General features: G+C 51.9%; 6 protein-coding genes, 2 long non-coding RNA genes, 1 other non-coding gene and 1 pseudogene across 29 annotated transcripts; 7 read left to right on the forward strand and 3 right to left on the reverse strand.

The window, feature by feature from the left end:
• The first annotated feature begins 11,900 nt into the window (after window positions 1–11,900).
• KCNG2 (potassium voltage-gated channel modifier subfamily G member 2) lies at window positions 11,901–80,612 on the forward strand. The gene is made up of 4 exons (XM_027069229.2): window positions 11,901–12,143; window positions 37,107–37,199; window positions 54,000–54,590; window positions 79,734–80,612. Exons 3-4 carry the CDS (start codon window positions 54,036–54,038, stop codon window positions 80,541–80,543), a joined length of 1,365 nt encoding a protein of 454 aa, XP_026925030.2. The 5' UTR covers window positions 11,901–12,143; window positions 37,107–37,199; window positions 54,000–54,035; the 3' UTR covers window positions 80,544–80,612.
• A 4,613-nt stretch (window positions 80,613–85,225) lies between these two features.
• Window positions 85,226–136,546, reverse strand: SLC66A2 (solute carrier family 66 member 2). 6 transcript variants are annotated; one of them, XM_053206093.1, is made up of 7 exons: window positions 136,464–136,546; window positions 135,496–135,813; window positions 127,885–128,018; window positions 120,515–120,568; window positions 94,893–95,109; window positions 86,802–86,904; window positions 85,226–86,405 (listed from the first exon to the last, which is right to left on the reverse strand). In XM_053206093.1, exons 2-7 carry the CDS (start codon window positions 135,696–135,698, stop codon window positions 86,358–86,360), a joined length of 759 nt encoding a protein of 252 aa, XP_053062068.1. In that variant the 5' UTR covers window positions 135,699–135,813; window positions 136,464–136,546; the 3' UTR covers window positions 85,226–86,357. The 6 variants fall into 6 exon arrangements, with proteins under 6 accessions (XP_053062068.1, XP_026925033.1, XP_026925034.1 ...); XM_027069232.2 differs by having other exon boundaries at window positions 85,226–86,904; XM_027069233.2 differs by having other exon boundaries at window positions 85,226–86,904; window positions 136,520–136,538.
• On the forward strand, window positions 100,522–103,050 carry LOC113602326 (probable mitochondrial glutathione transporter SLC25A40; annotated as a pseudogene).
• A 15,864-nt stretch (window positions 136,547–152,410) lies between the features above and the next one.
• HSBP1L1 (heat shock factor binding protein 1 like 1) lies at window positions 152,411–162,749 on the forward strand. 4 transcript variants are annotated; one of them, XM_027069237.2, is made up of 4 exons: window positions 152,411–152,903; window positions 153,893–153,959; window positions 154,951–155,045; window positions 162,229–162,749. In XM_027069237.2, exons 1-4 carry the CDS (start codon window positions 152,853–152,855, stop codon window positions 162,247–162,249), a joined length of 234 nt encoding a protein of 77 aa, XP_026925038.2. In that variant the 5' UTR covers window positions 152,411–152,852; the 3' UTR covers window positions 162,250–162,749. The 4 variants fall into 4 exon arrangements, with proteins under 4 accessions (XP_026925038.2, XP_026925041.2, XP_053062070.1 ...); XM_027069240.2 differs by lacking the exon at window positions 162,229–162,749 and adding an exon at window positions 157,310–160,591; XM_053206095.1 differs by lacking the exon at window positions 162,229–162,749 and adding an exon at window positions 155,313–156,150.
• Window positions 162,750–163,741: 992 nt separating this feature from the next.
• Window positions 163,742–176,451, reverse strand: TXNL4A (thioredoxin like 4A). Of its 3 annotated transcripts, XM_053206102.1 has the most exons (5): window positions 175,863–176,002; window positions 173,376–173,445; window positions 171,249–171,354; window positions 167,122–167,225; window positions 163,742–164,126 (listed from the first exon to the last, which is right to left on the reverse strand). In XM_053206102.1, the coding sequence occupies exons 4-5, from the start codon at window positions 167,163–167,165 to the stop codon at window positions 163,955–163,957; spliced, it is 216 nt and encodes a 71-aa protein (XP_053062077.1). In that variant the 5' UTR covers window positions 167,166–167,225; window positions 171,249–171,354; window positions 173,376–173,445; window positions 175,863–176,002; the 3' UTR covers window positions 163,742–163,954. The 3 variants fall into 3 exon arrangements, with proteins under 3 accessions (XP_053062077.1, XP_026925051.1, XP_014925686.1); XM_027069250.2 differs by lacking the exons at window positions 171,249–171,354; window positions 173,376–173,445 and adding an exon at window positions 176,306–176,451 and having other exon boundaries at window positions 175,863–176,035; XM_015070200.3 differs by lacking the exon at window positions 171,249–171,354.
• LOC128312407 (uncharacterized) lies at window positions 165,205–173,607 on the forward strand. 2 transcript variants are annotated; one of them, XR_008291716.1, is made up of 3 exons: window positions 165,205–166,665; window positions 167,362–167,479; window positions 168,559–173,607. It is a non-coding gene; the product is annotated as an uncharacterized LOC128312407 (long non-coding RNA). The 2 variants fall into 2 exon arrangements; XR_008291715.1 differs by having other exon boundaries at window positions 165,205–167,479.
• LOC106973143 (probable 2-ketogluconate reductase) lies at window positions 176,384–201,009 on the forward strand. 10 transcript variants are annotated; one of them, XM_027069246.2, is made up of 8 exons: window positions 186,515–189,758; window positions 190,160–190,234; window positions 191,341–191,444; window positions 192,249–192,633; window positions 193,489–193,660; window positions 195,085–195,263; window positions 197,869–197,965; window positions 200,679–201,009. In XM_027069246.2, the coding sequence occupies exons 4-8, from the start codon at window positions 192,252–192,254 to the stop codon at window positions 200,851–200,853; spliced, it is 1,005 nt and encodes a 334-aa protein (XP_026925047.1). In that variant the 5' UTR covers window positions 186,515–189,758; window positions 190,160–190,234; window positions 191,341–191,444; window positions 192,249–192,251; the 3' UTR covers window positions 200,854–201,009. The 10 variants fall into 10 exon arrangements, with proteins under 10 accessions (XP_026925049.1, XP_053062076.1, XP_026925047.1 ...); XM_027069245.2 differs by having other exon boundaries at window positions 186,515–189,381; XM_053206101.1 differs by lacking the exons at window positions 186,515–189,758; window positions 191,341–191,444 and adding an exon at window positions 176,422–176,485.
• Window positions 201,010–201,860: 851 nt separating this feature from the next.
• On the forward strand, window positions 201,861–216,610 carry RBFA (ribosome binding factor A). Its single transcript, XM_027069249.2, has 7 exons — window positions 201,861–202,070; window positions 204,630–204,672; window positions 205,297–205,473; window positions 206,053–206,165; window positions 208,698–208,782; window positions 212,585–212,658; window positions 213,727–216,610. Exons 1-7 carry the CDS (start codon window positions 201,910–201,912, stop codon window positions 214,034–214,036), a joined length of 963 nt encoding a protein of 320 aa, XP_026925050.2. The 5' UTR covers window positions 201,861–201,909; the 3' UTR covers window positions 214,037–216,610.
• A 4,695-nt stretch (window positions 216,611–221,305) lies between these two features.
• Window positions 221,306–227,046, reverse strand: LOC106973144 (uncharacterized). The gene is made up of 3 exons (XR_001429949.3): window positions 226,760–227,046; window positions 222,797–223,450; window positions 221,306–222,601 (listed from the first exon to the last, which is right to left on the reverse strand). It is a non-coding gene; the product is annotated as an uncharacterized LOC106973144 (long non-coding RNA).
• Window positions 227,047–253,622: 26,576 nt separating this feature from the next.
• Window positions 253,623–253,729, forward strand: LOC113602377 (U6 spliceosomal RNA). The gene has a single exon (XR_003423804.1). It is a non-coding gene; the product is annotated as a U6 spliceosomal RNA (small nuclear RNA).
• Window positions 253,730–265,777: the final 12,048 nt, after the last annotated feature.

Raw genomic sequence — 265,777 nt, forward strand, 5'->3', positions numbered from 1 at the left:
CTCCCCGGGATTGGGGGTGACAGAGGTAGGCCCACGTGGAGGAAAGAGACACTGAACCAACACCAGCGTGTAGCAAAGGGACGTGCGTCATGACGGAGTGAATGCCTGCACAGCCCCATCTGCCCCATCACACCTGCCTACCTCTACCATCACACCTGTCTAGCCGCCCCATCACACCTGCCTTTCTGAATATCACACCTGACACCTGTCTGTGGGTCTCTTTCCCCTTGAGATCAGAAGCTGCTCCGTGGCAGGAATTTTTGCATCCCAAGCGCCTGGCCCATACCTTGCAGTGAGAGGGTAATTAAGGAAAGTTCTGGAATGAGGAGACATTGTTTTACAGTAACAGGAAATTCAACTGACAACCCTGTGTTTGTGCATATCAATATGGGTTTCAACCAGTCAGTTCAATATGAAATGTGGACGCGCCCAGGGAAGCTGGTTGACTGTGTGCTGAGCGCCGCATCGATAAAGGGCGCGGCGTCATACGGGCGGTGCAAGGAAAGCCAAGACGAGCGGACGATGCCGGATCCCCTCACACAGCGTCTATGCTGTCTGGGGAACGAGTTGCTTTGGGACTACCTTGGTTGGAATCTATTGTACTGTGTGCTCTTTCTCTGACAGGAGCCTCGGCGCTAATCCTGTACTAATTTTAAATGCTGGCTCAGCTCTGGACCCCACAACGAGAGGGCGGACTCCGGATGACTCAGCCCACAGCCGCGCGCAGGAGTCAAGTGCTGGCAGGTTCCCCCTATGAAAATCTGCTAACGGAACTGAAATTATTTAGCTGGAGAAGGGAGAAGACGGGCCGAATCCATCACCCATAACGCGTCTATCTTTAGCTCCCGCGACTCCCACTTTGGGGGCTTGTGGCTTCGGGGCCCATGGGAGCACTGGCTGGCCGGGGCCCGGGGGCTGCCTTGTAGGTGGGGAGGGCCGCTCCCGACCGGCCGCACACTCCGCCATCGTTTCCTCCTCTGTTTGTGGGCGGGTCACATCTTCCTTCAGTGCGATGAGTAGTCAGGCCTGAAACAGGTACAGTAAACCAGGGGCTTGCCTCTCTGTGCTTCCAGGTTGGATCTGAGACATTACTGAACGTTCCGCTCCCACAAATGCAGCAGCACCAGATGACCTCTGAGATTAAGTCCAAGTGGCAAAACCTCATTTCAGCTCTAAAATACAGCGGTCTTCTTTATCCTAACAGAGAATTCGGGGTGTGGACGTCGTGTAACACGATAGTTCTCCAGTGGGGTTCTCTGCCCCCACCCCCGGGAACATTTGGCAACATCTGGATGGTCTTGGTTGCATATGGGGGGGGCACTGGCATCTTAGGGGCGGGGGCTGGGGACGCCAAACATCTGGGGAGACACAGGACCCCCCATAGTGATCCACCGGAGAGTCGAGGGAGCCAAGGTGGAGAGGCCCGGCTGTCCGGTGTTTCTCTGCTCTGCGCGGTCCCTCTCCTCACCCTCTCCCAGAGCTGTCCCCCCCTGGGGACCCGCGGCCCTGGTCCTCCCTTCCCCACCCTCCCAGCCTGATCTGCCGGGGAGTTTATGGACACCAAGATAACCACGCTGGGACAGAAATGAGACCTGAGCTAGACTATTGGGACCCCTCCCGGGAACGCTGCCAGAACATCTCTGCACGGGATGCTGGAAGACAAAGCCTCCCGCGTTGGGGCCTCCTCCCGCGTGTGGCACCTGCTGAGAACAGACAGGACAGGACGGCAGGGCCCAGACCAGCAGGAGAAGAAACACGGGCCCCATGACATCATCCGAACACTAAATTCAGGATGGCCTGAGGCTGAGCTCTTAGCCCTGAGAATGGGGTTGCAGGGCTGAGTCCTCTGGAGGCTGGACCAGCTTGACAACATTTCTCGTGTCCAACCAAAGTTCTGGTTAATACATTTACTGATGTCATAGTGTTTCTAGTAAAGGGGCAACCATATAAATAAAATATAAAACCCTTCATTCTTTAATAGCACACTAGAGGAATGGGGAGCGTTTTTGCAAAGCCTGCAACTCTTCCTTTGACTTGAAGTTGAAAATGTCAGAAAACACCAGAATTCCCTTTCTTTCTTTCCTTTTTTAATGTGAAGCAGTTTAATAAATTAGGATTTTTTCCCTATTTAACTGTCATTTGCTCCAATGTTCTATGGTTAAAAATAACACTTTGCAGGGGCGCCTGGGGGGCTCAGTCAGTTAAGCGTCCGACTTCAGCTCAGGTCATGATCTCACAGTCTGTGAGTTCGAGCCCCGCGTCAGGCTCTGTGCTGACAGCTAGAAGTCTGGACCCTGCTTCGGATTCTGTGTCTCCCTCTCTCTCTGCTCCTCCCCATTCACACTCTGTCTCAAAAACAAACATTAAAAAAAATCTTTTTAAATAGCACTTTACGGGGCGCCTGGGTGGCGCAGTCGGTTAAGCGTCCGACTTCAGCTCAGGTCACAATCTCAGGGACCGTGAGTTCGAGCCCTGCGTCGGGCTCTGGGCTGATGGCTCAGAGCCTGGAGCCTGTTTCCGATTCTGTGTCTCCCTCTCTCTCTGCCCCTCGCCTGTTCATGCTCTGTCTCTCTCTGTCCCAAAAATAAATAAACGTTGACAAAAAAAAAATAATAAAATAATAAAAAAAAAATAAATAGCACTTTACATTCCCGGTATTTTACCAAATTGTTTGCAAAACACTAAGTCCTTCCAGCACAAGGACTTCCTTGATCAGTTGATAGAGTTTACGGGTTACAGGTCAGACAGGGCATTGTGACTGTCCTGTGACTGCGAGTGAAGCCGTGGGGTGGGGACGGGCCCTTATATACTGTCCGTTTCCCACCTGTTACCGTTATGAAAGTCCCACGGGTTCTTTACAGAAGACACGGGAAGTATAGAGAAGCACGAAGTGCTCAGATCTGCAGGCAAGGCGCACGGCGAGCTCTGTGCGACGCCGTCCTCCCAACCTCCGCGTCCTCCTGCACCTGCCCCGCAAGCGGGACCCCCGAGGCGGCCTGACTGGAGTCCGGTTCGCATCGCATTTGGCAGATTTTAACCCAAAGGCACTGTAACACCGCCCCCTGCACCTGTCGTGGCGTCAGGGTCGTGCAACGTCACGAGGCGTTTGTGGCAATAGTGTTCTGTGCGGCATCTCTGTCCATGTCCCCCACCACGACCCACGAGGCCAGGCCGAGCTTGGTGGCTCCCCATTTTCCCACTTTGCAATATTATGAATACAGCTCCTGTGAACATTCTGGGACCTAGACCCCTCCGTTCCAACCCCTTCCCATCTGGGACAGCGGAGAAGGGTACCTGTGCAGAGGGCATCTGACGGGAAGAGACATCGTCTCGAGGGAGCCTCAACGGCATCTCCAAGTGCTTGTTGGTATTTTTACACTTTGTCCCTTCCATTTCAGTCCCTTGGGAAGGAGCCGCTCTTGACTGCTCTCATCGGACAGACGACAGACTAAAAGCTGGGCGGAGGCCGCCAAGCCCAGTGGGGAGAAGCCAGAGCCTCTGCCCGCCAGGTGTGGCTTCCAGCCAGTGGGCCGGACGCCTCTCTCCTCCACGGAGCTCAGCTGGCCTCGTGGTCACCTCACAGCGCAGCAGGGCCGCGGCCTGCTGCGGAGGACCGTTGGGGACTCTTGTAGAAAGCTGCACTAAAGATCTGTTTGCTCTGAGAGGTAAAAACACAGCTACTCTGACGGACAGATATTTTAGTGATTTTCAGCGGAAAACAATGGCAAGGGCCCCACCTAACCATTAGACACTTGAGAGTGTGGACCCCTGTCCACACAGGACACACAGCACAGAGGGGACAGACGGGCACCTGCCGGGGAGGCCCAGTCAAGGTACACCTGTGATTCAGACACTCCCTTGGTGCCCAGTGACCCTCCGTTCAGGAATTACTCTTCCCCAGCAAAAGTCATCCAGAGGCCGTGCCCAACCACACCGGTGCCGCACCAGAGCCCCAGGCCGTGTCTGTGCCTGGACCCCCACCCCCCAAGGAGCCCCAGTTCCCCCTCCACCCCACAAAGAACCCGGGCCCCCCTCCACCCCACCCCTCTGCATACCCCCCAAGGAGCCCCAGGACCCCCTCCACCCCACCCCTCCACACACCCTCCCAAGGAGCCCTGGGTCCCCCTCCACACCACCCCTCCAGCCCACAAAGAACCCAGGCCCCCCTCCACCCCATCCCTCTTCACACCCGCCAAGGAGCCCCAGGACCCCCTCCACCCCACCCTTCCACACACCCCCCAAGGAGCCTGGGTCCCCCTTCACCCCACCTCTCCACCTCATCCCACAGGAGCCCCAGGACCCCCCCTCCACTCCACCCCTCAAAACACCCCCCAAGGAGCCCTGGGTCCCCCTCCACCCCACCCTTCCACTCCACAAAGAACCCGGGCCCCCTTCCACCCCACCCCTCCACACACCCTCCAAGGAGCCCCAGGAACCCCTCCACACCACCCTGCCACACACCCCCCAAGGAGCCCCGGGTCCCCCTCCACCCCACCCCTCCACACACCCCCCAAGGAGCCCTGGGTCCCCCTCCACCCAACCCTTCCACCCGACACCAAAAGGAGCCCCAGGACCCCCTCCACCCCACCCCTCCAACCCACCCCTCCACCGCACAAAGGATCCCGAGCCCCCCTCCGCCCCACACCTCCACTCCACCCTACAAGGAGCCCCGGCCCACCTCCACCCCCCTCACCCTACAAGGAAGCTTGGGTCCCCCTCCCACACACCCCACCTCACAAGGAGCCCCAGGCTTCACTCTACCCCACCCTCCACCCCACAAAGAACTCCAGGTCCCCCAACCCCCATACACCCCCACCACACAAGGACCCCGGGCCCCCCTAACCCCACATGCACCCACCCCACACGGTCCAGGTCCCCAAACCCCACACCTCCACTCCACCCCACAGGGGCCCCAGGCCCCCCTAACCCCCCACACACACCCCCACCCCACAGGAGTCCCACGTCCCCCAACCCCCAACACATCCCACCCCACAGCCCCCAGGCTCCCCTAATCCCACACACCCCCCACTCCACAGGGCCCCGGGCCTCCCTAACCCCCTCACACCCCACACTCCCACCCCACAAGACCCCAGGCCCCCTAACCCCTCCAGACACCCCACCCCACAAGGCCCTGGGCCCCCATAACCCCCACACCCCCCACCCCACAGGCATCCAGGTTCCCTAACTCCCCCACACGCCCCACCCCACCCCACAAGGCCCCGGGCCCCCCTAACCCCCACACCCCCCACCCCACAGACATCCAGGTTCCCTAACCCCCCCACACACCCCACCCCACAGGGCCCCAGGCACCCCACCCCACAGGCCCCAGGCCCCCTAAGCCCCGCACACATGCCCCACCCCACAAAGCCCCAGGCCCCCTAAGTCCCCCACACATGCCTGACCCCACAAGGCCCCGGGCCCCCCTAACCACCACCCCCCACGCCACAGGAGTCCAGGTCCACTAACTCCCCAGACACCCCACCCCACAAGGCCCCTGGGCCCCCCAACCCCCCACACGCCCCACCCCACAGGGCCCCGGGCCTCCCTAACCCCCCACATACCCCACCCCACAAGGTCCTGGGCCCTCTAAGCCCCCCAGACGCCCCACCCCACAAGGTCCCGGGCCCCCTAAGCCCCACATACATGCCCGACCCCACAAGGCCCGGGCCCCCCTAACCCCCACACGTCCCCACCCCACAAGGCCCCGGGCCCCCCTAACCCCCTCATGTCCCCACCCCACAAGGCCCCTGGGCCCCCCCAACCCCCCACACGCCCCACCCCACAGGGCCCCGGGCCCCCCTAACCCCCTCATGTCCCCACCCCACAAGGCCCCTGGGCCCCCCCCAACCCCCCCCACCCCCACCCCACAGGGCCCAGGCCCCAGGCTCCAGTCTGGGTCTGGCAGACAGCTTTCATCTCGCTTGTGGTGTTTCTGCTGAAGCCTTTTTTTCTGGGAGAGGAGAGCCCTCCCGGGCCCATGAGGACACCTGTTGTCCCTCCCTGGGCATCGAAGCCGACCCATCACATCTATCAGCCTCCACCAGCCCTGTCGCCGCCACAGAGACCCCGCTACGACGAAGGGCCACCAGCCAAGACCTCGGAGACTCTTCAAGTGCCGTTGGGGGAAGAGAGGAGTTCCTCGTTTTCCACCTACCAGACTCCCCAGTGGATACAAAGCGACCTCCAACAGAGCAGTTCCTAAACGGAAGAGAATGTTTTAGCTGACCACCTCTAGCCGGCTATGATCTCCTCCCCTGCACTGAGTTTAAATGTTTTGCAATGAGTTGTTTCAAATGCAAGAAATATGACTGATTTGCTACCAAAATGTAAGAAGTTACTTTTCCTTCAGAAAGCTTGTATAAGCGTGGCAACGGACGGTGGCCCATAACACACAGCAGAGTCCTGGTTCCTGCCTGAGAGACAGGCCAACAGGATTGTTCCCTCCTGTTCAGTATGGTCCACGTGCCACGGCAGTGGGGCCACACCATCCGTCTCCGGTGGCCCCAGAAATAGGAGACTCCAGCATCGATCCTCTGGCCCTTCGCTCCTTCCCAGCTTCACCTGGGGCCACCCTTCTGGACAGTTCCTCACCTCTTTGAATGGGGGAGACCCTCACCCACCCCCGGGCGTGGCTGCCCTGAATTCCCGTGTCCTCGTTGCTGGAGGCTCCGGGCCGGAAGCCAGGAATGGGGAGCAGGGGAAGCAGCCTGACAGCCACCGGACCCCAGGCATTGCTGCCGGAACTAATGCCACAAGTATAACCCGGCACCCGCCACAGGCAGGACTCCCTCCCAGCCTCTGTGAGGACACCTGGTGTCTCCCCTCCAACACGGGGGCGGGCTGGGGGGCCAGGCACACACATGCACACACGTGCACTCTACACCCATGTCACACGTGTGCACACACACTTCACACGTGCACGTCCGTGCGTGCTTATACATGCATGCACATACACACACCTCACGTGCACACACACCTCGGGCATGTGCACGCACATCGCTCAAACACGCATGAACAACACAAGGTTAAAAGCCATCAGGCGGCGCGTGTGAAGGGACCAGGAAGTCCCAGCGAGCGTAGCAGGGAAGGCTGTGCCTTGGGAACGAGACGTGGGCACACGCTTGCTCCATGGTTGTCTGCCAGCCTCCAGGGACAGATGGCTCCCGCCCGTGCACCTATTTCCTCCCTGGACCCAGGTCAGACTGATGTCACTCTTCCAACTGCAGAAGATAACACAAGTGTCTCATGGGAAAATGCCCTCGGAATTTCCAAAACCCACCACCAAGAAAGTGATGTTTCACCTGATAAATGCCACGGATCGTGTGCACGCACACGCGTAGACACGAGGGCGAGAGCAACCCCTCACGGATTGCTCCTGTCAGAGCTCCTGGGACCGGCCCCCAGAAGGGGTGTCCGTGGGGCCCGGGACAGGCTCTTGCCACACGGCATCGCTTTGCTCAGGACGGGTAGCATCCAGCCCCGGCCTGACCCACACGGCGCGACCACCACAGAGGCCCCGGGAACAGAGTTCCCAGCGTCTCCGAGGTCACCACACTGTCTGCAGGGGTGCAGGGCGCTTCGGATGCTGTTGTGTCCGGGGCCTCATCTCGTCCTGGATATCCTTCTGGTCCCACGGGACGTGTGGAAAACCCTAAGCTACCTGCGTGTGGTGTGTCCTTTATACCCCAGGAAGGACTGCACTTGCCCTGGCCACGTTTAGCCTGACCTGCGGGGACGCCACTGGGAGCCGCTACACTCCCTTCCCGGCAGGTGTCAGCAGGCCGGCCAGAGACTGAAGACCGGTCAGAACCGGGGGGCGCCTCAGGCCTCAGGGGTTGTTCATGTCGTTCGTTAGCAAAGCCCAGAAGCCAGAAGCGTGTAGAGCACGAAGCTCACACCCACTCAGGTCCCTTGCGGGAGCCCTGGAGCCACGTCTCTGGTGTGGTAAGGGAGGCCGGCAGACCTCAGGCACACCGCCCCCAGACGCGGTGGGGAGGAGTTTGTGCAAGGGAAGCCTTAGCAAGGGTGTGAGGCTGACAATGAATCCCGGGAAAAATTCTAACAAAAGGCCAATCGTACCTGAAATACTACACGTTCTTAGAAACCGCGGTCTTGCTGTTTATTCGGAGGAGAGGGACCACGTCCTTAAAAAGACAACTAGGGGAAGGACAGCACAGCCAGACAACAGGGGGCCGTCTGCAGGGGGCCGGGCGTGCGATCTGCGGCCCGGGAGAGACTTCTGACCTGAGCCAACAAGGGTCTGGGCGTCTGGGCCCGCCCCCAGGACACCAGCTCAGGCAGATGGTGACTACCAGCATTTAGACACAGGCAAGGGTCCAGACACCGAAGAAGTCGGCTAAAAACGAGTGGATGATGGGGGGTGGGGGGGGTGGGGGATGGGCACTGAGGAGGGCACCTGTTGGGAGGGGCCCTGGGTGTTGTATGGAAACCAAGTTGACAGGTCATCTCATATAAAAAAAACCCCAAGTGGACGCATGCAGCCCCTCCGTCGCCCAACAGCTGAGAAAGAACTCGCTGTCACGGGGCACCGAGTGCCTCTGATCCGAGCTCACCCTGACGGATCCCGTGCGGACTGAGTAACAAAATGGAAGCCTGCGCACGCCTTCCGCCTGGAGCGCCGGTCTATTCCCGGGGCGCCTCTGCTGCGTCGGGAACCTCGCATCTCAGTAGACGGCTTCCCGGTTGGAGCTCGAGTTAAGGTGCGGGAACAGAGCTAGGGGATTGGGATCAAAAGTAGCGGACAAAGGAGGAGCTCAAAGGGAGGGGGCGCTCCCGGTGACTGCTTGATCCATCAAAAGCGGGACGACAAAGCCGTGTGAGCGAAGAGAGGCCCGCGGGAGGGACGCGTTTCTCCAGGCATTTGGGGCAACGGCAACACGACCAGGAGACTAAGTGCTGCGAACACTCGAGAGAAAGATCTGAGAGCAGAGATGCGGAAAGAGAAGCGTTGGCAGTGGCAGCTGAGCGAAGCCGGGAGAGGCGCCGTGGAGGCGGTGGTGGCTCGAGGAAGAGCCCGTGGCCGCAGAGACGGCTGCGGAGAGGGAGGGCGGCAGAGACGGTCCCCTCTGTCGTGACGGCACAAAACAAGAACCGAGAGCCAGCGGATCAGCAGGAGAACACACGCGTCTGCCGGCGAGGGGTGCCGGGGTGCACCGGACGTCGCGGGAACCCAGCCCAGCTCCAGCCCCCGCTGCCCGCGCCCCAAGGGCCACCGGGCCGGGGAGGCAAGGCAGTAAAATGTCCTGAACCGAACGTGCCAGTGGCCGCACGCCTCTGTGAACATCCTAAAAACCACTGAACGGCACACTTTAAATGGGCGAATTGTCTGGGGTCTGAATTCTACCGCAAGGAAGCTGTGACCAAAAAAAAAAGAAGGAATGTATCATCTCTTGGTTTGAAAAGCAGCCAAGAAGTGAAAAGTCATGAAACTTAGAAATATCTAGAAAAACCGACTACTTTGGAAAATATTAGTGAAGCGAGGGATTAGACGTGTCACTCGCCTCCTCAGCCGCACACTCGGGAGACGTCCACTGAGCTCACACTCGGGCTTCCGGGCTTCACAGAGGTAAGTGAAGGCACACACAAACTCTGTTTGTTCAGAGAAATGAATTTTCAGCTACACTCACACAAGGACCTAAAAGCACGGCGGCCAGTGTCACTCACCACTGTGTTGCTGTAGGCAAGTGGGTCAAGATACGCCTCCTAAGCTGCTTATGGCAGAGTATTTTATAATAGGGAAAAATTCAAGGCAATATAATAGCCAAATAATGGAGTGTCACTTACAGCATGCTGCCAGCCACAGGACAGAGTTCTACGCCATCATTTAAAATGACGCTGGAGCCTGGAAAACATCAAAGATGTTCATTTCTCGTTAAGTGGTGAAAATGTGACATACATTATGGTGCTATTTTTGTATATAAACAACCAAAAATATATTGCTACTTTTAAAAAGGACAAAATGTTTTGGTACAAAAATTAGGGACCAAAAGAGGGGCAGTAATGATTTTGAGCGATGGGGATGGGAAAGCAGGGGGGTTCTTCTTTTCTCCTTTGGATTTTTCACAGAAAGTTTACTGATGTTCTACAACGAGCACATTATTTACCTATTGCAAATGTTTGCTCCTTCCAGAAAACCGAAGCTATACAAAAGTGCAAATGCGTAAACCGGGACAGGAGTGTAATGTTACCTGGCAAAAGCAACCGGGAGCCTACTGGGGGGGTGCACACCATCTCTGGCAGCCCCGCGCCGGGCTTCTGTCCTCGTGAGCCAGCCACACAGCACCCCCCCCCCCCGGACGTGTGGCTGTCAGAGGGTCCAGTGCCCCCAGCGTCAGCCCTTTACTGACGCTGCCCAGCTGTGACTTCGACAACAATCGAAACACAGATGAAACACTGGGGGGTTGGGAAACAAGGCAATACAAATAATAGGAGAGAAGGAGACACATAGGAGGGAAATTACAGACCAGCCTGGCATGAAAAAGACACACAACAAAGGGAATGTGGAGTAAGAAGTAAACGGAGGTACATGCACAGCGGCCCTGAGCCCACTGGATGCCTGGTTAGTTACATCGCGTTCCTGAAAGGCTTTCCAGAATGTCTCCGCTGATGCACGCCAAACAAAATGGGAGATGTGAGTTGCTGGAACAGTCCAGACGGGAGAGAGATTGCGGCCGGCCCAGCGGTCAGGCCCGGTGAGTTGATCGCTGGTCAGCACCGGTTCCCAGGCGGAGCTCCGTGAGCCCTCCAGGACCTCCGGCACGGCCTGCCTTCGACAGCAGTGACTGTATCCGTGCCCTGGACTTGTGGATTTGCCTACGGCTCAAGGTGAGGAAGGAGCAAGACGTTACACGACAGGATTAGGTTTTCTGAGACTCTTCATTGCAAAGAACCAGATGACTGCAAATTATGGATCAGGACAAATAAAAAAACAACTAGATGTAGAGATTTTTGTTGACTAAAAAGCCAAGGTTGACCGAAACTGTGATGCAGTGTCAGAAAAGCCCAGATGAACAGGGGTCTAGCGTCTGGAAAAGGGAGGTGACGGGCCAGTCCCACTCTGCACAGTCACGGAAACGCTGACACTCGCTAAAAGGTGCAGGGTCTGCAAGAGGCAGCCAGGGTGCAGCTGGGTCTGGAAAATTCCTCCGGGAGGAACTGGAAGCGACTGAATAACGTTTAGCCTGAGAAGTCATACAAACCCATCCGCATCCTTACCTGTGTAAATAAAACTACCAGCTGAGTGCCAGGCGCACGAGAACTTTCCATGAGTTGTCTGTTTGCTACTGGCCCTTCAGTGCGTGTTCTCGGGTGGAGGCTTATGTGCTATGGTTCCCGGAGGCTTCTGCAGGGCGGCTGGGTACCTGCTCCGGAGAGGCAGAGTTCTGCTGGCTCTGGGGAAGACTGCTACGAGGGGCGACGAGGACAAGCCATGGCAAGTGACAAGCCATGGCGTCCCGAGGGAAGGGTGGACTTCCAGGGCCGCTGGCCAGGCCTCTCCTGCTCTGAGAGTCAACCAGGGTTTCTACGGAGAAGAACCCTCTTTCCAAGGTCTCCGTGTTCAGGCTCAGGCTGGGGGCAGCGCCTCCTCCCCGGCAATGGAAACCAGGAAACGAGTCCTCACCCGAGTCTGCGCGGGTCACCCAAGTTCATGACAGGGACGCATCTGGGATGCTGGCCCAAACGGCAGGCCCTCTTGGCGCGGGACCCGCCGTCTGCAGACCCGAGCGGCCTTCCCGAGGGTTCCCGGGGCCGCGCCCACGAGGACGGCCCGGGGTCTCCCCTCTACCACAGGGTTGCTGCGGGTGTGGTTTGGAGGGGCGCCACGTTGTGTGCGTGTGTGCGAGCGAGTGTGAGCGCGTGGGGCGCGCGCGGCGCGGGGTCGGGCCTCGCGTGTCCCCGAGCGCCCGCTGAGAGCGGACCCGGCCCTGGGGACCTGCGGCCGGGCGCGAGGGGGCGCCGCGCCACCGCCGCGGGGCGGATCGCCGGGGCCGAGCCGGGCCGGGGGCGGCGCGCGGGGCGGTGCCGGACTCCGCGGGCTGCGGGCTCCGGAGACGCCGCGCTCCGCCCCGAGGAGGCCACGGCCGGACGAGCGGAGCGGCGGCCCGCGGGGTCCCGGCCCCGAGGTAAAGTTGCGCGCGCGGCGGGGCCGGGAACACGCAGGGGACCTACAGCCGGGGGGTCGTGGGGACGCGGAGGGTCTACGCGGGAGTGTTCTGGGCGGGGACGCGGCGCGGAGGAGAGGTCCACACGGGAGCCTCTCGGGGCGGAGTGGGGACGGTGGTGGTGTCCACACGGAGGGTCCGCGGCCAGAGGGGACGCGGGGTGGGGGGCGCAGGCGCTGGTCCCGCGCGCGCCGTTGCTACTGGGTTGCGCCGCGTGGTCGGGGGCGACGGAGATCCGGGGGGGGGGGGGCGTCTGGAGAGCCCTCCCCGCGCCCAGGGACCCCCGAAGCCGGGGAGGGGCTGTGCCGGGCGCCGCCCCCAGCCCCCGGCCGCGACCCGAGTCCTCCCTCCCCACGCAGGCCGGCGGGCCGACTCCGGGCGCCCTGGGCACTTCCGCGGGGGTCTGGGCGGCCGCGGCCGGAGCCCCTTCCGTCCGCGTCGGGTCCGCGGGAGCCCGGGGCGGGGAGGGGGGGCAGGAGGCGCCCGGAGGGGTGGTGACCGGGGCTCCCCCTGCGCCCGCCCCCGCCTGCTGGTTGGGCGCCCCCGGCTCCCGCTGCCCGAGTCGGGACGCGGGCGAGCGCGGGGCTCGTGGGGGCCCTTCCTCGCCCCTTCCTGTTGTCCCTCGTACCCACCCCTGCGCGCCTCACACGCGCGCCTCACACTCACACACCTTCCCCACGCGCACGCACGGCCCTGCCTTCTCCAGCCGCAGCCCCGGCGCGGATCCGAACGGGGGTCCCCAGGGGGCCCCGGCTCGGCAGCCGAAAATTCTGCAAACTCAGTTGCCCGAGCCGGGCCGAGGGGGCGCCCGCACTCGCCTGCGGAACCCGGATCAGCGGCTGGGGCGCGGGGTCCGTGGGGGCGCGCCGGGAGCGGCCCTGGGTCAGTCGGCGGGGGTGGGGGGGGGGCGAGGGGCGCGGTGCTGAGGGCGTTGCATGCTCCTGCGTGTGCTTGTGTCCCGGCGGTTTGGGGGTCACGGTGGAGTTCTTCCAGCCTGCCCTGTTCCAGAGGTTTCCGGCCCCTGAACAGGGCCACGGTCCCGGGCGGTTACTCCCTTTGTCACCCGGACTGAAACCCCAGCCCAGGCGCGTGGTGGACTCCAGTGAATTCTACGTGGTCTTTAGAATCCCTTGAAGTCCTTTCCCCGGTCCCAGGCCTCCCTTTCTCCTCCCTCTTCCCTGGGCTGCAAAGACCCATGGTTTCCTCAAGTGTGTGCTCAAGGTCGGTGTTTGGGCCAAGTAGTGGCTGTAAAATGGACTTGACTCTGTTGAAGCGTCACAGAACGACCGACCTCCGTGGTTCAGCATTGGTTCACTTCCCAGCCCTGTCCGGGGAGGGGACGGGGCTGCTGCTGAGGTCAGTTAGGGGAGCGCTCCCAGGTCATCCTGTCTACCCGGAAGGAAAACCCAGTGGAGGGAGTCATGAGATGGTTCTGTTTCTGCCGAGATGCCAGGATGGAGCCCGCAAAGCCCAGACACGCTTCAGCCGCAGCGTGGCCCGTCAGCCGGCACCGTCTCTGGGGTTGTGCAGTGGGTGCTGCTGTCCTCCCGGGGCTCCCTGTCCCTGACAGTCCCAGTTAGTGAATGGGATGGGACTGCTCTGGGTTCTCTCTTTTTTTTTCTCTTTTTTTATTTAAGTTTGTTTATTTATTTTGGGAGAGCACGTGCACTCTCAGGGGAGGGGCAGACTAGGCAGAGAGGGAACCCAAGCAGGCTCTGTGCCGTGGGCGCAGAGCCCAACATGGGGTTCGAACTCACAAACCGGGAGATCGTGACCTGAGCCGAAGCCAAGAGTCAGGTGCATGACCGATTGGGCCAGCCAGGTGCCCTGCTCTGGGTTCTCTTAAACTGTGAATTGTGGGGAGGGCGCGTTGCGGCTGGGGGGTGACATCCACTTAGCTGTGGCTCCCTGGCGTGCACCGGCCACACACACACTAAGAATCACACGCTGTGGCTAAGAAAAGACATATTTGTATCTTAACTGGAGACAGGTTAAGAAATCAACTTCGAGATTCTTTCCAAGGCCAGTGCCAAATAGCGTTCTGATCTCTTTCCTCTTACAATTTATATATTCCACTTTGCAAAAGTTTTTTTTATACCTTGAGATTTCCATAATTCAAGAAAAAATGGGTGTTTCTGTAGGCATGGGGAGAAAAGGAGGGAAGTGTGTTCTTAGCTGGCTCAGAAGCGGGGAGGCTGTGAGGCGTTCCTTTTCTATGCCTGGCACCGAGTCCTGCGCATGCCAGATGCTCAGAAAATATGTGCTGCTTGATTAATTGTTGGAGTTGCAATTAAGAGTTCCTACCCCGTGTGTGGCTGGGAGCTGCGTTGTCATAATTACAGGTGTATGTGCTGTAATTAGTAGGTCGTGTGGAACACACAGGCTGATGGGAAGTGGTTAAGGCGTTGGGGTTTGCCCTGGCACGAGCAGGTGGGGTCTGAGTGTCTGGGGAGGACTTGGCAGCCCAGGGCTCAGCAGCCTCTTCCTCCTCCTGTCCCACGGTTCCGGCTGCAGCGCGTCTTACTCAGGCGCCAGGAGGGCAGGACTAGCTGAGGAGTGTTTGCAGTGGGAGGGAGTTCTCCGCTTCTGCAGCAAGTGCGGATGTGTGGGGGTGGGAGCCGGGGGGGGGGGGGCAGCACCGTGGGGGGGGTGCTGGGGGATCAGGAGGCCGCAGAGGATCTGACAGATGGGGAAGGTGGGCTTTTCCAGACGAGGTGGGCGCGGGGGCTGGGGGGGTCCAAGACGCGTGGCCGTGTGAGCACCTGTGCACGGACGGGCAATTGCGTGAGGAACAGGGATATTTTAGGGCCGAAGCCGGGGAGCCCCCGCTGCCTGAGGGCCCGCTCGCGGTCCGACCGAGTAAAGGCGGCACCAGGGAGCCTGGGCGGGCCGTGTCTGAGGACAGTGACACAGTGAAGGGAGCCAGGTGAGGGCCGGCTCCTGGCACCTGGCTCTCCCACCGTGCGGAGGATGGCCCTGGAACTGGTCAGGGCTGCAGCCAGGCTCCCGGACCCCACGCAGCCTTTTCGTGAGCCTACTGGGCGCTTCGAAGCTTGAGAGGCACGCAGGGCCACCGCGAGGTTAAAGAGATAGCCATCCAGCACCTCCTGTCCCTGGACTCTGAGGCCAGCTCCTGGCTCGGCGTCTCACCTAGGGGCACCTGCAGTCTTTGCTGGGCTCCACTTAACAGGCAGGTTCGTTCGTAAGAGCAAACTTAAGTCAGAAACCACTTTGAGAAGCAAGCGGACCGAATGCCAAGTGTAAAGACATCACCAGGGGAAGGCCGAGTTGGGTCGACCCGCAGTCACAGAATTCCTGAAGGAACCCTGTGAACGGGCTGCTTCGGCCTCTTCTTGCGACAGGTGAAGCCAGACCTACGGCAGTGCACAGACTGCTTGCTGGCTCCTATTGTTAAGACCCCCCCAACGGCTAAGGGTGCACGTTCCTGGGAGGGCCAGCGCAGAGGTCCTGGGCCTCGTGGGACGGGAGATGTCAGCCAGTCTGTCATCGACTGCTTGTGTTTTCTGATTCCTCCCGCAACAGATGACAGGGCTGGGATGAGCCGTGTCTTAGCTTTCTGATGTTTGGAGGAGAAACTTGCATCCTGAAAAAGGAAGTTAGTAATATATTCACTCAAAATGGAAACACCAGTATTTTACTGATTTATGCTTAGGAAAAGGCTAATTGAAGTATAATGTTTAAATAGCACAGAAGACCTTTTCGTTGCTCTGTTCAATTAGGGAAGGTAAGACAGAGAGAGAGAGAATTCACAGAAATGCGGGTGCCAGCTCCCAGGGGTGCCCCTGAGGGGCCAGGCTCAGTGCCCCTCAGCCGCTGCGGCCCAGCACGGGGCGGGGACTTCACGGCGCCTGTAGACCCAGCAGTATCTCCCATCGGCCGCCAGGCACCGTGCCACAGGCCACAGCGGCTCTGTCCCAGCCCTCGGCTCGGCCTCCCGTGGACAAGCTGGCATGGTCAGAGCCCTGGGTGGCAGTTCCCAGAATTTAATGAAATTCCTGGATATGTTTAACCTCAGATATTTGAACAATGAAGTTTAAATCTCGGATTAGGCTTGAGTGTGTTGGGCACACGAAAATCAAAGGCGAGAATTACGGGCCCAGCAGAGCCTCAGAAACCCTCAGTCTAATCTGAATGTCAGCACTTTTTACACAATGTACCCTGAAGAGGCAGATTTATTTCTGTAAAGGCTTAGCACCCGTGGGAGAGCCTGTGTGGCGGTCACGTTCCTGACTGGACTCTGACCTGCACCTGCCTGGCCCCAGTGCACTCAGGAGGGTTGGGTGCACAGAGCGTCTGCAGCCCGCTGGTGTGGCTTCCAGGACCTTCTGTGCCCCTGGCTGGCTGTCCCCACACACGCCCTGGGCCCTGGAGGTGCGTGAAATCAGTGCATTGGGTGGACGCCTGCCCCCAGGACACCTCTCTCGGTCCGGTCTGGTGGGTCAGGTGGGGCCCGGGGATTCAGATTCTCAACACGAATTCTGGGTAATTCTCATCATTTGGAAGGCTGGAAATGCTCGTTTCTGGGTTGTGACTGGCACTTCTGTAACAATATAGAGAAGAGAAGGTATCAGAATTTGGTATCTCACAGGTGCAGTTTTGTGTGTGTGGACAATATACAATGTATTTCTTACTGTGGGTTCAAAATAAGGACAGTCCCCTGACCGTGTGTGCCTTGAGGCACCCAAGTCTGTCTCTGCGCTTAGCTGTAGAAATTTCCAAAAGCTCCCAGTTGGGTAGCCCAGGCTGGCATGGGTCCCGGAGCACAAGGGGCCGGGACCAGCACTGAGGTCGGGCCCTGCCCTTGCTGAGGGGCGCCTGGCAGGCTCCCCACACAGTCATGCTTCCTCCGCTCGTGGTCAGGCTCAGGGGGTCCCGCTGGGCGGAGTCGCGGGTGCAGCCCAGCAGGGTTTCTGATCACCCCCCAGAGCAGACAGGCGAGCCCATGTCTGGTAAAGCCAGGAAAAGGGTTCCCTTCCTGTTCCCCTTCTCTCTTCTTGGGGGGTGTGGAGGAGGCGTCTTCGTGTGCACGTTAACGGGAAGGTAAGCTGCACGACGAGTTTTATTTCACATCATAGCAATTAATGCAACGGAATGAAATGTTTGGTAAAATAAAATGCATGAAAAATCAGTGCTTGTTGTGTTGCGTGGCTGTTCGGTCACAGGAGGGAAACTTGGCGTCTGTGAGGCTCGACCGTGGTGTCAGGAACAGGCAGCACCCCGACTTCTGGCGTCTCTCTGAGCTCGCGCTCGCTCGGCTCCGTGTTTCCTTCAAGAAAAGGACAGTTTCTGACTGTGAACAAATTCCCCTGCAATTTTCCACCGAAGAAGACAAAGACATCATTTAGATGAGGAAAGATAAGAAACGTGTTTCGCTGGCTTCCTCAGGAGTCAACGCTTTAGAAATAGAAAAATTCTAGGGCCTGGAGGAAGTGCAGGTGTAGGAGCCGGTGGGCAGCGCTGAGGAGACACAAGGGGACTCTTTCCCTCTGGTAGTCGCGACACGTTTTTGCAAGCAGCCCGCGACGTCGGCGGCTCCCGAGGGGCCCTCCCGCCGGCCGGGGTTGGGGCTGAGACGCACCCGTCTCGGGCGGCATGGGCGCTACGGTCTGACCCAGAGCTGTGGACGGACCCTGGTTCCGCACAGGCCACGTCCCCGGATCTGGCAGGAGCCTAAGGACAGGGCCCCCCTTCCCAGTGGGGCCGGCGTGTGGGTCATGTCTGGGCTGACGCTCTTTTCTGGGAACTGTGAGGGGACCGTTTCCCAGCAAAGGCAGTGAGCCGGCACTGGGCCCCAGGAACTCGTACAGTTTGTCGTGTTTCCAGATGCAACGAATACGATGTTAAAATACCTGTTTCTGCTTTTCCCTCCTTTCGAAACAAGCCCACGTCGGAGACAGAGAGTAAAGAGAAGCATACGTTTGAAAACCCTGTGTGGTTTCTGCTCTCCGCAGGCGGTGGCTCCGGGTTGACAAGGACGTTTCCCCTGTCGCTCGGTGTCTGTGCGCAGAATCAATCACCCCACCTACCAGCAGCGGCACACAGTGTCACCTGCACACTTGTTCTGTTGAGCACGTTTTGCACGGATCTCTCGGAACCTGTCCGTGTGTCCTGCGGTTGGCCCCGTGGATTGTTTCTAGCTTGTCCATATTCTAAGTACCACTGACATAGCATCTTTGTACACAAATGCTTGAAAAACTTTGAATTGGGTCACAAGGCATCAACGCCTGAGGCGCGTGATACTAACGTCACGTTGTCCATCAGGGGCCTTGGGGGCCCGCACCCCCCACACCCTCCTGCTCGACCCACTCCTCTCTTCAGATGCCAAAGTGAATGCCTTTTGGTTGTGAGTCACACATGCTCATTATGAGACATCCTCACGGGCAGAACGTGTGAAGTGGGGTACGTGCTGCTGTCCGGGCCCTGTCCCTCTGGGCCTCGGGTCGCGTGTGCACACACGTGTACACGTGAGTACGTGCATGCACACGCGTGTCTGTGCACAGGAGATACCGGCTTATCTGGGTGTGTTCTCAGAAGCCCCTGCTGCCTTGAGTGTCGTATTTACCTGTTGGGAAAGCTGACCGTTCTCTTGCTCTGGCCTCAGTTTCTCTGCGATGCTCTCCTGTGCCCTGTTTTGGCGTGCACTTGTTCCCAGAACACTGTGTGCCCACCCCGCCCCCGACACTGTTTGCATTTGCCTCCAGCCTGCAGTGGGTCGCCCAGCACGCAAGCACCCACGCTTGGCCGGCTGTCCTCGGGCCCGTCTGCGCTCGTGGGGACCCATGTACCCTCCTGAGTCAGGAGACGTGGCTGGGCATTTAGGGTGACCTGGGTCTGCTCAGACTTAGAAAACGTGTCTCAACCCTCTAAAATCTCAAGTGTAATCATGGGGCAGGAAGAGCCGTAGACAGATACAGGTAGATGTACAAGCCTCCAGTGCACACGCATGCATGTGTACGAACGTGCACACACACGTGCGCGGATACGCAAGCCTGGGGCGCAGGGGTGACCTTCGCAAAAGTCGCCAAGTGTGTCCTGATGAGCAGGTGCTGACCCAAAGCTGACTCAGGGCTCAAGTCCCCAGCGAGAGTCTGACCTTCACACGCTGAGCTGGGTGGTCCGTGTTGTGTCTCTCCATCATCCGTCTTCCTGAGGTCTGCACTGTGACACGCAAGTGTCCTGGGCGAATTCGAGCCTCGTCCCCGCCGAGCGGGGGGAGCCTGTCTCCCGGGATGCACACCTGCCGCCGAGAGTCTCGTCATCTCCCGGGACGAAGGGCAGCATGCACGAAGGAGCCTTCCGTGCCCACTCGGACGTGCCGGTCCGCCCATCCTCTGACCCCACGTGGGGTGGCTCCACCCTGCAGGCCGTCTGGCCAGCAAGGGCTTTGTTCACCTTGTCTCCGGGCTTGGGGTCCGTTGGGCTTGGCGGGATCACATGGGTGTCTCCTAAGATGTGTTCGGCCAGCCGCTGGCGCATTGCCTGGGGCCCTCGGCAATGCGAATTATTCTGGGATTCTTCAGATGTGCTCTCTGACCTTAGCCAGGCCTGGGGAAGAAAGCTCGCGGAACCAGACATCTGCTCTCAGAAGTCGGCACAATTAACACCCGCTGGGAGGAAGCTTCAGAACACGCTTCTCTGCTCCTCACCGCGTCTCCGTTCACCAGCGCAGTGACCCCTCCCTGTGCTGTCTGGTGCCGGCACTCGCCCCGAGACCGTGGTGGGGACCCCCTTTCGGGCCGAGCCCAGAAATAAGTGCTCGGGAGCCTCCTGGGGCAGGTGAAGGTGAAGTTAACACCGAGGAAAACAGCTTCTTCCCTCCCGGGGGGCCTGCGTTCCCAACGCGCACTGGTTTGGGGCCAGAATTAGAAATTAACAATAAGTGGGGGGTTTGCATCATTTTCTCTTCTTCAGTCCCTCCCCGTGGCTCGCAGCTCTGTGTCGGGCGTCAGGCTTCCATCGGGGCTGAACTCCCTCATCCTTTTAAGGGTCATTACTAGAATCAGCCTCCAACCTGGGGCCGCCTGGGAAGAACTCTGGGGACGCTGCCCCAGCGCTCACTCCAAGCCAGAGGGGTCGACCCAGGGCGCGGCGGGCTCGGGCCCACGTGCTGGCCTGCACCACGGCTCCACGCCTGGAAACGCAGAGGTGCGTCAGGGGCAGGGCTGCGGGCTCTCGTTCTCTGTTCTTCCCCCAAAGGGGGGTCTCCGAGAGGTGCATCGTGTAAGGGCTGTTCGCACGCGGGGCTTTCCTTGCATCCCGCGAGACACTTCACAACTTGCCCCGCACCCCTGTTTGCCTACACGTGTTGTCACCTGAGTGAGCCCTTGAGCTGCACGTTCAGGCTCCAGGGGAGCATTGTGGGCGCCCGAACTTTATGCCGTCTGCACACATCACGCACTCACCTTCACAGAGACCCTGAAGCAGGTGTGCTCGCTCCAACAGAGGAGAAACATACTGAGTGATGGGCTCAAGGGCACACATCTTCTAGTCAAATGACTAAGACATTTTCTGACTCAAAATCCCTTTTCCCAGCTTGTTGTCCCAGGCCCAGACGGCCCCCTTCCCTCCTGACTGTTCCCATCATCTGGGTCCTGGCAGCACTTTGGGCATGGGTCCACAGTCACTCACGCGGTTGGCCCCCATCACACCATGGCCAGAAAAGCTGGTCCCGGTTGTGATGCCCCAAATCCCATCCCGAGTCTGCACTTGAGAGCCTGGTGCCATCTGCCTCCAGCCACACACGGGTGTCTGAGCGTACCAGTGCTCTGTGGGGCTTCTGTCCTGACCCTCAGTCACAGCAAGGAGGACACTCATGTCCCCCGAATCATCTCATACGGTGCACTGTGGCATGCCGCCCTAGAATAGAAGGCTGTTCCTCTCTTCTAGAAAATACAAGAGCTTCAGAATGACGCTAACTGCCCTGGCCCACCGCAGTTGTGGGATTTCACGAGTCTTCCTCCCTGCCTCCTTCACTGCTCTGGGCTTCAAACTCCTCGTCTACCACTGTGGGCACCCAGCCTGCAGGGGTCGTGAGGGATCCTGAGAGCATGGCCAGGGTCTGTGCCCCAGGTAGGCACCTGCATTTGGGCCAGGCTAGTCCTGCACCGCTCACTCAGTCAGCCTTGCATGGCTGCCCTGTCCCTGGGCTGAAACGGGCCCCCACCAGTCTTAATACAACTTACAAAATGGAATAAATTCTTTTAAGACTCCTAAGAAAGGAGATATTCAAGCCTAGGTAGTCTCACTGGAAAATTCTACCAAACATTTGAAGAAGACTTAATTCTATCAAACATTCAACAAAAAGGAGGGAACTCCTAATCACTTTCTGAGGCTAGCATTACCTGGAGACCACACTAGACAGCACAGAAAAGGAACTACAGATCAGTAGTTTTCGTGAACTTAGACACAAAATTGTAAGCAAAATATTAGCAGATTTCTCCAGCAATGTATAAAGCTGTTGGACCAGGTGAAATTTACTCCAGGTGTGCAGGGCTGGCTCAGTATTCAAAAATCAACCAGTGTGATACACCACATCCACAGGAGAGATACACAATCAGATCAGCTGGTGCAGAAAAAGCATTTGATAAGGTCCAACACCCACCTGTAATGAAAACTCTCAGAAAACTAGAAATAGATATTTAACCAGATAAAGAGCATCTCCAAAAAGCCTAAAGCTAACAGCATACACATGGCAAGAGGCTGAATGTTTTCCCCTAAGATCAGGAGCAAGACAAAACTGTTCACCCTCACCACTGTTACTCAACCTAGTACTGGAAGGTAAGTAAAACAGGAAAAGGAAACAAAAATGGTATAGGTTGGAAAGGAAGAAATAGAACTTTTCCTCTTTGCAGATAGTATGATTATCTGTGTAGAAAATTCCAAGGCATGTACCCCCCAAACCACCTAAACAAATGAAAAGATATACCATGTTCATGGATTGGAAGACCCTATATAGTCTACTTGTCTCTTCTGCTCAAATTGATCTGTGGATTTGATAAAGTTTCTATCAAAATCACAAGAATTTTTGTACACATAGGCAGCTTATTCTGAAATTCATATGGAAAGGTGTGAGCTCCAACATAGCTCAAACAATCTTGAAAACCAGGTCTCACTACCCAGTATTAATGTTCATTATATAGATCCAGGAGCCAGAACCATGTGATGCTGGCAGAGAGACAGACAGATGCACAGAACAAAGGAACAGAATACAGACCCACAGCAGTATGTCCAACTGATTTGTAACAAAGCTGCAAAGCCAGGTCAGTGGAGGAAGCAGAGTCGTCACAACAAATGACAGTTAAGCAACTGGTCATCCACAGGTGGGGAAAAAAAGAACCTCATACCTAACCTCATACTTAACCTCGGTTAAGTGTCTGACCCTTAATTTCGGCTCATGAGCTCACAGTTGTGAGATCGAGCCCCAGGTGGGGCTCCACAACTGACAGCATGGAGCCTGCTTGGGATTCTCTCTCTCTGCCCCTCCCCCACTCTCTCTCTCTCTCAAAATAAATAAATAAATATTTTAAAAAATGCATCATAAATTTAAATGTAAAACGTACAGCTATGAGACTTTTAGAAAAAAATGAGAGAAAACCATTTGGATCTAGGGTTAGGCAAATCGTTTTTAGACTTCATACCAGGGCGCCTGGGTGGCTCAGTCGGTTGAGCGTCTGACTTTGGCTCAGGTCATGATCTTGCGGTTCGTGGGTTCGAGTCCCGTGTCGGGCCCTGTGCTGGCAGCATGGAGCCTGGAGTCTGCTTCAAATTCTGTGTTTCCTCTCTCTGCCCCTCCCCTGTTCGCACTCTGCCTCTCTCTCTCTCTCAAAAATAAATAAGCGATAGACTTGACACCAAATGCATGATCCATGAAAAGTAGACTTGATAAATCTGACCTTATGAAAATTAAAAACTGCCCTTCAAAGGACCGTTTAAGAGCATGAAAGGAAAAGCTAAAGTGAGAGAAAATATTTGCAAACCACACATCCAATAAAGGACCAAAATCTGTAATATAAAAAGAACTCTCAAAACTCAATAGCAATCCACCCCCCCCAAAAAAACACAAAATATGCAATTAAATGAACAAAATATATGAAAAGATGTTTCACTGAAGACGATATACAGATGTTAAATGAGCACATGGAGAGGTGTCCAACATCATTAGCTATTAGTGAAATGCAATTAAAACCATAAAGAGGTTATCATCACACACTTATCAAAGTGACTGAAATAAAAATAAACCCCAATACTGGTGAGGATGTAGAGAAATGATCTCTCATACACTGCTGATAGGAATGGAAAATGATATGATCACTCTAAAAATAGTTTGGCCATTTCTAATCAATCACGGAACTACCACGTGACCCCGTGGTTACACTCCTGGGCATTTATCCCAGAGAAATGACAACTTCTATTCACACAAAAACCTGTACACAACTGTTTATAGTAGTGCTGTTTGTAATAGTCGAAAAGCAGACGCAACCCAATGTCCCTCTATGGGTGAATGCTTACACCACAGACGTCCTCACACGACACAGTACTCAGCAGTGAGAAGGAGTAAACAATTTTTTTTTCAATGTCTATTTGTTTTTGAGAGACAGAGAGAGAGCGAGTGAGTGAGGGAGGGACAGAGAGAGAGGGAGACAGAGGATCTGAAACGGGATCTCTGCTGACAGCAGTGAGCCCCATGTGGGGCTCACACTCACGAACTGTGAGATCGTGACCTGAGCCAAAGTCAGACATTCAACTAACTGAGCCACCCGGGTGCCACAAGGAGTAAACTATTAACACACCCAACAACTTGGATGAATCTTCAGGGAATTATGCTGAATAAAACATGTGAATCTCTAAATGATCATCTAATGATTCCAATTTATATAATACTCTCGAAATGACAAATTACAGAGATGGGAAACAGATTAGCAGTTGCCAGGGGTTATGGAGGCGGGGACAGGGAGGGACCTGGGTGTCAGGATGCACGTCCCGCATATGGGGCATCAGTGTCAACATCCCAGTGGTTTTAACACGGGGGAACTAGGTAAGGGGCACGCGGAATGTCCTTGTATTAGTGCTTCAATTGCATATGAAGCCACAGATCTTTCAAAATAAGTTTTATCTTCAGAATGTGTATGCAAATATTTCATAGAAAGGTTTAGTAAAAGCTCTGGGCAAATGTGTCACCTTGAAAGTCACCTGTGGGTGTTGGATTGAATTTGAAGGGGACGGTGGACACGGGGGCTGTTGTAAATGCTAATATAGAGACACTTAGTTGGGATGAGGAAAGCGTCTCAGGACAAGCGCGGGAGCATTCACAGTGTCTGACTGTAGGTTAGTATTGAAATACTGTCCACTTGCCGAAGTAAGTCATAACGCATCCTCGGGTTGAGACAGTATGCACGCTTTCCGTAAACACGCTCGCCAGCGGTGTAGACGAATGTGGTGGAGTGGCTTCTAATGGCGTCGAAGAAGCCCCAGTGCCATGTTTACACTGGGTTCCCAGTGTCAGTGAGAGAACCACCGTTTACCAGAAGCGTGGACATCATCACACTCCATAGCCGTCCGTCCCGTCCAACCAGACGTCACGGACCCCAAACTTGTCCTCGCAGGTCTTGCTCGACCTTTTTGACTGTTGACTTCTTCTGGGGAGGGAGGAAAGAGCAGAGCCCTGGACACGAATCTGAGGACGCTCGAACTCCTGCCCCAGGGGCTTTCCTGCTGTGGCGACCCGTCCTCCCAGTGTGCAGCCCCGCCCCTCTCTGCCCTTGACCCGGAGCCCCGCGGCCCATATACGGAGTCAGCCAGCCATGAGGAAGAAGGCCCAGGTTCCCACGGCTGTCTGGGGCGCTGGGGTTAAAGGTGTTCTTTTCCTTCTATTTTACTCTACTGTGGATTTCCCATTTTTCCCATGGGTTACTTTTATAATCGGAACATTTTTTTTTTTATGAAGTTGAACGTCTAAGACTCATTTAGGCGAATGAACGTAGAGAAGAATAAGAAAAACCAGAACATACCCTTCTTGTGGCTAAAAGAACAGAGAAGAGTGTCGTATCTGCTGGGGGGCCCCACCCCTGGGTGGCCCCCGGGTCAGTCGCCATGCTGGGCGTTAGCTAGACGTAGACGGTGTGGGAGCGAGACATTCCCACAGGAACGTTTGCTGACTTGAGTAAGGCCATGCACGCATCAGCAGGGCCAGCATGTGAGCGAGTGGAGGGACAGCCCGGCCACCACGAGGAGAGAAAGCAAGTACCGCAGAAACACGGCCGTCACACATACAGAATTTGCGGATTTTATTCCTGAACCAAGCAGATGCCTGGGGGCAGGCAGGTGGGCAGTAACCCAGCTCCAGTGGCTCTTTGGCTCCCTGAAGCCACAGTCGTCACGCCCAGGGGTCCCGCACAGGTGTCGCACAGGCCGTCACATACTTGAGGGTCAGCAGGTACTGGGTGGGCACAGAGCTTTCTGGGATGCCCCGTCCTCTGCCCTTCCCCATCATCGTGTCCACAGCCTCCCCTGCCCTGGGGCTCCTGGACCCCCACCACCTTTCCCATCTCTCTCGAGGCCTCATCCTTGACCCTGAAGGGGGGGCAGCCCACCCCCCCACCCCGGGACCCACAAGCCGGCCACCCTGCAAGAGGCCACGAAGAGGAAGCTCTCGGAGCGAGAGCTCCCATCACCCCAGAGGGCATGCATGGGGCGAGGACCCCAGCACAGAGGGATGCCCACCCATGCCAGGTGCTCCTGCATTCCAGAGCCTCGGAGAAGCTGGAGGGGCCGGGGCTCCTTCCTCCTCCCGACCCGGCAGCCCGTCACCCTGACTCTTCACAGCAAACACCATCACCAGCTTAGGAGACCATCCGAACTGAGGAGAAGAGAACCCCGAATAATCGGAAAGGAACACGGCTGGTTGTGACCTGATCACTGAGGAGTCAGCGGAGAAGTTGTTCACGTGTTAAAACCCGGGTTCCTGAGCAGGTGTCCTACCTCTGAGTGTGGCCCCACCCAGAGCAGGAGCAAGACCGGGTGTGGACAGAGTTGGGGCAGGAAGGGAGGGCATCTCAGCGAGACGGATGGCCGTGAGGGGAGCCTCGGGTACCCAAAGCTGACGTCCTCTGCAGACAGCCAGGCTGGAAATGGTGTGCCCGGATGGCCCCTAAGGCCTTGGGATCTTCTTGAACCCTGACTCCGCCTCTGGGCTCCCAGCCCCTCCCGGGAGAGGCCCGTGGCCGCCTGTGGCCCCCTGACGCCCCTCAGCTGCCACAGACCACGGGCCGAGGAGTGGGTCTCGGCGGGGAGGGCACCCAGCTTCTAAGGGGGCGCCTGGCCACAGAGGACAGAGGGGGTATTTCCGGGGACTCCCGTGTGTGCGTCGGCCACCTGTGGTCTGTTCGGGAAATTCTGAGCGAGTCTCCTGAGGAGGGCACTTCACCTGAGAATTCGGGGGGTTCCTCGTGCCAAGTGTGGCCAAGAGGAGGGTGATGAGGTGTAGCCAGGGTGCCTTCAGGACTCCGCGTGGGGTGTGCTGGATGTGTAAACGGCGCTTTCTTTGTGATCCCTGTAATCTGGACGACGACTCCGTGACAAGACCACAAGCAACTACACGGCTTTGGAGGGTTGTTACTGTGGTAAAATACACATCACGTGACAGGTGCCGCTCACCTGCCTCTAAGTGGCGGTTCGGGGGCGGGAATACATTCACGCTGTTGTCCGGCCATCACCATCTGTCTCTGGACCTTTCTCATCCAAGCACGTTAAACGGCAGCGCACCGCCCCCGCCCCAGACCCTGCCCGGGTGTCGGCACCTCAGTGCGCCTCTCATTACCGGCTCGTTGTACTCAGCACAGCGTCGTCAAGGCTCGTGAATTTCTGCAGGGGTCAGAATCTCATTCCTCTTTGAGGCTGAATAATATTCCAGCGGATGGATAGACCGCACTCTGGTCTCGATTCACCCGCTGACGGACACGTGGGCTGTTTCCACCTTCCGGCTGTTGTGAGTGATGCTGCTGTGAACGTGGGTGTACAAATGTCTGACTGCATCTTGGGGCAGATGCCCAGAGGCGGACTTACTGGACCCTGGCTCCCAGGGCCCCAGGCCTCCGCTTCCTTGCGAACACTTGTTACGTTCTGTGTGTTTTCTTAGAACGGCCCTCCTAGCGGGTGTGGATGGCGTCATTTCTCTAGTGATTAACGATGTCAGAGCATCTTTTCGCATGCTTATCGGCTATCTGGGTATCTTCCTTGGAGAAGCGTCTATTCAAATGCTTTGCCCATTTACAATTGTTTTGTTGGTGCTGCTGTGTTCTCTGGATACATGGAGTAGTCTGGATATTAATCCTTGATCAGATATATGGTTTGAAAACACTTTCTCCCTTCAATCTGATCTGTGGGCCTTTTCACTGTTGATACTGTTGTGGGTCCACAAAATGGTTTAGGGTTGAGGAAGTCCAATTAGTGGATTTTTTCTTTTGTTACTTGTGCCTTTCGTGTCCTCTCTGAGAGCTCATCACCAAACGCAGTGTCGTGAAGGCACTGTTTCCTTCTAGGAGGTTTAAGGTTTGGCTCTTACATTCAGCCCATTGGTCCGTGTTGAGTCAGTTCTTCAGTCTGGCGCGCGGCGAGGGTCCAGCCCCTTTCTTTGCACGTGGACGTCCAGCGTTCCCAGGGCCATTTGTCAAAGACCGTCCTCTCCCCAGTGGATGGCCTCGGTGTCTTCACCAGCATCCGTGACCACGCACGGTGACTTCATTCTGGGCTCTCTGCTCTAACCCTTTGGTCCGTAAGTCTGTCTCGATGCCAGCAGAACTCTACTTGTGGTGGCTTTGAAATCAGGAAGTGTGAGGCATCCAACGTGGTTTGTTTTCAAGACTGTCTCAGCTGTTCAGAGATCTCACATAGATTTCTTCGGTTTCTGCAAACACGTGTTGTTGGGACTTTGATAGGGCTGCACTGGGTCTCCAGGTCGTTCTGGGTGGTGTAGACACCTTCGTCCAGTAAGTCTTCCAGTAGAGGAACGTGGGGTGTATGTCCTCTTTTTCTGACTGTTTTCTAATGTTTATTTATTTATGTTTTGAGAGAGGGAGAGAGAGAGAGAGAGAGAAAGAGAGAGAATGAGCAGGGGAGGGGCAGAGAGACAGGAAGACACAGAATCCGAAGCAGCTCCAGGCTCTGAGCTGTCAGTACAGAGCCCGACGCGGGGCTCGAACCCACGAACCGTGAGATCACGACCCGAGCCGAAGTCGGACGCTTAACCGACTGAGCCCTCCGCGCACCCCAGGGTGTACTTCCTAGTAGCTGTGTGATCTTTAATTTCATCCAGCAGCCTTGGTAGTTTTCACAGAAAACTCACCTCCGTGGTCAGGTGTATTCCTAAGTATGTTATCCTATTTGATGCGATCATACGTGCAGTCGTCTTTCACTTACAACGGCCTGGGCTCTGCAGGGTCCAGGGCCGCGCCCCACACATACCTGCTTCCTGGGGCCTCTGCTGTCCAGCTTCCCTCACTCTGCTTCTGCCACGAGGTCCCCCAAGCTTTGCAAACATGGACGGACCCCTCCCCCAACCTGGACCTGTCCGGTGAGTTGAGGACAGCAGTCGGGACGCCTCCCCCCCCACCCCCGGCTCCTTATCACTAGCGCCCCGGTGCCACCATAGGACTGACTTCCTGGAGCAGAACACGTAAGCGGCACAGGTGGTTTCCAGGAAGGTATCGCTGTCGTTAGAAGCGGTGGTAGTCACCGACCCCGTGGCCCGCCCTGACCCCCCGCGGCCTCTGGCAGGTGAGGTGCCACACTGTTGAAGAAGGGCTGGGACGGCACACCCGCGACTCCAGGCTGCCGGGGCCCTGACGACTTTGCGGGACCGGGACGTTGGCTTCATTTGACTCGTTTTGAACTGTAGCAGCTGGAGATAAACGTGAAGGCGGGGGGAGCCTTCGCTCTGCTGACAGAAAGCAGAATTTCTTTTAAAAATGTTGTTTTCTGAGGCCTGAAAGTCACAGCAGCCCACAGGCGGATTGCCTGGAGGCCCCTTCGCTGTCCTGATGGCGCCTCGGAGGGTGCAGGGTGCCTTCAGGAGCAGTTAAGTAGCTTTATGTCAGGGAGACGGGCTCCAGATCAGCTCTGTGTCTCCAAGGAGCAGCTCCTCCTGCCCCGAGCCCCTTGCGTCCAAGACGGGGAAACGCCTCCTGGAAGAAGCGGCTGGAAGGCACCTTCCTTGCAGCGCCGAGCTTGCGGATGCTTTGCAGGGAGGGCCGCTCCCCAGTTGCCCCGAGGTGGGCCTCTGGCAACCTTGCCGTTGAAAACGGCGCCCCAGTTGGCTGCACCGAGCCGTGGCCCGCCGTGGCCCCGGGGTCTGGCTGCCATCACTGAGGACAAGCGGTCCAGCCTCTCAGAGCCCAGGGCCCGGCCTGGCACCTGGCCAGGGTAGACGCTCCGGTGTGTCAGATGACAAACCGAGGCGCCTGTGACAGCAAGGAGCTGAAGGAAACGAAAGACAGAGGAAAGGAGCAGCTGGGTGCCCGCGGCCCTGGTGGGGAAGCTGGCCGTGCAGCCCTGGGGTGGGACTGAGCCCTTAACCCGCCCCCCCCCCCCAAGGCCGGGGAGGGGCAGTGGCTGTGCCGGAAGGCAGGGGCTCAGACCACGTGCCCACAGGACGCAGGCCGTGGAAGAAGTCTGCAGAGGGATGCCGGGCAGGCCGATGCCCCTGGACGGCGCGTCCTCCACCCTGCGTCACGGCACGTGGCCACACGGACGCTCGCAACCTTGCAGGTGGACGTAGGGGTGCGGCTCAGGGTCGGCCGGCAGGGCCAGAGCCAGCGCTGTCCACCCTGCGGAACACAGACACTGCCGTTGCAGCCATTCCAAACTTTCCTATGTGGCGGCAGTGACTGCGGTCGGCAGCACGTGTCGCTGCACCCACTGAGCGCTAAGTCCCCCTCCCTCCCCCAGCCTCCCTGACAACTTCTAAGCTACTTTCTGTCTCCATAACTTTGCCTAGTCTAGCCATTTCACGCGCTGTCTGTCCTTCCTGTGTCTGGCTTACTCACTTAGCACAATGTTTTCGCGGTCTCTCCGTGTTGCTGCGCGGATCAGTACCTCCCTCCTTCTTGCGGCTGAAAACATCCCAGTGCATGTTTAGACCTCATTTTCTTTCTTTTTCTTTTTCTTTTTTTTTTTTTTTGGTAAAAATACGTAGTTTAATTTAAATTACCTTATAATTATTTTTTCATTTCTTCTCTTAACTTCAAGAAAAAAACACAGAAGATTGTACAAATATACCATTGTCTTTATCCATCCATCCGTTGGAGGATGCTCCCACCTTTTGGTGAGTGTGAATAAGGCCTCTGTGAACATTAGCTTACACGTATCTGCTGGAGTCCCTACTTCCGAGTATTTTAAGCATTACCTAGGGGTGGGATTGCATGGTTATATTATAATTCTATGTTTAATTTTTGAGGACCCTCCAGACTCTTCCACAGCAGCTGCACCTTTACATCCCACCAGCCGTGCACGGGGTTCTGGTCTCTCCACATCCTTACCCACACCTGTTGCTTTCTGTCTTTGTGATTCTAGCCATCCCTGAGGTGGCAGGTGAAATGTCATTGCGGCTGTGATCTGCATTTCCCCAATAGCTAATGACGGTGAGCATCTTTTTGGGCATTTATTGGCCATACGTATGTCTTCTTTGAAGAAATGTCTCTTCCAGTCCTTTGCCCGTTTTCTAACTGGGCTGTTTTGTTGTTGTGGAGTTGTGGGGGCTCTTGCACATTGTCAATGTTAAGTCCTTACTGAGTACGTGACGGGGAAATACTTTCTGCGTTCCGTGGGCTATCTTCTCACTTTGCTGATAGTGTCCATGGGAGAACAAATGTCGTTAATAGAGCCCAATTGATCTATTTTTTCCTTTTGTTGCCTGTGCTTCTGTGGCATATTTAAGAAACCACTGCCGAATCCAAAGCTGTGAAGGTTTCACACTGTGTTTTCCCTAAGAGTTTTATAGTTTTAGTTCTTAAACTTAGATTTTTTATGTACTTTGAGTTAAGTTTTATCAATGGTGTGAGGTAGGGATTTAAGTTCACCCTTTTGCATGCGGACGCCCAGTTTTGCCAGTGCCATTTGCGGACAAGACTGTTTTTTCCACATTGAGTGGTGTTGGCACCCTTGTCTAAAATCAGCAGAACACGGATGTGAGGACTTATTTCTGGACTTCCTGGTACGTGACACTCATCAGTGTGTCTGTGCGTCTGCCAGGGCCGTACTCTTGATTACTGTAGCTTTGTGGTATGTTTGGAGGTTGGGAAGTGCGAGACTTCCAACTTTGTTGTTCTTTTCAAGGTTATTTTGGCAATTCCGAGTCCCCAATGTTCCTCATGAATGTTAGAATAGGTTTTTTCTATTTCTGGAAAGAAAACACCGTTGGGGTTTTGAGAAGCCATCCTAGAAGTGGGCTGAACATCCTGGTAGGTTTGGCCTGTGCGAAACTCCCAGCACTAATATTTGGGGGAGGGTGTGAGGTTTCTAGGAAAACTGGTCAAATGCAGACTCACAACATTTCATTCCAGTGCCCTAGGGTTGAAGCAGAAGAGTTAGATTTAAAAAAACCAAAAACAAAAAGGCTTTATTGAACTATTTTAGGCTTACAGAAAAGCTGCAAAATTAGTACAGGGCCTTCTCACCCGTCTTCTTAATGTCACGTCTCACCTGACGAGAACACAGTGACCCAACCAGGCCGTGGACGCTGGTCCTGCGCACTGACCGGGCTGGAAGCCTCCCTCGGCTGTGCCCATGTCCTGCTGACGTCTGTCCCAGGCCCCTGCCCAGGCCCCCACAGCACACTTGGCGTGGCCTTCTCAGCCTATCCCCTGCCCCTTGGCTGAGAAGAGGGCCGTTGTCAGCCCGTGAGAAGGTGCGGGCCTGAGCCGGCCCTCTGTGCACAGCTCTTACTGCCCTGGATTGTCCCCACGGCTCCTCGGGTCGGGTCCCGCCTCCTCAGCCGCAGTGACGTCGTGCTTTATGTGGCATGTGAGCTGAAGTCTCATTTATTTCGTGGCATCTGAGGGGCTGTGGAGACCACCGTGTTTCTAAGGGTCATAGCCGTGCAGAGGGCGCTCGGAGGGGGTCACCCTCCCGAATTTCTTCCTGTAGTCAGACACGTGTGTATTGTCACGTACCTCTGTGTCACCCAAAGCATGTCACACTCTGCGTTTTCCTCTGCCCCTTGTGTCTCACCTCACGGCCTGCCCCGGAGCGCACACCAGGTCTAGGGACCTTTGCGCCCAGCAACACCCCACGTGTGGACCCCCAGGTGTGTGCGGTCCCTCCCCCGCACGGGTGTTTCCGGTGTCTGCTGCGGGGGACCCGCGCTGCGCGCTCTGAGGTTCTCTGCAGACCCGCTCCGGGGGGCTGCACCTGCAAGGCGGCCTCACGGTGCCGTGCAGTTGGCTTTGTAACTCGTTCAAGCCTCCCGGACGAGAAATGACGTCTCACTGTTGTTTCTCTGACAATGAGTGTGCGTCAACATTTGTTCACACGTCTGAGAGCCATTTTTGTCTTTTTTGTGGATTGCCTTTTCATGTTTTTTCCCTTGTTTCTCCATGGGGTTTGTGGTTCTTCGTCCCTCAGTTGTAAGAGTTCTTTATATGTTGGCTTTTCTCCTAACTTCTTCTTCAGAGTGTTCCTGACGACGCGTGTGTATCTGAATCATAGCGTTATGTGACTGACTCCATAAAAGGCTTGCCCTTTTACTGGGATTGAATTGAACGTATAAACCGACCTTAGGAGAAAACTTTTTTGTATAAAATGCTGGGTTGTCCTGTCCAAGAACAAGGGATGCCCTCCCTGTGTTCTGCTCTCCTTTTGTGTTTCTCGAGTGTGTTTCAATTGCTCCTTGTAAAAGCTGTACACATTCCTTGGGAAACATTTTCCCACGTATTTGGTTTTCTTCTGTTGCTGTCGTAAATGGACTTCTCGATCGTCACGTCCTCTGTTTCTTGTGTGTGTGAAGAAAACTGTTGGCTTTGTGGCCTGCCACCTCACTCAGTTCTTTTGTTCTGTCATTAAAGTTTTACCATTGGTTCCCTGCGATTTTCCGAGCGTGCTGTCGTCTCCAAGCGGACACGGCTTTCCCTCCTTCGCTTACCCCCTCCTCTAATTCATGTTGCTGTGCGATTTCATTAGTTCGCGCCTCAAGGAGGGTGGTGAGTGATTTCAGAGACAGCGGGTGTCCCTCCCTTGCTTTTTCTGGGAACACCTCTCATACTGAACCAGAGACTGGCTTTTCACGTGGTAGTTTATGTGTTAATGAAATATTCCTCAGCTTCTTGACATTGTTAAGAGGCTTTCTTGGTGTCTATGGAGATAATCAGATGATGCTTTACCCCTTAGATTTATTTTTATGGTGTATGATGCTATTGAACCTGTCCTGCATTCCTGGAATAAATTCCACTTTTCCTAGTATTTTTTTTAAGCTCATTTATTTATTTTCAGAGAGAGGGAACACGTGCGCGCAAGAGTGGGGAGGGGCAGGGAGAGAGGGAGATCGAGAATCCCAAGCAGGCTCCGTGCTGTCAGCACAGAGCCCGACGCGGGGCTCAAACTCACGAACCATGAGATCATGACCTGAGCCAAGATTAAGAGATCAAGGCTTAACCGACTGAGCCACCCAGGTGCCCCTCTAGTATTTTTTTTAAAGACACATTGGGGTTTTTTTCTGTTTATAATATTTGCTTAGATTTTTTGCATTGATATTCATGAGAGATACTGGACTATCGTTTTCTTTCTTTGCACTAATCATGTTTGGCCTAAGTATCAGTGTTTACCTGCTTTGTAAAAGGGATTCAGAAGTTTTCTTTGTTTTCCATGCTCTGGAATAATTCCTAGAGCATCAGGACTATCAGGTCTTTTATGAGGTTTGGTAGAATTCCCAATGAACTCATCTGGGTTTGGTACTTTTTGTAGGCTAGGTAATTCCTTCATAACTTTCTCTGTTTCCTCAGTGGTGATTGGCATGTTTACATCTCCCTCGTGGGATCAGTTTTGACCGTCTGTATTTCCTCTAGGTTTCCAGACTTATTTGCATAGAAGACTTCAAAGTGTCTCATGATTTTTTATATTCTATTTCAAAAGTTAAATTTTTTTGAATATAGTCATGTGGTTAAAAAAGGCGGGGGGCGGGGGAGAAGTTTGAGTGACCGGAAAAGACTGCCATCCTAGAATCTTTTTTTTTTAATTTTTTTTAACATCTATTCATTTTTGAGAGTGAGAGAGACAGAGCACGAGAGGGAGAGGGGCAGAGAGAGGCAGACACAGAATCGGAAGCAGGCTCCAGGCTCCGAGCCGTCAGCGCAGAGCCCGACGCGGGGCTCGAACTCACAGACTGTGAGATCATGACCTGAGCTGAAGTCGGACGCTTAACCGACTGAGCCACCCGGGCGCCCCTGCCCTCCTAGAATCTTAAGCATGATTATTTTCAAAGCAACACATTACAGACTACTGTTCACTCTCAGGTTTCAGAAAATAAGCCAGCGTGTGGTTTTACGAAATGCCCCTTCCGTGCTGTCGGTTGGAGAAGTGCCCACCGTGAAAGTAGTTTCTGTGCTTGGGAATCACGGGAGCCTGGCGACGGGAGGCTCTGACCGTCCCTGCTGCCGGCTCACACAGCTTCCAGAGCAAATACCGGGTGGTCCGTGCCAGCACAGACGACTCACAAAGGTAGACGTATCGCATCACCATTTCATGGGTTTCCCTCTCATCACACACAAACCCGTAGCGCGCGACTGTCCCCCTATCGTTGCCCAGGGTTGAAAAGATTGTCTTGAAAGCGACGCAGAAAGGAAGCTCCCTGAAGGGGACGTTGTGGGTCTGTGGGCTCAGGTTGTGGGACGTGCCCCCGGGGTCCGCATCTGCCCCAGCCTGGCAGCGAGGGGGGCCCGCGGTGTCGGCGCACGAAAGTCGGGGCAAGCGCGACAGCGTTCTCGTCACACTGGCTGAGGGAGCCCTGGATGGTGAGTTCTCCACGTGAAGGTTGCTGCTTCCGACTTTATGTGAAGACTTATTTTTGCAAAAGTGGGCAGCACCAGACCCCGTGGAGGCGTGCTGTCCCCTCTGTGGGGAAATGACGGCCACTCAGAAATCTGGCCGTCGGTGCCCCCCCCCTCACCCGCACACGTGCCGTTGGCACCACGGCGAGGCAACTTCACAACTGTGCACACGGCTTCTCACGGAAAGTTGAATTATGTGCGCTACGTTCTGTTTCAGGGGCAGAGCAGTGATTAATCGCTTGTTTGATAAAATTGATTTGAGAAAGAAATTACCAATTAAGAGTTGTCGTGATTGAAAAGTAAAATTAAATCATCTGGGAAATTTGCTCCCTTCCTGTTGGGGTCAGCGAGATTTGCCGTTTGTGCCTGCTGTCACTGGGGTGGGGAGGGGGGCCCGCTTTGGTCTCCGCTGGTCCTTTATGGGGACGCGACAGAGGCCTGAGGACCAGCCTGGGGACCCCTCACTGAGGGCTCGGCAGAGACTCCCCGGGGTCGTGCAGCCAGAGTGGAGCCTGGCGGCTTGTCCGAAACGGACCCTGTACCCTCGGATTGCAGCCCCCACCCCGGCCTGTCCGGTGCCGGGGGTGCCCGTGGGCAGAGGGCGGGAACAGGGAAACTACCGGAACCCATGGGAGGTTCAAACCGAGCTCCCATTATTTCCCCTGCTATTTCGGTGGCTCCGTCCTGGAAGCCAGGGCCAAGCCGCACCAGGGCCGTGGCGTCCGGATGGAGCGGGGGCTCGGGCCGGGACAGGGCAGGGGACTCAGCGGCTGAGGGTAGCAGCTCTCACACGTCTCCGCGGCCTTCAAGGAGCTGGGTTTTCACGTGGCCGACGGGCAGAAGCGCCCTGAGGGCCGTGCCCTGGACGGGCCAAGGGTCCAGCCCCTGCCCGGATGAGGGGCTGCACAGGTTCTCACTGCGGGTGAGAGGTGCTCAGGGCGGACTTGGGAAATGCTAGAAGGAGTGTCAGCCACTCCCTCCAGGACTGCGCTTCCTGCAAGCTGCGGGCCGGAAAGCACCGGCGAGCAGATGGGCGGCTCCCCTGCCCACCCGTCCGCTGCCCGCTGCTCACAGCGCTCGCTTGGAGTGTGGTGGGCGGAGGGAAGTCTCTCTTCTCTGGACTCCACAAGCAAAAATACTCCCATAAATAGCTGCTTCAGAGGAAAAATGAAGTTGACAGTACATTTGCATACAAGTGTGCTAATTATAATCCTCTTACCTATACACTGAAACAGATTTAGCAGTTACAATTGGACTGGAGCAGCTCGTCTTCTCAAAAATAGGCACCGGGCAGAGAGGGGTGTGTTAGGCACATACGAGGGCGTGTGTGTCTGTCTTTGCAAACTAATGGGACCGCGGGTGGGGGGCCCCAGGCTGCCCCTCACGGGTCTCGTGGGGCCCCGCGGTATGGCTGACCTGGAGGGGACGTGGTGCACACCTGGGGTCGGCTGGACCGGGGACACCGAGGCAGGGGGAGCAGGCGCCCCGGTTACAGAGACTTGTGTTCCAGCAGCTTCATCGATGCAGGGGCGGCTGGTTCTCGGGGGGAGGGAAGGAGACGCTCTGGGCGCGTAGGATGTGGCGAGCACTGGCGGTGCCCAGACGTCCGGGAGGAGGTCAGAAGCCACCAGGTGCAGAGAGAGAGGTGAGGAGCCAGGACCCGGCTTCTCTGTCCTAACCGCACGCCGGTCCATATGACCTTGGGTGGAACGCACAGGGCCGGGGGGGCCCAGGCCGAGCCACGATTATGTGTGTGCTGATGTAGATTATATCCGAGGAGATGGGTTGTGGTCGTCACATTCTCTGACAAGTTCATGACCCAACCACGGTCAAGAAGCCGTGCCCTAAAGGGGGATTTGATGTGTCGTTTCAGGGACCTGAGAAGCACTGGCAGGGGTCTGATGAGATGGCAGCATTTGCAAAGGGCCGCCTGGGATGAGCCCCCGCACGGGGAAGCCGACAGGAGGTAAGAAGCGTGCCTGTCCCCAACGTCCCACTCCCGAGAAAACTGGGAGGCTGATCTTTTTGGTGAAACGATCTCATTTAAAGAACCTTACCATACGATGCCACAAACGCACTGATTTCCTCAGAGGTTAGGTGAGGGATAGGAAGGAGCCAGCCCATGACCTGTGTCCTGAGCTAGGCCACTTTGCACACCTGTCCCCTCAGGATGGCTCCCCGGAGCCCAGGGCTACTCGGGAAGGCCGGCAGGAGGCGGTCAAGGGTGCCAGCTTGAGTTTTAACTGCAGAGCGGGATGGACTGGGATCCCCCAGAGAGCCTGTGTCCGCTGTCCCCCAGCCCCATCCTTTGTCCTGTGAGTCCCCAAGGCTCCGGCCTTCCCCATCCCCCACAGGACTGTTTATTCTTCCAGCCCCTCCCAAGATCCCAGACTGAAGGCTTGAAGGGGATTTGGGGTGCTCACCACCCGGAGAAGGGATGATGTCATAGCTCACAACCAGCTCCGTGCCAACCTGCCTCACCTGCCCCCCGGGGGTCCCTCACCTACACACCCTCCCTCACCTGCCCCCCGGGGTCCCTCACCTACACCCCCTCCCTCACCTGCCCCCCAGGGTCCCTCACCTACACCCCCTCCCACACCTGCGCCCCCAGGGTCCCTCACCTACACCCCCAGGGTCCCTCACCTGTCCCCCGGGGTCCCTCACCTACACTCCCTCCCTCACCTGCTCCCCGGAGTCCCTCACCTACACCCCCTCCCTCACCTGCACCCCAGGGTCCCTCACCTGTCCCCCAGGGTCCCTCACCTACACCCCCAGGGTCCCTCACCTGTCCCCCGGGGTCCCTCACCTACACCCCCTCCCTCACCTACACCCCTTCCCTCACCTGTGCCCCCAGGGTCCCTCACCTGCCCCCCAGGGGGTCCCTCACCTACACCCCCTCCCTCACCTGCCCCCCCCAAGGTCCCGCACCTGCCCCCCCAGGGGGTCCCTCACCTACACCCCCCCTCACCTGCACTGCCTGCCCCCCAGGCTCTCCTCACGGGCTTGAGCCCCTCCCCTCTTCAGTCTTTGCTGCTACTTTCCTCCTCCCCAGTCTGCTATTTTCCAAAACACCACGGCTCCCTTGCCGTCCACTCTTACCTGGCGTTGACAGACCTTAAATCTGGAGGAGAGGTAGAGCGTTTCATTCGACCCTGGGTTTACCACCTGGACTCTGAGACCCTGAGAGATCCGGGTGACGGGCCCCAGATACACAGCCGTCACAGCCAGGACGCCTCTCCCAGCCCTGTCCTCTGACTCATCCCCCGGCTTCCCCGCCTGGGCGGCGAGAGTCCTGCTGGGCACAGCGCCCGGCTGGCAGGGAACCTCCAGCATTTGGACGTGTCGTTTCAGCGTGGTCTCAAGGGGACATCCCTTCCCCACGGCCCCGTGGGAGGCAGGTCGTCATGAGCCGGAATATAGACTTGGGCCCCCCCTGCTGCGAGCCCGGACTCCCCCCTCCTCAGGGAAGGTAGAAGCTTCGTGTCCCTTAGAATTTGGCAGAGAGGGATACCCTGTGACTTTCCTTTGCCGTGGTGTCTCTGTGAGCCTCAGGCTCCGGGCCTAGCTCAGGTCTCTTGATGTCTCACCTGAGTCTCTTGCTGCGCCTTGATGTGACCGGTCCTGTGGCGGACGGTGTCACGTGTGATTCTAATTTAACGCCCGCATCCGCGTGGCGTTTGGGGAGTGAGAAAGCAGGACCTGAGAGAACGAAACCCAGATCTGGCTACAACAGTTTCAGAAGTGCACTTTCACCGAGACCCACGGATGGACAGAGGCTGCGCAGGTCAACGTGTGCTGCGCGAATGAAAGGGACAGATCAGTGTGAATGTCTTTTCACGAGATTAACCTGTCCTGTCTGGTCAGAGACCAGCGTTGTGCGTTGACGGGTTCCCGGGAGCGGACATAGGACACAGCAGACGAGCGCGCACCCCAGCTGGGTCCTTGGCCTGGGGCCACGCTGTGTCCCGGACACGGGCTCCATCCAAAGGCTGTAGGTGGCGGCTGGATCCGTCAGACTGAGCGGGATTGAGAGAGAAAGGGAAACCCTCATGACCCACAGCAGACGGTCAAGGGTATGGATGCCCAACCCAGAAAGTAACATCACGAGAATTACGTTCAGTCGGTTTGGAGTTTGTGTTTTGTTTTGCTTTGCTTTTGGCTGTTTTTCCCCAGGTTTTTTTTCACCGAGATTCAAACATACACAAAGTAGAAAGAGTAGTGTGATGGAAACCCATGTATGTGTGTGTACATACACGAAACGTGTGTGCGTTCATATAAAATGAAATAATGAACCGTTCTGGAACTAGCTTACAGAAATCAAGACATTTATCCCTGAATAATTAAGTATGAATTTCCTAAAAAATAAGGTCACTCTCTTCCATAACCACAATACCACGTAACACTGAAGATTTCCCCAATTGTCCGAACACTGTCTTTTATAGATTTTTTGGATGAAATTAATCTGGTTTATAAACTTCATCGCTTGGTATGTCTCAATCACTTTGACTCCATCAAAGAGAATCAGGCCATCCTGATTCTAGAACATTCCTCCCACTGGCTGATCCCCCACATCACTGACTCTGTGAAGAATGCAGGAGTCATTCTGCAGGAAGGCCTCTGCTCTCGTCTCTGTGTGGTGTTTCTCTATCGCCCCGTATTCTCTGGACCCTGGGGTGTGGGTCTACGTGTCTGATCGGAGTGTGTACTCGGGGCAGAGCCAGACGGCTGCCCGTGGTGCCAGTCACTCTGCACGTTGCGTCACGTTCGAGGCACATAGTGTCAGGATGGCCGTGCTGAGTTGTTCTACCGGATTAAGGGGTGAGCCCAAACGTACTCATGGTAAAGCCACGTCCCCCTCTCGGAGGCTGGGTAGCCGGCGCAGTGCAGACGCCCGCCCTCCGATGGCGGCGAAGGTTTTTTCCCTCCTCTCTGTTTCTCTTTTATTCCCGCGTCACTACAGACTCGCAGCCTTTATTTGCTAATGTTTTACAAGAAGCTGAGTCGTTCCGTGTCTAGACTCTTGGCATCTGCGGTAGGGTAGGTCCCTTCCGTGTGCCTGTCTGTTCACACCGGAGTGCCTCTCTGCTTCTGGACACAAAGCACGAGATCCCACCCCGGACTCTGCCTGCCTCCCCTCAGGAATCGGCGCTTCTGGCGAACACGGCTCAGGTGGGAAGGACCGGTCCCTGATGGCTAAGTGCGTTGTTAGCATTTATCTGTGTGATCTTATGGGCTACGTGGGGAGTGTTCACTCTACTCTCCCAAACGGCTACAGCAGGAGGTTATAATAAGATCCAGAGCCCGTAACATAAAACCCAACGTTTCCAGGTTTCACTGGAAAATCAGTCATCACACCAAGAACCGGGAAGATTGCAAACCAAATGAGGGGCAATCAGCAGACACCAACACCAAGATGACAGAATTATTTGAGCAGCTGCTGTAAAAACGCTTCAACAAGTGGTTACAAACATGCCTGAAGCAGACACGGAAAGAGAGTCTCAGCAAAGACATAGAAAGTCTCAGTGAAGGAAGAGAAGACATAAAAAAGAAGGCAATGGAAACTCTAGAACAGAAAAACACAAAACTTGATATGAGAAGCTCGGTGGGTGGATTCGGCCTCCAACAGGAAGGACAGAGGAGTCGTGGACGCAGAGCAGAACAACCGCATTCGCCCAACCTGAAGAGCAGCGAAGACACGGACCGAAAATAAAATGGACAGAGGCTCAGAGACTGCGGTACCATAACCAGATCTGACACTCATGCTGTCGGAGTCCCGGAAGGGGAGAAGAGTGGTGGGGCTGAAAGTTCCTGCAGAAATAATGACTTAAAACTCCCCCAAATCAGGGGTGCCTGGGTGGCTCGGCTGGTGGCTCAGGTCATGGTCTCACGGTTCGTGGGCTGGAGCCCCACATCTGGCTCTGGGCTGATATCGAGGAGCCTGCTTGGGATTCTTTCTCTCTGTCTGTCTGTCAAAACAAATAAAGAAACATTTAAAAAAGAGAAGAACGAGGAAGAAAGCCACAACTTGTGGGTGGTTAACAGACTGTGGCCCCTCCGTGCCACGAGTGATCACCAGGAGGAGGAGGAACGTGGATGACCCTCCAGAGACCGATGCTGAGCAAAGGGAGCCAGTCCCGGACGGCTTCCTAACGGCCCATCAAGACGCCACTCCAGGGTTTGACTGGAGGACAGGGAGGGGTGGGTGAGCAGAGGCCGGGGGAGGGGAGGGGAGGGGGAGCTGAGTCCAGGGGGGGGGAGGGGCAGGCGAACCGAGTCCAGGGTAAGGGAGGGGCGGGAGGGAGGGGGCATCAGGGGTCTCCTGCTGGTTGGGGTTCTGACCGGGTCAGTGCCCACATGACACCCTGGCCGTGAGACCGGCCTGCAAGTTTGCACGATGCCACTGCCTGGCAGCACGGGGCCGCTGCAATCATAAAAGTTTAATTTTAAAAAACCTTCGAGGCAGTTATTTGCAGCTGTGCTGTGCGGGTAATTAGTTGCCAGATTTCCATGTGTCTTACAGATTTGGAGATGATATGTAGTTCTAATACATCATGACTGAAAAATAATCGTCGATTTTTCCGTCGATGACACGGCTACAAATACATTTAATTAGCACATCTTCAGGTCTGTTCAGATACACTTTAGAGACTTTTCTAAGTTGTGTCGCTTTGACATATAGAAAATAATCCATTTCAAAACAAAATAACTGAACACATGTGGGTTTGAAAATCAGAAAGGCATTATAGGAATGATCCTAAGAGTACTAATTTTTAAGACTATGAAAATCTCCGAAGAATCATGTTTTGTTTGAAATTAGTTATCTGGGGCACCTGAGCGGCTCAATGGGTCAAGCTTCCAACTTCGGCTCAGGTCATGATCTCCCGGTTCTTGGGTTCGAGTCCCGCATCGGGCTCTGTGCTGATGGGTCAGAGCCTGGAGCCTGCTTCGGATTCTGGGCCTCCCCCTCTCTCTCTGCCCCTCCCCCGCTCGTGTTCTGTTGTTCTCTGTCTCTCAAAAATCAGTCAACATTAAACAAAATGTTTTAATTAGTTATTTACAGTTGGCTCTTTGTTTTTAACTGATAGGTGATCTTTACCTTAACTCATCTTTACCTTTACTTGGCGGGACAGTAAGAATTAAAGACAGAGCGGCTCCTGGCCCAGTACTAGCCTGCGAGCTGTCGTGTCCCGAGGGGAGGGTGCTTGGGCTTCGGTGGTCTCAGACACCGTCCCACGGGAGCCGGCCGGCCGAAGGGCGTCATGTGTCCCTGCTGTCAGAGGGTCTGGTTCATGCGTCTGCTCTTGTGAACTGGGTCATCTCAGAGGTTAAGTGTTTGGACTGAGAGGCGGCGTGTGTGCCCGGGAGAGGACCAGACAGGCCGGGAGGGCCGAGGGGGCCTGGGAAAGCCGGGCGCCCCTGCCCTGAGGACAGACAGCTCAGGCCGCGGTGGCCAGTGAGGAGCAGAGAGGGAGTCGGCTCCGTGAAGACACCGGAACCAAAAGTGAGGCAGGAGCAACAACCAAAGGCTTTAATTGCTGCATTAATTATCTTGCAACATCTGTAGTGTGAAAACATTTTTAGATCCCAAAGTAATGGCTTGTAAGCTGAGGCCAAACCACTCTGAGCTTCCTCCTCGCCGGGACGCCCCCGTCGGGGCGCCCCAGCCTCAGCCGGGCTGTACCATCTCTCCTTGCACGGCTGCTTCCGTGAGTCAGACAGGCTAGTTTGAACGGGGTCCTCCCTGGGCACCGCTGACATTTGGGTGAATAGCTCTTTGCCGTGGACGTCCTGTGCCCCGTGGAGCCCTGACCTCCACCTCTGGTGCCGGTTGTGATGACCCACAATGTGAGCAGATGGCACCCCGTGGCCCTGGGACCACACAGGGGGCCCCGTGGTCTGTCTTTGCTGCAGGACCGATGACCTTGTTTCCCGGGGGCCGCCCTCTGAAGTGTGTTAACCCATAGGACAGGCACGCCTGCCAGGTGCCCCCTGGGGGAAGGCATCCCTTGTGACCGCGAGGCCCCCACAGGAGCTCTTTCGGGGCTGAGCCATTCCGGGTCACAACTGCAAATGTCATGATGTCCCGGCACCTGCTGTTTATTTGTTACATCTCCCAAAAAGCCTCGGTGACACTGGGGTGACCACACCCTTCTGTTCACACACATACGCATGTGGGAAACGCCAGGGATGCCCTGGGAAGTACTTACTCGACTCTGGTCCACCCTTAGCCTTGATTCAAATTCAGACTTTTTTTTCCAAGCACCTACTAAGTGCAGGTGGTGTTCTGGGCATTCGAGACACAGCAGCAACACGGACACAAGTGTGCCCTCCTAGGGCCGGCCTGTGAGTGGACAGGAGCCCCCTCTTGGCTCTGAGATACGTGTCCCTCCCAGGCCGCCCACCGCCTGAGCCTGGGCACGGTCAGGGATAGGGGCCGCACGTGCAGGTGTGGAGGCCCAGGGGCAGTGACGGGCCCAGGGCGCCCCAAGCCCTCCCTCGCCAGCGTGTGGTCACCCCTTCTGTGGAACAGATGATGCCAGCACACGCTCACGTCTCTGCGGCACGGCATCCACGACGCCCGGGGCCTCAGCGGGCGACTGGAAAGCCCGCGTGTGGCCTCCCTGTGTCACCCAGGCTTCCTCACATGTGGCACCTGGGCCCCATGGCGAGGTTCCCGGGAGAGTGGGAGCCTGTCCTGAGAGACCCCAGAGCTCGGCATCCACCACGGAAGGAGCATCACTGGACGGAGTGGGCTCCTGCTCTGTGTCCTACTCAAAAGCCGATCTGAGGTGCCGTCCCCAGAGAGGACAGCTACGGCACGAAGCTGATAAGGACAGACACCACGCTGCTCTTGGCCAAGAGGCCCTTTGCAATACGCTTTCAACAACGCGTAGGCACACGTACGCGTTAACATGTGCGGAGGACTCCCGTGCCAAGACTGTCCTGAACGCTCACGTGGCCTTTGCCTTCCTCACAAGGCGGGTGCTGTCGTACTATTATTTATTCCGGCTTATTCATGTGGGATCTGTGGCTCTAGCAAAACCAAGTGACTTCCTGAGACTGCACGGCTCTTGAGGTGCAGGAGCTTGGTGTCGGCCCAGCCGCCTGGCCACCGTCATGCCCTGAGTGTGGGCTCCACCTGTCCCGTGGTGGCTGGAACGGAGGGCATTACAAGTTGCCGTGGTTGCCACCAAATCGACTGTCCACTCCCTCGGTGACATTACGTAAGGAGTAAGCTTTCTCCCTTCTCACGGGGATGAGGCCACGATTGGTACTTCCAGTAAGGCGCCACGAATCTCCTACCGCTCAGAGAGACGCTGGTCTGAACGCTTCATTCCCTGAGGAACATCTCGTATTAACTTAATCCTCGCTCTATTTCTGCGATATTAAATCATGTCCGGGAGCCCGCGTTTGAATCAGGACGTGTTGAATCACCCAAGAGGTTCAGACGTTAGTTAATGGAGAGGACGTGTTCCCGGATAATGTGGCACTACCCAGCAGCGTCACGGGAGGAGAATGTGGAGCCCTGTTTGCAGGCTGCTGGCGTCCCTGCCTGTGCCCTGGCCACCTTGGGTCTCCCCACACCGGTGACGGTCACACACTTCACGCCCCTCAGGGCTCCCCCAGCCAGGGTGGGCTGTGGCCCGTCAGAGCCGGGTGTTCGTCTCACTGGTGAGGAGACCAGAGCTCCTCGGTGGGGCCCCAGCCAGTCGCAGCAGAGCCACAGGTCAACCCCGGGCCTCTGACCCCGCTCGGTGTTCTTTCTGTGCCACAGGTGAGGACCCCGACTCCCACCCTAGTACAACCCTTGTGGCTTCTTCCAGGGAAATTACGTGGGCTCCATTCGTGGGCAACCCTGCGTCGGTTCAAAGCGGTTCAACAGAAGCCTCCTGTGTCCGTGGACTGGACAGCCACACTCACACCCGCTCTTGCCACCGTTCAAGGGGCAGGTGACGTGTCGGGGCCATATGTGCTAGGAACATCTGGGGCAAGTCTGAGGCTCATTCATCCACTGGTTTGTCCCTCCAGCAAATATTTCCTGACTACCCGCTATGCTCCAGGGACAGTGTTGGGGTGTGTGATACGTCCTGGGCAAAACAGAAGAATGACAGCCATTCCCTCACGGGGCTCAGATTCTCGCAGGAGTAAAAAAAAAATAAGCGATTGGTGAAACAACGAATTACCTGCTCCTTCAGGAGGAGAAAAGTGCTATGGAGACAGGAAAGTACTCGGCAGGTGCGCGGCTGGGGAAGGACGTGGGTGTGGGTGGTGGTGTAAACTGAGCGAGGAAGGCCCCAACAAGAGGTACAGTGTGAACAAAGCTGTGGCTGCGGCATCTGGGCAGGTGCTCGGGGCAGGGGGACAGCCAGCACAGGGACCCCTAGCTGGAGCGTGCCGGGAGGCGAGGGGGAGGGCACGGCACCGACCCCGCCAGCACCGTGTGGAGAGCAGCCTTGTCCGCGGGAACAGACCCGGAGCGTGGAGGTCGGTCGGAGGGATGGTGGGCGGGCGGGCTTCGGGAGCCCCCGCGGCTGTGGTGCTGGGCACAGGCAGCAAAGGGCGGGGGGCTGGCAAGGAAACCCGTCGGGGCGGCTACCAGCAGTCCTGACAGGAGGGGGTGGTGACTCAGAGCCGTGCGGTGGCTGGCCTGCGCCGCTCGTCCACACCAGTGAGGAGATCCCCCCGGGGTCAGGCCCGTGGTGTCAGCGGCCCGCCGCCGTGACCAGGCTGGACGGATTCTTGCGGAAGCTGGCGCGGCTGGGACCACAGGACGGCTCGGAGGCTGCCGCCAGCGCTGTGCGGGCCGGCGAGGAGGACGGGGTGCGTTGCCTGCTGGGCGCCGACGCGGCCTCCTTCCCGCGGGCTGACGCCACTCAAGGGGAAGCTGGCCTGTCCTCGCCGTGAGCCTCCTGGCGCACGGGGGTCTGGGCCCTCTTCATCCAGTGTGCGGCCTTGCGGGCCCAGGCCTATAAAATGCCGTAAGGGCGGGAGCACAGACCTCATTCCCCTGAATCTGAGCTGGACGCGAGTGCGTGAGCTGCAAGGCCAGCTTCGATGTCCGCTTCTGCAGCCGGCCTTGGGAGTGTGTGTGCGTTACAGACGTGGGCTGGGGGCCCCGTGTCACAACCACAGAACACGGCTTCAGGCGTCAGGCACTGTGTGGTGAAGCGCCCCAGGCCAGGCACCTCCTGAGTGCGGCCACTGAGTGTCCACACCAGCTCCCAAGTTCTTGGGATCGTCTTGGAGCACGGCCCCCATCGTCCCATGGCCCCCAGTGGGCTAGCTGGGAGCTCTTTCCTGTTTGTTTTCTGTGAGCTTTCCTAAGTATGCTTGGATTTTAAAGCGAGGAAGCAAAGGCCTTCTTACACGTTCCACAACACACATAAAACGTCCAGAAAATGCTGTTGAGTCTCAAAACTATAGTCTTCTCAAATTTTGAGGAGGAGTCAAAGAATACCAGTGGGAGACTTGGGGGTGAACAGGCCTTCCGGCACCAGAAGGGGCCCAGGAGGCGTCCAGGAGCCAACGCACCCCGAGGGTCCCACCCTGAGGAGGCAGAGCAGGACACGCGGCCCGGCTTCACTGCTGTCCGGGCTGCCGTCAGGACGCGGACGGTGCCCAGCCACCAGCGGCGTGCCAGCCGCTGCCAGCAGTAAACGCCACAGAGATGCCAAGTCACAAAGCACGGGTAAAATACGTGGACGTCCTTCCATCCGGAGGACACCACGAGGCAGCACAGCTCGGCCTGCAGACCCGGCCCCGCTCGGCGTGGCCTTTGTTCACAGCTCTGTGGGCCCCCGCTGACCACCGAAAGAGCAGGCGGCTAAGCAAACACCACCACATGTCAGTTGATCCGGCAGAAAGGTGAAGGCAGACAGGTTAGCAGAACCCGTTACTGATGAATCAGCAGGGCAAGGTGAGTGTGGGGGTGGCCAGCAGCCAGTGCAGACCAGGACCAGAGCCCCAGCTCTGTCACTCCACAGTGAGGACACTACTCAGCCTCCGTGATACTCGGTTTGCAACCTACAAGACGCAGCCGACAGAACCTGCCTCTTGGGGTCCCGGTGCACAGAAATGACACGGTATTCACGGAAGTCTTCCCACCTCGCAAGCCCTTAGATGGTCCCCCGAGCAGCTGGCGCTGCCCTTGGACGTGCCCACCCCCCAGCTCCTGATGTCTGCCCTGCTCCCAAGGGTGAGAAGGGCCTCCCTGGTCGGGCTTCCTCTCCCTCCTCCACCCCGTGCTTCTCCTCTGGGCCTGGGTTCTGTTGCTTTCGCCAGTAAACAAGCTCAGGATTCTCTAGGGGCTGCATCCCTTCTGCACAATGCACAAGCTACCAAGCCAGCCGTCTCGAGATCGGGTGGGAAACAGACCGCCAGGACATGAACTCCAGCTGATGCACCAGCCTCTCCCAGGGGACCCTCCGCAGGGCACCAAGAGCTTTGCCCGGGTCCCTTCTGCTCCCCTGGGGCAGGGTAACATCCCTTTCAGTTGACTCTGTTGTCCCTTGTCATTGTTAACAGCACCCTTGCCTTCTGAAGAGTGCCCCACTTTGGAGGATAGGCTACGTGGCACAGGGGAGGAAGGTAATGGGCAGAAGTTGGCACTGCGAGGTTCGCAGAAACAGTATCATAAACAGCAGCAGCTCCTATAAAAGACCCAGTAAACCAGCCAAGGTAATGGCATTAAATCCCCTTTCTTTCTACAAAAAGCAGAAGGTTTCATTCTTTTTTTTTTAATTTACATTCAAGTTAGTTAGCATAGAGTGTAACCATGATTTCAGAAGTAGATTCCTTAATGCCCCTCCCCATTTAGCCCATCCCCCCTCCCACAACCCCTCCAGTAACCCTCTGTTTGTTTTCCATATTTAAGAGTCTCTTCTGTTTTGTCCCCCACCCTGTTTTTATATCGTTTTTGCTTCCCTTCCCTTCTGTTCATCTGTTTTATATCTTAAAGTTCTCATATGAGTGAAGTCATATGATATTTGTCTTTCTCTGATTAATTTTGCTTAGCATAATACCCTCTAGTTCCATCCACATAGTTGCAAATGGCAAGATTTCATTCTTTTTGATTATCAGGTAATATTCCAGTGTGTGTGTGTGTGTGTGTGTGTGTGTGTGTGTGTGTGTGTGTATAGCATCTTCTTTATCCATTCATCCAGCGATGGATACTTGGGCTCTTTCCATACTTTGGCTATTGTCGATAGTGCTGCTATAAACATTGGGGTGCATGTGTCCCTTCGAAACAGCTCTCTTGTATCCCTTGGATAAATGCCTAGTAGTGCAATTGCTGGGTCGTAGGGTAGTTCTATTTTTAGTTTTTTGAGGAACCTCCATACTATTCTCCAGAGTGGCTGCAGCAGTTTGCATTCCCACCAACAATGCAAGAGGGTTCCCCTTTCTCTGCATCCTTGCCAACGTCTGTTGTTTCCTGAGTTGTTAATGTTAGCCATTCGGACAGGTGTGAGGTGTATCTCATGGTGGTTTTGACTTGTATTTCCCTGATGATGAGTGACGTTGAGCATTTTTTCATGTGTCAGTTGGCCAAATGGATGTCTTCTTTGGAGAGTGTCTATTCATGTCTTTTGCCCATTTCTTCACTGGATTGTTTTTTGGGTGTTGAATTTGATAAGTTCTTTATAGATTTTGGATACTAACCCTTTATCTGATATGTCATTTGCAAATATCTTCTCCCATTCTGTTGGTTGCCTTTTAGTTTTGCTGATTGTTTCCTTCGCTATGCAGAAGATTTTTATTTTGATGAGGTCCCAATAGTTCATTTTTGCTTTTGTTTCCCTTGCCTCTAGAGACGTGTTGAGTAAGACGTTGCCTGTAGCCAAGATCAAGGAGGTTTTTGGCTGCTTTCTCCTCGAGGATTTTGATGGCTTCCTGTCTTAGGTTTTGGTCTTTCATCCATTTTGAGGTTATATTTGTGTTTGGTGTAAGAAAGTGGTCCAGGCTCATTTTTCTGCAGGTTGCTGTCCAGTTTTCCCAGCACCACTTGCTGAAGAGACAGACTGTCTTTATTCCATTGGATATTCTTTCCTGCTTTGTCAAAGATTAGCTGGCCATACGTTTGTGGGTCCATTTCTGGGTTCTCTATTCTGTTCCATTGATCTGAGTGTCTGTTCTTGTGCCAGTACCGTACCGTCTTGATGATTACAGCTTTGTAATACAGCTTGAAGTCCAGGATTGTGATGCCTCCTTCTTTGGTTTTCTTTGTCAAGATTGCTTTGGCTATCCGAGGTCTTTTCTGGTTCCATACAAATTTTAGGATTATTTGTTCTAGCTCTGTGAAGAATGCTGGTATTACTTTGATAGGGATTGCATTGAATATGTAGATTCCTTTGGGTGGAATTGACATTTTAACAATATTTGTTCTTCCTCTCCAGGAGCATGGAATATTTTTCCTTTTTTTGTGTGCCTTCTTCAATTTCTTTCATAAGCTTTCTATAGTTTTCAGTGTATAGATTTTTCATCTCTTTGGTTAGATTTATTCCTAGGTATTTTATGGTTTTTGGTGCAATTTTAAATGGGATCGATTCCTTGATTTCTCTTTCTGTTGCTTCATTGTTGGTGTATAGGAATGCAACCGATTTCTGTGCGTTGATTTTATATCCTTCAACTTTGCTAAATTCATGAATCAGTTCTAGCAGTTTTTTGGTGGAATCTTTTGGGTTTTCCATATAGAGTATCATGTCATCGGTGTAGAGTGAAAGTTTGACTTCCTCCTGGCCGATTTGGATGCCTTTTATTTCTTTGTGTTGTCCGACTGCTGAGGCTAAGATTTCCAATACTGTGTTGAATAACAGTGGCGAGAGTGGACATCCCTGTCTTGTTTCTGACCTTAGGGGGAAAGCTCTCAGTTTTTCCCCATTGAGGATGATATTAGCATTGGGTCTAGAAGGTTCCATTCTTGAATCAAAGAGTGTGACACAGAGGAGGCTCTGAATAATCATTAGTTAGAGGGACAGATGCATGCTTGAACGAAACCACTGATAACATTCTCTTTTAGACCCTTTTCCCTGCATGTTCCTATTTCTTTAAAGTTCCAGCAACTGTGCACTCCAAACCCAGAGCTGGCCTCACACTTCCCAGATGTCTGAGCTCAGTTTGTCCAGGGCAGACCCTAGGGCAGGGGTGCAGAAGCAGGCAGCTTACTCGGGAAGCAACCCCAGGAATGACAGTCTGGGAGTCAGGAGTGACCAGGAAGGGAATGCAGAGCAGGTCAGCCTGAGAGGCCCCTCCCAGGACCAGAGGGCTCCAGAGGTCTCTCACCCCGGCTTCTCAGTCCTGGTGAGAGCTGTCCCTGGGGACACTGAGTCTCAAGTATCCCTGGTCTGTGCAGGCCTGGTAGCCAGAGAAGCCCAGGCAAAGAGACACAGGTGCTGCAGCTGGGTGTTCACCCAGTGTGCCCACAGGCCCAGGGGGATGGGGAGCTAGGGGGACGTGTGGCCCAAGGAGATTTGGGGGCTAAGGGACATGGGTCCACGGGGACGTGGGGCCCAGGGGGACTTGACCAGGAAGACATGGGACCCAGGGAGACTGGAGCCAGGGGACATGGGACCAGAGGATGTGGGTCTAGGGAGATTGTGGAGGGGGAGGAACATGGGTTCAGGGGAATGTGCAGCTCAGGGAGACTTGGGGGCCAAGGGGCCTGAAGCCAGGGGATGTGGGGCCCAGGGAGACTCGGTTTCTTGTTCAGGTCCTCCTGGTCTCTTTGAAGATGTCCTTTTTCTCTGGTGTTTTAATTCCTTCTTTCACATCTTTATATATCTTTTAAAATTGTGTTATCTAAAGTTCCCAGGAGCTCAATTTTCTTCTTCGTGTGGCTCATGTGGGTTATTGCCCTGGGTGTTTTATAATTTTGTTTTGTAAATTCATCTTAGTTGGGGCTTCATCTCTGGGAATCCCTGAGACTGGAGGTGAGAGTTTGTCCCTCTAGACCAGTGGCTCTGTTGACACTGGGGCTGGTTTCCAGCTCTTGGTTCTGGTGGTGTCCTGTGCATTGGAGGGCTTAGCGGCACCCATGGTCCCTGCCTACCGTTGTCGGTCACACTCGGTCACAACAATGAAAAATGTCTCCAGGCCTTGCCACATGCCCCCTGGGGCAGGCTGTGAGTGACTGCTCTAGACCAGTGTGTGGGTCTAACACAGGCTGCAGGGGGGTGACTTCCTGAGACTGCCCACCGTGAGGGTTATTTCCCAGCTTTGAATTTCACAAACCAAAATTCCAACCTCAAAACCATTGTGCAGGTGGACTTTTTTTTTTTAATTTACATCCAAGTTCGTTAACATAATGGTGTCAGGAATAGGAGTTGGTAATTCAGCACTCACAACCCCCAGTGCTCATCCCAACACGTGCCCTCCTTAACGCCCGTCACCCATCTAGCCCATCCCCCTGCCACCTCCCGCCGTCAACCCTCAGTCTGTTCTCTGTATTTAAGAGTCTCTTATGGTTTGCCTCCCTCTCTGTTTTTATCTTATTTTCCTTCCCTTCCCCTATTTCTTAAATTCCACATATGAGTGAAAACACATGATATTTGTCTTTCTCTGACTGACTTATTTTGCTTAGCATAATACCCTCCAGTTCCATCCGCATTGTTGCAAATGGCAAGATGTCATTCTTTTTGATTTCCGAGTGATATTCCATTATATATATATTTACCACACCTCTTTTATCCATTCGTCGGTCGATGGACATTTGGGCTCTTTCCCTACTTCGGCTACTGCCGATAGCACTGCATGTGCCCCTTCGACTGAGCCTTTTTTTAATCTCTTGGATAAATAGTAGTGCAATTGCTGGGTCAGAGGGTAGCTTCATTTTTAACTTTTTAAGGACCCTCCGTAAAGTTTTCCAGGGCGGCTGCACCGGTTTGCGTTCCCAGCAGGTGGGCTTTTAGGTCCATGCTGTCGTTCTTCACCTAGAGCCAGGCAGAGAACTCTCACGATCTTCCTCTACTGGGAGCTGCGTGTTTCCCAGTTTTTCTCTTCCCTGAAGACGGAGCCCAACCGAGGCCCGGTTAGTTCACGCCCTCAGCTGTCCTAATGGCCGAACCCACTTGCCAGAGGTGGGCGTGTCTGACAAGCCCACACCCTTGACAACAGAGTGCTCAGACCTCCTCATTACACGCTGCACCTTGGGAACAGGGTGTGTGTGCAGGCTGCTTGGAAGGGACTGTGCAGCCTCTTAGGTCAACAGGAAGTTGACTTAAAACACTTTCAGACTCACATATGATTTATGATTGTATTGCTTTTTTTTCTTTTTTCGAAGACGAGAGAGAGAGGGAGCACGTGCACAAATTGGGGGAGGGGCAGCGGGAGAGAGAGAAGCCCAAGGAGGCTCCGCACCCAGCTGGAACCCACCTCGGGGCTAGGTCTTTCCACTGTGAGGTCATCACCTGAGCCAAAATCCGGAGCCGGACTCCTAACCGACTGAGCCACCCAGGAGCCCTACAGTTATGTTTCTAAGTGTATATTCGGGGGAGGATAAACCGTTTACAGGAGTTCCAGGTCCTGGCCCTCTTACCGATTATCCATTTGCCCAAGAGACTTCGGAGCACACATTTGATTTAGCCACAAAAGGAATCCTCCCTCCTGTTCCACAAATTTCGTGTGTGACTGACTGCAGGGAGCCCGGAAAGGGGGAGGGGTCAAGGCCACGTGCAGCCCAAGCAGGCTTTCCAGCATGTGTGTTATCCTGGCCCTCGCGGTGAAGCCGGACTTGTATTCCAGGCAGAAACTGTCGTCCCACCTGCGACATCAGCAGCCCCAGGAGAGGGCGTGTGGGCTTCGCCCCCTGGGGCTCTTGATCCACACAAAGGCTCACCTCTGCCTTAGCTCACAGACTCGGGGCGCAGCACCTCCTGAGCCTGTCCCGGAACTGCAACCAGCCGGCCTCTGTGGCTCCAGGGACTGGACAGGGCCTCCCAGGAGGGCCATGGGCCACCCCCACGAGGCCTCCCGGGCACAGCGCTGCCGCCGCTGAGTCCCCACAGTTTCAAGTGCGCGTGTTCAGATGTCCTGTTGCCTCATCAAGAAGTTCAGTCTGTGAGCCCTGGAGTTCGTGTGAGTTGGAACCCTCAGAGCCCGAGCCCCTCGGGGTCTCCGATTTGAGGAAGCAGCTCGGGAAATCGTGGCACCCAGTGTCCACCACCCAAACACTGGATTTTAAGTAACCCAGGTCTGTCTCTTCCAGCACAACTTCTTCCACATTTCCCCCAACTTGCTGCCCAGTCAGCTGCCTCTGGGAAGCCCTCCTGGCTGCCCCGGACCTCCTGGTGCCCTCCAGAGCACCCCCCCCCCCGTTTCTCACACAGAGCTCACCTTGCAGTTGGGGGTGCCGGGCTGTCCCTACCCCAAACTGTGACTCCAAGGAGCCATGTCCTTGGTGCCGGGAGGCTACCCCCCAGGTGTTCATGGTCTCCGGAATGCAGGCACAGGTACCCGCAAGATTCAGTTCTGGTCACCCTCTGTCACATCCAGCACCCAGCTTGGCTTTCCAGAGTCCACCTACGCCCTGTTCCACAGGTGGTCCTCCTCCCTCGACCTCGTTTGAGGATCGGGTGAGCCCGGCCTGGATCCCCTGGGGGCGGGGGGCCGGGGCACCTCCGGGGCGGCCGCCCTTGGTCGCCGGTCACCAGGAGACGCAGCGGGTCTGCTCCCCGGGCCCCCCGCGGACGGACGTGGGGGCAGCAGGGCCCCTTCCCGGGCGGGGTCCACCCCACCCCGCCCCGCCCCGCCTGACGCCTCCTTTCCTTCGCAGGCTCTGCGTCCTGAGCGCGGCCGGGCGCCCGGGGCCATGGCGCTGCGCCCCGAGCCCGCGGGCGGCCGGCGCGTCGTCACCATCAACGTGGGCGGCTGCAGGGTGCGCCTGGCCTGGGCGGCGCTGGCGCGCTGTCCCCTCGCGCGCCTCGAGCGCCTGCGGGCCTGCCGCGGCCGCGACGAGCTGCTGCGCGTGTGCGACGACTACGACGCGGGCCGCGACGAGTTCTTCTTCGACCGCAGCCCGTGCGCCTTCCGCGCCATCGTGGCGCTGCTGCGCGCCGGGAAGCTGCGGCTGCTGCGCGGCCCGTGCGCGCTGGCCTTCCGCGACGAGCTGGCCTACTGGGGCATCGACGAGGCGCGCCTGGAGCGCTGCTGCCTGCGCCGCCTGCGCCGCCGCGAGGAGGAGGCGGCCCAGGCGCGCGCGGGGCCGCCCGGGAGCCCGGGCCGCCGCCTTCGGGACCTGCTGGACGACCCGCGCCCGGGGCCGGCCGGCAAGCTCTTCGCCTGCGTGTCCGTCGCCTTCGTGGCCGCCACGGCCGTCGGCCTGTGCCTGAGCACCATGCCGGACATCCGCGCGGAGGAGGAGCGGGTGAGCGCGGGCGGGGGCGCGGGGGGCGGCCTGGGGAGGGGGGGGGACCCGGTGGCGGTGGTGGCGGCGGGGGAGGTTGGGGCCAGCCGGGGTGGGGGAGGGGGCTGGAGGCAGCCGGGCCAAGGGAGAGCCAGCCGAGCCATGGTCCGTGACACGCCTCCCCCGCTGGGTGGTTGGCGCCTGCAGGTGCCAGACGCCGCCCTGCTCCGGTTAAGGGCACCCCGAGTGGGCCTTCTCCAGGAGGCCCCCACATCGGACCGGCTGCCGTGCCCTGACTAGACAGTTTCGAGAACCCAGTGAGAGGCCTCTCTCTGGTCAGCAGGCCTTCCCTGAACCTCTCCAACAGTCGGGCCTTCAAAGCCTGGACAACTTGGAGCTAAAACGTTCAGTGTCCTGAAGGTCTAGGGAGTTGTGTGCTCTGATCCCAAGTCCCGTCATCTCGAAGCAAGGGGACGTGACCGCCACATTCTTGCGGGTCACGGGAGCCAGGGACGGGCGTCTGCTGAGGCAGACCCAGTCTGCCGGTCTGTTGAGGTGCCGGGGGCTGTCTCCCAGCAAATGGTAGACTTCCCGCCCCTCTTTGGTCTGTGACAATGTCAGCACCCAGCTCGTGTGGCCAGAAATGTTGCTTCCGGGTTAGGATGTCGCCACGCTCACCAGCGTTTGTGCACTGAGTGCACCGTGGAAGGTTCAGGGAACGTTCGGGGAAAGCCTGGAGTGTGCTGTCTGGGGCGAGAGGGATGGAAGGCGAGAGGGCACCGCAGTGTTTGCAGGACGGGGCCCAGGGCGGCCTTACTCCTGGGGGGTGGGGATGACCCCTCAGCAGTCCCCCTGCCCCGCCCTCCAGGCGCAGCACAGAGGCTCTGACTGAATGAACCCCTTTCCTGGGCAGAGAGCTCACCGTCAAAGCTTAGAGCCCTTCAGAGGTCAGGAGGTCGTGCCTGGAACACATCTGGTGGGGTCAGCTCCTTACCGAGAGACACGGTAGAGAGCTGAAACATTAGGCATTAGCCGGCTGGACCGAGAGCAGGGCGACCCTGACCACAGATCGCGTGTAAATGTAACTGTCGGGAAATTGGTTTGGCTCCCGTGGCTGTTTGGGCGTCCGATTCCTGAGCCGTGGCTCCCGGTTGTGCTTAGGTTTTTCTAAATGGGGAGCCATTTACGTGAGAGTCAGGACACAAGGGAAGTTGGAGGTGCCTCAGTTCGTGACATCATCCCAGGAGTCGAGCTGGCCCTCTCAGAGCATCCACTGGCCTCCATGTTACCCACTGTTCATATTCGCCAGCCCCCCTCCCCATTTCCTGAAACGTCACTTCATACCGCCCAGGTCCTGTTTTACCAAATCAGTTATCAGACTGCGGGGTAATAGTCCAGTGTCGGTGAGCACGTGGTGACGTATGTCTGTGTGCTCCCCGTTGCCTCGTGAGGGACGCCAACGGAGCATCTGGCCCGCTGCACGTGGCAGGTGCTGAATAAACAGCAGGCGCTGTCGCTCGTCACCTTTCTAGGTGTGATGAGATATACACAAAATGTACCAATATCTTAACCATTTTAAAGTATGCTGCCCGGTGGTATTAAATACATTCACATCGTGTGGTTGTCACCACCACCCATACCCAGGACTTTTTCTCCTTTCCAAACCGCAACTCTGTCCAGTTAAACATGAGCTCCCCACTGGGCGCCCTCCCCCGGCTCCTGGAATCCTCCATCTGCCATGTCTCTAGGACTGCGACTCCTCTGAGAGCCTCACATAAGCGGAATCCGACGGCATTTATGTTTTGGGGACTGACATCTGAGCGTATTGTCCTTAAGGTTATTCCGTGTCGTAGCAGGTGTCTATGCTTTCTTCCTTTTTAAGGCTGAATAACGTTTCAGTGGTACGCATACACCACTTCTGCTTATTTGCTCGTCTATCAGTGGACACGTGGGTTGGTTCCACCTTTGGGCCACGGCGCATTATACTGCCGTGGACATTCACGTAAAAACATCTGCCTGAGTCCTTGCTCTTAGTCATTTTGGGTAGACACCCAGGAGTACAACCGCTGGATCATATGGTCATTCTACGTGTACTTTTCCGGGGAGCCTCCAGACTGTTTTCTGCCGTGGCTGCACCACCGACTTTCCAGGCACAAGGCAGATGGGGTGGAGGGCGGAGAGGAAGAGAGAAACTTGGGAGCTTTGATTATTTTTTTGTTGGTCTTTTCCAGTAGAATTTAACTTGAAAGTGACAGGGCTAAAATATTCCGTGTGTGATCTCTGGTTCTAAACAAGTGGCTAAGAGATTTCTTTCTAAAGTGGAAGCATTGTTCTGAAGCTCCCAGTGAGCCCTCCGAGGCCGGGTCGGCAGGCCCGTGGGCCACCGGCTCTGATGTGCGTGGGCCACAGAACTGCTTCTCCTGAACCACATTCGAGTGGACGATCTGACCACAGGCACCCAGTGTCTTCTGGAAAACCGCGCTGGGGGAGCAGGGCGTGGCCTGGAGAAGCAGAGGTGAGTGTAAGTGCTTCCCATCAGCCGCCTCCTCTCCGGAAGTGCCAGCATCAGTGGTCGTTTTCGCGTATTGGCCCGAAGAAGCACGGAGGAGAGAAAACATCGTTCCCGGGGATTAAAGGGCTTGCAGGAGAACAGCTGTGTGGTTCCCAGGGCTGGTCCCTAAAATGCCTCTGTGACTGAGCGAGTGCCCTTGCCGGGGGTCCCAGCCCTCAGCGCCGGGGAGGCCGTCTCCGTCCACGTCTGTCTCGGCCCCACACGGGATCCTCCTGTGGGCATCACGGGATCACTAACTGCCACACAGAAACCCCTTCCCTGAGGCGGGCTGGGGCTCTGCGGCCGGCCAAGTGACCCAGCTGTCGGGGAGGGGCGGGGCTCTGGGGCCCCACGATGGGGTGACTGCCTGGGAGGGGCGGGATTCTGCGCCCGGAGGGGGCGGGGGCGGGGGCGGGGGCGGGGGCGGGGGGCGGGCAGCTGGCCCAACCTGTGCCTGTACTTGACGCCCCTGAGCCGTGCACTTAAAAGGCCTGAGGTGGTAAATGTTAGGCTTCGCACATTTTACGCATACACACACGTGAAGTCATCTGCTCGCCTGTGTGGGTGGGAGAACGTAGCAGAGACCCCGGGGCCTTGGCCAGGGCTCGCCCTTTGCCCCGGTTGTCTGTCCACCCGTCCCCGCGTCCACCCCTGTGCTGGGGGTGCTTGTCAGCTTGGCATGAGGCTGAGGGCATAAAGGTGCCTCCCCACACGCTGGGGAAAGCCAAGCACCTAGAGACTCGAGCTGCACGATGGCCGGGGTCACCTGGTGCCACAGCTGCCCTGGCTCAGCAGAGGTCCCGGTCTCCTGCTCTCCGGTCCCCTCTGGAGTCCCTTCACTCACCCTGGGGCACACGATGTTCTGGAACTAGCTGCTGCCATCAGGTGGGTGGGGCCTGGGGCAACACAGAAGCCAGGCTCTTCTGCCCAGGGCCACAGGCCCCACTTCCTAACACACCAAGGACCCAGGCCGGGAAGCGTCCCTCCCCCACTCAGCTCTCCCACCGCAGTGACAGTGAGTTCTGGGGGCCTTCGTGAGCTTAGAGGGACTTCCCCAGCAGGCAGCCCCTCAGGGCTGCTCCCAAAAGGCCGTAGAAGACGCACAGCCCCCTCCCAGCTCATCCCTGCCTCCTGCTCCTTCCCTCTAAGGTGAGGAGGGCCAGTGGGGCACAGAACTCTTCCCCCAGCTCGGTGGCCCGTGACCGTCCAGATGCTGGCATAGAAGCACCAGCACCCCGGTGCCCAGAGGACCCCAGGTCAGGCCGAGCAGCAGGTGGGGACTGGGCCAGGCCACAGTGCTGGCCCCACATGACCCCAGGGCGAGGAGTGCAGCCAGGGGACCCTAGGGCCCCTCCTATGGCTGGAGTCACCCTCAGGGCTTAGCCCAAGGCGCCAAACCCTGCCGTTCCGAGGGCGACAGTGTGCTTGGTCAGGCCCAGTTAGTGGGTGCTGCTCATGGAGAGCACCTCGTATCTGACTCTGGCTGCATCGCGGGTCACTGCGTGTGCTCCCTGTGGCCTGAAACAAAGTGCCACAGACTGCCTGGTGGCAACGCCCACGTGGCTCCCCCCAGTCCTGGCCCCAGCCTGCCGGACTCAGACCGCTGGGGTGGGCTGGGCCAGCCTCCGGGGGCTCCGGGACAGCCCCGGCCTCCCCCTGCAGCTTGCAAGGCAGGTGTGCTCCTGGTCGGTGGCCTCTGCCCCCTTCGTGTTCTCCTTCCTCAGGCCTCCGTCTTGTGAGGACCTTGGATGACAGTCGGGCCCCTAATCCAGGACTGTGCCCAGGGGACGGTAAACGCCACTGTGAGCTGCTGCCTCAGGCTGCTTGTGCTGTGTTCACAATCTCCGCTGAGCAGATGAGCGAGAGCTCCTCCTCCAGTAACGAACCCCCCTCCTGGGAGGGCGTCTGGGCCTGAAAACCACGAAAAGTGGTAGCTGGGCCCGTGGCGTCAGACCTGCGCCCTGCAGAGTCTGCGGGGGGAGGCAAGGGTGAACCTGTACTGAGTGAAGACCTTACCGTCGGGCACTTGTGTCTGTAATGGGAAGTCAGCCGCCTAGAGCGCTGTGGACCACACCCCAACCCTAACTCATCTATGGGCCGGTCGCCATGTGTCACCGACAGCTCTTTGAGGCATGCTTCCTCGTTTCAGGGGCCTTTCCGAGCACACCCCGCCCCTTCCCCACTGCACCCCGCATCCCCCCGGCCAAATATCAGCCCCCAGGGGCACGGCCGCCGGCTTCTTGGCCCCCACCTGCAGGTCCTACCCTGCCGGGCCCCAGAAGGTCTGCAGCTCAGAGCTGGCCCCCCTCCCGTGGCTCCCGGCAACAGCGGGGCTCACTCCCCAGCACCTGGTCCACGGGCAGCTGTGGAGTCCCAGGACGAAAGGCTTGGCGGCATCCTGAATTCAAAACTCGTGGCCAGGTCTTGGGGCAATCTGCCCGGTGGTTCCACCTTGTGCGCAGAGACCAACATTGGTAACATAAACATCCGTGGCCAAAGAAAGTTGCGCTGAATTCTGATCGCCAAAAAATATTTACTAAACCATAACATGCCCAGTGCATACCCTCTCTTTCCCACGGTTCCCAGAACACACAGCACAGTAGTGAGAATCCAGAGGTGTCCTTTGTGACCACGTGGGAGGGTCTCCACTCGGCAGATGAGTCCACGTTCTGACACCAGGAGCTCGCAGGGAGTGTGGGGTGAGGGGGGGACAGAGCCGGAGTGGTGCTGTCGCCGCTGTTTACAAGGAGACCCCAGGCCCCAGGCTGAGGGTCATCTCCAAGCTCCCTCTCCCTAGAAGGCTCGGCAAGTCCCCGTGGCATCTGTGGTCTGCACCTGCAGGGTGGAGGCTCTCCCGTCTCCCTCGCCCCCTCTGCTGTGGTGCCTACACACCCACATGGGGGCGCCCGTGAGCACGCGCTTGAATTACTGTGTCGACCCTCCATCAGGAGTGAGCAAGGTCACCGAGGCCCAGCTCACTCCAGTGGCTGGGAGAGGCCAAAGCCGTGCTGAGTGTGGGCTGTAGCCAGACTTGGCAGGGAGACCTCGGTTCTGGCGACTCCGTGCTCGGAGCGGAGGCTTCCGAACTGTTTGGAGGACGGGCCACAGGAAGTTTAATTCCGGCAAATGGCTCCTGGATTCCTTTTGTGCAGCGGCAGCTGGGGTGTTGCTGGGAGACGGTGCTGAGCGCCCACCCCGCGGCTGGCCGTGGGCACGGGCCACGCACAGCAGACTGTCGGAGAACAGGGTGTCTTCGGGGAAGGCGCTCGGGGAGGCGGTGCGTGTCAAAGCTGTCACTCGCTCTGAGGTGGTGCTGGTCTTGGGTTAAGTCAGGTTTTGTCCTTAAAGCCCACATGATCAAAACAAGACCCGCGTATTACAGATTTCATGACTGTGATTGCAGCCTGAATTCACCAGGAACATTTTGGCAACAGCATCAAAAAGCTGGTGGCCAAGCTCCCACTGCATGTGGCCGTGACACACACATGGAGCTTTGCCAGGTGCTCTGAGTAAGAACCTCGCCGTTTGTGAGCTTTGTTAGGGTTTTCCAGAGAAACAGAATCAGAGCCAACGAAAGGGGACCTATCTCTCCTCCTTCTTTCTTCCTGTTGGACAGAAATGTCTGTCCTGTCCCCGGCTGACTGTTGCATTTTGGGAGCACACACCTGGTCCAGTTCACAGTTCACAGCCGGGGCGGGGGGGGGGGGCACTTTGCCCTGATGGATCACATCTGGAGTATCGCCTGCCCCTCCTTAGACAAGGGTCAGTGAGGCTTTGGCTTTGGACTTTGGAGCTGATGTTGCAATGACGTGAGACTGTGGGGCTGTTGGATAGAACGAATGAGTCTTGGGGCGCCTGGGTGGTTCAGTCAGTTAAGCAACTGACTTCGGCTCAGGTCGTGATCTCGCGGTCCGTGGGTTCGAGCCCCACGTTGGGCTCTGTGCTGACAGCTCCGAGCCTGGAGCCTGTTTGGATTCTGTGTCTCCCTCTTTTTCTGCCCCTCCCCCACTCACACTCTCTCTCTCCCTCAAAAATAAATAAATGTTAAAACTATATTAAAAAAAAAAAAGAATGGAGGAGTCTTGCCTGTGGGAAGGACAGGAACTGCGGCTGTCTCGCCAAACTCACATACCGAATCCCAACCCCAAGGGGATGCTTTCAGGGGGTCAGGCCTTGAGAGGCGATTAGGTCAAGGGGGCGATGAAGCCCCCATTAGTGTCCTTAAAAAAGAGGCCAGAGCCCCCCCCCCCCCTCCTGCCACAGAGGGCACAGCGAGAAGACACCGTCTACAAACCAGGAGGCAGACCCTCACTGAATCTGCAGGTGCCCTGATCTTGGACATCCAGCCTCCAGAACCCTGAGGAACAAATGTCTGCTACCCGGCCCCCGCTCTGTGGTTGTCACACTGCTAACGGACAAAGCCAGCAGGCGGAGGAACCCCGGGCTCTGAGCACAGCGCAGGGACCGGGCTTTCCTCTCGAGCTCTCACCAGAGTTTTCTGTCCAGCACGAGAGAGCTGTGCCGGCCGGGGCCGCTGCCAGAGGGCCAGATGACGGGCGTCTCCCCTCCGTGTCCAGGGGCGGTGAGCGGGGGCCACGGGCAGCTGTGAGCGCTCAGCGTGCAATGCCCCCCTCGTCCCGAGAGGCTCCGGCCCCGCCCAGCAGGGGACAGGTGGCTTCCACAAGGAAATGTAGCTGCACAGGGAGCGGCCCGTGTCCTACGTGCCATTGGTGCACACACGTGGAGGGGCTGGGATCGCTGTCCTGACCGGGCGGCCACAGGCCCAGGTGACACTCAGCTTGCTCTTTGCTGACGGGAGGGAGGAAAGACAGGTCAGCAGCCTGTGCCACCACAGCCAGGCCCGACAGACCGCGGCGGGATTCCCCACGGCTGAGGGATGCAGACGGTGGAGAACAGCACAGGGAGTGCCTGCCCCTGGTGGCCAAGGAAGCCACAGGACCACTGCCAGGAGAAGAGGCTTCCAGGACCCCCCAGAAACAGAGAATGAGCTTGGTTGGTTTATTTTCCCGTTCGCAAAGATCTGATCCGATGATCAGCGAACTCCAGTGGCAAATTTTGTGCAGCGAACCACGCCTGTTCTGGGGGACAGACATGCCCGGTGTGGGCCCTGGCTCACCTTCCTCTCGGTAAAATTAGGTGATCATTCCTCCGGGGCTGCTGTCTTGGGCGCCAGCGGCCCCACCAGCCTGCCCACAACTCCGGTCCAAGGCCTCAGGCCGTCGTCCGCGCCGCTTTGGAGAGACCATTGCCTGCTTTCGCAGGAGACCCTTTGGCGAGAGCCTTACAGGCTGGAAACAGCCAGGAGTTCCGGGAGATAAATGTGAGGACTTTGCTCCGCCTCTGACACATCTGGCAGGAAAAATGCGGGATTTGTGCTTCAGTCTGGAAAAAAGACTTCAGGGCACCTGGGTGGCTCAGTCCGTTGAGCGTCTGACTTCGGCTCAGGTCATGTGTCACCATTTGTGAGTCTGAGCCCCGCCTCGGGCTCTGCTGACAGCTCAGAGCCTGGAGCAGCTTCGGATTCTGTGTCTCCCTCTCTCTGCTCCTCCCCCACTCATGCTCGGTCTCTCTCAAAAATAAATACACATTAAAAAAAAAAAAAGCCTTGTACTCAAATGCCTAGAATAGAGGCTTCAAGATTCTTGTTGTTGTTGTTGTTGTTGTTGAGAGAGCATGATCAGGGGAGGGGCAGAAGGGAGAGGAGAGAGAATCTCAAGCAGGCTCTCTCTCCTGAGTGGAGCCGGATGCAGGGTTTGGCCCCACAACGGTGAGATCATGACTTGGGTGGAAATCAGGAGTTGGGCACTTAATCGACTGAGCCACGCAGGCGCCCCTCTTTTTTTTCAAAACCATTTTTAGAGCAGTTTCAGGTTCAGAGAAAAATTGAGAGGAAGGCACAGAGATTTCCACTAGACCCCCGCCCTGACACGCACGGCCTCCAACGTCACCAGCATCCCCCCAGAGCGGTGCATCTGTCCCTGGTGATGAAGCGACACTGATGAGTCATTATCAACCAAAGTCCGTGGTGGACATTAGGGGTCACTCTTGGTGTACATTCTGTGGGTTGGGACCAAAGTAGAAGGTCACGTATTCACGGTTATGGCATCACGCAGAGCAGTCTCACTGCCCTACAAACTGTGTTCGGCGTGTTTGTCCCTCCCCCCCCCCGCCCCCCACAGCCACTGGTCGTGCTGTCTCCACAGTTCTGTCTTTCCCAGAGTGTCCTATACTTGGAATCACACAGGATGTCGCCTTTCAGACTGGCTTTTTCCACTCAGCAATAGGCATTTAAGGGTCTCCCGTGGCTTCTCGTGGCTTGATGACGTATCTCCTTTTATTGCTGATAATATTCCATTGTCTGGATGGACCACAATTTATCCATCATCTACTGAAGGACATCGTGGTTGCTTCCAAGTTTTGGCAGTTAGGAATAGACAGATTATGTATAAAGCTGCTGTGTTTATCGTGTGCAGGCTTTTGCGTAGATACAGGTTTTCAATTCATCTGGATAGCTGATGAGTGCAATTGTGCGATCGAACCTAAGAGAACACTTAGCTTTACAAAAACCAGCAAACTGTCCTCCAAAGTGGCCGCACCATTTTGCATTCCCACTACGCCAGATAACAGTTTCTGGTGTTGCGCGTCCTCTCTAGGATTCGGTGTTGGTATTTTGGATTTTGGTCATTCTGACAGGTGCGTGTGGCATCTGGTCGTCGTTTTAATCTGCATTTCCCTGATGACGTCGACGTGAAGCGTGCTTTCCTGCGCTTACTTGCCATCCGTGTATCGTCTGTGAGAACGTGGTCAAGCTCCTGGAGGCAGGTCTGAGCACGTGGTGGGGCCACCCCGTGGCTGGAGCCTCGCACACTTGCCCACGCTGAGTGTCCAGCCGTCTGGCGATCACAGTTTGGGTTCTCCTGCCCGGCGCTGGCTCCCGCGGCGGTTTGGAGCGTCTGCCTCTGCATATCTGCTGTCTCTCTGGTCTTGGGGCCACATTCTCCCTTCTCCCGGATTCCAGAAGAGCCGCCGATCTTTCCATCTGTTCAGCTTTTAATTGGTAGGACGAAACCCTTTGGTGCAGAACTGGAGACAAGCTCCCAGGTTCTTTTTGCCAGAACCTGTCCAAGGCTCTCCTTCCCTATCACCGTCAGAGGCAAAACTGGGTACCTGTTCAATTCTCAGGCTCTACACACAGAGCAGGGCCTTTCCCACTTCCTGCCCGACAGCTGCAAGACCTTGCAACACTCCTGCCTCCTTCCAGAGCCGCGGCCACCTCATCTTGTAGATGCAGACACTTCAGAGCTAGTGAGATTAAACTGAATAATTCATGTAAATTACTTTGGATGGTGCTTTGCACACAGAATTGAATATGTGGCCACTCTCTTTGCCTTTCTGAGAACGAGGGTACTAAACTGTGTGCAGGATATGGCAGCGGTGGGGGGGGGGGGGGCAGTGCCCAGGAGAGCCTTCTTCTCCCAAAGCTGGTTTCTGTAAATGGTCTGTGGACCAGCAGAGAAAGCCAACCCAAAGACATCAGCAAACCAGACGCCCGATCTTGCATGGAGATCAGCAGGTGCTTTGTCACGCCTAGGATGTGACCCAGGTGTGGCCACCGCTCTGGCCTCTGCCTCCCCTCTGGGTGCTCACTGGGGTTCAGAGCACCTGGCCAGGTCCACACCCTCCCTCCTGGCCCCTTCAGGAGCCCTGGGACTGCCTGCAGCCCGGGTTCGAGCAGGACTCCCACCGGCCGGCAGACAAGACCCCCCTCCCCCACTCCCCACAGCCCAAGAGGGAGAAGGTGGGCTTTACTGTTACTGCACATTGAAAGAGTCTTTCTGTCCCTTCTTTCCCTGCTGCTGCCGGCAGCTATGAGAATATTAAATGCTTATAGGAAATAAGTGGAAATAGAAAGATCTCTCCAAGTGTATATAATCTCATTGCCTCCCAGCGTTTCCCTCATAGGACTGAACTATTTTGACTTAGAAGCTGCATTTTTAAGGGACCTAAATTCATCAGGCATCACCACCCAGGAGAACAGACCTGAAAATTCAGATGATTTTAGGCTCCACCTAAGCCTGAAATATTAAGTATGACATCAGGGTTTGTTTGTTTTTTTTTTTTTTTTAATGTTTATTTATTTTTGGGAGAGAGAGAAGGGATGGGCAGGGGAGCGGCAGAGAGAGAGGGAGAGAGAAAATCCCAAGCAGGACTCAAACTCACAAACCTTGAGATCATGACCTAAGCCGCAACCAAGAGTCAGACACAAAGGATTGAGCCACCCAGGCGCCCCATGAAGGGATATTTTTAATAATAATACATTATTCTAATTCAGCAAAATGGCTATTCCCAAATGAGGAGCTTCTGCTGTTTATTTTACCAAAAATATTAATTTATCAACACATGTAGTTTGCTAAAGGTTTGGAGTTGGGACACCGGCAGGAAATACATTTGTGAAATTTGTAAACTGGGGGCTCTTGGGCCCTCTGGGGGGAGCAGTCGGGGTCCCGTGCTGCCCGGGCTCTGTCGGAGCTGCGTTTCCAGGCGGGACTCACAGGGGTGGATGTTTTCTGAGTTGGACTGGAAATGTCCATCTTGAGACAGAGCCGGGCTCCTCCCCGAGAGCGGTTTTGTGGGCTCAGGGTGCCGCGGAGCTGGGGGAACACAGCTGCCGAGCCTGGGGTCCTGTCCCGGGACAGGTGCGTCAGGTGCCTCCCACCTGCCTCCTGCGCTGTCACTGCAGCTCTAGGGGCCCCCGGGCGTCCTGTCCGTCTGCCCCCCCCCCCCAACCCCTGTCACCAGCCTGGGGAATTTGCAGCTCCTCACAAGTGCCTTCCTGGCTAAGCATACCACTTGCTGCCTACAGAAAGGTCCAGAGCTTCACACACCTTCCTGCCCTGCCTCTCAGAGCCTTTTTATGCCGTCGCAAAGCAGCATGCAGTCCGCGGACAGTGCAGCGTGGAACAGTCGTGTCGTTGTGTAACTCTTGAGTATCCTGCCTCACCGCTTTTGGTTCTAGTTCTTTGCGGACATAAGGCCACATTGGGATGAATGTTCTCGCTCACAGACCAGACCTTCCACCGTCTGCTGGCTGTTTCCTGGGTATTCTCATCCATCACGCTGCAGGCCCCACTTCTGCCCCAAAGGGCCCCGTGCGGTCACGTGAGCACCTCACGGGTCGTGTCCCCGAACGCTGGGCCGTGTCCTCGAACAGTTCGCCTGCGTCTCAAAGAAAGCCGGCTCCCGGTGGGACGCGCACTCGATCAGCCGGAGGCCAACGCCCGGCCACATGTTTACTTACCACTTACACTTTGAGGGTTTTCTTTTCTTCTGCTCCACTGGCTTGTGGCCTTGCTTTTCGCTCTGTGTGCACAGCAGCTGTTTTCCCAGTGGCCCCGCGTCCGCCATGGGGTCGGGGAGGATGGCCTCCAGCCTCCGCCACATTCAGGGTCCCCAGGGGCCTCACGCTGCCTGTGGCCTCCTCCCCTGCTGGCCCTCGTGGGCCCCTCTGTCCTCTGTCCCGTTACGTCACCACGCCCGAGGTGGCCTCTCTGTGGGGCTCCTGCGGCTGCCCCTCCAAGGCCACCTCTGTAGAAGCCTTCCTCCGCTGCCCCCGTCATCCTCTGCACCTGTTTTACTGACAGCAGGCACTGGGACCCTCCTGACATGTGTCTGGCTGTGCCTCCCTCACGCCCAGGAGCCCCAGTGAAGAGACGCACGGCGGGTCCTCACGGGAAAGATGCGAGTGACGGCTGTGAGGTGAGGGTGCCGCTACCCTGGCCCAGGAGACACCCTGGGAATCCAGAAGGAGGGATTTAGCCCAAGGAAAGGCACAGCCTGTGCCCCCAGCGGACGAAACCACGTGGCCTTGGCACAGGCGGGCACAGACACAGCCTCAGAATGCGCTCGGAGGTCCCAGCGCCCCAAGGGCACCCGAGGTCACACCTGCAGGGGGAGGCTGCCAGACGGGGCAGAGCCGCATCTGAGGGCGGGGCACGCACTTGGGGTGAGGCCTCGGCTCTGAGTGCCCACCTCCCGCTGCCCGTCGTCCGGTGCGGCTTTGCAAGCTCCCTGTGGTCGCCTGGCTCCCCAGAACCTTGCCTCTGACCTGAGTGCTCCTCCCGGCACCAGGCCTGAGGGGTGGCGATTCCGTGCACACACTGCATCTGGTTAGCAGGTGACAGAAGACGGACCACAGACGCGTTTATTTCTAATAAGCGATTAGTACAGTTGGCATAAGCAAGTTCTTTACTTAGGAAGTATAAAATGTGAATGGTAAAGTAAACGTAAATGTTCCTTTCACACATAAAATTCTAAGTGATAAAGAAGATGGATCTAGATCTGTGAACACACTGCCATCAGCCGTGACGTCCAGGAGCTGCGGGAGACGAGGACACGAGCGCGAGCATCGGCGGACCCGTTGCAGACAGCTGTGTCGAGCCCTATTTCGCACACACACCGTTCGCCCCTTCAGGCTGCACAGCTGAGTGACTGCATCACCAGGTGGAAGGCTTTTGTCCGTTTTCTGTACTGAAAGCTAATTTGCTGCGTTATTTGCACATCAAATGAAACCCAAGAGGACTAGCTGAGAAGTTGTTATAAGTAAATGAATTTGTCAATGTAGCTGGCTTCCAAATAAACATGTAAATGTCAGCCACTTTTCAATATATTATCAGTAATAGAAAATTTAATGGAAAAACTATCCTGGTCACTAATAAAAAACACACGAAATGCCCAGGAATAATCTTAGCGAGAAAGCTTGGATATTTATAACAGAAAAAACAATGTAACTCTACTGTGTGACACAAAATGGCTGAATGAGGAGAGGCAGGCACATCACCGTCTCGAATGAGAAAATCACTCCCCCGGGGCGCCTGGGTGGCTCGGTCGGTTAAGGGCTGAGTCTTGGTTTCCGCTCAGGTGGTGGTCTCGCGGTTCATGAGTTCAAGCCCTGAGTCAGGCTCTCTGCTGTCAGCGCAGGGCCTGCTTTGGATCCTCTGTCCCCCTCCTCTGCCCCTCCCCTGCTGGTGCTCTGTCTAGCCCTCTCAAAATTAACAAATAAACTTAAAAAGTTATTAAAACAAGAATTGAAATCAATAGATAATTAAAAATAGTCTAGTTTCTTTCAAAAAAGACAGAGAAGCACATTTCCTACCGGCAGAGACGAAAGGAGGTCATCGGCCGCACCCAGCGTTTGCGAGCTCCGCGCAACTCTCGCGTCCAGTGGGAGGGACTCCCACAAGGGAAGGCCACTGGAGACACCTAAGTGTGCTCGCCACTGAACCCACGCAGTGCGCCTGGGTCACTGGTGCTGCGTGTCTGGGAAGCTAAGGCCCCAAATGAAGGACAGTGGCTGCAAATTATGTGCTGAACGAACGACACTCCCCGGTACATGTGTGTTCGAGGCTGTGGCACCGCACAGTCTCCTTCCCTGCTCAGGGCACCAAACTGTGGGCCCTTCCTTGTTTGTGTAGAGACCCTTCGTGGCATTTAGTCCAGGACGCTGCTCACAGGAGAAACCAACGACGCCAGACTGGGGCCCTTTGGAAGCCCAGGCCAGTTCCAAGTAGGGGCGGGCAGAGTACGGAACACTTTACAGTGAAGCTGGAACCATTTCTTTTCGAAAGACGGCACGAAACTAGTCAACGGAGCGATAGCAGGAACATGAATTGACACCCTGCCTCAGTGGAGATAATTTGAAATGAATACATTCATTATCTCTATGTAAATGTTCGCTATTTTTAAACAATCTGTTCTCTGAAGTAGATTTAATATTCTCCCACTTTTCTATTTGCACTACAAGAACCTTTTTCCATAGATAATTGGAAAGAATAAATCCCCATTCAGTTCAAAGTCAAATTATTATAAATTCACAGTGAAATGAGTTAATAAATATTTTCTTTCAGGCACTTATGGGAGGCTGAAGATAAAATCTGCACACAAAGTCATTCACGAATGAGTAGATAAGTCAATAAGGGTATGTCCTTTTTATAGGGTGTGTCCTTCACGGTGGCCGGCGTGGGGACGGAGGTGGACTCTTGACCCAGCCCTGCAGCTGAGGACACCAGCTTTCCTGGACTGCTTTGCCGCCTACACCGGGCCCATGAACAGCAAGATGGGCATCGGTGTCCAGAAAATACACAGGTGGCAAAGGCACGTGACCATTTAAGAATTTAATTACACACCAGGTAAACACAGGGCAAGTCTGCAGGCCTCGGGGTCTCTGCTGAGACCCTCACTGCGTTCAGACCCCTCACATTGGGGTGATGGGCCTTCAGGCCGGGAGCCCCGAGGTGCCCTTGCTGTGTGGCTTACAGAGAGAAACCCGCCCCCCTGGCCCCGCCCCAAGCCCTCACTCTCCGGTTGAACCCACGCGAGTTACGGCACAGAGTGTGGTGGAGCCCGCAGAGCTCACTGCTTGGTGCTCTGAAACAAGAACAGGGCAGAGATGGGAGGCTGTGCGGCGTGGCCTCGCCCGAACTCCGTGTGCCGAGGGCCCCACAGCCTCTGTTTGCCTCGTGGAGAGAGGGAGAGGACCGGGCTGCAGGTGCAGGGTGAAGGTCGCGGTGGCCGTGGACTGCGGGCAGCCGGGGCCTCTGCCTCCCGTCTGGGCTCCGTTTGGAACTGCCCTGACACGGTTTATGTGCTTTTCCGAGTGAATGTTAAACTTCTGGAGCTACGTGGAAAGCTTGGACATAACGGGGAGCACCTTCAAAATCCTGCATGGGATTAATTTCTACCCATCGTTCGACATCAAACTGTCATAGCAATCCAGGCTGGGGGTAGAACGAAGGCTTCCCAGACGTGCAGAGGCTCAAAAAGTTACCCCCCACGACCGTTTCTCATGAAAAGTGAAGGCTACACCTCAACAGAGTAATGGGATAAACCAAACAGTGGGGGTGGGGGGCACAGCGTTTAAGCAGCTCAAATCAGTGGCGGAGAAACTCCAGACACAGCGTTCAGCAAGAGGGCCAGGGTCCCCGCAGGGCAGGCGGGGCTCGGAAAGCAAACAGAACCCGTTAACAACTTGATGTGTTTGGGCATTTGGAAAAAATACACCGTGCTTCAAAATAGCAAGCTAAGCAATTTTAGAATGAGGCCATAAAACTTTAAGAAAAGGGAAACACTTTATGAGGGAAAAAGCCGTAATCGTACACCACTACCTGGGGCCAGCAGTGAACAAGATTTACATTATCTTAATAATTCCTGATTTTACCCCAGAATGTGACAAAACTATTTTTGAAGGAAAAGGGTCAGGGGTGTGGCGGGGGTGGTGAGGTGGGGAGGTAAGGGAACCAGATCCTGAACACAAAGTCAGCATAAATTTATGAAGTTAGTACGCCTGTAAGGAGCCAGATACACATATTATGAAATAAAAGTACGGAAATGACTGTCAGAAAAACCGAGTAAAATAGAAAATTATTGCCTCTGGGAGATAAGAGTTGGGGTGAGAGTACTCTTTTTTTCCAATAAGCCTTTTAGTATTTATCGAGTTTTTTTTTAATTATACACATGTGTTCGTTTTGTAAGACAATTAAAACTAAAAACATGTCCAATCACCAAAACTCACTCAAGAAGAAGTGGATAGGGGCACCTGGGTGGCTCAGTCAGTTGAGCATCTGACTTGGGCTCAGGTCGTGATCTCACGGTTCGTGGGTTCAAGCCCCGCGTCGGACAGCTAGGAGATGAGCCTGCTTCGGATCCTGTGTCTTCCTCTCTCTCTGCCCCTCCCTCGCTCGTGCTCTGTCTCTCTCTGTCTCTCAAAAATGAATACATGTAAAAAAAAATTTTTTTTAATTCAATTCACAGTTTAAAATCTTTGAAAAAGAAGACTCCAGTCTTAGTGGTTTCACTGGTGAATTCTACCCAAAAATGTAAGGAAGAAGTAATATCATTTCTGCACACTATCTTCCAGAAAATAGAAGAAGACAGAGTACTTCCCAACTCACTCTGTGAGACCAGTATTATCCTGGTGCCAAACCAGACAAAGACGTTGCAAGAAAAGAGAAAATACAGACCAACATCTCATGAACATAGATGCAAAACTCCTCAACACATATTAGCAAATCAACTGCAACGTATAAAAAGGATACCACATCATGACCAGGATGAGTTTTCCCAGGAAAGCAATCCGGGTTCAACATTTGAAAATCAATCAGTATAATCAATCAGTATAATTTATAATATTAACGCACTGAAGAAGAAAAGTCACGTGATCATCTCAATAGATGTAGAAAAAGCATTTGAAAAAACTCAATATCCATCAATGGTTAAAACAAAAACTTTCAACAGTATAGAAATGGAAGGGAATTTCCTTCACGTGATCGAGAACACCTGCAGCTGATGACATACGCAGTAATGAAAGATGGAACCCTCCCCCCCACCCCCCGAGATCGGGCGCAAAGCCTGGCAGTCCTGCACTAGAAGTCCTAGCCAGTGCAATGAAGCAAGAAAAAGAAATAATAGGTAAATGATTGGAAAGAAAGAAAACTGTAGATTTTTAAATGCATGAAAAAGCTTGAAGAACAAGGACGTGAGTACGCTCACATGCAGCCCACTCTGAGTCTTCACCCAGGAGCAGTGACTCGTGCATCCATCCGTCGATTGGTACAGGAAGGTGCGTATAGCTGATCTGAAACAGCCCCAAACTGGAAACCACACAACGCACACCAGCAGATGTGACAAACGTACGTGCGTACGTGTGCTAGTCAGAGACCAAGAACAAACCACTGATTCCCAAACAACATGACCGAGTCTCCGATTATATTAAGTGGGAAAAGCCAGATGCAAAGATCTGGCATAATTCCATCTCTGGGACATTCTGGAAGGGGCAAAGGGCGTCAGTGATTGCCACGTTGGGGTGGGGACAGTCTGGCTACAAAGAGGTGGCACAGAGATGGCGGGGACCACAGTGGTGCTCGCGGGCCTCGACGCATGTCCGGAAGGAGCACACATCCTCCCACGTAAATCCATGGGCACGTGTCCGCTGTTTCCTGAGAACCCATTTCCCAGACCAGGATTTCCAGGTCAAATGCACACATACTTTGAAGGCTTTGAAAATATATTTGTGAGAATTTGTACAAATTTATTCTCTGCCCAGTGACCGGGGATCTACCTGGAACCACCCAGGGCCTCCAGACCCTTGGCCTGGGGGAGGGAGTTCAATCTGTGTAGCTACTTAGGGGAACAATTCAGCAATTGCTGACAAACGTGAAAGTGTCCCACCTGACAAAGCAGGAAAGCCCTAGACAAGCTCTAGCAGGTGCACACGAGAATATTCCCAGTTTCGTTTGCCTGTGTTGGGTTTTGTTGTTGTTGTTGTGCGTTTTGTCTCGGTGATGGCGAGTGATAACATCTACCTGAGGTTTAAAGACATGTTCCCAGTCTGATGTTTGGCTTAGTAGTGCCTGGACATACACGGACACGGAAGTTGCGGAACGTGCTAGCTGAGCTGGCTCCCTTGTAGGCAGCTGACCTTTGATTCTTGAGCCACAAGTCATTGAAGGATGCCAGTTCCTATCCTAGAAAGAAAACAAAAGAAAAATAGGACAGACTCACGGCCCAAGGGCTCAGGTGCCAGCTGGGGTGACTTTGTTCCCTGCCACATGCTGACTTTGAAGGTTGATACCCAGACCCGGGCGGCCACTGGGGAAGGGCACACAGTGTCTTGTGGCCTTTCACCGAGAAGGGAAGTTTGCCAGTGAGGAGCCCAGTGAGGGTGTCCAAGCCCGTCTCCGGAGGAGGGGTCGGGATGACCGTGGGGGCTCCCGGCAGGAGGGCTCTGCGTCCCAGAGCTCAGAGAGTTAGGGCCCTTCTGTTACCTTCAGCCCCTGCTGGAAGCAGGCCTGTGTGCTGACTCAGCTGTGGCTCCCAACCTGCTGTCCCCGAGGATGACCCTGCACTGGGCTCTTTCTTTCCCCCAACCACGGGCCTATCCCCATGTCAGTGGACCCTTTCCACAGGCTTTAGAGACCCTTGGGCCTCGCCTTCCCCAGCACCACCACCCCCACCTAATGCCCCCCAGGCTTCCTGGCGGTGGGTCCAGTGCTGGGGCCGTGACCTCTGGCCCCGGCCTCATGTGGTCTGGGCCTTGAGGCCGGGTCTCCTCTGCCTTTGCTCTCCTGGTCCTCAGCCCCTCCCCCACAGCCTGGATGCCACCTGCTCCCTGTCGTTGCCTGGGGCCAGTCCTGGCATGGGAGGCCCACACCAGCCTTGACCCTCCTGAGTGCAGTATAACCCACAGCTCCTGGCCGTTCCTGCAGGGGTGTCCACTCCGCGCTGCTCCAGCCGCCCTGTTACCACCCCCGTCTGGGCTGGGACCGTCCCCCCGACCCTAACGTCTCCATCTCCGGACCCCAGCCCTCCTGCCATTTCCTCTCGTCTCACGCTGCTTCACGGCTTGGCTCTCACCTCCCCGCCCACATCCCTGCCTCCGTCCACAGGAGCTGAGGCCTGGCCCCACGTGGCCCAGACATCCCCTGCTTTTTCCACCTGTCTCCCAGGGCCTCCACCCACCTGCAGGGGCCCCTCCTTCCCGACACACCCCAGCTTGACGCTTGTACCCCTGATGAGAAGCCCCTGCACCTGTCACTGTCCCTCTTGGCGTCCACCGGCCCCACGGCACCGTCCGGCATGTGTCGGCAAAGGGAACTCACTGAGGCTTCGTCCTCCGCTGCGGCTGCCGTGGGGCTGGGGCCCCAGCGTGGCAGCCGTGTGGCCAGAGCAAGAGAGCTCTGATTCCTGGGATCCCCTTATTATCACTTTATATTCCTGCGGGGCTGCGAGGTGAAGCACGTATGGGTTCCGGAGCCGCTTTACCTGCGCCCGGGGGCGGCGGAGAGGGGGTTTGCGCATATGTGGGGCTCTCTGGCACCTCCTGGCACATGGGAGGCGACGTGTCCCACATGCACACGTGGAGGGGTTGTGGGGGTCAAGCGGCCCCCACACTCCCCGGGGGTCTGCAAGCACCGGTGCTGCCCAGACCCATCTCAGGGTTTGGGGTCCGCTTTCTGTCCGTCCACAAGTGCCTGTACCAGAGTCCCTGCGTCGTCTCCAAGACCCCAGGGCCACAGCCCCCTCCTCTTGCCCCCGACAGCGAGCGGATGGTCAGAAGCCGTTGGCTGGACACCCCATCCAGTTCCCGAAGGCCAGCTCCCGAGTGGGAGCAGGGAGTGACCACAACAAAGAAACAGACGGTGTTTTGCAGCCTAGAGCCAAGCAGGCAGAGGTTAAAAGGCATCGGCCCAGCCCCGGCAGAGAGAGGGCTCCGGGGACCCCAGCCCCACCGGGGCAGGCGGGGACAGCCAGCAGGCCTGTGCCGCTCAGCAGGGCTGGTGCGCAGACAAACGTGTTATATCCATTCGGGTGCGGTTTGTGACCTGGGCACAGCTCCACACGCCCAGGAAAACAGAAGCAGAGGCCGGACAAGGGCAGATAATGAGAGGGAGCCCTTCAAAACTCGGTGAGCCACGCCAAACGTGGGTTCATTTCTGACCCGATTTTGCCCAAACAGGCCAGATGTGTCAAATTATGATAAATCAGGGTCTGTTTTCTGGGTTAAAGTTCCAGAAATAGCTCCTTCCAATTAACCTCCAGGGCTGGTCCTTAAGCAGAGGGCAGCCGGGGGCAGGGCTCTGACAAGCTGTGTCATCTCGAACCCACCAGGGTTGGGCTGGCTTCAGGCGAGCATGCTGGGGTCACTGTGCGTGAGCGGGGTTGGGGGACGGCCTTCCCCGGCCACCCCCCGAGGGGCCCAGGGTCTCTACATCTGCTCCTTCTGAGCATGGAGGTCACGCCCGGACGGGGACTCACACAGCTGCACTCGGCCGGCCGGGGTGGCGGGGGCTGGGCCACAGTCAGCCCAGACGGATGAGGGGCCTCATGGGGGTGCGGGTGGGGCTGGGGCCGCAGGACACCGAGCGTCCCTGTGCCGTGGTCCTCAGAGCCCTGCCTTCACCTTCCAGACCTGGCTCTGGGCCGGACTTCAGCCACCCTCCTCCGCCCCGTCCCGGGTCCTTCCACAAGCTGGGACTTTTCTAACCACACTGGCCCCCGTGGGCCCCGGCCGGCCATCTCTTTACTGAAAACTTGTCAGTCGGGTTCCCCCTTGGATCCAGTTTTCCCACTCCTGAGGCCCCAGGCTCTCTAACCAGCCCGGGTGCTGAGGTGTTGCCCTGGGGAAGTCCCGTGACCTCCCTGAGCCTGACCTAGCTTGAGCCTGATTCCACACCGGGGGTGTGACAGCGGGACCCCATCCTGGGGAGGGTATGTCCCCCAGGCTTGCCTGCCCCCTGGGGTTCAGGACTCAGAGCCCTTCCGCCATCGCCCAGCGCAACCAGCCTCGACTTGTCTGCCAGGATAAATAAGCATCACAAAGAGCTGGGACAAAACTCCCACCCGAACCTGGGGGCAGGGTGGCTCCGGGAGCAGGGGTCCTCCGTGCCTCGAGCGCCAGCTGGCACGGAGCAGCGCTGGGGAGGCCTGACCGAGCCCGTGGGATAACAGCGGGCACGATCGGCTGCTGGTGATGCCAAATTCTGCACACCTGGGACAGGAGTCCTGCAGAAAATAAATGGGAGCTGGCCCTGGTCCTAAGGAACTTTCTGGAAGGATGAACGGCAGACGCCCTCGCTGTGTCCGTGCCCCCAGTCGCTGTGGACTGTCCTCCCACCAGGCCTCGCCCCTCGAGTGCCCTCCTGCCAGGACCTGTGCCTCGCCAGCCGCCACCGGGTGAGCATGAGCAGAGCCAGCCTGCAACACCGTCTGCAGGGGGAGAGCAGCTGGCACCCCACCCCGGGAGCCCAGCGGGTGATATCCCCGCCTCACTGGTGTTCTCCAGGGACCCGGGATCTGCAGGGCTGAGGTTGACAGGTGGGAGCAGGTGGAGAGGCCAGGGCACCCCCAGAGCATGGCTGGGGCAGCAGCCCTGGGGCGCTCCACATACAGCAGCCCCTGATCCCAGCTCTGCTCTCTCCATGCAACAGAGGGACACAGGCACAGGGGCTGACATGACGCCACAGACTGGACACTCTCAGGCTCCCAAGCTGTGCTGCAGACCTGTCCACAAAGAAGCTGGGCCCCTCCAGTCAGGCTGCAGCCCCCGCTTGTCTTTAAATCAAGGGCAGCAGAGACGCCACAGGAGTTTCTGGGACAGGCGCAGCACCGCTGGCACCTGCAGTGAGCTAGCTGTCCACTCCCGAGCCAGGATGGGCCAGGTGACCCCTGGGAAGTCTCTGGACTGGCCGAGACACCACCAGCCCTGGGAGGAAAAAGCCTCTTGGAAAGATGGGCCGCCGAGGATCCCCAATCGGTGGCCTGCACACCCCGGGAGAGGGTCCGAAAACCCCTTCATCTGGGCTGAGGCACCACGGCCTCTGTTCGGGACAGACCTGCCAAGTGGTGCTCAGGGGACTTACACCTAAGCTGTGCACCTGCAATCAGGCATGTGGAAGTCAGAAGCAGCAAGCGTGTGGCCATTACTTCCAGTCGCCAAACAGAGACGATGAGTAATGAGGTGGCTGAGGCATTGGGCTCTGACAGCTCGTTAATGGAAGGGCTGAGCTCTGCTGGGTGCACACACACCGCCTGAGGCAGTGAGCCTCTGGCTGGGAGTACAGATTGGAGACAGGTTTGCGGGAGCCCAGTTTGCCTCGGGTTCCTTGAACACCCACGACGAATTGGCGCCTGGCCCTGGACATGCGAAACAGGACTTGGGGAGAAGCCCTATGGGGTCCTACTCACCGCTGGCCTCCAGAGCGCCGAGCTCAACGCTACGGTAAATGTTTGCAGTGCGTAAAAACTGATCGCAAGCCACCACCTGCCCCCATTGGAAGCAGCAGCAGTTGTCTATGGGTGACAGAAACTCGCCAGGACTGGCCCCCTGGAGAGGGCTCAGGAGCTGGGCAAGTGTCAAGTGTGAGGGACGTGAGCCAGTGGGGGACAGCGCAAGGCCCCCGTTCCCTGTCTCCTCCAGCACGGGGTGGGTCCACGAGAGCACACGGGCATCGGCTGAGTCTGGCGTGTTCTCTCCAGTCCCCGGGGAGGGGGTTCACTCCAGGTGGGGGTTCAGGGTCAGAGGTGAGACGGGGCCGGACCAGGGCCCGCCAGCAGCTGGGGGCTTGCAAAGGTCCGCACATTCTGCCTTCTGCCGCATCAGCAGATGTCCGGGAAGGCCCCGGCACTGGGACCCCCCACACACTCAGGTTTGCCTAGAGACTAAGTGTTCTTTCAAAACAGCTTTACCGATCTATAATTCACATGCCATACAATTCACCCATTTAGAGTGAGCGATTCGGTGGTCTTTAGTACATTCACAGCACTGTGCACCCATCACCACAATCTAATTTTTGAACGTGTCTATCACCCCAAGGGAGACCGGTGCCTCTGGCACTCAGCCCCCTTCTCCCCCTCCCCCCACAGCCCTGCACAGCCACTAATCTGTCTTCACGCGTTCCGTGTCCTGGGCTCCGGCGGGAGCAGCATCAGACAGCAGGCCCTCCGTGGCTGGCATCCTTCAGGTCACATCTGTGAAGATCTGCCCATGTTGCACACGAATCAGTACTCGTCCCTTTCGATGGCCCAGTGGTACCCACTGTATGGATTCAGCAAGTTGTGTTTACCCTTCAGTCCGCCGGTGGACATTCGGGTTGGCTCGTGCGGCACCCCATGGCGAACACCGGTGCACGCTTTTGTGTGCACATGTGCTCACCTCTCTTGGGCGCACACCCAGGAGTGGAATCGCTGGGGCATGTGGGAATGCCATGTTCAGCTGCGCGAGGAGTGCCAGACTCTCTTCCAAAGTGGCTGGACTGTGTCATGCCGCGCCAGCTGTGCGTGAGAGCCCCATTTCCTCCACGCCCCCCAACACTCGCTGGGCTCATTCCAGCCGTCCCGGGGGGAGGGAAACGGTATCTCTTGGTGGTTTCAATTTGCATTTCCCTGATGATTAATGATGTTGAGCATCTTTTCACGGGCTTCTTGGCTGTTCGTGTATCTTTCTCAAAATGTCTATTCCTTTGCCCGTCTTTTAATTGGGGCTTTTAATTGTTGAGTTGTAGGAATCCTTTATATATTCTAGACACAACTCCCTCATCAGATGTATCACTTGCAAATATCTTCTCCCGTCCTCTGGGTCATCCTTTGCTTTCAGATGGTGTCTGTCATAGTTGCTCCAGCCGCTGTAACAAAGGACCCCAGACCGTGTGGCTTAAACGATGGAAACCATCGTCACTGTGTTTCCATAGATTTGGTGACTTTTCAGCCCTTATTTATTTCTAAAAGCGTGTGTCTCCTCCTCCCTCTCCCCGCTCCTTCCGGCACTGGCATTTTACAAACTCGCCCCACACTTTTCACACTCTCCTCGGTCCCCCTTCTCTCTTCTCGGCATAATCTTCTAGTTCACCAGTTCATTCTTCTGACGGTTCACATCTTACTGTGGAGCTCCTCCCGTGATATCTACTTGTACTTTTCAACTCCAAAATCTCCATGTGGTTGTTTTAAAAAGTTTCTCCTTGTTGATATTCTCCATTCGATGCAATGGATTTGTCATCGCACCTTTCACCTCTTCCCTCTGCCTCTGGTTCCGTGAGCACATCGGTGACGCTCCTTTGAAAAATCCGACACTGGGGCCTCTCAAACGCAGTTTCTGTTGCCTGGTTTTTTTCTGCTGTGTGGATCATACTTTACTGTGTCTTTGCCTGGCATGATTTTTTCATTGGAAACTGGGCATTTTACATAGTACACTGTAGCAGCCCTGGGTAATACCCCCCCCCACCCCCCGCTTTTTTTCAGGGCTACTGTTATTTGCCCATTTGTTTAGTGATTGGCCGGACTCTTTTGGTGGAGTATATCCTTGCCCTCCCCACACACCCAGACACACACAGAGCTGAGCCCCTGACGCTGCCCCTCCGGAGGCACAGTTTGGGGACGCCCACGGTCTGAATGGCCTCCCATTTTCCTTCACTACCACCCGCACGGTTCCGGAGAACCCCTCGAAAGTGGAACTTCTCCCTACCGTGTTACAAATGAAGCCTGTGCAAGAAATGAGCTGCTCTGGGAGCCCGCTTCTGCCCCCAGGCAAAACCTCCGCGCAGGGGCTGGGGAATTGGGAATGGGGCCTTTGGTGACTCCCGTTCTCTGAGCTGAGGGTGGGGCGCGGAGCGACCCCACAAGCCCAGGGACAGGGCGCCCCTCTCCTCAAGCGCACTCCCCCAGGGGGAGCCCCGTGGCGCTGGGCAGTGGGGTGTCCTCCCTGAGCACGGGGTGGCGGTGGGGAGGGGCTCCTCCTCTCGCCTTTTTAAGCGAAACTTCCTCCATTTTCTTGAAGAGATGTTCCATTTGCAGTTTGCCCCGGGGCCCGTTTGCAGAGGATTAAGTGACGTTTCCCAGCGGTGCTGGGGGGCCGTGGGCAGAGCTCCTCGCCCCGCCCCCGATCTGGAAGCCAGCCGCCTCCGCCTCCGGCGGGATCGGGACCGTCCGGCACAGGAACTGCCCCCCCCCCCCCCCCCCCCCCGCCCCATCGGCGGCGCTCCGGCGAGGGTCGGGGTCCCGCCGGGAAGGGCGGCCCGGGCGTGACCCCCGCCCCCTCTCCTCCGCAGGGCGAGTGCTCCCCCAAGTGCCGCAGCCTGTTCGTGCTGGAGACGGTGTGCGTGGCCTGGTTCTCCTTCGAGTTCCTGCTGCGCTCGCTGCGCGCCGAGAGCAAGTGCGCCTTCCTGCGGACGCCGCTCAACATCATCGACATCCTGGCCATCCTGCCCTTCTACGTGTCGCTGCTCGCGGGGCTGGCGGCGGGCGGCGCGGGCGCGGGCGCGGGCGGCGCGGCGCTGCTGGAGCGCGCGGGGCTGGCGCTGCGCCTGCTGCGGGCGCTGCGCGTGCTCTACGTCATGCGTCTGGCGCGCCACTCGCTCGGGCTGCGCTCGCTCGGCCTCACGGTGCGCCGCTGCGCGCGCGAGTTCGGCCTGCTGCTGCTGTTCCTGTGCGTGGCCCTGGCCCTGTTCGCGCCGCTCGTGCACCTGGCCGAGCGCGAGCTGGGCGCGCGCCGCGACTTCTCCAGCGTGCCGGCCAGCTACTGGTGGGCCGTCATCTCCATGACCACCGTGGGCTACGGCGACATGGTGCCCCGCAGCCTGCCCGGCCAGGTGGTGGCGCTCAGCAGCATCCTCAGCGGCATCCTGCTCATGGCCTTCCCGGCCACGTCCATCTTCCACACCTTCTCGCGCTCCTACTCGGAGCTCAAGGAGCAGCAGCGGCGCGCCGTCGGCCCCGAGCGGGCCCCGCGCGACGACAGCACGCGCTCGGACAGCACGCGCTCGGCCCCCGCCACCGAGGACGGCGCGCACGGGCCCGGGGGCGGCCACGGCTGCCGCCCGGGCCCGGGGCCCGCTCCCGAAGAGCCTCTGCAGAAGTAGAGCCTTCGCCTCTCCTCCCGCCCGCCGCGCGACCCGGCGGGGGGGGGGCGGGGGAGACGGAGGAGGGGAGGGCCCGCCCCGCGCCCCCCCCACCCCCCGCGGGCCGTCCACTGCATGTCGCTCGAGCCAGCGAGGTGCGGGAGAACAGCGCTTCCAGCCGGGTCGTTCCCTCATTCGCTTTCCGCCTTCCCTTTGGAGCTCGGCCTCTGGCCCAGAAACTCCGAGCTTGCAGCAAATGCCAGAAGGCTCTGCGGCCGGCCCGGGGCGGGAGGGGGGGGGCGGGTAGGGGAGTTCCCTGAGGAGCAGCCGGCCGCAGGGGGTCTAGGGGCCGTGCCCCACCGCGAGGGAGCCCCTGCCTGCACATGGCGCGCTGCTGAAGCCCACACCCCGGACAGGGACAGGGGCAGAGGTGTCACATCCACACGGCCACCCACGCCCAGACCTCTGACCTCCCTCCCGCAGGCCAGCTCCGTGGGGGCTTCCTGGACACTCCCCCCCTTCCCCCAACAGGCTCTCCCTGAAAAAGACTCTGCAAAGCTCAAGGCCTGCATGCTTCCCGGCCCTTGTGCTGGCCTTGGACGTGCTTACCCTCTGGGGTGCCTCAGGAACACCCCCTGGTTCTCCAAGGGCCGTGGGGGAGGGGCTGGGTGTGCAGCCGCTGGAACCCCATCCTCACCAAAGCATGAGCCTGTTTCTGCTGGGGCATGAAGGAATGGAACTCTCCGAATCATGTCACTTTGTACTTTTTCATGTTAATGAGTCGGGCCATGACGTGGGAGACATTGCTGCCACAGGCCCCTAGGAGGATCACCTGCAGCATCCCCCCCACCCCCCCTCCCCAGCCGCCCCGGGACCTGCTGACACCCGCACCCACCCTGCCACCATCACAGCTTTGGCAGGGGCCCTGGTGCCAGGCCAGAGCCAGGGCAGGCTGGGTGGGGCTGGGGGGGGACCCTTGCTCTGGGGACATTTCCTAAGATGCTACCGCAACCAATAAAAAGTGCCACCTCTCCCGCACATACCTCTGCTGAGTTCCTGTGGGCAGCACCGGCGTCTGCCCCAGGCACAGGGGCTCCCAGGCCAGGAAGGGGTTTCCTGCCATCGCAGGGAAGTCCGTGTGTGTAGATGGCGGGGCACCTCTGCCTGGACAAAGCCCTCGCAGCAAAGCCGGGTTGCACCCCTCCGAGTCCTACCGCAAAGAGCCCTGTACCTACATCTGCAACCACACTGTGACACCCACCCCCCCGGGGGACCGGTCGTTCTCTGGGAACCAGGCTGGAATAGAACCCGGGGCTGGAACTGCAGGGTTTACACAACAAGCCCCAGCTCTGGGGCGGGGTGGACTCCCTCTCGGCAGACAAGTTTCCCCTGTATCTGCTTCCTCCTCACTCCCAGCCTCACTTCCACACACTCACAAACACACAAGTACCTGGGCTCCACCGCTGGAGTCTATAGGTCAGCGTCAAGTGGGCAAGGGCAGTGAGGAGTTGGGAGGCTGAAATAACGGTCTTACCAGCAGCCAAGAAACGTTCTGGGATCAGAATGAGCTGAGGGTCCCCAAACCACATGCAGGTGAAGGCTGTCTCCCACCGTCTGCTCTCGCACGGATGCTCACATCAGCTCTGAGGCAGAAAGGGTCCCCTTGTATCAGATGGGACACACTCTGTCCACAGACCAGGCCATTCGCACCCGGCCTGACACCTGCCCCCCAGCCCAAGCTTCTCCCTGGGGCAGGCTCCTGGCAGGTGGGAGGCTGGGCTCCTGCCCTGGAACCCGCACTCCCTGGGGCAGGCTCCTTCCTGCCTTCCTTCTTCCTTCCTGGGTCCACGTACTCAAGCAGAGGCCAGCAGGGCTCTGCCAGGAGAGAGGGCAGGGAACTGGGGGCCAGGGGAGCCCCCCTGAGTGCAGGCTCTCGGCAGACTGAACCCGGAAGCCTAGCCCTGCCTCTTCCTGATGTGCCAGGTTAGCTGAACCCCCAGAGGATGGGGCTCGGGAACCCACAAACACACCAAGGGTGGCCGCGCTCTTGTAGTGACAGCATTGGGTCTTGCTCAACCCGGGTGCCGTAGCTGGTGCCCGTGGGGTTCCCACGCCTGGAGGCCACACTCAGGGTGCCCACCCCTCTGCTCCTCGTTTGGCTCGGCCGATGAGCCCCAGGGGCAAACTGCTTTTTCCTGTGCCGTGGGGCTCGCTCAGCATCACCACGAAGACCTCCAGAAATTACCCGAGTTGTCTCTCCAGGACCAGGTCAGAGGTGGTGGATGGCCTGAGGGACCTGTCCCCTGTCCTCCTCGCCCGGGGCCTCAGTGGTTCTGTGGGTGCCCCAGAGTCCCCCCCAAGACTAGGAGAGCCCGTGGAACACCACAGGTCCCAGGAAGGAGGGGCACCTGTCAGCCGTTCTGCGTGGGGTGCACTTTTCCCAGCGAGCCCCAGGTTTGCTTTCCCCTCCCCCACGGTACCAGCCACCCCGCCTCCCCACCCCCCAGCCCCATCGCTGTCCCTTCCACACAGTCCGAGCTCCTGCAGCTGGGCGCCGGGCAGGCCTCTGCCGCCTGTGGCCTCACTTTCCCCCTCTGGGTCAGGGACCGGGAACTCGCCAGGTCCCCACCAACTGCCCCCTCACACACTCTGACAAAATCTGTACTGAAACATCTGCTGTGGGATAGAATTGTGCGAGCCCTACACGTGACGCTGACCTTGCCAATCTGTTCAAAATGCACAAAGGATGGGGCGCCTGGGTGGCTCAGTCGGTTAAGCGGCCGACTTCGGCTCAGGTCATGATCTCGCGGTCTGTGAGTTCGAGCCCCGTGTCGGGCTCTGTGCTGACAGCTCAGAGCCTGGAGCCTGTTTCAGATCCTGTGTCTCCCTCTCTCTCTGACCCTCCCCCATTCATGCTCTGTCTCTCTCTGTCTCAAAACTAAATAAACGTTAAAAAAAATTTTTTTTTTTTAAAATGCACAAAGGCAATGAAGGGGGGGCAGTTTGGAAATGTGGCCGTTATCACCTCCAGAATTATGCGGAGAGCTCTGTCCAGCTCCCGGAGTATCACTGACTTGGGAGGCAGGCTCTGACACCAGGTTATGATCACTGGTCAGTGACTTGTCCCAAACTAGCAGGCCAGCCAGAGGCCTCTGGCTCACCAGAAACCGTCCTGAGTGTGTAAGGGGTGTGATTTGGGGCCGTGACGTTCCAGAAACCACCCCCCTTGCCCTCGGGGCCGCTTTGTGTATATGCAGTGCTTTCCCTCTTGTACCTGAGCCCTGCCTCGTCCCCCCACCTACACCCATCACACCTACCTGCTCCCCCCACACCCACCCTGGCTGAACTGTGTGCTTCTGGACAACCTGGAGAACCGTGCGGGCCGAGCACGGCAGCCCCAGGACGGAACCAGCTCCAGCATCGGTGCTGGGGAGTCTGAAACCCTTCCCCAAACTTGCTGCCCCCAAAATCCCTACACACTTTGCTTTTGGGAAAAACGCACCACACACACACTCTCTCTCTCTCTCTCTCCAGTCCTTGGCCAGCTGGAGACCGGGAGAGCATCAGTGGCCCCAGAGCCGTGGGCAGGGCCACGGCACATTCACAAGCCTCCATGTGTGTAAGTTCTCCGAGGCCCAGCAGGATGAGATAGACCGTAGCGCTCACCCCGGAAGCTGTGACAGCTCCCACCTCCCAAATGCGGTCTTGTCAGAGGAAGGGCCATGAAAACAAACAGGAGGCTTAAGGCTGCGGAGGGTGGCCTTCACCTGTTTTTAATTGGGGCCGTTCAAACCTGTGCCCTCCCCCCGACAGACAGCTGTGTCCAGGGCTCAGGGCACGTGCTGTCCCGGCCAGGGCGACAATGGCCCCGTGGCTCTCTGCTCCGAGAGGCTCTCTACTCGGAGACTCCTCAGAGGGACACGGCACTCTCTCCGTGCCACTGCCCTGCTCGTCAGCGGAGCCGCAGGAAGAGGCCGCAGGTGAGTTTTCAGGAACACAGATGGGTTCACAAAAAAGACACCTTTGTATATTTTGCCGCCTTTCATCTTACTGTGGAAGTTTTCACTGCATGCATTAACTTAATTAAGTTGATTTAAGTAACACATGATCAGAAAGCAAATAAAAAGCCACCGCCAGGCAGGACTGTTGTCCTGCGGCAGTAAGCGGCCCCCAGGGCCCACGCCAGGGATGTCTGCTGCCGGAACGAGGGCCACACCTGTGTCACCACCTTGGCTCGGCCCAGACCAGACTCTCTCAGACTAGAATCCAGGGCTGGGGGGTGACGCATCCCAAAACTTAAACCATCACTTCCACGTACCTTCACTTTGTGTATGGTTTTGACATTTTTTGTATCTTGCCCCCCAGTGTAAATTGTCTCCAAGAAAAAAAAGAAAATTGCTCAGTGCAAACAGCTTCGTCCGTACTTGCCATACAGAACCGTCGATTATTCTTGAGACACAGCTCTTGGCCTAAAACAAGGCACTTCCCACCCTTCCAAAGCATTCCACGGTCGGGGCCCTGCCGGCACAGGGCCGTCACCGGTCCGGGGCTGGCCTGCCTGGGGAGGGGGCACCTGAGCGAGCAGCCCGGGTCTCACAAGGACAGCCGCACCCCAAGGAGGGGGCGTCCACCCTTCCCTGGAGACCCTGAGGTGAAGTAAGGGCGGGGACCGGTTCCTCCCTCTGTCCATTCACGAGGCCACACAGGATCCGCGAGCGGTTTATTGATTCACAGTCACCACACTGACAGAACGGAGCGCCCCCCCACCCCCCACCTGGGCGCGGCCGGTCACCACTGCAATCGGTGACATTTTAATTCGGAGGCAATTACTGCTGCAGACATGTCCCTTCATTTTTATAAACTAAGCATTTCCAGGTCATCTCACAGGCCATTAACTCGGCAGGATCCTCGCTCAAACACGCAGGAGTTTTTGAGGAAAAACTCTGGAGGAGGGAACGGCTGTGCACAGCAGACACCACTAGGGCTGTGGCACCCCGGTCAACCCCCCCCCCCCCCTCCCGAGCTGCCCCTCTGCCCAGCAGAAGGGAAGCCACGTGGAAGCATCCAGAACACAGGCTCTGGGGTCCTGGGAGCTTGCCCAGGGCTGCTGGGCACGGCTGAGATGCTCATGTGACAGTGAAGGGGGGAAATACGGGGCGATCAGAGTCACCCAGCAGCCCCCACCGCAGCCAGATGCAGGGGATGTGGAGGACCAGGGGTTCGGCGGGCAGAGATGCCGGGGCCCGGCCCCCTACCCCGGAAGGTCACCCCAGGCCTGAGGGCCCAGAGTGTGGGGTGTGGGACTGGCTCGGCAGCGGGGACACGGGCCACACGTGTCCCCACTCCTGGCCCGCAGACCGGCCCCCTGTCCTGAAGATGGAAGGCTGTGTGCTGCAGACACGTGCATTCCCCAGGATACAGGGAAAACACCCCGCAAGGCAGCCCTCCTTGGGGGACCCGGTCGCAGGCCCCTGGCTTTCCTGGGAGCACACGCAGGCCACCGGCACCCCACCACACCCCCGAGCCCCAGCAGGGTCCACACCGGTGCCTGCCAGGAAGAAGCCAGCATAGCAGGGAGGCCCAGGGGGCCCACAGGACAGCCCTGTGCCCCACTGCCAAGCTGACGGCCGAGTCCTGAGTCCCATGAGGCAGCTGCACTGCAGGTGGCCCCGAAAGGGCCAACTCTGGCCGGATAATCAAGAATACTCGTGACGCGCGTCCTCACGGCCTCCTTTCCACATGTATCAGGCGGGCTCTGCGCCCGGGCCCTTCTGACACCGGGCTCTGCACTCCGGAGGGGCTTCATGGTGTCCTCTGTCCTGTCGCAGCCCCAGGTCAGCCTTTCCCGGGTTTGTGAGCACGTTCCAGGCTGCAGACAGGCGTCTTGTGAGAGGAAGGAAGAGAAGGCTCGCTTTTCCATCGCCCGAAAGCAGCTGCAGCCGGGCCCTCGCTGTGAACCCCACTGGCGCCCGTCCTCGGGGCGGGCGGGCACAAAGGCCGGCACCCAGGCCCCCCCACCAGCCCACCCCAGACCCACAGAGGCTGACAGAGATCCCGACGGCCGAGACCCCTCTGGGGCCACGGTGCCTGCCCGCCCCGACGGGGAGGCCGGGAGGCCGGGCGGCGCCTGCGTCTGGAGACCGCCACGCGTCCTCGTCCTCTTCCCCGGCTGCCTCAGAGGGCCTTGGCACTGGCGGGGTGCGCCGCGTGGGGGGCGGGCTTCGGGGGGTGGCGGGCGAACGCGTAGGCCTGTCCCAGGATGGCCAGGTCCACCAGCACCTGCAACAGGCCACACACAGAGAACTGCAGGGGCGCGCCGTTCAGCAGGAAGTAGGCGGTCTTGAAGGCGTCCCCGCTGGTCCACATGAACACCATCTTGATGCTGCAGAGACACCAGCCAGGGGTCAGGAAACAAAACGGGGCTGGGGGCTCGGCAGGCGGGGCAGTCGGGGGACACCCGGCCCCAGCCCGTCCCTCCCATCCCTCCCATCCCCGCCGTGAGGGCCCTGCATGCCCCGCCACGGGGACAGGGAGGCCCTTCGGCCAGAGGGGCCTCGGCTATGCGGGGCGGGAGAAGGCCGACACAGCGGTGGGGCCCCCACGGCCTCACAGGTGCTCTGCCCCTCGCGGCTGCGGGCACGTCTGTCGCGTGCCCCTCAGGAGACTCGCCGTGGCCTTAGGACAGGGGAGACCACCCCTCCCCACGCTGCATCCCAGGGGGCCGACCAGGCAGGGGCAGCAGCCACAGCCACAGGACTTCAGGACAGCCGCACTCGGCCACAGGAGCCTTGCCCAGGCAGGTGGTGGCCCCCTCAGCCTCAGCTTTCTCTTCCTGGCCGCGGAGCGCCCGGTCTGCACCCAGGGGACAAAAGCAGGGGCTGTCAGGAGGAGCGGACCAAAGCCGGCCACTCTCGGAAATCCCTGCCCGGCCAGAGCCCCCCCCCCCACGCGAAAGCTCACTGGAGGGCGAGTCCCTTCCCGGTCATGGACGCCGACCCCCCTCAGACACCTCAGACCCATCTGTAGGGGGACAGGGACCCTTGGTGAGTAAAGAGGGAACTGTCACTCACGTCACTGCCCACAGCCCACACGCACACCACCGAGCCCTGGCTCCCCGAGCGACGAGCAGAGCACCGCTGTGCCTTCCCGCGTACGCTATGTTTAAATCGGACCACCTCCGCCAGCAGGCCGAACCTTCTCCAACTGATGAAACCAGGCCACAGAGTTTGGGGGTGGTGCCACCAGGCAGCAGGAAGGACAGTGAAGTCCCCCAAGCAGACAGGGTGCCCGTCAGAGCCGCAAGCACCAGACCGAGGAGAACTTACGTCGAGGGCGAGGCAGGCGCTGTGGGCTCTTGGAAGTGGGCACTCCTCCACCCCAGAGCCCTGGCGTTCGGACAACCTCAAGCCCCAGGCTGGTTCTGACAGAACCGGGGTGAGGAGCCCCGTCTCCTGAACCCCAGCGCACGGAGGCAGCAGGCGCTCCAACACTGCTCTTGGTCCCATCCTCCGCCCGCTGAAGTGTCACACTGGCCACGCAGAACCGACGGGAAGCGGAGAAATCTCCTGACCTTTCTGCTCACGACAGCCTCAGGTTCTCCGGGACGGCCGCTGGGGAGATGGCCTAAGGCCGAGCTCCATCCAGCTTGTCTGTGGGCAGGCATCCACATCCAAACAGCCCACGGATACATCTCACTTGGCCTGTAGTGTTGGCTCATGTAGTATTTCAAAATGTTTGTTCTGAGTTAGCTGATAACTAATTCTGCATTTTGAAAATCCAGATTTATTATATATAACACATCTTTTTCTGGCTGCTTTCCACATTTAACGTTGGTTTTTAGCAGATTGTGATGTGATACACGTTTGGGATTTGCCAATCGTCTGAAATCTGTGTTTATCTAACATCAAATTTGGAAAATTTTCAGCCATTACCTCTTTAACTATTTTTGTCTGCTCCACACTCGTCTCCTAAACTCAGACGACATCAATGTTAGATCTTTTGGTCCTGTCCCTACGTCCACTTTTACCCCCAGTTTTTCTCTGTTGTTGAGAATGTACGATTTTTACTGATCTGTCTTCAGGTTCAGACTCTTTCTCCTGTTACCTTCATTCTGCTACTGAACTCACGAAGTACATTTTTATTTGGTTTTCTGTATTTTTTAATTTAAGATCTTCTATTTGGTTCTTTTTTATAGCTTCCACGTCTTTGCTGAGATGTTCTGTTTTTCATTCATCTCCAGAGTGTCCGCTCTCGCTCTCTAGAGTGGTTTCCAGCGACCACAGTGCCTCTGTCACCTGGTTCACGGTCCTTGTTGTCAGCTGGTTCCCGTGTCCTTTGACAGCTGCTGAGATCTTCCTGGTTCCTTCATATGTTGAGTAATTTTGGTTTGTATCCTGGACATTGTTAACATATAATGAGACTGTATGCCTTATTAAACCCTATGGAGAATGTCGGGTCTTGTGTTCTAACAGCAGCTGATGTGGGCTGCAGGTCAATTCAGCTCAGTTTTCAAGGCCTCGGCAGAGCCGCCTGGGTCCGAACTGTGCAGGCAGCACTCTGTGGCCGGGCTGGGATGTGGGTGGTGGTCCTCCCCAACATTCAGTTTTCAACGCCTCTGGGATGTAGGTTAGGGCCAAGTCCACGCATGCATAGCTTGGCGTGAGCCCAGGAGTCACATGCAACTTTACAGGATCCCTGTCCCAAGATGTTCCTGTCCATCTCCCTGACTCTGTGCCTCGGGGACACTCCTTTCCCAGGTCCTCTGGCTGGAAAGCCAGGGCTTTAGTGTCCAGGTCCACGTGGTGGCAGGGTGGAGGGAGAGAGCCACAGGATCCCCCTTTACTCTCAGGGGCAGGTGTCTGTCCAGCCACCGCTCACACGGCCCCAGCTCGGCAGACAGCCCTTCAGGATTGGGACTTGCCTGGAGCCAGGACATAAGAGCAAGGCCAAAACAGCAACGACAACAACCTCGGGCGTCTCCTCACTCTCTGCCCTGGAGGGGGCCCTGCCCCACGCTGGGACCAGTGGAGGAGGCCCCTTGTGGAGCTCTTTCCACCCTACCCAGGGCACAGTGCTGAGTTCCAGGCTGGCAGAGATGGACGGGAAAACGGAACTCAGGTCAGTCATCCATGTGTCAAGTTGCGGTCTCCTTCCCGTGACCTGCCCGCGCCGGCTGACTTCTTGGAGTCCCCACAGCTGCTCCGTGCCTTCTGTCCGGGCCTGCAGTCGTGCTCAGGGGGAGAGATGGGCTTGCCCCGTGCAGCCTCGTGGAAAAGATCCGAGATTGGAAGTTTGGGTCTGCATTCTGCCACTGGCCGCCTTCCCCGACTAGTCCCTGTGGACATCAGACCTGGTCCACCCTAGGCAGCATGGCCGAGGAGCAGAAGGGACGGTGCTGGCTGCTGTGACATTTACCATGGGGATTTGTCACCTGCGGTAATCAAAACCCTCCACTTCCCACCCCGTGCCTCTCTCTCGGTCTGAACTGTCCTGGTCTGGAGCACCAGCTGGGGATGTCTGCCTGTGGGTGACTCGGCATCATGGCTCAGGGCCTCAGTGGGGCCGCAGGGCAGGGACTTGGGCTAATGGCACCCTTAGAACCGGGGGAACCGTGGAGGTGGGGGGCACACCACGGAGACGAGCTGAGTGAGGGAAGCGGGGTGAACGGGGAACAGAGCTGACAGCACGCGGTCCCCTCCAGGCCTGGGCTGGGCCACCAGGAGGCCGCAGGCACCTGCCAGACTGGGGCCCGGGTGCACGGAGTGAACTGCACCGCGGAGGGCCGGCCTGTCCAAGCTGCTCACAGCCCCCACACTCACAACACCACACTTTCCGAGGAAAACCCACAGCCACAAAGCAAGCGCCTCAAGGAGAAGCTCCAAAAGCAAGCGAGGTTTCTGCCATGAAGACAGGAGGGAAGCAACGGGCGCTCAGAGGAAGAGGCTCGTTCCATTCTATGGACTCAGCGCTCAAGGCACGGTCTCCCCCAGAGACACCCAAGTTTAGGAGGGGACTGACAGACCCTCCTCAAAACACAAGGAAAGCCTAACGAGCCACAGAGACAGTTCCAGCTCAGGCAGCAGGGTCGGGCAGACGGCCGGGCTGGAGCCTTCTCAAGTGGGGCTTTGGGGCTGCAGCCAGAGCCGGAGTGACACCAGCCTGGAAAAGCCCTGTGTCCCCAGCCCCTCAGGGCCAGGCCATTCCTGGGGTGAGGGTGCCGGTCCTTCGATGGCCCCCTGGCCAGAAGCTGGCCCCTCCCTCCCCTGGTGGCTCGGAGAGAGACAGGACTCCACACAGCGGCACTCCCTATGGGGCAGGCAGAAAATGCAGCTGAGGTCAGTCCCGGGACCCGAGGCCACCCCTCCCCTGGCGCCCTGTCAGAGCCCCTCTGGGTCCTGAGTGCACAGGTGCATGTGCAGACATGCGGTCACTGCTCAGACGTGAGGTCACCTGATGTAAAGAACATTTTTAGCCGCGCAGACCAGACGCCTCACCCAGCCTCGGCCCTTGAGTCAGCTATGGCTCGGGGTCAGGAATGTGACAGCCTCGCTGAGGTCCCACGACCAGCCACCTAGGTCAAATATTAACCAAGTTGTTCCCGCCCGTCTGGTGCAGGAGAAAACCAACACCCTGAGCAATCTGCTTATCAGGAAGGAACGCCCCTGTGCAGACAGCAAGGACTCTGATGTACAAGCTCACGTTGTCACCCCAAGACTGTGTGGTGCCCTGCCCCCAAGACTCCCAGGACCTTCAGTGAGCTGTGAATTCCCATCACTTGCAGCAGCTGTGGGACGGAGGAGCGAGGCGCAGAGGTGGGGCTGTCACTCTTCAGTATGTCTGGGGTGTCTGGAGTGCCACCCAAGGGAGACCCCGACTCCTCCTCCTACACGGAGCCCAGGGTTTCCACCACGCAGGAAGCCCAGCTGGTCGCCTCCCAGGCCCCAGGCCATGTCCTTCCTGCTCAGGCTGGTAGCTTGGGAGCTGGAGTCCTGGTCAGGCCACCAGCTCCTCCCACACCTGGCCATCCCTACCCCCTCCCACTATTTTAATCCCAGCTCCCATTACCTCATTCTTGGCTCCTGCATTTTTTCCTCTCAGACTACTCCTAAAATACCTCTCACCTCATCCTTGCCCTGCCCCACAGTCCAGAAAGCCTCCCCCCACAGCACACAGGTCAGGCAGGCCAAGCCCTGTGGCCTCCCCAGCCCTCCCCTCACGAGCCCAGGCCCAGACCTTGCCCTCCTCCCACCCATCAAACTCCACCCAAAACACATCCCAAAAGAGTAGGTTTTTGTGACCTTAGGTCAGACAATGGTTTCTTGGGCATGACAACTAAAGCATAAGCAACACACACACACACAAACACGCTGGACTTCATTCAATTTAAAAATCTTTTGTGCTGAAAAGGAAAATATCAGGAATGTGAAGACAATCCACAGGATGGGAGAAAAAACTTGCAAATCATATACCTGACAAGAGTTCCAGTATCCAGTGTAGACAAAGAAATCTACAACTCAGTAATAAAAAGACAAACAACCAAATTTAAAAACAGACAAAAGGTCTGAACAGACATCTCTCCATAGACGTATAAATGGTCAAGAAGCACATGAAAGGATGTTCAACATCATTAGTTATTAGGGAAATGCAAATCAAAACCACAACAAGATCCCACGTGACACCCACCAGGATAGCGGGGACGTGGGGGAGAGCGCAAGCAGGGGAGGGGCAGAGAGAGAGGGACAGAAGATCCAAAGCAGGCTCTGCATTGACAGGCTGACAGCAGCGAGCCCGATGTGGGACTCAAATTCACGAACTGTGAGATCATGACCTGAGCCAAAGTCAGACACTCGACCAAGTGAGCCACCCAAGTGCCCCAAAACTTTTAGATTTTATAAAGCCCAACATGTATTTTTTATGTTGTTTCCTGTGCCTTTGGTGTCACATCCAAGAAATCACTGCCAAATCCAATGTCATGATGCTTTTCTCCTGTTTCCTTCTAAGAATTCCATTGCTTTAGGTCTTACATTCAGGTCTTTGATCAATTTTGAGTTAATTTTTGTATACGGTGCCAGGTAAGAGTCTAATGTCATTCTTTTGCATGTGGATATGCCATTTCTCAGAACCATTTGTTGAAAAGACTGTCCTTTCTCCACTGAATGATCTTGGCACCCTTTCCGAAAATCACTTAACCATATATGTAAATGTCATTTCGGGACTCTCTAGACCCCTGGTCTATTTGTCTTTATGCCAATAACACACTGTCTTGATTATTGTACTTTTTAGTTATTTTTGAAATCTGAAAGTATGAGTCTTCTAGTTTTATTCGAGATTGTTTTGACTATTTGGGGGTCCCTTAATATTCCCTATGAATTTTAGGCCTGGTTTTTCTATTTCTGCAAAAAAAAAAAAAAAAAAAAATCACTGGGATTTCGACAGGGATTCCATTAAATCTGAGATTGCTTTGGGTAGTACTGACATTATAACAATATTGAGTCTTCCAGTCCATGAACATGGGATGTCTTTCCATTTACTTATGTCTTAAATTTTTTTCAGCAGACTGTTTTGTAGTTTTCATTGTACAAGTCTTTTATCTCCTTGGTTAAGTTAATTTTTTTTCAGAAAAAAAAATTTTTTTAGGTTTACTCATTTTTGAAAGAGAGAGATGGAGCACAAGCAGGGGTGGGACGGAGAGAGGTGGGGGGACACAGAATCCGAAGCAGGCTCCAGGCTCTGAGCCGTCAGCACAGAGCCCGATGTGGGGCTCGAGCTCACGCACCATGAGATCATGACCTGAGCCCAAGTCGTACACTCAACCGACTGAGCCACCCAGGCGCCCCTCCTTGGTTAAGTTAATTTCTAAGTATTTTACACTCTTAATATTACCATAACTAGAATTGTTTTTGTAATTTCCCGAGCGTCCTGCAAGCTGCTCTTGGTGGCACTGGGGGAATTAAGCTGTTGTGTCATTTCCCACATTAAGAAGCTTGAATCTCCTGCCTCTGGCGATGTCTGTGGACCCAGCTTCCTCTCCATGGATCACGGCCTCCAACCTTGGGCGCTGGCAGCCTCCACTCTGGCCTGCCTCTGACCCATGGAGAGTTCTTTCCCATCACAGAAGTTGAACTTGGAAAATTGAGACAATGTTGGATTCAACTGCCTGGGTATGCCCTACATGCCGGATACAGTAAGTTGCCTACAGGATCTGACCAGTAAACAGTGACAGTGCAGGTGCAGCAAGCACACAGATACAGGCAGGTGGGCTTGGAAGCAGCAGGTGTGGGATCAACATGAGCCCACTTTGAGCACGCTGTGGCCACAAATCAGGTGGTCAGCCTCAGTGAGTCCGCAGGTGCCAAGGGTCCCCAGAGGAGGGGGCACCGTGCCCCAGCCACCGGACAGGCCTCCCGCCGCACATTCGTATCTGAAAGTGCACACTAGTCGTCTTCTGTCATGCTTCAGTGGAATAGACATCCATCCAGGGAGAAATGGGGAGGGAAGGGCCTGTAAGCCATATCACGGGAGAGGGAGCCAATGCACCTGAGGAGGGTGAGAAGAGGCCCCCAGGGAGGTAGGGTCACGATGCTGCCTTCACACACACACAACCACCCTGGGAGGGGCTGAGGGTCTGCATGGATCTAGGCAAGAATGCATGAGAGGTCCAGGTACTACTATAGGCTTCGAAGAGAGCCCTGCACAGCTGTAAGTGCTGCACGGGGAGGGAGCTCCCCATCGCAGGAAGCGAGCAAGTGCCAGAGGAACAACCAGTAGGAATGGCAAAGATTCTGAACCAGCCAATCCGGGGGGCCCCTGGGATTCCAACGGACACCCCGTTCCAATGGCACAGGTGACTCTCATCAGGCCAGGCCAGGGGAGGGCCCTACCCAACGCCTTCAAGACTTGCGCCCCACCGGCCTCCCGTTACTCGGAGGCCATCTGAAGTCACGGATGGCATCGGCACACCTGCTCTGCCGTGACAAGAGCGAATCCCATGACACAGGGCCCCCACCGCTGAGTGCACCTCTGTGCTCCGCAGCCAGAGCACTGTCCCCTCGCCCCCCCTTCTGCACTCGGCACGTCCCTCCCACCGTCATGCTTCAGGGCCAGCCTGAAAGAGCGGCGCTCAGATCCTGCACCGCACACCTGCCTCGCGAGAGGGCCGTGGCCTCCCCCAACCCGTCCCACACTCACGTCTCTGCTCACACACCCAGACATCAAGGGCCAACGTGTTCAAACCTACACTGCTCTTCACCCGGCGGTTTCACAAGCGTGACCGAAAACACAGCAGCCGTGTTCGTGCACATTCCGTTCTTACCAACTTGGAGGCACTGGCACCCACCACTGGGTCCAGCGAGAGCCGCAGGGGCCGCCTACCTCATTCCCTCAGTGGACTGGTGGCGATAGTTGCGGTAGAGCTGCGGGACACCCAGCATGGCCTCGGTCAGCACGGCCAGGAAGCCCAGGGTCTCCACAAACAGGGCCGAGTCGATGGACAGGTACGTGATGTAGCCCGCCACGCCCGTGAAGGCCACGACACACTGCACGTAGTCCCCGAAGCTGCTCCAGTGCCAGAAGTGGCGAGGGTCAAAGTCTAGGGCGAGAGGCGAGACAAAGGTAAGCCAGGCGTACGGGTCAGGGCGCCGTGAGGAGAGGACGTGAGCGGAGCGAGGAGGTCAAAGTCAATGGACGTGAGATGGACGTGGGCCGTGGGGCTCCGTGTGCTCTTGGCAGGGCCCTTGCGAGGGAGCTTTGATATTGGTCACCGTAAAGACGTTAAAATCCTTAGATCCTGTGATAGTATAGTGCAGGGGTTGTACCGGAGCCTCTGAAGTCTCTTCCCTGGGTTAGAATCCTCACCCCTTCCTCCACAAGTGGATCAGTTAACCAGGTGTCTCGGTGTCTTCAGGTGTGAAAGGAATAAAGTAACCTACCTCCTGTGGTTATTCTAACGGTTACGTGAGTTAATCTTACAAACCCAATAAAGTGCCCGGCCCATAATAAGGGCCAATAAAAGTATGTACTTATCATCACTACACAGTTGATAGAATGTTATCGTTCGCCTGACAGATAGGTGTGTCCTGCAGAAACCAAATCCATAAGCGCTCACAAATCGGCAAACTACGTGAAGTTCTTGGGCTTTGGCAGATAAACACAGGAGGTCCTGGGGACAGAAGTGACGTCAGGGCAGGTCAGGGAAATGGGGATAAATAGAAAGAGGGCTTGAGGGTGCAGGATGCACCCGATCCTGGCCCAGCCCTTGGAATGGCAGGATCTGGAGCCAGGGCACCTTGCTGGGAAAAGGACCCAGCAAGGGCTGCAGGCGTGGGCGCCAGTACGGGGCGGCGGGTCCGGCCCTCCAGGGCCCGGGAAGCGCCGGCAGGGAAACATCCAACCTGCACACATGTGCCTGTCCTGCCAGCCCCGCCCCCCCCCTTCAGGCTCCATTCCCTCACTGTGCGTGAGAACACTGCCCAGAGTCTGAGCTAGAAAGGGGGAGCGCAGGCAGGAGGCGGGGCACGGTTTGCAGGTGTGACGTCACACCAGAGTGGGGGTCACCTCCTAGAGCAGGGCGGGGTATGAGCCAGGCTTGCTTCAGGAACAAACCCCAGCTGTAACACGGGGGTGGCCTGAGCGTGCAGGGGAGCTGGGGGCAAACACTGAGGTGTTCCCTACGGAGAGTATGAAGTCATGAGAGGATGTGACAAGGGGGCGGATCTCAGACCCGGATGACGTTCCTGACTTTGTGCCCAAGGAGTGGAAAACCAGGGTCAGAACCGAGAACCTGGGCCAGGACAGGGATGGACTGCGAACAGACGAGCTGAGGACACCAGGTGAGGTCCAGGGGGCTTTAGGGAACAGGGTCTGAGGTCAATCGGTCACAAGTCTTTCTATTTTAGGTTCCCAAGGAGCAGGTCAACTGGCAAATGACTAACAGAATACCTTCATTACAAAATTTCTGAGAGAAGACTGAGACCGGACCCTTACCTTAGCAGACACAAAAATTACCTCAAAAAGACCTAAACGTGAGAGAGAAAACGGTAAGACTCTCAGCAGAGAACACAGAGGGAGAGCATCAGGACAGTGGATTTGCCAACAGCTCCTTAGATATGAGAACAAAAACACGGCAACAGAAGAGAAAATAGACCAATTTGTATCAAAATTATAAACTTCTGTGTTTCTAGGAAAAAAAAACTCTTTGAAATTATTGGTCTTGGCAACGATTTTTGGATAGGACACCAACAATGCAAAGCAAAAATAAACAAGTAGAACTGCATCAAACTGAAAGGCTTCTGCAGAACAAAAGAAACGACCAGCAAAATGAAAAGGAGACCAACAGAATGGGAGAAAATGTTTGCAGACTGTCATGTTATAAGGGGTTTATACCCAAAATATATGCAAAACTCATACAACTCAGTAGCCGAAACAAAAAACAAAAACGAAACAAAACAACCCAATTAAAAAATAGAGGACTAGAACATGTATTTTTCCAAAGAAGACATACAAATGGCCAACAGACACATGAAAAGATGCTCCACATCACTCATCAGGGAAATGCAAATCAAAACCACAATGAGATCCGATCTCACACCTGTCAGAATGGCTAGAATAAAAAAAAGAAAGGGATCAGCGTTGGTGAGGACGTGGAGAAAAGGCAACGCTAACTGGGGCAGCCACTGTGCAGAACAACATGGAGGTTCCTCAAAATATTAAAAATAGCAACACCACATGATCCAGCAATTCCCCTTTGGGCATTTAGCCAAAGGAAATGAAATCACTATCTTGAAGAGACATCTGCACCCCACGTTCACAGCAGCGCTATTTACAATAGCCAAAACATGGAAACAACCTAAGCGTCCACACCAAGAGATGAATGGAGAAAGACGACTGGTGTATATATATATATGATAGACTATTCTTTAGCCATAAAAAAGGGAAATCTTGCTTTTGTGACAATATAGATAGACCTTGAGAACCTTGAGCATAATGCTAAGTAAAATCAGTCAGAGAAAGACAAGCACTGTGTACTCTCACTCATATGTAGAATCCAAAAAAGCCAAACTTGTAGAAACAGAGCAGAATGGCGGTTGCCAGCCCTGGGGGTGGGGGAGGTAGGGAGATGTTGGTCAAAGGGCACAGACTTCCAGCTGTAAGATGAATAAGTTCTGGCATCTAATGTACAGAATGGTAACTATAATCAACAATATTGTATTACACACTTGAACGTGGCTGAGGCACCTGGCTGGCTCAGTCGGTGGAGTGTGCAACTCTTGATTTCGGGGTCATGAGTTTAAGCCCCATGTTGGGTGCAGAGTTTACTTCAAAAAGAAAAAAGTAAAAAAAGAAAGGTGTTAAGAGAGTAGATCCTGGGGTGCCCGGGTGGCTCAGTCAGCTGACCACCTGATTTCAGCTCAGGTCATGATCTCACGATTCGTGAGTTCGAGCCCCACAGGCTCGCTGCTGTCAGCACAGAGCCTGCTGCGGATCCTCTGTCCTCCTCTCTCTCTGCCCCTCCCCTACTCATGCTCTCCCTCTCCCTCAAAAATAAATAAACATTAAAAAAAAAAGTAGATCTTAAATGTTACCTCCACCAAAAAAATAAATAAATAAATAATGTGAAGGGATGGAAGTATTAATGAACCTTACTGTGGTACTTATATCACAATATATAAGTGTATTAAGTCATCACATTGTACATCTTAAATAGGTTATATGTCAATAATACCTCAATAAAGCTGAAAAAATGAAATTTTTTAAATAGTTCTGTGTCAAATAACATAATCAACAGAGTAAGAAGGTAACTCACACAATGGGAGAAAATATTTGTGAATCACATATCCAATAAGGAACTTGTATCCAGAATATACAAAGAATGCTTACAACTCAAAAAAAAAAATTTTTTTTAAGGGGCAACACAGTTGAACAGACATCTCTCCAAAGGACATCTATAGCTGCCCAATAAGCACATGAAAAGATACTCAATGTTATTAATCATTAGGGAAATGAAAATCAAAACCAAAATGAGATACAACTTCACAACCATTAGGACAGCTGCTCTTAAAAACAAAACAAAACAACACAGGGCACCTGGGCAGCTCAGTCACTTGAGCATCTGACTCTTGATGTCGGCCAGGTCGTGCTCTCCCAGTTTGTGAGATCGAGCCCCACGTCGGGCTCTGCACTGAGCCTGGAGTCTGCTTGGGATTCTCTCTCTCCCTCTCTCTCTGCCCCTCCCCGGCTCATGCTCGTGTACTCTCTCTCTCTCAAAATAAATTAAAAACAAAAAAACAGAAACAATTGTTGGCAAGGACGGGGAGAAACTGGAACCCTGTGCACTGTTGGCAGGTATGTGAAATGGTGCAGCCGCTGTAGAAAACAGTATAGAGGGTCCTCACAAAATTCAACACAGAATCGCATGACCCAGCAATTCCACTTCTGGGGATACACCCAAAAGAACTGAAAGCAGGGACTCAAACAGATATCCGTACAGCCATGTTCACAGCAGCATTATTGGCAATAGCTGAAACACAGAAGCAATTCAGGGTCCACCAACAGGTAAATGCATAAGCGAAATGTGGTCTGTACATGCAGTGGAGAATTATTCAGCCTTAAAATGGAAGAAAATTCTGCAACGTGCTAAACCATGGATGAACTGAGAGCATGATACTGAGTGAAATGAGACAGGTACAAGAAAGAAGGGAAAGCAGACCCCTAATGCTGCCCAGGACAGCGATTCTAACAAAGCAAAGGTGGCAAAAGGAACAGCCAATCAGTCACCACTGCTTCCCAAAGGAAGGGTGAGGCATCCTTCCACTCTGGCAAAGTCCAGTGTCGAGAGGAGGAAGAAAAGCCCATATCAGCTAGGTAGTCACACATATAAGCAGCTAGGAGCGGTTAAGGGAATGCAAAAGCCAGGAAAATTAAAACTGAGCTGCCACTCTTTTTCCAGTCAAGATGCAACAACAGAGACCAGACTTACTGTCCAAATAGCCACAAACTGGGCAAAATAGATGTCTGCAAAACACTGGACACGAGGCAGTAAAGGACAGGGATCTCTAGGAGATGCAATACAGGTGAAGTGAGCCCCAAACTGTCCCAGGTTCGGCCTGGAGTTTCCAGGGTGCAGAAAATGAAGGGAGAACCAAGCCAAGCCCCCAGAAACCCAGTGGGGAAGACAGAGCTGGGTCTAGGACATGAGGCGGCTGGAGTTTGCAGGACAAAGCAAGCACCGATCACAAGACCGGGCAAAGAACCGCCGAAAAAGGTAAGCATTCACAGGGTGCAGCATTCCCAAAGGACCAGGAGCAGTGTCTTCCTTTCAGCCAGAATGGGAAACCTCGAAATTCACAGGGCTTTAGGTAGAACATTGCTTCAGCAGTGGGGAGTAACTAGCCCAGGCTGAGCAATGCTCCGACCTAACTCATCTTAAAAGCAAGATCTAAAAAGATCACACTGTTTCCAAGTTACTTAACCACATCCCCAGAACAAAGCTCACAAATATTTATAGAAACTTAAAAATATTCAGCAGATAGCAAGGTAAAACTCACAATGTCTGACATCCACTCAAAAATTACCAAGCATGTAAAGAAACAGGAAAACGTGATCTATAATGAAGAGACAAACAGACCAACCGGAAAAAAAAAAAAAAAAAAAAAAAATTGGAACCAACATGAATGTTAGAACTGACAAGGGCATCAAAACAGTTATTATAACTATATTCCATTTGTTCAAAAGTTAGGTAGGGATACAGAAAATTATATACATATTTTTAGACTCTACTCCCTCCCAAAAAAACCATCTAGGGATAAAAATCACAACATCTGAGATGAAAAATGAATATATGGATGGGGTTAATATCAGATTAGATGAAGAAGAAAAGATTAGGAAATTTGAAGACATAGGAAGAGAAATTGCAAAATATAAGAGAAAAGAGAATTTTTTAAAAATTAAAAAAATAAAAATTAAAAAATAAATAAATAAGTAAATAATTTTTAAAAATAAAAATAAATTAAAAAAAAAGAGAAAAGAATTTTTTAAATCAACTGAGCATTAGTAAGCTGTGGAACAACTTCAAAGCACATAATATTTGTGTGATTAGAGTCCCTGAATTTCAAGGTTGGGGGAAGGCAGAAAAAATTGCTGGAGGAAAAAAAGGGCCAAAATCTTCCCAAATTTTATGGAAACGCTAAGTCATAAATCTAAGAAGTGCAACGGATCCTAAGCACAAGAAACATGAAGAAAACCACACCAGGGCACAACATAATCAAACTTCTCACCAAAACCAGTAATAAGAAGAAAATTATAAAGGCAGCAAGAAAAAAGGATATATTACATACAGAGGAACAAAGAAGAATAATGTCAGGTTGCTCATCAGTAGAAGACAAGACAGCAAGGGAGCAACGTCTTGAACAGACTGAAAGAAAAACGTGTCAGCTTGGAATTTTATACCTAATGAAACTATTGTTCAACATGAAGGCAGATAATGAAGATTTTTTTCACATTTAACAGCTTAAAAAGGCCGGTGGCTTCGGGTCCCTCCACTACCGTGAAGAGTCCTTATGGCTCCTTGTTGACCTAACATAGTGAATGCAGTTAGCCCAGGAGGCTAGCCCAACCCGCTACAAGGGTCATTCCCGCCTACTAGGGTTGCCGGGACCTCTTGCCCTCCTTCGCCAGATTTTCAGCTACCGATGTTACAAACAATAAAATAATGGAGCATAGAGTTGAGGAAAAGACTTAAATCAGATTTTTCTTCAATCAGTTAAAAATATGGATCCTGAATCACAGGGACCACAGATTATCAAAGTGACACCTCTTCAACAAATGTTTGCCTCTCGTGCTGGAGCTATCCTGACATCACTAATGGTAACTCCTCTGGATGTTGTGAAGTTTCAACTCCAAGCCCAATGCAACCCATTCTCCAAAGGAAAATGTTTTGTGTAGAGTAATGGACTTATGGATCACTTATGTGTTTGCGAAGCGGAAGGCAACAAAGCATGGTGTAAGAAGCCAGGACATTCCCATTGGATGCCTTTTTGAAAACCATTCGAAATGAGGACATTAAATCCCTGTGGAGTGGCTTTCCCCCTACTTTAGTGATGGCAGTTCCTGCCACAGTCATTTAGTTTACCTGCTATGATCAATTAACTAATTTTCTGAAATCAAAATTAGGAGAAAATAAAAGTCATATACCAACTGTTGCTGGAATTGTTGCCAGATCACTGTACTGGTATAATTATGAAGTCTTAAAGAAGCCGCTGTGTGTGAAATCTGGTTTATATGAACCAACATTTATGATCCACTTTACTTCTGGGGTAGTCTTGGTTATACTTCCGGGGCATTGTCTGGTTATACTTCCAGGGCATCGTCTGGTTTTTCTGCAGCTATCGCAGCTTTGCCCTTTGACGTGGCAAAAACACAAAAGCAGACACAACTTTGGATATGTGAATGTCCTAAAATTTCTATGCCTCTGCATGTGTCAGCGTGAACTATCATGAAGAACACTGTTGCTAAGAATGGGTATGCAGGATTATCTACAGGACTCATTCCCCATTTAATTAAAACTCTTCCTGCTTGGGCCATTATGATCAACACCTATGAATTTGGGAAGGCTTTTCCCAGAAGCAAAATGCTCTAAGACGGCAATACTAGTGATGCTGTTTCAACCTGAAATAACAACCAGAGCCAAATAATAAGTCAGAGACTCTTAGGCAAGAACTCTTTCACCATTATCTTGAAATGATTTTATTATTTTCTATTTTATAATTTAAATAAGTAGTAATTTCTACTTTGCCTCTAAATCATAATCCTAATTTAAAAATAAATTTTGTTACTCTAATTTTTGAGATATTGAAAACGGTATTCCAGAAATCACAACCATTAAATGTTCTTGTAAGGAAAAGAAAAATTATTCCTTAGCGCTGAAAGCAATAATCTGAGAGTTTTATAATTGAGAATGTTTCGGGTACATCATAATACTTTGAATTGTGTGCTGAATGATGTAGAGAGTCTGGAAGAAAAATGCCCAAGTCTTTTATGCACACTTAAATCATATACATAGATATTTAAGTATTTCAGCGAAGTATATAATAGATAGCAGGCTTTAAATAACATTATTCGCATTTACCAAATAATACCTATTAGATACCTTCTTTAATTCAAATGCATTAGTTTTGTTTTTTTTTTTTTAACTTCCTGTTGCTATTTTAAGGCTTCACCAGAGTTAGGATTTCTTCACTCAAAGGTATGGCTATTTTGTATCTTTATGAACCAAAATTAACTGTTTATATGATATAGATATTTTTGATAATTAAAGACTCTGTATAATGTTAAACGAAGTCCTTTGGACAGAAGGAAAGCAACACTAGATGGAAATACAGATCTAACATCTTCAGTTTAGATATGGTAACTAAATGGATTGGGGCACCTGGGTGGCTCAGTCAGTTAAGCATCTGACTTCAGCTCAGGTCATGATCTCACAGTTCATGAGTTCGAGCCCCGTGCTGGGTTCTGTGCTAACAGTTCAGAGTCTGGAGCCTGCTTCAGATTCTATGTGTGTGTGTGTGTCTCTCTCTCCCCCTCCCCTGCTCACATTCTGTCTCTCTCTCAAAAATAAATACACATTAAAAAAAAATTTTTTTTAAGATATGGTAACTAAAGGGGTAAATGTATTTGATTTTTCTTCTTATAACTTAAATCTCTTTGATACACAATTGACTATCAAACAAATATAAGAAACAGTAGAGTTTTAGCATATATAAAGCTAGATATGCCAAACAATCACAGGGACAGGAGGGGTCAGTGACGCCCTGCAGGTGAGGTTCTCAGCAGCATGTGCAGGTGGCAGGATGTCACTTGAGGAAGACAAAGGTAAGGGTGGACCATAAACCCACAGCAAATGCCCATCAACACGTGAATAAAGAAAGAAAACTTAAAATTAGGAAAGAGAGGGGCACCTGAGTGGCTCAGTCAGTTAAGTGTCTGACTCTTGATTTTGGCTCAGGTCATGATGTCACGGTTCGTGAGATCAAGCACCACATTGGGCTCTGAGCTGACACTGTGAAGCCTGCTTAGGATTTTCTCTCTCCCAATCTCTCTGCCTCTCTCCCACTCATGCTTGATAAATAAATAAATAAATAAATAAATAAATAAATAAATAAATGTATGTTTTAAAAAATTAGGGAGCACCTGGGTGGTTCAGTCAGTCGAGCATCTGCTCTTGATTTTGGCTTAGGTCATGATCTCAGGGTCATGGGATCAAGCCCCATCAGGCTCCACACTGAGCAGAGAGCCTGCTTAAGATTCTCTCTCTCCCTCCACCCCTCTCCCCCACTTGCATGGTCTCTCAAATAATAGGTAGATAGGTAGATAGTAGATAGATAGATAAATGTGTTAGAAGGAAAACTCAAAAAGAAATTAGGAAAGAGAAATTAGAACATATTTTGAACCGACTGAAACAAAAAAGCTACAACAAGTTGAATGCAGTGCTGGGAAAGACTCGCGGCCGCACGCATGGCCCTCGATGCCCACACTGGGGGCAAGCACACTGTGGGGTGAGCAGAGAACAAAGTAAACCCAGAGGAAACAGATAAAGGGAAATAAGAAGGATAACAGAAACCAATATACAGAAAACAGAACAATAGAGAAAATCAATGAAACCAAAGCTGGTGCTTGGAAAAGATGAATAAAATGGATCAACCTCCAGCCCGAATGATTAGGAAAAACAGAAAAGGTGTGAATGCGCTCCCAATGAAAAAGGTAATACAAATGACCCTATATCCATTAAGACGCTGAATTTGAATTAAAAACTTCCCACAAAGATAACGTCAGGCACAGAGGGCTTTCCTAGGGAATTTTATCGAATATTTGAAGAAGAAAAAATAACAATCCTCCAAAAACTCATCTAGTAAATTGAAAAGTATGAGATAATTCCCAACTCATTCCATGAAGCCAGCACTGCTCTGACACAGAAACCAAATAAAGGTGCTACAAGAAAACTACAGACCAATATCACTCATGATCATAGATGTAAAAACTCTGAACAGACTTCAGCAAATAAAATCTAACAATATATAAGAGGGTTAGTATATCATGACCAAGTAGGGTTTATCCCAGGAATGCAAGGCTGTGCCAATGTCCATAAATCAACCAATGGTAATGCACTATATCGTACTAAACTAAAAAGGAAAAACACAGGATCACATCAGCAGATGTAGAAAAAAAGCATCTGATAAAATTCAACATTCGGTCCTGATAAAAATCCTCAACACCTGAAGAACAAAAGGGAACATCCCAAACCTGTGAAAAAAACAACCCCACACAGAACCTGCAGGCAACGATCGTCCTCGTGGGGAGCAGCGAATGCCCTTCCCTAAGATCAGACACAGGGCAAGTGCATGTGCCACCTTCTGCCCGACGCCACACCCGCCTCACTGTGGCGAGTAAGCAAGAGAAAAGAGACGGAAATTTAGAAAACAATACCATATATGATACCCTCAAAAAGTATGAAATACTTAGGGATAAATCTGACAATGTGCAATACCAGTACGTGAAGACTGGGAGGGAAGCAGTGGCGACATTTTAAAAAACGTAAATAAACGGAGACACACACAGTGCTCATGTCCAGAGGTCTCAATGTTGTATGTGTAAGAGTTCCCAGAGCATCCCCAGGTCTGACGATTGTTCTAGAAGGACTCACCCAGGATGAGTTTAATTCCTTCAGCAAAGAACTATTGACAACGTGTGAAACGGTGTCGACCAAGGAAGCTCATTAGGGACTCAAGGCCTGGAGTTTTCATTGGGCGCCGGCCATGTAGACGCTCTCTGCCTGGCACATACCAAAATCCCAGACTTCCAGAAGGGAAGCAGGTGTTCACTGTCTACCATGTCGGGCCAACAGTCCCGGCACAGAGAGCCACTCCACCGGTTCTGGGAATGAAGCAAAGTCTCCTACAATGCAAGTTCCCGGACACCAGCCAGGGGCCACCTTTGCAAGCAGGCCTCTCCAGAGACCAGTTATGAGGCTGCTGTGTCAACACTTTCTGCATAATCGTAATTTTACCCAAACTAATCTAAGATCCAAGATAATCCTAATCAAAATCCTAGCATGTTTTTTGTAGAAATTGACAGATTGATTCTAAAAGTCATACAGAAATGCACAGCGTCTAGAGCAAAGTTGGAAGACTAACGCTGCCCGATCTGAAGACTTATTACCAGGCGACAGTAATCAAGACATGTGGCAGTGCCCAGGGCTAGAGAAGCAAATCAGTGCAACAGAACAGAGTCCCCCCACCACAGAAGCTCATCCTCGACAAGCACACAAAGGCAACTTGGTGGAGAAAAGATAGTCTTTGGACAACCATACACAAGAACAAAGCTGGGCCTGTGCCCACATCATAGACAAAATTAACCCAAAGTGGATCACAGATCTGAATGTAAAACCTGAAACTACAGTCGTACAAACATCTCCGCTAGGACACCAAAGGCCCAATCCCACAAAAGAGCAGACTGATAAAGCAGACTTCTTAAAAGCTGAAAAGACTTCTGCTCGCCAAAGGTAACGTTAAGGGAACAAAAAAAGCACCGACCGAAAATACTGCCGACCACACGTCTGACAGAGGACCTACGTCCAAACTAATAAAGAAACTTAAAACTCAGGACGAACGATTTTTGAGTTGGCAGACGTGGACACTTCACCGTGAAGACACAGGATGACAGACAAGCACAGGACAAGATGCTCAACATCCTTCGTGAGACGAAGACCGCAATGATATTGCCACTACCCACCACAGACGACTAAAACCAAAGACAGGTTTACACGGTGTAGACGACGGGGTGGGGCAGCAGGAACCCACACACTGCTGGGGAGACAGCGGGCGGTTTCTTAAAAAGTTAAACACGCACTTACCACAGGATCCAGCCCGTGCACTCCTAGGTACACACCCGAGAAAAGAAAGCATACGTTCACATAGAGACCTGTACCCCCATGGCCACGGCAGCTTCATCTGTAACAGCCAAAAACTGGAAGTGACCTAAATGTCCGCCCCCAGTGAGTAAGCAGAAAAACGGCAGCACAATCAGGACGGACTAACGAGGAAGGACCCACTGACGCGCGCTGCAATGTGGACAAATTTCAGGATAATTCTGCCGCGTGAAAGAAGGCAGACAAAACAGAGTACACACCATGTGATTTCATTTACGCCCAATTCTAGTAAAGGCGGCGAACGTGTAGTGATGGAGAGCAGACGGGAGCTGCCTGCTTGGGGGGTGGGGGTTACAAGGAGGAAATTTTGGGGGGTGAGAAGCACGTTGTCTCGGATCACGGGTGAAGGTTCCATGGTGAACACGTGTCAAAACCTACCCAAACCGCACACTTTAAACACGTGTTCACCTTGCACTGATCCCACCGCAGAAAAGCTGCGAAAAGCCAGCTGAGCTGCCCGAAGCTCAGGCCTGTCCACCCCAGGCCGCACAGCCACCCGAGGGAGCCCAGCAGCATCACCTCCACAGCCTAGGACTTTCAAGTTTGCTGCTCTCCTGCCGCCATGGGGCTCTTAGCAGCCACGTTCCCCAGACCACAGGACACACGTCCACCTCTGTGGGAAACAGCCATCAGAGCCTCTGGGCTCACATTCCTTGTCCCTCACACATGGGGGACCTCGCCTTTTCTGTGGGACCATTTCCTAACCTGGAGTTACAGGGGGAGGCATCACGGCCCACGCACACGTCCCCTCTGGTAAGGCAGCGGGTCCTCCAAGCAACTCGGACATCTGCAGGGACAGCCGAGGACACGGAGGGCTTCCCGGTTTTCCCTGACGCCGGCCTCTGTGCTCACGGGCAGAGCACTCAAACAGCGTGTCCACGGAGCACATAACAGGGACACATGAGAAGCAGCCCAGGGTGGCCCCTGGCCCCGAGGACACCGCCCCCGACGCCGCTCCCACCACCACGCCCCCTCTGCGCGCCTGGCCCCCAGCAGCACCACCCTTCCTGATTCTTCCCCACCAAGAAATTCTGCGCCCCTAGTGCCCGGCGTCCTTCCCCACACACAGCGCAGGAGGGGACTGTCCCACACGGACCCGGGGACCCTGCATGACAATCCTCACCAGGGACAAGTCTCTGCCAACAGCACCCAGGAGGTACTTCAGCACAGAACGCCGATTACCAAGGGCTGTCCCAGATCCTTCTGCGCACAAACGTCTTTAACAAGGAAAACGACACTTGAAGGACACAGCAGTCTCTTCTTAGATTAAGGCTGGATTTTCCCTAAAGCCTCCTTCTCCAACAGAACTGCAGCTCTGAGGTTTCCACAGCTCTCAGCCCCTGTGCAGACCAGCTTGCCTGCGCTAAACTCTGCAGATTAGCAGCCCCCGGCAGGACTGGCTTACTTTGCCTGCACCTGTACCACCAGATGAAGGCAGAAGGGATCGAATTTCCATCTGCAGCAGAAGCGACCTGAGAAGGACCGTTTCTAAGCCCAACCAGTAATTTTACCCAAGAGTGTGAGACAAACACGCTTTTGAATGTCATTAAGGAAACAAAACAAGACAGCCGAAGCTTGAAGGAACATAAAAATGGCACCCACGGAAGCCGCGATGAGGGCAGCGGCCCCGGGCACTAGTACACCCAGCAGCGTGCGCACAGTGCACACGAGCCGACCTGGAGCTCTGGTAGCGCCCTAGTGCTCTCACCACAGCGTCACCCACCTGCAAACACACGAACCGCTCGGCGGCAAAGGGCTCCGCCGCAGAGCCTCAATCACGGGCACGCGGCAAGGCCCGGCAGGGCCAGCCCGATGGCCACGTGTGTCAGCCCCTCCCGGGCCAAAGCTCCCGCAAAGGGCAAGGGGAGTGGGGTGTGCACAGAGCGCCAAGCTCTGGGGCTCATCAGGCCCCTGGGCCCGACTCCCCAATGAGGGACCTGAGGCCAGAGGGGCCTCGTCCACTGCCTCTGCCTTCTGGATTCCAGAAGTTAGCAGAGCCTCCTTTGGGCGTGTGCTCAGCACCTCCTCAGTGTGACGGCCGTCACCAGGGGACCCCAGAGAGCAGCTCAGTCTCCACCACCTGACCCCTCCTGGCACCGAGCCGGTCCCAAGGCAGTTATCCTGAGACCCCGGGGAAGACTGAGGGCTGCTGCCGGGGAAAACGCACACATCCCAGGTTTATCTCCTAAGACAGCAGCACCAATAAAAACTGAACACTTTTAACGATCTATAAAATAAACATCATTCAGCATTCCCAGGACAGTTGAAGAAGAAACATTCCTTCTGAATATATATGATTTACAATAAAATGACAACACAGTTTAGGAAACGGCAAGGGACCTAAGCAGACATTTTTCCAAGGACGACGCACAAATGACCAAGAAGCTCATGGAAAGATGCTCAGCATCCCAGGTCGTCAGGGAAGTGCAGTCACAGCGTCACTGAGATTCCACTTCACAGCGTCTATGACGGGAACGAAACGACAATAAACACTCTTGGTGAGGACATGGAGAAACTGGGAATGTAATGTGCAGCTGGTGGGAATATCGGAAAACGTTCTGGAAGTTCCTCAAATGACTGAACACGGAGCTACCTGTGGCCAGCAACGCTCCCATGTGCGTGCCCAAAGAACTGAAACATGCATCGTGTACAGACTCGTACACGAGTATTCACAGCTGCATTATCCCTGAAGGTAGAAAGAATCCAAATGTCTTCCGATGGGTGAATGGATAAGCAACACACAGTCTATCCATATAACGGATCTGGCTTGGCCTTGGGAAGGAACGAAGCCCTGAGGCCCGCTACCGCATGGATGAATCTGGAAAACAGGGTGCTGAGTGAGAGAAGCCAGTCACAAAAGACTGCATCCGGTATGACTCTCTTGTGTGAAATATCCAGAACAGGCAAATCCAGAGACAGAAAACAGAGGAGTGGTTTCCCAAGGTTGGGGTCAGGGGGAAATTGGGAGGGATAGGGTTTCTTTTTGGGGTGATGGAAACGTTCCATAATTAAACCTTTTTTTTTTAAGTGATTTCTACACCCAACATGGGGCTTGAACTCAAACTCCAAAGTCACATGCTCTTCTGAATGAACCAACCAGGTGCCCCAAGAAATGTTCTGTAATTAGATAGTGGCGATGATAATACAACATTGTGAAGGTTCTAAAAACCATTGAATTGTGTACTTTAAGGTGATTAAAATGGTGAATTTGCTGTGAATTTTATCTCAAGAAAATTTCAAGGGTAAATTTTATGGTATGTGAATTATACCTCAAAAGACAAATTTTAGTGAACAAAATAGTTTTAATGTATATGATATTTTATAGAGAAAAATACAGATATAAACAGCCACGTTAGTAAGTATATTTTCTAATGCTGGAGTTAAAATACTTCTTTTAAACTTCAAGTATAAGGTGCTGTCCTTTGTATCCTGGATCATTTAAAATAAATTCAGCAACCCATGAACCCATCAGGTGTAACTGATACATTGCAGTGAATTAAACCAAGCGGTAGGGAGAGAAAAGTGGGAACTAGATAAGCAAAAATGTCAGCCGAGGATAATACTGGGTAAATACAGAAAGCATGAAATGAGATTTGCAATGAGGAACACAGAAGATGCTTTTTAAAAAGTACAGATTCCTGATCTGTATCAGATAGAACCAAACTTTTTCTACACTTCTGAGAGATTCCTATGTCCACACAATTTCATTAATAAATACTAAAATAAATTTTAAAATAAACTTAAAGAGAGTTCTGGCTTCCCTCTCAGGAAAAACAGGTGCTGTACCCGGGCACAGGGGAAGGCAGCCCCACTCTTCAAAAGGAGCCCCCGAGGTGACCCCTGCACCTGCAGTGAGTGTCCCGGGAGAGGTGCGGGTAAGGAGCCCGCGCTCCAGGCGCTGGGACAGGACACGGGAGGGCTAACCCGAGTCACACCCCCTCAGCATTTTTACAACCTGCACACCGACCAAGATGGGATGTGTTAGGTCCCACAGGGTGTTTTCTAGACAAGACTTGAAAGCAAGGAGTTTAGCGCTGAACAGATGTGTGCAGGGCGAAGGACAGGCCAGCCTCCTCCCAGCCATGGTCAGCCCTCCCTGCCCCTTAACTGCTGCTCAGAGAACGGCTGATAGCCACGAGGGATTCCTCATTACTTAAACGTCTGGAAGTCCCTACCTGTCAGGGCAGTGGCTTCCCTGGGTTGGCAGACTGACCCCTTCCTTGCCCGCAGCCCACGAGGGTTCCCATTCAGCCTCACCCCCTCCAGGTTCACCGTCTGGAGAACACGGACAGGGAATCTGCACCAGAAGATGGCGTCCTGATGGGCACAGGGACCCGATTTCTCACCCGCTGGCGTTCTGATGCTCCAAAGGCGACGAAAGAGATCTGGTCTTTCTAAGAGGATGCTGAGCAAGCCGCACGTGAAAAGAGCAGGCACTTTGAGGAAGCTCGTGAGTCAGGAGGAAAGTGCAGGAAAAACATCGCAATGCTGGCTCCAGATGCGAACAGACAGCTGTACCGGAAGCTGTTTCCTACCGGAGCCCGAAGGGGCCGTGGTGACACTAACTGCCTCACAAGCCCCCAGCGGACCCCCCCCCCCAGAAGACAGGCTGAGTGGTAAAGCCTTCCCTCAACTGTCACACCCCCACCCCACATGCCCCACACACTACACGCTTCAGCCACACCAGACCACCTCCCTACCCTCACCCAGGCAGCCCCTCCCCCAAGGCCAGCTCAGACAGACCCAAGCCCCCCCATCGCCAGCCTCACCACATCTGTCTTCACTTTCCCCCCTGACCCCAGTCCTCTGTCCCCCAGCCCCCTCTTTGTCTCCAGCCTCCCTCTCTGTCTCCCAGTCCCCCCTCTGTCCCCTAGTACCCCCTCTGTCCCCAGCCCCCTGTCTCTACTGGCCTCCCCTGAGGCAGGAGATCAGGTTAGAGAAGGCTTCCCAGGGACTGACTCTAACCACCATCCATCAAGTGTGGTGTGAGAAGGCACAGAAGCTATTTTTTACAGCCGAGGGCTCCAGAATTAGAGTCAGTTCTGTTCTGACTGCGGGAGTGGACTCCCTCCGCAGCCCGGACGGTCACCCTGATGATGGAAGCATCGCCTTGGCCGAGGTGACCACAGATGGCCCAGAGTCACTGCAGGAGCCTGCCCCGTGCAGTGGCCACACGAGCCGCAGACGGTACGAGAGGTGGAAGGAATCCCCAGCTCCTTTTCCCCTCTGCTGACCCTGAACCCGTGAAGTTTTCCAAAGAGCAAACTCTAGTCCTTTCTACCGACCCCTTCCTCTTCCTCACCAGGCAAGTCCTTTACACGGATGCCCTCTCCTCGCCACAGCCCCCCGGCAGGCCTACAGACCTGGCCACGTCCCCAGGGAACAGCCAGGGTCGCGCAGAGCCAGCTCCAGTGAAAAGGTGTCCCGGGGAGGAGCCCCTGCTGCTGGGGTCACGGCCAGTCCCTCACAAGTGCTGACACCACGCCAGCATCGGGCATGCACACACCCCAGCTGTGTGACCTTGAGACAGGGCCTAACCTCACAGCGCCTCAGGATGCCACGCTGCCCCATGAGGTCACGCCATCTGGTAATTAAGACCCACGGGCACAGAACGAGCTCGGCCCACCCTCGGCAGCCCTCGTGGTGAAGCCACCCACACGCCTTCTTCCCGAGACATGCACACAGGTGCTCGGCCAGGAGGCCGCGGTCTCAGAGGAACCCAGGGGGCCCTGGGCACCGACACAGGTGTGTGTGCGGTATGGCACCTCATCTCCCTCACCACAGGGTCCAGTGGGCCCAGCACAAGGACGAGGAGGCCGGTCAGTGTCCTTCTGGCCCTGGGCCCTCTGACCCACCACATGGGAATTACAGTCCCTCGAGCTGGATGGGACCCCAAGAACCTCGAATCCCAACACTTCACTGGCCAATAGAAGCAGGAGTTGCCCCGATGCTCCTCCAACGATGAGAAACCAGGAACAGCATCTGGCTCCCGCGGTCTACACTCCCCAGGGGCAAACACAGCTCACGGCACACAGGAGGGGCAGGCGCCAGGGACCACCCCCACCAACCAAACAAAACCCCCTTCTAGTGCCCCCAGTGACTACCCTGATGGGCATGCGCACCTAGAAGAGAGCATTTTCTTGTATATAAACTGTACATGGAGACGTTTTTTAAATAACAGACCCCCTTCTTCAACCTCCATGCACTAACTCCACTCTCAGATCACGAAGACACATTTCACAGAGAAAAGGAGGTTGTTACAGCTGCTGTGGGAGTTCCCACTGAACAAACTGCGGGGGGGGGGGGGGAGCTCCTCTGCGTCCCCACCAGGGCAGGGGGCCCCTCCTCTGCACCCCCGTTGGGGCAGGGGACCGTCCTCTGCATCCCCACTGGGGCAGGGGACCCTCCTCTGTGCCCCCACCAGGGCAGGGGGCCCCTCCTCTGCATCCCCGTCGGGGCAGGGGGCCCCTCCTCTGCATCCCCGTCGGGGCAGGGGGCCCCTCCTCTGCATCCCCACCAGGGCGGGGGGCCCCTCCTCTGCGTCCCCGTTGGGGCAGGGGGCCCCTCCTCTGCATCCCCATCAGGGCAGGGGACCCCTCCTCTGCACCCCCACTGGGGCAGGGGACCCTCCTCTGCACCCCCACTGGGGCAGGGGGCCCCTCCTCTGTGTCCCGGCGGGGCAGGGGGCCCCTCCTCTGCACCCCCACTGGGGCAGGGCGCCCCTCCTCTGTGCCCCGGTGGGGCAGGGGCAGCCACCGGCCTCCGCATGACTGAGGGACTCCACGGTGGCCCGGAGACCACGTGCTGTCACGGGATCCTGCCAATGCAGCTTCACCTCCTGTCTCTCAGCCAAGGGCTGAGGAAAGCCAGCGTGCCACCGAGGGGGCCGGGTGCCCCTCCACACAGCCCCGGGCCTCGTGGGGTCACAGAGGGCCTGGCCAGGCAGGGACCAAGGCCAAGTGCAGCCCCGCAGCTTGTGGCCTGACCCCAGGGAGGCAGCTGGTGGTCAGGCTGCTGAGAGAACCAGTGCCTCATCAGCTGTCTCATTCCACCCCAGGGAACGAGAGCAGCAGAGACCCCAGCCTTCCCTGAGGAGGAGACCCCCCGCCCTCTCGGGTCATCTCTTAGGGCTCCATCGCAGACCCCATTAATGACGGAACAGTTACATAACCTGGAGCGGTCCCTGCGCCTCCCAGACCTCAAAGCCCGCCAGCACCCCCGTGTGGCCTGTCCCCGCCGGTGCAGGCAAAGTCCTTCCTGCTGGAAAAACACTGCAAGAGACCACGGGGGCCCAGGGTTCAGGCCTGGGCGCCGCAGGTAGAGGGAGGCCCAGCACCAGAGGCCACAACCACAACCAGAAGCTGTTGGAGAAAGTCTTGTGAACCACACAGCCACGGGCTCTCCACACGAGCCACGTTCAAAAGACCCCCATGTGCCCCAAGCGGCATGGACAATGCTGGGGGCTCCGGCCACCGTGGCTGGTCCCGGACCCCAGCTCCCGGCCTCCCCGGCCCCTGCCCCCAGATGCCCACAAACCAAGGGGAGGCTGTGAATGGAGGGCTGCCCTCCAGGGTACAGGGGCGCTCCCAGGGTCCGCGACACACACCGTGACAAAGTAAAGCGGGCCAGCCAGGGCTGAGCTGCTGGGCGGGCCAGGGCTGCTAGCTCTGTCCTACAGGAGAGGACGCCCTGATCCCGCGTGGCAGGCAGCTACAGAGCGAGCAGGGCCATTGCCCAAGGGGGGAAGGCAGGTTCCCAGAGGGCCTCGTACAGCAGCCACAGAGACAACATGCTGCACGCGGTGGGCGCCAGGAACAGAGCCGAGCGCCCCACGTGTCGCGGTCACTCTGTGGGCCCTCACACTGCCTGGTCCATTGGTGTCCCCCGCGCCTGGGCACACAACCCCCCGCCCCCATCCCGCAGACAGGCTGTGGCTCCACACTGTACGGCTTCTGCCCCGGTGTGTGCGGCAGGCCGGGGTCCACAGGCTGGGGTCCCCGCGGGAGCGGGAAGGGGGCACAGCCGGCAGGAGAACCACCGAGGGCAGAAGTACACGCAGATGGGGGGGCGGGGGGGGGGCTGCACCTATGGTGAGAGCCCACCCATCGGAGAGTGCAGGGCCCCAGGGTGACCCAGGAGCAAACACACACAAGGCTGCCAGCAAAGATGGGGGGACGCGTGGTCCTGCTGTGAACATGGCTCTGGGGCCCCAGCCCGCCTCTTACTGCTGTGTGCCTTCCTGGCTAGCGATCCAACCTCTCTGTGCCTGTAAAATGGGGGAATCACAGCACACTGTGCATAGGCCAGCATGAAAATTAAACGACCGATTTCCCGTAAAAGACTTACAACAGCGTCTGGCACCTACTGAGCACTGAACGTCAGCTACGTTTAAAAACAAAGTCTACCAAACAAAATCCCCGAGGCCAGGGCCACATCCCAGGCGGCAGGTGGCCTTCACCCCTCGTAGCTCCATCCAATGGCAGTCGTGCTGTGCTGCTTCCTGAGATTAAAAGCTCACCAACCCCCCACCCCACCGAGCCCAGCAGGGGACCTGCCCATCACCAGTTTCTGATGAAGAGAACAGAAATTGGTGGGGCTCGGGGGCCAGCCCAGGCCTCTCCCTGCACTCAGGTCCCCGCTCCCTCGGCGCCCCCTCCCAGCCGGCTCCCCACTGGCAGAGTCCAGATCACCGGACACACCCGCGGCACCCTGAGGTGACGGGACGTAGGGACCCAGCAGCAGGCCAACCAGACACGGGGTTTGGTCAGTGAATGAGGCACAAGGCCATGCGTCCCTGTCATGGCCATCACACACGGGAACAGGATGAAAGACTGAGGGGGAACGGGCTCTTTACATCCTTTCAAAGTGTCCCCCAACGGGTACAAACCACCCGCAGAGGCGTGGGGGCCGGTGGAACAGCGCCGTGTGGCCCCCCCCAGCACTGGAAGCACGGGGGACCTTCAGCCAAACTGCCCCAGGACCCCCAGGACAAAGATCTGGAACTGAGCCCTGGGAGCGGACGGCCAACGGCGAGGGCAGCTCTGGCGTGGTGAGGCCGCAGGCGCCAGGCTCGTGGGACCAGGCCCCGCTGTGGCCGTGGAGGCACAGGTCCTGCCTTCCAGAGGGAACACTGGAGGACGTGGGTGTCACCAAGCACCGAGTCAGCAACTTGTTCTCCAACAGCTCGAAAACACACTACCAGATTCCCACCTTAACTCTACGGTCTCTCAAAAAATTTTTAAATATTTAAAAATCAACTCTCCGTGAAAACAAAACCACCCCGGGTCAAAGAGACACTCAGCTCTCACCACACAGCTCTCCTGGAAGCTCCCCGTCCCCCGCCCCTGCCCAAGCACCTGTGCTTGTCTCTGTGACCCTGCCGAGTGCCCGCTCAATCCAGGGACACAGGGACACAGCCCTGACCTACGACCCCACGTCCCCGAGCTCACACTCCAACAAGGAATAGGGGGGCGCCAGGCTCTGGGGGGCATGTGGCGCCTGTGGGGCCACCAGAGAAAGCTCAGGACAGGGGCCTGCGGGGCTCCTGCTGTGCGGGAGGGAAGCCACAGGGCAGGGGAGGAGGTGGCTTGCAACCACTCTGCCTGGACAGGGAAGCAGGGTTAGCAGAGACAACAGCGCCATCTGGCTGTAGGACTGCAAACGCCCTCGTCAGCCTTCAGAGCCGGGGTTCACTCCATCCGCCCACACCCACCCCCACCAGGCGGGCCTGGGGACCAGCGGGCGGGCCAGGGGACCAGCAGGCCGCTGCTGTGAGACACAGATCCAGGGATCCAGAGGCCCCAACCCACCCGAGGGAGCTGAGCACGACTGAGCAGTGAGCCAGAGCACTGGCCCTCACTGCAAAATGCTCTCAGAGAGTAAGCCCATCACGTCCTCGTGGCTGACCCCCCAGCAGAGGTGAGCCCGTCTTGGGTTCCGTGACGGGCTGGCCTTTCTGGCGCCCCTCAACTGCAGCAGCCTTTTCCTTTTATCCTACTGCATTGCTGGCTCTTTCTTTTGCTGCTAATTTCTGGTTAGTGGGCATCCTACACTGGACAAGAGGCCACAGGCTGAGGCCCCGTGCCCTGCACCAACAGTCCAGCAGGAGGCTGGTCACCCCGGCCAACAGTCCCGCAGACAAGTGCTTGAGCAGTGACTCTCCACACAAGCACCCTGGACTCGGGGGAAAGAGCAAGGGAGGCCTTGACACAGAGGGACGGGGACGTCGTTTTACTCCAAGTCAAAACAGCACCCTCACTTACAATTACAGTTTGAAGGCGACCTCTAAAAACTCAACGGAGGACATGTCCTATTCACATGAACACGAAGCCAACCAAGAAGCGGCCAGGCCCCGAGTCCAGCCTTCAGGGAAGCTCCAAATAAAAACAGACCGTGCTCTCCTGGCCCAAAACATCCCGTGTAATCCCGGCTGCCAGGGCTCCAGTCGGGTAACCCAGTGAATGGGACAGAGTGGCGACGTGAGGGTCTCTGCAGACGCTCTCCCTGGCAGAATAAGAGAACGGCTGTGAACTCTAAAACACCACCATTGACAATCTCTGGAAAGTGTCCTATGGCCATACAGCAACGAAGACACGTCTACTTAAGAAAAGAGGGTTTGAGACATGACCCCGCGTGACAAAAGCTCCACCCCGGGTGGGGCGGCCAGAGCTCCCAGTGCGGGCACAGACTCTTCTCACCTCTGGCTGGGCTCCCGCTCTGCTCCTGGCAAGAAGGGCAGACAAGTCAGGGCTCCCTGCCCACCGGGATAGACACTCCACCCCGGGCGCAGCCAACAGAGGGCACTGTCCTGACCCAGCTCACGGGGTTTACGGGTCCCACGGTGGGAGGAGCAGCACGCCGCCCCAGCACGGGTGCCAGAGCAGGGGCTCAGAGGTTCTGTCCCGGAAGCGGGGGGTGTGAGAACAGCCAGTTCTGCAGCTCTCCCGAAAGGGAAAACCTCTGCTTAGAACACAGTATGAACAAGTTCAAGCCCAAGGGCGCTGACAGAACAGTGGGGAATCTGGTACCTGAGCAATTACAGGAAGCTGGAAGCTCCACTATGGCAACAAGGGAAACAGACCCGGTCGACATTTACCAGACACAAACAGCCAAGGAGAGTCATCCTGGGGACACCGCAGTTCTCAAAGACTACCCTCAAGACACCCCCTGACCCCCTGCCTGGCCTCAACTGGACCAGACCCGTGCACGCCCCAGCGTGTCATCAAAACCAACAGAGCAATCAGCTAGCCATTAGAGGAGGCTAACAGATGAGCGTGACAGCAGTGGAGGCAGATCACCCCGGGGCTTGGAGGGGACCAAGTACATCAACCAACCACAGCCTCAGCTGGGGGAGGAGAGGTGCAGAGACAGCGCCCATCCAGCCAGGTCACTAAACAAATAAGCAAACAAGCCTCCCCGCAGCCAAGGTCAGGGGTCAGTAACTAGAATTGCTACAGTATTTTGCAATACAGTTTTCAACAAAACATTGAGAAATGCAAAGAAATGGGAAAGTGGCCTGCACAGAGAAGAAAAATAAAAATAAAATAAAAAACAAAATTGCTTTTGAAAGGGAACAGCTACCAGACTTAGCAGAAATGCCTTCAAAACAGTTATTATAAATATGTTCAAAGAACTAAAGGAAATCAATCATAAAGGATAAAGGAGGGCAGGGGTGCCTGGGTGGCTAGGTCAGTTCAGCGCCCAACTCTTGATTTCAGCTCAGGTCATGATCTCACAGTTCATGGGATTGAGCCCCATGTCGGGCTCTGTGCTGACAGTGAGGAACCTTCTTGGGATTCTCTCTCTCTCTCTCAGCCTCTCTGCACGCCCCCCCACCAAATAAATAAATAAACTTAAAAAAATTAAAACTAGAACTCCTCATGACCCAGCAATTCCACTACTAGGTATGTATCCAAAGAAAACAAGAACAATAATTCAAAACGATGTGTGCACCCCTGTGTTTACAGTAGCATTATTTACAGTAGCCTAGATGTGGGTGCAGCCCAAGTGTCCACCAACAGGTGAATGGATAAAGAAGATGTGGTGTGGGGGCGCCTGGGTGGCTCAGTCGGTTAAGAAGATGTGATGTAAATATGTACAGTGGAATATTATTCGGCCAGAAAAAAGAAGGAAGTTCTGCCATTGGCAACAAGGATGGACCTTGAGGGCATTGTCAGTGAAATAAGTCAGACAGAAAAAGACAAAAATACCATATGAGCTTATTTATATGTGGAACTCTAACAACAACAACAACAACAAAACAAAGCCACAATAAGCCCATGGACGCAGAAAACAGACTGGTGGTTGCCAGAGGTGGGGGGTTCAGGATGGGTACAATGGGCGAAGGTAGTCAAAAGGTACAAGCTTCCAGTTACAAAATAAGTCCGCCATGGGGATGTAATTTACAGAATGGTGCCTATAGTTAACGATACTGTGGGGGCGCCTGGGTGGCTCAGTCGGTTAAGCATTCGACTTCGGCTCAGGTCGTGATCTCGCAGTCCGTGAGTTCGAGCCCCACATTGGGCTCTGCTGACCGCTCAGAGCCTGGAGCCTGTTTCAGATTCTGTGTCTCCCTCTCTCTCTGCCCCTCCCCTGTTCATGCTCTGTCTCTCTCTGTCTCAAAAATAAATAAACATGAAAAAAAAAAAACAAAAAACAATACTGTGTTGCACATTTGAAAGTGGCTTAGCGAGAGTAGATCTTAAAAGTCCTCATCCTAAGAAGAAAATATCTTGTAACCATGTCAGATGACTGACGTCAACTAGACTCACTATGTACAACACACGCATTTCACAACGTACTTCACCACATATACAGTACATACGAACGTCCGATAACATACACCTGAAAGTGATGTCATGTATCGATTACACCTCAAAAAACTTTAATTAATAAAGAATTGGTACCAATTTTTCACAACTGAAAATGGAAGAGGAGGGAACACTTCCCATCCCCAACCTGCCTTACGAGGCCAGTACTGTCCTGATATTAAAACCACAGTCATCACACACACACACACACACACACACACACGCACGCACACCAATATCTCTTGTGAACATGGACACAAAAATCTTTAACACAATACTAGCAAACAGAATCCAGCATCTTATAAAAAGGGTTACACATCATGGTCAGGTGGGACGTATCCCAAGAATGCAATGTTGGTTCAACGTACAAAAATCAGTCAATGTAGAATAAAGGACAAAAACCACACGATCATCTCAACAGACACAGAAAAGCAGTAGACAAACTTCAACGTTGTTTCAGGGCTACAACAAACAAACGAAACAACAAACTCAGAACAGAAAGGTTCTTGCTTCCGCTAATCTGAGGCATCTGTGAGAACCCACGGCTGACATCACACGTAGTGGCAAAGGGATGCCGTCTCACTCAACTCGGGAGCAAGACCAGCTCGGCCAGGCTCACCGTTGTAGCCATTTCGGACTCTAGGGTAATTGGGCAAGAAAAAGAAAAAGTATCCAGACTGGGAAGGAACAAGTAAGCGTATCTCTATTTGCGGATGATGTAATCTTACATACAGAAGTCCTAAAGTATCCACTAAAAAGCTAACAGCACCAATAAACGAGACGCACGAAGCTGCAGGATACGAGATCGACGTATGAAAATCTATTTTATTTCTAGGAGATAGCCACATGCAATGCGAAATGAAATCAAGAAAACAATTCCGTCCGCCACGGCAGCAAAAAGAACAGACTTAAAAGCGTTCGGAAACCTGAACTCCGACCACCTCCTTGTCCCCGCCTCTCTCCTACCCTCCCTCCCTCTTTCTCTCACACTCACACACACACTATGGGCAGGTTTCTAGGAACTAGTTCATGCTTAACAGTAGCAGGCTATGTGTTGGTTAGTTTGCTGGGGACGTGGGCGCACTGGTACCATGAGGCGCACGCGCGGGGCAAGCATGGCCGTGAGGGCTGAGCGGGGACAGAGCCGCACAGAATGAACGAAGCAGGGGCTCCAGCGGGCGGGCAGCCTCGTGCGGTGTGGTACGTACCCAGATATGACCGCCGGGGCGGGGGCTTGATTGCTTCATCCTGGGTATCCGCAGCTACATTTAAAAAGAGAGAAAAACAGAAAGGAGGAAGAGAAAAGAAAAACAGACCGATTTTAACACGGGCAAACGGCTGTGTCTCCCAGTCCATTTTGCATTTCCTTTTTTAAGAAACACCGGAAAAGAAGGACAAGATCTTGGTGTCTGAGTTTGAGGAAGTTTACTTTCTGAGTGATTTTCCTCCAAACCTACCCTCTTCCAATGTAAGTCCCCGGGGAAGGAGGAGGAAATCTCGGGCCAAAACGAAAAGTCACCACATTTTCACTGAATTTCTAAGGTCAGAGATGGCATAAAGCCCACGGCTTGCCTGCTCTGCTGACAGAGACAGCAGGCGGTACCCCCATTTCCCCTAAAAGCTCGTCCATACACAAGCTCTGACTGCAAGACAGCTGTCCCAGGTCAAAGCTCTTCAGAAGGCTGCCTGATAAAGCCGTTTTCAGAGGACACTCAACAAAATGCCCTCTGGGAACAGGGAACTAGTGCAGCATGTGAACTGGCCAAGCGTGCGGCTCAGAAGCAACGGCCCGTTATATCGGGGGTACCGCGGTACCCTGACCGCTCCCTGAGCCCCAACGCAGCACCCAAGACAAGCACACAAGGCCTCCGTTTGGAGGGAGCCCAGCCCCACCCGAGTCCCCCCCGCTCCGCACTGCCCAGGACGCAGCCCGCGGCCCTTGAAGACTCGGCCAGAGTCCCTCCATGGTGGGAAGAGTGAGACTCAGGCAGGCACTGGACCTGGCCACAGAACGGGGGGCAGGTGTGTGTCATCCGCCCCAGGCGAGGCAGGCTCCGCCTACAAATGGACATTTTGCAAGTAAACGGCTAAAAGAAAATGCCAGACTGGCTATGTGGGCTTGGGGACGGCACATGTCCACAGACCCTGCTGACCAGGAGTTGCTGCCCCTCCCACCTGAGGGTTTCTTGACCCAGCAGCACCACCTCCGGGAACCGCTGGGCTCTGAATAGCCAGACTCAGCTGGACTTCCTCAGCTTCCTGCATCTGTTTCTTGATTGAGGCCAAGTTTACTGCTCACCGACACTTCCTCTAAAGATCAGGGTCCCAAAGTAGAAGGGGAGGGAAGGAAGGGGACGCAGGAGGGACTGCTCACCGTGGCTCCGGTGCAGTTCAGACACACCCATGCCGTCTCCCCTCTCGCCTCGGGCCTGATTGTGCCCGGCACACAAGCTGGAAACACGCCAGGCAGCAGGGCAAGGCCAGGGTGGAGGCCCGGAGCGGGAGAGTGCGGCCGGGGGCCTCTCGGGTCACAATGATGGGGGAAGGAAAGGCAGCAGCTGGTAGGGGGTGTGGGTCAGGGTGGGAAGTCTGCCCTGAGTCAGACTTTCCGGAGGACAGAGTCAAGCCACCTCAGGCTTCTCGGCTAGAAAGTAGTGAGATCAGGCCTACACCTTAAGAATCATCTTTGCGCAGGACAGACGGGAGGAGGGCCAGTCCCCAGGCTGAGAGACCAGGGGGCATCGTCCACAATCACATACTTTCAGGCATCTGTGAACACCCACTCCAGGCACCGAGGTCCAGAAACAGCCTCAGCAACGTGTCCACATCGTCCCCATCGGAGGCAGCGTGCATGTCCTCGCCCCTTGATTACGGGGGGCCTGTGACCACTCCATTCTGCAGAAGCGACGCATGCTTCCCAAGACCAGAGCACAGACACGGCTTCCACCTGGTTCCCTCTCATGCTCCCCTTGCGACCTGCTTGCCATGCCGCGAGGAAGCTAGGAAGCTTAGGCCACAAGAGAAGGCCACGTGAAGATCTCCCAGCAGACCCCCCAACACGGGAGCAACTGAGAGAAAGGGAGGGACCTAGAGGGTGAAAGACACAGAAAGAGGGAGGGAGGCAGGGCCCCGGCAAACGGCCAACCATACTGTCGCTGTCCAGCCAGACTCGTGAGCGTCACTGCGTCCTTGCAAATCACCAAGCGTGGGGTTACTTGTGGAGCAGCCACAGAGACTGGAACAGAACCTGATGGGACAGAAGTCTGGGACGAGCTCAGACAGGAGAAGTGGCCGTCCTGGATGCCACGGGACAGCAGGAGGGAGGGCCGGTGAGCTGACCAGAGGCCAGACCATCAACCGCTCCCAGGGGCTTCTGGGCTTTGTCACAGTGTGAGAGCCACTGCAGTGCGTGAGGGCTGGGGGGGCGATGGCCACAGGTGGCTCACACGATGCCCTAGAGACCAGGGGACCGGGCGGAGGTCCGGGCAAGGAGAGACAAGACCTACATCAGGGTCGTGGCTGTGGACAGGGCAGGTCAGGATTTGTAGCCTCACGTCCAAGGACATCAACAAGCCCTCGAAAATACAGAATGGTTTACAGACACACATTGTACTGAGTGGGAGTGGGAGTCCTCAGCTTTCATTGCTGGAATGGAATGTGACCCTCCCCGCCCAAGTTTTTAGTTTAATGCAGACATAACCACATATCATAAAGGATTCACTCGTTGAACGTGTACAATCAAGTGGTTTTTAGCATGTTCCACCGCAGTCTTGGAACACTTCTGTCCCCCACAACAGAGCCCCGTCTCCGTGAGCAGCACCTCCCGTGCCCCCACCCGCCTCCCCAGCCAACTCCATTCTGGAAGCGGACTGTTGAGACTTGGGGCAAACGTCGAGTGAATGTGACTGAGTCGCAGACAATTTCTCTCTCTTGAAGAAGGAACAAGCGAGCCCCTGTGTGCCGCTGGTGGTACCGTTCCCAGAGCCGATAAGCCACATCATCTGGCGGTAAGAACATGTCATCCCGGGACCCCCGACAAAACAGCGTTCCAGGAGCCTCCTCACCGAGACCCCTGCGAGCAGGGACAAAGCAAGTGGCTCTTTCATTCTCGGCCCGTGGAAGATCAGAGCCACGACCGAAGAGCTCAGTGAAGGGTCACAGGATGCGTCAGCACACACACCTGAACTATTTCGTCTGCCACAACTCTCCCAGCTCCACCCACTGAAAAAGCCAAAACCCACCCCCAATCCACAGCTGTCCCAGGGGCCAGACCGTGGTCTCCACATGCCACAGCCCAGTGCCACAAGCGCTCCTGGGAGAAACGGCCGAGTCCAGGTCTGGGGCAGGAACAGAAGATGACGCGCCCAGAGCACCCTGTCACACCAGGGACACGGCTCCGAGGGACCACTCGTCTCTGCCGAAAAGTCAAGAGCTGACCGGAGAGGCTCCCGCTGGCAGATGGGTGGGTCCGCGGGGCCTTGAAGGGACGCGACAATGGCAATCGGGCGAACGCATCAAATATGTTCACATCCACACACTCGGAAAAGTGGAAAAACAAACGTGAACGCAGCTGCAGGATGTGAGGGACCAATTCTGAGAACTGGCAGATAAAGAGAAGGAAGCAATTGCCTGCCTTTAATTTATAAATTACACCCTGGATAACTGCACTGCTAGAACAGCATTTCCAGGGAAGTTCCTCTCCGGAGAAGCCCCGTGGCTAACAGCCGAGCAAAGGCTGACGGGGCATCGGTGTTCTGCAGCCCCACGGCTGATGGGTTTAGGCACGGGGCACCCTCCACCACCCACATCCAAAGTCAGCCAAGGTGACGGGATGTGCCCCTTGTGGAAGAAACAACAGTCCGGCAAAAAGGAGCCAGACCTAGATCTGACCAGACCTCTGGATCCAATTAGCTTCTCAAAACGTGTTTCACAGGGCGTCCCGGAGACAGGAAGCCTCGACGCACCACCACGGGGTGTGGCAGAAGCCAGGTGGGGCCGCCTCCGTGCAGCCACGGGAGTCTGGTCCACACGCAGGCGTGGCTTGGCGGCAGGGCCGGGGTCTCAATTCCACATCCCCACACTCCCCGCGTGTACCGCTCAGGCCACAGACGGAGGGCTGGTGCACAGCAGGCACCACGTGCAGGGCAGACACAGCAGGCACCACGTGCAGGGCAGACACAGCAGACACGTTTCGAGGAACAAGGGACATCAGGGAGAACCTGCAGCTGACCTCGGCGTGCCGCCTCGACTGCGGCCCGCGGACAGAAACCAGCCCCAAATCGGGAAGTGAGGAGGAAGCCGCACACTTACACAAATACTGGGTGTTTGACAATTAAGGGATTACTTTTTTACGGCTGAAAATGGTATTATGGATACTTTTTCAAGTCCTTATCTATTAGAGATCCGTTATGAACTATATACAGACTATATCTGGAATTTGCTTCAAAAACTGCAGGCAGGCGATGTGAACAGGGTCTCAGGACAGCTGGAGGCGGGTGTGATTACTGGTGGGGGGGGCTCAGACACGCTCTCTCCGACTCCATGTGTGTTCGAGGTTCTCCACGAAAAAACACAAGGGACGAAAAGGAAACATACAGCACACACAAGCCACTCTGGACCTCACGCCCTCTGTGCGGCCACACGGAGAGTCCACAGCAGCTTCTGGAGATCTCCCCCTGAAGCCTGTGGGCCTGGCCCCCTCGGACCCACAGCCCAGTCTGACCTCCCCCAGGTATGAGCGAGGGCACAGAAGGAACCCCCGATGTCACCTCTGGACGGCTGGGTGGAAAGCTCTTTGCTTTTACTTCACGTTCCTCTCGTCCCCAAAATGTCGACAATGACCATGTACTGGGGCGCCTGGGTGGCTCAGTCGGTTAAGCGGCTGACTTCGGCTCAGGTCATGATCTCACAGTTCATGGGTTTGAGCCCTACATCGGGCTCTGGTCTGACAGCTCAGAGCCTGGAGCCTGTTTCAGATTCTGTGTCTCCCTCGCTCTCTGACCCTCCCCCACTCACACTCTGTCTCTCTCTGTCTCAAAAATAAAGAAACATTTAAAAAAATCCAAAAAAAAAAATTAAGTATGAATCTCAAGATCTCTCAAACACTGTATCCCGGATCCCAGGATACGATCCCAGGATGCGGAGTTTAGGGTAGATTCTCCCCCTGAGGCCGTCTGGGGCCCAGCAGGGAGCCCAGGGGTCAGGAGCCTGGCCCTCCGTACCCCACCAGAGCCCCAGCAAAGCGGAGCCCGGCAGGGCAGGCCAACTGCCCCCACAGTCCTGGCCGTCACCAGCAGATGGCTGCTCCCCGCTGCAAGGTCAAAGCCCCTGCAGCCCCGCCCACCCGTACGTCTGCGGATTTCCAGCCAGCCCTTTGGCCAGCTGCCAACGCCCGCCAACAGACACCCGCCAGACGCTGCGGACCTCACAGCTGCCGTAACAGGTTACCCCAAACTCGGCGGCCGACAACACAGACTTATCACCTCACTATTTGGGAGACCAGAAGTCTGACATGGGTCTCACTGGGCTAAAGTCAGGGCATATTCCTTCTGAAGTTTCCAGGCAAGAACCCAGGTCCTCCCGTGCATCCAACCTGTTGGCAGAATTTGGATCCTGGGGGCTGAGGCCCCCAAGTCCCTGCTGGCTGGAAGATGAAGGCTGTTCCAGCCTCAAAGGCCTGCTGTGCTTTTGGCGCTAGCCCTTCCCCCACGTCCAAAGCCAGAACCACATCCTCTTGACGTCCATCCCTGACGGGCTCTCCTCTCCCACTCCACGGGCCCGGCGGACACTGGGTCCACCCAGACAGTCCAGGCCAACCTCCCCCCGCCTCCGAGGCCTCACACTCACCTTGCCTGCAGCCCCTGTGCCCCGCGAGGTGGCACCACGGTTGCCAAGCGTGGGCGAAGCGGGCTCCATTAATTGGCTCATCACAGAGAGGGTTACTTGCCAAGATTCAGATGGCAGCCCTATCCCTGGAAACCGGGATTCACGGTCTTAACCCAACCCATTCCAGTTAACCAGAAGAGAAATGCTGCCTTTGGAAGAATCTACATAGAGCACTGGAAGTCAAGACAGAACGGACCCCCGGGACAGGAGAGGAGAGGCCCGGCTTCCCGCTGACAAGGTCGGCCCCTGCCTCACCCTCACTGTGCCTACGTTCCCGTATTTCAGCAAGGTCACATAAATGTTAAACTCCAGGACTGTCCAGGGCCCGGACGCTCGCACACCCGCAGGATACCTGGCACCCTACTTCATCCGAGCTTACACCCCCTTTCGCACAAGATCACAAAACCCAGGCTCATGACTCAAAGCCTGAGGCTCAGGACACCAAGCAACTGTGGGCACCGCGTGCCCGCTCCCAGCGCTCCTCTGTCCCTGGGGCAGGAGGACCATTACTGACGCCCCCCCACACCGGCGCTCTGCAGCCGGCCTTGAGACCCTGCGCACACGAAAGGTGGGGTTCCCAGATCACAGACAGAAGCGGGCGGGAGCTGTGCCAGCAGAGAAAACTGCTAGGTAAGAGCAAGTAAAGGGCCAGCCCCTCGCCTCTTAAGGGACCCGCCGGACACGCCCGCTCTCAAGGAAGGACCAGCGATACAAGCAGCCCCGCCTCCGGTGCGATTTCCCAGGTCACAAGAGGGAGAGACGAGAGAGAACAAACACACAACAGAAGCACATGGTGCTGATCTCTACAGCTGACGTGACACTAATCGGTCCAGGCCACCCGTCAGAGCTGGAGGCTGACCTATTTTCTACAAAGACTGAAATTAGCATACCTTCGTCTCTAAAGACAGAAGCTACAGGGGGAAAGGGTCCGCTCAAACGGAAAGGAAATCACCGACAGGAATAAAATTCAGGGGCAAGACCTCGAGTCCACAGGAGTCCCCAAAGTAAACAAACTAGCAAAAACACTTCTCTGAGCAACAGGGGAGATAAACACACACTATTTCAGACAAAATCAAAGCGAGAGCTGTCTTCAATTTAGTAACTAGAAGAAAACCAGGAGTAAGGCATTAACCCCCTGCGTGTTCAAACACAGAACATCAGCTGAGGAAGAGCTTTTTCAAAGGAAAAGGCAAAAACGAGAAGAATTTTCTCTTTGCTGAGCCACAAACAGTCACGGAGCAGCACGGGCCGAGCATGTAACCCGTCTGCCCACGCTCCAGGGGACAACCCACCTGGCCCCACAGCAACATGACTCTGGGTGAATGTTCAGTAAGGTGTGTGAGAAGATCCCCGCTACCCCGGCCGCAGGTAAATGGTACAAGTGAAGGGCATGTCTCATGTACAAGCCACACACACAGATAAAACTGCCTCCTCAGACAGCATCTTTCTGTGACCTGATCCTGTCCCAATTCAGAATCCCCTCGTAATCATCACAGAGGATGCTGGCACACTGAGATTAGTTAGTAAACATTTAACGTGCTGAAAACACGGACATCGGTTACACACAACCGAGCATTTGGTGGATTCAAAGCTGCTCAGGTAACACTAACGCGGCTCCCTACTTCACCCATGAGCACAGGATGACTTTGCCTGCTGACTTAGTGCTTTATTCCCAAAGTTGCAGATCACCAACCTGCAAAGAAACGGCGTTTTACGTTCAGCTCATTTGTCACGCGGACTTCGGTGCAGAGTTTCAACATCAGTAACATGGTCAAGATCATGACTATGCTTTGCCAGAGGAGCGGCGACTCAAAATGCCTTCCAAACCTGGGGAGGTAAAGAGACCACGGCATCAGGAGGGCCCCCGCACACCAGGGGCCTCACCGCCTCTCCCTGCCCAGGTCCCGACCAAGGCCCCCACGGCCACATCCTGAGCAGCCCCCAGAGGGTCTCTCACATCCGTCACAGCCTCTGGCACCGACTGCCTCGGCCTCGGGCTCCATGGTGCACAGAGCTGGGTGAGCAGGGACACTCCTGGACGGCTGGGCGCGGGGACACCTCTCAGAATCATGTGCACGGCTCCTCAAAAGCCACACTCACCTCCCCAGGAGCCGCTGATGAGGGTGTGGACGGGACTCCCCGTTCCCTCGCCGCACAGCCAGGTGCCCAACACCCCACCTGCAGAGGCACCTAGACCACCTGATGCCCTGGGAAGATGCATTCCAGAGTCCAGGAATGACAGGAAGCCCTGCCCCCTGACGAAGACGAGTGGGGTCAGCAGGCCAGAGCAGCCCACGCTGTGAGCAGACCAGTGAAGGGGGCCAGGGCACCCCCCACCCCCACACCCCAGAGAGGAGAAGGCAGCTGAAGGCACAACCCCCTCCCGACCTGAGGCCCTGACCCCCCCCCCCCACCCCGACCCAGGCCTCTCTGTCCAATCTCCCTCCCCACCCAGGTCTCGCTGACCCCCAGCCGAGGCCTAGTGGCTCGCGCTCTTCTCTGGGCCCCGACCCCGCCCGGCTCTCACATCCTCCCTGCTGGTTTTCCCTCCAGGGGCAGAACTTCTCACCAACTCAGCCACAAGCTCGAGGAGGTGAGACCGCAATCTAGTGACTAGCACAGGCTGGGCCTGTCAGCAGAACCCGAACCCCAGGGGCTGAGAACAGCCCGGCCCTTCGGGGGGCAGCTCGGGGTCTCCGCCATGGCCACCAGAACCACCAGAGCCGTGACCTGTTGGTCGGGCCACGCAGGCCTGCGGGACTACCATCGACGAGGCCAGGGCACAGCACCGTGCTCTTTCAAGGCCCAGCCCCAATTCTAGCCCAGCTGCTCTGGAGAAGGAACCCCGCTAGGTCTGCCTACAACATGGCCTGAAGGGTATTCCCAAAACTGGGGCTGGCGGTCAGCACCTCTAAGTCAGGAGAGCCTGCAGTCTGATTTCCCAGCTGCTCCCGAAAACAAGAAAACACAGAGACCACCACCCGGGCCCCACCTCCCACGTCCTCTCACTCCCTCGGGCCTGAGCCTACACCCAGCTCCCCCTGCAGAGAGGGCTCACCGGGGGCCGACCACGCCCACAACACAGAGCTGGGGCAGAGCTCCCTGAGGGGCCACCCCTGGGACTGCACCAAATCAATGAGAAATCGGGACAAAAACTCAGCGGCCGGGCTCGTGGTAAAGGACGAGACCAGAGGCAGCCCCTCCCCGCAGGCCAGGGCATGTCTTTGGAAGTTGTGCCTATGCTAACAAGTCTTACCTACAAGGTAAAGAAACAGCGATGTCCCCAAGGTAGAGACACTGACCCCTGCACCCGCTCCAGGGCCGACTCGGCGTCTTCAAGCCCACGTCTGTGAGCACCTCACCGCCAAGCTCGGATCACCTGCCTCTCAGGAGAGAGCAGACAGCACCTCCGATGAGGATTTGCCACGACCGCAGCCACGGCCACAGCCACGGTGAGCCGGCCCAGCAGGTGAGAATGTGCCACCTGGAGGGGAGCCACACCAGCTGAGGCTCCCACAGGAGGTCAAGCAACCAGGAAAAAACAGATGTTCCCTGCGGAGTGGGGGTTCCAGACACCGGTTCCAGGACCGGCATTCTGCACTGGTTCCTGACGCCAAGGCCCATGTCCTCTGAGCAAAGGACAGAGCAGGCCTGAGGCCACAGAGGCTCAGGCCCATGCCACCTGGGTCCAGGAAGGGCAGAGGGGCCAGGACACAGCAGACGGCTCCATGACCACCAGCTTCTTCCTGCCTCCCCAGGAAATGTCACTTCGGCTCACCTGGGACCCCGCTACTTCGTCAGGCCTCTCCTGAGGTGCCTCAGGAATTGCAAAGGAAATGCTAAGTGACTGGAGCAAGAAAGGGTTGATGAGCCAGGCCTGGGTGAAGAGAAGGTACGAGAAGAAAGAGGTGACAGTGCCCTGGGGCTTTCTAGGTCAGAGGCACAGGCTGGGGGCGCTTCCGTAGGCTCACACGGGCTCCAGGCCCCTGGCACCCGTGAGCCACTGCCCCTGCACCTCATCTCTGCTGTAGAGGGCGACTAGAACACCGGGGACCATCTAAGGACGTTCCTAGTCATTTCTAGGAACTGGATCCCACGGTTACCCAGCTGACCCCAGGGGTCAACTCATCTATAGGTGAAGGTCAGACAAGGGGCCAGCAGAAGCTAGATGTCAGCCTACTAAGACTGGAGATGCTTCCTTCCCAAGCAGGCCGGGAAGAACCACAATCAATAAGCTGCTCTGGGGCCTCTCACACCAAGCTCATCATGCGAGAAAGGCCACTTTCATGTTTTAAATGCTTAACAGAAACAATGACTGGAAAAACTGGGCAAAGAAATCAAGGTTTGCACGTCTCCTTAAACCACACACCTAAAGAGGCGCTTGGGTGCCCCAGTGGGTTAAACGTCCGACTTGGGCTCAGGTCATGACCTCATGGTTTGAGAGTTCAAGCCCCACATCAGGCTTGCTGCTGTCAGCACAGGCCTGCTTGGGATCCTCTATCCCCCTCTCGCTGCCCCTCCCCCGTCGCACATGCTCTCTCTCTCTCAAAAGTAAACAAACATAAAAAAAAAAAAAACCCACCAAAAATCGAATCCAGATGAACTCAGTGTATATAGTAAAAACAAGACCATTTAAAGTGAAGTGAGAGGGAGCAGAGGTGAGTACTTAGGGTGAAGACAGGCTGAGACACAAAATTTCAAAAAGCACAACTTTCCACAAAAGATATACAAGAGACAAAATAAATATGAAACAAGGTTCAATGTCATTAGTAACTTCGTAAACTAATTAAAATACAAAGATACCATTTTTTACTTGTCAAATTAGTTAAGCTTTTCTTCCTTTGATCCTAATAATCTGTACTGACGGGGATGTCGTGACAGCACTTTGCCCTCGCCTGTCCCTGACAATATGGGTGGGCACAACTTTTTCTTAGAACAAATGATGGGACAGCCTACCAGACAGGTGAAGGGCCTGCCGCTCACGCAGCCACTCTGAAAGGGTTCGGGGCGCCTGGGAGCCTGGGAGGCTCAGTCAGCGAAGCATCCGACTTCGGCTCAGGCCATGATCTCACGGCTGGAGTTCGAGCCCCATGTCAGGCTCTCTGCTGTCAGCACGGAGCCCACTTCAGTTCCTGTCACCCTCTCTCTCTGCCCCTCCCCAGCTCATGTCTCAAAAGCAAATAAAAACATCAAAAAAATTTTCTTAACTAAAAAAAAAATACAGTAAAATAAAAAAAGTTCTCCCTTAACTGCAGTGTCCCTAGGTCTCACCCCCCAGGAAGGTACACACCGAAGAGGGGACAGGCAACATTTCACCCAAAGTTTCCACAGAGATCACCTTCTCCGGGTCTTCAAAGTTACAGAGTAAAGCTCAAGCGGAAAGGAGTTGTGTATCTACTTCCCTGTGTCACGCCAACTGCTACACCCTTAGCAAAATGTTACTACGTCCTCAACGGTGTGGTATCTCTGGCAGTGTTCCTGTATCTCCCATCCAGTGTCAGGCTGCATGTCCAAATAGTGTTACCACACCTCGGAAACAGCTCACGGCGTCGCTGACACAACGTTGCCGTATCCAGTGCAGCTCTAAGGCAGGTCTCCAATGCGGTGTTTTCACGTCTCAGTTACTTTGTTTACTGCACGTCTGATACAGTGTTAATACATCTCCAGGACAGCCCTGCTACATCTCTGATAGATGATGCTACCTTACCACATCTGATACGGTGTCACTACATGGCTGAAGTGTGCCCACGTTCCTGATACAACGTCACTGCATCCAATACATCTGATCCAACATTACCGTATCTCTGATGCAGTGTGTTCATCCAATACAAATGGAGCTTGAGAACTACCTCTACCAAGGCACAAAGTTCCGGGGGGGCCTTGCAACATCATCCGTGCACCGTGGCCCCTCCCTCCTCGTCCCTTCTACAAAATCACAAGCCTGCAAACATGAGCTACGAGGCATCATTTAGCCTTTCTCTTGGCTTCTCCTGACACCACAGAGGCAAAATCCTATACATCAGCATTTTATAGAATATAATCTGCTGAATGCTAGTTTTGCAAAAGGATGATAAGAATCGCAAGAAATCAGGGCGCCTGCGTGGCTCAGTCCGCTGAGCGTCCGACTTCAGCTCAGGTCATGATCTCACGGTTCATGAGTTCGAGCCCCGCGTTGGGCTCTCTGCTGTCAGCACAGAGCTGGCTTCAGAAACTCTGTACCCCTCTCTCTGCCCTTCCCCTGCTCACTCTCTCTCTCTTCTCAAAAACAAAAAAACATAAAAAAAAAAAAAAGAATTGTAAGAAATAAAGCGCTAGGGTCTCACGAGTTTCAGGAACCTGGGGTTTACAAGCTCCGCTGGCCTCCCTGGGCGGCAGGGCCACCCACGAGCTCATTCCACGAGTCTGCAGGGGGCTTCCCAGCCTGGAGCTCTGAGGACCACGCTCTCAGCCAGCTCTAGGAAACACACTCTTCAGTTCTAACTTCACCACTGTTCCAGTGTAGACCCTGCTTCCCCCTCAGGGGGCGCCCGCCATGACCCGTATGTGTGTAAATGGTACGTTCCACACAATGCTTCTGCTGAAGCGTAAACCCTGCGGCATCTGCAGCGTCTGGAACATGGGAAACCCTCTAAAACCTATTAAATCATGTGGGCCACTAACCCATGAAGCCTGGAGGAGGCCCAGGAGTGGGGTCTTAGGACTAGGTGGGCAAAGAGGTACATGTTAGTCACAAGCCACAGGTGGAGCCCAGCCTGCCTGCTGGGGTTCACCCCGTGAAATCCAAGTACTGCCCTATGTGAGAAGCACATGCCCAGGCCAGAGAGACTCCTGAGGAGGGACCAGTGCCCTCTGCCAGCCCCCCTTCATCCCAGAATACTGCCTGAAGGCAGCGCTGGGGTTCACACGGTAGCCACAGGACCCCTGAAGTGACCCAGGACGGTTCAGGGTGCAGACTCCGGGGAAGGACCAATCGGATGCACAGAAATACGCTGGCCTGTGGACAAAACTGAGAATCACTAAAGGCCCCCTGTGCTGAATTAGGAGAGAGCACACACTCGTTCTCAAAGTCCCAGGCCCGGCAGTGAAGGGAGAACTTCTAGTCCAAACGCATTAAATGCCAGTTAAATCCAGAGGCCCTGGTGACTTGGCTTTCAAGAAATTAGTCTAACTTCTGCCTTCTCCAAACCAGGTATTTGGACATAGATGAGATACCCTATTCTCTTCTCTGCAATCGTAAAGGATAAGTACTCTTTTTTTTTTTTTTATATTTATTTATTTCTGAGACAGAGAGAGAGTATGAATGGGGCAGGGGCAGAGAGAGAGGGAGACACGGAATCCGAAGCAGGTTCCAGGCTCTGAACTGTCAACACAGAGCCCAACACAGGGCTCGGACTCACAGACCGCGAGATCACGACCTGAGCCAAAGTCGGTCCCTCAACCAACTGAGCCACCCAGGCGCCCTGAAGGATGAGTATTCTTAAGGAAAAGACATCTCAACTGCTCTCCGTCCCGCCCCCCCTCCCCATAAGGGAAGCCAGTCTCGGGCACTTCCCTTCCGCTGCCAGAGAAAACCCACTCCAGCGCCTAATGAAGTGCCCTTCCTGGCCAACGCTGTGACACCAGGCAGGTGGCAGGCCAGGGGCTCCCTGAGCGCCCTCCAGTGCGCTCAGGGTTAACAACTGTGTCAGAGGCAACTGCATTTTGGGACCTGCTTCCGTTCAACCTTAGACTGGATTAAGGCCATTTTAGAAAAGGGAAGCCACGTGTCACCCTGAAGTGAGTGAGCTCTATCCCCAAAGGAGAAAGAGGAATCTTCAAAATGGGGTTCTTCAGCTTGTGCCAAAGAAAAAACTAAGCACCCACTGGCCCTCCTTTCAAAGCAGCCTGGCCCAGAGACAAACCTGGCGGTGTGACACATTCTCCGGGGAGGAGCCAACTTACCAGCTCACCTTTTAAAAGCCCCGGACGAGGGCAAAACTAACACACAGTGGACACAAATCAAAGGCATGGGGCCGCCACGGCTGGATGGAACACAGAGGAGAGAACTTCGGGACTCAGAACAGTCCTCTCTCGGTTGTGATGGTGACGGGAAGGGGGCGTTGTCAAAACTCATCGAACTGGACGCTTACAATGGATGCTTTTATTCCACGAAAATCGTACCTCCGTAAGGCGGACTCAAACATGAATTAGCTGGGGAGTCAGGGTGGCTCAGTCGGTTAAGAGTCTGACTTTTGATTTCAGCTCAGGTCATGACCTCACAGTTTGTGAGTTCAAGCCCCGCACCAGGCTCTGAGCCGACAGTGTGGAACCTGCTTAGGACTCTCTCTCTCTCTCCCTCTCTCTGCCTCTCCCCTGATCGCTCTCTTTCTCTCTCTCTCAAAATAAATAATAAACTTAAGAAAAAGAACTAGCAGAAAACGTCATTACTCAGTAACGAACAAGTCAGAAGGAAGGGCCAGAAGCAGAGCTCTGGACACTCCCGCCTGGTGCCCTTATCCGGCCTCCACACCCACCCACCCTCCGGAGCAACTTTCCTCACTATCTGTGCTCACAGAGGGTCCGGGCGCCACCAAGTAGAAAGGAAAGTTCCAGACCTTTTTAGTCTTAGAATGAGGCTCCAAGATCTCATTTCATTTCCTCTAAAAACTCCCCCTCCCAAACATGTCTCGCTTTAGCAACTGTTAAAATTAATTTCCGGTTCCTTACCCGAATGCAAATGATAATAAGAGGAAGCTGGGCTGGGAGTGGCAAGAAAAAATAGTCTCTTAAGTATTATCCAGAAAGTTGACTTTCCTATTAAAACAAAACAAAACAAAACCGTACACACAACAAGAAGGCTGAGGGGACCACCGTCCCTGTACATGACCCCTGAATGCTCTTTCCTGTCAGGCTGTGATGTCCCCTCCTAAGGGGCTCCAGTGGTCAGTGGGCAGGCTGTGAGGTCCCCTTCCTACAGCTCATCCCTTTTTCTTCATCTTAATCACTTACTCATTCCTTGTTTTCTCTTTCCCACTCCCATGCAAACTCTAAGGACAGGGACCCAGTTCTAGGACCTTATCCAGCACACAGAAGTCCGTGGGAAAATATTTGACAACGTAAGAAGGACAAAAAATGAAGACGCGGACATGAGACTACAGTAAGTTTCTCCACTCCAATCCCACCATTTTCCCCGGGGAACAGTCCCGCCCACTTCACCAGCTCCCTCCTAGGAAGTACAGCCGCCTGCACCACCACCCCACTCCGAAACCCCAAAAAGAGAAAGCCATCACCCTGGAAGTACCCCCACAGAAAGCTCCCAACTTACCAGAAAAGGATCCGTAAAATGTTAGCCACCAGGAGCACCAGACACACGTAGGTAGAGAAGCCCTCAGCATTCTGAGTCCTCCGGATGTCCCTGTACTGTGGGATATAGGGCACGACCCCTCCGAACACCATGGCCCCGGCTGCCCCCCAGGACACCAGCTGGTGCAAGGGGACCAAAAGCCAATCCAAGCCTTCTGCTTCCATCCCGACTGACGTCCACCTGGCCCGGGGGCCCTCCGCTCTCACGGTCCTGGAACGCGCGCTGACGGTCACCCCCACATCGCCGCCGCTACCTTGTGCAGCCCTCCACCACCGGGGCCTGGCGAGAGAGGAAAGGAGGTGAACTCCGGCGCAGGGCCCTGGAGGCAAAGCGAGGGGCGCGCTCCCAGGGCGCTCCCGGAAGCCCGCGGAGGCTCACGGCGGCGGCACGACCCCCTCCTCAGACACCGGCGCCTCCGGGAGCCCTGCGCACGCGAACCGGCACCCGCGGGGGGAAAGAGGCGCGGGGCGCACGGCGGTGGACGCGGGCCTGGGAAGCACGCTCAGTCCGGGGGCGGGCGATGGCTGCGTCCCAGCGGGAACACGCGGCCGGGGTGGGGCGGAGCGCGCTCAGTCCCGGGGGCGCGCTCAGCCCCGGTGGGGCTCTCAGTCCTGGGGACGCGCTCAGCCCTGGTGGGGCGCTCGGCCCCGGGGGCGCGCTCAGCCCTGGGGACGCGCTCGGCCCCGGGGCGCGCTCAGCCCTGCGGACGCGCTCGGCCCCGGGGGCGCGCTCAGGCCCGGGGGGCGCGCTCAGCAGGAGAGTGGGGTGGCTCGGTCTGGGGTGGGACGCACGGCCCGGGGGTGGGGAGACACACTCAGTCCTGGGACCCACCGCCCGCCCCGAGCCCCGAGCCCCGAGCCAGGGGAGGGCGGTCCCCGCGCCGCGCCCGCGTCCACACGCGGCCTGCGGATCCGAGGCCCGGCCCTTACCCTCCGCGCCCGCACCCGCGCCCGCGCCGGCCCCGCCCGGTCTGTTCTGCGTGCACCTTCCGTCTGTCCGTCCCAGCGCCGCAGCCCCGCCTCCGAGTGACGTCACAATGCAGGGGACCCGCCCACCCAGGCGGCAGGCAGAGAGGCGCTGGGTCCTAGAGCGCACCTGTCTGTCAGGGAGGGGTCGGAGCTAGACGGAGAACGAAGTGGTGGATTGAGGGTCGCCGCGGCGATGCTGCTCCGCCGGCCCGGCCCGCCCCTCCCCGCTTAGGAAACACCTGCGTGGTGAGACCGCGCCTCGAGAGCCAGGGACGCACCAGACGCGTCCCCCGACCTGTGCCTGGGCGAGGGGCCGTGTGGACGCGGTGCGCCGCCACGGAGAGCAGAGGACAGGGTGCCGTCCACGGCCGAGGTCTGCGCGAGGCCTGGGGACCCCCCTCGTGGGGGCCCGGGTTGGGTCTGCCCTCCCCCCCGCCCCCGGTGATGCCGGCGGTCCCTCCGCACCTTCGTTTTCCGACGACCTGGGAAGTCGGGGGGTAGGGGGGTGGGGGGGGCTGCCCGTCCCGATGCGGGCGGGGCCCTGAGAAGCAGGGTGCAGAAGTGAGCCGTGTCAGCAACCTCACCTGGTCTCCGGTGAGGCGGAAACAGGCCCACCGTGTGCCTGAAGCCTCCGTAGGCCCGCCTTCCGCTCCCACCGCAGGTACCCCAGGCCCAGGGCGGCAGCCGGGACTGCTGGTCGGGGCGCAGTCTCTCAGACACATCGTGACCGAAGGACCGAAGGACGTGCTGGACATGCCGCTCCCTGACTTGCCAAGTGCTTCCCAGCCTCGGCCCATTCACAGAGCTCTTCCCCGACCGAGGTGAGCCCCCAGGGGCCCTAGCAGGTGCACCGCGCCTGCATGCTGGTGGTCTGGGTGTGCATGGAGCCCTATGCCCGGTGGGATGGTGAGCCGTGAGGACCCTTGTAGGAAACCAGCGAGCCCTGTGTGCCCAGGCCTCTTGCAGGAGGGACTCAGGGCAGAGAACTGCAGGGCCCCAAGGTTCTGCTCCCATCTCAGTGAGGTGGGACCTGAAACACCCCAAAAGGGAAGGCCTGGTGGATGAGAGCAGGTGGCCCTGGGGGCACACACCCGGTCGGCCAGCTTCCCCGCCCGCAGGTCTGACCTGGTCTCCTGCTTCCTACCGGGAAGATTTTGTGAGAAATCATGGGAACAGCACGGACCTCACTGAGACTAAGTCCCAAACAAGCCTGGTCTGATGAGAAGGGCCTCCTTAAAGCACAGGGTCATGCTTACTTCCCCCCCGTGTCCCAGGCTGTTGTTAGGTTTTCTGAGTCACAGCTACTCAGAGGATCCACAGGGAACAACTGAGAACACAGCAGCAGGAATGTACAGGGAAATGAAAGTACACACGCAGAGAGGGAAGTGGCGGCAAGACTGGGAGAAAAGAAGTAGGTGTTCCTACTTAACCGCCTCTCCTGAACTCTGCAGGCCCGAGAGCATTCCACTCTGTCCTGGAGGCTGGGGTGGAGTGACAGGCTCCCCTCCTACTCTCACTGGATCACGTGGAGTCACGTCCACTGGTCCTGTTCATGCTGGCAAAGGCGGGCAGATTGGTCACCGGCCCCCAGCCGCCCACTCCCCTGGATCCATCAGGGCACGTCTCAGAGCCTGCTAAGTAGATACAATCCTGCGTTCTTGGCCCAGGACCTCACCCCGAAAGTGAGCTGATGACTGAGAGTGGGCTTGTAATCGTTTTAAACACCAACTGTCTGGAATCCGAGTGGCACTCTCTGGTCTGGAACCGTCGGTCAGTCAGGAGAAGGAAGGACAGCTCATCTGAGATGGTGAGTGTGTTACATGACTTCCCGCAAACAAAAGAAGCCAAATTGTGCTAGGCCAGAAAATGGCCCCCAAGTATATCACCCTAATCCCCAGAAACCTGTGAATGTTACCTTATTAAAAAAGAAGAAGAAGAAGAAGAAGGAGAAGGAGAAGGACCAGAAATGCAGGGCATTGGCTGGCTCAGTTGGTGGAGTGTGTGACTCTTGATCTCAGGGTTGAGGAGTCTGAGCCCCATGCTGGGTGTAGAGATTACTCAAAAAATGAAACCTTTTAAAAAATAAAAATAAATAAAATTTTTTGAATATTTTTTAACATTTATTCATTTTTGAGAAAGGAGACACACACACACACACACACACACACACACACACACACACAGATCATGAGCAGGGGAGGGGCAGAGAGAGAGGGAGACACAGAATCGGAAGCAGGTTTCAGGCTCCCACCTGTCAGCACAGAGCCCGACGCGGGGCTCGAGCTCAAGAATCTCGAGATCATGACCTGAGCTGAAGTTGGACACTTAAACGACTGAGCCACCCAGGCATCCCAAAATAAACTATTTTTTAAAAATACAGATGTGATTACATTAAGGATCTTGAGACAGCAGGGCGCCTGCGTGGCTCAGTTGGTTAAGCATCTGACTCTTGATTTCAGCTCAGGTCACGGTGTCATGGTCCGTGACATCAAGCATTGTGTTGGGCTCTGTGCTGACAGCACGGAGCCTGCCTGGGATTCTCTCTCTCCCTCTCTCTCTGCCCCTCCCCACTCATGCTCTCTCTCTCTCTCTCAAAATAAATATTTTTTTCTTTTGCAAAAAGGATCTTGAGGTAGGGAGATCACCCTAGATTACCCAGGTGGGCTCTAAATGCCATCTCCTATGTCTCTACAAGAAGAAGGCGGGAGACAAGACAAAGGAGCAGAGGCCACCACAGGCTAAGGGACACAGGCAGCTCACAGAGGCTGGAGGCACCGGAGGGACTGTCCCCAGGAGCCTCCGGAAGGAGCACAGCCCTGCCAGGACCCTGACCTGGGCCTGTAAAACGGATTTTGGATTCTAGCCTTCAAAACTGCGAGAGAACACATGTCTGCTTTTTCTGCCAGGCAGTGTATGGTGACAGCCACCACCGGAAGCGAATCTAGAAGTCCCCAGGGAGTGACTAACAAGATGGTCAGCGTCACGGGCAGAGAAGAGGCGGTGCCACCTCCCTCCGCTGCTGTGCCTGCCCCCGTGTCCAGGAAACCTGCGAGGAGACAGATCGGAGGCTTCACTCAAGGAACTTGGGTTGTAAAGTTCCGGAACACGGACTTCCAGCGCCAGCCCCAGAGCACTTGGTGCTGGTCCCCCGATGACTCTCACCCCCACCCTGGCTTTCTTCGTCGACCCAGCCGTAGCCCTCGCCTGGTGGAGTGGGGCAAAGAACGTCTGTGTGCCCATACTCTGGGCTCAGCCTTTCCTTCGGGCAGCTCACCACCCGTGGCTGAGGCTGGGCCCACCACCGGCCTCTGTGTCCTCACCCTGCACTGGTGCCGAGTGGCCGAGCTCTAGCCAATGAGGGTAGGGGACACTGACTCACCCCACCTGCAGGCCTGACCCCTTGGGCCTCCACCGGACCCTCCTTGCTTGCCTTCACCTGCTGACCAGGTGCAAACAAGACAGTGGAGAATCCACTGGGATGTGGCCTAGGATGTGGCTCCCGGCTAGATGGGACGTGACGCTTGACTGACAACATGAGGCAGAGCCCCCATGTCGGACTGTGACATCGATGAGTTTCACTGGGCCCAACCACTGGAATCTGGGATTGTTCATTACAGATGAGCATTACTTCCTGTAACATACAATCGAATTCTGAAATGTCCACCACCTTACCACTTCCCAAATGGCACTTAACCGCACTCACACACACTGCACAAAGCCCCAGACTGAGGACTCCTAAAAACCCAGTTGAGCCCACTTCTAATCTTTCAAACCGACACCCATATTGTTACGTAAAGGAGCCACTGTGAGCCCTGCAGTGTCTGCCCAGCCCAACGTGGACCAAACGCAGCTCCCACCTGGTTGGCACCTCCCACTAAGACTCCACCAGCAGAGCAGCTCTGCAACTATTTTAAATTTCATAAACGATGGCTCTTTTTTTTTTAAGTTTGTTTCTTTTTGAGAAAGCCAGCATGAGTGGGGGAGGGGCAGACAGAGAATCCCAAGCAGGTTCCACACCTGCCAGAGCAGAGCCCGATGCAGGGCTCAAACCCACCAAACTGCGAGGTCATGACCTGAGCTGGAACCCAGAGTTTCGCCTAATGGACCAAGCCCTCCAGGCACCCCTAAAAGATGGCTCTTAAAATGCAGATCGCCTACGGGGAGGACAGAACCACACTCCAGCACCACAGACCTACTGCCTGTCCCGTTTCCCTGGGCCGTGGGAACGGTGGTCCGACCTTCCAGGCCTTCTCTGGCCTCTTCTGGACTCAGGAAAGGCCCCTGGCATCCAGAGGTCAAGGGTATTACCACCCTTCTCAGCCCTACTTCTGCCTTTGAGAGCCTTGAGTTTGCAAGGACCTGCTCAGCCATTGGGGCAGGAATGTCCAGGTGGCTGACAGATTGCTGAGACCCCACGCAGGAACATTGTTACCGCTTTAGTTTTGAACATCAAAATCATGAAAATAGATAAAAGGACAACAAAAGGGAGGAAATATTCAGAAAAACAGGAAAGAAAAGGGGTGGGCCCTAAGAGGTGCCCCAATCAGCTCCTGCTCATGAAGCTGCATGGCTTTTCCTGGTGAGAAGGCGCTAACCCAGTCCAGGCAGAGCCACCAGCCCGTGACAAGTATTTCCCCTTTCCCCAATCCGTGAGAACAGTAGCAGAAATGGAAAGTCCTCCTGCAGTGAGACCAGGAGAAAGCGGGAGCTCCGAGCTGCTGGGGTGTGGAGACAGGCCACATGCACGGGCCATAGAGAGGAGGAAGTGAGGACCCAGGTCCAGAGAGAGTCAGGGGAACACCAGCTGCGGGGCATCTGAGCTGCAAAAATGAAACCCCTAACTTGCAGCAGGGGAACAAGGTTGACAGGCTGCTGCTAGGAACATTCCAGAACTAGTCAACAAAGAGAAAATAGAAAACAACAGCCCAAAACAGTGTAGGAGATCTTCGTGAATCCTACTTCGGAAGCATCTGTGAGCCTCACCGGGGAGGAGAGCAGAGGTGCCCGGTGACGCCCCACGGGGCTCAGGCCAGAGCCTGGTTTTCATGAAGCACCTGGGAGCTTGACAGCCACCACCGCCTTGTTGGGACCCGAGCGCCTCGCCACCTTTCTGATGCAAACCTAACTGTCCCGAGAGTGTGACAGATCAGTGACCGGGCAGCAGAGGGTGTGTGTTGTTTTAAAATATCTTCAGGGGCGCCTGGGGGGCTCCCTCGGTTAAGCCTCTGACTTTGGATCAGGTCATGATCTCCCGGTCCGTGGGTTTGAGCCCCACGTCAGGCTCTGTGCTGACAGTGGAAGCCTGGAGCCTGCTTCGGATTCAGTGTCTCCCTCTCCCTCTGCCCCTCTCCTGCTCATTCCCTGTCTCTCTCAAAAATAAATAAACACTAAAATAGATGAAATATTTCAGAGAAACACATGCAATTCTTAAAATTTGTCAGATGATGATAGTATATAAAGTGGAAGGGAGGGAGGGAAGGAGGGAAATCTGGATGAAGTGTGCAGTGTAGCTGACAGCAGTGCCCCATGTCCTGGTGTCCTGGGTCCCTGGTGGTGACAGCGCCCTGTGGTTGTGGAAGACGTTTTTAGGGGAGGCTGGGTGAAGGACACGGGAACTGTCTACCCAACAAGGCACTCTCTGAGAAAGAGGCTGGGCTCAAGGGTGTAACTACAGTTTGAAGAAACTAAACCTACGCGGGTGGGCGATCTGCTAGAGAAAAGCTCGGGAGTGGTCTACGGAATGATTATAAATTTTTTCAAGGAATTATTTTATGAAACATTCAGAGAGAAAAATAACCCATTATGAAATTAAACTGAGAGAAGACAGTCAGAATTTGACCGAATCTAAAAAGACCAGAATGAGCGGGTACAGTTACCCGCAGAAGCTGAGTCCAGACACGGGACGTGCGGAGCTCAAAGCACCGGTGAGCTCATTTCAGGAGTCCCAAGACTGGGGCGCCCAGCTGGCTCAGTCAGTGGGGTATGTGACTCTGGATACTGGGGTCGTGAGTTTGCGCCCCATGTGAGGTGTAGAGATTACTTAAAAAAAAAAAATTCTCAAAGACCTAGAAAGGGCTTTACTTACTTTTCAAAAAGTGAAATGGAAATTCCGTGTCATTGGCTTGTCCTGCTGCCTGGCTGGAAGGTCATCAGCAGGAAGGATAAGAGAGAGAAGATATACCAGGCTGTCTCGCGAGCAAAACTCTTCGTTAAATAACTGGAATAGAGACCATTTCAAACAAAAACTGGGTAATAAGATGGCAGCCACACATGAGACGAACAAATAAAGAAATTGTAACATGACTCTCATTTACGGTCTTTGGCTAAGAATCCACTGGAAAATGAATGTGAGATCTTGTACCAAAATAAAAAAAAAAGATGCCCCATGAGCTTATTTAGCAGAAATATGGGACTCTGCAAAGGGAGCTGTTTCGAGACAGTAGGGATGACAACAGAATGAGCCCAAGGCATTAGCAGCGAAGGAAACGAGAAGTCACAGAGCAGTCAAGAAAGGGAGGAAGGTGTGCGGAAGCCGACCGGTCTGTGCAGACTCTGTGTGACCGAGGGAAGCTCCTTGGGCCGGAAGAGCCCCTGCTGGGGAGAAGCAGCGCGCCCGGGGGAGACACGACCAGAGCGAACCGAGGAAGCCAGTGCCTGTCCAAGCCACGTACACGCGCACGCGTGCACACGCACGCGTGCACACCACGCACAAGGGGCTTTCTAGCTCTAGAAGCACGCGGTTTTGCTTATGAACCTTCCCCTTTTCTTTTTAAATTGAGGCACAATTCGTGCGACACAGAATCGGCACTGTTAAAGCACACAGTTCGGTGGCAGTCAGCGCAGTCACGCTGCTCTGCCCGCACATTTCTGTCCAGTTCCCACACATTTCATCGCCACAAAGTAAAACCTCGCTCCTCCCCAAGCCCCTCCCTCCAGCCCCTGGAAACCACCAATCTGCTCTCTGTTTCTGGGGATTTACCTTTTCTGGCTATTTCCTATGAACGGAATCATACGACATGTGACCTTTGGTATGTGGCTTCTCGCGTGGGGGTCATGTGACCGCTGAAACCTGCGGGAGCAGGAGGCCGGTCCGTCGCTGCCCGCTGCCCAGGGAAGCCCAGCTCCAGCCCCCTGAGAGCCTCCCTCCTACTCGCCTTCCTGGGTGGGCTCCAGAAAAGCTTCAGGCGGCTTTAGCTTTCAGTTTTTATTCACACGCCTTAAAGTATTTTAAATCCTATGATCTTGGTCTGAGCAGTGACAAAAAGTAGCACAATTCTTACGTTTGCAAAACCATTCAGGAAAGGAAAATAAATTGAACTGAAGAGAATATTTTAATACAAATGCACATCGACTGGCTACCAAGTCCCCGAGACTCTTCCTTCTTACAGGTTTCTCTCCCTCCCTCCCACTCGGTGTGCTAGAGCTGTTCCTGGGGTCCCCGTGCTCTGCCTGGAACCGGCACCCCAGCCTCCCGGGAGCTGAACACGTGCCCTCCGGCCCCAGCCCGTGTGATTGCTTCCTTGGCTCTCCTCATTAAGACTGTGACTTGATGAATTGTTCATCTCAAAGAAAAGAACTGTTTTCCTCAGGTTTGGGGTTTTGTTCCCAAGACACTTGTGACCCACGGACAGGGAGGAGGTACTTAAGGGGAGAGGGACTGATGGCCAAGAGCCAGGCCAAAGCTCCAGGGTTTCCACCTAAAGAGATTGATGGGAAGACACTGGTTTTTCTTTCTTAAGCTTATTTATTTTGAGAGATACAGGGAGTAAGTAAGGGAGGAGCAGAAAGAGAAGGAGAGAGAGAGAGAGAGAGAGAGAGAGAGAGAGAGAATCTTGAGCAGGCTGTCAGAGCAGAGCCCAATGCAGGGCTCAAACCCACGAAACCCCGAGATCATGACCTGAACGGAAACCAAGAGTTGGACGCTTAACCGACTGAGTCCCCAGGCGCTTCGACTAAGCCCCCAGGCACCCCGAGATGCTGAGTTTCCTGAGCACCGTGCCACCGTGTTTGATCCACAGAAACAGCAGAACTGATTTTATTTCTACTCTACACAGAATGCAACTTTTTAGGGGCGCCTGGGTGGCTCAGCCGGTTAAGCGTCCGACTTCGGCCCAGGTCATGATCTCACGGTTCGTGGGTTCAGGCCCCGCATCCAGCTCCGTGCTGACAGCTGAGGGCCTGGAGCCTGCTTCGGATTCTGTGTCTCCCTCTCTCTCTGCCCCGCCCCCACTCATGCTCTGTCTCTCTCTCAAAAATAAATAAACATTACAAAAAAAAAAAAACAAGAGTGCTACTTTTTTATTGTATTCTCCTCGGAGTGGCTTTTGAGAGGAGACTGCAGCCACACTGGTGGTGCCCAGTCCAGAATAAAAACCAGACACAAGGCTGGTCAAGGTGCGAAATGAGGAAGCCTTTGTCGGGGCCATTTGGAATTATGTATCGCACTCTTTTTAAGGTGCTTATAACCTTGGAGAGGATTCTGGGAAGACGGCAGAGCAGGGGCCCCGGGAATCTCTCCCCCCCAGATGACAACAGCAGGGGCGGAACCTGTGTGATGGGACTGCTTTGGAACTCTGGACTCTGCCCGAAGCCTGCCACGTGTCCGGGAGAAGTCGTCGATTTTGGTCCATTCCAGCTCGCAGCACAGCAGCACCTACCCGTCCCGCGCCCCAGCCATGGGGCAGGCAGCCGGGCACGTGTTTCTGGAGCAGCCCGCGGAAGCCAGGTGGACGAAAAGGACCCTGTCCCCCAAACGGCAGGAGGCCATGCTCTGACCACACAGGTGCGGACTCAGAGGCTGGCGGCCATTGCTGTCACCCCTCCAGCTCCAGCTCGAGTGACTTCAAGGGGATAAGTGCCCTCTTATCCCCCTTTTGTTTTCCACTTTTCCCCTTTTGGGAGCCACACGTTAAAGACTAGGACATTGAAAAACAGCTGCCTATTTGGGGGAAGTTAGGAAGCGACGGCACATGTCCAAGGAAAGGCTCAGAAAAGACCGGGGAAGACATTAAATGGACACCTCAGGTTGACCCCCAGCACAGAGCCTGTAACCATGAAAAGAACAACGACAACAAAACAGCAAACCTTGGGCAAGGGGGAGAATCTGATTTCCAGAGTAACCGCATCATGAAATTCGAATGTCCAGCGCTCAGCAAATCGCAAGGCACACAAAGAAACAGGAGACTTTGGCCCATTGAAAGGAAAAAGATAATTCAACAGAATCTGTCCCTAAAAAGGACCCGGTGTCAGATCTACTAGAGAGACTTTAAAGCAACTGTCTTAAAGATGCTCAAAGAGCTGGAGAGTGACAAAGTCAAGAAGACAGTGTGTGAACTACTGACAACAAGAAAGAAAACCTAACACCAAAAGAAATTCTGGAGCTGAAATTACAGCACCTGAAATGAAAAATTCACCAGATAAATCAAAGGCGGATTTGAGCACACAAAGGAGACAATATTTTGAAAATCTGTCCTGTTTCAAATTGTAGACAACTCACAGTGGCTCATTAGTCTGTATCCAAATCAGAGACAGTGAAGGTCTTTTTGCTTGGGGGGGCGGGGGCAGGGCTTAAACTCAATTCCTTCTCTCCTGTTTCCCCAGGTCTTTGCTCACTCACAGCTTTTGCACACTTGGTCACACACTGAAACCCTGGAGGCTTTACAGCCACCCCAGGGGCACCCGGGGGCTTAGTCTGTTAAGCATCGACTCTTGGTTTCCACCCAGGTCATGATCTCAACGTTGTGGGATGGAGCCCCGTGTCAGGCTCTGGGCTGATGGTGCGGAGCCTGCTTAGGATTCTCTCTCTCCCTCTCTCTCTGCCCCTCCCCTGCTCACGCGCGTGCTCGATCTCTCTCTCAAAAAAAACCAAAAAAACAAAAAACATTTAAAGCCACCCCAGAGCACTGACAAATAGGACAGTGCTGAGTCTGGTCACCGTGCAGCCAGGTTTGAGAGCCACTCTTTTCAAATTCACACCCAGTGCAGGAAGTCCTCATGGCTTAGGACTTGCTTCCAGGAGAGGACACTTAAACAAAGGGGGCCAGATGGCACAGTAAATAATTAGTGCATTACAAAATAGTGGATAATGTTGCATTAAAACATGAAAAAGTTATGAAACTAAAATAATTATAAACAGTATTCAACATTATGAAAATGTTGCCACTATTTTAGAATAAAAAGCAAGAAACCTTCTACTCAAATCTGTGTATCCAAATCTGTACCCCAAAAGAACCCCTTTTCTAACAGATTTTATAAATGAGAATCTGCAAACATATCAAAGGTAGAGACGGGAGACTGGGAGCCCCATATCCCGCATTCTGCATCGGTACCTATAAGAGAGCCCTTTTAACGAACATGAGACAAGGACGAAAGAGAGCACTCTGACCTGTCCTGACGCAGCAGCTGCAGGCGCCTGGGTCCGCAGCGTGCACAGGTGAGGCCCTGCGGTGAAGGCCCCTCATGGAGCCGGGGGCACCTGAGCCTTCCCTGGCGTTGACGCTTCGGGCACAGAACTGCCTCTCACATTTGGTCAGACAGTGATGCTCTCATCTCTCAAAATTTTAGTTTCCAATTGAGATAAAGCTTTGCTTCCTTTTTAGCTTGTAAAGGAAGCTAAATGGACACGTCCTTGGTTTCACAAATATGTTCTGCTGCCTCTTTTCTTTTCCGATCCCTCTAGCCTTGGACCAGCGAGACGTCACCCACAGCATCTGACGTCTGCAGTTTCCTGGCACATTTCAGTGTTCTCATGTTGTGGATGCCCCACCTCAGCTACATTAGAGGATTCTTCTCCCCAAACCTAGTTCCTTAAATGTAATATTCCTAAGGTGGGTTTCTATTAAGTGATGCTTGCTTCCATATTAATGAATTTGTCTCACATGGATGCAGGAGTAAGACTTTGCTCCCTAACTAACCGGTATAGGTGAAAACCACCCAGGTGCTAGATGTAGAAGGACAGATCCTATATCTCCGGCGGGAGGGGAGTGGTTCTCAGAGACTTTCTGAGTAGGTTCTCACTGGACCAGAGAGATTACACTTCAGAAACATAAAACGTGTGTTTAAAAACACAAAGGTGAAAGAGAATCACAGGTTTCCCAGGTCCTGCAATTCTTTTTTTTTTTTTTTAAGTTGAAACTGTATGTTTTTTTGTTTGTTTGTTCATTTTGGTCCTGGAATTGTTAGCCTAGAGTTTGAAGCTGGAAAAAATATACTTTAAACAACTTTTTTTTTATTAAACTTTTTTTGAGAGAGAGAGCAGGGGAGGGGCAGAGAGAGAGAGAGAAAGAATCCCATGCAGGCTCTACAATCAGCACAGAGCCGATGCAGGGCTCGATCCCATGATACTGGGATCATGATCTAAGCTGAAATCAAAAGTCAGATGCTGGGGCGCCTGGGTGGCTCAGTTGGTTAAGCAGCCGAACTTGACTCAGGTCATGATCTCGCGGTCTGTGAGTTCGAGCCCCGCATCGGGCTCTGTGCTGACAGCTCAGAGCCTGGAGCCTGTTTTAGATTCTGTGTCTCCCTCTCTCTGACCCTCCCCCGTTCATGCTCTGTCTCTCTCTGTCTCAAAAATAAATAAACGTTAAAAAAAAAATTTAAAAAAAATCAGATGCTTAACCCACTGAGCCCCCAGGCACCCCCCCACCCCGTTTTCATTTTTGGGGGCATATGCCCAGAAGCGGAGTCGCTGATTCATATGGTGATTCTATTTGTAATTTTTTGAGGACCCACTGCCTCACCGTCCACAACAACTGCTCCATTTTAAGTTCTGGCCAACAATACCCGTCATCATGAATGTGAAAGGGTATCTCACTGTGGTTTGGATTTGCATGTCCCTGGTGACCAGTGATGTTGAGCATCCTTTCATGTGCTTGTTGGCCACTTGTACGTCTTCTTTGGAGAGATGTCTGTTCAAGTCCTTTGCCCATTTTTAATCAGGTTGTTTACTTTTTGTTGTTGTTGAATTTTAGGAATTCTCTATATATTCTGGTATCAATTCCTTATCTGATATATGACTTGGAAATATTTTCGCCCATTTTGAAGGTTGCCTTTTCATTCTGTTGATAGTACCCTTTGATGGACTTTCTCGGTGCTACACCCCACTCCTGGCCCTGTACTATAATCTCAAACAACTTAGTGAAGTTTAGGGCCCCATGTGTGAAGTGGCAAGGCAATAATATTTGCCTTGCGTGTGTTATTGTGGAGATGAATGAGAAAGTGGAAATAAAAAGTATTAGCCCCTCTTCCAAAAATAGCATTTGGGTATTCCCCTTTCTATAACACTTTTCCTACCCTTCGCAGTCAGCTGACACACCTTGTCTGTCTCCCAGTTCCGTACCCCTAGAGTACCTGGGAACTTGGAAGTGCTTGCAACCCCAAACACGGGACTAAGCCTTTCTTTTCCTCTCCCCTAAAGTCATCGAGCTCACTTTCACTCTGGCCCAACACTATCAAGCATCATGGGTGAGCAAAGGTATTACATGATGTGCTTGTCCAAATGCAGATTCTTGGGGTGGCTCAGTCGGTTGAACATCCGACTCTTGATTTTGCCTCAGGTCATGATCCCAGGGTCGTGGGATTGAGCCCTACAACAGGCTGCTCAAGATTCTCTCTCCCTCTGCCCCCCTCACCTGAACATGGGTTCTCTCTTTCTCTCTCTGTCTCAAACTGAAAAAAAAAAGTAGATTCTTGGGCTCAGGAAGGGCACCGAGTGACGTGGATGCTGTGGCTTGAGAACCATGCTAGGATGCGCTGTTTTAACCACCCAGACCCTGAACATCCCACCTCCGGTGACTTCTGCCTCTGTTCCAGGACAACCACCTATTTCCATGACCACATCAAGGTCTTTGCCACCTGAGCCCCTAACAGCTGGACTTCTAGAATCTCCCTACATACCTTACAGGTTCTCTTTCTTGGTGACCGCATGAGCCCTCACATCACACTGCCTCTGCTTTCTTATCATTCCCAACTGAGTGAGGGAACTGGGTCTGAGCCCCCTCCCTTCTTAGGGAGCCCCCAGGCCTCAGATTCTGGTGGGAGTTTCAGAGGCTCTGTCCCCTCAAGGGTAGTGCTGGGCCACCTCTACCAGATCTACCTGGAGAGAACCCCATCACCCACCCAGACCTCCAGCCACCCTCTGAGCTGGGGGCCTGTCTTTGTTTTCTCAGACTCATGTCCCAGTGGCCTGCTGGGCGCAGCAGGTTCCAATTGCCTTGGTCAAGCTGTTCCTGGAAGCTCAGGCTGAAGACCACTCGAGGCCAGGCTGGGCAGCCTCGCAGAGGCTCCTTGGAGGAGAGAAACACAGGCAGAAGAGAGGCCCGTGGCCTCAGAGACAAGAGCCTCTGCTCTTCTGTGTGTCTAATTCCAGGCTCCCGTGGGCCAGGCCGTGCTCCCTGCCTGCTGTCTACTGTCTGTAATTAAAAACAAGGAAGGCATAGCCTGCGTGGGGTGTGAGCGCGCACATTAACGCGGCCCTTCAGCTAGGACCAGCTGTTAGCACCGGGAGTCCTCCCGGGAATCCGTGCTTCCCAGGGTGCTCCCAAGGCCCACCCCAGCCTAGCTCTGCACAGAATGCCAGAAGTGTCCAGCACCACTCAGCCCTGCCCTGTGTGAAGGAGCTTCTGGGGAGCCGTTTGCTTCCACAAGGGAACCTGCGCTTGCAGACAAGGTGGGTCCGGTCTTGAGAGAAGCCGGGCTGGGCCCTCTGGCCAAGCAGGTTTTCCCTGAGTCCTTCGTGGCTGAGGGAGAACCCGGAGATCACCCAGCATGAGGCCTCTCCACCTCCACATCCTTCAAAGAGAAACCAGAAGCCGTAGGACAGGACTCCTCACCTGGGAACCATGCTTGGAGAGGAGACTGAAGTTCAGGGCTTAGCCACTGCACCTCCTGCCACCCCCCTCTCCCTGGGCCAAGGTCCCTACTGCAAGGCTTCCTCCCCAGTCCCTGAAAGATCCTTAAAAAGACACGAAAAGTGGCAACACGGCCATGCTTTAAAAAAGCTATTAAGTTTATTTATTTTGAGAGACAGAGAGAGAGAGAGAACGCGCACACCCGTGTTTAAGTGGGGGAAGGGGCAGAGAGAGGGAGAGGGAGAGAATCCCTGCAGAACCAGACGTGGCTCCAACCCACAAACTGTGAGGTTACGACCTGAGCCGAAGCCGGACGTTCAACCGACTGAGCCACAGGCACCCTCAAAAAGGTATTTTAACAGCTTTATTGAGATATAATTCACATACCACAAAGCTGCCCTTTAAAGCATACAATTCAATGATTTTTACTTTATTCACAGGGTCGTGCACCCATCATCATAACCTAATTTTTGACTATTTTGCCCCCCCCAAAGAAACCCCTTAACTATTGAGCAGTCTCTCCCTATACCCTTCCTCCCACAACACCCAGCAACGACCACTCTGCTTTCCTCCTCTATGGATTCGCCAATTCTGGACGTTGCATGTAACTGGAAGCCAGTCACAATATGTGGAGTTTTGTGACTGGCTTCCCTCTCTTAGCATGAAGTTCCCAAGTTCACTCACGCCATAGCGCCCCTCAGTGCTTCCTTCCTTCCTTCCTTATGGCTGAGTAACGTTCCACCGAATGGATGGACCACATTTTCTTTGATTTGTCTATTGGTGGCCTCCTGGGCTGTTTCCACCCCTTAGCTATTGTTAACGGTGCTGCCGTGAACATCTGTGTCACGTGTATGCTGTCACTTCTCTCGTGTCTATGTCTGGAGGTAGAACTAAGGCTATATGGCGACTTTATGTGTAGCTTTCCGTGGAGTTGCCAGAAGGTTCTCCATACTGGCTGGGCCATGTTACATCCCACCAGCAGTGTGTAAGAGCTCTAACTTTGCCACACCCTTGCCAACACTCTCATTGTCTGTCTTTTGATTCTAGCCATCATAGTGGGTGTGAGGTAGGATCTCATTGCGGTTTTGATGTGCATTCTCCTGATGAGGCTGGGCCCTGGGACACGGGGGTGACCCAGACAGACACAGCCCCGCCCCACAGAGCTCTGAGTCCAGAAGGGTGCAGACACATAACCAAAACAGGTACCTGCTAAAAACAGGGTCCTGGGGGTCACCATGAAGTGACCCACGAGCCACAATCCAGACAGGCCTGAAGGGTGCCAGGAGAGAAATGGGTTATGAGACCTTCCTTCCAGGGCTTCAGTAAAATCAGAACAGGGACACAAGTGTTGGCGGTGTGCCAGGACTTGGTCATGTCCTTAGGTTTAAAGTTGACCGTAGAAATGGCGGAGATTTAAAGAGCTGGCTGTCTGGTGGTTGGGTGGTTATGGGCCCAGGACGGGGATGCACAAGAGGCCATGTGCAGGCTGCAGCTAAGTCACCCAGGGTCTCCGTGATCTCACTAGAGAAGTGACCACATTGCATAAAAACGGAGGAAACCTAAAGGCAGGAGGCAGGACAATGGGCGCCAGGGGCTGGGGAGGGGCTGTGCAGGTGCGTGCTGGTGACACAACGTGAGGTGCTCCCTGCCCCTGCACCCTGCACATGGTTATGGGCTAAGATGATAAATGTCAGGGGCACCTGGGGGGGCTCAGTTGGTGAAGCGTCAGACTCTTGATTTCAGCTCAGGTCATGATCTCAGGGGTTTTGTGGGTTTGGCCCCTCGTGGGGCTCTGTTGACAGAGGGGAGTCTGCTGGGGATTCTCTCTCTTCCCCTCCCCTGCTCGCACTCTCTCTCAAAGTAAAAAATTAAAAGATGGTAAATTTTATACTGTGTATACTTTGTCATAATAGTAAAAAGATGATGCTCACTCTCTAGCTACCCTCTTCCGTCTCTGACGCAATGAAAACAAAGCAAACCAGTCCTGCGCAGGGGAAGCCGTCCAACTGGACGAGCTACCTTTTCCCTGCACGGGGTCTCCCCTCCCTCCCCCCCCCCCCCCCCCCCCCGGGGGTGGGGGCTGACTGCCGGGCTGGAGCGGCCACCTCCCCAAGCCCTCACCTCCCCGGGCCTCCTCCCAGGACCTGACGCCGGTACCCAGGGTGCCCGGCGCGGACAGCCACGCCCTGCCCAGGGATTCCCTTCTGGGCCCTTTTCCAGCGTCCGGGGGTCAGGAGTACGAACATCCAGGCTCTTCCAGGCTCTTCCAGTATTTGCTTCCGAAGCCCGAGCATCTCTGCAGCCGCCGCCGTCATCGCTGCCGGGATCTGTGTGGGTGAGGTGCGGCCCATCCGCCACAGCCACCTTCCCCCCCCCCGCCCCCCCTCACCTGGACCACCTGCCCCCCCCCCACGACCCACCTGGACCACCTGCCCCCCTCCCCCCAACGACCCACCTGGACCACCGGGACGCCGACCCACCTGGACCACCCGGATCACCCGACATGGACGCGCGGAGCCCCAAAGCCCCGGGCGGGGACGCGCTGCGGGACGCGGTGAGTGGGGCCCCCCTCCCCTCTTCCGCGTCCCTCCTCACCCTCCTCACGGTCTGGGCGCCGCACCTCCTCCCGGACTGTGTGTCCCCCACCCGCCCATGGGGCGCAAACCCTTCGCGCCACCCCCCTTCCCGCTTCCGGTTCGCCGGGAGGAGCTCCCGGAGCAGGAGCGCCAGGCTGCGGGTCAGGAAGCGACTTCAAACGCTAGTCTGTCTTCTTGAAAAGAATTTGTTAGACGTTATACATACTTGAGGCTACATTTTCTTGACAAAAGTGAAACAGAAACACCAAACCCTCTGAAGGGAAACTGCTCCCGATAGAGGCCGCAGCACCTTCATACGCACGTGCGGGTTGCGCACTGATACCCGTCTCTGTATTCTCATCTCCAAAATGGGTACAGAGACAGGTGCGGGGAGGCAATTATCCCTGGTTCCAGATTTCACTTGGTAAGCCACAAGGAGGCAATATGCAAATATGGCTTGCCGTCACCAACAATACCGATACCCGCGTATGGCCTGGTCCACAAATCCTGCCATCCCACCCCAGCTGGTAACTACCCCAGAGTGCAGGGGAGACGTGAGGCCCACGTGTGCTCTGGATGGCTGGTTCAGCTCTACTTAGGAATTCTTTGAGGGACTCAAGGTTATTAAGGCATTCTCCTATACTTTCTCTCGGACATTTGATAGTTTCAGTGCTTACATTCAGGTGTATGATGATTTGGAGTTAATTTTGGGGTATGGTGTGAAGTACCTCTGCTTATTTAGTTAGTTATGTGTTTGGCTATCTCATTGTCCCAGCACTGTTTTCAAAAGATTTTCCTTCGCCTTTGAATAGAAAGCTCTGGGCACCTTGTCCAAAATCTAACTAACTAACTAACTAACTAACTAACTAACTATATATTTATATGGAGGTTCTATTCCATGATGCTAAAAGGCCCTACATCAAGAGTAAATACTATATTCAGTTGTCTTATGGTTCATTTTTTTCAGGCAGAAAACCTATTTCAGGAACTTCAAGAACATTTTCAAGCTCTAACTGCAACTCTGAACCTCAGAAATATCCTTTCTATCTTATAACAAATACTATAATGCTTTTGAACTGTAATATTATCAAGGAATATCTTTTGTCTGCTATTAGTGGATAATTGTTGACCTACGATGTCCTGGTGTTTACACTGTGCCTTTCCATGATATCCTGGTGTATTAACTACCACCCACAGGTAATTACTTCCTGCTTGGCCAGCCATACGGGGCATTTTGTATGAGAGCAATACGATACAAGGACACAATGCACAATACTACCCAGTGGGGCTTTCTGAGCCTACAGACTACTAAATCTGAGTAGTCTGCTGAATAACATCTATGCACTTCCACGGAATCAGAAACTTGCAAACATCACATGGCATGTCTTCAACCGAGGATACCATATATGGCTCTCCTGACCTTTGTTTTGTTTGGTTTTGCAACTTCAGCAGCCGTTTTAAGACATGAATTCAAACAGAATTAGAGTAAAATGTTTGTTTCCAGTTTGAGCAAATCCAGATAAGCTGTAATATCGGTCCTAAGACTTAGAGCGCTAGAGCTCACTTTACTAATTGAATTCATTCCATAGAAATTGTTTAAAAAAGGGGCGCCTGGGTGGCTCAGTCGGTTCAGCATCCGCTTGCGGCTCAGGTCATGATCTCACGTCTGTAGGTTCAAGCCCCCTGTGGGGCTCTGTGCTGACAGCTCGGAGCCTGGAGCCTGCTTCGGAGTCTGTATCTCCCTCTCTCTCTCTCAAAAATAAACATTTTAAAAAATTAAAAAAGAAAAAAGAACTGAGCTTACAATTCAGAGGTTAAAGACACACTCCAAAAACCTCAGGGGAATAGTTAATTTGCACTGACCTTAAGGTATTAGTACGCGTAGTCTTTGAATCCCTCGTTTTAAGTGTTGCACTGCCAGGGCATTTATCAATAGGTTCGATGAGTAGCTGCAATCTGAAGGATCTCTCAGGACTTTCTGGCTGGTGCTCTGTACACTGTGTAAAATTCTCCTTAACATTGTACTGGAAGAAATGGGAAATCGCATCGAAGATTTACAGAAGAATGTGAATGACTTAATGGTGCAAGCTGGGATTGAAAATTCTATTAAAGAACAAATGGTAAGGTCATTATTAGGAAACTAAATATGTTTGTCTTTTGCATATCTTTTGATTGCTTTCATCTTGAAAAATACAATCCCGTATTTGTTCACTGTGGGGATTATTGCCTCTGTACTTCATGGAAAATCTTCAGGAATAATAAGACATTTACAAATGCTCTTTTCTAAATAGACTAAGAGAAACACTCCTTGTCATAGTTCCTTAAAAAGTGTACAGTTTATTTATTTAAAAACATTTTTTTAATGTTTATCTATTCTTGAGAGATAGAGACAGAGCACAAGCAGGGGAGGGGCAAAGAAAGACACAGAACCTGAAGCAGGCTCCAGGCTCGGAGCCATCAGCACAGAGCCCAACGCAGGGCTCGAACCCACACACTGCAAGATCATGACCCGAGCCGAAGTCGGACACCCAACTGACTGAGTCACCCAGGCGCCCCAAAAAGTGTACAGTTTAAATGACAAGCTCTACTATTTAAAAAATGGATGTTATTAAAGTGCTTTTCACAACCACCCCTCAAATTAGTCTTCTATCAAAACACAAATCATGATGAATTGGAGACTGGGGATTATAACGTAGTTTCTGTTTCAGACAATATATTTATATAACCATTTGAAGAAGACATATGGGCATTAAGCCCTCAACCCGTTTCTCCGTGGTTCATGGGCCGTCCATCCTGGCCTCCCACAATGCAAACCTTTCCAGTGGAATGTTGCATTTAATCTTGAAGATGCAAGTAAATGCTTGGCTTCAGGTCTCAGACTGGATCTGTATCCATGTGCTATATGTGGAGGTTCGCAACTTCATTAAGATACTTATGTCTATTTTATTCTGATAGATAAGAATAATAGATTATTCTCATTGAACGATTAGGTGTCTTTGTTTCCCTTGTTTTACTGTCTCTTTTATAATTATCCTAAATCAGCTGGCAAATGATCCCCACTTAATCCTGCTAAATCAGGGCCAGTTCACCTATCAGCGACTTACAAATACCCACATCTGGTATCCTGGTAACAAAGGTTATCGTAACCTGCGTCCTGCTGCCACCATAAAACGCTGCAGAGGACGCTCTGTCTCTGAGGTGAAGACATAGCTTCAATCAGGCTCCCTCGACGGGGCCCACCAGTCCTGAGGCGGGGCGAGCAAGCCCTCCCCCGCCCCCCTGCAGGGCTGACTGAGTGAGGAGAGCCTCAGGGCAGGAAGCCCTGTGCCCAGAAGAGATCTGGCACACTGCAGGCATGGGATGGCAGCCAGGTGACCAGGTCCCTGCCCTCCATCACTCAGATCTAGCTGCTGTTTTAAATTTGTTCGAAACCACTAAATATTAGGCATCAAGTTAAATGATCAAGTAGGTGTGGAAACCTCACTACGTGATGTGCACGCAGCCTGAGAGAAGGTCAGATCTCCAAGTGTGTTTAAAAGTGGTACTGCCTTCTAAATGAAAAGACCTAAACAAACTGAGATGTTTGCACAAATCTGTACTTGTTGGTTGTGCTTGGTCGCACTAGGTCAGGGTTAACACAGGGCTGGCTTGTGCTGTAAATCTCAGGGATTGTGCACACCCCTCAAACCTGTGTTCCAGTTGTGGGGAACCCAAGATGTTAAAAACTACTGTTCTATATTCCGATAGATCTGGTACTTTGTCGGTCTCCCCATTAAATGACGTTGTAACACCTTTCCCGCAATTACTTAGGCACAGATAGGCGGTGAGTGTGTGGGTGGAGGGAGCAGGGCGCTTCCCTCTGGGGTACTGTGTGCTCAGTCACCGCGGTCGAATACTGATGCAGGAGTCACGTTTCGGTAAGAGAACGTGCAGTTTATTCACCTGCAGTTGTGAATCCACACTGACTCCATCCGTCAAACATGAAAAATTTGTGGTTTTCTATACACTCAATTTTTCCTATCCACAAAATGTTTTAATAATTAAGGGAAATTGGGGCACCTGGGTGGCTCCGTCAGTTGAGCCCCTGACTTCGGCTCAGGTCATGATCTCACAGTTTGTTAGTTTGAGCCCCATGCGGGTCTCTGTGCTGACAGCTCAGAGCCTGGAGCCTGCTTCGGATTCTGTGTCTCCCTCTCTCTCTGCCTCTCCCCTACTTGTGCTCTCTCTGTCTCTCTCTCTCAAAAATAAATAAACATTAAATTTTTTTTTTAAAAATTACAGGAAATTAAGGTATTTTATTGAAAGCTTTGGATTCCAGGTTATTTAACTGTGCATTAATTGGTGTATAAATCAACCATTACCTCTTTCAAATTTTTTCTTCCAGACCTGAAGACTTGAAAATATGATAAAGTCAAAGTTGTACTTTTTGAATGACAATTTGCATAGTATGTGTTCTGGTTTTTACTATTTAATTTAAAAATTCATTTTAATGAAGTGAAAGATTAAAAGAACAATGCAATAAGAACATAGTTTAGAAGGCGATTAACCACTTGACCCAGATGGTTCTAAAATGGCAGAACATCTTTCAACGCATACCTAGTATTTACAAGTCATGGGAGGGAAGCATAAGCTATATCAGGTCAGCTCTTTTTCCTGAATTAAGTTCTAGGTAGATCTTTTTAAAAAAATCATAAGCTGTTTTGTGATTGAGATTTCTTTCTCAATACCTGCATTCCAACTCAGCTTTTCCAGTCATATGGTTCTCTGTCTAGTCCAAACACATTCTGATAGCAATGTTCTCCAAACCGAACAAAACCCAGGAAAACAGCCCGCCTCGTCCCAGGTCACCCTTGCCCACTCTGCTCCTAAGGAGGTGGTCACCAAGAAGAAGCACAAAGATCACAGTTCAGCTTATTTTGTAGGTTATATGGAGACGTTTTCAAATAATTATCCAATTTGCCTCTCTGAGCCAAAGTCAAGCAGAACAGGGTCGGTAATAGGCTCTCGTTGTAAAAATACCACGATTCCTGCACATGAGATAGATTTTATTCTTCATACAAAAGTCAAAACCACCCATAATTCTACAACTTAAATTGAATTAGCCACTGTAAACATTTTTCTGTACATACAATTCTATATACGGTTGATGATGTTTATAATCTCATATCCTGTTCTCTTCATATCATAAACATTTTTCCATCTGAAAATTTCACACACTTCTTATATATATATATTTTTATGGCTGACTACTATTCTATCATATGGATGTAATAATTTAACCATTTCCTTGACTGTTCCTTGGACATTGACGATATTTCCCACCATCTTGCTACTATAATGCTGTAAGGAACACTGTTACCATGAATTCTCTGCATGTTTCATTAGGGTCAGAAGTGTGACTGAAGACCGAGTACATTAGTCAAATGCATTTAAGAAATGAAGCATCATTTTATACTCCCAACAGTGGTGTATGTCTTTCCTTTTTTAATCCAAAGTTTTAAAATGGCATCATTTAAGTTCAGTATTCTGGGGCGCCTGGGTGGCTGTCGGTTAAGCGTCCGACTTCAGCTCAGGTCATGATCTCACGGTTCGTGGGTTTGAGCCCCACGTCGGGCTCTGTGCTGACAGCTCAGAGCCTGGAGCCCGTTTCAGATTCTACGTCTCCTTCTCTCTCTGCCCCTCCCCACTCGCGCTCTGTCTCCCTCTGTCTCAAAAATAAATAAACATTTAAAAAAATTTTTTAATTGAGTATTCTTGGGGACTTAAGATCATGATAGTTCTATTGGATTATGTGAAAAATCTCAAAGCATTTTAGCTGCTATTATAATTTTAGCAGAAACTAAAGTAGATTTTGAATTGAAGTAAACCAAACTGATTTGAGTCCTCATTAATAACATAGATCACAATTCAAAATCCAGGATTTTTAAGAGATTAAAGTAGGTAGAAAAGAAAACTTCTATTAGTTATTAACTAAATAAAAACACTAGGGGCACCTGACTGGCTCAGTTGGTAAAGCGTGTGACTCTTGACCTCGAGGTCGTGAGTTCAAGCTCTACATTGGGCATGGAGCCTACTTAAAAAATAAAATAAAAACAGTAATACTGTCCAAAAAATACTAACTTCTTTGTGGATCCTCTTTAACAGTCTGACATTGAACATCTCAATGATTCATTCAAACCTTTAGAGAGATTATTCGACATTTTAGAATATCATACCTGTTTCAACATGTTCCTAACATTTTTATAAAGGATTGCTATTCTCCAGCACCCTGTTACATATATTTAAAAGAAATCAAATGCTTCCATAAGGAAAAAGGGGGACGTAGCACATGGGTTTACACGTGCTTAACCATGCTTATTCCAATCTAAACTTGATTGATACGGAACTTCAGTAGCAAGCAGTTTATTCATAGAATACTTAAGTGAAATGTTGCAAATTCAGTATCAATGCTATATTCATATACTTGCAATTTAAAACTCATTTAACACAAAATTTTTGAACTTATGAGAACACCAAGCTTAATAATAAAGGGCTAACTTTGTAAGGCAGCATTTCCGGATGCAATTGTCTGAAGGTTTAATTCTCACACTTAATTTCCTTTTTGTTTTTTAAAGTTTATTTACTTATTTTTGAGAGAGAGAAAGCACAAGTGGGGGAGGGGCAGAGAGGGAGGAAGAGAGACAATCCCAAGCAGGCTCTCTGCTGTCAGCACTGAGGTGTATTCAGGGCTCAAACACACAAACCATGTGATCATGACCTGAACCAAAGTCAGAAGCTGAACTCACCGAGCCACCCAGGCGCCCCTAATTTCCTTTCTTTACAACTATGGTCTCTTGCCTGACCTATCACCATAGACTTTTTTAAAATATATTTTTAAAATTTTTATTTATTTTTGAGAGATAGAGCAGAGTCGGGGAGGGGCAGAGAGAGGGAAACACAGAATCTGAAGCAGGCTCCAGGCTCTGAGCTGTCAGCACAGAGCCGGATGCGGGGCCTGACCCCACGAACTGTGAGATCATGACCTGAGCTGAAGTTGGACGCTTAACCGACTGAGCTACCCAGGCGCCCCTAAATATTTTTTAAAATGTTTATATTTGAGAGAGAGCACAGAACGGGGGGGAGAGAGAGGGACTCAGAGGATCTGAAAAAGGCTCTCTCTCAAAAATAAACAGACATTAAAAAAATTAAAAAAAAAGAAAAGAAAAGAAACCTGGTGAGGCCACGAACACATCCTATATTTTAACTGAGCAGCTTAAGAAACGACATTTAGGGTGCAGATTTTAGAAATATCAGTGGCGTGGTTTTAGAGTAGTTGTAGCTTTGATTTTGTCAGTGCTCTGAGCAACTCCTCTCTCCTCTGCATAGGATCAGAAGTTAGAAAAAGGCAGTCTAGGGACCCACACGTAACAATCTACCGCAAACACACAAGGTTGCTGGTTGTTTTAATGTTTCGGATCTTTGTTTGGAATGTCTGAGGACTGTATGTAAATGACATCATACCATAGTATCCTGCGCCCAGCTTCTCCAGTCAGTAGTTTCAAATTCATCTATGTTGATGTGTGTAGCTCTACTTGAGTCACTAACTGCTGTGTAATAGCCTTCTGAATTGTTTTGCACTGGACAGTACTGTTTCCAAATTATACTGCAATAAACACTCTTGCGTATCTCCTCTGTGTCAGTTTCCCTGGGGTACTTGATTACTTACTGGGTCCCTGAATATATTCTGTACCTTCTAGGCTTGTTGCCTCTGTGTCAGCTACCATGACTAATTCCTGGACTTTGCACAAAAACCATCCTGGGGAGGATGGGAAACAGAAATCATTCAGATTCAGAGAACCAAGGGTACTGGTATACTTTCTGCACTAGCTAATTTCAACTTGAATAAAACAACTGGTGCAGTGATGAGGCACGTTTCGGTAGCCATGAAGATCTAGGTTTGAATTCATGCCCTGTGTAAGGAGTTGTAACTTTGGGCAACCTAAGCTTTAATTTCCTTCTCTACAAACTATCCACCTCGCAGGTGGTTGGCAAATGGTTTGCAAATCACTTAGCTCTGGGCAAGGTAAACAGTAGGTACATAATGATAAGATATAAACTTGGAATGAAGAGACCAAACTATTATAAATTCAACTATATTGCAGTCACAAAGCACTTCCAGTGAAAAAGATAGTTATTAAAGTCAAATGTGAATGAACTTATTACAACTTACAAATACAAGTTTACAGCAAGTACAGAGTAAGTTTACAAATGTGGAGTGTAATTTTTTTGCTTATTTTTTTGTTAATAGCAATAAAGCTTTATCAATAAGATATAATTCACATGTTATGCAATTCACCCAGTCAACACACACACTTCATTGGTTTTGGTATATTCACAGATGTGTACAAACATCACAGTTTTAGAACGCTTTCATCATCTTAAGAAGAAACCCCATTCCCATTAGCTACCACCGCACCCCCTCCCCTCCTCCTAGTCTCAAGCAACCACTAATCTACTTTCTGTCCCTACGCCTAGTCTGGATATTTCCTATGAATGGAATCACACAATACGTAGCATCTAGCCTCTTTCCCTTACCCTGACGTTTTCAGGGTTCACCATGTTGTAACCCACATCAGTAGTTTACTTGTGACCAACTAATACTCCATTGCATGGCTGTTCCATATTTTGTCTATCCATTCTTCAGTTGATGGCCACACAAGTTGTTTCCCCATTTTGGCGATCATGAATAACGCTGCCACCACTGTTCTGTCCAAGGTCCTGTGTGGACATACGTGTTCGTTCTCTTGGGCATATAGGCAAGACTGATATTTCTGGGTCAAATGGTAATTCCCGATTTTATTGGGGAACTGTCAAACTGGTTTCCAAAGTGGCTGCAACGTTCCACCTCTCCACCAGCAGTGCACGAGGGCTCCAACGCCTCCATGTCCTTGACCTTGAATCTACTCGTCCTTGACCACACATGTAGTAATCTGACCCTTTGAATCTACTCACAGCCATCCTAGTGGGCGTGAAGTGGCATCTCCTGGCTTTGATTTGCATTTCCTTGATGAGTAATGACAGCGAGCTCTTCCTAGGATTGTTGGCTGTTCTATCTTGGATACACGTCCGAAGTAGAATACTGTCCATTATGTCAGGTACTTGGGGTCGTGCTGATGTTCCCACTAGCCCCTTGTTTGATATGGGATCATACACCCTATTCTGCAAATGGGCAAGTTTAGGCTGGAGGAATGAAGCTGAGGATTTGCATTTGAGTTTTAAATCCATTTAAAGCACACCTCCTTTGTACTTGTGTTCCAACCACAGTCAATCTGGTCACAGCAGTGAGGGCCCAGCAGGCACCATCCAAAGACACTATTCCAAGACATGGGACAGCAGACACTACCACCCCCACACTCCAGAGACAACGGAGCTCCAGGAGGCCACTTGCCACAGTAAGCGGCAGAGCCTGGCGGTGAAACCAGACAGGGCTGCAGGGTGTGGCCCCGGCTCCCCACAAGATGTTCCTGGGAAGATCCTAACCACCCACCCATCAACATGCTGCTGAGGAGAGAGACACTCAACACTGTGATAAGGAAACCAGCTGCACGTACTGAAGAGCTGTGGTTTCTACAGAAAATACAGCCTGCTTAAGTTCGTTAGATACGATGTTTGGAGGAATAAGAAACGACTTCTTGGGGCGCCTGGGTGGCTCAGTCGGTTGGGCGTCCGACTTCGGCTCAGGTCATGATCTCACGATCCGTGAGTTCAAGCCCCGCGTCGGGCTCCGTGCTGACAGCTCGGAGCCTGGAGCCCGTTTCAGATTTTGTGTCTCCCTCTCTCTCTGCCCCTCCCCTGTTCATGCTCTGTCTCTCTCTGTCTCAAAAATAAAAATGTTAAAAAAAAATTAAAAAAAAAAAAGAAACGACTTCTTACTCTTTATATTTAAAAGGAAAATAAGACTCATTATTTTATTGCACTGCTTTTAAATTTTCTTTTTTTTTGAACGTTTATTTTTGGGACAGAGAGAGACAGAGCATGAATGGGGGAGGGGCAGAGAGAGAGGGAGACACGGAATCGGAAACAGGCTCCAGGCTCTGAGCCATCAGCCCAGAGCCTGACGCGGGGCTCGAACTCACGGACCGTGAGATCATGACCTGGCTGAAGTCGGACGCTTAACCGACTGCGCCACCCAGGCGCCCCTTATTGCACTGCTTTTATAGCCAGAAGACTAAAAAATACTTTTTCCCCCAAGTGTCTATTCTTTCTGAACTCAAGCCTTTGGACTCTGTTGTGGGCTGAATTGTGACCCGCATAAATTCCTATGAGTTCTACCCCCAGTACAATGTGCCCTTAGTTGGAGATGGGGTCATCACAGGTGTAATTAGTTAAGATGAGGTCATGCTGGGGAAGGGTGGCCCTCATCCAATGACCAGTGTCCCTGTAAGAAGGGGAAATCTGGACACAGACCCGCACACAGGAAGGAGGCCCCGTGAAGATCCGGGTGAAGCGTCAAGCCAAAGATTGCCAGAAACTACAGAATCTGGGGGAGGGGCAGGGAACAGATTCTCCATCACAGCCCCAAAGACCCCAGCCCGAGCACGCCTGGATCTGGAGTCCTAGCCGGCAGGATGTGCGAGCCCACTCGCTTCCGTTGTCACCCCGTCTGCGTACTTTGTTAACGGCAGGCCTCAGAGACGCCCACGGCCAGGCGTATAAAACACGGCGGCCCCATAGGACATGCGCCCGAATTCCGCTCCCAATGGTAAAGATTACGATTAATTTCTGACTACCAAGATCAGTGATCTGTATGTCAAGTTTCTCAAGAAAGAAGCAATCGTGGCTTTCCATCACTGCGTATTTTATTTATCTCAGCTAGGTATTTACAGATATTTGCTAATATAAAAATACAATGGCCCGGCGGCCGGAAAGTTGAGGCCATGCAACCCTTACTTCTTCGTGTCCAAATGCTCTAAGGCTTTAAATAGTTCAAGGTATTTCCACATGAAAAGGACTCCACAACATTTATATGCACAGAGAATGGGCTGAGAGCTCAGTATCTGTATTTTGTGGAGTAGTCCTTTGGAGACACCACCAGGCCCCGACCCTTCCGGGCGCCTCGGTACACGGTCTCGATTATGTCTATCATTTCCTGCTTGTCTTCCATGGCCCAGTTGATCTTGTTGTTGTTCCCAGTACCCAGGTCAATCATGATGTGCTTGTTCCTGCAAAGAGGAAACAGGGGGGTCAATGCTCACAAAAATCCTTCTAAAAAAGAGTTCCATGAAGAGGCCTTCTGTTTTGCACCTTTACAAACTCTCGTTAAACATCATTTAAGAGAACACACAGTCAAGAGGATCCACCATCATTTAAGAGAACACACAGTCAAGAGGATCCACCATGATTCAGGAAAAGATGAAAACAACCTAAATGCTATTTAAAAACACACAGCTTGCGTGGGGAGCAAGCTCTTTCTGTACTCTTCTCTGTCTCCTCAGGACAAATACCCTACAGGGTAGTCGAAAGCTCAAAGGACACAGTGTTTGTCACTTGGACCCAGAGGGTTGTACTAATTTACTCAGGAAACACAACGGAGGAGTTTTCATGGTGCTCTTGTGAGCACCTAGTGTACATTTCATTAAAAATCCTAACTGTGAAATTAATAATGTTTTGGATTTTTATGATTAGAGACATAGACAATTCTTTACAAATGTATTTCTTAAGAGGCTACTTTTAACAATGATTTATATGTGCACTTTATAGAAGATAGTAACCCTGGTTGTCCCTGATGCACTAATTTTTCCAGGTTTGCTGAAGACTGATTAGTTTTAATTACTTTAACTTCTCACTTCCCTAAGAATGAAGTGCTCCATCCACCCTGCAGTCTTTGGTCTGGCCACCTTTTAACCAGAGTGAGCCTCCAAAAGGCAAATCCGATGTTCCTTTTTTGCCACAAAATTTCACTTCTAGGATAACATTCCACATCCTCACTCTGGCCCAGGAATCTGGGGGTCTGGACCCTGCCCCTCCCCTTCCCTGGCGGCGGGGGGGGGGGGATCTGGGTGTCTGGACCCTTCCCTCCCGCCCCCTCCCCCACCAGTCTCCCACCATCACCCACCAGCCACTCCGTGTCCTCTCGGGCTCCCAAACATAGCATGAAGCTCGTGCCGTGTGCCCGTCCCCCAGAAGGCTGGAGCTCATCCCAAACCTACCCCAGCTGCCACTTAGCTCCCTGACTCAGTATTTGTGTGCCTATAAATACCCGCCCTCTGGCACCTGTTTCCCTCTGCTAATTTACTCAGCTGTTCCCAACCTACGAAGTTCCCTGATGGCAGGATCCGCGTCCCAGCACTAGACCACAAAACCTGGCAGGATTCAGTATATATACATTTAGTGAAAACATTAACTGAAGTGCCACCACGCCTCGTCTTAGAACTCTGGGTGGCAGAAAGAGACGTTCTGTCTTCTCTGGTGCAGCCTCCGTCCTAAAACACCCATGCGCACAGACGGCGGGGGGCTTCTTTTTTTCAGCCTCACTCCCACCTGAAGGGCTAGGGGAGAATTTCGAAGAGCACGACAGAAAAGGCCTAGACTGCCTCCAAGGGCCCGTGAGAAGAAACACGGACTTGGAGAGCACAGCTGGTGCCGGCTCCAGAGGAAGGGAGGACCTCGCGTTGCCGGGGGTGGAGGAAAGGGACCCTGTTACTTGGCAGGACATCGCAATGGGATCCTGCGGTTCTGTGGGAAGGACTTGCAACGACTGATGCCCTTGGATATTCAACTGAAGGAAAGCCAAGCAGAGTCTTGAAGGTGCTGTCTGGTTTCTCCCTGGTGCTCACAGCAAAACGAGAGAGACAACCTCGTGTGAGAATTGCGAACAAAGACTCAACTCTCAGCCTCTCCAGATGGCAGAAGGTGCTGAAATCCAGATGCGGCCGCAGAATGGGGGGTACAGGGAAGAGGAAGCCACACGACCTACTGCTGAAGCCCAGGAAAGCCCTAAAGGCCAAAGCGTTCAGTCACAAGAGAGGGAGGTGTGCCTCACGGATCTTCCCCGATGCCCAGGCCGGGGACTCGGCTGCAAGGGACAGAGGGTACAGCGAAAGGAGATGACAGAACCCAATGTGCTGCTGGCTGAAGGAGGCTGGAGAATGGCCCAGCTGCGAATGCCGTTCATGAAAAAGGGAGGAAAATCCAGGCAAGCACCCTCCCAGGGCTGGGGCGTCGGCCCCCTTCCTCCTCACGTCCCCTTGGGAAACCAGACCTGTTTCCTATGCTGTCGCACACTGTGTGCTGGGAGAGCTGGGGCCACAGACAAGTGGTGTCCAGGAGCCTAAGAAGCCTTGTCCATCCCTGATTTTGCATATGAGAAGGATGTGAGTTTTCGGAGCCAGAGGGCAGACTGGTAGGCAAAATCCTACATTAAACCCTGCGAATTTCCTGCCCGATCCCCTGGGACTGTGATATGATGGGGCATAAAGACTCTGACAGATGTCCCAAAAGTTTCTGATCGATTGACTTTAAAATAAGGACATAATCCTGGATTATCTGGATGAGTCTATTCCAATCACAGCCCTTCAAAGCAGAACAGGAAATCTGAGAGACTGTGCAGACTTCAAAGGCGGAAGGGCCTCCAGGAGCAGGGAGGGGTCCCAGCGTACAGCCAGCAAGGAGTCAGAGACCTCGGACCCGTGAGCACCAGGAACTGCATTCAGCCAACAACCCAAGTGAGCCAAGTGGCTTCTTCCCAGGCTGACGGTCCAGGTAAGGGCTCAGCCCCTGATTCTGACTTGGTGAGACCCTGAGCGGGAACCCACTGAGCCTGCCCGAACCTTGACACAGCACTGAGCTCATAAGTGGTGCTGTGTTAGCTACTCAACTTGTGCTCATTTGTTACACAGACTATAAAGCTAATCCACACCCTATACAATCCACGCAAACATTCCTTGCCAGCCAGGGAGCTCTACTTTCGGAGCATGGTCTGAGGCTTAACACTGCTATTTACCAACTTCTGTATTAACAATAAACAGTAAGAAATTTTGACCAAACATCAAATGGTGATTCCTTTCTAAATTAAATCTCCACGACAGAACTTTTTTAAAATTCACGACGTTACTTGACTTTACTACCTAAATACCATCAAATATAAAGATCTCCTGGTTACGTCAAACTTCCAGACCAACAATATTCAACTGAAATGACAAGTTTAAGAGAACATACCTGAAGAAAAACATGACGGTGCATGGATCGTATAACTCATACATTTTGTTGAAGTCAGGCACTTCTGTAATATCCACAAGATAGATAACTGCAAAATTTTTCACCTAGGAGAGATTGAAACAACCCTGTACAGTAACACACCATTTTTTTATTCTGCAAAAGCACGTTAAAAACAAACACGAGAATTTGTATGTAAGCGGACAATTTTCAAACCAAGTCCCCAACATTCTTTCCCAGCAGAGCTAGTACACAGGGAGATGATTCGGCACGTTCGGGCTCCTGACAACTGGCTGCTTACACCTCGCTTTACCATTTTCACAACAGCAAGTGATGAGAGTCCCACAGAAAACGTCCACAGGTACGTTATTCATGCTGACCTAGTAATAGCCTATCTCAACTTTTCCAGATTTGTACTCCTACAAATACTTAATTGCACACAGGAAACCACTATTTTAAAACCCACTGCCAGAATCTGCTGCACACCTGCCTTTTTGATTCAGGGGTGCACACATGCAGATACTAAGACTACTACTCCAAATAATACTATACACAACAAATTTTCTTTCATTTTTTTCTCTAATTGCAGATTCATCATAGCAGATTTAGAAAACTCAGAAAACTGTAAATAAGACAGAATCACCTCCGGTCCCAACCACCAGAATTGCTACAAATGTATTTTTTTTTTAATGTTTATTATTGAGAGAGAGTGTGTGTGTGCAAGTGGGGGACCGGGAGAGAGAGGCAGACAGAAATCTGAAGCAGGCTCCAGGCTCTGAGCTGTCAGCACAAAGCCCAATGTGGGGTGTGAACCCACGAACCATGCGACTATGACCTGAGTTAAGTCAGACACTCAACGCACTGAGCCACCCAGGCGCCCTGCTACAAATATATTTTTGGTAAACTCTTTCCCATTTTTTCTGGCATACACACACACATATAAATCTGTTTATACTGTTTTAACAAAATGTGATCATTCCATGCCACAGTGTTTTATATCCTGCTTTAATTATGAGCATTCTCTTATACAAATTACATACTTTCCCAAAGCACAATTTTCAGGGCTACATAATACTTCATCAAACAGCTATGTCATTAGTTTATCATCCTTCCATTATTTTCTGATTTTTCCTGAAAATAAATAATTCAGATTTTTCACTAGTACCAATTATTCACCTGTGAACATTCTTACCTTTAAATCTATGTACATATGTCATTATTTCCAAAGAACAAATTCCCAAAATAGAATCTCTCCAACAAAAGACATGACATTTTAATGGCCCCTATAGGGGCGCCTGGGTGGCTCAGTTGGTTGAGGGTCCGACTCTTGCTTTCAGCTCAGGTCATGAGCTCATGGTTCATGTGTTTAGGGTGACAGCGTGAAGCCTGCTTCGGATTCATTCATATTCTCTCTCTCTCTCTCTCTCTCAAAACAAACAGTGCAAGACGGCGCAGGGCTGAGGTCTGACCAACAGAAGGCATTAAATATGGACATGTCCCACAAAGAGCCTGGCTGCGAAAGGAGGGAAGTTACTGAGGGACCCAGGCATGGAGCTGGGGCCCCTCTGGCCACCCCCCAATTCCCTCTTTCCTGGTGACAGAAGACAAGGCAGCTGTGGAATCGAGTGTGCCACACACCGCGTGTCCACATGGCCTCTGTGGCAAGTGTTCTTTTCATACTGCCGCGGCCCTCAGACAGCAGGGCCGGAGCACAGCACACGCCTCTGCAGAGCTTTCCGGCAAAAGGGACCCTGTGCATCCGTAGGTGCTGCCTACCCCTACGTTTCACTCTATCATTATTCCGTTATTACTTTCCATGTAATACAACAGAGCTATCACAACTTACACTGACAGATGTTAACCTTACAGTAAAACCAAACAAACACGTCCACTTGTCCCCTAAAGCGTAAACTGCCAATGCAGTGAGAGCCCAAGATGCCTTTCGGATTCAATGTGAATTATTTAGCCAGTTGGCTCCAGTTCCTAGAACCTCCACATCTCCCAAGTTAAAGCAGAAACTGACACAAGAAACCACGTCCTCTTAAAGTGATCAAAATATACCACCTGTTTTATACATGAAGATATTCAATTACCCAAACTCAACGATATAATCTTCACTATAAACGTTGGTTTTTACAGCGAGACTTTGAGAGCAGGCCCTACTTCCCTTTACCTTCAATGAGGAGGAAGAAAACGGTAGCTCGTTCAGAAGTAAAACAACTAACGACAGCACAGTACTTAATTCTTCTCTTCCCCTCTATGTACAGTACACTATGGTTCTCCAGATAAATCTAAGGCTTCCCGAGGCTAGGAACCACGTCTGTTCTCTTTACTGATGTGTCCTCAGAGCCAAGCAGTACCTGACTCATACACGGGACCAGTAAATGCTTAGCGAGTGAATTTGAACAATAAGCTTGTATTCTGAAATACAAGAAACACATTAATGTCACTAAAAATGTGTTTTTGGACAGTGTGAGCTTAATCACGTAATGCTGAGTTCAAACAGACCTGCCCTCAGGGTTGGTGGGGTGCCACTTCTGTCTGACGGGAGGCTCTCAAGCTCCTGCAGCTCAAACACCTGCAGAGAGCAAGGGGCTGCTCACCCATCTGGGCGGCCAGATGAGAACCGCACGCGGCACCAAGGGGCCTTCCTAGAAACCTGTGCAACCTACCCAGTCTTTCCCCTGGAAAAGCTACCATTTATCCAAGCTGCTCCTAATGCGGGTTACATGAATTGTCGTGATGCTTTCCACATGGTCTGAACGTTTCACACCCACTGAGGAACCTACAGTTAACTAAAACTCTGTGTATGTTTTATAAAAGTGAAATGAAGCTAGGAGTCTACTGTATTTTCTCCATTTAAAAAAATGTTCAGGGGCGCCTGGGTGGCTCAGTCGGTTAAGTGTCCGACTTCGGCTCAGGTCAGATCTCACGGTCCGTGGGTTCGAGCCCCGCGTCGGGCTCTGGGCTGATGGCTCAGAGCCTGGAGCCTGCTTCCGATTCTGTGTCTCCCTCTCTCTCTCCCCCTCCCCCGTTCATGCTCTGTCGCTCTCTGTCTCAAAAATAAATAAAACGTTAAAAGAAAAATTTATTTTTAAATGTTCATTTTGGGGTGCCTGGGTGCTTCAGCAGGTTAAGTGTCCGACTTTGGCTCAGGTGGTGGTCTTGAGGTTTGTGGGTTGGAGACCCGCGTCGGGCCCTATACTCTCAGCACTGAGCCTGCTTCAGATCCTCTGTCTCCCTCTCTCTCTGCTCCTCCCTCACTCCCACTCTCTCAAAAATAAAATACACATAAACAAATAATGTTCATTTTGAAAATATAGAAATGGAGTGGAAAAACCACTACTGGGGCGCCTGGGTGGCTCAGTCAGTTGGGCGTCCGACTTTGGCTCAGGTCATGATCTCACGGTTCATGGGTTTGAGCCCCGCGTCGGGCTCTGTGCTGACAGCTCAGAGCCTGGAGCCCGCTTTGGATTCTGTGTCTCCCTCTCTCTTTCTGCCCCTCCCGTGCCCACACCCTGTCTCTCTCCCTCTCAAAAATAAATAAACATTTAAAAAATTTAAAAAAAAAAGAAAAAAGAAAGAAAAACCACAACTATGTGTCCAGCCCCGTATTTTTAAGCAAACTCTACCCCAAATGTGGGCCTTGAACTCATAACCCTGAGATCAACAGTTGCATCCTCTTCGCACTGAGCCAGCCAGATGCCCTTAAGTTATACAACTTGTTTAAAAAACACTGGGCTGGAGCACATGGCTGGCTCAGTCAGAACAGCGTGCAACTCTTAATCTTGAGGGTGGGAGTTCAGGCCCATGTGGGTATACAGGCTACCTAAAAGGAAAAAAAACCCAAAACTTAAAAATATAGGACCGTCAAATAAAATCAATAGTATGGGTGTCTGAAAGCAAAAAGTGTTTCCCTTTCCCCAGACCCACAAGCTCACTTGTGAGGAAATCATATACATTCTGCTTTCTCCAGCTGACGTCATTAACTGATGCCCATGTTATTGAAGAAGCTCTTAGAAGATAACTTCTAACAGCCACATAACATTCCATCCCGTGAACAGGACATTCCCAGTTTAAATCCCAACCGTCTGTTTCTGAGCCTGGACAAACTACGTGCCAGCACCTACCTCTGGGAGCCATCGTGAGGACCACAGGACAGGTCTGTTTCCCACCTGGCAACTGGATGCGTCTCAGGGTTCAAACGCTAGAGCTCACGGTCATCACCATGTTCTCCTATCATGAGACACTGCTGTTGTTTCCAGGTATGACAGAAGTTATAGCAAAGGTCTTGTGGAGCATAAAACTTCGTCTATTGAAGACGCGGGGTTACTGGGCATAAGGTATGACTATTCTCAAGGCTTTTTATACGATGCCAAACTGCCTCCTGCAAGGAGATCCGTTCTACAGGTACCTCAATATTAACTTTCACCTTTTTAGCTCTGCTATATCTAAGAAACGATAGCACACTATTTTAATGTGTGTGTCTCTGAAGTTTCCTTAACCATGAGAATTTCCTCTTTTTTAGGTTCCTTGCCTCTCTACCCACAGGATTTATTTATTTATTTCATTTTTTAGCAGTCATCTTTTTAAATGGCACTTTAAACTTATTCGCCTAAGTCTACTATATCTAAAATAGTATTTTGCCTGCTATATTTGCAATAATTTTAATTGGCTGTTCGACAGTATCTTTTAAAAACCAACGACTTTATGTACAAATTTCATTTCTATTATCAAGTTGTTTCTTAATGTACGTATTCTTTTGATTGTCTACAACAGTAACTATGATTTCCAACCCGACTGCCTACACGTTTTATAAGCACCCCTCCTTCTTCGTCACCAAGTCGCTGATTAAACTGTTCGGTAGTCCTTCTACAAGCCACTCAACTTGCCTCCAAAAAGTAACTCCTGCACATCACTGAGACTGAGGCTGGCACATGACCCCAACCACCACTCCACCCTCTTGTATGGGACTCCTCCTCTGGCTAAGAACCCACCTAAAATGCTGGAAAAAATCTTATGGGCTGCCAACTGGCACTATGTATTTTATTTATAAGTCAATTTTTAGATAATTCATGTCAAAGCCATCAAAAAACTGCACGATAACTTTATTTTCCCCCACTACTATTTGCCTGATTAGCTCAACAATAACTCTCGAAAACTCTGCGATGTGAGTGGTAACGATACTAACAACAGTGGCTAAGAATTATGGAACATACTGCTTACTATGAGACAAGAAGTGTTCTGGAAGTCTTTTATATTAATTCTATCCTCATGACTGCCCTCTGGGTTAGGCACTACCATCCCTTTCCCACACATGAGTAAAATGAGGCACACAGACAAGTTATTTAAGGTCATACGGGTAGTAAGCAGCAGAAACAAGCTTGGTCTCTACCCTTACTGCCCCTCATAGCTTGCTCCTAGCTGCAAGACTGTTATTTCCAGAAACACAAATCCAGAGCAAACATACACATTTTGTTGGCTCTTATGAGAACATCAACTTCCAGTAGAGTTCAACTTACTTTATGCGAGGTTTAAGAATGATCCCCCTAAGGGTGCCTGGGGGGCTCAGTCGGTTCAGCGGCTGACTTTGGCTCGGGTCATGATCTCGTGGTTCGTGGGTTCAAGCCCCGTGTCGGGCTCTGTGCTGCCAGCTCAGAGCCTGGAGCCTGCTTCGGATTCTGTGTCTCCCTTGCTCTCTGCCCCTCCCCCGCTCATGCTCTCTCTCAAAAATAAACATTAAAAAAAAAAAATGCTCTTCTCTAAAGTCATTTCTAAAATGTTCCATACATATATTTGTCTTATATACAATTTAATGAGAATGTATGCTCATGAGTCAATGATATCATTGAAGTTTTGCATATTTTAAACTACTTATTTGGGCTTTTAACACACAAAAATGAAATGTCCCGTTTATTCTTCCCCATTATGGGATTTCGGTAACAGCGAGCTGTCACAAACTTCCTACAAAACGGCAAGACAGCTCAAGACAGCTCAGAGATACACCAAACAGTCTCTCTTTGAAGCTGTGTATAATATCAGCTGTTAATCAGGAAGCTTTGCTTATTACCACTCCAGCAAGCTCCAGACATCTGTCGAATCGTTCAGCACATCTCTTACGTCTTCAGAGCAGCTCCAGACCACTCCGGCATGAGTGGGGTCGGGAGGTCGGCAACGTCAAAGCATCAAGTCAACACACTACATTCCAGGAGAACGATCTAATCAAGTCCAGCCTAGACGGCGCAACTTTTACTCACTTTAAAACAGCTGGGGTATCCAAACAGGGCTCGTAACAAGATGAGGAAGATCCCCCACTATCTGCCATTTCTGCAGAGGGAGATTTTTAAATAGAGAGTTAAGTTGTTCTTTATACTAAAACTTTAAATTTCAAATATTCCTGTTGAGATTCCCCAAAAAGGGCTTCCAGAATTATAAACTCATATTTTGCCTTTATACCAAGAAAAAAATAAAACAATAATCTTCTGATGCGTTTCAAGTTTGCATTTTTAATAACTATACTATAACATTATGTTAAAAGTTTATTAGGACAGAAATCCAAATTTTGGGACAAAAGAAAAAATACCTTAAAAAAAAACAAAGAAAAATACTCAAAATGAGCCCAATTAAGCCATTCTTATCAACAGGTTCAATACCAGAAAGAGGACGTCCACCAGCGACAGTGATTCGTCTGTAACTGACAGAAACGGATGAGAAAAGAACAGCTCTGGTAAAAGTCCCTAAAAACTTACATTCACACACAAAATCTGTCTCCTAGCTAAAAGCATTTTGCTGGGTTCTGCTCAGATATGAGAAGCCAAACGAGCCTCACATCTCTAATTACCGTACCCTCGCACTGAGGGCGGCGAGAGCTGGACGTCGCCTGGTGTTCACACGGTCGCCTGCAACACAGAATTCGGGGCACACACCCGAAGTTATTTCAAAGTCATCAGAGCGACACTTTGCTTCTCAGAAAAGTGCCCTTAGGCAATTCTCGACTCAACTGGCTAGTATCTGCCCCTGACCACCATAGCCTAAGCGAGGCGTGACCCCCTGGCACCACCTCATTTATGCCCTCTGACCCCAAATGGGAGGACCCCCAGCGTCAGAAAACTGCCGCTCTCCTGAGTTCCCCAGGCACCTCCTCAAGCTCCTTGGGGAAGAGGAGGGGAATGACTGCTAATCACAGCACCCATATTCTGATCCTGACCTCTGTTGAGGGGTTTTTGAAAGTCACATCAGAATTCCCAGGGGAGCTGGGCCTGTTTCTGGACCTCACCCCAGATCAAAAGAATCAGAATATCTGAGATGCACTTGGGGAAGTATCCCAAGTGACACTCATGATGACTGACACACACGAATGGTCCCTAATGTCCCCAATGCCATCACCCCATCTCACTTTGCCTCTCTTACCAAATAGGAAACAGTAAAAATTAGCAATAGAATATCAGATAGTTTTTTTTTAATGTTTATTTATTTTTGAGAGAGAGAGAAAGACAGAGTGTGAGTGGGGGAGGGGCAGAGAGAGAGGGAGACACAGAATCCGAAGCAGCTCCGGCTCTGAGCTGTCAGCACAGAGCCCAACGCGGGGCTCGAACCCACAGACCGCAAGATCATGACCTGAGGCAAAGTCAGCCGCTCACACCACTGAACCACCCAGGCGCCCCCAGATAGTCGTTTTTGTTTTTTTTTTTAAGTAAACTATACCCAATTGTGAGCTCGAACTAATGACCCCAAGATCAAGAGTCGCATGCTCTACTGAGCCAGCCAGGCGTTCTGAAGGTCAGATAGTTTTTCCTTTCCTAAATACAAAATACAGCCTCACATCTTTGCTATCTACTAAAAGGTGTTGTTTTAACCCCTTATCCCTAAGAAAAGATGGCTCAACGCTTCCATTACTTTTACTCTCAGTTGGCAGTTGGCGGGGAGCCCCACGATGGGCTCTGTGCTGACAGCTCAGAGCCTGGAACTGCTTCGGATTCTGTCTCCCTCTCTCTCTGCTCCTCCCCCGCTCACACTCGGTCTCTCCCTCTCCCTCTCTCTCTCAAAAATAAACATACATTTAAAAAAATCGCCATGCGGAAATTTAGAAAAGCGCTCAGCCCCCGTTACACAATAGTGCCAATGACTGCACTTCTGTTATCAAGCAAGACCGACTAGCCAGGGGCCTAACACTAAACATCAGGAAAACTAGTACCACAAAGCACAATTCTCTTCTCTCCTAACATCTCCTGCAAATGAATCACTCTAAGCTATAAGTCAAGTGACTTACAAAGAGCATCGTGGAGTAAAGGGGAAAAAAGACTAGAAGAAAACCAGATTAACATGAAAGTTCTGCTTTACGAGTACAATAAACAAGGTAGCAAAAATGGACAACCCTTTAAACTAAACTATTTAAGTAAACTCGATCGTTCTTGCCAAAACCTGTAGGCGTCTGTTCATGGCACTATAGAGAAGGAATCATGAATCATTTTTAAAATTTGAAAATCTGCGGAAACTTCTCCCAGAAAAACCACAGGACCTATCCTGTATAGTTTCAGGACCACAGCCTCCCACCACAAGGTAAGAATCCGTGTGCTAATCTAGCGAATGTGCTGCACGCCAGGAATAAAGGCACGAGGAAGGAGCACTGGACGGATTCTAACCTCACTTTTAAATTCTACCGCCAAACAGACAAGCAAAAGCAATGCCGGTGAAATGAGCAAGCTGATCACGGAACGCAACACGAAGCGGCGGAGCTGCGTTACCTTTTCGGCTATACTGTACAGGACCTCGTCCATCTTCATGCAAGTGGGGTCCCAGTCGTGTCCAAACCGGATGACGACCACCCGGTCTTCCTCCGAAAGGATGGCCTGGTCCACCTGCCAGCCGTTGTGCAAGTGCGGGAGCATGTACGACATCTTCAGGGCCGCTCGGGTACCTGCGGGACAGGAATTCCACGCACCCGCTCCTTCCGGCCAGACCGCACTGCCGGCAGGGGGACCACGCGTCGCCCCCGCCCTCACCCCTCGGTCCCGCCGCGGGGAGGGCGCAAGGGCCAGCACGAGACCCTTGGAAAGGGGCCTGGACCGAGGGAACGCCCGGCGGGCCACTGCCCGGGAGCGGGGCCCCGAGGGGGTCTCCCCCCACCTCAGTTCCCCACCCCCTGCCTCTCCGGACCCCCGTCCACTCCCGCTCCAACCGCACGCACCTCTGACACCGAGAGAGTCCCGCGCTGCGGTCCTTCCGGGCGTGGACCCGCGCCGGACAGTGCGTGCGCGCCGACGTGAGCGTGCGCGTGCCCGCCGACGTGCGGCGCGCGTCCGGCGCAGCTGGGCGCGACGTCCGGAGCCGGGGGGCTGGAGTCTGCGCGCTGGCGGTGCGCGGGCGGGTAGGTGGTCTCCTCGTGGGCCGCGCGAGCGGGGTTTTCCCGGGGAGCCGCCGCGGTTGAGAGGAGCCTGTCTTTACCAGACCTGCTGTCGGTCCCAGTCAGGCCCCTCAGAGACCCAACTTCACCGCGCCGCCACGGTGACCCCGGGGGTGGGAGGGGGCCGACCGGACCAACGAGAAGGGTTCGGGTCTGGACGGAGAGGACGCCCGCTACGCTGGGCGGGCGGGGGGGTGGGGGGTGGGCAGGGGGTACTGAACTGAGGATCCCCGTGACTGCGGGGGAGGGACTGGACAGAGAGGACCACTTGACCTGAGGTGTGGGAGTGGGAGCTGGACTGAGGACCCCCGTGACTCGGGGGGAGGGGGGACGGGGTGGACAGAGATGACCTCCGTGACTGGGGGTTGGAGGACCGCTGGACACAGAGGATGACATCGGGAGAAAGGCTTGTCCTGTTCACTCCCACACCAGGTCCCCAAATTAATCAGGGCGATCCTGCTTTCTGGACATAAAGGCAGTTGATTGACATGTGAAACCGATGTGTTCAGAAGAGCACTCCCCGCGGAGGGTCAGATCCTGCAGTGAGATAGAGCCAACGTGGAAGTTACCCTTCCCACCGCACCACCTGAGCTGAGCTTGTAGCTCGGCGGCACTAAGCCCCTTCGTGTTGTGGTGCAATATCCACCTCCAGATAACAATTCTTTGTTAACAAATTCTGCTGCAATCTCATTTGCATGCTACAAGATTTCATTCATTCAAGTTAAGGTGGTTTTTCTCGAGAGTTGTGGAACCTTGAGGCCTGGGTGGTTCAGCCGGTGGAACATGGAACCTGGAACCTTGGACTCTTGATTTTGGCTTAGGTCATGACCCCAGATCATGGGATTCAGCCCTGTGTGGGGGCTCCCTGCTGAGTATGGAGCCTGCTTGGGATTCTCATTCTCTGTCTGGCTCTCAAAAAAATAAAAAAGTGTTGGACCAACATTATGATCTATTTTTAGAACTTTTTCATCATCCTGAAAAAAATCTTGTACCCATTTGGCATCATTGCCATTTCCCTCATGACCACTAACCTGTTTCCATCTCTGCAGATTTGCCTATTCTAGACATCTCAAGGGATCAAATGGAAATGTATGTAGTCTTTAATTTAAAAAATTTTTTAATGTTTGTTTTTGAGAGGGAGACGGAGCACAAGCAGGGGAGGGGCGGAGAGAGGGAGACACAGAATCAGAAGCAGGCTCCAGGCCCCAAGATGTCAGCACAGCTGAATCCCTGAGCACTCGAACCCAGGAACCATGAGATCATGACCTGAACCGAAGTGGGGTGATTAACTGAGCCACCCAGGCGCCCCCGTGACTGCTTTCATTTAGCATAATGATCTTAAGGTTCATATTGTAGCAGGCGTCAGGACTTAGTTCCTTTTTATTGATGGTTAACATTCCATTGTATGGATACGCTGCATTTTATTTATCAGCTAATTAACATTTGGGTTGTTTCCATTTCTTGGCTATTATGAATAATGCTGCTATGAACAATGTGTATAAATTTTTGTATGGATATAAGTTTTATTTCTCTGACTATATATGAGTGGAATCATTTTGTCTTATAGTAAGTATGTTTAACATTTTGTGGCATTGCAAGTTGTTTTCAAAAGTAGCTACACCTTTTAACGTTTCCAACAGCAATGTGTGAGGGGTTTGATGTCTCCACATCTTTACCTACACTTGTTATTTGTGTATTTTTTATTATGACATCCTGGTAGATATGAAGTGATACTGTTGTCTGACTTGCATTTCCCTGATGGTTAGCAATATAGAGAGCATTTTTCATGTACTTTTTCTCCATTTGGAGAAATGTCTGTTCATATCCTTTGCCCAATAAAAAATATGGATTACTTATGTTTATTATTGAGTTTTTTAAAGTTTATTTATTTATTTTGTGAGAGAGAGGAGGGAGAGGGGCACACAGAGAGAATCCCAGGGAGGCTGTGTGCACTCAGTGCAGATCCCAACAAGGGGCTCCACCTCTCATGAACTATGAGATCATGACCTGAGTTGAAACCAAGAGTCGCATGCTTAACAGACTGAGCCTCCCTTATTATTGAGTTTTAAGAGTTTCATTAGGTATATGATTTAAAAATATTTCTTCCCATTCTGTTGATTGACTTCACTTTTTATTGCTATCATTTGCAGCACAAAAGTTTTAAATTTTCATGAGGTCCAATTCATCTATTTAGTTGTTTGTGCATTTGGTATCATATCTAAGAAACCATTGCCTCACTTAAGGTTGTGAACATTTCCTCCTGCATTCTTCTGAGAGTTTTATAATTTTAACCTTTTTTTTAAAGTAAGCTCTAGGCCAATGTGGAACTTGAACTCGAGACCTGGAAATCAAGGGTTGTATGCTCCACAGACTGAGCCAGCCAGGTGCCCCCGTTAACTTTTACATTTAGGTCTATGATCACTTTGAGTTAACTTTTATGTAAAAGGTGTCCAACTTCATTCTTTTGCATGTGGCCATCCAGTTGTTCTGGTACCATTTTTTGGAAAGATTATTCTTTCCCTATGAAATTGCCTTGGCACCCTTATTGAAAATCAATTGACTTTATTGTTTTATATTAGTTTTAAATTTTTTAATATTTTTATTTTCCATGCTAACAAACACAATATGATGTGCCAGGTACTCTTCACAGTACTCTATAGGGGAACTCTGTGTGGGAACATGGAACCCACACAACAGCCCTATAAGATAATTGTGCTATGGTTATCATCCCCAGATGAAATGACTGGATGGAGAAACCAAACCCCCAAGTGTTTCCGTATTTTTTTCAAGATAACCAGCTAGTAAATGGCAAAGCAGGTTTGAACCTCTATGCTGTTTTAAAAATTTCCATTGTTTTCTTTATTTAAGTATGAACCATGTTCATAGGTTTTAAGCTTGATCATTAGAATTTTCATTTGCCACCACCAGTGGGTGGCCCTAATTGAAAATAGTTTTAAATATTATATTTTTTCTTCAAATTTTTACTTAAATTCTGGTTAATTAACATATGGTATAATACTGTTTTCAAGAGCATAATTTAGTGATTTGTCACTTACATGTAACACCCACTGCTCAACATGACAAGTGCCCTCCTTAATGCCAATCACCCATTTCGCCCATCCCCCACCCATGTCCCTCCAGCAATCCTGTTTGTTCTATTTAAGAGTCTCTTATGGTTTGTTTCCTTCTCTTTTCTTCCCCTTTCCCATATGTTCATCTGTTTTGTTTCTTAAATTCCACATATGAGTTAAATCATGGTATTAGTGTTTCTCTGACTTATTTCACTTAGCATAATACATTCTAGCTCCATCCACATCATTGCAAATGGCAAGATTTCATTCCTTTTGACAGCTGAGTAATATTCTACTGTATATACATACATCACGTCTTTTTTTTTTATTTCACTTAGAGCATGCACACACATGCATATGTATGACTGGAGGAAGGGCAGAGAGAGGGGGAGAGAGAATCCCAAGGAGGCTCCACACTGTCAACATGGAGCCCAACGTGGGGTTCGGTCTCATGAACCTTGAGATGCATCCCACCACATCTTTATCCGTTCATCAGTTGATAGACATTTGGGCTCCTTCCATAGTTTGGCTATTGTTAATAATGCTGCTATAAACATTGAGGTGCATGTGTCTTCTTCGAATCATCATTTTTGTATCCTTTGGGTAAATACCTAGTAGTGCAATTGATGGGTCATGGGGTAGTTCTATTTTTAACTTTTTGAGGACCCTCCGTACTGTTCTCCAGAGCGGCTGCACCAGTTTGCATTCCCACCAACAGTGCAAGAGGGTTCCCCTTTCTCTGCATCCCTACCAACATCTGTGGTGCCTTGTGTTGTTAATTTTAGCCATTCTGATAGGTGTGATGTGAGCATCTTTTCATGTATCTGTTAGCCATCTGGATGTCTTCTTTGGAAAAAAAAGTCTATTTGTGTCTTCTGCCCATTTCTTAACTGTATTGTTTGTTTTTTGGGTTTTAAGTTTGATATGGTTTTTTGTGGGGTTTTTTGGTATTTTTTTTTAATGCTTATTTATTTTTGAGAAAGAGACAGAGACAGCATGAACAGGGGTGGGGTAGAGAGGGAGGGAGACACAGAATCCAAAGCAGGTTGCAGGCTCTGAGCTGTCAGCACAGAGCCTGATGTGGCGCTCGAACTCACAAGCCGTGACATCATGACCTGAGCTGAAGCTGGACACCTAACCAACTGAGCCACCCAGGCGCCCTGAGTTTGATAAGTTCTTTATATATTTTGGATACTAACCCTTTATCAGATATGTCATTTGCAAATATCTTCTCTCATTCCATAGGCTGCCTTTTAGTTTTGTTGTTTCCTTTGCTGTGCAAAAGATTTTTATCTTGATGAGGTCCCAATAGTTCATTTTTGCTTTGGTTTCCCTTGCCTCTGTCGATGTGTCTAGAAAGAAGTTGCTCTGGCTGAGGTCAAAAAGATTTTTTCCTGTTTTCTCCTCTAGGATTTTGATGGTTTCCTGTCTCACATTTAGGTCTTTCTTCCATTTTGAATTTACTTTCGTGTATGGTGTAAGAAAGTGGTACTGTTATGGAAACTGGTCTGGATCACCCGGCAGAAGAACCAAGCAACATTCGGAGATCTTGGAAGGCAGGAGGTTTAGTTTACACCGGTGGGCTCAGAGGAGATCATTCTCCAGAGGTCTGAGCCCAGAGCGTCAGCAGCCAGGTGATTTATAGTCTGTTGGAGTGTGGCAAGTGGGATGGGAAGAAAAACCCAGAAGGGGAGTCTTTAGGCAGGGACTGGTAGCCCCCTGTCCTGTCAGCCGTCTTATAACAGACTTCTCCCTATCAGTACAGTTTCATTCTTCTGCATGTTGCTGTCCAGTTTTCCCATTTCCATTTGCTGAAGAGATGTCTTTTTTCCATTAGATACTCTCCTGCTTTGTCAAAGATTGATTGACCATACTGTTGTGGGTCCATTTCTGGGTGTTTTGTTCCGTTCCAGAATATCAATTGACTTTAAGTGTAAGGATATATTTCTGGATTCTCAGTTCTATTCCATTGGTTTATATGTCTAGCCTTATGTCAGTACCACACTGTCTTGATTAGTGTAGCTTTGTGGTAAGTCTTGAAATTAGGACATGTGAGTCCTCCAACTTTATTCCTTTTCATGATTGGTTTGGCTGTTCTGGGTCCCTTGCATTTCCATATGAACTTTAGGATTAGCTTGTCAATTTCTGCAAAAAAAAAAAAGGTACCTAGGATTTTGATAGGGATTGTGCTAACTCTGTACACCATTTAGAGAATACCATATTACCATCCTAACGATGTTAAGTCTTCCATGGTTATAGGATGTCTTTCCATTTATGTAGGTCTTCTTTATTTCTATAACTTTTATATTTTCCAGTGTTCACATCTTGCACTTTTTTTTTTAGGAGGAGGTAAAGTTTATCCCTAAGTATTCTTTTTTGATGATATTTAAATGGAATTTTTATTTTAAATATTTTCAGATTATTCATGGCTAGTGTATAGAAATACAATTGATTATTATTATTTTCTCCTGTTTATTTTTGAGAAAGAGCTCGCATGTGCTTGAGAGCAGGGAAGGCCCAGAGAGAGGGGTACAGAGGATCCAAAGTGGACTCTGTGCTGAAAGCAGAGAGCCCGATGTGGGGCTGGAACTCAAGAATCGTGAGGTCATGACCTGAGCTGAAGTCGGGGGCTTAACCAACTGAACCACCCAGGCGCCCCAGAAATACGATTGGTTTTTGTATACTGATCTTGCATTCGGCAATCTTGGTGAACCATTCATTACTTGGAAAAGTTCTTTATTTGCATTCCTTAGGATTTTCCCTATATAAGATCTTGCCATCTGGAGATAAGCACAGTTTTACTTCTTGTTTTTCAGTCTGGATGCTTTTTTTTCGTTGCCTAACTGCCCGGGCTGGGACGTGCAGTACAATGTTGAATAGAAGTGGCGACAGCAAGCATCTTCTCTTGTTCCTGATTTTAGGGGGAAAGCATTGAGACTTTCACTATTAAGTATGAGGTTTGCTATGGGTTTTTCACAAATGCCATTTATGAGGTTGAGGAAATTCTGTTCTTATTTTGTTGAGAGTTTTTTGTCTTGTTTCTTAAGAAAAGTTGTTAGGTTTTGTGAAATGCTTTTTATGCCTCTGTTGAGATGATCATGTGGGTTTTGTCTTTTATTCCCTTAATATGGAGTCTTCCATTGACTTTTGTATGTTAAATCAAATTTGCATTCCTGGGAAAAATCCTATTAGGTCACATTAACTTTTAACAATATATTGCTGGAATAAGTTTGCTAGTGTTTTTTGAAGATTTTGTGTCTAATTCATAAGACATATCAGTGTGTAGTTTTCTTGTTGTCTTTGTTTGATTTTGCTGATAGTGGCCCCATAGACTGAATTGAAAAGCCAACAACATAGGCAAGAAAAATTGGTTATTTGGCCAAAGCTGCTCATCTTTCCTTCCATTCATTCACAACGTATCCGATCATCTAGAAAATGGAAATAAGTAGGCTAAATCATTCTGAGTGAATCAGACTGCTTGAATTACATTTTATCGTTAGAAAGTGAATTCTTCATTTAAAAAATGACGAAACATAAGCATTAAGTATTGCTTTCTGGAATTCTCAAGAGCAAGACAGATATTTGGAAGGAGCAGGTGTCCCTGTGTGTCGAATTGTGAAAGGATACATGTGTCTAAACAGAGTGCCCCTTCCTTCAGAGCAATTGGCCTGAGGTAAGTTGAGGAAGAGAGCAATTTGACTGAACTAATTGTTACTGATGAAAAGTGACTGGAGAGCCTTGTAACCCTCCCAGAGGAATTTTCATTTTTAAAAGAAAAAATGTTTTAAGTCAGATGTAAGACTTTCCTCTCTCTCAAATTTCAGCAGAGGCCCCAAACTGAAAATAAATGATTTAAAATGCTTACACGTTTCAGGGGCGCCTTGGTGGCTCAGTCGGCTGAGCATCTGACTCTTGATTTCGGCTCAGGTCATGATCCTACAGTCTGTGGGTTCCAGCCCCACATCAGGCTCTTCACTGACAGCGTGGAGTCTGCTTGGGGTTCTCTCTGCCACTCACCCCTTGTGCTTTCTCTCTCAAAATAAATAAACTTAAAATTTTTTTTAATAAAATAAAATGCTTACATGTTTCAGAGCAAGAGGCCACACTGGCTTTCTCCAGATCTTGCAGAAGAAAGAATAATTTGCATATTGTTTGTCCATCACTCCTTAGGATACATAAGAGGAAGTGCAAAAATGTTTTGGGGAACAGTGTGCCATCATTTCTTTGGAGGAAGCTGTGCACATGTGTATTTCCATGTGCATTCTCTTCCCTTTGGAAAAGAAAGGGGTATTCCACCCCACCTCAAGCCAAGCAAAGGAGCCCCAAAAGAATCCCTCACTTTAAAAATTTTTTTTAATGTTTATTTTTCTTGAGAGAGGGAAGGAGCAGGGGAGGGGCAGAGAGAGAGACACACAGAATCCAAAGCAGGCTCCAGGCTCTGAGCTGTCAGCACAGAGCCTGACGCGGGGCTCAAACTCACCAATAGCAAGATTATGACCTGAGCCGAAGTCAGACGCTCAACCAACTGAGCCACCCAGGTGCCCCTCTAAAGCTTTTATTTACTTATTTTTGAGAGAAAGAGAGAATTGGGGAGGGACAGAGAGAGAGAGGGAGACAGAGGATCTGAAGCGGGCTCTGTGCTACAGCAGAGAGCCCAACGCAGGGCTCGAACTCAGGAACTGTGAGGTCATGACCCAAGCTGAAGGCAGACGCTTAACCTACTGAGCCACGCAGGTGCCCCAAGACCTCCTCACTTTGGGTAGGAGATGGTCAGGAGGGAAAGAACCTGTCACCTAGTAGTGAAAGTTTGCTTAGCTGTAGAAATCTCTTTGTCCAGACCTGCTGAAGGGACCCGAGTTGAACTCTTGGGAGAAACTCTCCAATTTATAGAGTATGTTCTCTATGAAAGTGGCCAATGCTCAACCTTATACTAAGAGAAATGCAATTATCCCATTGCAGGAAAATGGATAAACTGAGGTGTACTTATTGGCACATATAGCTGTAAAGAGGAATGAGTGTACCTCCACATATAAACAGGCATGAATCCCACAGACTAATAAACTTAGAAGAAGCAGATCACCAAAGACTACGCAAGGTGTAATTCCGTGAACATAAAATGCAAAAATATGCCAAACCAAACGACATGTTGTTTAGGCTACTTTTACCTCTCTCTCTTATCTATCTGTAGGCACACTCGTTTTACTGCACTTCACAGATGCTGCATTTTGTACACATGGAAGGTCTGTGGCAAGTCTGTCGGTGCCACTTTTCCAACAGCGTTTGCTCACTTCCAGTCTTTCGTGTTTTGGAAATTCTCGCAGTAGTCCAGATTGTTTAATTATTGTATTTGTCGTGGTGGTCTGTGATTAGTGATCTTTGATGTTACTTTTGTAATGTTTTGGACCACCGTGATCTGTGCCTGTATTGAAACCAGTAACCAAAGGGAGACTGCGGATAATCCGCACAGCGGCAACTTTGCGCCCAGACCTTTTTGTGTGCCTTTACTTGTCTCCGACCCCTCCTTTGGGGAGACGGACGGGGAGGTTGTCCTCCACGTCTTTGTTTGGCTGCCCCTCCGGCAAACTCTTTCCTGGCTGCATACTTGGTGTCTCAGTGTTTGTGTCTGCTGTGTGCTGGGCAGACACGTGGGTTCCATTACAGTATAAGGTGGTGAACTTCGTTGGCGAAAGTGTGTACCCTGACTCTTCCGCCCTCTGGCCATTCCCCATTTCTCTCCCTCTCGACCGGCCTCCCTATTCCCTGAGACACCACAATATTGAGCTTAGGCCCGTTAGTAACACTCCCGCCTCTCAGTGTTCAAGTGAAAGGAAGAGTCGCACGACTCTCACTTTAAATCAAAAGTTAGAGATGACTAAGGTTAGTGAGGAAGGCGTTTCGAAAGCTGAGATAGACCAAAAGTTAGGCGTCTTTGTGCCAAACAGTCCGGTTGTGAATGAAAAGGAAGGTTTTTGAAGGAAGTTAAAAAGTTCTGCTCCGGTGAACTCACAAATGTTAAGAAAGCAAAACAGCCTTATTGCCGATACAGAGAAAGCTTGGTCTGGATAGAAGTGAAACCAGCCATGACATTCCCTTAAGCCAAAGCCTAATCCGGAGCAAGGTCCTAACTCTTGGCAGTTCTATGGAGGCTGAGAGAGGTGAGGAAGCTGCGGAAGAAAAACTTGGAGCTAGCAGAGGTTGGCTCTGAGGCTTAAGGAAAGAAGTCACCTCGATAACATACAAGTATAAGGTGAAGCAGCGAGTGCTGATGGAGAAGCTGCAGAAAATTCTCCAGAAGATCTAGTGAAGATAATTTACAAAGGTGGCTACTAACCAACAGATTTTCAATGTAGATGAAGCAGTCGTCTGTTGGAAGAACATGCCATCTAGGACTTTAAGCTGGAGAGGAGAAGTCAGTGCCTGGCTTCACACTTCAAAAGGCAGACTCGCTCTCTTGTTAGGGGCTAAAGTCCCCGGTGACTTTTAAGTTGAAGCCAGTGCTCATTGTCCTTTCCGAAAATCATTAAGTATTATGCTGTATGTACTCTGCCTGCTCTAGAAATGCAACAACAAAGCCTGGATGACAGCACACCTGTTTACAACATGGTTCACTAAATAGTTTAAATCCACTGTTGAGACCTACCACTCAGAAAAAAAAGATTCCTTCTAAAACATTGCTGCTCAGGGGCGCCTGGGTGGCTCAGTCAGTTAAGCGGCCGACTTCAGCTCAGGTCATGATCTCGCGGTCCGTGAGTTCGAGCCTCGCGTTGGGCTCTGTGCTGACAGCTCGGAGCCTGGAGCCTGTTTCGGATTCTGTGTCTCCCTCTCTCTGACCCTCCCCTGTTCATGCTCTGTCTCTCCCTGTCTCAAAAATAAATAAAATGTTAAAAAAAAATTTAAAACATTGCTGCTCATTGACAATGCACCTGGTCACCCAAGAGCCCTGATGGCTATGTGCGATGAGATTAGTGTTGTTTTCCTGACTGCGAACACAACATCCATTCTGTAGACCACGGATCAAGGAGATAATTTCAATTTTCAGATCTTTTTAAGAAATACATTTGGGGCGCCTGGGTGGCTCAGTCAGTTGGGCGTCCAACTTCGGCTCAGGTCATGATCTCACGGTCCGTGAGTTCGAGCCTCGCGTCGGGCTCTGTGCTGACAGCTCGGAGCCTGGAGCCTGTTTCGGATTCTGTGTCTCCCTCTCTCTCTGACCCTCCCCTGCTCATGCTCTGTCTCTCTCTGTCTCAAAAATAAATAAATGTTAAAAAAAAAAAAGAAATACATTTTGTATGGCTATACCTGCCATAGATAGTGATTCTTCTGATGGATGTGGGCAAAGTAAATAGAAAACCTTCTGGAAAGGATTTAATATTCTAGATGCCATTGAGAACATTTATGATTCGGGGCACCTGGGTGGCTTCGTCCATTGAACTTCCGACTCCGGCTTAGGTCACCATCTCACAGACGATGAGTTCAAGCCCCACATTGGTCTTGCTGCTGTCAGCAAAGAGCCCACCTCAAATCCTCTGTCTCCCTCTCTCTGCCCCTCCCCTGCTTGCACTCTCTCAAAACTGAATAAAAAATTAAAAAAAATTCGTGCCCCCCCCCAAATAAAATACCTAGGAATAAACTTACCCTAAGAGGTGAAAGACCTGTACTCTGAAAACTATAGAACATTGATAAAAGAAATTGAAGATGATGCATAAGAAATAGACATTTTGTGCTTCTGGATTGGAAGAACAAATATTGTTAAATGTCTACACTGCCTAAAGCAACCTACAAATCTAAATCAAGCCCTACCAAAATACCAACAGCATGTTTCACAGAACTAGAACAAACAATCCTAAAATTTGTATGGAACCACAAAAGACTCTGAATAGATAGCCAAAGCAATCTTGAAAAAGAAAAAGAAAACTGGAGGTATCAAAACTCCAGGCTTCAAGTTATATGACAAAGCTGTAGTAATCAAAACAGCATGTTACTGACACAAAAATAGACACATAGATCAATGGAACAGAATAGAAAGTCCAGAAGTAAGCCCACATTTATATGGTCAATTAATCTTCAACAAAGGAGGAAAGAATATGCAATGGGAAAAAAGACAGTCTCTTCTTTGGTGTTGGGAAATGGTGCTGGGAAAACTGGACCACTTTCTTACACCATTCACGAATATAAACTCAATATGGATTAAAGACCTAAATGTGAGACCTGAAACTATAAAAATCGTAGAAGAGAACACAGGCAGTAATTTCTCCAATATTGGTCACAGCAACATCTTTCTAGATACGTTTCTGGAGGCGAGGGAAACAAAAGCAAAAATAAACTGTTGGGATTACATCAAAACAAAAAGCTTCTACACAGCAAAGGAAACAACCAACAAAACTAAAAGACAACCTACTGAACGGGAGAAGATATTTGCAAACGACATGTCCAATAAAGGGTTAGTATCCAAAATATATAAGGAACTCACACAAAACTCAACACCCAAAAAACAATCCAATTAAAAAATGAGAAGACATAAACAGACATTTCTCCAAAGAAGATATCCAGATGGCCAACACACACATGAAAAGAAGCTCAACATCACTCATTATTAGGGAAATGCAAATCAGAACCACAATGAGGTATCACCTCATACCTGTCAGAATGACTAGATCAAAAACAAGACTTAACAACAGGTATTGGTGAGGAGGTGGAGAAAAAGGAACCCTCGTGCACTGTTGGTGAGAATGCAAACTGGTGCAGCCACTATGGAAGACAGTATGGAGGTTCCTCAAAAAATTAATTACTGAAACCTTATGATTCAGGAATTGCTCTAGTGGGTATTTGCCCAAAGAATACAAAAACACTAATTCAAAGGGATTTGTCCTATGTTTATTGCAACATTATGTACAATAGCCAAACTATGAAAGCAACCCAAGTGTCCAAGTGTCCATTGATAAGTGAATGAATAAAGAAGATATGATATATATATATATATATGATATATCACATATTCATATTTATATGAATATTTTTCAGCCATTAAGAAGAACAAAATGTTGCCATTTGCAACAACATGGATGGATCTAGAAAGTATAATGCTAAGTGAAATAAACAAGTCAGAGAAACACAAATACCATATAATAATTTCACTCAAATGTGGAACTTTAGAAACAAAACAAATGAACAAAGGGAAAACAAGACAAACCAAAATACTCCTTTTTAAAAAAAAGTTAAAAAAAGTTTGTCTGTTTAAGTAGTCTCTACACCCAACATGGAGCTCAAACTCAGAACCCCGATATCAAGGGTCACATGCTCTTTCAACTGAACCAGCCAGGTGCCCCAAACACTCTTAACTATAGAGAACATGCTGGTGGTGACCAGAGAGGAGTTGGATGGGGTGATGGGTGAAATAGGTGAAGGGGATAAAAACACTTGATGAGCACTGAGTACTGTATGGAACCGTTGGATCACTATATTGTACACCTGAAACTGATAGACCACTGTATGTTAACTACACTGGAATTAGCATTTTTAAAAAATCCATAATTCATGAAAGGTCAAAATATGAACATTAGCAGGGGTTTGGAGGCCGTTGACTCCAGCTCTCGTGGATGACACTGAGAGGTCCAGGACTTCAGTGGAGGAAGTAACTGCAGATGTGGTGGAAATAGCATTAGAACCAGAAGTAGAGCCTGCAGACGGGACTGCTGCCATCTCATGGTAAAACTTGAACCAGTGGAGAGTTGCTTCTTACAGATGAGCAAAGACGTTGGTTTTTCAAGATGGAATCTACTGCTGGTGAAGGTGCTGTGAAAATTGTTGAAATGACAACAAAGGATTTAGAATATGATGACATACCTTTAGCTGATAGGGCAGTAGCAGGATTTGAGAGGATTAGCTCCAATTTTGAAAGAAGTTCTACTGTGGGTAAAATGCTATCAAATAGCATTGTAGGCTACAAAGAAATCGTTTGTGAAAGGAAGAGTCAGGTGGTGTGGCAAACTTCACTGCTGTCTCATTTTAAGAAATTGTCGTGGTTGTCTCAGTCTTCAGCAACCACCACCCTGATCAGTCAGCAGCCGTCAACACCGAGGCAAGACCCTCCACCAGCAAAAAGATGATGACTCACAGAAAGCTCAGTGATGGTTAACATTTTTTAGCAATAAGCTTTTCAAATTGAGGTATGAACTTTTTTTAGACATAATGCTCTTGCATACTTAATAGGCTACAGTATAGTGTAAACATAATTTTTATATGCACTGGGAAATAAAAATCACTTGACTTGCTGTATTGCGATATTCACTTTATTGCAGTGGTTTGTTTGGAACCAGACTTGCAATATCTCCAAGGTGTGCTTGGAGATCATTAAATTCCAAGTAGGGGATACCTCTTGAGCAGCAGGGAGTGGTAATGGTAGTGGTACATTTATTAAGCTTGGTGGCACTTAATGGGCTCATTTGATTATTATTTTTATAACTTGCATGTGTTATAAATAATTAAATAACATTTATAACTTAAATGTGTTATACATTTAATTAAAAATTAAATCCAGCTTTATCAAATTCTTATTTTTTTAATACAGTAACTTCCAACTGAATACAGCAGGGATTCTGGCAATTTGGATTCTTGCTGGGCTGAATTTGATGGAGCACCCTGGGTAGGTTGGACAGTAATAAAACTTAAAATAATCTTTTGTGACTACTGGTAATACTCACTTTTTGCCAGTCAGTGGTTAAGAGCTTTTTTATGCTCTTGAGGTAGAAATAGTGAAACTTGGGGCATCTGTGTGGCTTACTCAGTTAAGCATTTGACTTCAGTTCAGGTCATGATCTCATGGTTCGTGAGTTTGAGCCCCGTGTCGGGCTCTGTGCTGACAGCTCAGAGCCTGGAGCCCGTTTCAAATTCTGTGTCTCCCTCTCTGCCCCTCCCACACGCACACTCTGTCTCTCTCTGCCTCTCAAAACTAAAGAAAACTAATAAAAATAAAATAAATTAAATAGTCATCTTAATAAAATAAATAAAACCTTTAGTCCATTTTGCAGACAATAACATATATCTTTTACTTACACAGTAAAAAATGGCCAATTGTGTTAGTTATTGCTGCATACATAACAAATTTTCCTAAATTCCAGTAGCTGTAAAAACAAACTCTATGACCTCCCAGGTTTTTGGGTCAGGAATCCAGGAGTAGCTTGTCCAGGTGGTTCTGCCCAGATCTTATGAAACTTTAATTGAGGGTTGGCCAGGGCTGTGGTCACCTCAGGGCTCGCCAGGCTGGTGTCAGGCCTCTTCAGATCAGCTTCCAAGCTCATTCATGTGGGCCTCTGCACAGGGAAGCCTCCGGCCTGGCCCTGGCTCCCCCCTGGAGAGGGAGGAAGAGAGCCCAAGCTGTGACCTCCCGTGGCTTCTGCCGTATTCTCTTCACTAGAAGCATCGGGGTTGGGGTCCCACAAAGGTGTGATTAACAGGAGGAGGACTTTGGAGGCCACCTGAGAGGCTGCCATCACAGCTGAAGGGCAGAAATAAAGACTCAGGCAGAATAGGGAGGAAAGTGGGTGTGATGGAGACATTGGTAACTTCAGAGGGGTGGGTCTATTGTCCTTCAGGTTTTTTAGGGACTTGTCCAGGAAATAAAATGAATCCCAGTGTTGATGTAATTTAGAAAATCTAGAGTAACTACAATATAATGATTTATGAGAAATACATATTTCATCGTTCAGAGGACCAAACTACTTCTCAGATATATTTGGTCTTCATCCATAGTTCCTGGGAACACTTCAGAGCCAGAAAGGTGACAAGGATGTCTTAATGAAGGAGACTTCTGGACCCCACTCAAGGGCGGGGCTATTGCCAGGACGACCAAGCAGGTGATCAGAGGGTTGGAACTTCCGGCACGCCCCCCACCCCTGCGGAGAGGGGAGGGGCTGGAGGCTGAATTGACCAATGGGAACTTCCAGACCCACCCCTGACGCCTGCATAGAGGGGAGGGGCTGGAGGCTGAATCAACCAATGGAAACTTCCGGCCCCACCCCCGACCTCCTGGAGAGGGGAGGGGCTAGAGGCTGAATCGGCCAATGGCCAATGATTTAATAAATGGTGGGGATACAAAGAAGCCTCTATAAAAGCCTTTTCTGGAGACGGCCCACACTTCGGCACCCGAACTCTTCCGGGTGCCGGTGGGCGGGGCCCCAGGCTCCATGAGGACAGAAACTCGAGTTGGGCACCTCGCTCTGTGGATCTCTCCCATCTGCGTGTTGCTACACACTCTCTGTATCTTTAAGGAACCGGTAAGCACGGGTCAGCCTTCCCCTGAGCTCTGTGAGGCTCTCGAACAAGTTAACAGAATCGAAGGATTCTGCAGAATCGGCTGCCGGTTGGTCAGAGGCACAGGTACCTGGTACCTGTGACTAGAGTCTGAAGGTGGGGGCTGGGAGGGGGCATCTTATAGGACAGAGTCCTTAACCCGTAGGATGTGATGGTGTCTCTGGTAGATAGTGTCAGAATTGAATTGAATTCTGGGACACGCTGCTGGGATCCTGAGAACTGCTTGGAGTTGCGGGTGGGGGACTTGGAAATTGGTGCTCAGAACCTTAAAAGAGCCACAGAGGAGCATATTGATGGTCTCTTAAAGACTGTCTCTGACAGCAGAAATTGTGCTTCCCTTCCTGCAGGCCATGGGGGATCAGGATTTACCTGGCGTTTTGGTGTCTGGATTGGAAGGACCTCATGGTATATGTGAGGATCACATTGGAGATCTGCAGAAACACTTTACTCTCATTACTCTGCAAGAATTTTTGGAAAATAACACACGATTCGGTCCAAAGGTCCAAGCTGTATACATCTGGGGCGGAAAGCCAGCCGTTACCCAGGAGCTCCTGCAGAGTCTGCCCTCCTTGAAGATAATTGCCAGTGCAGGAGCAGGTCTAGATCACCTGGACCTGAAGCTCATTGCCAGCTGTGGTGTGAAGGTGGCCAACACACCACAGGCGGTTTCCAGTCCCACAGCCGACATGGGGATGGCCTTACTGCTGGCCGCAGCTCGCAGAGTCGTGGAAGGTACCCAGGCTTTGGAGATGCTGGTTTTCCAAAGACAGCAGATGACAGATACTTAACGCAGATGATTACATAATGTTATCTTCAAACTACAGGTCTTTCCTGGGCCCTGGTTTCTTCCAGGACTTTGTTGCACTTGAGAATTGGAGTCACTTTCAGTCGTTTGCCGCGTACTTAGTGCCTGAGCCCCGCTTCCCAGCACATATCGGCCATTTTCTCCCCCACCAGATTCCTCTCATTCACAGGCAGTAAACGTGTGTGTGGAGTAATTTCAACATCGAAATTACTATGGAAATGCCCTTGGGGTGATTCTTTGGTCAGTCAGCATGCTACTCTTGGTTAAAGACCCACGAGCGAATAGGCAGAATCTGACCTCTCCACACAGGGGACATCTCTGGGAATATCCCCAGGAAAGGCAGGGCAGCAGTTCCGCACCCCTCCGTCCCCCAAGCCTCCTGATGGAGCTCTGAGCAAAGAGGAAGATGAAGCTTTGACGAAGAGGCTTGAGGAAAGAGGAGACAGGAATCAGGCTCTGGTTCGGATTCTGGTTGCGGGTTCATGCACATGCACACACCCCAACATACCAACACCAGCAAGTTTTAACCAGAAATCCTGCCGTAATGTAAAAGAAGTTGGTATTTCAAAGCTTTGCACCAGGACGCTCTGGTTTTGTTATGAGGAAACTGTCTTTGTCCCTTTCCTTCACCCCTTGCAGAAACCCTTGTCTTCTGTCAAGAGATGCATGAGGGCTGTGTCTGCCACAGGCACCCTCTAACTCACTACTCTGCCCCAGTAAGGTTGTGGATTTCTGTGTCTGGTGACATCCGCTCTGACCACTCTGTCCCTTGTATATTTTAGGTCATAGGTTGGCTATTGCACCGGATACAGAGAACTTTTCTACAAACTGGATGGGTCAGGAAGTTACAGGGGCCACTCTGGGAATCATCGGCATGGGCAGCATTGGCTATAAGATTGCTCAGAGGGCCAGAGCATTCGAAATGAAGATTCTGTATCACAATAGGAAACGCAGGTAAACATTCGGGAAATGGACTTGAAATTAGCTGAGCAGAACGTATACCATCACTGCCTTAAAGTGGCTTGGATATAGGAGCCCTCTGTTTTTCATAAGACTCTCCTACTCTTTCTCTCCAAAAAATAGGACTGATTGTCAAGAAAGGGATTGTGATATTTTTATAATTACCTAGGAATGTGGCTGTGACTTTTTTATTGAAAAATTTCACCAAAAAAGAGATTTTAACTCACGGCTTTGTTTTTTGTTTTTTTAATTTCTAAAGTGTTTTTTTTTTTCAAGGAAGCTTTCCATACCCACTGAGCAATTTGACTGGTTCCTTTATGTGCACTTCCTCCCTCAGCCTGACACCCAGTCTTACTGATTCTGTCTCCAAACAGCCTTCGGACCTGCCTGTTCTCTCTCACCTCGTCGATGCCACTGGGCTCAGGCCCGTCCTTTCTCACCTGAAATACATATTCTCCTAACAGTCTGCTCACATCTGCTCTTGAACCTCCCACTCTCCTTGCAAACCAGCCAGATGATGGCCATTGTTTACAACCTTTACTGGCTTCCCACTGCACATGGAACACATTTCCGGCTAGTGAGCAGTTTGTGGATGTATGGGGAGCTGAGAGATTGTGCATTAGAACTGTGCCCGTTTTTCAGTCACTATTTGCACCATGGGCAGTGGAGGGACTTAGGTAGATGTGATGACTTTCCTTGTGATGAACACGCAGGCACAGAGGCCAGGGTTCTCCCAGGACAAGGTGTGTGGTGTCGGCAACGTATTCATCTTTCCTTTGGGCTGTCCCCTGACCCAAACATGTGTTTTGTATTCCATATATGTATTCCATATTTGCATAGCAGTGGAGGTTACCCGGCATGCTGTGGCCTCCGGGATCTTGGATTTCTGTTGAATAATCAGTTGTTTGGGATGGCCAGAGCAGGAGTTAAACAAATCCTGCCTGCATCGGACCCTTGGGTCTTTGCTTTAGCGTTTCATAGGCAACGTTCCAAGGCCCTCTCCTGTTTTGTTTGTTTTCTAGAGACTGTGATGTGTTTGCTGCATTCGGCAATGCTCTGTGGTCACAGAAGTACATACTCCTGCTCTTACTTGGGAGTGGGACCCACTTCCTGCCAGTAATGTTCTGTCGTTGCTGAGTGCATGTCCGATGCACAGTCAGGGTCACACCTGTCTCTGGGGGCTCAAATGAGAAGAAGCTCCTGGCCGCAAGGAGCTTCAATGTGGGGTGCAATTCTGCAGACCCAGAGGCCTCGCCTCAGAGGTCCTGAGGGGCCCCCAGTGTTTCCATGGTGGGGGAGGATCCTGGACCCAGCAGCAACAGGCCCGGTCTTTGGCTCCCCTCAGAAACTCGTTCCCGAGGTGCCGTGATGAATTCCTGACTGGAGAACATGGTGTTTCTTCCTTGTCCCCTTCATAGGAAATTAGAGGAGGAGGAGGCTGTTGGAGCCACTTACTGTGAGAGTCTGGATGACCTGCTTCAGCGATCGGACTTTGTGCTGTTGGCCGTGAGCCTGACGCCCCAGACCCAGAGGCTGATTGGGAAGAGGGAGCTGAATCTGATGAAGCCCACTGCCATTCTCGTCAACATCGGCAGAGGTACTTGCCTGCCGCGGTCTGTGTGGAGGCCCGCGGGGCTGCAAAGTCTGCAAAGTCGGCCCAACTCGACTTTCTCCTGGACAGCTGTGGGTCCAGAGAGTCCGTGCGCACTGGCGGGTGATGAGCTCAAGGCACTTTCTACTTAGAAATATTTCTGATTTTTGTTTTCACATCATTTCGAGCCTCAAATTAGTAACAAAAAGGATGAGAATAGTACAGTATGGGGTTTTCACATCCCAATTAGGGCATCTACTTTGGGGCATCACAGTTTGGTCTTCTAGGTGTGATTAAGCAAAATTTATGGGGATACATTTTCTGAGCCTTCACTTTAAAAAAATTTCTTTTAAGTGTGAGAACGAGGTGGGGAGGGGCAGAGAGAGGGAGAGAGAAAACCCCAAGCAGGCTTTGCACTGTCAGCGTGAAGCCCAGTGTGGCCTGAGCCAAAACCAATAGTCAGATGCTTAACCAACTGAGTCACCCAGGTACCCCTTCACTTTTGTTTTTAAGTTTATTTATTTTTAGAGAGAGCGAGAGCGAGAACACATAAGCAGGGGAGGGACAGGGAGAGAGAGAGAGGGAGAGAGAGAAACCCAAGCGGCTCCACACTGTTAGCACAAGCACAGAGCCCGACTCGGGGCTGGAACTCAGGAAGAGTTGGACGCTTAACCAACTGATCCACCCAGGCGCCCCTCTGATACTTTACTTTAAAAAATAAATACCAGTGTTAGTTTGGTTATTTGGCATTTATGTAGTGCTTTGTGTTTACAGGCAAGAGGGAGTTGGCCCTGTGCTGATACCAAATATTGTGGGCTGGTGTGACATTTATAAAGAGTAGAGGATCAGTGCTGACATCAGACATCCAGGCCACTCACCTTTGTGGGGTGGGGGGCCAGAGTACATATGACTAACAACAGCCACCCGTGTATCATCTGTAAAACAAGGAAAACAATGCTTGCCATATGAGATAGTGTAATTTGTAAGAAATACATATTTGGTCATTCAGTTTTGGTTTTCATCCATAATTCCTGGCTCTTTCCTCACCAAATTGACTAAGTGTTGAGAGTGATAAAGGTGTCTTTTGTTAATGGAGAAGGCTGGACCCCACTCAAGGGCGGGGCTGTTGCCAGGACGACCAACCATGTGATCAGAAGGTTGGCCCTTCCAGCCCCACCCCCAACCTCTGTGGAGAGGGGAGGGGCTGGAGGCTGAATCAGCCAATGGGAACTTCCGGTCACACCGCCGACTCCCAGGGAGGGGAGGGGCTGGAGGCTGAATCAGCCAATGGCCAAAGAGCTAATCAACTGTGGCTATACAAAGAAGCCTCGGTAAAAATGTCAAAGGACCGGGTTCAGAAGCTTCTGGAGATTGGGAAGAGTGCTGTGCGGGGAGGGATGGAAGCCCCACAGCCTTTCCCCAGACCTGTCCCTATGATCTCTTCCTCTGGCGGTTGATTCTTAGCCTTTGTCACCTCCTTGAGCCACCAGGTGAGCGGCAGTGTTCCCCTGAGTTCTGTGAGCCGCGGCCGCAAATTGCCAGTTGGTCGGAAGCACGAGTAACAAACAGCCTGGGACTTCCGACCGGTGTCCGAAGTCGGGGTGGGGGCATCTTACAGGACTGAGCCCTTACTGCGCAGGATCTGATGCTGCCTCCGGGTGGACAGTGTCAGAATCCGCAGGCACCCTGCAGGTGTCCCGAGAACTGCCTGAGCTTGTGTGTGTGGGACCCTCCCTACCCCAACTTTGGAACCGGGTCCAAGAACTCTAAAACAATTGTTGAAAGACCAAAAACCCTCATGGGACCGAGATAATATGCTTCAGAGTTCTCTGAAAATTCAGGCCGTCTAGGTGAGCAGGAAGGACCAGTGCGTATTAGGTACCTTCAGGAATGTCAGAGGCTGGCGAGCACACTACAGATTCTGGAGAAGCAAACGCCCCAGGAAAGCCTCTGCGACTGGGCTTCTCCCCCAGCAGCACCAGCATACCAGGGCTGTGTCCCGACCGGCGGGCCAGCCGCTTCCAGCCCGTCAGCAGAAAGGAGGCACCCTCAGTCTTTGGGCCCCTTGCAGGGCTCTGCTGGAAGGAAAGGGCTTTCTTCTCAGCTTCTACTCAAACATGTCCTGCTTTTCTGTATTTGAAATGACAGTTACAGGATCGTGCTTGTGGCTTAGTTTTTTCGTGTGCATATACAGCTATCTGGGGGCTGTGTCCTCAGCCTGAACTCCTAGGTGGTGCTGGGAGGTGGTGTAATAAAATGAGACGGGCCCCGGCTTGAGGTCAAACAAACCTGGGCTCGGATCTGAGTCTATATGTTAGAAGCTGTGTGACTTTGGGTGTTTGTAAACTAAGGGCCTCAGTTTCCTCAAGTATAAAATGAATATTGACTTTGCCAGGTTAGTGGAGGATTCGGTGAAGGCCTGAGTGCGCTGCCTAGTATGTGGTGGGCTCACAATGTCTGATGATGAACTGGCAGAATGACACTCACGTGCTCTTTGTCAGACCTTTGACAAGATCAGGATGTGTTTGGAATAGCGGCTAATGTGACCAAAGCATCTATCCCATGTACTCTTAATGGTAGCGACTGCAGAGGAACTGTCTTGTTGACGCAGGTCTGTTAGTCGATCAGGACGCCCTGGTGCAGGCTCTTCAGACTGGGGTTATTAAAGGAGCAGCACTGGACGTGACGCACCCGGAGCCCTTGCCCAGGTAAGAAAGCTGGACAGAATCTACATCCTCTGGTCCACGTAGGGCTGTCCTCAGTGGTCATTCCTCCTGGTCCACGCAGGGCAGTCCCCAACGGTCATTCCTCCTGGTCCACGTAGGGTGTCCTCAAATAGTCACTGCTTTGGGCTTTTTCAGATGTGTTGTCACAGACCTGTAGTCGAGTCTTGGCCATGCAGGGGCCTGAGAAGGCCTCTGGTGGCCTGTCCAGTCCTGCAGATCATCAGATGTCTGTTTCAACACCACCATGGACAGGGAGCTCCAGGCCCGCAGGCAGCAGTCCCCATGGATGGAGACTGTACAGAATATTCTTGCTCAGATCAAACCAAAATAGTCCTTCCCTTACCCACTGACTCCAGTTTGCCCCTGATCATTCTCCTCTCTTACAAACCTTCTGTGTTTTAAGACAACCACTGTGTTTCATCTTACTTTAAAAACAATTTTTTTTAACGTTTCTTTATTTTTGAGAGAGAGAAACAGACTGTGAGCAGGGAAGGGGCAGAGAGAGAGGGAGACCCAAAATATGCAGCAGACTCCAGGCTGTCAGCACAGAGCCCAGCACAGGGCTCATACCCATGAATCGTGCGTGAGATCATGAGCTGAGCTGAAGTCAGATGGCTAACTGACTGAGCCACCCTGGCGCCCCTGTTTCTTCTTACTTTTATTCTCCCCTAAATATCCTTCAATCACAGCCTAAATGATAGCATTTCCAGACACCTGGTCATTATTGTTGCCTTCTGGCACTGCAGTTTTAAAGGGCCTTTGAAAATGTGCTCTCAGGAACGGAGCATAGTGTCCACATTGTGGCCTGACCACGCAGAAAACTTGCTCAGAAGTTGTATCAGCAGCCTCATTGCACCCTTAGTTCATTACGTTTTTAGTCAGCAAGAACTTAAATTATTCTTGCAATTGTTGTTTAAGTACATGTGTGGAGCTTTACACTTCTGTGCATTTAATGCCATTTGCTTGTGTGTTTTGACCCATTGATCCAGCCCATTAGGACTACAGTCTTGATTCTGTCATTCGTTAAGCTAGAGATTCCCAGGTTTGATTCCTCCAGCTTTGATTTGTCTGGTAAACAAATTACTGTCTGAATGTTTGCCATTACAACCAAATTTAATATCTAAGTTTATCAAGATTGACCATAGAACTTACATTTCTGAGAAAAACAATAGTTTATCTAGAACAGCCGTTCTCAAAACATGGTCTGGAGACCCTTTCAAGGGGTCAAAATTATTATTATGTGAACTCAAAATTATTTTCACAATATTGTAAGATGTTATTTACCTTTTCACTCATGTTTCGGTACATCGTACAGTGGAGTTTTCCAGAGACTAATGACATGTGATTATCACTCTGACAACTAATGAAATGTGTGCTTCCAGGTTATTGTATTAAAATTTTTTTAGTTTTAATCTCTAACATAGTGCATGTTGATAGATACAACCCACGTAAACAAATGTTCTTTGTGGTTCTCAATTTTAAGAGTGTAAAGAGGTCCTAAGACCAAAGGTTTGGGAACCACTAACGTAGAATAGAAATTTTTTTCAATGTAAATTAAGAAACTTGAGCATTTTAGACAGTTGTCAACTTAGAAACCTAGAAGTCTAATGCTCACCTGTTGGCTAGTCTGTCAAGATGAGATTTTATTAGCTTCATTCACTAGTTTTCAGTTTTATTGTATAACAAATCAGTGACAGTTACAGAGGTATTTGCTACGCCTTCTTAACAGAGTTGGCTCTTGCCTATACACCTCATATTATGGACAGGTGTTGTTATAATTGGCCATGATTCAGTTTTATTTCTGAGTTCCAAGTCAGTTGAGAGACAAAACCAGTCACCCTGTCTCAATTCACTGTGTCATACTGAGACTGGTTTCCAATATGTGCTGTTATAGTAGGGCCCACCTCCTTCCTATTAGGAGGACAGAAGTGTTTTTTTGTTTTGTTTTGTTTTTTTTTTTCAGAATAGCTCCTATCCTTGCTGTGTTCTAGGCTGTATCTTAATTTCAATCAATTCTGGGGGCAAGGACAGAGTGTTGGTATAAATTACAAGTGCCCCAAAGAACTTCCACAGGTTTGGGGGGGAAGTCCCAGAGGTGTGCTCCTTGAGCCTCAGGTAGGATTAAGGGTTACTGCTGCCTGTCTGCTTTGGCCTTTGTATTAAAAGTCAAGAGGTCCTGTTTGGGCAGGTGACTGCCCTTTCATCATGCTGGTTTCTAGCGTTTTCCATCGTTTCAGTCTGGTGGATCACTTCACTAACACTTCCTTATTTTCCCAGGCTGACTCCCATCCTCTCCCTTCTTCCTGGGAGAGAACTCCCTCTCATCTAATTCTAGGTCATAAATATTTTCCCTCTGAATGCCCCCACTCCCTAAGGGAACATTCAGCTTATCGCATGATGCCTAGACTAGCACCCATATCCCCGGGAGCCTTTTCATTTTTGTGGACCAGTGTTGTCTAAACCACCACATATGTTGTGCTATTGTGTGCTAATGGCCGGGGTGCCATTAGGATACATGTTTTGCACCCAAAAAATGCTGGGCCCCCCCATAGTGGGGTTAGATGAGTGGTGGTCATACCTAGGTATAATTTAGAATATGCCATAAGGCCCCTTCTCAGCGTGGGGCTAGAAACCCAGAATATGGAATTAGAGCAGGCAATGTGGAATAGTTTTCATCAATTAATCTGCATTTCAGAGATCATCCTTTATTGAAGTTGGAGAACGTCACTCTGACACCTCACGCTGGGAGTGCTACTCATCAAGCCAGGCGACAGATGATGGAAAATTTGGTTGCAAGCATCCTGGCTTCTCTCCATGGCCTTCCCATTCCTAATGAAGTGCGACTTAACTGGGATAATTCCGTGGCATGACACGTGGCAGATTAAATGAAAAAAAAAACATCTTGTTTTGTGTATCTACGTTAAAGCCCATCATGCAGATTAATACTCTTTTGGGCGAAAAGCCTTAAGAACAGCGGTAACATTTGTTGAGAACTTGGCAGGCGCTTCTCTTCCATTCCCGCCGCAGCCTCCAGGCCGCTCTGAGTGAACTCCCCCCGTTTTCATAATGAAGCACAGAGAATTCCCTGTCTGAGGTCCCGGCAGCCTGCAAATACTCGGTCTTGGATGAAAACCCTGGGCCAGGTCTGCGCGTTTCCCAGTGGGCCACGCTGCCTTCCGTCCCGTTAAACTCTCGTAGCTCCTCGGACCCCAGTACCCGTGACACTTGGAGCCCGAACCCCTCGTTTCTTTCCGTTATTCCACCGGCGGTTTTTGAGCACCGTCTGCGTGCCGCGCGCGCGTGCTGTTCGAAGCTCCGGGGCTTCCGCGGGAACGGCGTCCCGGAATGGGGGGCTGGCCCGCTGGTGGGGGCGACAGGAGTGCGGAGCACCGAGCCGGGGTCTGCGGGCAGGCCCCGGAATGGGCGCGCCTCCTTTCTGGAGCGGAGGGGAGACCGGCGAGGCGGCAGGGGCTCCACTGCCGGCGCCCGAGGCCGCTCAAGCCGCCCCCCTGCCTTCCTCAAACGATGGGGCGGGGAAGGGGCACGGGCCTTGCGATGCGCCCTCCCCAGCTCCGCGAGGGAGCGTGAACCGCGCTCCCGGCCCGCCCCAGAGCTCACCACCACGAACGCCGCCAGCCGCGCTCGGGGGCGGGCCGTCGCCTCACTGCGCCTCTCCCCGGCCTCTAGACCCCGCCCCGCTATGCACGCAGACCACGCTCCCCTAGTGTCCCCGGAGGCGCGTCGCCCCGCCCAATGTCGCTCTACAAGCGGGTCGCCCCCTCCAGGTGACACCGCGTTCCCAAACTCGCCACACTCAGCTCGCTTCCGCTCAGACCCACGCGCGCCCCGCGTCGCCCCGCCCCGCGTCGCCCCGCCCCGCGTCGCCCCGCCCCGCGTCGCCCCGTCCTGGCGCTCTCCCGGCAGCCATGTGGGCTTCGGCCCTCCGAGTGTGGGGGCTTCGCGAGATGTTTCGGGCGCCGCTCGGCGGACGGCAAGCGGCTCTCCTTACGGGCGGTGTCCGAGGCGTGCACAGCTCGCCAGTCCCGTGTGGCAAGAACCTACTCAAGAAGTTTGCTTCGAAAACCAAGTAATGCGCACCGAGTCTGGGTGAGGGGCTCCGGGGTGGGGGCGGTGCCCATGCAGCCGAGGCGACGCTCTCGAGTCAGGGGGCAGGGGGCAATGTCTACGGGGGGGGGGGGGGGGCCGACGGGGCGGAGTCGGTGCCCACGGGGATGGGTCAGTGGGGCGGGGCTTCACGCACAGGCCTTGCCCTGGGGCCCTCGCTGCGGTCTGCCCGTTAGACCGATGCTTACGGAAGACTCGCAGGCAGTCGCACTCACTGGTTAGCATTTGCTCGTGTCCCCACTCAGCCCGCTTCCGTAGTGGAGGTCATAACCTGACGGTACGTCAGGAACGTACGAAGCAAAGTGGTGCGGACATTTCTGGTGGTTCTTGTAGATTCATCAGAGGGAAGGAAGAAAGCGCGCGCGTTTTCTTCCCATGTTACTGCTTCCTTTGTTGGCCTAATTTGAGGATAGTTTTCTTACGGTGACAGAAGTAGAATACAGTGTGTTGGTTTTCGTCGCACACTTTCAGTTCTGATTGTGGTAGATAGGGTTGTGTGCTTGTTTTATTTTAATAGATTAATTTTTAAAAACATTTTCAGAAAACTTGGCAGAGTACAGTTAGTTCCCGCGTAACCACACCCCACGTCTCTTACGTTAACATGTTAGCGGGGCACATTTGTCACCTTAAGGAGCCAGTACTGATACGTGATTATTAACTGAAGCATATGCCTTGTTCCAGTTAACTTTTTTGTTTTTAATTTTGTAATGTTTATTTATTTTTGAGAGAGAGAGAGAGAGAGAGAGAGCGCGAGCGAGCATGAGCGGGGGAGGGGCAGAGAGAGGGGGAGACACAGAATCGGAAGCAGGCTCCAGGCTCCGAGCCGGCAGCACAGAGCCCGACGCGGGGCTCGAACCCACGAACCGCGAAATCGTGACCTGAACCAAAGTTGGGTGCTGAACCGACTGAGCCACCTGGGTGCCCCTCAGTTTCCTTAGTAAAAACACCCTTTTTCTGTCCCAGGAGCCTATCCAAGGACCCCATTACATTTAGCCACTGCTCTTGACTGTTTTGTGACCTTGATGGGTTCAAGGAGTTACGGTTAGATATTTTCTACGTATTTCTAGATATTTTCTGCTCCTCTCTTTGGATTTGTGTGATTTTTTTTCTTCTAACGATTATGTTGGCATTGTGGGTTCTTGGGCGGAAGACCGTAGAAGGAAAGACCTACTCCCCATTCCATACTATTGTTTTTTTCAGTGTTTGTTCATTTCTGAGGGGGGCAGGCAGAGGATCCAAAGCAGGCTCCAGGCTGAGAGCAGAACCCGACGTGGGGCTCGAACTCACAAACCGTGAGATCATGACCTGAGCTGAAGTCAGACGTTCAACCGAGTCACCCAGGTGTCCCCCCCTATTATTTTCTTTAGGGGGGCCTCACCGTGTGCAACCCACATCTCAGGAGGGGGAGTCATACTCTTGAATTGTTTGGAATTCTGTGAGAGATGCGTTTCTTGTCCTGCGTTTACTAATTTATGTCAGTGTGGACTTAACAGGTGTTAACTAATACTACTTTATTTTGCTCAGATTGTTTTAGCTCTTTCATTTAGACACACTCATCATTGTGGGTTTTGTGGTGGGTTTAAAAAAAAAAGTTTTCTTTTGTGCACTTTTTTCCTGGCACATCCTTTGTGCGCCCAAGAATCAGCCGTTGCTCCAACGGGCTCTGGTTGCTGTTACTGCAGAACGCCATCAGAAACGATGGTTTGAGAGCTGGCCTGTCTGTTAGACTTTTTCAGCTGACAAAGGAGAACGTACGTTAACTTTAACTCTGTACATACGCTTGCCTGTAAACGTTTCTATACGTGCCCACCGTGTTGGTACACAGAGAGACGAGCCCATACTGATGTCCACATGGCTCATCTGGCGCCCTTTCCTCGCTTATCTGTAACCTCCCCCTGCAGCAGGTGGCCGGCCTCCCCTCCACCACCCTGTTACTCGTCCAACCCCAGCACGTGCATGGCCGCGCGGCCCTGGGAAACTGCTTTCTCAAGTGTGGTATGGGGCTCAGTGCAGCTTGGTAGACATTCTTTTAAGATTCTCTTTCTGCACCTTCGGGATTGGAAGTAGACCTTAAGTAAACATCAGAAGGTTGAATGAAAACTGTCTGGTCTCCCCTACAACCCTTGTTGATTAGATTCTAAATTCCTTAGCATCCCGGTGACATAATTTCTGTGCCCAAGTTTAGCCCCTTAAAAAGAATTTTGGTATTGGGGCGCCTGGGTGGCTCGGTCGATTAAGCATCTGACTTCAGCTCAGGTCATGATCTCACGGTTCGTGGGTTTGAGCCCCATGTTGGGCACTGTGCTGACAGCTCAGAGCCTGGAGCTGCTTCTGATTCTGTGTCTCCCTCTTTCTCTGCCCCTCCTCCGCTCGTGCTCTGTCTCTTTCTCTCTCTCAAAAATATATAAACATTAAAAAAATATAAAAAAAGAATTTTTGTATCATAGTATTGAGTTGGTGTGTATAATATTTTTTTTTTTCATTTGCCTTCAGTGTTATAGTTCTTACTTTCTCCCCACAGAAAGAAGTTTTGGTATGAAGGTCCTTCCTTGGGCTCTCACTTGGTAAGTCCAGAGTAGCAGCTGCTCTAGACTCTGGTGGGCATGAGGTTCCAGAAGTTGGCAAAACTCCAGCCTGGCCGTCCTTCCATTTCCAAGTTTGAATGCACAAGGTCTACAGGCTGGGACTATATACACTGGTAGAGTGAATTTTGACTTTAAAAAAAAAAAAAAAAGAGTCCTACTAAAGTTTTCTGGAATGTTGTCTCTGTTATCAAATACTAACAGTGGTTTTTAGTGTGTGTGCATGACACGTGTAGATGTGCTGTAAAAGTTTATATAATAAATGGTTCTTGTTAGAAAAATTACATTGTGTGTTAAAAACCACTGAATTGTGTATCTTTAGAGAGGGAGAATTTTATGGTATGTGGATTATGTTTCAATGAGATATTTGGGGAGGAAAAAATATATACTGACAGTACTTTTAATTTTGGAGGGGCGCTAGGTAAAATCTATGAAGGATCCAGGTCTGTAAATTGTATCTTAATGAATCAAGCTGAGATGGTTGAGGGTAACGTTGGTTTTTGTTTTTCAAGGTGCTAAGTCCTTCCCAGCTCCCTTTTTGTAGATTAGGACAAGTTTAACATACAGTTGTAACGTTGGCCTTTCTGTCTGTTCTTCTTGATGGAGATGTACAAGCCGTCCCAGTTGGAATTCCTAACGAAGACCACCTCAAAGAAAACCAGGAAGGATGACCAGGTGCGCCTGAGGGCCCTGAACGGCCTCCTCTACAAAGCGCTGACTGATCTGCTGTGCACCCCTGAAGTGAGCCAGGAGATCTGTGACCTGAATGTGCAGCTCTCCAAGGTAGACTGGGCCCGGGTGGGAGGAATCGGGGTGAGGCCTGCAGGCCTGCGTCTAGTGGTTAGAAAGAAGGTGCCATGCTAGACTCAGGGTCTTTGAAGTTCTGTAGTGATGCTAAGTGGGACCATTCGAGTTGTGAAGACGGAGGGTACGTGTGCACATGTGTGTGTGGTGTGCAAGCACTGAGGGCGTTGTCAGATGCCCAGGAAGCACGATGGGTGGACGCGTGTGCGTTTGTCTTGGTGAGAAGACAGCAGGTGCCTCCCTGCAGTCTCCCTGTCCCTAGAGCGAGCTGAGCTGGAGGGAAATGGGAACATAAGTGGTAGTTCTGGCGGTTCTGATGTGCGCTGTGGGCTTGGGGTCAGGGACGATGAGGGTTTGGATTCCGGGCCCAGCTTCACCCCTTGTGAGTGTGTGGCCGGAGATGGTGGCCTGTCGCGGTACCCGCGGGAGTGCCTGCTTCTGGGTGGTGGGTGCCTGGAGCTGAAGACTGCCGATGAGCTGGTCTTCAGCCGCGGCCTGTGGTCCGCGGAAGCCCACGGAAGCGGACGGTGACTTGAGGCTGGGGTGGGTGGGACTCAGGTGTCTCTGACTTCAGACTTCTCGGCCTGCCGTGTGTACTGGAGGACGACCGTCTCGGCCGAGCAGAACGCGCACACAGAGGCCGTCCTGCGGAGGAGCGCCGCGCACATGAGGTGACCGCGCTCTTCGTGTCTGCTTCTGCACGCACCTTGTGTTTCCCTCTTGTTGCATTAAGTTTTTTTGCTTTGAAGGAAAATTTTGGACGCATTTTCTTAAATTTCGAGATGTAGTTTACATCTGCACATGAGACGTCGTCTTGGACAGCAGTTCTCACAGTGGGGCCCCAGACTTCTGGGGACTGCTGACACCCAGGTGTCCCTGTGGTCATTGTAGCTTCATGCCATGTGCTCCCAGTAAAACACAATGCCACTTCGGTTTAAGGATATCTGTGATGGGGCGCCCGGGTGGCTCATTCGGTTGAGCCTCCGACTTCGGCTCAGGTCATGATCTCACGGTCTGTGAGCGTCGGGCTCTGTGCTGACAGCCTGGAGCCTGCTTCGGATTCTGTGTCTCTCTCTCTCTGCCCCTCCCCTGTTCATGCTCTGTCTCCCTCTGTCTCAAAAATAGATAAACATTAAAAAAACAAAACAAAAACCATGATGAATAAGCAAAAGTTACTAATTTTATTAAATCCTAACTCTTGTGTACCTGTCGTTGTAACGTTCTGTGTGGTGGGAAGGAAGCCTAAAATAACCTGTGCTGATGTGGTTGTCTGGGAAACACACAGTTGATTGTGAGCTGAAATAGACACTGTTCACTGGAAATGACAAGTGAACCACAAGCTGTGGTTTTTTCAGATTTGGGTATTTGACACATTTTCTCTAAAATGAGCAAAGTGAACCTGTCCCTTCAGGGAAAACAGCTGACTATACTTGTTGCCAGTGATAAAATTCAAGCTTTCAAGTGAAAATTGATTTTAGAAAACCTGTATCCACCACTGTGATTTCGGTAGCTTTCTGATACTTAAAGACTCTCGATGAGAACGTTGGTCATGTTGACAAATGCAGTGTCATACTGTTCAGTGTGTCAACATTCTGCAAATCTGGGTAACTTGGTGAGCCAGTGTTTTCCAAATGACTAAGGCCTGAAGTTACAAACTCAAGCTTAGGGAAAGAGCCATTCGAGGTCAAGATACACCAGTGGATTTTAATATGACAGTGACACTCATTGATCTGGTTTCAGATTCTACGCTGCAACTAACTTTAACAGTATCCTTTGTTGAGTTTTTGTGGAGTGTTGGAGAAATCCATTCTTTTCTGGAGTGGTGTTCATTTGCTCCTTTTCCAGTTACAGGGCAGTGTGAGGCCGGATCTTCTAGTCCAGCCAGAATAACAGAGCAGCTTGGGTGCAGCGGGGAGAACGTCTCCCATTAGGCTGGGCATTAGAGAGATTTGTGACTATGTAAACAAGGCCACGTTTCTCAATCATTTTTTTGGGAATAATTCTCTTCAATGGTTTAGTTATTTTTCATTAAAAATCCCACGTAAACATTTAATAGGTTTGTTATCTTGAATGAACGAATGTCTGTTTTTCAAATTCTCACTTTTAATTTATAGTGTAGTAGATACAGATAGATACAATACTCATCAACGAAAGCTCTTGGGTGTGCTCAGTAAGTTTTAAGAGTATAAAGAGGTCTTGAGACTAAAAAGTTGAGAACTACCGAGGTGGATGCTAGGAAAGGAGTTACTGTGTTTTCTCCCCAGTCTTAAGAAATGCAGAAACCTAACCAAGCAGCACTCAGAACTGGACTCCCTCCTTCCCGCTTCCTTCCTCTCTCTGTTCCTCTTGCCTCTCCCTTGTACCTCACACTTCACTTTTAGGAGAGGGGGATGGAATCCTATGTGGAACTAGGGTTTGCACATACCTTCTGCTTCAGCTCAGCTGACATCATTCCCAGGAGGCCCTAGGAGTCTCTTTAGAGGAGAGTATTAATTGTGTATCAAGGAGTGCTCAGTTAATTTCATTTTTCTCTTGTTAACAGAAACAAGAAAAAGATTTCTGACAAGTGTACTAACAGCATTGCTTTCTGATGAGTTTTTGGGTAATCAGAAAATCCAACCGAACAGACCGTCCCTTTCCGCAGCTCTTCTGCTCACCTGAGGTTTGGTGTAGAGGCTCTCCTGTAATCACGGGCCAGGACCTGCTGTCGCTGTGTGCAGAGAGGCTGTGCTCACCAGTGTTTTTGCCGCGGACTGGCTGCAGCCAGTTCACCTTAGTCTGCTTGTATCAGTGACCGATGCAGAGAATGACATGTGCCTGAGGATGGCTGAGGACCTCGGTGCACTTGTGTGGCCTTGGTGCCAGTGGATGTCCACTGGAACAAAGCCGAGGTGGGTTGTCGGTGCCCAGACCACGCAGCCCACTGCCACGGTGCTGCCCGGGAGGCGTCTAAGCGAAGATCAGGTTATTCGTTAGGATCTCAAGAGTTGCATTTAGGCAGCTAAAAATAGTTGTGATGATGTGTTTTGTATCCCTCTTGTGATGTGGCGGTTGCCTGCGGAAGACTTTCCTGGGCTGACGTGTTGGTGTTTTGAGTAACGTGATAAGCAAATCTTCTGTCTTACCTCTCCGTGAGGTTACTGTATATTTTTCTGTCCGCTAAGTGTCACCTGCAACGCACAGTGTGCCTTGTCTCTCTCCAGGCACATTTTGATGTCCCAGCAGACCCTGAGGAACGTGCCGCCGATAGTGTTTCTTCAGGACAAAGGAAATGCGGCTCTAGCTGAGGTAAGGCTAAGTGACTTTCCATAATGAGCTTTTCTATGAGTAAGATTTTATATTTAATTTTGAGAGATTCAGATGATGTGTACAGTTAAAGGAAGCAACCCTTGGCGGGTACAAATGAAAAGTGAGGCTCCCATGCCTCTGTCCCAGCCAGACTCCCCAGAAGGAACCACTCTTCAGGCTTTAAATTTTAACTGCTTACCACTGTATCTCTCACCAGGACACCAAGTCTCTGTTTCTTGTCTTACAAAGTTGATGCAGGCAAAGCTTCCTCCCTCCCTGGATCTGACCATCTGCAGTTACTTTACACCAGAGGTTACTTCTGTAACCGTTTTGTATAATTTCCCTTACTTTAAATACTGTTAATTATGAGGTCTAAAACCTGTGTGTAAATATATGTGTGTATATATTTGTATCTGTATGGTGTTACCTGGTGGTCATTAAGGTACGTCACACTTTTAAAAAGTTTACAAAACCCCCAGTAAGTAGCACTTATGATTATAATTAGGTAGCTGTTATTCACTGCAGGACTAGGTAGTTTTTGGAGCCACAAAGGAAAACAAGTCTAGTCGGACATTTTTATCTTTGTTATTCATTATACAAGCAACACTGAAAACCTTATACAAACAATAACCTTGACAGGTAGGGGCTTTTCCTAGTGACAAAAGGAGACGGAGGAGTGAAGTGACCAGTGCCAGCTTTAGAGAACCCAGGAGAGCATAGGTTAGGCGTTTGCCGGGGAGAATGCAGCAGGGAGCTCATGCGTGCATGTCCGGTTGAGTTGGTGGAAGGAAGTACCTCTGCTCTCACCATCCCAGGCTTGTCCCTCTCTCGCCAGCGAGGTCCTACCTGGCTCCGTGGGCTCCTTTCTAGAAAAAGTGATTGGAAGGAGGGAGGCACAGACAGTGCTCAAAGCATCCTGGAGCGGTTCTTTCTCCAGAGATGCTGCTGCTGGGTATTCGTGGTGGAGGCCCCGCGTCTGTCCTCTGTGCCCTTCCTGTGCCAAGGGCAGAGTTAGGCTTCTGCCTGGCTCGCTGTCACTGTAGTTAGAAGCAAGCAGGGGCCCGACCGAGAGGTCTCTGAGGGGGGGCAGGTGGCTAGCCGAGTGCACAGTCATCACGGTCATTGTTGGCTGGCTCTTGCGGAAGTCAGTGCGGTGGTTTTGAGACCTTTATGTCTGTTTGTAAGGGAGTTGAAGTCAGCCAGTGGCAAAGTAATCTGGATAGACACGCAGATTTGAAGTTGGGGTTTGTGGGTGAAACTTGGAGTCTCGTACCCTCAGCGTATGTGTGTGTCCTGTGGGCTGCACGCGTGGAGGTGTCACGGGTGGTGGGAAGTGGTAGCGGCCGGCAGTGGTCGCAGCGCGTACTTTGTGGTGTCAGGAAGCAGAGCGGCACCAGCTCCGTCCAGGCCGAGCCCCGAGGGGCACTTGGCTTCGCTGCCGTCACTGCCGGTAGGCCCCGACGTCACTGGTGTCGGGAAGAAAGCGGGAACGGAAACCACAGGGAGGTACGGCACGTGCCCTTCCCCCGCAGCGGTTGACATTAAACGGTGACCACACCGAGCGTGGAGGAATCACGGGGCTGCGGCCCCGCCACCCCGTGGTCCCGTGGAAGCCGCGCACACACATCCTGTGACCCAGAGCTCCCGCGGGGGGGCCCACGGAAACGCGTGTCCGCCAGAGGTGTGCGGGTGCTGGTGTTGGGGTTTCTTGTAGGTGCCTAGCTCTGATTCAGCCGTGGAGGGGTGAACGCGGAGCCCCAGGGGAGGCCATGGTCCCTGTGATTCTGTCTGTGGGACGTGCAGGGACACGTGCGACCGGTCTGTGGTGACGGAAGTCAATAGTGCCTGTCTTTGGGCAGGGAGTGGGCAGGAGGGGCTCGAAGTTTCCTGGGGTTCGTCTCCTTAAACGTCAGGGGGATGTCCACAGGCACAGTCCCTTTGTGACATGTCATTGAGCCGTATGCCTTGATGTCCTTGCACTTTTCCCGTGTATTACGTTTCAGTCAAAGGGTTTGTACAATGTCGATTTTGTCATAATTACAAAGGACGAAAAATAGATTTTTAAAGAAAATACATAAACTGTGTTCCCAGCATTGGGATTTATTACACATTTGCTGGTCTCCCCGCTTCTGAGAGCAGGCGTGGCTGGGCGGTGCTCGCCTCACCCCACGGGCCTCATGCTAGAGCCTGGACTTCTCCTTGGGGTGGGCACTGAGCCGCTTCCGTCCTCGCCCGAGGTTCTGTGCATGCGGAGTTTGGCTGGGACTCAGCCCTGCAGCCTGTGTTGACGTGTTAGGGTTTGGTGGTGTCTGCATTGGTTCTTTGTTAAGACTTTTAACGAAAGCTTTGGTGCGGCGGGATTTACCCAGAGGCCCGCCCCGTCCTCACCCTTCCTACCACCCATCTTTTTTTTTTTTTTTTTTTTAAGTTCTATATCTCTACACCCAACGTGGGACTTGAACTCGTGACCCTGAGGTCAGGAGTCGGATGCTCTTCCGACCCAGCCAACCGGGTGCCCCAAGTTTTCCTTGTTAGGTTTCTGCAATTTCACACCTAGGACGTTGTCTTGGCGCCTGGCTGCTTTTGCTCAGCACTGTTTTCGAGATTCACGTTGTTTCGGTGTGAGTGGTTCCTTTTTTCTTGGTAAGTGGGGTCATTATACGAATACGCTACGTTTCATTTGTTCACCTTCTCACGGACGTTTGTCTGTCTTTCTAATTCTCGGTTGCTCTGAGTGAAGCTGTTGTGAACACGTGTGTACACGTTTTTGTGTGGATGGACGTTTCTGTGTCTCTTAGGTCAGCACGTAGGAGTGGCAAGTGTCTGTAATTGTGAGGAAGCCGCTGGTTGCAGGTGAGCAGGGCGCCGTGGCATGGCTCACGTGTGTCTTCTCGATGACTAGTCGAGCACCTTCCCCTGTGCCTGGTGGCCTTTCCTTGTTTCGTCAGGTCCCACCAGGTCTTTTGCCCAGTCTTGTGAGTTGTGCTCAGGGTGGACCTTCACAGGATGGCCACGCGTCCTGTCCTTGTCGGGTGCGAGCACACGTTCTCCCAGCCAGCTTGGGGGACCCGTGCTTGGTCCTCGTGTTGTGGCATCGTTAGTGCTGTTTCTGGTATTTTCTGTGGACTGACTTTTCCCTCGGTTCTGCTGTTGGTTTGCGATGATGCAGTCTGTTGCTGCAGAACGCCGGGCCCTGGTCCCGGATCTGGGCTGTCCTGGGCCGGCCAGGTAGGGTCCAGGTGTGTGTCCTGGGCACGCAGGTAGAGGTGGGAGCCGCCCCTGGTATCCGGGGAGCAGGGGCCTGTGTAGCTCCCTGGGCTCAGCAGTGGTGTGCGTGTCCCCACCGAGGGGAGCTCTTGTTTCCAGATTGGGCCCCTCAGACACCTTGGAGCTGGATTCGCATGCCACGCCCCTGACTGTGGCTTTGTTGCTATGCCAGGAGGCTTTCTTTTCCCAAACACACAACTTCTGTGACAAAGTTCAGTTTAAGTGTTTTATACAACTTTATTCAGAATCAGGAAACGTTACTTAATTGAGATAATAGTTAACTAGTTTCTTCATAAATTTGCCTGAAGTTTACAAGTTTTAAGTGTAGTTTTAGGAAAGCCTCGGTTCGTTATTAGAGAAAATGTGATTGTTAAGTAACAGGTGTTTGAAAGCACAGACTGGTGAATGGCCTCATCCCTGGGGGATGTCACCGGAGGGGCACGGAGGACAGTTGGAAGGCCTGTGTCTGAGTTGGGCCGTGGTGCAGGTGCACAGAGGTGTGGCTTACTGAATTGCTCTCTATGCCCCTTTCCAGGTTGATTGGTTACTGGCAAATGCTGATTTTGGGCCCCCAGAGGAAAGAGAAGACTGTGTGCAAAGTGATGCCAGGTACACGTGGACATGGTTTTGATTGTCCTGGGCAAATGCCCTGGTGTGATTCCCACGGCAGCTGCCCAGTTCTGCACCCCTGGCCGTGCACTGCCCCAGCAGCCTGGCAGTGACCTGTGGCGGGTCCTGGGGGCAGTCTGCAGTGGTTCTGAGTACTCAGCAAGGCTGCTCGGAGTGCCTCGGTGGTCTACCCGACAGTGCTGGAGCCCATGGCATCTGCCATCGCTGTGGTAACTCCTGGAGAGGGGACAGGTGTCTCTCCCTCGCCCTGTTTTTCCACTCGGCACATTTTTACTGAGCATGTCCTGTGGCTCTGTTCTAGCATGTACAATACGTATGTGAATAGAACAGACATTGGGGTCTTTGGAGCTTGCATTTTGCTGGCGGAGACCCACAGGGAGCAGTGAATCCACAGATGATTGTGTGTCAAGAAGGGCATGTAGGACACCCCTTCCGGTGGGGGGGGGGGGTGGTCAGGAGGTGGGGGCGGTGCTGCAGCTGAGAAAGAGACGTGAGCTGTATGTGGAGGGGCCCCGTTCCGGGTTCCGGAAGAGCTTCAGCAGGTCCTGAGCCTGTGTTCTCAGAGCGGGCGCGTCAGCGTCAGGGGCAGCACTGTCAGGACTTGGGTGGGGCCCCCAGCAACCTGCTTGCCAGGGGAGGGGACGCTGCGCCCCGAGGGCCCCAGGCAGCAGTGAGTGCCCACATCCCGGACCAGCAGGGAGTTGAACCTTCCGTAGCTGAGCAGGAGGGGGGTCAGAGGCAGGACACGGCCATGTTTGGGTTTTGACAAGTACCCTGAGTGGCACATGTAAAGGACCATACCCAAAATTCTGCCTGACGGGCCTAGCACGCTGGCTGTATTTGGGGAAAAGCAACTGAGAGGGCATCTGACGGGAGGGCTGTGTCCAAGCTGTCCTGGGCTGCACCATACATGGGGGCGGAGCCCCTTCCCCGTGCCATATCCCCCAGCCTCCCTCGGACGTCAGTGGGTCCACCAGGAGGTGGCCAGGAGCCCCCACACCGCCCAGCTTCACCCACGCTTCACCTGACGTCTCTTCTCCCCTCCAGGGGCTGTGGGGCCCTGGACGCCCCTTCACGCAGCACCCAGGGCCCTGCCGCCTGCTCAAGTCTGTGTGGGATTGATCACGAGGCGCTCAACAAACAGATCATGGAATATAAGAGGAGGAAAGAGCGAAGGTGCAGGAGCGAGAGCCCCGCGGAGTCTCCACTGACACACACACGAGAGGGAAACGTGGCAGCCACACCCTGCGCAGATGGCGACCTCTCCCGCGAGGTGACTCCCTGTCGGGGGCAGCGAGTGGCCACCCGGACCCTGACCTGGATGGCTCCCGAGGGGCGGCAGGAAGGGCGGAGGTGACTGAGGGGCGGAGAGGGGGTGAGGTGTGAGGCTCTGCTGGGCGGAACCACGGTCCCACCGCCCGGGCAGCCTTGTGCCTTAGCCTGAGAAGGAAGGGGGCCTGTGGGGACAGTCAGGCATCTTTGTCCCGCTTTTCACCCCTCGCGGGCTCCCAGCAAGCAAGGCAGAGCGTCGCCTTGTGTGTGATCCCGCTCATTCCCTAAGCGCTGTCCTCCTGGCGGACTTGGAATGGCCCCACGTCTAGTTTTCCTCCGGGCAGGACCGCTGCCATGCAGGGAGTGTGGGTCAGGGGCGTCACAGCACTATTGGAAGGAAGTGAAAGAAACCCTGCTCCACGTGTGTCCTAGAGCAGCTGCTCCCGGGCGAGGGGCACCTCCGTTTCCCGAGTGCCATCAGTGTCGAGATGCTGAGGATGGCATCAGCGCGGCTTGGATGATGAGACGGGCGCTAGTGAGGTGGAGCAAGGAGGCTCGGGACTTGGCTTTTGTAAACAGTGTCAGGAAGGAAGCACTGCTGTCCCCTGGGCACCTTCTGGCATCTGGTACCAGGGCCGGTGCCCAGCAGGCAGGCGGCACCAGTAATGCCGCCTTTGTGGGCACAGCAGCCCCTGTCGAAGGGACCTGTCATGGGACACGGGCGGACCACTGGGAAGCTCTAGGCACGTAGCTGCCCAGGTGACACTCAGGTGATCCCGTCTGCCCCGGAAGGTGCTCGTAGCCGCGTGTGTGGAGCATTTCACCTGGGAGTGCGGTTGCTGGCGTGCAGACTGTCAGCTTGTGAAAATGTACGTGCTTTGCTCTAACCAGGAGTGGGAAGACATACCTTGAGCCTGATGTCCGGAAAGGGGAGTTCATTCACCACATTCCCGGGAGGTGGGGACATGCCGTGCAGGGCCACTCGGGGAAGCTCCAGGGTCGGTCAGGAGGCTGAGGGAGAGGAGAACGTGTGGCTTCTGCAGGAATGAATGGCCGAGGCTGGATAGTGTGAGTAGTTTCAGCAGGCTCTGGGCTATAGGAGTGCTTTCTGCGTGTTGAGTCCTGGCCCTGGGGGATGTGCGGCAGAGGAAATACTGGCTGGTGTGCAAGAGCCAGATAAAGGAGGTGGTTGGGAGTGTGGGCTCTGGATCTGTGGGTCTGTACATAAAATGTGAGTTTACAGGGGAATGGTTCACTGTCTGTAGGAATTAGCCCTGGGAGGGGCAGTGTCTCCGCAGCCAGCAAGGCCCCCGTGATGTTATAACATCACAAATACACGGTATAAAAACCCTGACTGATACAGGACCCCGCAGCACCAGGCAGCCCGTTCTGCTGACCGTAGATCTGGTCTCCACTGCCGAAGGTGTCCAGACATCTGTGCGGAGCAGCGGGAACAAGCCTGGATTCCTGGATTGTGAGCTCAGTGTGCCATGGACGGGGACGTGCCCGTCTGTGTTGTGTGTCAAGTAACGGGCACTGGGAGAGGCCGGTGCAGGGTGCTGGCCTGCTCTTTTCTTTCCTCTTTTCCACCTGTGCTTCCAAAAGTCAACAAATGGCAGGAAAAAGATGTGTTTTCAGACCGGAAAATTCTGTGCTCTGTACTCCTACCGATTGTCTTAGGTTCTCCCTGTAAGTACAGTTGGAGACCAGAAACGGGGCCAAGACTAGAGTGGAGACCGAGGGGCTGCCTGGTGGTGTGGACTGGTTTTACAGGGTTAAAGGTCACGCTAACAGCATCTCTGTTAGCTGCTGGCATTTGGTACTCTGCACCTTTGTAAGGGTTCATCTTCTCTTTGGGGTAGAAAGAACCCTCACGAAGCACAGGACCTCTGAGTGCAGAGAGTACTTCTACTTCACCTTGGCGTTTGTTAGGACTTGGAACTTCAGGTAGAGTGTTCACGAAGCTTCTGGGTTGTGCGTGTGGAGGTTTGGGGGTGGGCCTGGCAGCTCTGTGCCTTCCTGGCGCCTTCTTCTGCCTCGTCCCAGGCCACTCCCTCTCGTGCAAGCCGGCCGTCTACGGGGGAGCTTCAGCTGGCAGCCAGCAGTCTCACCCTGGAAAGGACTGAGTAGCCTGAGAACAGAACTGAAAATAACCACGTATCAAGCAGCTGAAACACCGAACAGGACAGAAAATTTGACAGGCTTCCATGGGAAGACTGCCCGGAAGACCATCGTTTTCAGTCTTTGAACACTCACTTCATGTTCAGAAGGGTTTCCTCCCTCCAGTCTTCCCTCTGACGTCTTGGCCTTTTAGGTCCTATCAGTAAAGTTCAGGATATCTCCAACTTTTTTTTTAAATTTTTTTAATGTTTATTTTGAGAGAGAGCATGAGCAGGGGAGGGACAGAGAGAGAGGGAGACGCAGAATCGGAAGCAGGCTCCAGGCTCCGAGCCGTGAGCACAGAGCCCGACGTGGCGCTTGAACCCACGAATGGCAAGATCATGACCTGAGCTGAAGTCAGATGCTCAACCGACTGAGCCACCCAGGCGCCCCGAGGATATCTCCAACTTTTTTACGGCACCTTTTCTGTTCAAGAGTTTGTGATACATGCATTGTTTTTTTGAAACTGAAAAGTGCTTAGAATAAAGCATATTCAACGCGCCCGAGTTAAATCTATGACACATGTAAGCTCTAGAGTGAAATAAATGACCCATTTGCTCCCTATCACCCGTGGGAGGGAGAAAAGCCTGTGCTCCTCTGGCCCGTACTTCCCTTGTGTTCCGCGCCCTCCTGTTGAGGTGTGGAGACCTGTTTCTGAAATCCCGTGTCCCAGGATTTGCTCAGTTCTTATTTAAAGGCTATCGAAATTACATAAAGTGTAGAACTGGGAAGAATGTGTCACGTGACAAAATAGAAGTCACAATTGCCTTTCGGTAGGTTGAGATGTAGAACCAAAGTTAATCAAGTGAAGCTTGATAGGGCTGTATGTAAATTCTTGTGATTAAGATTTAAAATATTATTCAACTGCAGCATTGCACCGTCCGTGAAAGCAGTCTGGTGGTTGCAGCATGTGTCCTAACCAGTCTGTGGCCGGTGTGGCTGGAGGCAGGGGGGAGGTGGTGGAGGGGGAAGGAGGTGGTGGCAGGAGGCCATGGAGGGAGGCCGGCCCTGCCTTGTACTCGTCTACACAGCTGTCGTCTAACGTTCAGTTCCTGAAACCTAGGACTTCCGTAGTGGGAAGTGCCAGAGGGGAGGGGGAGGGGGAGGCAGCCTCCAGAAGTGGTGGGGTGATCCCGTGGCAGCGGGGCACCCCCGCCAGGACCCGACAGCAGACACTAAGTACGAGGCAGATTCAAAGTGCCCTCGACCCTGAACTCCCTGCCTGGACACCACCCGCCCCCCCGCCCCCCAAGTCAGAGTCGGCCTTGCGTCTGTAGGTTTGCCTTGGGAGTCAGAGCTTCTTGCTAAGCATCCTTCCACTTTCACACTTAAGCCCTTTTCCCCTGCAGTCATGAGCCCAGCCCCCACCCACACCAGCCTCCGGGCTCGCTTCTCTCAGGACCCTGGTGGCATCACTTGTAACAGAGCCTCACTTGGCACCACCCGTGTCACCTGCCCCCCCCCCCGTTCCCGTGACGTCATGTTTGCACGTGCTCTTCCCCCCTTTCTGCCTCACCTTGGGGAGGGGGCCACCTTTGGGGAGCCTTCTGTGAACGCCCAATTTTGGTTGTGGTGCCCTAAATTCCCGTAGCTACCTCACTGCACTGATTGCTGAGTCAGCGTCTTGTCTGCCTCTTGCATGAGGTTTCCCAGGCCAGAGTATAGTACGTGTTGATCGACTAATGGACCGGCGGGGTCTGCTTCGAGTCAGGGGTGGGTGTTAGCGCTGGCTCAGAGGAGAACGTGGGCAGTAGATGCAGACGTGGCCTGAGGCCCTTTTTCACCCTGGGCCTGAGAAAAGCTGAGGCAAAGCAGAACGTACGGCCAAAAGGAAGACTGAGAAAGAGCCACCTGTGACCAGATTGCAGCAGAAAACCAGGGCTTCGGGTTAAAAGAAACAGGAAGAAGGCAAGGTGCAGCTTTTGTATATTCAGGGAGAGCAGGTGCCGGCCTCGTGCTGCAGGGAAGGACGTTCCGTCTGCTTGGCTCTGAAGCCTGCCGCTCTGGGCTCAGTACTCAGTCCGCCAGCAGCGACCTCCGTGCTCAGCACCCCCGGTGTCCGTGGGGAGAATGGCATCCGCTTCGAAGGTCAGCGAGGGTGTACTGAAATGCGTGAACGCCGACTCAGTGGAGCCTGGCACGTGCTTTGTGTTCCCCTTCTGCTTAGGAGCTTGGCTTTATTGACGAGCGAAGGGATCGAGGGGAAGCGTTCATTCAGCGTCTGGTGGAGGGTGTGCACGGCCTACCTCACGAGGACGCGCGGGGCACCGTGGACACGTGCTCGCACTGGAGGCCCGGCGGCCCTCTGCAGTGTGGCCCCACGGACACGGCTAGGTTTTCACGTCTTGGTGACACGCCAAGATGATAGGAGAGCAGAGTCTGTCCTATTGGAAGTCACATGTGTCTGCCGGCAACAAACACAGAGCTTCATAGGTGAAGACGTCCCTCTAGGACCCTAAAATCCTGTTGTGAGAACAGAGGCTCAGCGTTCCGGCCTCAGGTTTATCTTGAAGAATGTGAGCACGTGCCTGTGCGACTTGTTAGCATTAATTTGAATACTGTACAGCTCTAGGAAGCTGAGTTTGAGGAACAGAAAGAAAAAAAAAAGTTAAAGTTAATGGGACCTAAGGGACGTGTGGGATCCCACCAAGCAGACCAACGTATGCATTGTGGGCGTCCCAGAAGGAGACGAGAGAGAGAGAGAGAGAGAGAGAGAGAGAGAGAGAGAGAGAGAAAGTATTGGAAGAAACAATGGCTGAACGTTTCCCAAGTTTGAGGAAACACCCAGGAAGCTCAGTGAACTCTCAAGATGAACTCAGAGACCCACACTAAAACACATAAACTTTTTGTTTTTTAATTTTTTAAAAATGTTTATTTTGGAGAGAGACAGAGTGTGAGTGAGGGAGGGGCAGAGAGAGAGAGGGAGACACAATCCGAAGCAGGCTCCGAGCTGTCAGCACAGAGCCTGACGTGGGGCTCAAACCCACAGACTGTGAGATCATGACCTGAGCTGAAGTCGGATGCTTAACCGACTGAGCCACCCAGGAGTGCCCCCCCCCCCTTTTTTTAAGTTTATTTGAGAGAGGCAGACAGCAGTAGTGGGGAAGGGGCAGTCAGAGAAGGGGGGAGAGAGAGTCCCAAGCAGGTGCTGTGCTGCCAGCCCAGAGCCCAGTCACGACCTGAGCAGAAATCAAGAGTCAGACACTTAACCGACTGAGCCTCCCAGGCGCCCCAGACACATAAACATGCGAAAAGCCAAAGCATCTTGAAGCAGCAAGAGAGAAGTAAATCAATACATATAAGGGAATCCCAGATAAGATTAACAGATTTCCATCAGAAACCAGAGGTCAGGAGGCAGTGGGTTGATAGACGCAGAATGCTGAAAAGAAAAACTTTCAACCAGGAATTCTGTATTCAGCAAATGTCCTTCAAAGGTGAGGGAGAAATTAAGACATTTTTAAGTAAATAAAAGCTGAGGGAGTGCCATTACTATTAGACCTGCCCTTGAAGCGATGCTCAAGTCCTGCAGGTGAAATGAAAGACAGTGGAGCGTAACTTAAAGCTGTATGGAGAAATAAAGATCTCAGTAAAGAAAAATATATGGCCAATGATAAAAACTAGTATTTTTAGTACAGTTTGTAACTCCACATTTTGATTTCTACGTAATTTAAGAGACTAGTGCGTTCGGAATACTTGTTAATTTATGTTTTGTGACAACAACTGAGAGGGCTGGGGACAGAGACATTAAAGGAGAGTGTGTGTGTGTTACCGAAATCAAGCTGGTATAAATACAGGGTGTCGAATGTAATCCTCTCACGGTAACCACAAAGGAGACAGCTGTAGTGTATATATACAAAAGGAAATGGGAAAGGAATTTAAATGTTTCACTACTAAACAACGGCGATAACAAACTAAACACAAAAGAAGACAGTAATGCAGGGAATGAGGGACAAAAAGAAGCTGAAGGCACATAACAAATAGAAAAATGACAAAAGTCCTTCTCTGTAGTTTTCTTACATTACAAGTGGATTAAACTCTTCAATGTAAAGACAGAGATTGCCAGAATGGATAAAAAGCCATCATCCAAATAACATGCTGTCTCCGAGAGACTCTAGATCCAAAGCTATAAATAGTGAAAAGCGAGAGGATGTGAAAAGATGTTCCATGCAAATAATAACCAATGATAGCAGGAGTGGCTACACTAATATCAGATAAAAATGTGTTTAAATTTTCAAAAATTACAAGAGATAAGGGAGGGCACTATAAATACAAATTTCAGTGAAACGATACATAACAATTATAAACATTTACACCTCTAATGATAGGCCACCGAAATGCGTGAAGCAAAACTTGACACAACTGAATGGAGAAACAGTTCTACAATGATAGTCGGAGACCTTAATACTCCTCTCATAACCGTGGGCACATAAACCAGACAGAAGCAGGGAAATCGAGGACTTAACACGATAAGCCAACTAGAGCGAACACGTACCAGACACCAGCCAACAAGAGCACATGCGTTGCTCTCAGGTGCACGTGGAACATGTTTCCGTATGTCAGGCCACAGATTAAGTTTCAAGAATTTAAAAACAAGGCTGTCCTGCAATGTATCACCATAATGGGATGAAGTTCAAAATCAGTAACAAATAATATTGGAAATTACACCAACACAGTCTCAAATAACCAACAGAGAAGTCATCACAGGGAGATTAAAAAATACTTTGAGATGAATGAAAATGAAAACAACACATCAAAACTTACGGGATGCGGCAAAAGCAGTGCTAAAGGGATGGTTATAGGTATAAATGCTGACGTTAAAAAAGTCAAGATTGCAGAAAATCAACCACCTAACTTTACAATTTAAGGACGTGCAGAAAAAACCCAAAGCTAGGAGAAGGAAGGAAATGAAGTCTAGAGCGGTGACAAATGAAGTAGAGAATACCAATAAATGTTAGTTCTTCGAAAAGATAACAAAATTGACAAAGCTTTATTTTATTTCTAAAGTAGGCTTCACACCCAGCACGGAGCCCAATGTAGGGCTTGAACTCAGGACCCTGAGCTCAAGAGACGCTTAAGTGAGCCACCCAGGCCCCCTCAAAACTCTAGATGAACAAAAGACTGAAATTTCTAAAATCAGAAATGAAAATGGAGAAATTATCAGTTCTAAAGAAAAGAAAAAGGATTATTAAGAGTACTATTGTTATGCCCAGAATTCGTGATCCCCAAAGACCACCAGGGAGCCGAGTCCGATGCAAAAGCAAAAGAGCCTTTATTCGAGCTAGCTGGAGCTCAGTCCCCTACCTGCACCGAGGCAGTTGTGAGATACCGGAGAGAGAGCGAGTTTCAAAAGCACAAAGGTTTTATAGGGGTCTAGGGGCAGCCGATTGGCTGGGGAAGGGTCGTGGCCTCGGCCGATTGGCTGGGGAAGGGTCAGAGTCCTGTTACGCAGGTCGCTGGGCGTGTTTTGATCAGGAAGTTTGAACGGGTGAGCGGGAGGTTACTCAAGGGGAGGAGGCGCGATCTGAGGTTTCTGCGATTTTCCCGGAAAAGGGGTCATGTCAGGGACATAGTCACTCAAGGTGGAGAACACAGAACAAGATGGAGTCGGCCGGCGTAGGCCCGCCCTTTCACTATGAGCATTTGTACACCAATAAATTGGATGACCTAGATGAAATGGACAAATTCCTAGAGACACAAACCTGTTAAGACTAAGTTACAAAAAATTAGAAAATCTGAGTAGACTTAAATAAGATTGAATCAGTAACCAAAATCTCTACAGAGAAAAGCCCTGTCCCTGATGGTTTTATTGATGAGCGAGTGACTTTTGGTCTTGGGGTCGTGAGTTCTAGCTCCACATTGGAGGTACAGTTTACTCAAAACAAAAAACAAACAAAAAACTGCACCCATACAATAGAAAACTCATACATGTTAGAAAAAGTGGTGTCAGGTCTGGGCGCCTGGGTGGCTCAGTCGGTTAAGTGACCAACTTCAGCTCAGGACATGATCTCACAGTTCGTGGGTTCGAGCCCTGCGTCGGGCTCTGTGCTGACAGCTCAGAGTCTGGAGCCTGCTTCAGATTCTGTGTCTCCTCTCTCTGCCTCTCCCCTGCTCGTGCTCTGTCTCACTCTGTCTCTCAAAAATAAATAAATGTAATAAAAAAACTTTTTAAAATGGCACCAGGTCATTTGGAACCATAGTTTCTGCTAAATGTGATAAAATACAGGTTATTTTTTTTTTAATTAAAAAATAAATCCAAGTATTGGCAAGGATACGGCCATGTTAAGTGAAATAAGCCAGTCACAAAAACACATATCCTAGAGAATTCCACTTACACTGGGTGTTTAAAGCAGTCGCCGTCATACCTGTGGTGGTGCCAGGGGCTGGGGAGCCGGGAGCTAGTGTCAGTGGGCAGAGAGGTTCAGTTTTCCAAGACGGAAGCAATTACAGGGGCGGATGGATGGTGGTCACAGCTGCGCGTCAGTCCATTACACTGAAATGTATGTTTCCATGGTTTAGACAGTGAAGTTTCTGTTGTGTGTATTTTACCACGATTAAAAAATCAGAAGAAAATGAAATGGGAAAAAAAGTACAAATATCGCTCAAAGATTCAAGAAAAAGGTAAAGTTTTATCTTATTTACATTTGTAATACTTGTGAAAAACATACACAGGTCTGCAAACCCTTACCTGAAATCCTTAGGGTCTGAAGCAGCACATTGTATCAAAAACCTTGTTAAACGTTTAAACGTTCACATTGAGTAGCTTCACCAGAGGAAGGACTTTGGGGGAAAAGGAGGTAATGATAATCGTGATAGTTGACATTCACCACACGCTGACTGAAGGCTGGAATGGTGCAAACCGTGCTTTGTGTGGACACAGCTGCGTACCCCTCACAGCCGCCTGCGGGTGCCGGCAGCCCGTGGTACAGAGGAAGATGCGGAGGTTCCGAGCGGCTCTGGGATCGTCCTCCTGCTCAACTGAGGCTCCACTGGTCCCGATGCCTTCCTTGGGGTTGAGGCATTACAGCAAGGCGACGATGGGGTCCCCTACCTTCTGCCCAGGCAGCCAAAATCCGGCTGAGGCAACACGTGGACCTCCTCAAAGCCAAGGCATCGAGGTGGCCCCGTCCTCGCCAGCACCAGGTTTAGAAATGGGCACTTGGCCAGTGAGAGGCGAGGGGGCAAGAGGAGAGGCCCCTTTGCCTGCCTCTGGACACTTGATCGGAGATGTGCCGGGCAGACGTGACCACATAGGAAACCATGGCCTGGGTTTGTCTGAGCCGCGAATGAACTTCCTTCACTGTCCTGTCTCTGTCCTCCTCTTGGGCGAAATGAGAAGTATCTGTGTTGTTAAAACAAATTCACCTAGTCCTGTTAATTGCCCTTAAAAGCATCCTGATTCCCCAACTGAAATGGAATTGTGGCCGGGAAAGGGTGTGGGCCAGCCCATTATTCGCCATTAACACCTCAGTGCTAATGAGTCACTTGGGCAACCACCTGCCATCTTGAAGAGCAAAGATGAGCCTATGGCGCCAGAGGATTGGCAACGACAAAGTCTAACGCTCCGTGTGTTCTTCTGACATGACTGAAAGCACTTTGTATTCATTTAATCCTGGGAGGCAGAGGCGACGTAACCCATCACAGAGCCAGAGTCAGCCTGCAGCCGCGCTTCTCCGCTGCACCCCTTATTTGTGGGCAGGGGAGCCCCTCAGCGCGAGAGACCGCGGCTCCCACACCCGCCTCCTGCCAGGGTAGAGAGAGCTTGGCCACCGGGCCAGCCCCACTGGGATGGGGCGAGGGCTCCCGGCAAAGGGACGAGCCCAGGCCGTGGCCGGAACTGTGCAACCTTGCATCCGATATGCACTTAGCCCACAGGCCAGCCGGTTACTACATTCTGGCAATTTTCTGGTTGCCGAAAGAGGGCGTCGCCCTCGTGTTTTCTTGAAGGTCCCCTCCAGTATGTGACAGGCTCAGTGTGTCTGGGGTAGTGGGGACACTAGAGAAAATCGGGGAAAAGACAAAAGGGGGCGGGGGGGGGGATGATGGGGGGAGGCAGAAAGGCGCCCTGGCCAGCGAGCCCCAGGCCACTCGCCATGCCGGGGTGCGGGCTTGCAAGACCAGTGCTCATCTTACGAACACGGAAACTGAGGCCCAGGCAGAGGTGAGCTCGCCGGGCGCCCAGGTCAGAGCCCGTGCCCGTAACAGTGGATGCCGGTGCCTCCAAAAAGACAACGCACGGGCACGTTTCAGAGAAAGTTTCCCTAGACCCTCGCCGCTCGCAGGGTGGCCCCAGTAGAAGCGCGGGAGCTAGAGCCCCATTCCCAGGGCGAGTCCACACCTGGCGGTCTTCCAGGCTCCACAGATGCCTCACGCGCACGTCCCGCACGAGGAGGCTGGGAAGCACTGACCCAGCGAAACCCTCACACCAGCCTCGTGAGCAGGCTAATGAGCTCGTCCGCATGCTGACTTCCTACAGCTGCCTTTGGGTGTGAGGCTGCGGGCGCTCGCTTTGCTCAGTGCAATCCGACGGACTCGCCTGTCTCGCCACCTGTGACTTTGTTGGGGCAGGGCAGGTTGTCCAGCTTCAGTGCACGTCTCCAGGGGGGCTTCTAACCAGACCCTGGCCCGCCCCGGCCTTCCCGATTCAGCGGCCGCGACCTGCGCGGCTGCCTTTCCGTTGCCCTGGTGGTGCCCACGCTGCCAGCTCAGGAAGCACGCTGTGCAAACCACGAGGGCACCTCGAGGGAGAGAAGGGGAGCTTCGCTGTCCTCTGGACGCGCCCACAAGAAGGGAGGCCACGGCCAACAGCGACTTTCAACCTCAGCCCTTTCAACTTCAGCCGCACACCCAAACCCCCAGGGTGCTTGCCGAAGACCCCTGTCCCGGGCCCCTCCCACACCAGTGCATCTGCAGCGTGGGGCCAGGTCCTGCCTGGGCAAAGGTCCTAGTGGCTCGAGTGAGAGGCTGGCGTGGAGAGTCCCTGCTCTGTGGGTGACTTCCCTTGGCCAAGTCTTCCAGTGTCCCGTGTGGTACAGTCGCTGGCTCCTCCAAGGACCCGGATCCCCTCGAAGGAACAGAAGTCTAGCTTTGTAGCTTACTCTCATGTCCAGGAAGGAAAGTCTAGGTGTTAGATGAGAAATCACAGGTCCTTGGGCGCCTGGGTGGCTCAGTCAGTTAAGTGTCCAACTTCGGCTCAGGTCATGATCTCCCGGTTCATGGGTTCAAGCCCCGGGTCGGGCTCTATGCTGACAGCGCAGAGACTGGAGCCTGCTTCGGATTCTGGGTCTCCCTCTCTCTCTTCCCCTCCCCTACCTGTGTGCTCTCTCTCTCAAAGACAAAAAAAAAAAAAAAAAATCACAGGTCCTTTTAAAGCTGTCCGCTGGCTTGAAAGGGAGGGGGCACAGGTGTATTTACGTCAATGAATGAGGGGCAATTACCTGGGACAAGGGGTAAGAATAGGGACAGAAATACAGGATCAGGAGGAGGGGTTTGAGGAGGAAGGCACAGATGCCCATACAGGTCCAGGTAAGGGAGCAGAGGCCTCCCAGGGCTGGTTCAAAGCATGAGGGGGCCTTGAGATCCTGCAGCCCTGCCCATGGCACTCCCACCTCAGACCTGATCAGGGAAGTTTCCAAGTTTTCCTATTTGTGGGACCTGCTCCTGGGCTCCCAGAGAAGCTACACTGTAACATTTACCAAGGTCAGAAAGACTTGGCAAAACCTCAGATTTGTGGCTGTATTTCTGCCCTGGGCACACACTGCACTAGTGCTTCGTTATCAAAATAGCATCCGACATAAAGTAAATAAGAGGAAAAAAACCTCCTTGGTTCCCGTGAGATTAAAATCACACAGCCCCGCACATAGTAAAAACCTGTCTGTAACTTTCCAGAATGTCCTTCTTCCTGATGATTTGGAACTCTTTATGTAAAACACACGTATGACCCTGCAGCAAGTGTTCCTTCCCCGGAGCACTCACTGGCTTCTCTGTGGAGATTGTGTGTCCCGGGAGCTGTCCTCACCTGGGCTCCAATAAAACTTTTTGTTTTTGTTTTTTTTTTTATTTTAAAAAAGGCTTGTTCGTTTTGCATCCATAAACCCCTTTCCCCCTGTTCATGGCCTGTTAAAATGGCATCCAGACCACAGATGCCAGTCTCTCGTGGATTTTTCTGGATATGGTAACTCACTGTTTCTCAGCTGCTGTCCTGGGGGCCTGGGGCTGGACCACCTCCCGCACAGGCTGCCGACACCCCCACCCCCACCCCCTCTGGGGATTTAGCTCCTGACAAACAAAACAGGTCCCTCCTCCTCCCAAGATCCTCCGGTATAAGGAGTTTACTGCTAATTATTATGGGAAAACAAGGAATTAATACTTGTAAATGTGAGGAATTAGAAAACCGTAAAGTCCTGAGAGTCTTGTACTCTGGTTCCATATCTGTTTTCCTCGAGAGTGTGGAAGACAGCCCCATTCTCTCTCCTTCTTCACGGTTCTTGTTGTGGGTGGGCTCATCCACCCTCCCCTCCCTTCCCCTTCAGACCCAACCTAAAAGGAAGGGCGCCCTGACCCTTCCCAGCCCCAGATCGCGGCCCCTGGCGTCAGGCAAAACTCGAGCCTGTGAGGACTGATGTCTACACCCGTCGGATGTTACTCTCACCGGGCTTCAGCTCACGGCAAAGATCCACATGAGGCATTCCTCGCAACACACAGTTTTCACCTGGATACGCGGCCTCACCATTTCAGGGGATACGGGAGTAAAGCCAAGCAAAGGGCTCCTGGCTTTTACAGCTCAGACCAGAGCGTACAGTGGATGGTTTGGATTCACAATGGCCAGTTCAGAAAAGCCCACCCTGGCTGGTCCTCTGGGGCCTGCCTTCCTTGCTTGTGATACCAGCCCTTTTAAAGGGCTTCTTCAGGAATCAGGTCAGAGAACCAAAACGAAGTTCCCTCCCTCCCTCCCTCCCTCTCTTCCCCTCCCTCCCTCCCTCCCTCTCTTCCCCTCCTGCCTCCCTCCCTCCCTCTCTCTCCTCCCCTCCTCTCCTCCCCTCCTCCCTCTCCTCCCCTCCCGCCTCCCTCCCTTCCTTCCTAATATTTATTTTATTCTGAGACGGAGAACCCTAGCAGGCTCCGAGCTGTCAGCGCAGAGTCCGATGCAAGGCTTCAGCTCAGGAATCTTGAGATCACGACCTGAGCCACCCAGGCGCCCCCAGAACGAGGTTGTCCCGCAGCGGCTTCCAATCCCACCCCCTTTGCTGACGTTTACAAAAGGCAGGAGAAAACGATTCAGTAGCAAGAAACTCCTGTGTTTCCATCACCCTCACGCCCACGTTGTGCCCCACGAGCTGCGGAGGGACGTTTACTGACGTTTTCGTACCTGGAGCCCCCGGAGCCGGGCGTGAGCAACCCCGGGGTCGGGACATTCCGGACCAGCGTCCCCTCCGGCCGCCCTCGCTGCCCTCGGGTCCGAGAAGACTCCATCCGACCCCAGTCACCCAAGTCCGCGCACCGGCTACGAACCTCGGGGCAACGCCCCCCCCCCCCCCCCAAGGCCGCCCCGGCCCGCGTGAGCTTCGGGCGGGCGCCCAGGGGCTGAGGTGAAGGTCGTCCGCTCGGCTCGGCTGTTTGGGACCCCCCCCAGTCCACTTGGGAGCAGGTGTGGCTTTGGGGTTCCAGCCGTTTGTTTCAAAATTGCAGAGCGACCCCGGCCCGGGGCGCGGGAGGTGGAGGAAGAGCCGGGGTCGGTCGCTGGGGCGGCCGGAGGGGCGGGGGATGTGAGCCCCGGACGCGGACGGGGCGGGGGAGGGGCGGGGTCGGTGGGGGTGGCCGGAGGGGCGGGGGGGGAATGCGGGCCCCGGGCGCGAGAGGGGCGGGGAAGGGGCGGGGTCGTTGGGGGCTGGGGGTGGCCGGAGAGGCGGGGGGGGGGGGGGGGAAGCGGGCCCGGGGCGCGAGAGGGGCGGGGAAGGGGCGGGTCGGTGGGGGGGTAGGGGTGCGGGTGTGGGCGCGGACGGGGCGGGGAAGGGGCGGGGTCGCTGTGGGTGGCCGAGGGGCGAGGGATGCCGAGCAGGGGCTTGGGAAGCGGGGGAAGGGCCGGGGTCATTGGCGGCGGCCGGCGAGGCGGAGGTGCAGGCCTGGGGCGCAGGGCTGCGCTCTCCCGGAGCTGGTTGTTCCGGCCACACCGCGAGTCCTGGAAGACGCTGGGGGGTTCCCGCCGTCCCGCAGCCTCGGTTGTGCGGGTCCGTGCGGGCCCGGGCTAGTCCCCGCGACACCAGCCAGAGCTGGAGGTTCCGAAGGGTAAGGGGCTCGCCCCAGGTCAGGTCAGCGAGCCCTGAGCCTGCCTGTTCAGATCGCGGGTGCCGCTCGGTCCCTTGGCAGAGGCCCTGCGGGGGCGGCCTGGGTCGCCCACCGTGCGCGCTTCCACGCTAGACCCTGCCGGGGTCGGGGTGGGGGGGGCGGTGCCTCTGCTCGCGCCAGCTTTGTGCGTGGGTGGCTGATCTCTGTTGGGTCTCAGGGTTCTTACCCCGCGGTGTGGGGTCATTCCTCAGAGGGCCTCACCTTCCAGCTCTCTGATGCCGGTGCCTGGACTCCCGGTGAGGCGCCCCCCCCCCCCCCCCAGGCCAGGGCGGGACCGAGTAGACTAAGGCTTTTTCCTTCTTCCTTCTGCTAGGCGCCCTCCCACCCTGCTTTGGGGATTAAAATCCACCTGGAGAATTCCCGGTTAGGAATTTACATTGAGATAGAAACTTCCAGAAAATATCTTCTAAATTACATAGAAGACACTTTTATAGAAAATGTCTTCATCTGGGGCGCCTGGGTGGCTCAGTCGGTTGAGCGTCCGACTTCGGCTGGGGCGTGATCTCGTGGTTTGTGAGTTCGAGCCCCGCGTCCGGCTCTGTGCCTGGAGCCTCCTTCAGATTCTGTGTCTGCCCTTCCCCTGCTCGTGCTCTCTCTCTCTCTCAATAATAAATAAACATTAAAAAAACTAAAAAATAATAAACAAACATTAAAAAAACTAAGAAAACGAAAACTTAAAAAAACTAAAAAAAAACACCATCAAGGATAATAAATAATTGGTTTCACTAACTCAACATAAAGCCTTTTCCAATTACACAATGATCTCACTGTAGCTTTTATTAAAATTTTAGCTGATGGTTGAAAGATGCTTCCCTAATGCTCCAGGAGGACCTCTCCCCAGGGTAGGAATAGGCACCTCAACACCGGCTACCCCAGATTACCTCACAGCTCCTCCCCCGGGGTAAGTGGCAGTTCCGTTCTTGCGGAGGAAAACGTGTCATGCGTCATGCGGCTTACTGTGTGTGAGCCCTAAAGGTGGGCGGGCCCCCTGATCTTAGCCCCTCATGAGTGCTTCCGGGATGTTTTAAGGGGCTTCCTCAGGTCGTGTTTATGTCTGGGTGCTTGTTGGGATTAGGGAAATAGTGGTCACATACTCCCTTACCACCAACTTTCATGGCCTCCTGATGCATTAGTGGATTTGTGCAATTCTCACCCCCTAGATATCATGGAGACCCATCCTCCCTCACCTGGAGCCCAGACCCAGGTGCATTTTAGACTTTGGAATGTTTTGGACTTTAAAACAGGGAAGTGCACATAGACTGGACATTATGTAGCAGGCTCCAGGCGAACCCGTTATCAAACGTGATACAATTTCTGTAGCGCAACACGAAGAGACTCTTGAACGTATAAATAATAACACTGGTTTCTTGCTGGGACGTGTCTTGCTGTCAGTTAAGGACTTGCGGTTTCCAGAGCTTTCTGCAGTTTGGATTTGTGGATTAGAGACCCTGAACGCATCAGTGCATTCCCTTAATTAGAGGAGCTTCAAGTGTTTGCTGAATGCTTCCATTTCTAGTTTCCAGATTTGCCTTGGACAGGTAGGTCCCGGACGTGAGCCTCACTCACATCCGTATTTCTGATCCTTGAAAAAGATGGTGGCCGTCCCTGTGTTCCGGAACTTCTCCTTCAGTTTCATGTCTTTCTGCCAACTCCTCAGTACTGGCAGGCAGTCAAACCTCTTCCCGGCCCTCTCCTGCTAACCGTTCTTCAACACCCTCTGGACCTTGGTCACCTTTGGTGATTCCTGTGTGGGGCCTCCAGGCCCTGGGGTTCTGGTGAATTGGCACAGAACTGGTTGCTGGTCTGCAGTTCTGACAGCCTGTTGGAGAAAATGGAGCACCCCCCCCCCCCCGCCCCCCGAGCTTGCCTGTTAGCATTCTACCATCGGCACCAAGTCTTTGAGTAAACTGGCTGCGATCCCTGTGTGGGAGCAAGCCGAAGCCAGCTCGTCCATGTCCGTCATCAGCACTGTGACGCTGACGGGAGCAAGCCGGCCACTGTCTTCATAGGCATCACCTTGCACGCGGTGCGGTCCTTTCTTCTCCCTGCTGGTCAGCACAGACCGCAGGCATGATCTGGGTTCCGTGGACCCTGTTGCACTTGAACTGGCATGGGAGGGACGCATAAAATGAGAGGGCTCCAAGCTTCCTAAACTCAATCCTTACTTTTTTAGTTTGGGAAAATCATGGTATTGGCATCTGTGTATATTTTAGTTTTGTGGTTTTCTAATGGGATGAGGGGATGAGAATTGTGCACCTTGTTTTAGGAACATGGAGTCTGAGAGGCAGCTGGGACTCATCAGCTGTTTCCCTTGAAGGGGAAACCATGTCAGCTCGGCAACATTTTAACATATAACGTGTCCCAACCCGCAGACGCCAAGGTAAGCGCATCAGATGAACACCCTTCGGGCCAAGAAGAGTGAACTTGGCCCCCACCCTGGGCAGCTCTCTTCCAGGCCTTGGGACCCTGGTCGCCCGGAGCTGACAGGGCAGCAGCTCCACTGATGGCCACTGCTGCATTGGGAAGTCCATTAAAGTCCATTAAAGTACCCATGAAACCATCCCCTAATGAAATGAAAAAGTGGGGGGTGAAACAGTTCTCAACTTGAACGATTTCTCCCCAGTGCATCCTTTTTAAAACTCCCCAGGTTTTCTCGTTGGGCCTGGGTAACATTGTCGACTCGCCGCCCTTCTAAGAGTCTGCCTTCCTTTAACTCATCCAGTCTCTCCGTCCCAAGAGAGCCCATCCAACCAGTGGGTCTCAAAGCGAGGCGTCCTGCTCTGCTCCGTGGCGCTGGTGAGGTGGTGCCCCCGCCCCCGTCCTGCTGGATCTGAATCAGCTCTAGGGCTTGGGGTGCACCTCGAGTCTGGCCTCAAGAGCCTGTGGCCCCTCTGTTTTGCCCCTTCAGGGCCTCTTGCAGCTATATAAAAAGGTTTGCGGGGACGCTCTGGAGCACGTCTCCTCAGCTTCCCCAAGTGCAGCCTTTCTGTTCGAGATCCGTACCTTCTGCACAGCCCTGGGATTTCTGTGGTCCCTTCCTGGGCTTGAGGCTCAGGGTCACCCACAGCAGGTGGGGTGACCCCACAGCAGGGGTCACCCACAGCAGGTGCGCTTGTAGGGACCTACATAAGATCAGACACGGCTGACAGGAAGGGCTCCCCCCAATGTCTCCTCTTCCAGCATTGTAGGGATGCTAACTGCCGGCAGGGACTGTCCTTTCCCTTCCCTCACCGGTGAAGTATTTAAAGCTTCTGGCCCCCCAGAGGGGCCCTCCAAAGGCCATGTCTAGAAGCCACCAGCTGGGGTGTGGAGGAGTTTCTGCACTGGCTCTGACAGAAGGGAGGTGTTCGTAGAACGCTCAGAAGGACAGCACTGTGTCGATGCGCATTTTTATTTGGAACAATCTTTCTTTGTGATTGGAAAATGGGGAGAGCCAAGGGGTGCAGGGGTGGGTGATGCGCTTGTTACAGGGACCCAGATGGGAGGGGTGGGGCGTGGAGGGAACGAGAAGCGGTTGCACAGGGTTCCCGCTGTGTTTACTTAGCTCTGTATATTTTACCCTCCATTCTGTTTGTCATCTGACACTCGGATAAGTAGAATAGTTCAGTGGGTCCGCACCTTCCCGCCAGCAGCTTTAACTGTTAACGACTCCTGGTCACTGGTACCCACCACCTCCCCACTCCCGTGTCCCTCCCTCACCCTGATCTGCTCTGAAGCGAACCCCAGACATCATAACATTTCGCCTGCGACTTTCACAGTGAAATGATTACCGCAGTCAAGCTAATTAATGTGAAATCTCCACACGTGGTTACTTCCTAGGAGGCTTTTTTTTTTTAAGACTACATTATTTATTTAAATTCAAGTCAGTAAACACACAGTGCGGTATTGGTCTCAGGAGTAGACTCCGGTGATTCGTCACTTACGTGCCACACCCGGTGCTCATCCCAGCCTCGCCCTCCTCAGTGCCCGTCACCCATCCGGCCCCTCCCCCACCCGCCTCCCCGCCAGCCACCCTCAGTTCGTTCTCCGTAGTTAAGAGTCTCTTGTGGTTTTCCTCCCTCTCTTTTTTATCTTATTTTTCCTTCCCTTCCCCTCTGCTCATCTGTTGTGTTTCTCAAATTCCACATATGAGTGAAATCATGATACTTGTCTTTCTCTGACTAATTTTGCTTAGCATAATACACTCCAGTTCCATCCACATTGTTGTAAATGGCACGATGTCATTCCTTTAGATTGCTGAATAATGTTTCATTATATATTACTGGAAAGCCCTCAAATACATGGAGGTTAAAGAACATCCTACTAAAGAATGAATAGGTTAACCAGGAAATTAAAGAAGAAATAAAAGAATACATGGAAACAAGTGAAAGTGAGAACATGACCGTGCAAACACTTTGGATGCAGCAAAGGCAGTCCTAAGAGGAAAATACATCGCAATGCAGGCCGGTCTCAAGAAGCAAGAAAGATCCCAAATACACAACTACCCTTTCTAGTTCCTACCTAAAGGAACTAGCAAAGGAGCAGCAAATAAAGCCTAAGCCAGCAGAAGAAGGGAAATAATAAAGATTAGAGCAGAAAAAAATGATATAGAAACAACAACAACAAAAAACAGAACAAGTTAACGAAACTAAATGCTGGCTGTCTGAAAGAATAAAGAAAATTGATAACCCCCTGGCTAGACTTAACAAAGAGAAAAGACAGAGGACCAAAATAGATAAAATTACAAATTAAAGAGGAGAGATCACAACCAACACCACAGAAATACTCCAATTCCCTATTCATAGTATTATATTCATAGTAGTATAAGAGAATACTATGAAACATTATGTGCCAACAAACCAGGCAATCTGGAAGAAATGGACAAATTCCTAGAAACATATAAACTACCAGAATTGAAACAGGAAGAAATAGAAAATTTGAACAGGCCCGTAAGCAGCAAAGAAATGGAATCAGTTATCAAAAGTCTCCCAAAAAACGGGAGTCCTGGGCCAGATGGCTTCCCAGGGGAATTCTACCAAACATTTAAAGAAGAGTTAATACCTATTCTTCTCAAACTGTCCCAAAAAAAGAAATGGAAGGAAAGCTTCCAAACTCATTCTATGAAGCCACTATTACCGTGATTCCAAAACCAGACAAATACCCCACTCAAAAGGAGAACTATGGGCCAATACCCCTGGACGTGGATGCAAAATTTCTCAACGAGATTGGAGCAAATCGAATTGAAGAGCACATTAAAATAATAATTCTCCATGATTCAGTGGGATTTATTCCTGGGCTGCAGGGCTGGTTCACTATTCACAAATCAATCAATCAATGTGATACACCACATTAATACAAGAAAGGATAATAAGACCCATCTGATCCTGTCAATAGATGCAGAAAAAGCATTTGGCAAAATACAGCATCCTTTCTTGATAAAAACCCTCAACAAAGCAGGGATAGATGGGACATACCTCAACGTCATAAAGGTCATATCTGAAAGACCCCCAGCTGACCTCATCCATTTCTCAGGAAAACCCGAGAGCTTCCCCCGTAAGGTCAGGAACATGAACAGGGATGCCCATGAGGCTTTTTAAGAAGTTTGTTTACCAGAATGAGATCCAAAAAAGGTTCAGATATTGCAATTAGTTGATGCTTCTTAAATCTGTTAGTTTCCAGGTTCCTATTTAAAAAATTTTTTTTTTTACATTTATTTATTTTTGAGAGACAGAGACAGAGCACCATTGGGGGAGGGGCAGAGAGAGAAGGAGACACAGAATCTGAAGCAGGCTCCAGGCTCTGAGCTGTCAGCACAGAGCCCGATGCGGGGCTCGAACCCACAAACCACGAGATCATGACCTGAGCTGAAGTCGGATGCTCAAACGACTGAGCCACCCAGGCACCCCGGTTCCTATGTTTTTTAATGCTTTTTTTTTTTTTTTTTAATTTTGAGAGAGAGCAGGGGAGGGGCAGAGGGAGAGAGAAACAATCCCAAGCAGGCTCCGCACTGTCAGCACAGAGAATGACGTGGGGCCAGATCCATGAACCATGAGATCATGATCTGAGCCGAAATCAAGAGTCTGTTGCTTAGCCAACTGAGCCCTCCAGGTGCCCCTAGGTTCCCTATTTTTTGAATTGAAATTTACTTTGAAAAGGCTGGAGATGTGACTTCTGGAACAACCCGTCCACTGTAGACTTTCTGCACCACAGGAATGTTCTGTGTCCAGCCAGGCAGCCCCTGGCCGTATGTTGTCTCTGGACACTTGGAATATGGCTACTGTCCCTGAGGGACTGAACTTTAAGTTGTATCCTATTGAGTTAAGTGGAACTCAAACAGCACTGGTAAAGCAGGCTGCCTCATCGGACAGTGCAACTCTGGGGGTTCTCGTGCCCTAGATTCTGCAGCTGGCCATCCAGGATGAACTTTGAAGCAGGACCTGTGGCTGGATTGGGTGCCGGGTGTGACAGAACAGATGACACAGCAGGTTTCCTGTGCCTGGGAGGGCAGAGGGGCCCTTGGTTGAGACAGGGGAGGCCAGGGAGGGGCCCCACTAGGCATCTGTCTGCCCAGGACCCGGTGGGGAGGCACAAGGCCTCCTGCAAGTGCAGCGGAGGCTCCAGTTCTGAGTCTGCGGGGCTTGGGAGGTAGGGGCCCCGGAGCCCCCTGAAGCCTGGAGCTGAGCTGGGACAGCCGCCTGCTGGGCAGTGCAGGTGACGCGGTCAGCTCCGGCCTCGGGTGCGGCAGGTGGTGTCGGTGGATGCAGGCCCCCGGCCTTGCGGGGGACACAGAGGGGTGCAGGAGGGCAGGAGGGTGGTAAGGCTCCCAGCCTGAGCTGAGGAGAAGTAGACACGGGACCAGCTCCGTGCACGCAGGGGCGGCAGTGACGGAGGGCAGAGTTGTGGACCCCAGCACTTAAAGCAAAAGCCACTCACAGCTCTGCCGACATCAGATGTGTGGGACGCACCCCACCAACCAATCCTGCAGCTCTCTGACCAGCCGGCAGTCTTTCAGTTCACTTCGGAACTCACACTGACCATTGGGATTCGTGCAGACCCCACACACAGACCCTCAGGCACAAGGCGGGGGGGTCCCAGGTTGTCCCCCGTACTTGTGACCGACCGGCTGCGATTGGGGTTCCATCATTTGCTAGGGCAGCTCCGGAAGTCAGGGACACTCTTGCTTACGCTGAGTGGCTTACCGAGTCATAAAGGATGTGACAGGACACAGGGGAACAGCCAGATGAAGATCTTGCCACATGGGGTGAGGTCCCAACGGGTCCTGAGCGTAGGAGCTTCTGTCCCCGTGGAGTTGGGAGCAGGCCACCCTGCTGGGACGTGAGTGCGTTCACCAACCCAGGAGCTCCCCGCACCCCGCACTCTGGGGATCTTTGTGGAGGAGGCGTGATGGGTCATGAACTCAGTCTCCAGCCCCCTCCCCTCCCTGAGGACGGGTGTGGGGCTGCAGGCCCCAGGCATCTGCTCTGGCTGGGCTCTGGTGACCAGCCCCATCCAGAAGCCGAAGCTCTGGGCTAGGGCCAGGTGGGGTCCATTGTGTAAAGGAGGAGGAAGGGGATGGTTTGAAGTTGGGGGCAGACTTGTGGGAGGAGGTGCCCCACCTGAGGGTTCTGGACCACGGCGTCTGCCAGAGCCAGGCTGGGTACAGCTGCAGAGTTCTGAGTCTGTCTTTGGTCAGGCCCTTGGGAATGTCTTGTGAGCTGGGGTCTGCTTCTCCCAAAAGACCCATAAACACCCAGCTTCAGGGTTCCTGGACCCAGAGCACCAGGCCAAGGGGCTAGGGTGAAGCCAGGTGGGTCGTTCTGGGGTTGCAGGAGTCCAAGCCCGGCAGGAGGAATGCAGAAGGCAGAGGGGGGTGGGGGCTTGGAAGAAATCATCTTCCCAAAGCTGTTTCTTCCTGTGTCTGGCCAGCCCACATTGCGCTGACACCGGGACCCCCACTTGTAGGTCATGTGCGTGTCCCCACGGCCCCTCCCTAGCCCTCCCGTGGCCACCCAGCTCTTAGAACTCAGTCGGCTTTTTCTCCCTCTTCCCCACTGCAGAACTCCCTCCCTCCAGGGAGGGAGAGCAGCTTCAGGAGAGCAGCTTCGGGAAGCCGTGGGTGGGTCTGCGCAGCAGGTGCACAACGCCCTTAGTCCCAGGCTCTCAGGTTCCTAACCCCATAGGGTTGCAGCGTGGGGGTCCCCACGGGACAGTCCTCCCCCACGGATCCCCTGCCCCCTCGTGGCGAGCTCAGGCCTGAGCTCAGACCCGGGACCTCACCCCTGCATCGTGTTCCCGCCCGGCTGCCCACGGTGCACCTGCTGAGAGAAGAGCCTCTGTTCAAGGCAGTCGTGGCACGGGCGGGGTCTTGTCGGCCTTGCCTGGACCCGGGCCCTGGTGGCGGGAGCCGAGGCTCCCTGGTGGTGGTTGACGGGGCAGTTTGGTTGCCTCGTGGAGAATAGGTTATCGGAAGTGCAAAAGCCGCCTGGCCAACCGGGAGCTGCCTGGTGTGGAGGTGGTGGGTTCCAGACACGTTGGCCACTGGAGCTGGCGCATCCCCGGCAGGGTGCAGACGGGTGTGAGTGTGCACGGGGAGCTTGGGTGTGAGTGTGCACGGGACGCCTGGGTGGTCCCAGCTGCAGAGGGGCTGTCTTGCTTGCCTGCGTTTGCGCTGTCAGAGCGGGGCCCCCGGGCGTGGTGAGCCCCCCCCTCCCCCTAGCACCAGGAGCGCCACCACGGTGACCTCCAGCCCCTCGGCCACAGAGCAGACAGGGAGCCTCAGACCTGAGTTACACTTGTCGGGAATCCTCTCCAGGGGATGCTGATTTTGAGGGAGGTTATTGCACTTCGGGAGTGACATTTTACATTTGTCCTTTACCCAGGATGATGCTTTTAGTATGTGATGCTTTTAAAATTATCTAAATCTTAGGGATGCCTGGGTGGCTAGGTCGGTTGAGTGCCTGACTTTTGATTTTGGCTCAGGTCATGATCTCATGGTTCTTCGGATGGAGCCCGCACCGGGCTCTGCGCGGACAGTGCGGAACCTGCTTGGGGTGTTCCCTCTCTCTCTCTCTCTCTCTCTCTCTCTTTCTCTCTCTCTTTCTCTCTCTGCCCCTCCCCTCCTTGTTCTCTCTCTCTTTCTCAAAAAAAAAAATAAAAAATAAAAATAAAAAATACAATTATCTAAATCTTCAGTGAAGCATTGAAAGTGTGGGACTTTGTGCAGAAAGTTATTGGAGAGGCGACTAAACTAAGGGGACACCCTGGCTGCCAAGCAGGGGCAGGACACCGCTCTGGGCCCGGGGGAGCCATGTTGCTGAGGGGAGGCCAGGGGCATGTACCGCCGGGGTGCTCCTTCTCTATGCCTGGCTCCTGTGTGAGGCGAGGGTCGGTGTGCTTTTGCAGCTCCCAGCCTCACCAGGTCTTCCCAGGAGCCAGAGTCTCCCCACCCCCGGCTCACACAGCTTCCCTGTGGCAGTCCTGGCCAGCGTGGGGGGATGTGTTTTTCCAAGGGACATGGCAGCCTGGCAGTGTCTTCCGGACCCGTGAGTCTCTCAGGGGTCCCTCTAGCCCCCATCCCTGATGATCACCTACGAGCTTTGTCCTTGTAACTGGTGACTTTGGAGGCCCGTCTGCAGGTGATCTCCCGGCTAGCCGGCCTCTGTGGGGCAGAAAAGGCCGTGTTTGTCTGCAGTCCTTCCTGTCCCCACACCTTGAGTTGCTGCGGGTCTGTGAACATGATCTGCTCAGTGCCTCTCGTTCAGCTGGGCCCTGACCCGGGGCCTCCATCAGCTCTGACGGAACCCAAGCCGGGGCCCTCCCCCCGTGGCCAAGGCTGCCTGCCGAGTTAGTGCCTTCTGTAGTGTGGGTGTATTGAATCACTCTGATAATAGAACTGGATTTTAAAATGCCTCAGACATGGGGAGGGCCCATGAGACAAGAGGCAGAAGGGCGTTTGTGCCTTTTGTGCGGGGACAGCAGGCCAGCAGCCACATGGGCCTCGCTGTTCATGAATTCACCGGTGTCTGCAGCTCCCAAGAATTGGTCAAAGTTGGAACCTGGACGGGCACGGCTTTGAAGGGACGAACTTCACCAGCCGGAATCCCGAGGGCAGACGCTCGCGCAGGCAAGTGGGAGCCACAGAAAGTTCCGGTCCGTGCAGAACTCACGGGCAGGCGGTACAAATCACACACCAGCAGGGTTGGGAGGTAGGCTCAGGCGATTCTGTTTTCTCTTGTTTTTCTGTCTTCGGTGATGATTCTCCATTACTTTGGAAAGGGGAGAAAGTGGTGGAGGGTAGGCCGTGAGGACTGGGCCGTGAAGGGGGCGCCCCGGGGGGCTGGACAGGAAGGACGAACTGCGAGACCGACCTGCGCTCCTGCCCCCGAGAACACAGGCCCACGGGGCCTCGGGGGTGCAGGCGGGGGTCAGCCCAGCCGAGGCCACCCTGACCAGGATGCCAGCACCGAGCGCCGGGCCCTGAAGGCCATGCGGAACCTGAAGCGTTTCCCAGGTGTTGGGCAGGGGGAAGACCTGGAATTCTGGGCGGCCGGGGCCAACTAGAGGGGTGGGGGTGGGGCGGGTGGGGGTGGCGGCCCCCCCTCCCCCTGCAGGCGCACACCCAGGGACCTCGGTGGCTTCTGACCCGTGGAGTCAGGCAGCCCCTCTCTTGGAGGTGGCACCGTCAGGCTTGGGGACTGTGTGGAAACAGGATGTGTTTGGTTTCCAGTTTTGCTGTGGCTGAAGTTCTGAAAGTCAACATTTTAAAGACTGATTTTTTACATAATCCTCTTAAGATGGGAAATAGTTCCTTTTTCCTTCTCTTTTATTGTTTATTTGAAACCTATTTTGTCGTTGTGTAGCCTAGGATCTGGGAATGAGAAACCCTAGGATCTGGGAATGAGAAACCTAGGGTTCCCGCAGAGCAAGCACAGCGGCCTGTGTGTTTCCTTCCGCAGCGGGAGGTGCAGGAGCGGCTTCTCTGCAGTCAGTCGGTGCCGCTGGCCTGGAAAGTGGGTGTCTGCTCGCGGGGTGCAGGAAGGTCAGAGGGAGGGGCTGCCTCAGACAGGCCCACTGAGCCCCAGCTCTTTCCCCTAGAGACACGAGGGTCCCGTGGTCCGGAGGGAGACACAGGAAGCCCCGGGGGCCTGTTTCTGGAGGAGGAGGTTGTGGAGGGTGTGGGGCTGGGGAGGTTCAAGTTCTGGAAGCTCAGAGATTAAAGTTTTCAAGAAAGTTTTTATAATGTAAAAGAGTTCCCTTTGAGGGATTAAAAAGTCAATGGGATATGGGTGCTTGGCCTTGGGTATTGTATTGTTGTTTTAAATTAAGTTAAATACATACTCATTTAACTAAAACTCAAATTTTTATTTTGTTTTATTTTATTTCATTTTATTTTATTTATTTTGAGAGAGAGCGTGCGCGCACAAACAGGGGAGAGGGCCTGAGGGGGGAGAGAGAATCCCAAGCAGGCTCCATACCCAACATGGAGCCCAACTCGGGGTTCCATCCCATGACCTGGGGATCACCACCTGAGCCAAAATCAAGAGTCAGATGCCCAACTGACTGAGCCACCCAGGCGCCCCTAAAACCCAAATATCGAAAATATTTTCCTCCTAGCAGAACATGCCATTCAAAAAAATCCCCATGCCATCACATCCCGCGACCATCAGTCGGGATACAACAATCCATCCTGACACGCTTGCGGGGAGCTGAAGGGGAGGGGTCACATGTTTGCACGTTGAGTCTCCTGGCAATTGCAGGCGGAGGCACCCTCCTCCGTGCCAACCTCACACTCCCCCTGGTGTTAAAGTGGGCAGTGTCTTCGCGGACTGATTTTTTGAGCCCCATGCCCTTGTCCAGGTCAGAGGCTCTCTGGAGCCTGTGGGGGTGGCCCAACCCTGTGACCGTCCTGGCTGATCCTTCAGATCCTGGGCAGCCCCCCTGCGGCCCAGAGTGATGCTCACTGAGGACCGGGAGCCAGAGAGCCCCTGGGGTGCCCGTGGGGGACTTGGTCTTCGCGAGCAAATGCTCCAGGAGGCGACTGTAGTCAAAGAAAAGGAAACGGAATTGTTTTTCTCCTGTTGGATGGGTGACGATCAAAGTGAGTGGAAGCACCTTTGTCGGTGATGTGCTCTCCCACACTGAGGTGGTCGTGGGGTGCAGGTGGGCGTCCTCACGGGGAGCAGCTCACCGGCGTCTGCTGGAGTCACAGTGCGTTCTCCGTGGCCCCCACGCCACGTGTGGCAGTGTGCCCGGCGTCTGAGTCCCAGCGTCGAGGGGCAGTGAGGAAGAGTCACCGTGGTGAGCAGCATGGTCATTGCGAAGATGAATTTCTTCAACACGGTTTTAAAATCAGTGTGTGTGCTCCGTAACATCCAAGAGTCGGCTCTAAAACCAGCGTTAATGAGAGCTGATATCCAGCCAGGGCCGAATTCTCTGGGGGCCCAATACGGACTTGGTTGTGTCCTTTGGACTGACAGACCCGGTACAGAAAATTCCCGGAAGAGCTTTTTCTATCAAAATGAGAAACACTCTGCTCTCAAGCTGCAAAGCAGAGTGCGGATGGAGGCAGGGTGGCCGCGCACACGCACACGCGCACACACACACACACACACACACACGGAAGCTTTCTGGTGGTGGCTCCGTGTCCTGCGACCACTGGGTCGGGTGCGTTTGTGACACGGGGGCTGAGTCTCCTTCTGTTTTTCTTTTTGAAGGTAGAAGAGGAGGGGATGTTTATTCAGTTTCTCCGGTTATTTGTTCTGAAGAACTTGAATCACAGGTGGACTTGCCCTGATGATATTTTGAGTGGCTTCCTGTAAGTTTCACTGACTGCTTTGTACGTGGGCTCTTCATGCTGCTACCAGTTTGGCTTGACTTAAGAAAAATGCAAGGAGCACAGCACTTTTGTTTTTGTTTTCCTTTTTGCTTGGGAGTAGTTCAATAAATAAAGGGGAAGGGACAGTTTCATAGATACAACATGCAATGACAGCTGAGGGGGTGGCGTTCCTGGTGGGTTCTCCAAAACTATGTGTGTGATCAGAAAAATTTCTGCTTTTTTGGTTTTCTAATAAGTAGGAGAGAAGAAAATAGTGCTGTGTAAACTCACACCTTACAAAGGTGGGTCTGAAGAAAAGGATCCAGTGGTGGGGGTGGCGCCTGGGGGGCTCAGTCGATTGAGTGTCTGACTCTTGGTTTTGACTCAGGTCGTGATCTCACCATTCAGTTTGAGCCGTGCGCTGGGCTCTGCGGTGATAGTGTGGAGCCTCCTTGGGATTGTCTCTCTCTCTCTCTGTCTCTCTCTCTCCCTCTCTCTGCCCCTCCCCCACCCGTACGCATGAATGCTCTCTCTTTCAAAATGAATAAACTTCAAAATAAAAAAAAAATGATCAGGAGTATCAAGAAATATGATGGTACCTAACAAGGTAACTTGGAATAAGTAAGTTTTCGTAATCTTGTGGTCATAGAAAAACTCCCAAAACCTCTAAAGAAATATCATGTTTTGAAACTAAGTTTTCTGCTTAGAGGGCTCCCATTTTGTGTTCAGTCAGAAATTAGCTGGCCAAGCAGTTGATTCTGACCAGGTAGTTTCTGTGGCTCAGGACATCTGTGGCATGACCGCTGACACAGCGTGGGCTTTGCACTTCGGATAGTGGAAGATGTGAACGTGTTTCCTACCACAAACGTGTCATGTTCTCTCTTGGCATTGCGTTGAGCCAACCCCACTATTGTGTTGGACATATAATTTTAATACTTCAAAATGGGGCACCTGGGCAGCTCAGAGGTTGAGCGTCTGACTCTTGATTTCGGCTCAGCTTGTGATCTCACAGTGTGTGAGTTCGAGCCCCTGGTCAGGGTCTGTGCTGACAGGGCGGGCCTGCTTGGGATTCTGTCTCTCTGTCCCTCCCCCCTGCTCATGGTCTCTCTCTCTCTCTCTCTTTCTCTTTCTGTCTGCTTTTCCCCTGCTGGTACCGTCTCTTTCTCTCTCTCAGAATAAATAAATACACATAAAAAATACTTCAAAGGGATACTTCTGAAAATGGTAAAATTTCACAAGACTAAAACTTTGTATTATGATACCATAAACATCCTAAGTCTTAAATTTAAATGAAAAAGCAAGAAGTCTGGTCTGAAACCTCTGGAAATGTATTGCTAATGGCATATGTGGAGTTGAGGGTTTGCAGTTTGATCTTTGGCCTTTGCGGAAGCAGGCTGGAGCCAGGCGCAAATCAACATTTGCATTACACGCCATTACTTGTACGCTGGTGTTTCCTTGGGACGCGGTCTCCTTTTGGTCATGCCAGGGATCTGCAGCTGTGCAAATCGGGCCTGCGGGGCACACAGCATCTAGTGAGGCCCGGCCACCACCTCCGCAGCCCCTGAGTCAGAGGAGGAAACAATGCAGGACCGCGTTTCAGTTGCTGCTTTAAGCAGGGAGCACGTTGTTCCTACCTGTCCTTCCTCCAAGATGGGTCGGAAGTGAAAACAGCTTATGTAATTCGACCAACCCTAGCGAACGATATCTGTTGTCAAAGAAGTGTGGGGAGATTTTGGATAGGACAGTGTTCTTTATTTTTAAGTATTCTCCAAATTTGTATTCTCTGAAGAGAATTATGTGAGTATTGAGTTTTGGGCTTTCTAAATGAAAATTTGTTCCTTAAAATCATTAGGCAGGGGTGAAATAAGTATATTGGTAAGTTTTGTGTCTGAATGCTTGGGGAGGGTATCTACAGAGATTAGACATGGTGATTTAGACTTGCTGTATACACAGGACATCGTAATGACTGTCTTCCAGTGATACAGTCAGTGCATCATGCCTTTTTTTTTTTTTTAATCTGAGCCCCTGAGAATGGAAACATTCCTAAACTACACGTGTTTTGTTCCATCCATCGTGGCCTCAGTCTGCGTCGGGCTGGGTCGGCTGCTTGCATAGGGAAGGCATTTATCGCCCATACCTCTGTTGGACCAGACGTGGGGCTCTTCTCTGCGATGGCTCCACCTCCTTTGTGATGGGATGTCCCCAGTCCTCCGGCTTAGATCCTGGCCCCACATACCTGATATCATGTGACCCGTGACCTTCTTTACAGATGAAAGCTTGGTAATAAGAATGTCGATGACAATTATTCCAAGGCCAAATCGATCATAGTTGGGCATCCGTCATTTTTATTGTTTGTTATCTGAAAAAATATGACTGTCTTTCTTTCTTTTTTTTTAAAGTGAGCTCCACACCCAAAGTGGGGCTTGAACTCACGACCCTGAGATCAAGATCCGTGTGCCCAACCCTGAGCCAGCCAGGCATCCCAAAATGCATGTCTTTTGACACAAACCATTACTTTTTTTTTTTTGTTATTTTTTTAATTTATTTTTGGGACAGAGAGAGACAGAGCATGAACGGGGGAGGGGCAGAGAGAGAGGGAGACACAGAATCGGAAACAGGCTCCAGGCTCTGAGCCATCAGCCCAGAGCCCGACGCAGGGCTCGAACTCATGGACCGTGAGATCGTGACCTGGCTGAAGTCGGACGCTTAACCGACTGCGCCACCCAGGCACCCCTCCATTACTTTTGAAATGTTCCAATCTCTGTTTGGAAGGGGTCTCTTAGAGAAAACCGGAACATTTAGCATTTCAGAGATTTGCAGCAATTTTTCTGACCCGAATGTTCTCTTTTGCTCATGAGGTGGTTTTCCTGACGTGTTGGTTTCTAGGCATTCCATACTTGCTCCCCTTGAGTGGCATGGCGTGTGTGGTTTCCCTACTTTTTGGTTAGCAGGCGTCAAGGACTCCTTTCAGTGGCTCACCTGTGAGTGGCCTTTAGCACCGCAGTGATGGCTCCCACAGAGAGGGAGCCCGGCAGTGCAGCCCGGCCGTGGCGGGCACCCCTGATCTATGTCCGGCTTCCCTGGCGCAGGGAAAGCTCAGGGCGAGGCCCGGAGCAGAGTCCACCCGCCAGGGAAGTGAGGGGTGTAGACAGCAAAGGCAACCGTGGAGGCGGACCTGGGAACCTCTTGGGGAAGGTCAGAGCACTCCGCGTTTCTTGGGGCTGTTTTGGTCCTTCTGCCCCATGGAACCAGGTAGGCCTTCCTCCACCCCTCCCCTGCCCCCGAGTTTTTATCGCCAGAGGAGATACAGTGCGTCGGCTGAACGTGCGAGCGTCCTTGTTAGCACGGGCGCCCCGCCGCGCATGCCCCGTCCGCCCCCTGCCGTGCAGGGGTAGCGACCGCAAGCCCGGCTCTTCCCCGGTTTCCCTCGCAGATGGGACAGGTGTGTGACGGCAGGCAGCTCCGGGAGGCCCCGCCTTATTTCGACCCACTGGACGCAGAGTGGAGTTGCCAGGACGGGCCCAAGAAATGGAGTGTGGGTGTCCACCCGGGGGCCCGAAGTGCCGTGAGAAGAAGGGAGGGTCCGGCGAGGGGCAGGGGCGACCCTCACACCTCGCTCGCGGCCGTCGTCTTCTGACCCCACCCTTGCAGGGCCCCTCTGCATCTTCCAAGAGAACGGACTCAACGTCCAGGACAAGATCAGGTTTTACAACGGCACAGGGCAAGCTCTGACATTTTTAAAGCTGACGCTGTGTGACTGCTGTTCACGTGGTGGCGGAGGGAAGGAAAGCCCCGGGTCTTTTCCACGGTACGGGATTTGGGTCTGTCGCAGTCTGTCCATTCAGCGGCACTGTCGGATGACCTAAGACGGGACTAGCGACTCCGGTTGCCTGTTTTCTGCGCCTCCGCGGCCACACCCTCAAGAGACGACCCCTCACCGGGCACGCGGCTGCCCGTGCCTGTGCAGCTGTGTTCCAGAATGGCTAAGAATCGCGGTACAAACCCAACCTTACAAGGGGTGGACCGTGTCTGTTCATGTTTATTATTTTTTATTTTTAAAACATGTTTATTCATTAAAAATTTTTTTTTAATGTTTCTTCATATTTGAGAGGGGGTGAGGGGCACAGAGAGACAGATAGAATCCAAAGCAGGCTCCAGGCTCTGATCTGTCAGCCCAGAGCCAGATGCGGGGTGTGAAGTCATGAGTCGTGAGATCATGACCTGAGCCGAAGTCAGACGCTCAACCGGTTGAGCCACCCAGGCGCCCCACGTCTATTCATTTTTGAAAGAGAGAGAGACAGACAGACAGAGAGCGCGAGAGCGCATGAGTGGGGGAGGGGCAGAGACAGAGAGAGAGAGGTAGGGAGAGGATCCAAAGCAGGCTCTGAGCTATGGGGCTGGAACTCATGAACTGTGAGCTTGTGACCTGAGCTGAAGTCAGACGCTTGACGACTGAGCCACCCAGGCGCCTCTCATGTTTGTTATTTTTGAGCGTTGGCCGTGTACCAGGGCAAGGCCAGAAAAAATGTTCACTTCTAATCTTATAATCTGGAGTTGGATAAAGGACAGTAAAGCCAAAAGAGAAGTGTAAGATAAAATCACTAAAAGCAAAAAGAAATGAGCGGACGTATATAAAATTACACTGCATGGTGCAGACAGGATTGTGTGTGAAATACGTAATGATGGAGACAGATACGGGGAAATGGTTTCTGTCTTAAAGGGTAAGTTTTAAGCTTGGCACCTATTTGAAGTATGTGAGCATTCTGCTTTTATAAAAGGAAAAGGAGTAAGATTTATTAAAACATGACAATTATGATAATGGACAAATTCTGAACTAGGTATTATGCAGTTTTCCATACAAAATGTTTACTTTTTGGTAAGTAACTAATTTCAAAGGTTCCCGAAGGTCATTGCCCTCCTCACCGGGCGTGCGCTGCAGAGCGGAGATGGATGTGGATGCATCTGGGAGTGTCTCACGTGGAAAGCCACACACTTAGCTGAGGTTCAGAGTCTGAGTTCTCAATGTGAGCCTCACCTGTATTTTATTTTAAAAGAAACTCATCAACTTTCCTCCTAAATAATTTAGAAATCCGTTTTCTTGTGTGTTTTAAAACAAATGCGGAGTATGTCCTGATGTGTAAATGGAGAGAAATCACCCCCATTTCAGCCACCCGGAGCCAGCACTTTACGGAAGGAAAGGAAGCTGGTAGAAAAGGCAGAGAGGAGGGAGTTGGAGTATCCAGGAAGCTAAAAGTTATTGAAATTACAGAGGGTGATTTTGAAAGACTGCATCATGATGTAAAAATATATATGGCAAGGAGAGAAGAGAGCATCTTGGAGAGGGAAGAATAAGGAGAAAGGTTTTGGTGACCAAGTCCCAATGTTATTCAGTGGTGATGTGAACACACAAAACCCGGAAAATGAGGAAAAATTAGATACAGAGGAAGATGACGACCAAAAATGAGATCGAGAAGTCTTTAATGTGAACTTGTTGCTATCAGGCTCAAGGTGGCTAACTGCTTGGTCGGCTCCCTCCTGCTGGTGCTGTCTGTCAGGAGTCATATCTGCACTCTGTCAGGCCGGGCTCCGTTCTGGTCCTGAAGGCCAGTGTTGAAGGGTGATTCCTGTGGAAAAATGGGAACACCAGGAGCGTGAAGTCAGATGGCCCATCTCTGCATGCCATTGCTGGTGTGGATTTAGGGACCATCTGAATCTCCCTGAGCTGCAGTTTCCTCCTCTGTAAAAGGAGACAAGAACATCTCTAAGGATGTTTTGAGAATTAAATGTTCGTTCTTTTTCCCTTCTCTACGTCATATGATGAATGTGTGTGTGTGTTTTGGTTTGGGAATCAGGCATATATTGTGTGTAAACGAAATATTTTAAGTTTATTTTTTTTGAGAGAGAGAGAGAGAGAGCACACGTGCATGAAGAATGGAGAGGCACAGAGAAAGAGGGAGACAGAGAGTCCAAGCAGGCTCTGCGTTGTCAGCACAGAGCCCAATGCGGGGCTCGATCCCACGAATGATGAGATCACGACCTGAGCTGAAATCAAGAGTTGGACGCCTGACTGAGTCACCCAGGTGCTCCTATAAACCAATTTTTAAATGATGACTTTCTCTCCCTAAAAAATATTTGTATCCCTCTTCTAAGAACACCGTAAGAATACCATTAGGAGGCCAGCAATCCAACTGTTCTGTTATTTTTCTGTTAAGGCAGGTGGATCTGTTTAAAAGAGCTTGAGACGGAACTCTGGAGAACCCTATGCAGAAGGAAATCACTGGAGAAAACACTAGAAACATTATAGAAAATGAGGTGAAACCAGTCCAGGCTTGGGACATGGCTGCTCTGTGCTTCTGCTAATAGCAGCTTGCACTATACTTGGACATCGGCTTGCGGTTTTCTCTTCCGCCAAAAGGACAGAGTGTCGTTTTGCTTCTCTCTAGAGCAAAATGGAGACGGATACACTGAGTCTTGTAACCGTGGTCCTGAGGCACTATGAAGCTGCTGCCAGCACTGAATTAGTGAATATGGACCATCGCTCTTCAGGAAATACAGTGTTAGGTTCCTACAAGCCTCTGGTCACAACATTTTCAGCAACCGATCAATACAAAACCTTGTTCTATGTGTGTGTTTGTTTAAAGACACCCTATTTAATATATATTGTTGATTCATTAACATTGAACTCACAGCCAGCAGTGCTCTAACCCATCCTGAATGAAGCCCATCTAACGTGTACAGAATGAAGCCCATCTAACGTGTACATTTCCTCCATACGGCACATCACAGCCTTCTTGCATGTAAGAACACTAAGATAGCACTTCAGCACTACGCCTGGGGACTTTTTAAACACTGAAAACACCAAGAAAAAGCACAAAAATGCAATAGCAACAATAACAACAAAAAAATGTGGCACCGAATGGGCCACAGAAAGGATACACTTATGATAGGAGCTGAAACGAGAAAGCAGAACATTCCCTGTTCAACCTCAGCAGGGCCGGGTGTCTCAAGCACTGTGGTTGGCATGGTGTGGCAGATGGTGGGTGCTCAGAAACTAGCCACTGGTATCACAGGGCGTGAAGTTTGCAGGTGTGTCAAATACTGAGCCAGATACTCCCTCCTGGGGACTACCTAGGGTGCTGTTCTCTGAGCTGCTGCCTGGGGTGGCCCAGGAAAGATGAGCGCTGAGTATGTCACTGATAAAAATCTTCCTCAGATGATAGCATGTTTTAACTTTCTATTTGTAAGCAAAACAAACCCGACAAAATAAGGCTACAAGGAACAAGAGTGACTGCACTCTGCTTCTTTAAATTTGCTTCTTCTCTAAACCTCAAGCCTGCTCCAGGCTTTTTAAGAACTGTTCCATGCTTATTTTTGCTTATTATTTTTCACATGTTCCAGCTTATTTTTGCTGTCAGGGGTTCTTGAAAGGGGCTGAGAGGGAACCAGAGAGTACCCTGGGGAGACAGAGCCTTGCAAGTGCTAATGGGTAAAGGGGCTCCGTAGGCTAGGCAGGGATTTCCTATGCACAGAGTTCCAAGGACACCAAGTTGATTAAACTTTCATAAGCTGTTCCAGCAAGTGGGCTGGACCCCAAGCTATAAAAGAGCGCACTTCTTTGTTTGACCCAAATCTTATCTTTCAAGTTGTTTTTTTTTTTAATTTTTTCTAATGTTTATTTATTTTTGAGACAGAGAGAGACAGAGCATGAACAGGGGAGGGGCAGAGAGAGAGGGAGACACAGAATCTGAAACAGGCTCCAGGCTCTGAGTGGTCAGCACAGAGCCCGACGCGGGGCGCGAACTCATGGACCGTGAGATCATGACCTGAGCCAAAGTCGGACGCTTAACCGACCTAGCCACCCAGGTGCCCCTCAAGTTGTTGGCCAGGCGCCCCTCAAGTTGTTGGAGAACAATACAAGTTGACACTACAGCCTCTCCAGACATTTTACCAAAAGTTAGGACATTGACTGGGGAAACGTGGAGCCCTAAGAATTGGAATGGGGATCTTTGAGTGGATTCTGATGAATATGAGAACAATGAACGTCCATGAACTTCTGCCTCCCTGTTGCAGACTTTGTATGTTCTCACTGAGGTAATTAGTTTGCAAGAGAATGCTATTTCCATCCCACCATGTTTTGTTGCCTCTGAACTCATTACCTGCACATCATGGAAGAAGAATACAAAGTCTAACCTAGGTAAAAAGGCATATATGAAGATTTTTTTTTTGTAGTTATTGTCAGAAGAATCCTGAGTAAAATGTTTGAAAGTGATTTTATTGATAATAAGGAGTAGAGCAATGTTGGATTGAGCTGAATGTATTGATATAGAGGTACTAAGCAAATATTCTGGATTTGTTGTTAGCATGAGCAGCTGGTTGTGACTCCTACAGTTTGCTTTGTTGGTTGACTAATAGCTGGAGTAATTGGTGGCCACAATAAATGAATTTGAGATTCATAACTTCCTTGATTTAGCGTACAGGAGGAAATCTCCAGGCCTAAGGAGTTAGAAATGAACAAATAGATTGATGATAATAATGGATTGGAGTGAGATCCCTCATGCATCACGTTAGTGTCAGTTCCCTAGATTTTCAAGTTCACCTCCATGTCAATAAATAAAATTAATTTTGGGGGCGCCTGGGTGGCTCAGTTGGTTAAGTGTCCGGCTTCGGCTCAGGTCATGATCTCACGGTCTCTGGGTTCGAGTCCCACGTCGGGGTCTGTGCTGACAGCTCAGAGCCTGGATTCTGCTTCAGATTCTGTGTCTCCCTCTCTCTGCCCCTCCCATGCTTGTGTTTTGTCTCTATCTCTAAGTAATAAATAAATGTTAACAAAAAAGAAAGTGATTTTTTCTCCTTTTCATGTGTGCAGAAGAGCTTTACCTCCTTTTAGTTATACCTGAAATGAGCACCTTCTCCAGAATTCCTGGTATTCAAGGAGAAAGCACTAACTAGGCTTGACTCTGGAATGATGGATCAGGGATGCCCACCTCATGACCTCTTTAGTATGCTGGTATCAGTAGAGACAGTGGACGTGTCAAAGACTGAATTTTCACGTTCCTAATGTGAGAAGTATATCTCTCCCTCTGAAAAAGTTGGCAAGTGGGAAAACAGCAGTATAATTTTAGTTCAAATACAATGTTACACTTATCAACAATCATTCTACATGATTTCATGCACATCAAGAAACTGCACACCCAAGGAAATGCTTGTTTGTGCTTGATGTTGTACTGTAGGCTGTCTTCAAAGCACATTGGAAGTATTAGAAATAAGGACTGCCCATAGTTACAAAGACCCAAATAAGTAATTCTATTTTTTTCTTACCAATAGCCAACTGATCAAAAGAGCAGGCATTCAATTGTTGATTTAAAATTTAATGATCCATGTACACTTCAGAATGTGTATTTTGCTGTTGGTGAGTGGAGTGGTCTGTACATGTCTATTAGCTTTAATTGATCAAAATTTTTTTTCTTAGGGTTTATTTATTTTTGAGAGACAGAGACAGACCATGAGTGGGGGAGGGGCAGAGAGACAGGGAGACACAGAATCTGAAGCAGGCTCCAGGCTCTGAGCTGTCAGCACAGAGCCCGATGTGGGGCTCGAACTCACAAACTGTGAGATCATGACCGGAACTGAAGTCAGATGCTTAACTGACTGAGCCACCCAGGCGCCCCTAGCTTTAAATGATTTTAATATCGTTCAAATTCTGTTTCCTTGTTGATCTTTTGTATAGATGGTCTATCCATTATTGAAGTGGAGTGTTGAAGTCTTCAACTGTTAATGCAGAACTGTTTATTTTACCTCCAATTCTATCAATATTTACTTATGTTTTGGGGCTCCACCTATTTAGTGCATATATGTTTATAACTGTTATATATTCTTGATGAATTGACCCTTTTATCAATATGTAATGCCCTTGTTTCTCTCTTATAACAATTTTTTAACTTAAGTCTACTTTGTCTAATATTAGTATAGCCACTTCAGCTCTTTTGGTAACTATTTGAATGGAATATCTTTCCTGATCATTTCACTTTCAACTTATTTGTCTTTGGGTCTAAATTGAGTCTCTTATATAGTTGAATCATGTTTTTAAATCCATTCTGCCAATATCTGCCTTTTAATTGGTGAGATTAATCCATTTACATTTAAAGTGATTATGGATGATGAAGGACTTAGTTCTGTCAATTAAATTTTTTTTAATGTTTATTTTCAAGAGAGAGAGAGAGAGAGAGAGAGAGAGAGAGAGACATAGTGTGAGTAGGGGAGGGCAGAGAGGGAGGTGGGGACACATAATACAAAGCAGACTCTCGGCTCTGAGCTGTCAGCATAGAGCCCGACATGGGGCTTAAACTCATGGACTGTGATATCATGAGCTGAGCTGAAGTCAGACACTTAACCAACTGAGCCACCCAGGCACCCAAGTTCTGTCAATTTTTTGAAAAAGATTTCATTTTTAAGTAATCTTTACCCCCAACGTGGGACTTGAACTCACAACCCCGAGATCAAGTGACATGCTGTACCTACTGAGCCAGCTAGGCTCTCCAGATCTGTCCATTTGCTATTTGGTTTTCTATATTTATTATTTTTTTGTTTTTTAATTCCTCCAATGCTGTCTCCTTTTATATTAGATTGATTTTTATTTCATTTTTTTCTATATAATTTTTTTTTATTTTTTTAGTGAAACTGGGGATTAGAGTTAAATCCTAAATTTATGACTCTAGATGGGATAGAAACAAACTTAGCTTCAACAGCATATATCAACTCTGCTCCTATCAAGCATCATCTCCCCCTTTATGCTGTCATTGTCACTAATTACATCTTTATATGTTGTGTGCCCATTATATAAATATATAATTATTGTTTTATGCCTGTGGCTTCTAAATCATTTAGGAAACAAAAAGAGGAGTTATAGCCCAATAATACAATTATACCAGCTTTTATTTATTTGTATGTTTACAGAGGTCTTATTTCTTTGTATGGCTTTGTGTTACCATCTAGGTTCCTTTTGTTTTACACTGAATTCTCTTTAGGTTTCCTTTGTAGGATGGGTCTACTAGTGATGAATTCTTTTAGCTTTTGTTTATTTGAGAATGTCTTAATTTCTCTTTCATTCTTGAAGGATAATTTTCCTGGCTATAAAGTTCTTAGCTGACATTATTTAAATGTTATCCCACTGCTTTCTGGCTTCCATGGTTTTTGATGAGAAATTGGCTGTTAGCCTTCTCAAAGGTCATTTGTATGTTACAGGTTGTTTCTCTCTTGCTGCTTTCAAGATTTTCTCTTTGGTCTTTTGATAGTTTGTATATTGTATATCTCTTTCAGTTTATCCTGCTTGGAGTTCATTGAACTTCTTAGATGTGTGGATTCATGTCTTTCATCACATCTGGGAAGGTTTTGGCCTTTATTTCTTCAAATATTTTCCGCTCCCCTTCTCTCTCTGTTCTTATGGGATTCCCATAATGTGTATGTTGATACATTTAATAATGTCCTGTAAGTTCCTTGACTCTGTTCTTTTTGCTTCATTCTTTTTCTTTCTGCCCCTCAGACAGGGTAGTTTCAGTTGCCCTATAGTGAAGTTTGTCAATCCTTTCAGAAAGATCTGAACAAATCTGCTGCTGGACTTCTCTCATGAATTTTTAATTTCAGCTACTATACTTTTCAGATCCAGAATCTCTATTTGGTTCCTTTTATAATTTCTATCCCTTTATTTTGATATTCCCTACTGTTCATGCCTCATTCTCCTGATTGCCTTTAATTCCTTGTTTATGGTTTCCTTCAGCTCCCTGTGAACATTTAAGACACTTAAAGTTGGGGCACCTGGGTGGCTCAGTTGGTTAAGAATCTGACTCTTAATTTTGGCTCAGGTCATGATATCACTGTTTCTGAGATCTAGCCCCATGTCGAGCTCTGTGCTGACAGCATGACCTTGCTTGGGAATTTCTCTCTTCCTCTTTCTCTGCCCCTCCCCTGCTCATGCTTGCATTGTTTCTTTGTATGCTTTGTACATTTATGTTGCAAACTGGACATTTTTAAATATTTCTAGGTGCTATGTGATATTATTATTATTATTATTAATTATTTTAGCAATGAAAAATAGCAGGCATAGGCGAGGGTGTGAATAAATTGGAGCTTTCATTTATTGTTGTAAAATGGTGTGGCTGCTATGAAAAACAGTTTGGTGGTTCCTCGAGAAGGTAAGCACATAATTACCCTATGATCCAGCAATTTCACTCTTACATACATATCCAAAAAATATGAAAACATATATCCTCATAGAAACCTGGACATGAATGTTTATAACAGCATTAGTCATAATAGCCAAAATGTGGAAACAACTCAAATGTTCATCAATGGATGAATGAATTTTTAAAAATGTGATTTAGTGCTTACTTCGGTAGCACATATACTAAAATTGGAATGACACAGAGAAGATTAGCATGGCCCCTGTGTAAGGATGACACACAAATTCATGAGGCATCCCATATTTTTCAAAAAAAAAAAAAGATAAAATAAAAATGTAGTTTATATAGACAATGGAATATCATTCAGTTATTGAAAAGAATGCATTATGATGGATGCTGTAATTTGGATGAACCTCAAAACCATTATGCTAAGTGTAAGTAGCCAGATACAAAAAATCACACAGCATATGATCCCTTTTACACGAACTGTCTGGAATAGACAAACCCATAGGCAGAAAGATTAGTGGTCAGGGGCTGGGGGAGGGGGAATGAGGAGTGATTACTTAATGGATACAGGATGTTCTCCTGGGGTGATGAAAATGTTTTGAACTGAGAGAAGTGATGGAATGTACTAAATACTGTTAAACTGTACACTTTAAAGTTATTAACTATATGTTATGTGAGTTTCACCTCAATAAAAGAAAATGTAATCCGTAGCTCATCCTCTGTCTTCAACTGATCATTTTCACTCAAAATTATCACTTATCTTATATTTTTTAACCATAACTAAACATTGCCATGATGTATTGCTATATGTTAAAGTCTCTCCTTTCCCCTTCTCAATCTATTGTAAAGTCAAGTAACAAAGTAAATTATTGGGACTCTTTTGCCATTTTCCAATCAATAATGAGCAATTACAACTTGTCTTTATGTTACCATTCTCTACAAATAAGGCTTATAGCAGCACTCAATTGATACATACCTGCAAGTGAGAGGGAGACATGACATTAAGTAAGTGCTAACTAGATTTCAGACACTATGCTCAGCTACTTATACATGATACTTCATTCCATTTCATAAAAAGTCCTGAGATAAATATTATCCCCAATTAACAAATGTGGTGACATACAGTGGAGTTCCACAGTGGCCTGAGGGCACACAGCTCATATGGAAAAACCCATATTAAGACTGAGCTCTGCCTGACCCCAAAGCCAATGTGGCCTCTCCAATGTACTATGCCATTCTAGCAACTCCAATGTACTATGCCATTCTAGCAAGTTCCTTAGAGCTCCATCAGTCACTGTGCCACCAAGGATAATTTATCTATTAAGTAAGGCAATATATGTCAATGCCATCATTTTAATATATGAGTGACCAAAAGGCAAATGATTATAGTTGAAAATAGTCAACACTTGTCAGTACATTTTTTTTGTTTTATAATTGAGTCTTCTTTGATTGTGGGAAATGCACTGGCATCCATAACTTACTCTAAATCTGTGGGTCCATCATCTTGAGAAGAGGTTCCCCCTGGGTTCTGTGGTGAGGGCAGGGTCTCTGAAGGGGTGTACCAAACCTTCATCTTCTCTCTCTCTGGCAAGCAGAGTCGGAATGTGGCAGCCAGGGTCACTAGCCATTACTGCACAGCACAGTGTCCATGACAGAAGACGCACAGTACTGCCTGGGTTCCTGGATGTTAGTGAGCAGAAAGTCAAAGGAAGACTGGAACCACCTTAGAGGGCAGGAGAAATGGCCCCTTACCTCAGATGAGCAGATCCCAAGCCATGAAGCCACCATTATCCCTTCATTCTTTTGTGTTCTAGAGACTTTTCTGTGTCAGAATTCAAACACCTCAAGGAGGGGTGTGATTAGCTAACACCCGACCTCATTCACCCTCACTTGCCCCCTGCCACCTGAGCCCAGATTAGATGAGGCAAAGATCAGGAGGAGATAGATGTGGTGGTGGGTGAAAGGAGCCCCTGGGCTTGAGGGCCTTTGAGAGAAGGGAAGGGCATGTGCCTCTGGGCTTGAGGGCCTTTGAGAGAAGAAGGGAAGGGCATGTTCCCTGGGGCTTGAGGACCTTTGAGAGAGGAAGGGAAGGGCAGGGGCTCCAACATGTGCATCTGTTTCCTGTTATTCTAGGCCCTCCACACACACACTGCTGAGATCTCATGTGGTTCTTTTAACAATGGCCGTAGATCCTGACTGGAGAATATACATGCGAATGATGGTGGCCAGAGCATATATACAGGAGGACTTCATCAGCGACTACAACTGCCCCATCTTCCACCCCTGCTTCTGACTCAGAGAAAGCTAAATTTCCTCCCTAAACCCATGGCATTGGACGCCCCACTTCCAGGAGCCACTTACAGCATCCGCAGGCTCACAGCCACTATCAGGACATACCTGAGGTGACCTTTGTTCCACTTTGAGTCTCCGAAAAACCAAGTGATGGTGGCTGAACCCTTGGTCACAGGAAGCTTTGGATAAGTAGAATGTGTTTGTTCTCATTCACGTGGTCTTCATTTCTTTCCACTGCTGTGCAGGCTCTGCCAAGGTCTAGTCTGCCCTGTCTGTCACTGCAGCCCCCCACCTCTGACCAGGTGTGGTCCCCACAGAGGCTCTTGTGGTAATTTGGCATGGGGTCTGAACTCTGCGATCTTTAAAAAAAAATTTTTTTTTAATGTTTTTATTCATTTTTGAGAGACAGAGCACCAGCAGGTGAGGGGCAGAGAGAGAGCGAGACACAGAATCTGAAGCAGCCTCCAGGCTCTGAGCCATCAGCACAGAGCCTGACGCAGGGCTTGAACCCATGAACCGTGAGAGCATGACCTGAGCCAGAGTCAGACGCTTAACCGACTGAGCCACCCAGGTGCCCCTGAACTCTGCAATCTTTGATTGGAATATATAAGCTATCCTCAGGCTGCTGCCCAGATCTTGTTAGTTCCCGTTTGTATGGCATCCTTTCCCTCTGCTGTCTTTGCATTCTTGTTTTTTAATATTTACTATTTATTTTATATTATTATTTATTATATTATTTTTATATTATTATTTTATTTTATTTTATATTTATTATTATTATTAATAGAGAGAGAGAGAGAGAGAGAGCTGTGCATGAGTAGGGTAGGGGCAGAGAGAGAAGGAGAGAGAGAATCCCAAGCAGGCTCCACATTCTCAGCATGGAGCCCGATGTGGGGCTTGATCTCATGAACTGTGAGATCATGACACAAGCTAAAACCAAAAGTCGATCACTTAACTGACTGGGCCACCCAGGCACCCCTCTTGTTTTTTGTTTTTTTTTTTTCTTTAAGATGTTAAAGTAATCTGTATACCCAATGTGGGGCTCGAACTCACAACCCTGAGGTCAAGAGTTGCATGCTGTACCAATTGAGCCAGCCAGGTGCCCCTACACTGTGGTTTTCTGTTGTGCTGTCTAAAAGTGTTTGGTCATAATGACAAGAATCTCAGAGTAGAATCTCAGCATAGGCCCACGAGCCTGTTGTCTGAGCCAGCCTCACAAAACTTGGGTTTGTAGTTCCTAGGGACTGGTGTCTTCTTGGACAAACTACTGTGAATCACCAATGAAACCAGATGAGGTTGTCCTTCTGTCTCAGTCTTGTGTCCTGAGAGCCTGGCTTTGACTCAGAGAGAGCATTTTCTCTGGTGTTCCACCTGCTGGCCCACCTGCTGGGCTTTATTAGTATGCAGAGCCCTTCAAATTATATTCTGAATAGGAAATTATTTCACCAGAAGATTATCTGATTAAAGCTAATGAACAACTTAACACACTTTGGCAACAACCAGCGACTCATCCCCCTGGGATCTGCCTTGGTTGCTCTCTATACATACTTCCATCAACTCTGCCCTCCTTCTCCCATCTTCCAGACCCCCTTCACTTTCCCCAAAATTCCATTAAAACCCCAAATTACCAATTGCCTCTAGAGATTTTTCCTTCCATAAGTCAGATATGTAGGCAACTGTGGAATTTAACCCTTGGACCCAAGGCAAATTAAGAACTATAATTAAGGATTTCTCTGAAACCAGATAAGGCCAACAACTATTCATTGGATTTAGAATTCTTTTGGATCCATGTGACCCAGGGTTATCTGACCTATATCAACAGAATTTCATATTCCAAATCCTGGATGGGAAAAGCCAATTGGGCTGACCTGGAAAGGGACGTACAGGATCCATCTTTCCATGATAAACCTGAGGGTCCAAAGAAAGCCAGAAAAGTAGATTGACATCTCCAAAGTCATACTTGAAACATTTCCTGTAAAAATTGACTAGACCGTAAATGCACACCACAAGGATGATTCCTTGAATCCCAGACAACTCATGTCTTCATAATCAAGTTGAGTCTGCCTCTTCCATGATATTTGATGCAGACCCTAGATATAAAGATCTTGATCCTATACCTGACAAGTGTAAAAACTCCATGGACATGGGACATTTATACTGTAAAAGTTCAGCTAGATCCTACTAAAACATCTGAACTTCCCCCATATTCCTTGAAGCCAGAAGCAAAGGAAGAGATCAAGCCTCTAGCTGAAGGCCTCTCACCCATGGCCTTCTTGTGCCCCATACTTGCCCACATATCTTCCTGTTCTTTCAGTAAAGGAACAAAATGGGTGAGGATATCAACTTGTTCAAGACCTTAGGCATCAACAAATTTGTCATTTTCCCTTCCCACTAACCCAAATACCATTTTGCCATCAATTCCTCCTGAAGCCACATACTCAGTATGGTGGATCTTTGCCCTTTTCGGTGGGCCCCTTGATAAAGACACGTGGTGCCTTTTGCCTTTACCTGGGAAGCACAAAAGTATACCTGGATGGTTATGCCCTGGGGGCTCACTGACCCTTCCTCTTATTTTGCTCAGGTCCTCAATCAAGACTGAAAGGATCTAAATTCCTCTCATGATTCAATTCTGACACTCTGTGTAGATGATTTTCTACTTTGCTCAAACAACAAATCCTGTGAAAAGGACTCCATTCACTTTCAGCCTTGGCAGAAAAGGGACATAAAGTTTCAAAAGATAAATTACAATTTTGCAAAAGCATGGTCCATTATTTAGGGCATAACCTAGCTCAGGAGGAAAAAAAATCCACTCTTCCAGTAGACTAAAGACCAGCCTAACTTATCCCAAGTCTCTTACAAAATGGCATTTGGGAGGATTTACAGGTTTAACTGGATATTACTGATAATGGAGGCCATTTTCTTCTGAGATTTTGACACCTCTTTACGAATTAACTAAGTTTTCAGGGAGGGCCTGAGGAATCTCTTGTCCTGGAGCTGAAGCCTGATCAGGCATTCTGGAACCTGAAGAAAGCTCTTCACCAGCCTCCTTCCCTGGCATCCCTAACTATAAAACTCCCCATCATCTGTTTGTGGAGGGACAATCCAGATAGGCCACTGGAGTTTTAACTCAACTTCCAGCAAAGCCCATCATTTACTATAGCTGTGCGTGGAAGAGCTCCACCCTGTGAGGCCATCAGCTTGCTCTGCAGGTGTCAGGTCCACTGCCTGCTTCTGAAGATGGGCTGAAGTTTGAGGTCCCTTATGGAAATAGTCTTCCAACTGGGTGTAATTCTGGATTGCTTCTTTAGTTGTAACTCGTGAATCACGTTGTGAAATCTGACTCTCTTGAGTTTTACTGCTGGATATGATGTTAGTGATACATCTGTCCCTGGGTTGGAAGGTGAGGGGTCTTCCAATGAAGTTCAAGAGCAGTTTTCTCAGATGTCTCTTCCAATAGACAAAAGCTCCGAGTTGAAGGTCACGAAGAGGCTATTTGGAATGATGTGGCAAGGCCTCCTTCACCTGCTGGTGATGGAGGGGCTAGTACATGAGTCCTTTGCAACATTTTCTCATGTCTGTGCGCAGCAGGGCAGGGTTTAGTCTCAGAGGGAAAGTCCCTTAATGCACAGGCCTTCCCCATTACCAGGTCATAGGGTAACTGATGTGAACTTGAGGGTGTAAACCATGTGGCTGTAAGGGCTAGTGGGGTACTTTTGGCCAAAGGAGCCCAGCCTTTCTGAAAATTTTGCTAATTTAAGGATGCCTTTGGCTCTTTCAGCATTTCCAGAATGTTGCAGATGACAGAGGCAGGATAGTTTTTGAGCAAGTAGGGACACTTCATTGAGTTCTTTCATAATGGTTCCAATAGTGTGTGCCTTGATCACTTGATATAAAAGTTGGGATGCCCCTGTTTGGAAACACAAAATCAAACAGTTTTTAGCAACTATAAAGGGCTACAGCTTTTTGGCAAGGAAATACTTCAACTGATCCTGAAAATATGCATATAATAACTAAAACATATTCAAATCCCATGGAGAGTAGCAGCCAGATAAAATTCATTGAAGATATTTAAAAGACCCTTGAGGCTTTGGTTCCTGGCCATGTCCCCTTGTGATGGTTAATTTTAGTATGAAGATTATGGGGTCCCCAGACCAAGCATTATTTCTGTGTGTGTCTGTGAGTGTATTTCCAGATAAGATTAGCATCTGAATTGGTGTGCTCTGTAAAGTAGACTGCTCTCCCCGCTGTGTGTGGGCATCATTCAAGCCACTAAGCCACTGAGGGGTTGAACAGAACAAAAGGAAGGAGGAATTACTTCACTTTTCTTCCTGCCTGGCTGCATGAGCTGGAAAGAGTCTTCTCCTGTCCTAGACCAGGATTCATACCAACAGGATGCGGATTGGCATTGCACCACTGGCTTTCTGGATTTTCAGCTCGCACAACAGAATGTGGGACTTCTCAGCCTCTTTAATTGTGTGAGCCAATTCCTCATCATAAATCTTCCTAACCCGTGACTTTGCTCATGTCCCTCTCTCCCAGATAAAGAATCAATTAATAAAATCTATTGATCAGACTCTAGGTAATTCTAAATTTTGATTTGATAACTCATAGAACAATGAGCAAGATACCTGCCACCTGAAAGAGACAAATAGAGACCCAGATACACAACCAGCTAAAGTAGGGCCTTAGTCTCCACCTGTGTCACAGGTAAGTCCTTTGTTCCTGGATCTCCATGTGCCCCTGCTGGATACTACTTTGGGGGCCAGGACAGTTGGTGCTGCTTGCCTCTGTGTAGCAGGATTCTCACACAGAGAGACGGGACAGCGAGGCTTTTCTGTCCAGGAAGCAACTTTGTCTTGTTGGCCTGGGCTCAGTGGATTCGCACCCAAAAAACTGAGACCCCAGCTCAGGGGATGTAGACTTTTGTACAATTTTTGCTCCTTTGTCTCCCATATATGGTAACATACAGTCTGAATGGGCGGTCTGTGTTACAGAGTTGTGAGGAACGTCGCGCGTGCACGCATAGCCAGGTTGCCTTCCCTTGTCTTGAGGTTTTCACCACATTCCTTAAGGAGGAGTTCTACCACATTAGACTAACACCTGATTCACTTTAGGAACAGTACTCTGAGGCGTGTCTGTCCACAGAGGCCCTAATTCTAGAGACCTCTACACTAGAAACCCTAACTCAGACATGAGCTTCAACATGAGGCTACCTTGATTATTCAGGCACTTTTTCTGGATGGATTTCTGACTCACTATAATGCCAGCAACCAGAGCAATGTTCCTAAAGGTGGGAACGCTACAAAGAGAAGGAGAGTTGCTGTTTACCCTAGAGAAGCTGTGTCCCTGCTGCCCTGGGGAGCTACAGATCCGTGTAAATGCTGATGGGTGATGGGGCTTGCTCTAGAGTTCCTGCTGGCCTGTCAGGCCCATTCTATGTCACTGCTGATGCTTCTTGCTGTTCTTGGATCAATGAAACAGGCAAAGGAGAACAGACCATACTTTGCTTCAAGGAGAAGTCATTTGTCTCTTTAAGGTTAATCATCATGGCCTATGGGATATTTTTTCTTGCCTGGGTTGGGCAAATGGGGTTCCTAGTTCCAAAGCACCCTACAAGACTATGAATTGTTAGTGGTCATGATGCTGATCTGTCACATCCTGTCTGATCTTGAATGCTTCTGGGCAGCTGCTGCTCTCAGGTCAGATGATGCAGCAACAGAAAGACCACCTATCATCATGTGAGTGATTGTGGACGCACCAAACAGTCCCCAAGCTGTGAAGATCTGGATCCCCAGCCTCCCATGAACTGGTCAGCCTCTCACAAGTGACAGAATATCTGAAAGGGAGACTAACTATACAAATGGACATTTGCAACCTTCTGTGTAGCCATCAGCCCAGAATGATCTGGGCTTGGTCAGTGACTGCCAGCTTCCCTATTTGTTTTCTCCTCTTCCAAATTAGGACCAGCAAGAGAAAGCCAAACATGTTCCCTGAACCTGTATGCCCCCAGACACACACTGTGACAAATCTAGTTAGCCCCCCTCCAACTTTCCTGTGCCAACAGCCTCCAATCGGAGCACCCTCTTCTGCCCCCTCTGAGACTCTACCAAACGCATGTGTTGGTGGCTGACTCACTTGTTAGAGCAAGATCTGAATAAATAACTGCTGTGTGTTCTCACTTGGGTGATCTTCATTTGTTTCCACATGACTAACTGGATTCATGTAGATTATGAAACTGCCTGAAACAAACAGGTACTAAAAGTTGAAATTGGAGTGATCTTCCCAAAGCACACACTTGTTTAGGTCCCCCTCTTGCTTTAAGTCTTTTCATGGCTCCCCATTGCCCTTGGAATAAATTCACTCTCTGTATCTCTGGTTTTCCAGTCCTCTCTCTTGAGCTGATAACAAAATTGACCTTTTATTCTCTGTAATGTGTCTTGCTTTCTTTTCCTTTCTGGCTTTGGGGAAGGCTATTTATTCTACCTGGAATACTCCTTCTGTTTCTCTCTTCACCTGGGTTCATCCTCAGTATAGACATCACTTCCTCTGGTCAGCTCTCCCCAGTGCCTGCCTGGGTAAGTTGCCCCTCCTATCGGCACCAGACTACACCATTATTCCACTGGTCATTGTCCCATTGATTACTTGGCTGTGTTTACCCACCATCGTAAGCTGAATTACACTGGTTATACACCTCACCAAGCTTGACCCTGTCAAACTTTCCCAAAGTGTTACAATAGTTCATGCAGATAATCTAAATGAACATATCTGAAAATTTTCTTCTGAAGAAATTACTTCTAGAATTATTATGATAGAATTCTTTTCTATCAGTATGGGATCTAATACTTTGCCAATTACATAATAACACCAACACCAACTATACAATTTACAAGTTTCCATTATCTTGTTGTCATACTAAACCTAGGAAAGTGGTTGTCTACAAAGTGATTTGTACTTTAACTTTATTATTGTATTAAAATATAGAATCACAGGGTAGAAGTGACTCCAAGAAATAACCTCCATCTAGTACATTTTTTATACTAGAACCTTTGTGTTCCATTCTTTCCTCTCTCTCATCCATGTTCAGGGCTTAATTATCATCTATATTATGGTAACTTCAAATGTATATTTCTATGCCAGGCTCTCTTCTTAGATTCAGACCTTGTTTCCAACTATCTGTTTGATATTAACACCTAGAGGTCTCAACAGCCATGCTCAATGTGGTCAAGACCAAATCTGTGATCCCTCATTCTTTTTCTAGTGTTTCCACTATCCATCCTCAACACAATCATTTTCTTTTTCCCTCTTTCTTGAGGTTTTGCATTTTAAAAAATTATTCATTTATTTATTCTATTTGAATATAGGTGACACACAGTGTTACATTAGTTTCGGGTATACAACAGGGATTCAACGTCTCTGTATGCTATGCTATGCTCTCCACAAGTATAGCTACCACCTGTCACCACACTGTGCTACTGCACTACCACTGACTACATTCCCTATACTGTACCTTTTCTTACTGTGATTTATTCATTTCATAACTGAAATCCTGTGCCTCTGATCCCCTTCATCCATTTTCCTCATTTCCCTATACCCCTCCCCTCTGGCAACCATTAGTTTGCTCTCTGTATTTAAGGGTCTGTTTGTTCATTTGTTTTATAGATTGGATGTATAAGTGAAATCATATAGTATAGGTATTTCTGTCTGACTTATTTCCCTTTGCATACCCGCTAGGTCCACTCGTGTTGTTATAGAGGGCAAGATCTCATTCTTTTTTATGGTTGAATAATATTATATATATATATATATATAGGTATATATATGTGTGTATACATATGTATATATATATGCCACATATCTATCTATCTATATATATATATAGGTATATATATATGCCACATTTTCTTTATCTATTCATGTATCTATGGACACTTGGACTGCTTCCATATGTTGGCTATTGTAAATAAACATAGAGGTGCATATACCTTTTTCAATTCATCATTTTCTTTGGGTAAATATCCGGTAGTGGAATTACTGGATCATATGGCATCTTTATTTTTTATTTTTTGAAGAACTTCATACTGGTTTCCACAGTGGCTGCACTAGTTTGCATTTCCCCCAATAGAAAAAGGGTTCCTTTTTCTCCACATCCTCACCAACATTTATTATTTCTTGTCTTTTTGAGTCTAGCCATTCCGATGGGTGTGAGGTGATATCTCATTGTGGTTTGTTTGTTTGTTTGTTTAATTTAAATTCAAGTTAGTTAAGGGGGGGCCTGGGTGGCTCAGTTGGTTGAGTGTCCAACTTTGGCTCAGGTCATGATCTTGCAGTTCATGAGTTCGAGCCCCACGTCGGTCTCTGTGCTGACGGCTCAGAGCCTGGAGCCTGCTTCGGATTCTGTGTCTTCCTCTCTCTCTGCCCCTCCTCCACTCACGATCTCTCTCTCTCTCTCTCTCTCTCTCTCTCTCTCTCTCTCCCAAAAATAAATAAACTTAGGAATATTCAAATTCAAGTTAGTTAACGTACAGGGTAGTCTTGGCTTCAGGAGTAAAACAGTGGTTTCAATTTGCATTTCCCTGATGATGAGTCATGTTGAGCATCTTTTCATGTGTCTGTTGGCCATTTGGATGTCTTCTTTGGAGAAATGTCTATCCAAATCCTCTTCTCATTTTTTAATTGAATTACTTTGGGGGCTTTGGTGTTGAGTTGCTCAATGCCATCCTTCCTGATACTTCACTCACAGCAGTGTCCAAACTATCATCAAGCCTTGTTCACCTCGCCTCCCAAATATCTCTTACAGCTTCCTGCTTCTCTTCATCTTCAGAGCTACTGCCGTAATCTCAACTCCACACTACCACCATCTTCCTTCTGGGCCACTCCAACAAGCTCCTAACTCTTGTTGCTACGGCCACCCTTCCTCCATCACCACTGGTGCCTTTCTGCTATAGCTAGCTATACTTTTCAAATGCAAATCTAATTCTATCAACCCACCTACTGAAAACACTGACTTGGCTTCTTCTTAAGAAGACCAAAATGACTTCATGACTTGGTCTCTAGCCTCCGTTCATAGTATTTTTCTTCCTGTGATCTGCACTTCCATCATTCTGGTCTCTTTGATCAATCTGACTACCCCATGCTCCCTCCAGTCCCAGGGCCTTTTCAGGGGTGCTCCTGCTGCCTGGAGTCACCTCCTCTTACCTCTTCTCACTGCTTTGAGCCACTAATGTTTACCTGTACTTCTGACTTCAGGTTGTTGCTTCTTTAAGACTTCTACCCATGGGGCACCTGGGTGGCTCAGTCAGTTGAGCATCCAACTTTGGTTCGAATTTGTGAGTTCAAGCCCCGCGTCAGGCTCTATGCTGACAGATCAGAGCCTGGAGCCTGCTTCAGATTCTGTGTCTTCCTCTCTCTTTGTTCCTCCCCCAGCTCGTGCTCTGTCTCTTTCTTTCAAAAAATAAATAAACATTAAAAAAAACCAACTTCTGGGGTGCCTGGGTGGCTCAGTCGGTTAAGCATCGACTTCAGCTCAGGTCCTGATCTCGCGGTTTATGAGTTTGAGCCCCGCATCGGGCTCTGTGCTGACAGCTTGGAGCCCGGAGCCTGCTTCGGATTCTGTGTCTCCCTCTTTCTCTGCCCCTCCCCCACTTGTGCTCTGTCTCTCTCTATCAAAAATAAATAAAATGTAAAAAAAATTATAAAAAAATAAAAAATAAAAACTTCTACCTTATGACTCAGTAATTGCATTACTGGGTATTTATCCAAAGGTACAAAAATGCTGATTCGAAGGGGCACATGCATCCCAATGTTTATAGCAGTGCTATCAACAATAGCCAAATTATGGAAAGAGCCCAAGTGTCCATCAACTGATGAATGGATAAAGAAGATGTGCAATATATATATATATATATATATATCCATACACACACACACACACACACACATATATATACATATATGTATACACATACACATACACACAGTGGAATACTACTCGGTGATGAAAAATGAAATCTTGCCATTTGCAGCACTGTGGATGGAACTAGAAGGTATTATGCTAAGT

Source organism: Acinonyx jubatus, chromosome D3, assembly GCF_027475565.1.
Source record: "Acinonyx jubatus isolate Ajub_Pintada_27869175 chromosome D3, VMU_Ajub_asm_v1.0, whole genome shotgun sequence".
In the NCBI taxonomy this organism is placed as follows: Eukaryota; Metazoa; Chordata; class Mammalia; order Carnivora; family Felidae; genus Acinonyx; species Acinonyx jubatus.

What these genes read in the sequence shown, in the direction of transcription:
- KCNG2 (XM_027069229.2), top strand. Translation starts at nt 54,036, where the DNA reads ATGGCGCTGCGCCCCGAGCCCGCGGGCGGCCGGCGCGTCGTCACCATC. An exon ending in TCCGCGCGGAGGAGGAGCGG is followed by an intron (nt 54,591 to 79,733) that starts GTGAGCGCGGGC and finishes TCTCCTCCGCAG; the next exon opens with GGCGAGTGCTCCCCCAAGTG.
- SLC66A2 (XM_027069232.2), bottom strand. Translation starts at nt 135,698, where the DNA reads ATGGAAGCAGAAGGCTTGGATTGGCTTTTGGTCCCCTTGCACCAGCTG. An exon ending in AAAACGCCGTTTCTTTGCAG is followed by an intron (nt 120,569 to 127,884) that starts GTTGGTGATCTG and finishes TTTTAAATGTAG; the next exon opens with CTGCGGATACCCAGGATGAA. An exon ending in GCCCCGGCGGTCATATCTGG is followed by an intron (nt 95,110 to 120,514) that starts GTACGTACCACA and finishes CTCTCGCCCTAG; the next exon opens with ACTTTGACCCTCGCCACTTC.
- HSBP1L1 (XM_053206095.1), top strand. Translation starts at nt 152,853, where the DNA reads ATGGACGCGCGGAGCCCCAAAGCCCCGGGCGGGGACGCGCTGCGGGAC. An exon ending in GGGACGCGCTGCGGGACGCG is followed by an intron (nt 152,904 to 153,892) that starts GTGAGTGGGGCC and finishes CATTTTTTTCAG; the next exon opens with GCAGAAAACCTATTTCAGGA. An exon ending in TGCAACTCTGAACCTCAGAA is followed by an intron (nt 153,960 to 154,950) that starts ATATCCTTTCTA and finishes TTAACATTGTAC; the next exon opens with TGGAAGAAATGGGAAATCGC.
- TXNL4A (XM_027069250.2), bottom strand. Translation starts at nt 176,015, where the DNA reads ATGTCGTACATGCTCCCGCACTTGCACAACGGCTGGCAGGTGGACCAG. An exon ending in TGTACAGTATAGCCGAAAAG is followed by an intron (nt 167,226 to 175,862) that starts GTAACGCAGCTC and finishes AATCTCTCCTAG; the next exon opens with GTGAAAAATTTTGCAGTTAT. An exon ending in ACCGTCATGTTTTTCTTCAG is followed by an intron (nt 164,127 to 167,121) that starts GTATGTTCTCTT and finishes TCCTCTTTGCAG; the next exon opens with GAACAAGCACATCATGATTG.
- LOC106973143 (XM_053206096.1), top strand. Translation starts at nt 191,775, where the DNA reads ATGAGGACAGAAACTCGAGTTGGGCACCTCGCTCTGTGGATCTCTCCC. An exon ending in AGCTCGCAGAGTCGTGGAAG is followed by an intron (nt 192,634 to 193,488) that starts GTACCCAGGCTT and finishes TGTATATTTTAG; the next exon opens with GTCATAGGTTGGCTATTGCA. An exon ending in TATCACAATAGGAAACGCAG is followed by an intron (nt 193,661 to 195,084) that starts GTAAACATTCGG and finishes TCCCCTTCATAG; the next exon opens with GAAATTAGAGGAGGAGGAGG.
- RBFA (XM_027069249.2), top strand. Translation starts at nt 201,910, where the DNA reads ATGTGGGCTTCGGCCCTCCGAGTGTGGGGGCTTCGCGAGATGTTTCGG. An exon ending in AGGAGCGCCGCGCACATGAG is followed by an intron (nt 206,166 to 208,697) that starts GTGACCGCGCTC and finishes GTCTCTCTCCAG; the next exon opens with GCACATTTTGATGTCCCAGC. An exon ending in TGTGTGCAAAGTGATGCCAG is followed by an intron (nt 212,659 to 213,726) that starts GTACACGTGGAC and finishes TCTCCCCTCCAG; the next exon opens with GGGCTGTGGGGCCCTGGACG.